Source organism: Manis pentadactyla, chromosome 14 (assembly GCF_030020395.1).
Source record: "Manis pentadactyla isolate mManPen7 chromosome 14, mManPen7.hap1, whole genome shotgun sequence".
Classification (NCBI taxonomy): Eukaryota; Metazoa; Chordata; class Mammalia; order Pholidota; family Manidae; genus Manis; species Manis pentadactyla.
Genome location: NC_080032.1, coordinates 53,856,594 through 54,101,027, shown reverse-complemented (window position 1 = coordinate 54,101,027; position 244,434 = coordinate 53,856,594). Strand labels below are relative to the sequence as shown.

At 39.7% G+C, this 244,434-nt stretch overlaps 2 protein-coding genes across 8 annotated transcripts; one reads left to right on the top strand and one right to left on the bottom strand.

Moving 5' to 3' along the window:
- Window positions 1–8,171: 8,171 nt before the first annotated feature.
- ASTE1 (asteroid homolog 1) lies at window positions 8,172–17,558 on the top strand. 2 transcript variants are annotated; one of them, XM_057491453.1, is made up of 5 exons: window positions 8,172–8,276; window positions 8,680–10,234; window positions 15,337–15,547; window positions 16,647–16,707; window positions 17,361–17,558. In XM_057491453.1, the coding sequence occupies exons 2-5, from the start codon at window positions 8,930–8,932 to the stop codon at window positions 17,392–17,394; spliced, it is 1,611 nt and encodes a 536-aa protein (XP_057347436.1). In that variant the 5' UTR covers window positions 8,172–8,276; window positions 8,680–8,929; the 3' UTR covers window positions 17,395–17,558. The 2 variants fall into 2 exon arrangements, 1 of the variants encoding a protein (XP_057347436.1); XR_008993616.1 differs by lacking the exons at window positions 16,647–16,707; window positions 17,361–17,558 and adding an exon at window positions 14,315–14,924 and having other exon boundaries at window positions 15,337–15,453.
- Window positions 17,005–211,500, bottom strand: ATP2C1 (ATPase secretory pathway Ca2+ transporting 1). 6 transcript variants are annotated; one of them, XM_057491449.1, is made up of 31 exons: window positions 189,094–189,300; window positions 188,755–188,916; window positions 175,493–175,574; window positions 103,525–103,635; window positions 101,954–102,070; window positions 99,403–99,492; window positions 96,665–96,763; window positions 85,276–85,311; window positions 84,327–84,388; window positions 83,679–83,787; window positions 73,158–73,313; window positions 72,345–72,413; window positions 71,343–71,418; window positions 68,380–68,446; window positions 64,009–64,133; window positions 63,042–63,139; window positions 61,070–61,165; window positions 60,893–60,982; window positions 58,955–59,059; window positions 54,736–54,892; window positions 47,625–47,795; window positions 46,495–46,592; window positions 39,444–39,494; window positions 38,365–38,531; window positions 36,951–37,019; window positions 36,259–36,375; window positions 35,323–35,470; window positions 34,722–34,817; window positions 33,272–33,413; window positions 31,909–32,033; window positions 17,005–17,551 (listed from the first exon to the last, which is right to left on the bottom strand). In XM_057491449.1, exons 3-31 carry the CDS (start codon window positions 175,568–175,570, stop codon window positions 17,456–17,458), a joined length of 3,021 nt encoding a protein of 1,006 aa, XP_057347432.1. In that variant the 5' UTR covers window positions 175,571–175,574; window positions 188,755–188,916; window positions 189,094–189,300; the 3' UTR covers window positions 17,005–17,455. The 6 variants fall into 6 exon arrangements, with proteins under 6 accessions (XP_057347432.1, XP_057347434.1, XP_057347431.1 ...); XM_057491451.1 differs by lacking the exon at window positions 175,493–175,574; XM_057491448.1 differs by lacking the exons at window positions 175,493–175,574; window positions 188,755–188,916; window positions 189,094–189,300 and adding an exon at window positions 211,203–211,500.
- Window positions 211,501–244,434: the final 32,934 nt, after the last annotated feature.

Below are 244,434 nucleotides of genomic sequence, written 5' to 3'. Positions count from 1 at the left end.
CGTTTCCCAGGATTGGTGAATTCGATACGCAACGGGTGACACCATGTATTGCACGTGCCATCGTTGCCCCGATTTGAGTGGGTGTAATTAGCAGTGACTTTAATAAGGTCCCATGAGGAGGAGGGCCGCCAGTAGGTGTCACCTGAGGTCTCACAACTCCAGCTTGCACAGTAAAAATCTGATAATCCTTGACACTTCCAATTAAGGGCCTGGCTACGATGGTAACCAGGGCAGACATAGAAAGTGAGGGTTTTCAACTCTCTCCTCTTGCTGGGTTCTCCGCATCCTCCCCAAGGGGGCGATCCTAGGCTCCCAGGGGAGGAGGGGGGTTTTTGGAAGTCTGTGTGTCCTTCCAAACCCCAATTGGCTGCATCTATTGCTAATGTACACAGGTCGGGGTACAGGTCTGGCCACCAGGAATAGGGGTGTGCTATTTTTGACACACTCCAAACTACGTTCCCTGTCCCACTGATCACCTCCCAGGTCAAGTTGTGAGACTGCTGTGGGCTGGAACATCTGCCTGGGGGAAGGGAGCACAGTACCAGTACAATGGCACACAGTTCGAAGGCGATCATCTTAGGGGCGTTCTGCTGATCTTGAGCTGGAGAGGATTCTTGGTAGATTGGGCTCTCCACAACAGGTTTCACATGAGATGCGTGGATCCACTTCTTGCCTTCTGAAATTAAACAGAAAGGGAAGGCTTCTCAGGGGTTAACATGCCCTGGACTAGAGTTATTGTTTTTGCTTTTATTTGTGTCTAGAAGTTTAATGAGCCTATCTGGGAGCCATCGGGCATTTTGTGCCTTAGCATCATATATACAAGCATGTCCTTTCCCCCATATGAGCACAGGGTCAGGCCCGTGCCATGTGTTGGTCATCGGATCTCTCCACATAGCCTGTGCATAATTATCTGCCGTGGAGGGATGCCAAAGGCGATCAGCAGCGGTTTTACCCGCGGAGTCATAAGTAAGGAAATTAAGAACAAACAGTGCATGATTTAGGAGTGTCTTTGCATTACCTGTTTTCGGATAGAGTACTTCTCCCCCCGACTGAAGTTTGAATAACATGTTTTTAAGGGTTAAGTGGGCTCTTTCAACAATGCCTTGGCCTTGGGGATTATAGGGGATTCCTGTTATGTGCTTAATACTTAACTGCGCACAGAACTGTTTAAAGCTAGAGCTGGTGTATCCAGGCCCATTGTCAGTTTTTAAGATTTTAGGTGGTGGTAGATATGCCAGGCATGAGAGAACATGGGTAATAACATTTTTAGTTGCCTCTCCCGTTTGCAAGGATGCACATAGGAAACCACTACATGTGTCAATAGACACATGGATATATTTTAATTTACCAAAAGAAGGGTAATGAGTGACATCCATTTGCCATATCTCTCCTGGAACTAACCCCCGGGGGTTGATTCCGTTATGAGGCTCTGGGAGGAGAGTTAGACATCCTTGACATTGCCGAACTATTTGGCGGGCTTGTTCTCGGGTGATTGAAAATTTGAGTCTAAGAGTGTGAGCATTGAGATGATGTAGTTCATGAGCTCGTTGGGCTGCAGCCAAGGGTGAGTCTGACGTGACAGAGGCTACTAATTGAGTCGCCAGATCAACTCTGTCATTGCCTTTGGCAAGCGGCCCTGGAAGGCCAGTGTGAGCGCGTATGTGCCCGATGAAAAAAGGGGCATCGCGGTTTAGAATTAATTTTTGCAATTTTGCGAATAGGGGGGAAGCATTTGTAGAAGGACGTATATAAGGCACTGTCTCTAATAGGGGAACAGAGGTTGCTACATAGGCACTGTCAGTGTAAAGGTTAAAGGGGGCATCTATTAAAAGCTCAAAAACTTTGATTATTGCAGTTAGTTCAACAAGTTGTGCAGAAGAGAGGTCTGTCTGTATTCGAGTAACTTGCCCATTAATACTGAAAGCGGCTATACCGGAGGAGGACCCATCAGAGAACACTATCACGGCCCCAGCAATTGGCGTGGTTTTAGTCCTTTTGGGAAAGACAACCGGGGTCTTTTGAAGGAACTGGACTAATCTGTCTGCAGGGTAATGATTATCTATTGTCCCATGGAAGGAGGTGCAGCTAATTGCCCAATCATCATCATGTTGAATAAGCCATTGTAATTGAGATGTATTGTATGGGAGGGTTATAACTTCAGGGTCTCTCCCAAACAACTTGAGAGCTGCTTCTCGGCCTAAACGTAAAAGGGCAGCAACTAATTGAGGATAGGTAGCTAAGACTCTAGGGGGGGAGGCTGGCAAATGAACCCAAAATAGTGGATGGTTTTGCCAAAGGACTCCTGTAGGGGAGAAGGGGGTAGGGAAAATGAGCAGCCACAAACTTAGATGTGGAGAGAAGTAGCTAATGGTCTGTTCAGAAATAGCCTGCTCTACAATGGTTAATGCCCTTTGTGCTTCTGATGAAAGCGAGCGGGGGGAGGAAGGATCAGGGTCTCCACGTAGGACATCAAACAAGGGCTTTAACTCTCCGGTGGTCAGCTTTAAATAAGGCCTGAGCCAGTTGATGTCTCCTAGCAGACGCTGAAAATCATTAAGAGTGTTTAAGGAGCTTCTCTTTAACTGAATTTTTTGAGTGAGGATTTTATTAGAAAATAATTCAAAGCCTAAAAATAGTTGGGGGGGGTGGACCTGGACTTTTTCTGGGGAAATTTGTAGTCCTCGATCTCGGAGGGCAGTGACTAGCTGTTGACTGGCTGCATAGAGCTGTTGCTGGTCAGGACCGGCAAGAAGAATATCATCCATATAATGGATAATATACAAAGTGGGGAAGAGCAACCTAAAGGGGTCTATAGTCTGGGCTACAAACTTTTGGCAAAGAGTGGGGCTGTTGGCCATTCCTTGTGGGAGAACTCTCCACTGAAACCGGGGAGAAGGCCCTACACAATTGGTAATGGGTATACTAAAGGCAAAACGTTTGCAATCATCAGGATGCAAAGGTATGGAGAAAAAACAATCTTTTAGATCAATTATTAATTTGACATGCCCTTTAGGGATGGCTATTGGAGAGGGAATTCCCGGTTGTAATGCGCCCATAGAGACCATAGTCTTATTAACCGCCCTGAGGTCTTGTAGGAGCCTCCACTTGCCTGATTTCTTTTGGATTACAAAGATTGGGGTGTTCCAAGGGGATGTAGAGGGTTCAATATGTCCAGCAGCCAGCTGTTCCTGCACTAACTCTATGGCTGCATTTAATTTTGTAGTGGTAAGGGGCCATTGATCGATCCAGACAGGAACATCACTTTTCCAAGTAATCTTGTCTGCCTGGAGTGCAGGAGGAGCAACGGCCCTTACGAAAAATGTTTTTCAAACCCTAAACCTGAGCGGTCTATCTTAGGCGTGGCCAGTATCGGGTTGGGATCTCCCTGTTTTAATTTGCCCAACCCCTGACCAGGGAGGTAACCCTGTGAAAGCATCTGCTGTGTTACAACTTCATTAGGGCTACACATGATGACCTTCATTTGAGAGAGGATATCTCTTCCCCAAAGATTTACCGGCAACCCAGGAACTACGAAGGGTTGAATGAATCCGGTATTTCCTTCTTCATCTTCCCAGTTTAATAACTGTGAGCTCTGTAAGGTGTTTCTTGACTGCCCAATTCCTTGTAGATGGGTCAAGGAAGCGTGTAAGGGCCAGCTGGAGGGCCATGAAGCCTGAGATATGACTGTAGAGTCGGCCCCCGAATCTAAAATTCCTTCAAATACTTTTCTTTGGATCTTAAGTTTAAGAGTGGGGCGTTCTTTAGTAATAGCTTGGATCCAATATAAGTCTGAAGAACCTGGGGTAGAGGAGCCTCGCTGCTTATGAATAGCAGGGTGAGATGTACTTAAAGGGAGGGGGAGCGCCTGCGCAAGACGCTGACCTTTCATAATGCTGACAGGGCACTGGGGGGCACTAGCAAGAATTTTTATTTCTCCAGTATAGTCATTGTCAACTAAGGAAGGGTGGACAATAAGGCCGTTTATTGTGGTGGAAGCTCGCCCTAAAATTAGAAAATAAGTATCTTTGGGAGGTGGGCCATAAATTCCTGTGGAAATAATTGTAATTCCCTCCTCAGGCGTTAATATTGTTGAGGAGGAGGCACAGAGGTCAAGTCCTGCACTCCCGGGTGTGGCCCGATAGAGGGCGGGAGTGCTACAGCTAGGCTGTTCCCCGAGGCCGGCTGAAATGGAATTGGCTGGGGGGCCCGGGGCTGGCCCCTCAGCCCGTTTCCCTGAAAAGGGGGGGTGAAAGGATTTGTGGTACTGTAAAAAGGATTTGTTGGATTGTTACGGCACTCTTTGGCCCAGTGCCGCCCCTTATGGCAGCGAGGGCAAATACCGGGGACTGACCCAACTCTAGGAGGAGGAGCTGTGGTAGGGCATTGGCGAGCGAAATGGCCTGGCTGTCCACATTTAAAGCAGTTACGCATAGGCGGTGCGCCCCTGGGGAAGGAAGGAGGATAAGAAGCCGGGGGAGTTTGAACAGCGGCACCTACAGCTAAAAGGGCTTGGACTTTGGATGTAAAAGGATCGACATCTCTACACATTCTCAGCATTTCATCAAGAGTTTTGTCTCGAGTCTTACCGCGGAGGACGGCTCGACATGCCGAGTTGGCGTTTTCATAGGCTAGCTGTTTTACAATCTTATCATTGGCAGCCGCGGAACCAAGGGTCCTTTCGGCGGCCTCTAACAGTCTGCTAACAAATTCGCTATAGTCTTCTTGCGAGCTTTGAGTGATCTTAGTTAGAGGAGTGTTAGCAGTCCCGGAAGCAGGAAGTGATATCCAAGCGCCCAAAGCGGCATCTTTCACTTGAGATAAAAGACCAAGGGGAAGGCGCTGCTGCCTGGTTTCAGAGATATATCTGCCCTGTCCCGTAAGCTTATCAAAAGTCCAGGACGCTGTTGGGGAATGAGGGTCTTTTACATTGGCAGCAGCGATGGTCTGACAACGGTCAGCAAAATCTGCCTTCCAAGTTAAAAACTGACCACGGGTAAGCACAGCCTGGACTATACGCAGCCATTCACCTGGGAGTAAATGTCCTCCTCGAGACAGCGAATCAAGAACAGAAAGGGTAAAAGGGGCATTGGGGCCATAAGCTTTAACGGCCGCGTTCAGCTCTTTTAAGCTTTTGAAATGGATTTTGTGAAATTCTCTAGGGCCATCAGCAGGCTCGGCCGGCTCTGGCTCAGCCTGCTCCTCTCCCTCACTTTCTATTTCCTGAGCAGCAGGGGCGTCTTCGCCGTCGCTTTTAAGATCGCCCTCTTCCGGACTATGTGTTGTGGAGGTGGGGCCAGAGCGGGCGGAGGCTCGGGTAAGAACAGGAAAGAGCAGTTTTTTAGGTTGTTTATTAGGTTTTGTGGCTGTAAGCGGTTTCTTAGAGAGGCCCCTTTGCGAATATAACGCGGGACGAACTGGTTGGGAGACAACTAATTTTTGGAGATGGCAAGTTATTCTTTGTTCTACTATCTGTGCTATTAGGTCTTCAGTGCTGGTAGGGGGGCTAACAGGACCGGGAGCCGGAGGGGGTAGCGGAGGGGCCGACGGGGGCAAAAAGGCCGGGGCGCAAACATTGGGAGGCCGAATAGGGGGAGTGTAAGAGGCTCCTTTCAAAACTGGGGGTGTGTAAGAAGGGAGGTTAAGCGACGGGGCGGCAAGGGGCCAATCTGGGTTGTTATACTTGGCCGCTTCGTCTTCTAGTTCAGCCGCGTCTCCCGGATCTAAAGGCTCGCCATTTTGGCTCTTAGTCACGACTGGAAAAACTTTTTGTGTATCGACAAAGTCCGAATCTCGAGGGAGAGGCGGATAAGTGCAACATTTGGGAGGGGTATCATGGAGGGCACCGAGCAAAGATGGTGTCGGGCTAGGGGAGGGGGATTTAGCCGATTTTGGAGCAGGGGGATCACTCGAAAGAGACAATTTTGAGGCCGCCCGAGATAGGGGGCGGAGGCAATATTCTGCTACTGACAAGAGTTGACGTTTATCAGGGTCAGTATTTTCAACAATATCTCTGATAAGACCCCAATAGGAAAATACTGAAACAGGAACAGAGTCAGGGCCGTTTTTGATAAGATAATCATTTAAATCTCTACCTACTTTCTGCCATTTTTTAGGATGAATTTCGGGGCCATTAATGATAAACCACGGACAGACTTCATCAACAAAAATAAAAAACTTTACCAAGTCTTTCTTTTTAACTCGAACTCCTCTCTCCCTAAGTGAACTTTTTAGGTCTCTTATGAAGACCGCTTCTTTACTTAATTTAGTTCCCATTTTCTTGTAAGGCGGCCGGTACTCACCAGGGACGACGACCTCCGTGAGCGGCGAAAGGCGTCTCCTATTGTTTCATCAAGAAGGGGTCTGCGCAGACGATATCTCACTCGGGGGTCCGCCTGTGAAGGATCTGCACCTCTGGCCCCACGTTGGGCGCCACTTGTCCCGTCCAGCGGGACCTAGTTATTTGTGGGGACGAGGGAGATCCGACCTGAAAGAAAATGGGGGCGAGAGAAGAGCGAAGGCAAGACAATGTTCTGATCAAGCCTTCAAATTTTATTGTAAGACGGGGGTACATATATACTAATGTTCAGGGGCAGAGTGGGCCATAGGATACTTGTAAGCAGGGGATTGGCTGCACAGCAGGGATGGCGCAGCGAGTTACATTCTGATTGGCATATGATAATGGGGAAGGAGGGGGAGAAGAGTATCTCTTGGCGCGCGCGGGCTTTCTTGTTGGCGCGCGCGGGCTCGCAGCTAATCTCCAGGAAGTGAAGCAGGAACCTCATGAACTGTGGCCATCTTGTTGTCTTTGTGTGGCTCCCAACACGTGCGGCCCTGTGCGCGCACCGCGCTGTCGGCCGCCGTGCGGAAGGCACCGTTTCGCTCGCCAGCGTTAGCTGGGCCACCTCCGAGGGGCTGGGCCGAACACCCCTGATCTTTGTGCCCTGGGCGCCCAGCACACGCTGCTTCCCGAGGGGGAAAGCGCGGGCGGAGGGGTGGCGCGCAGAGAAGACCTGCAAGGTTTCTGGAGCCCTGAGAGGCGGGCAGCGACCTCCCCGCACGAACTGACGCCTGGCGGGGGCAGAGCGCAAAGAGGGAGCGTCTCTCCCCGTCCGAGCCCAGCGGCGCTCTTCCCCGAACAGTGAACGAGACCCGGCGGCAACGACGCCAGTAGGGATCCAGCCTCCAAGGGGAAACCTTAGCCTGAAGATAGGGCAGCCGTCTCTAGCTCCAAGTTTTTACAGGGTTTGCACTGAGACCAAGCAGGTTAACATCTACGGAGGGGGCCCCGGCAACATTCGCGCTCCGGACTCGCGAGCCCACCCGGAACACCGTCGAGTACCTGGCGGAGCCGAGGCGGAGAGGCGGTGGCGCTGTTGCCGGGGAGACGGCGCGGGGCATGCTGGGAGACGCGGCTCTTCGCTGAGTCGGGCGGAAGTCTGGGCGACCCGACTGGGTGAGGACGGCGGTGGGCCCGCGGGTCCCGCTTCTCTAACGCGACTGCAACTGTTTCGGCGGGTACTGCCTGCCTTCTTCAGCGACCTGGTGCCTCTGGTCCGAAGCATCTACCACCGGCGCAGCCCGTCGCCATCGGCCTCCCTGAGCCGGCTTCCCCGAGATGCCTTATGGGGGACTTCCGGTCCGCCGAGCGCGCCGAGCTTCCGGTTCTGCCTGCTCCTTCGGGCTCCAGTGGAGGGCTGCCGGCTGGAGGTTGGGATAGGTAGGTGGGGTGTGCCGGGGCGATGAGGTCCTCTGAGGCCCTGTGTATGAGCCCCTGTGAGTGAGCGCTTTGTGTGTGAGGGCCTTTGAGTGAGCGCCCGTGCGTGAGGGCCAGTGAGTGAGCGCCCATGCGTGAGCGCCCGTGAGTGACCGCCCGGGTGTGAGGACCTTTGAGTGAACGCCCGTGAGTGCCAGTGCGTGAGAGCCTGTGAGGGCCTTTGAGTGAGCGCCCGTGAGGATCAGGTGTGTGAGCACCCATGAGGGCCTGTGTGTCAGAGCCTGTGAGTGAGGGCCCGTGAGTGTGTGCCTGTGAGTGAGCACCCGTGTGAGCACATGGCTCCAGATGCTCATGCATCTCACGTCCCAGTGTGCACTGGTTGACCAGCCACTCTGTGAGGTCTGTATTTTGCTAGGGTGAACTGGCAGTCTGCTGGTGTAAGCTCTGCAGGACACAGGACAGGTGTACAGATACAAGTAGTGTTCAGAATAGTACCATACTGCTCACATAGATGCGGCCAAGACGTGAAGTGCAAGGGGACACCCAAAACTCTGTAATCAAGGTAAATAAACTTTAGTGCAATACCTTAAAAAATCTAAATAATGCAGAAACAAAATCCATGCTTAACAAAGTCTCACCATTTAAATAAAGACAGAATCAGTAACGGTGCTATACTGAGTTGTGTTGGAGCCTGAGGCCAAAGGAAACACTAGTAATACTGCATCTGCTTCATCTTCCCAGATGACCAGTAGTTCCCAAACTCCGATGGGATCAGAAAAGAAAAGCTGGATCTATATCATCGACCCTGCATACTTTAGTTAACTAAGCCCAGTTCTTTCTGATTTATTAATAATGAGATTGAGAAGGAAATCATTTTTATAGCTTAGGACTTTTTACTTGGACCCCAGAAAAATATTCTGTGTTGTAAGGTGGTGACTGATATTTGTCTCAATTTCAAATTCCAGTTTATTAGACTCCATGAAACTACTGAGTATGTGCCTTATAACACATAGAGAAAAGAGAATGAATAGCTGGTGTTGCCTCGGGATCTAGGTAAGAATTGAGATGCTGACACCAAGTATGTGCTGTTTAAAGAGCTCTTTATAACATTATCATCAATCTGAATGTAGTGGAAACAATGACTTGGTTCCTATAACTAGCATCAGTTGAAAGTGTGTCTGTTGTTTTAAACAGGCAATTCTTCAGATAGTCATCATGGGTATCCGAGGACTTATGAGTTTTGTGGAGGATCATAGTAATGAGTTCTTCACTGATTTGAAGCTGCAAGACACAAAAATCATCATTGATGGCTATGCACTCTTTCACCGCCTTTGCTTCAGTTCAAACTTGGAGCTTCAGTATGGAGGGGACTATGATTCTTTTGCAGATGTTGTACAAAAATTCTTTGAATCACTGTTTGCTTGTAATATATGTCCATATGTTGTATTAGATGGTGGATGTGACATTTCAGATAAAAAGCTTACAACATTAAAGGATCGAGCTAGAGAGAAGATCCAGATGGCCCATTCCCTTTCTGTTGGTGGGGGTGGGTACGTATGTCCCTTACTCATCCGGGAAGTGTTCATTCAGGTTTTGATCAAGCTGCAGGTGTGTTTTGTCCAGTGCTTTTCAGAAGCAGATCGGGACATTATGACATTGGCTAATTACTGGAATTGTCCTGTGTTATCATCAGATAGTGACTTTTGCATTTTTGACCTGAAAATTGGGTTTTGTCCATTGAATAGCTTTCAGTGGAGAAACATGAACACTATTAAGGGCACACAAGACTACTATATCCCAGCCAAATGCTTTTCCCTTGATGCACTCTGCCGCCACTTCAGCAATATGAATAAAGCTCTACTACCTCTCTTTGCTGTGCTGTGTGGAAATGACCATGTTAATCTGCCTGTCGTGGAGACATTCTTAAGTAAAGTACGTCTTCCTCTTGGAGGTACCAGTTCTAAGGGGAGAAGACACCACCGAATTCTGGGACTTCTGAATTGGCTGTCTCATTTTGCTGACCCTACTGAAGCACTAGACAATGTTCTGAAGTATCTCCCAAAAAAGGATCAAGAAAATGTTAAGGAACTTCTGTGCTGTTTCATGGAAGAATACCAGCAGTCCCAGGTGAAGCTGCAGGACTTCTTCCAGTATGGCACTTATGCCTGTCCGGATGCCCTGAATCTGGGTTTACCAGAATGGGTACTAGTGGCTTTGGCCAAAGGCCAGCTGTCTCCTTTCATCAGCGATGCTTTGGTGCTAAGACGGACCATTCTTCACACACAGGTGGAAAACATGCAGCGTCCAAATGCCCACAGAATATCTCTGCCCATCCGACAAATCATCTATGGGCTGCTTTTGAATGCTTCTCCACATCTGGAAAACATTTCCTGGAATGCATCGTCTCCTCAGCCTCTAGCTTTCAGTGAAGTGGAAAGGATTAATAAAAATATCAAAACATCAATTGTTGATGCAGTAGAACTCGCCAAGGATCATTCTGATTTGAACAAATTGACTGAGGTAAGTGTTGTAATACTAATGTAATTTTTATAAAGCACTATACAGGTTACAAAGTGCTTTCATGTATATTCTCTGTATATATAAACAGGTTGGTCGCTCTATTGCCACTATTACATAGCTGAGAAAACCAGGACCAAAGTAGGTAACTGTGTCATACCTCAGCTGGGGAGTATCCATGGTTGGACTCAAACCTAGATCTTTTAGCTCCAAATCTGTCATTTACACCTCAATAGTCTGTGTTATCTTTGCAGTTATTACACTGCTGTTGATTCTTGCTACCAAAGAATGTTGTTATGTGGCTCAAAAAAAGGAAAAGGAAAAATTTGAGCTGCAAAAAAAAAGTGTGCATGTAGGCATTGATCATAGGCATAATTAACATCTCAGACTGCATCAGATGTCAATTAACAGATTAATACTGATGCTTGGATCCAATTTTTCATTTTTATTGATGAAGACCTTGTTTTAGGCTTTAGGTTTATGGCATGGTGGTGAATTGCTTAGTTTGATACTGAAAACATTACCCTCAGTCAAACTCAGTGTTGCTTAAACCTGAATAACACTCACACCAATCCCCCCTTCTAAGCAAAAAAATTCTTGTGGATCCAATGTTTAGTTTTTTATAATACTACAAAAATATATTAAAAATTAAAAATAGATGCAGAACTGGTTATGCTAACAATAAAATTTACAAATCAAATACAAATAAACTTATAATACCAATCGCAATGCCCATTGGAGATTTTCTTAGATCCATTTAAGTATTCAGGCTGACAAGACTGTCTTAGACTGCTATTGGTGGCAGTCTACTCAAAGATGGAGTGCTGCAGCCATCTACACCCACTGGTTCTCCATGGGAGGTGGTTTTACCTCCGTGGGGCCATTTGGCAATGTCTGGAGACACTTCTGATTGTCACTAATTGGGCAGTTGAGGGGGCAGGTTGCTACTGGTGTGTTACTGGGGAGAGGCTGGGGATGCTGCTAAACATCTTAACAATGCACAGGACAGCCCCCAACAACAGAGTTATCTGGCCCACAATGTCAGTAATTCCAATCCTGGCCTACACAATTAGTGATAATTCAGGCAGGAGGAAATAAGATTCACATTGGATGGGTACCAGAGCCTCCTTGGCAATGGGGACAGATTGCTAATGGAACAGGGTTTTTTGGGGTGATGACATGCTCTAATTAGTGATGTCACACAAGCTTATAAATATGCTAAAACCACTTACAAAGGGTGAACTTTTTGACATGTGAATTATATCTCAAAGAGAAAGTCCTTTCACACAGCCTCCTTTCCCACAGGATCCAGTCTTGTAACAATTCCATAGACATAGCTTCCAAAACCCCCCAAGGGATATGGCAAATTACAAGTCACTGTCCTATGATACGGTGTCCTCATCGAATATTTACAGTCTATCTATAGTTCAAGTCTAGATGCAGTTTTACAAGAGTCATCTTTATCATGGCAACCAAAACAGATAACTTTATCATGTTTCCAGGCTCACAGAACTAGAAAGTTGAGTATAGGTCAAATTCCAAGGAGAAGGGATTTATTAAAACTTTATACACACGAATAAAATTTAAATTAGCAACATTCTAAAGGATGATGTTTTGCTGAAATTACATTTCTACTCACAATATAAATGGTGGTATGTTGGAGTGTTTTTATGGCTTTTTGAGAAATAATTATGTACAACTAAGTGCCCCTATTTGAAGTTTGCACTTTGATGAGTTTTGATGTATGTTTACATATGTGAATCTCTCTTGCAATTAAAATAATGTATTCACCATCCCCTAAGTTTCCTCTTGCCTCTTTGCAATTCATCCCTCCGAGTATGTACCTGTAGCAGAGTGCACAAATAATCATATAGCTTGATGAATTTTCACCAACTCCACATTTCCCTGTAAAAGAGCACCCAGACGAAGACTCCAGCACTCCAGAAGCTGTCGCCATCATCTGGTTCTAGTCACTTGTGCTCCTCCGTTATTGCTATCCTCAGCTCTACCAACATTGAATAGTTTTAACTGCTTTTACACTTTATAAAAATGGAACTGTACAGTTATGAATTCTTGCATGTGGCTTCTTTTATTCATCATGATGCTTGTGAGATTGATTCATCCTCTGAGTAATGTGGTAGGTCATTCGTCATTGCTGTATATTATTACATTGTCGGAATATTACCACAGTTGACTCTGCCATTTTATAGCTGATAGGTATTTGGGTAGTTTGCAGTTTGGGCTGTTATGAATAGGGCTATGAACATTCTAGTGCACATCATTTGTAAAAATATGGACAAATTTTTATTGCATATATAACAGTGGAATTGCAGGGTCATAAGATACACACATGTTGAGCTTAGAATTTGCTACTGAATGGTCTTGCAAAGTGGTTTTACTAATTAATATTCCTACCAGCAACTTAAGCATGTACTTCTTACTTTACCCCCTTGCCAATACTTGGTATTTTCTATCCCTTTAAAAACTTTTAGCTCTTCTGATGGTTTTGTAGTGGCATCATTTCAGCCAATTTGGTAGGTGTTAATTTGCATTTCTCTAATGACCTATTTGAGCACCTTTTCATGTGTTCATTGGCTGTTTGGATATTCTGTTACATAGTTTGTTCAAAGTCTTGCTCGTTTTATTGTTTTCCTGTCTATTTCTGTGTACAGGTCCTTTTTCAAATAACATGTACTGTGACTAGCCTCTCCCACTCTGGGGGCTGTGTCTAGTACGTTTTGATGAACAGAAGTCCTTAATACAGTGTAATTTAAATCTTTATCATTTATGGTTATCACTTTTGTGACCTACTTAAATTATTGCCTACTCCAAGGTCATAAGAATTTTTTTTGCCTTTCACATTTAGATCAACAATCTATATAGAATTGATTATTTTGTGTATGGTGTGACATAGGGCTAAGGACACTTTTTCCACATGAAAATCCAGTTGACTTAATGAGTGTAGCATGTTGATTGTACTCCTTAGTGATGAAACAAGTGTTTTTATTACTGTGTTCAGAATAGGGTGAAATTTTACTCTCTGAGCAGTGATATCATTTGGCTTTCCTTTAGCATAAACTAATCAATTCCATATTTAGCTCAATGCTGTCAGTTCTAATTAGCCCATGAGAATTCTAAATGGTACCAAGTGCAAATATGATTCCAAATAAGAATGCAGGCACAAGTATAGAAACTTTGTGGCATTATCTATTCATTTTGTTTTTCTTAACATGATTTGGTAATAATACTTCTCTGCTTTTTGCCAGCTGTTGTAATAGAAACTACAATCTCTTATTTAATTCCCACAGCAACCACATAGGGTAGGGTTTCCATTTGAGTTGCTAGTTGCAGTGGACAGAGTGCCACTTAGGTCAACCAGTGAGAGGTTAATCATAAGGAAATGGAAATGAATCATTCTGGGGAGTAAAGCTGGGCCAAGACCAGCCTCTCCAGTACCTCTGCCCCGCAGTGGCAGCCTCTTCTTCAGGCTTCTGCTGTCCCTCCCCTTGGGTGGGGAGGGGAAAGGAGTGGTCATACAGGGTAAAATTAACCATATTTAAGGGCTGTGAGCAGAGTAGTTCACCCTTTGGCTAAAAATGTAGGTTCCATGAAACATCTGTGTAAGTCATGACAATGCTTAGTTTACGGATAGGAGATCAGACTAACTGTAGGAAAGCTCAGAAACCTGCCCAAGACTGTACAGTTAGTGAAGGATTGAACATCTCTGAACTCAAAGCTCAGATTCTGCTTTGTTCATAAAACTTCTAACCTGGTGAGAGAATTCAGTAATTTAAGCATTGTATGTCAGAAAAGGATTCATGTACTTTCTTAGCTTTGCTTGGTGTGTTTTTCGACCTGTTGAGATTATGGAGAATAGTTTTTGTTTTACTTAGATAAGTAGATAAGTAGTTAATGATACTTGCCATGGGGTGATTAATTATACTGTAAAACACATTGCATATTTCTAATTTTTAAAATGTCACAGTATTAAATTAAAATCAGTACTTATAAATCATTGTATTTAGTGTTCTCATGCACTGATGATATTAACTATTTTGTTAATTTTGACGTGTTTTATTTCAGGTTACCAACTCCGTTCTCGGCTGTGAACACATCTGTTGACTAAAACTAAGTGTTAGGTGCTGAGAAATATGTCAGACTGTCTCATTCTTCCAGAAGGTCAAGAAAGAAATCTTTTTCTGGCTGTGTGCAGACACTAGGAATACAACTATTTTTTTCTTTTAAAATCCTACAAAGTCCCCTTGGAGATGCCCTTTCCATAGCCGTAATTTACGTACCTGTGAAATGTCTGACTTGTAAGGTCCTTGTAGTTCTTAAGTCTTAAGATTCATTAAGGTAAAATTATCTCAGTAAGTCCAAAGCCCTCGTAGCTTCTGCTTGCTCTTACTTGAAATGCACCCTCTTTTCATGGAGTGAAAGTGAGTGTGTTGTGTTGTTGCAAACACAATGCAGACAGTCCTTTAAATATTTGTCTCCCTTAAGTATCCCTCATCTACAGGCAGCCACCCAAGACAATCCCTGTGTGGGAGAACACGGGCAACAGGACACTGAGCTGGGTAGGGGCATGAGACAGGACCCAAACAAGCGGAAGCTGCATGACATGCCACAAAGGATGCAGATGATCTAAGTCTGCTTTCTTCTGGAGGTGATCAGTAGTGACATCACGGAGAAGGTGGGGCCTGCATATTCACTGGCAAGTAAGGGAAGGGTTGAGTGTACATCTGTTTCTCAAAACAGAATAGTTAAAATGCAGATTCCCAGGCTTTCCTCAAATTTACTGAATCAAAATTTAGGAGGTAGAGCTGGAGAATTGAATATTTAACAAGATTCCTAAGTGATGTGCACACTCCATGCTCCCCAGCCTCCAGAGACTGGAATGATGCATAGTGGGAGGTGATATATCCCCGCTCTGTGAACTGTATTTACTAAGCACCTTATTAGTGCTCTAAATGCTTTGAGTGTGGCCTGTTTTTTCCACAGGAAGAGACTGACAGAGCAGTTTCATTTGCATTACAATCTGTTCATATTAGAAAAACAGTATATTCCCCAAAATAACTTGCAGGATGTTTGATATATATTTTCAGCTCTCCTTGGCTAGACGGCAGATACTTCTGTTAGAAACACTGAAGGTGAAACAGCGCATCCTGGACCCCGTCCCTGATACATTGAAGTTGCCCATTGCTATCAGTTGCTACTGGTTGCAGCACATGGAGCCCAGGGCAAAGCTCCATCATGTCCAAGCCTTACTGCTGGGGATGCTGACGGGGCCTTTGCATGCCATGATCTACAGCCCTGGTAGGTATCTGGAAATTCCAGGAGTATATTTTTGCACTTTACTTGCTTATAACCAAAAGTTTAAACGAATACTCTTGGATCATTTACCTCCATCAGTTATATCAGAACTTAGAAGTGGAGGCACCAAAATACCGCTCACTCAGTGGTGGATACTTTGAGCACTTCCATGTGGCAGGCTTGGTGCCGGAGGGCTCGACTCATCATACTGCCTCCTACATGCTGTGTGGCCCCTAGTGCTTGTGTCCAACATGTGACTGTGCAGTGTGCTGGCTGCACTGGGTGTCCCCTTCCCTGTCACTATAGCAGCAACATTGCCACTAGATGGGCACTCAAAATTGCCCATGGGTAAGACTTCCGAATACCTACAACCGCAGTAAACATTCACTCTTGCACTGTTTCTTTACATTTTTTTCTGATGTGAGCTTTAATTAGTATGTAAATATTGGTGGTAGAAAGAACAATTTCTTTCTGTTAGAGAAATACTCTTTGAGGCTCTCTCATCTGCATTTAAATAGCGGGTGAAATGTTGATGCATCAGAGCACTTCAGTTCTCTAATGGAATCACTGTCTTCAAAAGATTGTAAATGCAGTAACACTTTACCCAAACATGTATTAATAGTTATCACACTCTAGAATAATAGAACATATTAGCTATTACTGTCTAATATAGTAGCTGTTAGCCACATATGGCTCTTTTAAATTAAAAATTCGGCTTCGCAGTGATGCTGGCCACATTCCAAGTGCTCAGTAGCCACATGAGGCCATAGGCTACTGTACTGGACAGCGCAGATGTAGACCGTTCCATCACTGCAGGAATTTCTGTTGGGTAGTGCTGCCCTGGAATTTACTTTTTAAAAAGGGTTAAATGAATCAGCAAACACCCCACAACACCTCAAGGGTGAGTGTAGCTGTCAGAGGGACTGTTATATGGCAGGCAACTTCATGATAAACAAGGCCCATCACTGGTTGAGATGCAAGTTTAGGGTATTTCCTTTCATTGAATAGTAAAAACAGTTTAAGAAAATGCTCGGAGCACAATCCTGTTTTTACCTGAGTCCAACAGAAGGGGCAAGTGAAGGGTCTGTTTCTTTTCTTTTAGGAATTGTGGACTCTGCAACCCTGGCAGGCTCAGTGCCTTGCTGCTCGCTAATTGGTAAAAGGTGGGCCTTCTTTTTATTACTTTCAAGTTGGTCCAGATGTCATTTTACGTGCCCCTGCTCAAACAGCCTCAGCAGCTTACAGCCGAGCACACGGCACTCTTCATTCCCTTGAGCTGTAGCTCTTACCCCTTACCCTCTGCTATGTGAAGAAGCTGATGCTTGGCCACATTCTCCCTTGAGTCATATGCTTGTTTTCCTCAGTAAGACGGAAATTAAAATGTGCTATGAGCATGTGGCTGTTTAAGTACACTATAGCATCAGGGTCTCCACGAAAGGAAGTTTAATGAAAGAGAACAGTAAAGAGAATGATATTTAATAGTAATTTATATTTTTCATAAAGACAGATTTAGGGCTTGGAAAATTCAGATGCAAGTATATTTAAGGTCAGATAGGCCAGTGGAAGAGCCATCTTAGGGAAAAAATATAATTTGGGGTTGAATAAAGTTTTCATTAAAAAGGCGTTTCGGTATAAATATTTCAATTTATACAGCAAGGCTTTTACATTGATGTTCAAATAGTAAAGAGCCAGAAGAGAAAAGCGTTTTGGTTACTTAAACTAATCTTTATGGAACTTGAAGCTTTATATATTGAGAAAATTACAGGCTGATCCAATGGTTTTGGAAGTATTGCCCTTGGCTTGTTTCTTTGTCTAGAGAAGGAAGTTCTGCGGGAGAACAGCGGTGCTAAGATGCTGTATGAAGAGTTCCAGAGAGTGAAGGAGCAGGCGCAGCCAGGCCCAAGGCTGGAGTTAGACGCAGCTCACGTCTTCTGTCAGTGGCAGAGCTGTCTGCAGATGGGGGTGTATCTCAATCAGCTGCTGTCCACTCCTCTCCCGGAGCCGGACCTAACTCGGTAAGCACCATGGGAAACTAGTTCAGATGGCTGCACACAGAATCAAATACTTCTACTTACATATAAAGTTAAGAAGTTATTTTAAAAACTAATCTTAGTATAACTGCTCTTGCATCCCTATTAAAGCTAAAGAGCTAGAAACAGGAAAAATATTAAATATTAAATTCTTTCCATATTCCCAAAGAAAAACTGAGTTCCTTGAAGTAAAAACAGGCAGTTGTTGGTCAGATGTAACTCATTCCCCCATTTCCCTCAGGTCTTTGTTTGGGTATCACTTCAGAGACTTTCAGGTCATCCTACTGAAATATTGCGCTCTACTGCTAGTCACTTTAGGCCTGTTACTCTCTTGTATTTTTGTAATTGCACATCTTACCACTGGCATATTGTTCATGTGTTCATTCAAATATTTATTCAAATATTATTAAGTTATATATTAAATATTCTGTGCTAGGGTATAGTGAACAAAACATTTTAAAAATCTCTGCTGTCATGAGCTTTTTATACTAGTGAGAAGATTATTCAACGCTAAAGTAGATTTTATCTAGGTTTTTGTTTTCCAGGCAAGTACAAAGAAGGGAAGCAGCCTATATGCCAGGAAGTGATAACATTTGACTATGGAGTCTAAGCTGGTTAAAAAAAGGACAGCGATAGGTTGTGGACTAGTGAAAAAGTGGTAGGATCCACATACTGGACATTCTTGTGATTTTCTATCCAGGAGGCACTAGAGGGAGTGAGGAAGATAAATGGGAGATGGTTAGAAAATAGAGCTTTGTCCCTCTCCACTGGAATGTAAGCTGTGTGAGGGCAGGGACTTGTCCATTTTATTTGATGTGTAGACCCAGTGCCTAGCATTTAGTAAGTACTCAAATATTTGTTGAGTAAGTGATATGTGGAGGCATACAAAATAATACTGGTGAGACTTTGTTTCAAGGTAAAAAGCTGTCTAGCAGTAGTATTCATACATCTCTGGGCCTCATCTCTGAGCTAACCCCTAGAACAGCAGGGGTTACTCTACCAAATACAAGGTTAACTGGCCTTTGACTCATGGATTCTTTATTCCTTTCCTCTGATAATTTAGGTCATTTTTGACTGGATCCTGTCCAGTTACCACAAATCCCTTTAAAACAAAACAGGAAAAACAAGACCCAACAGTTCTCTTAATAATGATTTCAGCAGGAGGATTGTTTTTGCATCTCAGCATTACCAAGACTTTTTAAGTGATAATTTCACTGATTGAGTCATGGTTCTACATCAGTTACTAAGGCACAGTTGAGCAACTCTGGCAGCAAGTTAAAAATTTGTGGCTTCCTGTTACTCCCATCTTGTACTGTGAAGTAGATTTTTAGCCCAAGTGAATGAATGACCTTGCAATTGATGCCATTAAATTTTCTCATATTTCAACAGATTGCCTGTTGTGTTTATCAAAGACATTTTTAATTCCTTTTCTTTGAAGTGTCAAGAGGCCTGCTCTACCTTGGGCTAGTTGAAGAACGAGCAGGCATCGTCATTTCATGTGTTGGTAAAAAGTTCTAAATATTGCCAGCTAAGACATAGCAACTCAGTTCTTTCCTTTAGGAAGGGACAAATTATTAAGTAATTTTATTAATCATTTTATAAAAGGAAGGAGAGCTCTTGTGTTCAGACGCCTCATTGAAGCCACATAACAGTGGGTTGTCCCAGTGTGCTGAACCTGTCCTTAAACAGCACTCTTTTCTCCCATTAAATAGATTGTACAATGGAAGCCTGGTGCACGGACTATACCAACAACTGCTAATGTCAGCCTCTGTAGAAAGGTTCCTGAGCTTGTGTCCTGAGGCAAAGCAACTTTATGAACATCTTTTCAATGCCATGAGGTCATGTGCTCCTGCTGAATTATTCCTACCAAAGGGTAAATCAAATTCAAAAAAAAAGAGGCAGAAGAAACACGGCACCAGCTGGTCAAAGACCAGAGTGGGAACCACCTCAGACAGTAGACGTTGGTACGAGGCAAGCAATCGGTTTGGGCTATTAATGGCTGAAAATTTAGAGGAACATATTGAGGGCTCAGAGCTGGAATAAATTCAGTCTGCCACCAGATTACACAATTCTTACTTAAAATTTTTCTGTTACCTTCCTTGAGATGATTAACTTTTTCTTTAGAAATAACCTGTTAGGGGACTAACATTGCAATAGATAATCTTTGAGTTCCAAGCTATTTTGTATTCTACTTTTAATAAATACAACCTGATTTAAGAAATTTCTGTATTTCTTGAACACATTTTAAAGCATGGTTGTACTTCTCATGTTCCATTTCAGTAAGTTAATAATGAAGTCTATAACCTTTAAATTGCAGCAACTCAGATAACTATGTTTTCAAAAAGAAGTCCTACCTTCCATTATTTCCTGTAAGTAGAATCTGAGTTACTACTTCAAAGAAATTTTTACAACTGTTTCCTTTTCATCCTTTATTATGAAAGGTCTGGGCCTTGGAAGATAGAAGTGAGGATGCCTGACAAAAATCTATGTGCAGTAAAATAGACCATGGCAGGGATGATAAGCACATTAGATTTGCTCCAAGTGTTAAAGCATGAGTTGAAACTAATGGTCCCAACATAAGAAACAGCATCCTGACCTGTTAGATCTAGTGGAGGAGAAGGAAACACTATGAAGAAGTTAAAATTTTAGATAGATGCAGCAATACCAGAACCTAGACCATTTGTTATACTACAGGTTCTGATCCATTAATGGGATGTGAAATGAATTTAATGAGTCATAACCAGCATTTGTTAAATAGAAAATGTCAGATATGCATATCATATATTAGATGGTTGTGCAGCGTGTACAATCAAATCTGTGGATTGCAGTCAAGAGACTCTGAAAGGCACTGCTCTGGAACACACTAGAGGCTGCTAAAGTAACAAAAACCAGCAGAACTGGGAAGGTGCTGACCAGTTCCAAATAAAGAACTTGAAAATAAAAAGGTGGAAAGAATGTATCTGTACCTTCTGACAGGTGTATTCCATCAGTAATAACACATGTTTTGAACAGGCCTATCTATGTTCAGTTCCTAACATTTGGTTAAAAAACTCCAGTTTCCTAGGAAGCACCATACTTATAAAGGAACCAGGCCAGCCAGTGTTACTAACAGTCAAGTGTTGAATGGCTTTAGCCATTAACAAACAGCAATCTTTCATGCTTCTAAAGTTATCAAGCTGGCTTCTATTCCAATGGTTCTAGAAATAAGAATAGCTTTGTTTATGTAGGAGTGCATGGGGCTCTGCATTAAGATTGTTTTCTGTGTGTAAAGAGATGATCACTCCCAGAAGAATCAAGAAAATAGCAGTCATGTGCCCCTATTTTTTGAGAAGACATGTATATTTCCAGCAAATAGAGGACCAGATGGGGACTATAAGCATGTAAGACCTTTGTTATATCAAAGTTCTCTTTTCCTTTATTCCTGGAGTTAGGTGGGGCCAGTTTGGAAATCATGCCAATATGAGTGTCTTATATCCTGACTTAGCAACATGGCTTTTTAAAACCATCAATCTGGCATGAAAAAACATTCATTCCCACTTCCACTTTAGCAAATAACTGATTTGACAGGCACCAAACTGAAGAGAGTATGGGTGCAGAGTTTAAAAAGTCAGCTGAATTACATAAGTCATCTTTTTCTTTCATTAAAAAAGTTTTCTTCAAGCAGTAGAAAGAGGCCCTCCTTCAGGAGACAGAAGTCAAGTTCTCTTCACTAGCCATTGTGATCAGGGCCTTTCACTTGAAATTAACCAGGCTTATAGAGAAGGAGTTGAAACCTAGTAATGTCCATTAATTTTTACTCTGAGAATTCAGAAGTTTTACCTACATATATTCTCTGTATATGAGATGAGAGGTCACAAGCACCCCATAGGGTATCTGGGGGTGCAGAATGGCAAAGTGCAGACTGACTTGTAAGGTCCTTGTAGTTCTTAAGTCTTAAGATTCATTAAGGTAAAATTATCTCAGTAAGTCCAGTAAGACTACGATAAGAAGACAGCAGTCACCAGGACAAGGAGAGGTTAGGTCAGAGGGTTCTCAGATCTGGCTTTTGAGGTTGGCTTAGGAGACAGGCATTCGGATGAGGTACAGGAGGCAATGGGAGTACCTGTGTGTTAGCAGAATGTCACACAATCCATATTCCACTTGGAAAGTCTGTTTCCTGTGTTTCTAATTAAGTCTTCAGGTCACTCCATTCTAGCTAATGAAATCTCACCTAAGGCTTTGGAAATAGAAGTCTTCAATTAGCATGTTAAACATCAAAAGGAATTCTGGACAGCTAAGACAAAGTTTAGGAATGAAGCTGGAGAGAGAAAAACACTAATATTATTGTGTGTTTACCTGCCATAAAATTGTATTTGAACTTTATTTGTACAAGCCCTTTGAGACAACTGACCTAGAAAGTTTAATATATATATCTTGTAAATATAAATGCAAAGCCTTTCATAATAAATGATTATACAAAAAAGGAATTCAAATTAATTTTACTATTTGACTTTGGATTTCTAATTCAAATTGACAATTTTAAAAGATGAAGACCTTTATAGCTAGAAAGATCTTAAAATTATCTTTTCCACCTTTGTGCATGAAATGTCAATGACTATGCCTCAGTTACTATATCTGTGAAAAGGGGATCAGAACAGTTCAAATCATTGTCTAAGGATAAAATGAAGTGTACTTTTAAGCTACTTAGCACGGTGCCTCACACTAAGAACAAGCACTAAGTGATAGGCATTTTATATCCACAAGAAAGCCAGAGCAGAGCAGGGGATCTGGGAGGTGAGCACTCAGCAGAAAGACGGAGGCACCCTGAGACCAGTGGCTACAGGGCAACAGCAGACTTTTACAGAGGCAGAGGTCAGCACTATTAAGAATGGCTGAGATGAGAGGGCAAGAATGTGAAAATTAAAGACCAAAGCCACACTGCAAAGTGCCAAGAGAATGGGGTTAGGCAGCTAAGCTCAACCTCAGAAAATAGTGAAAAAAGCCCAGAAGGAACTATGCCTACGTGAGTACTTGGGCCCCACCTACCCTTTTTTCTAGTTACCAAGGAATTTTCTGTAGTGTTTTTAAACCCAATTTGAATGAGCCATGGACATGTTTAAAGATAGTAAAAAAATTACGAGCACTGTGGATAAAGTGAAGGTTCCTGTGGCCAGGAGTGTGGGCAATACGATATTGACTCTATATATAAAGAGCCCCGCCCAGTGATCTGGGCTGCATGGCTCTGGGAGAGCAGAGGCTGGAGTGGTGGCAGCACCGAGGGCAGAGGACAGGCTGAGACGGCTGCAGGGGCAGAGAGGCCCACAGACAGAAACTGGCTTGCTGTGTGCAGACTCGCTCTGAGGGGACAGGATTCTAGTGACTGACCTGCCACCGTGGGACTACGAACATTCCATTGTCATTCTTTGGTCTCATTGCGTAGTGAGCTTGCCTGGGGCTGAAACCCATTGGCAAGACAAGCACCTATTACCATTTTCTGTAAGCTTCCTCTTCTTGCAGCTGCCAGGTCTTCTGACCTGACCCCACGCCCCTAAGGAGCCAGAGCCCCTTCTTGACCTCAGTGAGGCACCTGGAGCGCACTGGGCACTGCTGTCCAGCACGCACTCTCTGGCAGGCCCACCCACAGCAGCGCTAGAGAGCGGTCACTCCCCAAACCAGGAGAGACTATTTCACTTTCATGAAAGGACAGACTTTCACTAGTACCTGACTCCAGAGTGACCGTGTATTTTCAGTGAGGTGGACAGGGGTACTTGGTCTTTACCTCATTAAATCTTTTCAGTGATGCAATTCAGTCAGGACAGCTAAAAATGATTTTGCACCTCATACCAATTTGAAAGTACTTATTTTGAAATCATACTTACTTCAGACAGATATATTTAAAAGATGCCTCCCCACTTTGAGCAACAGCTTTCTGAGCCCATACAGGGTAAGTTGTTCTGGTATTTCTTTCCAGGTTTACATAACACTAAAATTCAAGCCCCCCCATCTATAAAAATCCTAAGAGACAAACTCATGCTGAAGAAGGATGTTTTACAATTCAAAAAAATGACCACACCAGGCCATGGACCAGTCCCTTAAAATGGGAGGTTTGGTGGTTTCCCTGGATTCAGTTTTCAGGGAGGGAAATGGCATTCACATGAACAGGCTGCAGGGTACACGCACACACTTTTATTCCTAACTAGCCCTGATCATTATAGATACCTAATTAAAATAATATTCCTAACTAGCCCTGGTAACATTGTAGATACTTGGTTAAAATAGCTAAATCTTTCTCAGTACACATATATTACTATACACACACACATGTATACACATTTTAAGAAACAATTTTCTCATTACCACCAGAGACACTTGGAGATTTCTGTGTACAAGGTAACCCACTGTCGTCAGGATCAGAACCTAGGAATGCTTTTGCCAAGGGAATAAAAACCTGATCAGACTATTCCAAGACTGAATGTGAAAAATTATGGCATGTGAACTACCATTACAAGATTAGGAAAGCCTTTCAGGTATGTTTTTACCTATAATTAGTGCTTTTTGGAGGATTAATTGAAGTATTGTTTCCTGATAAACTGCCACGTGTCTGTCCAGACATCACTTTCCCTGTGGCTTCCTGTCTGGTTCATGTGTCACACATCCTAGGGAAATAAAAAATATTCACAGGAAAAACAAAGCCTACTTTGCAGCTTGCTGTTCTGGATACAGAGTAATTAACTATTTTTTTATGCTAGAGGAGGGATTATGTAGGTTATCTCACTCTGAACTTGCTCCGATGTGAAAACTTTTTCTTGAATACATATTAACAGTTTTCTGGAAAAAAAAAATGGGGTTTGTAAATGTACCAATGAGAACTGCTTTAAATTATTGCTAGAATTGTTAATAATGCAGCATTTCCATGCCTTCACTAGAACAGTGGTAATTAGCCTGTTGTCTGATTTCCTATTCATCTGCCATCCATTTGTGCAGGATGGGGTGTAGCTGGGAAGTGGAAGCACCTGGGGTTCTATTGCGTTTACTCCTACCTTTTAGGCACTTGAGTGGAGAGATCCGGTAGGCAGCTGGATCTTTATCTGGAGCCTAGGTAAAGGTCTTTGGGTGCTGAAATTATGAATGCTTTCCTTTTCTACTCTTTTTACAGTTATCTCCAATGAGTATGCTGTAGAGTTATAACCAGAGAGGTGTAATAATCAAAGCCTTTAGGAAGGATAGCATCAAGAGAGCAAGCTTATTAACTAACATTCCCTTCTCTTGCCTGAAGAAACTAAGGAAACGAGGTATAAAAAAAATGGTGGTCAGGCGGCCTTTGGTGTGAAAATGTGGGATTGGTGCCCTCCAGACCCAAGTTCCCAGGCACAAAGTACTGCAAACCCACATGCTCCCAGATGTGTGTGAGCTGCTCAGACGGCTGATGAGCCTGACCCTATCATAATAACCATGACCTGTTTCAGACAGCCAGAGGCCGACTGTAAGAGAGCTTCACTTGAAAATACTGTCCTAACTTTACCTTAAAAATTGATAAATTCCATGCAAATATGTTTTGGTTTAGAATGTTCTGTTCTGAGAAAATGAGTTAAGTGTATTGTGCCCTAAGACTGCGCTGATAGGGTATTTTGGTTTCTACTCTTATTAAACTTTATCCTAAGCAAACTCATATACTGTTGCTACTCAAGTTAAGGCTATCTGTGTTTCTGTTAGGAGGAAACACCCCATGAGAGGGGAAGCCCCCACCCCTCTTGTACATCTAAGAGGGCGGGAGGGGGCAGGCAGAGCAGAGAGCAGCAGACTGTACGATAAAAGCACGGGCGGGGGATGGGCTGTGCGTGAGATGAGAAACACAACCCCATGAGTGGCAGGTCAGAACCCTCCACCCATGTGAAGCCCCAGAGCCTTGGCAAAGAGGTGGAACTGACAGCAGCTGGCATGCCCCCCTTGTTGGCGAAGTTCTGAGAGCAAAGACTGACTTTCTCCACACAGGAGCCAGCCAGGGTGGAGACACAGAGGCGTCCCTGGCATAAAATCTATTGAGTGCACACATCCCAGAGAACATCCTGTTGGGAGACTGAAGGTAACTTCCTTTCTGGTCTACTGAGCACAGTGCAAAGATCTGTTTTCCCTTTTGAGTATCTACCTGAGTAGACAACTTTTTTTCCATAAAGGGCCAGTCATGTCAACACTTTGGGTTTAGTGGGTCATATGGTCTTTGTTGCAACTACTGACTTTCACTGCCACAGCGTGAGGGAGTGGTGAACAATGTGTGGGTGAGTACACACAGCTGTATTCCAGTGAAACTTAATTTAAACCCAAAAGCAGACGGATTTGGCCTATAGGCCACAGTCTTGTCAACCCCAAAACTAAATATCCCCACAGGGGTGAGCTAGGGAGGTATTAAACTTGTTTCCCTAACTTGTTAACAGTTTTAGCTAATTCATGGGCCACCCAGACCTCCATATAGAAAGATATTTATAAATTCTAATACAATCCTATTATGCAACCAAATGGATGAATAAGAGAAAAGAGTATGAAAACATACTCATTTATAACTCCCTAAAAGTGATCTAATAATGCTCAATGTAGTTTGTCATGTCTTTCCTATACATTTTCTACAATCACCTACATCACATATATTTTGCTCCAAGGATACTATTTTTTAAGTCTCACGTAAGTTGTTTCATATTATGCTTTTAAGTTGTAGACTTGGTGAAACAACACAAATAGTCAAGGTATCATTATATTTCCTTTGTGACCATGAGATGGCACCAAACTGTCACTTTCCACTGACAGGAACTTCGGTATACTTATTATGGAGAAGGCCATGTAGAAAATTGCTTCTAATACAGTTGAGAGGATTGATATTTTTAAAAAGACAAAAAACTATTAAAAAGCATATTTGAGTTCAAAAGCTGAAAATACCCAGAACCCTAAAATGGACCTCTAGGTTCATTATAGAACAATTTACCCAATTTCTGGTACTGTGTTAACCATGTGAGGTACGGTTTCTCCTCGGAGGCTGATGACAGAAACTGTGGTGCTGGGGCAGCCATGACTCAGGTGCGACAGGCAGATCTGCCAGGTCTAGACACCATGGGGCTACCACAGAACGGCCACCACCATCCTGCCAGCTCATGGGCAGTTGGCTAGACGAGCAAAAGAGGGGACGGAATGGCAATGGCAGGTGTGCACGGGGCTCACACACACGGGAACCAGCAGGCTTAGATCAGAATTCATAAGGATCAAAACTAACAGTCACATATTTTCCACTTTCCTCCCCAAACCACTTAAAAAATTCATCAAATTTCTGTCTAGATTTATCAGTGAAGTGGTTTACACTTAAATTTTTAATGCTTCCTAAAAAAATTAAATCCTACAGTTTTATGCCCAACCCTACAAGTGCATTTATTCTGAATAGCATTTATAACAAACTGCCCTACAAATACATGCACACTCATCTTGAATAGTCTGGAAAGGCCATAATGGTTGGTTCTTCAACTGGGCTTTGAAGAACAGAAGCTTCTGATTCTCAAAACTGAGGCAGAGGAAAAAGGTTTTCAGGTTGAAGGACTACTATCTAAAAAGACTGGTAAGTGCTGGAACACTGTATGGGGTATAAGACTACAAAGATCCGAGAAGTATCATGAGAAAAATGGAAAAGAACATTGTTTTCTACCTTGTTGCCATAAATACTTGTTGGGAGCAAGTAGGTTTTTCAAATGTCAACACTATTCAGTCATTGGGTTTCCATACACAGCCAACTTCAGTCTAAGCCATGCGGTTCCTTACTATATGTTATCTCTACTATCTAAAAAGACTGGTAAGTGCTGGAACACTGTATGGGGTATAAGACTACAAAGATCCAAGAAGTATCATGAGAAAAATGGAAAAGAACATTGTTTTCTACCTTGCTGCCATAAATACTTGTTGGGAGCAAGTAGGTTTTTCAAATGTCAACACTATTCAGTCACTGGGTTTCCATACACAGCCAACTTCAGTCTAAGCCATGCGGTTCCTTACTATATGTTATCTCACCTCTTACAAGAATGTGTTACTGCAAATTCAAAAAGACGTGCATACCAATAACTCAGATCAGTGTTTTCCAGTCGGTATCCGTAACAGCAGATTCATTTTGAAAGCTCTATAAACAAAAGAGGCTCAAATGTTCTTACCTTTTTCTCCTGAATTTTGAATTTATATAACTGCTGATTCTTAAGTAATAACTATAGTGAAGATGCTACTTTCAAAAAATATTTTGTTCTGTCAAGGCTGAGTTACACTCATTTATCACTGCACTTTAAGAAAAAAAAAATGATGCTTGTAACAAGAAACCATTTCCCTACATTATAATTAGTCAGCCATGGCTTTGTTCTGTGCTAGAAACCCATCCAGCATGTCTACTGGAAAATCACAGGACAGCACAAACTTCACATTTCAAACTGACATGAGTCCATGAGAGCCTGCTAGGTTTGGGGAATTCTCCCAACAGCTTTACTACCCAAACCAGAAACCAAACTCGGGGGGTATTTTACACTTTTTCCTTTTCTCCTGTCTGGTCATGTCAATGCTCTCTTAGAAGACAGAAATTCCATGCCTTTCTCCCCATATGACTGTCATAGCTCAATTAGTCCCTCTAATCGTACTTCCGCAGTTCTCTGACCAGTCCCGTTTTGTCTTTACAATTCACCCTCTGTGCTTCCATCAGCATTTTGCAAGACAAAAATCCAACTCACACCATATTCTTGAAACTGTCCCTCACGCTGCAAGCCAGATGTCTTTACCTTTACTCCGGGCCTGCCTACCCGCCCAACCCCTGGTATGACAGGCCTCCTGCTTGAACAGCCCCCACGCTCCTTCCCATTTTCACTGGTTCCTTCCCACCCCCACCAACACCTCTTACAGGGCTGTGCCCGATGGCGGCAACGTCCTATTGCTTCTCAGCTGCAGAATCCTAACTTAAGGCTGGATTCAAATGTCACTAGTTCTAGGAAATTTCTTTGACTACCTCTCCCCATGAAGTTATTTCTCTCCTTAGGCCACTATAGCGTTTGGCGCAGTACTTACCACTGTACTGGATATATTTCACACTGGTCTCCAGAGTTAAGACTGAACATTTCCCAGAGGCAAGATACTACCTCTTATTTCTTTATAAATCTAAACCTACAACAGTATTTGCAGACTAATATATCCACATTAATATCAAGACTGGTTAACCATCATCCATTACTGACAACAGCCAGCTCTGAAAACCAAAACCCAAAGTAAGGTCGTCCAACAAGAAGAGTCCATACCACACCACGCTGAGCTCAAGGATGATCTGTCTGTACATGCCATAAGATTAATATTTATTCACAGAATATTTTACTATGCAAATCCACTACTGTTTGGATTGCTGCTTAGCCTGAAAAGGCATTTCAGAGATTTCCAAATGCCTATGTCAAGGAAAATTTGCAGTAAAATATGTGCTAGACTCATTTAAATATGTGTATTTTTAAAATAAATGTGCAAAGATCAGTCTTCACTATCATGAACCAGCTCCTCAGCAGTTACACCCCCTGCTTATGCTGTGCATGACCTTGAAGGGCAGGGGTGCTGTCACCTTTCTAACCCTAGCATACTCCCGGTACTAAATAAAGTTCCCTGAAATGACAACCAATTCATCCATCGAAGGTTTTGTTGAGTCATATGTAGAAGTGCAATGCACAAGAACCTTCCAAATGACAGGCAGAAAGCAAGGTGAAGTTAACTGCGTTCTCAGATACAACATTTGTTGTTTACCACCAATTCATCTCACTGAGAAACTATTCAGAGTATGGCCAATACTCACTTTACTTATATCTTATATAAAAAAGACCAAAGTGATTTCTGCAAGACTACCAATGTAAAAGCTGTACTTTTGGTACATGGGTATGGAAGGTAAAAAATGTGTTTCATCCTTGTAAGTGTAGTTACTGCTATTAAATGAACCCGTATCCTAACAGGGGAGGTTTTTCAGGCTGCCTGATTTCACTCTGTTTCATCCTGAGTCATGCAATGCCCAGTACAGATGTGGTTAAGTCCTGTTTCTTTGTGGCCAGTTTTAAACATTTGAGAACTGCCTACCTAACTGGTGAATTATTTCAACTTCCTTTCTTCCTTTCTTTTCTCCCCTGATGTTTAATCACTTTGGGGCCAAATAACTTCATGACGTAGTCTAACAGAAAAACTCAAATCAGGTAATATTGTCAGGGACACCAGCAAATCTTAGGGCTAAGAAATGGGGTAAAACTTAAAACTTAGATACTAGTACATTTAAATTATCCATACTAATTTGCATAATATACTATGGCAGATACTTATGCAAATATTCTAATTTGTTGTTATACGATGGAAAATTGGAAACTGGATATAGTATACCTGAACTGTACATTTCACTTCTTTTTAATTCACAGATGCTACGTACTATGAGTACTAATTTATGTATCTTCAACATCTATATGATTTTAATGTTAATAGTCCCAACAGGAAGGTCATTAACTTATGAAAATAAATCATTTTGGGGGGGTTCAAACACCGAATGAGAAGATAGGCACATTTATTTCATACAAGTCATACTCTGAACCTAAAATGCAAAGCAAAAGATTACTGTGCATGTAATATGTATTTCAAGTCTTTGTAATAGAGAAGAAAAATCATTACAGAATTTAGGTATGAGACTTCTGGTCACCAAAGTTGGTCAGGTGATGGCTTCCATGTTCCCTCTAGAGAGAGGGGACAATGTACATGTGCCTACTGAGCCTTACAGGGTAAAGAGAATAGCCCATAGACATCTAAGTTGCTTATGTTCAACTGTGTCAGCCAACAAGAACTCAAATAGAGGCTCTCCACAGTGCTAATACTGGCAGTTTAATAGTGGTGATAAAAACTACAGTGGTTTATCCTGACCATTTAAAAATACAAAACTCACTAAGTTCAAGAAGAGTTGAACATGTAGGAATCTGAGACCAGTCACAGTTTCAGAGACAAATGTTCAATAGGAAAAAGGATTTCTAATTTTGAATTTCTGGCCCAAATTTACTACATACTCAAAACAAATTACCTATACCTCATCAAGCTATTATAAAAACTGGTGCATTACAAGAGCAAGTCCATCTCTTTCTCTAGCACGCCCAATGAGATGAGAAGGCGGAGGAAAGATGTGCAGGCCGCAGGGACAGGCTCAGGGCTGGGCCACAATCTAGGCCAAAGTGGCTGCAACACAAGAGTGCAGGGCTGGAGGAGAGGCCGCCACTGGGGCCTGGTCACAAACCACCTGTTCGGGTTTGAGGTTTTCTTAATTTCCACTACAGAACTCTGAACTTCCTAAGAAAGATGCTTACAAATGCACACAAAAAGACATTAAAAATAAAATTCAGTTAGTCAGGTGAAGTACCTGGATTTACATTTAGGGGATAACAAAATGATATTTGACAAAGGATCTATTTATGTTTAACTCAGAAAGGAGGCATAACATGTTAATATAGTTATAAATTTCAGCCCAGTGTTAAATATTTTTGACTCTATGACTAAGCGTTAATTACAGACACAGCTACCCTACCTAAAAACCCTACCCCACTGATAGCCCTGTACTAATTTTCTAGACTGAAGACTTAAAGCTAACAAACAAAACAAAAACATTTTTAAAAATAAAAAAAAGCAACCATTTACACTCACTAAGAAAAGCAAACATTCACTTCAAATTGCAGTATAGGCTCTTCAGTCACAAAAGGAAAGAAAAGAACAGTGATCTGACAGTGGTCACATCCTGTGCAAAAACCTTGAGATACAAAAATGGTAACACGAGGTATCTGAGCTGCTTACATTGCAGGAAAAAGTAAATACAGTAGCTGAAATATGGCACTCCTGGGAATCAACTTCTAAACCAAACAGAATGCCTTTGAAATTATTAGATTTATTTGTGTATTAGTAAGAAAGTCCCACCACCATAAATAGTACAATATTTAAAATAAAAAAAAATTCCTATCTAAGACAGATAGTGTATTTGGACTGTTAGACCTCTTTAACTGCAGAAGGTGGTTCAGGTTTTGCCTTTTTTAGAATTAAATTAACTTCCCATTTGCTTTATAAAGTTCCACTCAATTGCAAAAACCAATTTAAATCAAGAATATGTTATCAAAGTTGCATAATTTCATTTGGGACTGCCAGCAGGTTAAAGTCTCAAATCAAGTCTTTAACATTAACGCTCACTTTTAGTCAATGAAAAGTTAAAAAGTTCTCAAATCTTCATTATCCTCTTGAACTTGCCCTTCTAAATGATCCTCAGACTGAAATTCCTAGTTTGCAAATAAAAGAATGCAATATGCATCATACTTCAAGAAAAGACGGTGTCTTCAAACTAGCATGCTTCTGGACCGTTTCCCTGCTCCTTTCAACCTTCTTTATAATCTCTGCCACTATGCAAACTGACGAGGCGAGACCCAAAAGAAACAGCAGATCTGCAAGAGAAGTAAGTTGGGTTTTACAATTCTTTGAAACTTAAAGTTGGCAGAGCTTACAAGCTTAAGTTTTTCTAGCATTTTTACCAGATCTTTTTAAATACACTGTTTCACAACCACTCCATGAGGCAGACACCTTCAGCCTCAGTTTAAAAATAAGGAAAGTAAGGCTCAAAGGTATTAAAGGACTTACTAAAGTCACATAGCTAGGAAAGGCAGCAGTCCAGAGAACTAAAACTTAAGTCCTCATGACCATAACCTTTAACAGCAACACAAGAGGGATTTTCTATTTAATAGATCATGCAGCCTTTTATAAAGGTTATTGAAGTATGACTAAAAATCTCTCTCTGAAGATTACTTAGAAATAAATCTGCATCTATTCTATCTGAAAGCCTAAAAGAACTAATCATTTAAAGGCTATGTCTTTACAATATCTATACTATCACATTCTTGTTTACTGCTTGAAAAAGTGCAGCTATCTCCTTAAAACTCCATTTTCTTTTTAAAGGAGGAATGTGAATATGAAATTAAAATATTGAAATTAAACTAGTTAAACTTTAAGGTAAACTAACTTATAGCAAGAAATACAGTGAGGCTATGTAACTTATTTTCATAAATACCCAAATTAACTTAAAAACCCAAGAATTAAAAGTAGCATTACCATAAAATAGATTAGTCCTCATACTTACATAAATTTATTTTAAATGTACTGTATCAAATATTTAATGCATATAGCATATGAAAAAAATGTCTATCTTCCACATAATCTTATTAATAAAGTTCTCTGCTTTTGGGGTCAGACTGTTATTTCATAAAACTTATTTTTCACAAGAATATTGAAATACTAGTTTACCAAAATTGTAATTTTAAAGAGCAATGTGCTTGTCAGTTAGCTTAAATTTAGTTTTTCTTCACACAAGATTAAAAAGTTATAAACGACAATTACTCTACAAGTTTTGACTTGCTATATTTCAGTCAACAAATATTTTGACAATTGATAACCTATAAAAGAAACTAGGAGAAAATGACAAAAAAAAAGAGGAAGAAACAACCTAGAATTAGGAGAGTGACTCCCCTCAACTTCTCCAAATGAAAAACCAGAGCACACTCCTTTTTCAAATCAAGTCAGTCACTTTTCTCAGTTCACTTTTTCAAAGACAGTTATCAGAACAAATGCATTAGGAAATACTTACAATTCATCTAAAATATAAAAATTATAAAGATAATATTTTCTTTACCCAGTATACTTAGGCTCTCAGTCTGAAAAACTTTCTGAAGCGGAGGAAAGTAAATAACTAATAACTGTCCCATGATGGATCCAAGAACTGCATAGCAGAACATCTTATTACTGCAGAGGCCGACCTCAAACACAGACTTCGTCTGTTGGCAAAGCAGAGAGTCCGGCAGTTACTCCCTGGTCACAGCAACAACCTTCCAGTGTCACAGTCACCGCCAAGTTTTCATAAAATGGGCTGAATTCCATAGCAGCAGTACCATGAAATCTCTTAATTTTAACTATTATTTTGGAATAATTCAGAGGGAATAAGGATAAATTTTAAAGCAGCTTCTCTTTAACAAGAAAGGGCTTTCTTTAAAAGAGTGATTCCCTGTGATACACACACACACACACACACACACACATACACACACACACACACACACGACCGTAGGACTAAAGGTACTTTACATTCCAAAGCATAAGACACTCTATTTGTACATGTTTATTTTGCTAAATCACTTCTATCTGTTCATTAAGGTAGATAATTTAAAAACCTTTCTTGAAGAATGGAACTAGTAATGTGTGTATTGAAAAAGTAAAACTGCCTTTCATAAAACAAAAAAATAGTATAGCTTCTTCAAAAATTAGCCTAAATTAATGACAAATCATCATACTTGGAAAGTTCTAGCATGGCAAATGGTAATAATCAAGTATTCATAAGGTGCTCTCAAATTGAAATGAATAGTCAGGCCTCTAATGCAACCAGTTTTCATGATCAATATGCTCTGAAAAAGAACCACTAGGTCTAGCCCATTATCTTCTATCATAATACTTTGAACAATAAAAGGCAATCACAACTTAAGATACAACAACACTGAAAGAAAAGCAAATTTAAAATGTCCCAAGTTTTCACCCACTGACAGGAGTAATGGGAAAAAAATAATATGCACAAAATTGTTCTTATACTTCTAACAATACTTTCCTATGAAATGAGCCTGATACCATCTAACCCACAGGTTTGTCCTATGCTCAGGGAGTGTTAACTTGAACCTATCGTATAGGTACAGATAATAAGAGATTGAAAAGAGGAAAGATCAGAGAAGAAATATCAGAAACTACAGAGATAAAGAGAATGGAAAGAAGAAAGATGACACCTGTGATTTATATGCTCTTCTGGTCCAAGGTAAGCCTTATCTCCCATCACCTGACACCTGGGCCAGGCACAGGAGGGTGACGCCTAACCACCGCTGTGCCCTGTAACCACTCAGGCAACACCTACCCTGGGGCCTTGGTTTCCCCATCTGTAAATTATAGTATAATGATAAGCATATCTGTAGGAAGGCTGTATCTGGGGCCATAATCTGTGGCTACAAAATCAAGCAAGGCTAAAAGCCACAATCCTTGCCTACTTACAGTGAGAGTGCTCTACCCATCTGAATCCATCAGCTGAGGTCACCTACAGGGCATACCTGGGATCTGGAGCTTAACGCATTGAACATGTCAAAAAACACAAAACATGTGAAGGTCATTGTTGTGTCTCGAGGTGTTATCACATTGTCTCGTAGCTGTCAAGAGAAAAAACAATGTTAGTGCTAAATTTAATGGACAAATACTACATGCTTTTAGAAAGTATTACCTTTCCATTAGGATAAAATAGTTTTAATCTAAGAGCTACCTAACATTTCCTATATGCCACTTAAATAAGTCATCTAATAAACAGCTGTACTCTACATGGAGTAAAATGTCTTCTCACAAACCATATACTGGATATTACAACTTTCTTTATGGATGGCAATAAAGTAGCTATATAGTAAAGGCTGAGATTTTCTAACTTCTCCCCAAATTCTCATGTATTTTTATTGCATCTGAACTTCTCTGCACATTTACATTATTCTAATATGTGACTCAGGATTTATATTAACTCATAAAAATTGAAATCACACTTTTTAAATATTACTGCCATATGTTTCAAAGAGCTCTAACTTCCCAACCTTCAATGTAAAGCTCTAAAGTAATGAGGTCCTGTCATACAGATGCACACTAATAAAGTGGCTCATTCGGTGAATATACCTCCCGCCAGAAGACAAACAAAGTCCCACAAACAATGATTATTGATGAAACGAGTATTTTAAGTATCAGGTTTTTGGTCAAAATGCTGTCCTTCCAGTTGCGTGGAGGTTTACGAATGACGTCCTTATCCACTGGTTCTACTCCAAGGCTTCAAGAAAAAACAGAAAAGTGAATTAGTTTAAAGTCTTAAGGTTTGAACTTGTTACTTTCACAACCTCATTAACCTCAATTATCCAAGAAACTTAATACATTCTCATGGAGACAAAATGTGGAATCATAAAGAAACTCTCTGCCATGATTACGAAAATATGCTTGGACTTTATCAATTTTTCATCTTTTCCTATTATTTATTTGGCACAGTTTGATAGGGGATTGATAGTTAAATTTCAAAAAATTGTCCAGTTATATTTATATATAGGTTTACTTATTTCATATATGGCCTTAAATACTTGACCTTCTAACTGGACTCTGAAGTCCCCTTAAGCCAGGTTTTGACAAGGATGGTTTGTTGTGATGGCCACTGACCTGCATCACTCAACCACTCTCTCTGCTGGGAAGCAGCATCTATGGCCCCATTATTGTAAAAAGAAATACTTCCATGCTTAGGCTCTTCAAACACGTTCCCAGCCTCTAATACTGACAGCAGAACCTAGGTAATAACAGCGAACTCAGTGTCTCCATTACATGAGGCTCTGAGGAACAAAAGGCTTACTTCCTGGGGGCCAGGGGCCGCACATGGTCCCCGCCCAGCTCCCGCAGAAGGCTGGGCAGCCGGCACTGCCAAGGCGCAGGTGCATTATGTGCACACACCCAACGGGAGTGAGCCACAACTACATAAACACCTTGCTGCAGAGACGTACAATGCTATCGATGAATAAAGTCCTAAAAATTATCAGGATATCTTCTTTTCTAGTGTATGCATGAAAAAACTCTTACCTCTGAGCTGGAGGGCCATCCATAATAATATTGATCCACAAAATCTGCATGGCATTGAGAGGATTAGGAAAATTCATTAAGGTAGCCAATGAGATTAAAGTTAAAGCAGCTATACTCCTGTTAAAAAAAAGCCAAACATGTCAGCAGATTTTAATTCTTATAATTTTATGATGTCACTTAGCATTTAAAAATGTCATATTGCTACTGTGTTTTAAAAGAAGGCTGTATTTCCTAGGAACCTGTTTCATTCTTGTGAATATTTTCAAGCTAAGACTTAGCCCTTATAATCCATACCATTTCAACAAAGGATTTGCAAAACGTTTAGACAACAGTAAAAAAGAGAAGAGGAATTTTTTAATTGAGTTCAAGATAGCTGTTGCTACACAGCAGCTAACATTTTCAACAAATGTTTTGGTAACTGTTTTCTGACTATAGGAAAGCTCTTCTTTTGGAAAAGACACCAAAAAAAAACACTTAGATTTGACACCACTTCCTTAGTTATTTAAGGAGCTATTAAACCACAAGGTACCTATTTTAATGACACAGACATCTAATTATCATGCCATTTTAAATTTTAGGGTAGAACAACCCTCAAAAATAGAGCCCAAAAGCTTTTAGACATTCTGCTTGAAACCTGCGTTTCATATAATTTATCTGTAAGACCCATGGTGACAAACTTCTTAAAAACTTACGTGCTCAGTTGAAATCTAACAAAATTTTTAATGTTATTGTAAATCCCTTTGCCCTCTTCAATTGCAGACCTGAAATTTAAAAATAAAATTAAGTGAGAAATCATCAACACACAAAAATATAGATACCCCTATACTAATGTATGGTGGAGTTAATTTTGAAAACAGATTTCCAGCTGACATAACACACACAATCACTAAAATAATTTATTATTTTTTTCACATTATTAATATTAGGGGAAAAAATGGAAACATTATCCTAGAAAGGAATTAAAGTCAAGCCTGCTAATCTCTACCTAAATTTATTTCATTACATAATACTACAATTCTTATACTTAAAAAGGTATTTCAACATTAAAATCACATTTTGTCTTTCTACAAGGAACAATACTATACATTTAAATACTAAAATAATGATCCCCTTAGCCCTTCCAAGTTTATTTTTCTTAAAGGTACAAGCTGCATGCATGGGGGTTAAATTAATGTATATCAGGAATTAAATGGCATGAAATATGTAAGAATTATGGCATTTAAGCTTTCTGCTGCTCCTACACATAACTAGGTATATATTTTATAGCAGAACTATATAAATAGGGTTTACAAAGATACATGTAAATTCTTTCATTTGACTGAATTAAGAAAAATACTTGTTTTTTAAACAACTTCCCCTTTCTTCTAAGAGTTTTATATAATTCTTAGAAAAATAAAAATCTTACATCCTTCCAAGAGTCTGACATTTTTGCGTCGTGTGTTTCCACACACTCCACTTTAAGCCACAGTGAGCTAATGAAGCACCCAGGGTATATAATTAGCATGAATCAATGAACTGAGTATGCCTGGTCATCCAATAGGTTATTATCAAAACAGGGGATCCAAGTGAACCCCACCCAAACACTGTGAAACTGATACCACCAAGTATTACATAAGAATCTTAAATCAATTAGAAACTGTGGCTGAAACAGACAAAGCTATTCAAACATAACTGTGTCACTGACAACAGGAACAAATACTGATATAAGAAAACAGGTATGGATGGGAACTGAATTACTTTTAATACATTAACACATACAGTCATGGATAGACACCTTTATTTCCAGTACACTGAATTTAAGTAGAATAAGGGCCCCACTGAGGTCCACTGCTTTACCACCACATTAGTGGCAAGAAAAATGTGATATTTGGCTGACATTCAGTAAATATTTCTTAAGTGAATGTCATTTTCTTATGTCCTTACCATTCCATACAAATAATTTTCCCCAAAACTATATACTAGGCCATAAAATAAGATTAATTAATCTAATAAAATAGTTCAACTCATCCATTGTTTAAATACTGTTAATTCCTTTTCAGTTGAATGTTTGGGGATGGGGTGCAGGGAGAAGATTCTCTGATGTGCATTCACTGAAACAACACTTACATTATGGTTTGGAAATCATCATCTACCAGGATCATGTCTGCGGCTTCTTTGCAAACATCTGTGCCAGTCTGACCCATTGCGACTCCAATGTCTGCAGCTTTGAGAGCCACTGCATCATTCACGCCATCTCCTGTCATAGCTACAACTGACCCACTCTTCTGTAGAGACTGCAATAGCAGGGTGGGGGAGAAGCAGCATTCTGATCAAAATGTTGCTTCCACACAGCTAACAGGGTTAACAAACCTTATTTTTTTCATACAATTAAGACTGAAAATAATATAGAACACCAGTTTTTCAGAAAATTTCAATATATGGAGGTCTTAAGAAAAAGTTGCTATTTATATTCCCACATGTAAGAAGTAGGTCTAAAGTTTGATCTAGAGTTAATTATACAGTGGTCCTCAGGGGCAAACCTGACTCCTAGAGAACATGTGGCAATGTCTGACATTTTTAATTGTCAGAACTTGGGGGATGCTGCTAGCATCTACAGGGTAGGGGTCATGGATGCTGCTAAATGTCCTGCAACAGCCAGGAGAGCACCTCCCAAAGAAGGATCATCCAGTCCAAAATGTCAACAGTGCTACAATTGAGAATCTCCAAGGTAATGCAATGGAGGGCTGCTGTGATTAATAACTTAAGTCTATTAACTAATGGATACTATGTCAATTGCTTTGCATACATTTGACAATTAATATAAATAACCATAGCCTTTTAAATATTTTTCATACTCTCAAAACATTTTTTTTCATGCCGTATTTATTCAGTTTCTAAATAACTAATGCTATTCACAATAGGATGGATTTGGCTAAGGACTCTTGTCAGAACATACTTCTACACTGTTAAATTGTTCAAAGAATGTATTTGCAAATATTTCATTACAGTTTTCTTTTACAGCTACCTTTGCTAACTAAATTATCTATTAATATTCCCATTTCAGGCTCTTAAAAAAAAGTCACCTGTTTGGTTTCACAATACCTCTGACTTTAATGCTCTATCAAAACTCCTGTAATGCAAGCATAATGAAAGACAAAAAGCATTTTGGTCACAGGGATAAAACAAGCTTACTCTTAGCGACCTACCTTAATAATTTTCATCTTGTGCCTCGGACTAGCTCTGTAAAATACCGCAACCTGTTAAAACACAGCATTCACAAAACATCTTCAGTGTTGAGAAGTATCAGAATAACCCATGCACTTACAACTGACAATGACTTTTTTAAATCATCAATTTAGATATAATAAAATTATCAATTCACCACAGAGATCACGCTTAAGCAATATGCCATGTTTGTTAAGATACGATTAAGCAGTCATTTCCACAAGAAATACACAATTAAGTAAGTTTTCCTATTACCTCATTATGTTTAAACTCTGAAGAAAAAAAAGAACTGTTTTGAAAGGTTTCAGCGATGGAGAAAGGAAAGCTCTCTTGCATGTTTCCTCACGACAGCGGCCCAATTCCAAAGGCCTCTTCCCTTCGTTTTCCGCTCAGGAGCACGGACGCCCGCCGCTCGGGACTGGGCGAGCACTGGTCTGTTTGCACGGTTGGGGTCTGTGCATCCATCCTCGTTCACTCCTCACCAGGCGCTCGGCTGTGCCGCCCGGCTACTCACGTGACCTAATCTCGCCAAGTCATATTTGAATTCCTCTTTGTGCCCCATCTCCTGGGCTCGTGAAGCCCTTTCGTGGTACCCCAAAGTCAGTCATCAGAAAACCCAAATTGCTCTAACCTAATTTTTCCACAAAACATGGGCCACCCCTACAGTCATGTCAAATACCGTCACCGAGAGCACAGAGAGAGACGCCCCCGCCCTCCTTCACCCATCAGGCCCAGCTCTGGCGGCCCTGGGGCCTGCGGGCGCTCGCCGCCCTGCTCCCAGCATTTCACAGACCCACCGCCGCCCCACCGCCCCTTTCTCCCACACCACTTTCGAGGAGGAGTGGCGTTGACACACCCCCAGCACTCCGTCGGCTCCCCTCCTCTCCTGAGGGTCGGTTCATCCTAGCTTCCTCTCCTCACACTTCCAGTTTGTCCTCTTCTCCAGTCCCACTCTCGGCTGACAACTTTGTTTCCTCCTTCAAAGGATACAAAACCAGAAAAGACCTTCCTTCCATCTGCACCCAGGCCCCTCTCTTGCTCCCGCGTCACTCCAGGTGAAGTGAATAGGCCCCGGATGCGAGCCAGATACTCCCCTTCCTACTTGCAGGATCACTGCTCCAAAACTGCCCTCCTACAGCAACACTGCTTCCCCGCTCCTGCGTGTCTACCACCAGCATACAAACGTGTAGGTGTTCCTTCCCTTCAAAGAGAAATAAACCAAGACTGCCCTCACCACTTAAGCCACCCCCTACTGCGCACCCTCGGGTTGCCGCCTACTAGACCTTAAGTCTCCCCTCCCCTCCCACCCCATCCCACTCAGGCGCTCACCCCGCCACCGCACCGAAAGCCCCACTCAAGAGCAGCTGGCCGCACCCATTGGCAGCACCCCACCGCGGCGGACAACTCCCTCCTGAACGTCTTGCTTCTCTAGGCTTCCACGACCCCGACAGGCTCCCGGTCGCCCAACCCCCGCCTCCTCTCCCTGCCTCTCCCGACCAAGCTCCTCTGGACGGCCCTGAAGTCAGAATGTGGAGTATTCCAGGACTCAGCCCTTAACACTCTTCTCCGTAAGAGGTGTAAGAATCCCCTGCACCTCTCCCTCCATCCCCTGGTTACCTCACTAATCTTCTAGATTTGGGTTTTATTGATACGCACTTTTTATCTCCAGATTTCTCTTCAAAAATCCAGATAGACTAATGATCCACCTGCCTACTCATCTCCTGAGATAAACTATCACAAACCGAACCCATTACTTCCCAAAATATGTGCGCCTTCATATCCTCTGCTCGCGGCAATGCATCCTGCAGTCTCTCAGGCTCTAAATCTGGAGAGCCAGCCTTGATTCCTCCAGAACATGCTGCAAGCTGTCTGACAGCAAATCCTGTTGGCTTCATCCTCAAATATATCCAGAATTCAACCTCCTTACTCTAAAGCCACTGTCAACACCCTGGGTCCTTATCTCTGAACTTACTTTCTTATTTCTGCCCTTATATCCTGTAACCTACTCTCAACACAGTGCCCAGAATGCAAATGTTTAGAGGTAAGATCACACCAAAACCCTCCAATTACTTCCCATCTCCCGCAGAACGAATGCCAAAGTTTCTTCTTCTCTACCACGTCCTCTACCCCCACCCCAATAATCTTTTCCCACATGAACTACACTGGCCTCAATGGTTCCCGAAACACACCAGGCACACTCACAAGCCCGTTCCCCTCAGCCTGGGGTTCTCCCTCCTCACAGGCTGGCCAGCCTGCCCCTGTGTCAGATAGGACCTTCCGGGGCAGCCTCCCTTGGTCGTGTTAGCCAGTCCAGTCCACCCTCCCTCATCTTTCATCTCTCCTACCTGATTTTCATGCTCTTTTACTTAATCTAATATACTGTGTTTATTTCTCTTAGACTACAGGCTCCATGAAGGCAGAGATTTCTGCCCTTTATCTCCAGTGCTTTATAAATACATATGAGTAAATGACTGAATGAACCTTAGTTCCACCATGAAGACAGTTCCCAGGTTATCTCACAATTTTAATAAAGGTCTAAAACAAAAGACTCGGTGCAATGGAGTATCAATTACTGATTATCCACAGATTCTCTAGGTACCATGAATCACATCACTCATATCTCGAGAATATACTTCCTTTAAAAAAAGTTTAAAAATCTATTGGGAAACTCTTTAGTATGTCTTTAAAATGACCGAGCTACAGATATATTTGAAGTATACCTGGTTACTGTCTCAGTGGAAATTCTACTTTACTGCAGAATCAACCATGGAGTACATAGCACTAAAATACAAGAGTGCTTACTTAGCAAAGGCTGTAGATTTTTCAGAATATTTAAGTAAAAGGATAATAATCATAAATACTCAGGTGTACAAAGTAAGATTCTGTCTCTTTCCAGGGCAGGTCACTCCATATAGCCACCGTGGGTCATCACTGACAATGGCGGCAGGGTGACAAGCCACCTGTAGGCTGAGAACATATCCCTATTGTGCAATGACGGACCACCTGGCATGCATCCAGCACCCCTATTACTGATACAAGGTCTCAGCGCTTCGAAGCTTTGACAGTGACTTCAGAGCAGCTGCTTTAAGACTAGGCAGATCTCAGTGCATAGCTGAAGACTCACTTGGTGATGTGCATGTAGTACATTAACACTGCAGAGTAATATTTGTTCTTAAAGCCCCAGGATGAGCAGGTCAATCTTTTTAGTTGAATAAAAATACTGAAATTTAATGACACAAAATAACGGCCTGAAGAAATTAGATTAAAAACAAAAATAAACAGAAATGACTAAAAACTGAAATATATCAGTGTATCAAAGAGCTAGGATTAAACCTGGGGATAACTTAATTTCCTCTATTAATAATCTTTTTGAGAAAGAGACATGGGACAAGCATCATGATTAATTTTCCTAAAAATGCTGAGATATAAATAGCATAGTAAGAACAGGAAGGCTCCATCTTAAGGGCAAGATTCCACTTTAAAAGCAGAGTTGGGAAGTAAGCTTCTTAATATATTCTTTGGTAATCAGCCAACAACCTATCTTAAGGTAGGGCAAGCAGCCCTAACTGTATGTTCCCAGTGCTTGAGGGGAACCAGTATCTTGCAGAGAAATATGATCAATGAATTCCTTGTGTCAAGTTTACCTTACAGAATTATCTAGAGGACTGACTGTTCCTGGTGACATAATGTCTGTCATTGGAGACAGACATCGTGAGACCCACAAGTCAAGTCTATACCACCCACTCCCTGCTGCCCTTTGGCCTATTCCTGAAAGCCTTAAAAGACAGAATCCTAAGCCCTTAAGTGAGCCTCCTCTCTGAGGTTGCCCGCACTTTTTCTCTTTAAGTGCATACTTTCAAATAGCTTTCTCCCTGCTCAACTTAACTGCATTTTGTCTCTGCACTCTTCCAGTGGTGAGCATTTTTGTCTCTTTGTTATTTCATTCTATTTCCAAGTCTTCATTCTGTCTCCACTTTACTTTTGATAAGTAGGGAGTAAAAGCTGCTGAGAGCTCAAATTTGGGCCTACAAGTTCCCGTCACCTGGGTGACCCGGATGGAACTGCAGCTGCGTGACCTCCTCTTCAGCAGCCTGCCTAAAAATGTCCTTCCTGTGGGAAGTTCTCAGATCATAACCTCCATCCTGTGCTCCGTGGCTCCCCCAAAACGTTTCCTCCTTCTTTGTGCACCTTCCCGCTCTCAGCTGCTGTTCATTACTACTCTCACTTTAATGAATTCCTTCCTTACCTACACTCTTCTGACCTGCTTGGGAATTCTTTCTCAGAGCCAAGAACCCTCCCCCGTCCAGGGCGAAGTTTCACCAGATGTGCAGGTAGAGACCTCCCCATATGCAGCTGTGTGGCCACATTTTTACCTTTATGTCTGTTTCTCTGAACAGGGAAATACACTGATTAAAGATGAGCACACAATAAAATCACTGCAGTTCAGGAGCAGGAGGGGAGGAAGCAGGATGAGGACGACAGGATGAGGAGAGAGGAGTGGAAAAGGAAAGGAGGGTGCTTAGGGAATAATGGGGGGGATCCTCAAAGAAAAGGACCCCTCAAGGTGAGGGGAAAGGAGCTGTGAGAGTGTCTTTTCTCACAGGCCCCTCTTGCAGTGTCATGCTGTGGCTGGCACAAGCAGTTCCTTTGATCAACACGCACAGACGAGGTGTACAAGGGAAAGGAAGCTCTGAAGAGAAGGATGAGGGAAACATTAAAGAAGAGATTAATGAAAAAGTGTTCCTAGCATTCAAATAACCTACCAAAGCTCCCCAAATCTTCCAGGGCAAATAAAAGGTAACTGATGCATTGAAGGAAAATAGGGGACTAAAACAAGTACTTACATCCTACCAAAAATTAAAGAGCGCATAGACTGGGATTGTATTACAGGGACTTGGTTAACAGGTTTGGTAGAAACAGAAATAGAGGAACCATATAAAAAAGAACAAAGAGGATGTCCACTTTTATTGATGGGAAATATAGGACACACTGAAAGAAATCATAAACAAAAAACAATGAGAACTCCCTGATGCACTTTAATAATTGTGGAGTAAAACTGTAATGTCCAGAATCTCTAGACTGGCCTTAGTCCATTTACTCATCAATAGGAGTTTCTTCCCGACAAGGGGTGGGTAGCTGGTCTCTCCTCCCCTCCTCTGCATAATCGGCCTGGCGCCTGTCAGCCGCAGGGGCCACCCAGGGCTCCGCCCCTAGCCCCGCCCCCAGGACCCACCCAGAGGGAGCGAGGAGCACGAGAGCACAGCTGCGGCCCAAGCGGAGGCCCACCGGGGCGATCCGCCAGTAGGCTTCACCCCAGGCCGATTCGGGCACACCGGAACACACCTGCCCCAGAGCCAAAAGAATTAAACCAAATTCAGTTTCTATACTACTTTTCAATTGGCTCTGGGTCAAAAGGCCGCTGCAGTGTTAAGACATTTAGAATGTGTGACTGAAATATGTTAAGAGAAAACTGGAGAACGTTTTAATGAGCAACAGAATATGATTTTAGCCCATGTGGGAAAACCTCAGCGGACAATTTAGAGGAAAGGTTTTGTTTTAAGAAAAGCTGTTCACACTGATCTGAACCAAAAGCCTAAGAAGGCCAAGAATAGGTATTGGCTGTAACTTACATGAGATCAGAGGTAAAAGAGACAGTAAAGGGTTGCGGGTGGTGGGGGGAGATTTGGGGACCTTTGGTAGGTTGAACCCCAGTCCTGCTAAGCTCAAAGGACTAGAAAAAAAAAAGATAAACTGGACTTCACCAAAATTTACAATGTCTGCTCTCTGAAGACACAATTAACAGAATAAAAAGGCCACAGACTGGGAAAAAATATTTTCAAATCAAATATCTGATAAAGAACTGATATCTACAATATATTTTTTAAAACTCTCAAAATTCACTAGAACAAACACAATTTTTTAAAAGTAGGGCAGACACTTCATTAAATAAGATATATGAATGGCAAACACACGAAGACTCAACAACATTAGTTGTGAAGGAAATGCAAATGGAAACTACAATAAGATACCACCATACACATATCAGAATGACGGGAAGGAGAACTGACCACTCATGTGATGGTGAAGATGTAAAACAATTAGACTTGCAAATATTGTTGGTGGGAATCAAAACAACTTCATAGTTAAACATACATTAGCCATATGGCCCAGCAAAATACTCTTAGATATTTGCCTCCAAAATTGATTTTCATATGAAAACCCATACACAAATGTTTAAAGTAGCTTTATTCATAATCAGAATGATCCAAATGCCTGTAAACTGAAGAACAGGTACCATACACCCACTACTACATAATATAAAACAAGAACATACTACTGATATACACAACCAACATCGGTTAATCTCAAAGGCATTATGCTAAGTGAAAGCAGCAGATTCAAAGCCCTCATACCATAGAATTCCATTTTTAGAGCATTCTGGAAAAAAGCAAAACTATAGGAACAGAAAACAAATCAGTGGCTGCCAACTGCTAGAAATAGAGGGAGCAGTTGACTACATATAGGCACAACAGAATTTTGGGATATGATGGAACTGTTTTCTGTCTTGACTGTGGAGGCAGGTACAAAACCATGTGTACTGTCAAAACTCTTAACTGTACATTAAAAAAGGGTTAATTTTACTGATAAAAATGCTAACTCAATTTTTTTAAAAAGCATTATATGCTCATACTTAAATTAAAACAGAACAAAAGGGTAAGAAGTATGAAGTAACAGTCTTCTCCACTCTGTACTTTAAATACAATACAACCTTTGTTCACTTCCACAGTACCTTCAACAGAGGAAACTTGATTCTTGTTGAGCTTAAATGGATTTGCACTGATATTCATTATGATCATATCACGAAATACTCTCAATGTAAGACTGATTTCAATGATAAGATTTCACTTCATGATCTGGACCAACAAATCTGGTGGTCATGTCCCAGTTGTTCTCAGAGAAATAGCTTCCTCACCTTGAATGGTAAGGCACAGAGTAAGGCCTTCCAGTCTGAAAGGCTTAGTTCAGGCCTACCTTTGGTACTATTTGTGAAAGCTGCTGGACATCCATGGCATCTATTTCTTCTCCTGAGACTGACTGGGAAGTTTTGGAATACAATCCCAGACGACTAGCTAAAGTGAAATTGGAGAGAAAATACAATTAATCAAATTGGTTAATATGATTTGTTATCCACTCTACTTGATATAAAGACATTTTAGACTTAAAATCACAGGACATAATACTGCTAAGACAAGTTTTTCTGAATTAATGAAAAGCTGGGGGTTTTGGTTGCCTGCTTTATTTTTGTTTAGACTTAAGAATAAAGAGTTTCACAATTTAGCCTACCACACCTAAGAACAGATAGAAAGGCCATCCAGTTCTGTGCAGCAGCTCGGTGAAGACTGGAGTGCATTTTTAACTAAAGCATCTGAAGCCACACAAAATGATAGTGGCTTTGTGGAAATCACGCAGCTGTGTGCAGATGAAAATAAACATAAGGGTTTTCTTGGTGTAGTCTTTCCAGGAATGTTCCCAGTGACATATTCTTCCATATAAATTGTGAAACTCCTGTCCCAGGATTTCTTCATATTAACAAAATCAAAATTAATGGACTCTAGCAAACTGTTTAAACTTATTGGTATGAATTACAATTTACAGTTGCTGGGAGATTAACGTACACATCCATTTTTCCCTTATACTTATTAAGGCAATTTTAAGTGCCATTCAAACAATATAGGCATACATACAATGAGACAACAGAAATTGAGACACAAGCTATCTTCTTTCAAATTAAGTACAGGTATGTTTTGAAAACTATCCTCAAATCAAAAGGAAAAGCTTGGTTTTATGGTTTTTTCACACTAGTGATCTAGTCTTCTAACTGTCAGCTTGGTGGATTATGAAGTTAAAAGTAACTATCACCTTGTGAATAAAATACATGTGATTTCATGATTTACTTACATATTTTCAATTAGTAGTATTACTTTTTAAACTAAGTTCTGCCCACAATTTCATAAAGAGTATGAGCAAACAGGAGTCAGTTTTAATTGCATAATCTCAAAATAAAGTAACACACTTCACGTCTAATGGTTCACAAAACTATGCTATGCGCTGCAGCAATTTAAGAAAACCTGTCAAAGCAAAAGGAAGTAACCTAGTTATACCAATTGCAACTGCAGTTTCCTGGGAGTCTCCGGTAATCATTTTTATCGACACTCCTGAAGCAATGAGTGTTGTAACAGCTTCTTTCACACCAGTTCTAGGAGGATCAATGATTCCGACCAGGCCAAGAAATGTCAGCTGTCCCAGTTCAGGACCAGAAGCCAAAGCAAGAACTTAGGAAACAATTAATACAAAAATTAAATGTGAGTCATAAAACCATTAGAATTTACTTGACAAAAATTGGAGAGAGCAACACCTCTCAAATACCCAAGACTATATCACTGTAGTTGTTGTAAAATCTTTAAAAATCATAATTATTACATGCCAAGATGTCAAGAGTTTAATGGTTCTAAGTATCAGGTAGATTTATTAAAAACTAAAAGAAATAAGGCAAAGAATTGTTAAGCAGAGAAGGCCCATGAAGAGTGAATAAAGAATGTTTCACATTAACCACATGCAGCTCTTTTCGACATAAACTACTGGCTCTTTAGAAAATGAAATTGTTTGGAGAAACTAGGTTTGTTGAGCTTTAAATTCAATTTTAAACAGACACCTTTGAAGGTGGCTTCTACTAATATATCTTTCATCTTTCCATTTTATGTATCTCCAGAACAATTCAATAGCTTCAAGAAAAGGCTAGATTACTTAGTTATATTCATGTAACAATTTTGTAAGTGACAAAGCCTGGGAGGTAAAGTTGATCTGTAAAATGATCGTAAAACCACTAATACCAACAATAGTTTGGATTCTTTCTCTTTCTGTGACATTACCATTCCTCATTTGTAACTCTGGAGTATATAAATAGTAGCACTGTACCATTACTTACAGTCAGTCTCCTGTCATCCTTAGGCACTTAAGATGCAGCATACAGTACAGGCATTTCCAAGTATCGTTTAACTTACTCTCAAATCCTGGAACTTCTACTAAATGCTGTATGAGCCAAAGGGCTGTGTCTCCATTAGGACTATTATTAGACTGAACAACTTACCAAAGAAAACACAAAATAAGCAGACTGACTAACATACATGTCTCCTGGGAAACTGGAAAGTCCCAGTGAGGTCTCAGAAGTATCCATTCTTATTCAAGCCCAAGGTATGAAGGATTATATGTATTGGGAACACCATGGTTGGAGGCAATTAACTTCTGTTTCCAATATAAGAGTCATATACCTAACCACTTCTGTAGAAGTGGTTCTATAGAAAAGAAAAGAACCACTTCTTTTCCTGGAGGGAAAAGCCCTGGTATGAGACAAAGAAGGCTCCTGACAGTCCCTAGTATTAGAAGAGAGGCAGATGGCAACCAAAGGGGACAGTATCAACACATGTGTCAGCAGATCCCACATGGGCAAGGCTGGCTCCTGGCACTTTCAGTGGAGGAATGGAATTAACCTAGGGCTTAGAACCTTGTATTTATTTATGTGCTTCTTTAGCATAAATGAAGATCTGTTACTGTTTAGGACAAGGGTAGGTAGATGTTTTTTGTGTGTTGGCTACCTGATTTTAAAAAAAAAAAAACATACTCGAATTTCAAAACTTAAATTTTGTAAGGTGCAACATAAGTACAAATCAACTTATATTTAAAATCTTTCTGTTCTTCATTATGCTAACTTCAGAGGGAGGAGAAAAATGAAGTATAGGCAGAGGAAGAGGAAAAGACATGAAGTAGAGACAAATGAGTGTGGAGTGTTCATACAGCCCTACAGGGAAAAGACATTTTCTCTTCCAACTCTGGTCTCCTTCCCCACAGCCAGTACACCCTCTGCCTGTTCTCTTTTCTCTCTCACAATCCTTCAGATGAAGAGAGTTAGTCAAATTTAAAAAGTGTGAAACTTCTGTTCCAGAAATTAAGGAAAACAATGAGTACACCCCAGAACCTTTATGACTTCTCTAGGGTCTTCTAAGTCCAAGACAACTTGGACACCCTCCTGCTGTGAACTTCTGAGAGTAACAAAACTCTGCCCTCTAACAGAGCCACAAGAATGCCTTCCTAAACATAGATTATAAGAGCCAAGTCCTGAAAATCTATCCAAATGTTTTATACCCACAGAAAGCCCTTGCTTAAGTGAATCAGGAAAAAGAAAATTTCTTATGTAATTTGTTTCCTCCTTCCAGGAATTGTAGTGTCTGACTTCCAGTTTCCTTGAGAAGACTACATAAGTACAGCTGCCTTTGAATAATGTAGGAGTCAGGAGCACTGGCCCCCATGTGCAGTGGGAAATCCACATGTAACTTTTGACTCCCCAAAAACATAATTGCCTACTATACATAAAATGTGTCAATTTACTTCAGATGCAACAAAGACTAGAAAAGTAGAAAAGAAATGGGAGAACCTTAGGGTCCAACAGAGAGAAAAGAGAATAGGCAGAGGGTGTACTGGCTGTTCTCCTGGTCCCTGTGGGGCTGACACCTGCCTCCAGGTGGGTCAGGCCCAGGCTGAGAGGAGCACACTGGAAGGGTCTCAGGTTTACTATCTCTTTCCTGCCTGACGCAGGCCTGGGCCCCTCTGCTCCTCTCAGATCCTGGCATTTCTCTGGCCCAGACAGAAACCAGTCAGGTCAGTTGGTTAAAGTGTGGCACTATTAATGCAAAGGGTGTGAGCTCAATCCCCCTATAGACCACTACATACATCTTTCCCTTTCCATTTCTATCAACAGGAGAAGGATTCAAGATGTTGGAGTGGGAAGAGAGACAGAGAACTCCTCCCAAAACCACATATAATATGAAAATATAATTAATACAACCAACCCTAAAAGAGCAACAAGAAAGAAGGCTGCACCAGCCTGCATACACCTGGAGAACAGAGCAGACCTCACGAAACAGGGTAATGTACCAAAGCCTTGATCTGGCGGGACCCAAGCCCTTCCCCCACCCCAGCTCACTGGGGATAGCAAGAGAAACAGAGCGGGGAGTGGGTGGAAGCCTAGGACTGCTGAATACCCAGCCCTGGAGATCTGCTTTGGTAGTACAAACCTACATTGCATGATTCTGGAGATTAGTGGGTTGGAAAGCTAAGACAAATAGAATACTTGGAGAGACTAACATTCCAGCCATTTGTAGAGGACAGCGATCCACACCCAGCTGCTCTGGGACAAAGGAAAGGCAGGTGGTCTGAGAGGCTTTCTAGCAGCGAGAGGGCTGCTGAAGGGGCGGGCTTTGCAAGGAGCTTGCTGCATGGGAGAAGGGATAGGTGAAGACTATCTGGGCATGCTCTGCCCAACAGGTTGGAAACTTTCAGGAGCTTCAGGCATTCCATCCCCGTGGCTGGCTACTCAGCTCTGAAGTCCCCCAATGTGATACACAGCCTATTGCGCCTTCCTCCTGGACTGCAGGCACCAGCTCACAAACTGGCAGTCCCTGCCCTGGCGTCAGGCCAGCCAGAGGAAGGCCCTGCCTACAGCAGCTACAGACAGAAAGCACAGAGGCTTACAACTGTGTGCTCAGCCCACTGGATCTGACAGTGGAGACAAGTACTACAGCCAGAAAGCAGAAAACAGCTCTTTCCCCCCACAGGCACCAGCACCGCTCCCCTGTAGCCCCCAACATCACTCCAGGGGCTGAGCAGCTCCAGGGAGTAGAGCTTCTGGGCACTACAGAGTGCCACATACAAATGTGAAACGTCAAAGGAACCTCGTTCAAACCAAAATCCCATAAACACCAGAAAAAAGGCCCAAATGAAACTGAAATCACCAATCTTCCTGAAAGAGTGCTCAAAATAAAAATCATGAACATGCTCATGGAGGTACAGAAAAATATTCAAGAACTCAGGGACGAATTTAGGATGGAGATTCAATCATTAAGAAATTCCTAACCTGAAATGAAACTTACAATGGAGGAATTTAAAAGCTGGTTAAATGTAGCAGAAGAGACAGTAAATGGAATAGAAATTAGAGAAGGGGAATACAAAGAAGCTAAGGCACACAGAGAAAAAACAATCTCTAAGAATGAAAGAATACTGAGAGAACTGTGTGACCAATCCAAATGGAACAATATTCGCATTATAGGGGTACCACAAGAAGAAGAGAGAAAAAAAGGGATAGAAAGTGTCTTTGAGGAGGTAATTGATGAAAACTTACCCAATCTGGGGAAGGAGATAATCTCTCTGGCCATGGAGGTGCACAGATCTCCCAACCAAGGAACCCAAAGACAACACCAAGACATATAGTAATCAAAATGGCCAAGATCAAGGATAAGGACACAGTATTAAAAGCAGCCAGAGAGAGAGAAAAAATCACATACAAAGGAAAACCCATCAGGCTATCATAAGATTTCTCAGCAGAAACCTTACAGGCCAGAAGAGAGTGGCATGATATATTTAATGCAATGAAGCAGAAAGGCCTCGAACCAAGAATACTTTACCCAGCAGGATTATTATTTAAATTTGAAGGAGGGATTAAACAATTTTCAGATAAGTGAAAGCTGAGAGAATTTACCTCCCACAAACCATCTCTACAGTGTATCTTGGAGGGACAGCTGTAGATAGAAGTGTTCCTAAGGCTAAATAGCTGTTACCAGGGGAAATAAAACCACAGCAAAGAAAGTACAACAATTAATTATTAAGCAGATGCAAAATCAAATCAACTACCCCAAAGACAATCAAGGGATAGAAAAAGAGTACAGAATATGATACCTGATATATAAAGAATGGAGGAGGAAGAAAAAGGAGAAAAAAAAAAGAACCTTTAGGTTGTGTTTGTAATAGCATACTAAGTAAGTTAAATTAGACATTAGATAGTAAGGGAATTACCCTTGAACCTTTGCTAACCACAAATCTAAAGCCTGCAATGGCAATAAGTACATACCTATTGATAATCACCCTAAATGTAAATGGTCTGGATGCACCGATCAAAAGACAGTCGTTGAATGGATAAAAAAACAAAACCCGTCTATATACTGCTTACAAGAGACTCACTTCTAGCCCAAAAACATACACAGACTAAAAGTGAAGGGATGGTAAAAGATATTTCATGCAACTAATAGGGAGAAAAAGCAGGAGGTGCAGTACTTGTACCAGACAAAACAGTCTTCAAAACAAAGAAAGTGAGACAAAGAATGACATTACGTATTGATAAAGGGGTCAGTCCAACAAGAGGATACAACTATTATAAATATCTATGCACCCAACACAGGAGTACCTACATATGTGAAACAAATACTAACAGAATTAAAGGGGGAAATAGAATGCAACACACCACTCACTCCAAATGACAGATTAACCAGAGAGAAAATAAGTAAGGAGACAGAGGCACTAAACAACGTATTAGAACAGATGGACCTAAAGGACATCAACAGAACACTCCATCCAAAAGCAACAGAACACACATTCTTCTCAAGTGCACATGGACCATTTTCAAGAATAGATCATATACTAGGCCACAAAAAGACCCTCAGTAAATTCAAAAAGATTGAAATTGTACCAACCAGCTTCTCAGATCACAAAGGTATGAAACTAGAAATAAATTACACAAAGAAAATGAAAAAGCCCCCAAATATATGGAGGCTTAATAACATGCTCCTAAATAATCAATGGATCAATGACCAAATAAAAACAGAGATCAAGCAATATATGGAGACAAATGACAACAATAATTCAACAACACAAAATCTCTGGGATGCAGCAAAGGCCATGCTAAGAGGGAAGTATATTGCAATACAGGCCTACCTCAGGAAAGAACAATCCCATATGAACAGTCTAAACTCAATTAATGAAACTAGAAAAAGAAGAACAAATGAGACCCAAAGTCAGTAGGAGTAGGGACATAATAAAGATTGGAGCAGAAATAAATAAAATCGAGAATAATAAAAGAAAGAAACAATCAATGGAAGCAGGAGCTGATTCTTTGAGAAAATAAACAAAATAGATTAAACCCCTAGCCAGACTTACCAAGAAATAAAGAAAGTCTACACACATAAACAGACCAGAAATGAGAATCAGAAATGAGAAAGGAAAAAACACTATGGACACCACAGAAATACAAAGAATTATGAAATAATATGAAGAAAAATTATATGCTAACAAATTGGATAACCTAGAAGAAACGGACAACTTTCTAGAAAAATACAACCTTCCAAGACTGACCCAGAAAGAAACAGAAAATCTGACCAGACCAATTACCAGCAAGGAAACTGAATTGGTAATCAAAAAACTACCTAAGAACAAAACGCCTGTACCAGATGGTTTCACTGCTAAATTTTATCATTTAGTGAAGACCTAATACCCATCCTCCTTAAAGTTTTCCAAAAAGTAGAAGAGGAGGGAACACTCCCAAACTCATTCTACAAGGCCAGCATCACTCTAATATCAAAACCAGGTGAAGACACCACAAAAAAAGAAAATTACAGACCAATATCCCTGATGAACATAAGTACAAAAATACTCAACAAAATATTAGCAAACCCAATTCAAAAATACATCAAAAAGATCATCCATTTCTATCAACCACATCACATGTGATATCTGCTTCTTTTGTCCAATCACAGATACTGGTATTTTATTGAAAAGAACATGCATTAGGTGGACCCAAACAGTTCAAACTCACGTTGTTCAAGGGTCAACTGTAAAAAACACCCATGACCCCAACCCTGCCTCATCAATCCATCACTGATGTCCCTAAGGAAAAGTGGCCTGCTAGGTGTGCATGCAGTAGACCCTCCCGTTACTGTTCAGTCAAGACTCTGGGCATGTCATCACCTCTCTGGTGAGCAGCAAGGGAAGGCCATCAGCAGACAAAGAACGAGTAAGCAATCACCTCAGTTTAAAGGACAAGTTAGAGGCTTACCTCTTCAGTATTTAGGGAAGCATTTTTGAGCTATTAAGAAATAAGACTGGTATTAACGATAGCAAAATAGAAAAAAAGAAATAAGATAGTTAACGTGATGAAATACGGAAGGAGTAACATGACTTCATTTCTCCTATTCTCCATTCTCACAGGTTTCTTAAGAATTAGACATGTCCCATTTTGCTACATTCCTGACTCCCCATATTTTGGGGGCCAATTAGTCAATTGAAACATAACACTTCAGAAATGGTGGGTCCGACAAAGGCTGGAGTGGAGCTGTACAGATCAGGTGAAGCAGGCTTGCCTGCAAACAGAAGGAATGCGCCGAAACGGCTTACCTCTGAGCCCCGCTGAGCCCATGCGCACCTTCTCTTGTTGGTACAGCTCTCTCTGTGGCTGGGTGAGGGTGAAGGTTTGCCCTTTGCTGTGGTATGTGGTACAGTATTTAATCACCTGTTCATAAGCACCCTTCATGAAACAAATCTCTGGTCTGTCCTAAGAAGAAAACACATAGCAAATGAATTCAAGTTAATTTCAGCTTGGACACATGTGCCATTGGAATCTAAATTAGACAAGTGACATGCATTTCTCATCATATCCAGGGAAGTCACTCAAGCCTAAGACTTTGACTGGCACTTGAACTCTGAATACTAAAAGTACTATGTGTGAATTTTCTGCACCCTCCATAGAAAACAGCATCTCCTTCCCACCCGCACCTGCACACCCTGAAGGCAGTGCTCCATCAGGCCCTGGGTTAAGCACTCTGAGACTGGAGAAACTCCCAGCATAACAGGGAAGAAAAAGAGAGCTCACATAAGCCCACAGCAATGGTTCAGGCTTTGTTAGCCACTGTTACATGTATATAGGTGATCCCATTCCATTCTCCAACCACCTTCTAATTATGACTATTACCTAAACTTTTACTCTTTATCCTAGTAAAGTAATACACAAAAGCTTACAACCAAAACCTGCAGTCCTGGTCCAAACCTTCTAGTTCCACTCCACAAGGGAAACTAATTTTAACTCTTCTGGCAGTTTTCTTGGAGTTTATCTCCATGTTTTAAAATACATTTATACTGCTACTTTTTCCCTTATCAATTTTATACAATGTCCATTTTGACAGGTAACGGTGCAGCCATCCCCACTGCCTATTCCTCCTCTCCCTGTCCGTATAAAGCAAAATCTGGCAGTATTGTTTGTGTTGACTCCCACTGCTAAGTGAAGTGGGAGTCCTAACCAGAACAGTTCATGAACACCCATTTTCTCTGCAGGCACATGGAAGGAAGGTATTTCCCTGCCTCCCCCTCCCACTTTGAAATCACGTGTCACTTGCTTTGACAAGTACTTACATCACTTCCACATGGAAATTTTAGGGTCCAGTGCCTAATGTGTTAGGCATTGCCCCTGCCACAGCACTGCATGCTCACATGAGACACAGCCTGCCTGCATCCCGACTAACTAGTGAGCACATGTTAGGGGGTAGGGAGACAGCAGGAAGGCACAATGCTGTTTCCATGGCCAACACAGATCAAATACATTTCTTCTCCTGTTCAAGCTTTATCTTTAATAAAATTAATAACTGTCTCTATCTTATTTGCTTAGTTTTCCTTATAATTACTGCCAATTATTCCCAGACTCTTCCGTGTAATATAAAGCCCTTCTCAATGATACTTTCCACATGACCATATGAGCAGATAAGCTATCATGCCCACATTATTGAAGGCGTCCCTCCCTGAGTCTTGTTCTCTTTCCTTTTCTAACTTAAGGTGGCTAATTTGTAGTCTGCTTCAGACTGGTACCCAGGTCCTTCCCTTCATCTCCCCCTGGGGCTTCTTTACACCCTCCTGGTTAGAACTCACTGGGTTCTAAGTCCTCCTTTTCTTAGTTTATTCTCTTATCTTGAAGAATATACCCATCAGTATATTTCCAGGAAAAGATATGTAGGAAATACTCTTTGAGACTTGAAATGCCTGAAAACACATCTATTCTATCCTCACATTCAAGTTCAGCTGGAAATAAATTTCCTCTCCATTAGAAGGCTCTATTAACCTTCAAGCCTCCAGAGTCCAATGTTGTGTAAAAAAGTGTGCTGAGCAGCTGACAGGGCAATTTTATTCTAGAAGCTGAAGTCATTCATCTGGGAAACTTTATGGTGTCTTTCGTCAGATCTTCCCGTTTTCTGTTCACCCTTCCTGTTACCACTAGTAGGTGGATGCTGGATCTCCTACAATTATTTTTCAATTTTCTTTATTTCATCCTTCATATCATCCACCTCTGACTTTTTGGCTCTACTTTCTTATTAGATACCATGAATTTATTTTTAAAACTTTCTATTTAAAGTATTTTTTTGTCATTTTTTTATTATCTTTGAAAATTTTCTTCAGCATCCAGCATTACCTTTGTTTCTCTGAGATCCCTTTCTTTGTTGGTTTGGTCTGTGCCTTTCATACTGAAGACTTCCTCCAAATATCTAGCTATCCCTGACTAGCCGTTTATATTCAAGACTGGAGCAATTAAAGGTCTAGAAGCTGCCTAGAAACTGGGAGAGCTTATCAACTGGTGGCCCTTGCTATAGGATGAGATGAAGCCCAGGAGAAATTCATGCCATGAACAAAGAGCTTGCTTTGGAATACTCTGTACTGCCACAATCTCCCTGGGATCAGTCGGGTTCTCTAATTCTTCAGCCTTCCGACTCACAGAAAAAGGGGAGGGAGATGCCTGAGTGCAGGCATTCTAAGAAAGTAGAGTGTGGGCCTAGAGGCTTATTCTTTAGGGCAATTACTTACCCCTTGATCATTCTGTTTTCAGTTTTAAGCCTTAACTCTGTCCTCCACTCTTACCTCCAGGATGAGGTTTCCGACATTCTACAAGGGTAGAAAGGGCTAATGTCCAGCCTCAAGAATAAGAAAGGTAAGGTACTTGGCAGAATTCCTGTGATTCCTTGCTGAGAATTTCAACCTGATCTCCTGTTTTCATGGAGATTTATGCCTTAGTCCCCACCTTCAAAGATACCTATTGCCCTGAGTCATTCCCAGACTTCCTCTTTCTTAGTTATACCTTTTATTTGTTGGTTGTCATTTTGGCAGGTTCCAGGGACAGAATAAATATATATTGTCATATTCAAATGACAGTGTCCTACGGACAGTCTACTTGAGCCACTTGGGTTGTTTTTAAATTGGTGAGTTTGCCACATGGCGCCAGACTGACCTCTTCTCAATCCTGAGTCAGGTCAGTGGGTTTGAGTTTTGTCAGTTTTGTTGGTTCATTTTACTTTGTAAGAGGAACCCTTTAGATCAGCAAATGAAAAAAACCATCACACAAATCTTACCAAATTTATACCATCCCACTCCCAATCCCCCACTCCCACAACCAATAAGATTCAATATACAATTTCCAACGGACAGTTTGGTGAAGTTAGTTCAAAATAGCCAAAATCAAAATCATTGAACTTTACATGGGCTACATTACCTTAAAGTACTGTGTGATGGTATATAAAATGTAAAGAAAAAGACTTCCCAAATAAACTCACATATATTCTTGCCATACAACTAGATGGTCAAGGTACATCACCTGGAAATCACTAATTCTAATGCAAATTTTGAAAGCTTCACATAACAGGGTTGAAAGTAACAGGCATTTTATTTTTACAGTTTTGTTTACAATTGTCTCCCTTCCCAAGAATTTACAGAAATTCCTTGAAAGGTTAAAGAGAAATCATTCTTCCCCTCATGAACACAGTTCCAAGAGGACTCTTAGTCACAAGCTCAGTATTGGCCAACTTGGCCTTTTTGAAAACCAGTACACTTCCAACTTTTAATGGTGAGGGGAAATCCTCTTGCTCATTCGCATCTAGAGATGTGATTGTTTTCAAAATGTTTGCTTACACATGAAAACATATAACAAATTATTAATTCCTAACTAATTAGGAATTCCTAATTCCTAAATAAAAATAAACATACAAAATATATTTTTTAAGGGTAAAGTAAGTTTAAGCATCAAGCCGGTAATAGCAATGATGAGTGATAGACACTGTTGATCACTAAGGACTCTTATTTCACTAACTGTGTAAAATGTCTCAAGCACCCAGACAAGGCAGAAGCTTCAACAGCAGAGTGCACATCCTTCTGCCAGTTTGTAAGTTGGACAACAAACATGAATTAAGCACATTTGATAACCCCTCTGCCACAAAATAATGTGGTTTTGTTTGTTCTGAAGACAAGACATTCCTTCAGTGCAAGAACAGACTGACAACAGACAGTCAAAAGACCTGTAGCAGACTGTGAGCAAAAACAAAACGGACTCTGAACGAACTTGATGTCACAGCCTCCAGGAAACTGAGCCCAGGCTCCAACTCTTTTAAGTTGTTTTTGCTCACACAGCAAAACTGGAAGCATGAATCCAGAGACCAGGAGAACAGCAAGGGAGAAGTGTACTATGAATTGATGCACTTTAAAGCAATACGTCTTTGTTATGCTCAATGATGGTTTATAAAGGTAAATGGCAAATAATCATTTATGTTAAACAAGATATAAGTCAAATCTCGAAATGGAAGGATACCTGCTGTGTTCGATGCACACACTTAACAGCCATCCATTTTTGCTCAGAACTGAAAGGGTATTCTGCTTTTCTAATATAGTCCTGTTGAAGTCCATCGAGACCCATCTATATGGCACAAACAGAAAGTTAATTCTCACCAACATGTGACTGTTTTCTCCTTGAACAAAGAAAAAGGGTCAAAACATGTAGCTAGGCCGGCTAGAGAAACCTAGGTTACTGTTTAAACACTGGTGATGAATAGTCTCTATGCGCTGTGTTTCCCTGGCTAACAGCACTCATGCTCAACATGAAAGTCTGGGTGTGGAGACACGGTCCCAGGTGTGCTACCTGCAGTGTCTACACACCAAATCTTAAACACTGACTAAATTTACTCTCTGCTGGCACAAACTGTGGAAGGAAGCAGGACAAATAAATAAAGGTACCCAACCAATATTGAGCATATGTAATCAATAGGAGCTTCAGATTCCTCACTTCTTAGGATTCAAATCTATCTTGCCTACTGCCGCCACCCACCCTACAGTCCCTTACACTGCGTCACTTGATATTCTGACGATGACCTAGTTCATATAGCTGTTCTCCCTCCCAGTACCCTTTTCATTTTCCTCCAAACAAGTCAGAAAACATTTTTTAAATACTCAAAAAACTCAACTTACTGATTTCTATTGTCTACTGAAATGGTTCAGACTCTTCCTCCTGGCTTTCACAGGTCCCCGAGAAACCCACCACATAGCCTATCTGAGATCCTCCCGGCTCCACACTTCATCCAGGTTAATTAATTCATGAGCCACAATCCACTCTATGCTATTTATTTCTCCATGCTTTTATTCTTGCTCTTTCCTGGGTTTACCTCCTATCTAAACCTTTCTTATCCATCAAAGCCCAGATTCCAAGTCTGGATTTGCATTGTTCTTATATGTGGCTCAATATTTGGGAGTTAACTATCCATCTACTATTATCTTGGTCTGCCTTTTATTTGTTCTAAGCTTGTTGGTGTTAACTCCCTACCTAAAATGTCAGGTCTCCACCCACACGAAGATGGTTTCACTTTCTTTATCTCTCAAAGACATAAAAGTTTAACTCAATAAGTACTTGTTAACACATTCAGCTTTTGAATATCTTTTTAAAAGTTATACTATGCTATTTTAGTTACGAGGGGAACAAATGGTAATGAAATGCAGTTTTCTGTTATGGAAATACACATTGTAAAAAAAACAATTGTGTTTTATTAAACATGTTGTAAGAACCTACATTTCTATACTGGATACTCAATTCAAGCAACCTCATTTAGAGGCATTCTGTTTCACACCAGTCTGGAGGTTTTCTAAGACTGCTCGTAAAAGTAGGAGTTTTAGTTTTGTTATGGGAATAACAGATTGGAGTTTGAGGTCCCTCATTTAATCAAATGAGAAGAGATCAACTGGGATAGATGATAGGGTCAGTACAGTACTAAGAGCAAGTATCCCATCTCCCCAATACAAATACAAATTTTAAGTCTATAAAGGAGGAAAAGGGAAGACTGGGAAAAGAAAAGCTTATCTCACAATGGCCTTAACATCTTTACATGGAAATACTAAAGAATTTGCTTTCACTCATGTGAAAGTTAGTATTTATCAGCAATTACACACATTTATGAATATGAAGGCTGTCATATAAAACTCTAAATATTATGGAAGACAGGAGCAATGTACATTTTTTCACAAGAAGAAATCCATCACTGGTCATCAGTTTGTATCTTGAATATAAGGGATCAACTTTATACGGAAAAAGCACTGTGCTCTAGTATTTCCGGGAAGAATAAAACTGGTTCCCAAAAGGCAGTGAAATACTATGAGTTTTCTTCACTCTACACATAAAAACCAGTAATACAGAAACTGATGGCCTCACGCTCTCTTGTGAGGATGATGCTCCTATGTCAAAGAAGAGAGATCAGGCACATACCTTCATTGCAAGAGCAATTAAAGCTCCTTCTGTTGGCTTCCCCATTAGAGTGTTGTTTCTAATTACAGCATCGTTGCACACACAGCCCGCCTGAGAGAAAGACACATAAGCTATGAACCCATCACTATGTCCTAAGTCATTATGAAAAGTCTCTTTCTTAGAGAATCAAGTATTCACCTCAACAATTCTGCTGACAGCTGGGCTGTAAAACCCATGGACAACATCACCATCAAGGACCACCTCCCCAAAAGGATTGTAGCCGACTCCAGTGACCTACGGGACACAAGGAGGGTCACATACCACCAGCAGAGTCACACTATTCATGAAAACCAAAACCTACAATGAGCATTTTATACATCATGACACTTTAGCACATATACCTAGAAAAGCATTTAAATTTACCTAAAAGAACATCTGCTAGTTAAAGAAACATAGATTCAAATTTCCATAATAAACCTAGTTAGCTATACAATGAATTATATGAATTATAACAATGTACAGCATATTGTAAAAATAATTAATGTAACTGTTAATATTATTGATATCTTATTTCTATTAACATACTATAAAAAAGAATAAACCATGAAAATCTCTATGCATAAGTGAACTTAAATTTATGCAATTCATTTATATAACTATAATTTGCTAAGAATTCAAACCTATTACTGTATCTAACATTTGTGACAAGCCTGTAACCTAAACAAAAGCAGAATTCTTCTTGTAAATATACAGGCTCAGAGCCAGTAAATGATTGACCCTAGCATTTACAAACTACTTTCACATAACATATTACATGCCAATTTTAAGAATCAGAGGTAGAAACAAGCTGGATACTTACTCAGTATGGCTAGAACAAACCAAGTCAAGCACAAAGTTAAATTTCACAATAAAAATAAGACAGTTTATAGAATTAACAAAGGATTAATGCTTAACATGTAGAATTATGGGCTTTACACCAAAGGGGAAACATACCCAACCTTCTATACCTGGACTCTGTGAGCACATGTAACCCCAGTGGCCCTCCTGAGTCACCAGAAAGGCACCTTAAACCACACAGCACTGGGTATCCTTAACCAAATCTAACACCCCAAGTATCAATGCTCTCATTTAAGGCCTGTGCAGAACGAATTAAATAAGCCTACTTACAACTAATGTTAAATAGCTAATGCTTACTTCGCTTGGTGAATTAGCAGCTGTAAATACATTTGAAATTATGGTACCCATCATAGTAATGTGAATGAGCATCCCAGCCACAAATTCTGCCAAGACTAGGTAGGACTGGAACTTGCCCTCATCCAGCCTCAAATTAACTAGTGCATACCCACTGACATGCACTTAAGAGTTGGCCAATATACAATTTTTATAAATAAAGTAATCCATCCATTTATTCATTAAATGAGAATTTCATACTATGTGGCAGGCTCTTTGCTAGGCAACATGTGCTAGGGACTATTACAACTTATAACAGGAAGAGGGACAGAAAATTTTACCTGGTCTAAGGACCAAGAGGTATAGAGTGCTGTGAAACATGAAACACAGAACCAGCTCTGGGTGGTCAGCAAAGCTTTTCCAAAGAAATGAGGTGGAAATTGACAAAAAGGTGAAGCAGCATTACATAGTCCTAAGTAGAGCAGCAAAGATCCCAGAGGAAGAGGAGTATTGTCACACCTGAAGAGCCATGAGCCCAGCGTAGTTGGTACACAGAACGCAAAGGTGAGCATGTGAGGCTGAAGAAGGAAATAAGGGACAGCGTATGTAGGGCCTTGAGAAGGCCACACATCAGGATCCAGATCACAACAGAAATCCAATGAAGCAGCTTAATTTCGGGAGTGACATGATCAAATTTGGTTCTAAAGATCCCTCAAGATGCATATAGAGCAACAGCATCAAGAGTTTGGTAATGAATGGATGTAGGGATGATTGAAGAGAGGTGTCAAGGAAGATTCAACATTTCTGGACTGTGCAACTGGCACGTACAAGTGGCATGGGATCAAGACTTGGTAGAAAATCACACAGGAAGGAAAAGGCTCTACTGCTGGCTAACTTAGAGCCCTTCTCTGAGCCTAAGACACCGGGGCATTAGGAACGTTCAAAGCTAGGTTTCCTAACAAAGGAACACTGTTGCTCAAAAAGAATCTATATAGAATACCTCAGCATGCAGACCATCTGAAGTAAATATGTGAGTAACAGTCATTTCATTCTTCGTCAATGTTCCAGTTTTATCTGAACAAATCACATTACAGCAACCTAAAGAAGAAAACACTATGTATCACCAAGAATCAAGGAGACATTCAAGTTCACAATGAAATCAAATCAGTCAGTCTGGAAGCCAGTCCTGCTTCTCTGAATTTCGTACAAAATCAAGCTCAAAACCTGATAATTGTAGATGGTTTTCTCTCATTGTGTTTGCTTCATCATAAAGTAGTTTCTAAAATTAAAATACATACTGATAAATGTTGATTGTTTTCTTATTTATTTACAGTTGAATTTCTACAAAGCTACTCATTATTAGCTTTATATAATAATTTTATATAATATACTTTCTAGAAAATTTTGAAGATATCTAAATATAAGCACAGTTTTATCAGTCTGTATTTTAAGATATTTTGCCCTCAATATTAAAATGCAAACTAGAAATTAAATTCAACATTTTTAAATTGCTAAATTAAAAAAAGTTTCACAGTATAAAGTTAGCACAATTTTCTTATCATACATGAAGTTATGTTATAGCAATCAATATATCTATTGCTTACTGTTTTTTCAGCAAATTTAACTGATTTAGCTGACATTTTAGTATCTATTAACTTTATCAATTATCTTTCTTGAGATGTCAAAAAAAATTCTATTAATTTTACTCAAGTTTGTTATATAGATTTTTTTATATGATTTAAGTATCAGAACATTCCATGATGCAGTAAGACTTCTGTCAAAGTCCACTATCCTGAGTGATATGCACTTTTAATTACATCTTTTGGTCATTAAAAGATTATTCAATATTGCACAACCCAAACACCATTAGGTACACCTCTAAGACAAAACTGTGAAACTCAAAGATGATTCAACATTGATGTAAACTAACCCATCATTGTGTAAGTATGCTCTTACCACAGACTTACCCAGAGTTTCAACAATAGGCAGCTTTTTCACAATGGCCCTTTTCTTCACCATTCTCATAACACCAAGGGCTAGAGTAACTGTGACCACAATGGGGAGACCTTCAGGAATCGCTGCTACAGCCAAACTACAACCAACATATACACAGCACTGAAGTATGAATTAAACAGTACACCACAGCAATAATTTCAGTTGGCTTTACTTAAAAGAGGCTAATAAAAATGCAAAATTACTACTGTCAACACCCAAAAATGCCTTCAAAAAGAAGGGGAAATTGAGTAACATTTAGTGGACATCTACTAGATGCCAGCTTAAACATAGTGGGTTAAAGAACATCAATATAGGTTCTGACATCAGACTGCATAGAATTTAAACTAGCTTCACTATCTTTACCTATGTGACCCCAAATTATTACTTCACCTGTGTAGTTTAGTTTCCTCATCTATAAAACTACTGTTATATGCCACAACATGAATGAACCTTGTAATTATTATAAGTGAAAGAAGCCAGACCCCAAAGGACACATACTGTATGACTGCATTTACAGGAAATGTCAATGGGCAAATCCATAGAAACAGAAGGCAGTTTAATGGCTGCCAAGGGCTCAGGAGGAGAAAGAATGGGAAGTGACTGTTTTGGGGGTGATGACAAAGCTCTGACACCATTAGTGGTGATGGCTGTACAACATTATGAATGTAATTAACTCCACTCAATCGCGTATTTTAAAAGGCAATTTTACAGTATGTGTATTTTAGTACAAAAAAAAATTAATTGCTTCAGAACAGATTAAATATCTGGAGTTTTTGTCCCATTCCAAGTATTAGCTCTTAACTCTGCTACACATAAGGATATATGCATTCTTGTTCTTCATTCTCACACCGTTCCTGCATCCCAAGTTCTGTTACTTACTATTCTGCATGATCTAACTTGGTAACATCAGCATCCTGTTCCATAACCATAATTAACTTTTTCATGCTTTGTTTACAGGTTGATTATAAAAGCTGAAAGCCAGTGAATAACATTCACAAACCATTAGCTGAACAGTCTTTACTGAAGTCAGAAAACAGGTGCTATCATTAATACTTCTTTTCTCTTTTGAACTATTCTAAGTTCAAACAGAATCCTCTTTTCTTATGCTTCCATTAACCCTCAATTTAACAGGAAAAATAGGCCAGATCATTTACAATGTAGATCCAATGGACCTTTTCATTCTTTTATATGTAAGTCATTTTATAAGTAATTTGCAGAGGAGTAAATGGATTGTGAAAAATTTCATTAGAAATTTTCATTTGAATTTTAACCCCAAACTATGTTCCTAGATTTGAAAGTATATATATCTAAAATGGGCAACATCCTTTGGATACAACTAACTGCTCATCAGCTGCCCTGAATGAACTTGGAACATATTTACCTTGTAAAGTGATTCCAAATTCAAAAAACATTTCTAACAGGCTATAGGCTTATAAATTCTAGTCCCCCTTTCTGCATTTGTTTCTTCAGAATGCAGCTTCATAAATGCTTATGATTCATAACTTTGTTGAAAACAGGACAGTTATCTTAACATAATTGCAAAACATTTTCATTTTTAGAGTTACAAACACCAATTACAGTGGCAAATTCAGTTAATTTTTCTTCATGTCATCTATTTTCTTTTGTTCATCTTTATATTCATACCAGCCTTCAGCATTTCTATACTTATAAATGGTATGAAGCAGATGTTGGTAAACAAGTATCATAAAAGGCGAAAGAATACCACCATGTATCTTTTAGCAAAAGGGGTGGTCCAGGTCCTTGGCTGGAAAAGACTGCATGACTTCCTTGCTGTAGAATGCCTAACTGGGAGAGAATACCTGTCCTTCCATATCTGTCCTTAGAAATACACTGCTCCATAATTAGCTCAGGAGTTTGGGGAAATTGAGAGTATCACCACCCAAGGACTTGCGGTGCTGAGGGTTCTCTTCCATGTTCAACTTCACCCTCACCATAAGAGCCTATAGTGGTGGTTCTTTATCTCTCTGCATTCATCTTCTGGTTTGTTTAATTGTGAAAATTCTGTCAATTATTCTCTGTCACTGAGATAGAAAATGAAAAATTCTGAATTCTCAAGTTTTGTTTAATGAATAAAATTTTTTAAAAAAAGACTATAAATGTTGTGTCTCCATACCTCTTTTATATCTTCTTAAATGATGATGCAATATTTTGGGCAACATAATAAGAAAATAAAAGGATAATACAATAGTGATGATTGACTTTATTGTTACATCAGCCTTACAAGCAATTCCACCGTGCTAGTTTTCTTATTGTTTTACTCATTTTTGCCACAGTTGGAAATAACTGTTAGGTCAATGAAATAGCTATATGTTTCAAGACATAGTTAAACTAAGGTCAGCATGATTCCATAATGTATCTTAGATTTATAAGACTACAATGCATCCATACTAAAAAATAGAATGGATTTTATTCTATTAAAATATTTTTTAATGTTTTATTCTTTGGAAGACTTTAAAGTATGAACAGAAGTCATGATGTATCAATCTTCACAAACAGAACCACTCAAAAGAAACTCAGACTAAAAACTGACAGATGGTATGTCAATGGTTAATACCTGAAATATATTCTCCATTTTAAATTGATTTCATATTTAACCCAGGGCTTTTTAATAGAGATTTAAACCAAGAGTTTCAAATTGTACTTTTGTCCCTCTGAGGAATAATATACTCCTTCACCGTATCACAAATATCTTTAAAGTTCTTACTCATATCCTACCTATTCCTTGTAATCCATTGATTTTTCTTCTTTTATCCACTGATGTTCTTACACTTGAACTACCATTTCCTAGACCTACTACAGAGCTGCCATTCAGGATTCCTTCTCCTTAGATGCCTACGTTGAGTTCCACTCCTTACACACATCACCATCTTCCTTTTACTCCTTTTGCTGGAATTCATTTTCCCATCACTTGCCTTTTGTTTGTAATTAATTGGATGGATGCTTTGGCTAGGCCTAAATTTGCAGACTTGAAATCATTTCGCTTATACTCTGATAGTACTGCCCCACTGTCTCTCAGTGTAATCCAGTGTTGTAGTGGATGATGGGTTAATAAAATCCTTTCTCCTCTGTAGTTAAGTCCCCAACTCTGTCTCCCTACTGACTGATATGGGCAGGATGTCAACTATGTTACTGGGCAACATTGCTGGTGACAAATGATCTGCTGACTGATAAACTGTCTATGGACTGGAAGAACGTACTTATCTTACAGCTTTGGGTTTCCTAAGTGTAGTGACTCCACTAACTGCACATTTCTTGCAGGCACCCTGGAGAGTTATGTTTCCAGGGATGCTGGTTCCTATGGAACACGAGACATTTTAAGCCCTGGCAGTGCCCACACTCACACAGTCCTCTCATGTTCTTGTCCCCAGGAGGAACTGCTGTACAGACTGCAGCAAGGACTCTTGGGAGAGGGATGCCTGAAGCTGCCCTGCCGTGTTCAGGGCACAGGGACCAGATGTGACCCATCAAACCTTGGGAACTGAGATGTCTGTGAGCTAAGAAGGCCCCACAGTGAGACCTGAAGCTGTTAATGAGATGTCTGGTACCAGTCTTATTCCCCTTCCTTTGTAGATGACCCGACTTGTTAAACAAGCATGTATCTAGGTTGGAATATTTTTCATCCTGCTTGGCATCTGTAGAATCCTTTCAAATTACAAAAATTTCACATCTTGTTTCAGATGAATACTCATGTATTGCTTCATATATAATTTCTTACCTGTTTTTGAAACTCCTATTAGTTAGATGTGTTATTTATTGAGTTATTCTCCCAGTTTGATTACATTTTGTTTTGGACTTTTTGCTCCATTTTGGGGGGAGACCTCTTCAACAACATAAATAGCCCTTAAATTGAGTTTTCAATGTCAGCAATCATAATCTTAATTTCCAAAATCTTTTCTATTCTGTGACCCTTTTCTACAGTAATCTGTCCATCTATCATGAGTATGGTTTCTTCAAAAATCTCTGAAAATACAAAATTCTGTGTTTATTTTTTTCTTCTAGTTCTTGCATTTTTCATTTCCCTCTGTAGCCGACTATTCGATTTCAATATTGTGATCTTTCTCTTTCATGTTTTCAACTTGGCAATCCTTAATTATCTATTTATATATTAAAATGTAATGTTGGGTTGATAATATCAGACATCTAGTATAGGTTTTCAGTTTCCTAGAGTTTACATCAATATATAAATTCTGAACTATTTAAATAAAGATATTACATTCTAAAGTGTTCATATAACACCTCTGTAAGGGAACACTAGCTATACCTATCAGAGAAATAAATCAGGCAATAGACACTTTACTTTACAAACAAGTATCAGAACTTACCTTACACTAATGGTAAACATTTCCAGGATATCTTTTCCTAGTAACCAGCCAACCAACATGATGATACCTGGAAAGAATCAAATAGCTATTTTCCCTTTTTCTATAAAATCACCTAGGCACAGGAGGGATAAATAATAAGCTGAGGACAGCCAAAAAGTCCCTTGATATACAAGATAAAGTATATCAGATGATTATAAAATTTTATAAAAACTCACGAAGCCGGGGAGACTGAAGTTAATGCTGCCTAAAGTTAATGCCGTATATGCGCGCGTGCACACACGCATGTGTGCACACAAATGCACACACACATTTTACCTTTTCTTGCCATTGCTACCACCTGTCCCTTAAAGCAATAACATATGAGAGTTCCCAATATAAGAAGGCATTACCAGTATTTTTGTACAATGGGAAAAAATAAGACATATAGATCTTCTATTTTCTTACTATCAGCTCTGTAAAAATAAACCCTGGAATTTTACTTTTCATAATTCAATATCCAGACATTACACATTAAGTTTGTACTGTAAACAAAGGAATACTTAGGACGTGACTCAAAGAGTGAAGTCACTTACTCAATACATATAAAACTGCATTAGCATTTAAAAATTACTACTTTTATGGCATTTAAAAATAAAATCAACATAAATCAGAAAACTGACTCCACACTCTCTGTTTAACCTTTGTATTTGAAAAGAATGGGAGAAGGGGTGCACCACTGGTTTTGTGAGGAAAAGCGCAGTATTACCAGTTTCAATAAAGTAAAGCAACTTTGAGATTATATTCTAGATCAATATGTACATTGAAAACAATCTTTTCTTCATCTTTCTCTTAACTACAAAATAATGACCCAGATCGTGACCCTGTAAGATCCTATCCCAAATTGTTATCTGACTAAAGAAATTATGTCCAGTGAGATATACCAAGGATCAGCAAACTACAATCTATAGGCTTCCTGCATGTTTCTGTAGTCTATTCACACAGCCACACCCATGTTTGTGGATTGTCTATGCTTGCTTTCATGCTGCCAGCAGAGTTGAGTATTTTCAATAGAGACTATATGGGTCAAAGCATAAAGTATTATTAGCTGGTGCTTTACCAAAAAGTCTGCTGACCCCTAATTTTGATCTTGACCTATCCTATCCCATATACTATCCTAACAAAAAAACTTATGTCAATACACAATATTAAAACTAGGTAATTATAAACTTGAAAGATCTTTATCTAAATTTGAAGTGGTTTCATAGTGTATTGTTAATATAAACTGGGAAGACTTAATTGACTAAATGCCCTTCAATTTATCAAATTCACTATAAATTCCAGAAAATAATTAGCAATAATCAAATGAAGGGACCTAGCAGAATACACACAGCAGTTAAACAAGAGGAATGAAATACCTTCTACCTTCTGCTTTATGATGAAGATAAATGAAGCAATAAATCAGTATTTAACAAATTATTTCACTGAAACTGCATAAAAGAAATATTCCTTTAAAACCCATTACTGATTTTAAAACATTAAGGTAGTAAGAATAAAATAACATCATTGAAGAATTAGAGAAAAGGAGAGGAGCCTCCAAAATTAAAGCAAGTGTTTAAATGATAAAGATGTCATTTCAACTCTGAATAAAGATAGCAGTGACATAACTGGGACAATTCACTTTTGAGTAAAAAGACTTTAACTCTACTATAAGCCCTGTACTAAAATAAATTCTAAATAAAATAGTAAAATTAATTCTCAAAAATAAAAACTGAAGTAGTAGAGTGATATTTAAATGAATATACTTATATAAACAAACATTTTCCCCATATAGGGTTGGGAGAGCCATTATGAACAGAAAAAAAGATAAAAACCTTAACTGCAGAGATTGGCAACAGAAAGGTATTACCAGAATCTCAGAGCACGAGGCTGTTTTAATTACACACATTACCCTTCTCCCTGCCAGATTTATTATATATCCCCCAAAGGCAATTTAAAAATTAGGACCAAAAACACTTGGAACTTCAACAACAAAAGGAATAATATACCAATTTTACAAAGAGCTGTTTACTAATCAAACCACAAGAAAAGAAAGGACAGAAGAAATAGATTTTGGCAGGTCATAAAATAAAAAGGACCAACATACATACAACAGAGTGTTCAAGTTTCTCTAAGAATGAATTGTGAAATAAAATAAAGAGTCTTTAATTCACCGGCTAATGACAACAAAGTTGGCAAGGCTACAGGAAGAAATGCAGTTTTATATTGCTGAGAAGGGTATTATTTGGCAATATGAAATAAAAGTGTTTATTTAGAATTTTTTCAATCACATGGATATTCTTTGACACAGTTTTACTTTCAAGAATTTATCCTAAGGAAATGAGAGGTATTTACAATAAGATACCTGCACTGAAGAATCATCATTTACATAACTTAAAACATAAAAAACCTATAAAATGTCTAAGAGAAGCCTGATATATATACAGTAAAAAAATAGACATATTTATATGAATTGTAATATATGTTTTATATATATATATATATGAGTATATATATATATCACACACAGTTATGTGAAAAATATATATATATGTGATACTTTTCCCACAACAATGGAATACTATACAACCATTAAATTTGTTTTAGGTAAGCATCTATTGCATGACAAGATGTTTATAACAGAATATGTGAAGAAAGAAAAGTAATCCATAAACTAGTACTATCACATTTTGTTGAAGACTAGAATGACAATTACTAAAATGTTTACAGAAATACTCTTTGATTATAGGAATTACAGTGAGTTCTATTTTATTTTCATAGAAAAGGACAATGACTGGGGTTAGTTTTATAATTCAAAAAAAGTAGTAGTAGTAAATTAAAAATGTAACTAAATGAAAAAACAAATTTATGTACATATGTGCCTAAACTTCCCCTTTTCTCTAAAAAAGTTTAAATATTTGAGATATACATACTCACTCTTCTCTTACCTATTATACCAAAGGAGTAAAAGGAAAGTTGTTTTCCTAAGAGGTCCATGCTCTTCTGCAGAGGGGTTTTTGGTGCCTTGACAAATTGGAGAAGAGTGTCACCACAAGTAGCTAAATGTAGATCCCTGACATACCCATGACATACCGTTAAGGTACATGTTACCCCTTCACTGAGAACTAAGGCTGAGACTTTCAAAAGCCTATTTATTTAAAAAGGTCTGTGCTCCCTATCCCACTGTTTGAAGGAAATGTATTCTCTCTATCAGCTTCTCTAGGACTTTGTTACAACCAGCTACTCATCAATTTTCCAATCTTTCTTCTTTCTGTATCCACAAACATGCTTGTAACCCAAGTAATTTTATCCTGTTGGCTCCCTGATCTGCTGACAACCTTCTCTAGGAGTTCCATCACTGCCAAGCTTCTCGGAATGGTTTCACACACATTGTGTCACACATACTGGAGTCTTGGCAGGTTACCTGAGAAATTCAAGTAATTTGGGGATAATATGACATTTGTAGAATACAACTTTTTTATATATATCAAAGTATTTTAAATGAGAGAACTAAATCAAATTCCTTAAACAGGAGTATCTTCCAGGGTATTTTACTCTGCAATCCATGACCCTCCAACCCCCACTCCTTACTAGAGACTTATTTAAAATTGGGGATTTTGACAGAAGATATGTTCTGAGGTACAAATATACCAATTAGTAATCTTTAACATTCATATGATGAAGCTAATTTCTAAAAAGCGTAAGCCCTACATATAAGTGGCTATAAACCTTTTTCTCCCATAAACAATGAATAAATACCAAGATATTTTAGAATATTAACGGTGTCAATTCAAGTTCTTCCAGTTATGTCTTTAACAAAAACAAATGAATGATATTCTAAATATTACTTTCAATAGTACATAAGAGTCCACCAATATGTTCTTTACCTCTACTTAGAATAGGAATTTCAGATTTGAAATGAATACATCTTAACAAACTTAAGTACTCACTTCTTCTGCTTGCATCATTTTAAAAACCTCCCCAAATTCAGAATTTTCTCCTGTTCCAATGACAACACCCTGAAGAGAAAAACAGGAAAATAGATTTACATGCAGAAGAAGCACCTCTCAAAAACAGAAACCCTTCATCCCCTTTCTCCAAAGCCTACCCATAGTCAAGACGTCCGACACACAAGGTTCCTTTAGCAAACTTACTTTTCAATGTTACTTTAATATTTATGTCTTATGATAAAAACACTGAAAACAAACACTAAACTTACTACTGACTTAATTCTGAGGCCCATTTTTTGTCTCTCTTAGTATCTCTGAAATTTGAATGTCTTACATTCAACAGAGACTTCAATGTAGTTTCTTTTTCCCCACACACATGCTATTGAATGATGCCTTTTATATTTGTGGAATATTAGACTACAGGAAACAAAATATTTGAAATCAATCATTAGGCAAATGATATGTAGTCAAAATAGTATAGTCAATATCATATCAACTAAATTAAAATTTTACTTAACAAGTAATGAACATATCCAAGAGTCACTGTTTCTATCTAAAAAAAAAAAAAAGAACAGGTACTGAGGTACTAATGTAGATAACTACATTATCTAGTACATGGCAGAACTACACACATATTAAACCTCAGGAGCATAGCTTCATAGTTTCACAAATAACCTGCCAAGCATCAAGTTCAATTCTGTCCTTTCTTTGTCAGATATTTTAAAAAGATCCACAAAAAATTAGCAAAACAGAATTGAGAAAATGACTGAAAACAAATGAACTGCTATTTTCAAGAAGAGAAACAACAATTACCTTTGCTTTGCCACATCTGACCAGTGTCCCCATGAAGGCAATGTTACTTCTCAAGGCAAGGTCTCCATTAGTCGCGGCCAGCTGAGGGGCTGTCACCTTTGAACAAGGTGCAGTCTCTCCCGTTAAGCTCGACTCATCAATGGAAAGGTCCACAGCCTTGGGGAACATACAGCATGTTTCTACGTTCAAGTCTGAAGACTCTCTGTGCTACATTTAACATCTTTAAAGTGTAACCATCACTTCTTCCTCAATTATCCGCTTTCTATTAATCATCCAAGCCTTTCATCACATCCATTACTCTAAGACAGAAGACCACGACCAGTACAACTGTATTTTAAGAGGAAGTTAAGTCAACAAAACCCAACATGCAAAATACAATGCTGAATCATGAGACAAGATTAGCCCAAATTTCCAGATACAACTAGAGAAAAGGAGATACCAGCTATGACTTAATCTTAACCTAGAGAAAACTCTACTCTTGTAATTAAATATTATTTTCTAATTTTGCCACATCTTGAAGTTCTGAAAATGTGTTCGGCAGATTAAAACCAACTGTAACAGAAAGGGAAGTATGAATGAATGGTGTAAAAGTTTCTTAAAAAGAAAGCATTTTATCATTTTGGGCTCAACATTCAAAAACATCTTCTTGTTATATATACACAACTGTATTTATCCCAAATGTACATTAGTAAGAATCAAGAATGTATACAAATATTTCCATACACATCATGAGTATCATCACCTCCAACTCTGCAACAGGTTCAATTCTGTTTTATTCCTAGCAGTAGTCACTTACTCAAACATGCAAAAAAAAAAACCTTAATTTTGTATGTGGAGAACACTACAGATGTGACCTGGTTTTGCTTCTGAAAGTATGGCCCACAGAACAATAGTTCCAAGGATGTTAACAGGCATTGTGTATAATGTGACACATACCAAAAAGAGGCATGCCATTTTTAGCACAATAGCAATCAAACTTACCTAGTGTACAGATTGATACAGAAGAGAAAGAGGCTTTAGACCCTTATCTTTCAGTTTGTGATTATAAATTTGTAGAACTTAAATTATCAAGAATACATTATTGATAAAATTTGTCTAAATAATACAATGTAGCAAACTGCATAGATCTCAACTGTCTGTTGAACAAGGATATCTCCTAATTACAAGTTATTTTCTCTTAATGGTGACTATAAGAGATTCCGCAGGAAGCAGTTTTGAGGGAGTGAGGAGAAAGAGGTCATTTCTAAGGGTGGTATTTAATAAATTAGGCAAGCCTACTACAGTTTAACAAAGTGGCAATTTATCTGAGAAAAAAGATATTAGAGCCACTTATCCATTGTATTCCTAAGAGAGAAAGATAAGAAAATAAAAAGAAATCAAAGCATCAGCCAGCTCCATGCCTTCCAGCCAAAAGTTTGAACATTAAACCTTCAGAAAGGCTATTAATGTACAAGGGAAGGTGATTATTTCACTTTCTCTTCATTCTTCCTCAAGCTCTCTGGTGGAGGTGTAAGACATAACATAGTTCAGAAGTCAAAATATAAGAATCAAGGTACATACATAATCCACAAACTGAATATTTACCATACCTATATAATAAAAACTGTTGAAAAAGATTCACAGAATTATTGCTACAGAATATTAGACAGAAAGAAGGTAAATGCCAAAGTCCCAAGGGTTTTCTAAAAAGCAAAAAGTGGCTGCTTTAAAAAATTACAGTTAATATGGAACAACTGGCAACTACAAATAAGTTCTTAAACTAATAAGTTTGGTATACTGTATTCTGCTGTTAGTTTCCTCTTTAATCCAGAATCAAAAGCAAATCAGAAATGGAATTCTTTCCCCAGAAAAGAATCATCCAAAATATTCATCTGCAGCTGCCTGATCATGATAAAATTTCTTACTTCTCTCAAAAATCAAGATTCCTCTTACTGTTTATTCAAATGAAGGCAAAGATAATTAAAAACTCTTCATAAGCACCAGCTTATTAAAAATCAAAGCCCACCCAAGTGTTATAAATTATTTAAAAGGCTACATGAAATGGATATTATCCCATGGTAAATGCTTAAATGCATTGTTAACTTTCTGACTTAAGTGCATAGATTCAACTTGATCAACTTGCCAATAATATAAAGGCCAGCATTCAGTTAACAATGATTTCTACTATAACTCACCAAGCCTGTTAAAAAACCCAAATTTCAGGAAGGACTTTTGCCACAGGCCTTTCCTACCAATGTGAAATAAGAATCTCAAAACAAAGATGCTAAGTCTCACCTCCAACTGACCCATATCGTTTCTTTAAATTCTAGTGACTTATTGAGAAAAAATAAGTTTTTTCTTCAGCATTCTAAACATGAATAGCATTCCTCAGTTCCCACTGCTTTTAACCACAGAACTATAAAAATAAGACAACAAAATACTAAGCAGAGTTAAAGCTTACACAATCTAACAGAACCAACACTCTCAGGGCTGTAAGTACAGAGTGGTTACTGAGCTGTATAGTGATAATACTATTACAGAAATATATATCCTTTCCAAAGTCAGACACAAGTAACTACATCAGTTTTTAGTAAATAGGAATGTTTCCACAATATACCTTACACCTTCTCCAACATTCAACTCAATTTCTTTCAACAGTTAATTTGAATCTCCACTTCCAAAGATGTTTGTAAATAGCTCTTTTTTAATAAGTCTATAGCTTTATAAGTATGTAAACTTATTCATTCAGAAACTTTAAAAGCAAGTTTTAGTGGTAAATCACAATAAGGGGGAGCAACATACTATAAATCAAATTTATCTACTAAGAAATACATTGAAATCAATATAAAAACTTACAACTCAGGAATATATCTCAGAAAATAGTGGAAAGGGTACTCAAAGAATTGATCCCTCCACTAAAACAATCCTAAGCTGGCAAAAACCAACAGAATTAACTATGGAATCAAAAAGTTTGAGCAACCAAGGGAGTGCTTAGGGAAGAAAGAGACGCCTGAATGCTGGTAAGAGAACGTTGCAGCATTCACCTGTCTACCATCCCCATTCCCCAGAGAAGCAACACTGGCTGTGGGAGGGAAACTTACTGGTGTTCAGGTGGCTAACATGGATCTTGTTCATAAAATACTGTAGTTGTGTGTTTTAACCTGCCAGCAGTTCCCTGAGGGACTGGTGCAGAGGCTACCCTTTCTTTATTTCACACCCCCATCTCAACCCAGCTAGAGTGGCTTCCCAGGTATCTCCAAAAGATTAAAGACATATACTTGCAGGCAAGGGACAGAGAACTGGGCAAGCAGCAGGTACACCCAAAAGATCGGGAAGGAAGACACTGAGGCAGAAGTTTCTGCTGGGAATAAAGGTTTGGAGGGCTACCATATACACAAGGAAGACAGAATGAAAAATGCATGACCAAAACCAGATGCATGATCAAAAAAGACCTGAGAGGGCAGGGCCCTGGGCTGCACCTCTGTGCATCTATGGGTTTGGCACAAATAAGAAGTGAAGGTGAAGGCAGAGTTGCAGTCAGCTTAGCTCAGTGTTAAAGAAGTGCCCCAGCTCAGGCAAGCTACAAAGACTATGAGATTACCTTTTCATTTTTTAACCTTTTGGCTCCAGACAGATCAGGCTGACAGCTGAGATAATGGAACAGAAACTTCAATAACCACAAACAACAAGGAATACAGTCTTTGTAAAAGTAATTTAGAAAAGTCACAAAACAAACTGGACCACTGCAGCCCTCAACGATCAAAAACAACAAACTATGTTTTTGGAAAAGGAGGATCTGATGTACAGCTACAACATCGTAATATTCAAAATACTGTTTGCAACAGAAAACTACAAAGAACACAAAGAACAGGAAAGTATGGCCCATTTACAGGAAAAATTAAATTGAGAGAAATCATCCCTGAGGAAAGGCCAGATATTGGACTTACTAGATTTTAAATCAACTGCCTTAAATATGCTCGAAGAACTAAAAAAAATATTGGTCAAAGAACTCAATGATATCAGGAATGCAAATAATGAAAAAAAAGAGACTGTCAATAAAGAAAAAGAAATTATGAAAAGGAAATAAGTCTTCATGCTGAAAAGTACAATAACTGAAAAGGAAAGTTCACTAGAGGTTCAAAAGCAGATAGAACAAGTAAGGAAAAAAATGAGAAATGCAAAGATAGGGCAATTGATATTAACCAGACAGAAGGGTAGAGAGAAAAAGAGAATTAAGAAAAATAAACAAAGTATAACATACCTGTGGGATACCATTCAACAAGGCAATACAAGCACTATGGTAATCTTAGAAAAAAAAGAGAATACAAAGGCCAGAAAGAATATTCAAAGAAATAGTGGATGAAAACTTACCAAATTGAAAAACATGACTATACACATCAAAGAAGCTTAATATTTTAACTCCAAAAAGGATAAACTCAAAGACATCTACATTGAGAGAGCAAACAGTTTAAAGACAAAGACAGAATCTTGAAAACAGTACGGGTGAAGCACCTTATCATGTAAAAGATCCTCAATTAGATAAACAGCCCATTTCCTATCAGAAACCAAAGAGGTTAGGACCAACTGAATGACATACTTAAAGTGCTAAAGGAAAAAAGAGAGTTCTGTATCCAGCAAAACTATCTTTCAGAAATGAAGGAAAAATTAAGACAGTCCCATCAAAACAAAAGCTAAGAGATTTCACCACTAGTAGAAATGCCCCACAAGAAATGCTTTGAGTCCCTCAAGCTGAAATGAAAGGTGTAGAAAGTAACTCAAAGCCATATGAAGAAAAAAAGAATTCCAGTAGCAGCAACTACTTGAATAAATACAAATGCCAGCATTATTTTCAGTTTGTATCTCCTCTATTTTTTTCCATCTGATTTTCAAGACAAACATATAAAATATTTACAAATCTATGTTAATGGGCACACAGTGTATGAAGATGTTATCTGTGATAACAACATGAAGGTGGTAGAAAACTGTACTGCATAGGAGCAGTTTTTGCATATTTAAGTAATGCTGGTATCAATTCAAACTGCATTGCTATACATGTAAATGTTAACTATAATCCCCACTGTTACCACTAAGAAAAAAAGTAAAAAACACACAGAAAAAGGAAGTGAGGAGTAATTAAAGTATACTTTTTAAAAATATAAAAAAGGAGAGATTGTGAGAATTGAGAAACATAAAAAATGTTGACACATATAGAAAATAAATAGCAAAGTAACAAGAAAGTCCTTCTCTAACAGTAATCATTTTATCACTTTAAATGCAAATGGTTTAAATTGTGTGGTATATCAATACAATACTATTTGGCAATAAAAACAATGAAGAACTGATACATACTACATGGATGAGCCTTGAAAACATGTTAATTGAAAGAAGGCAGACACAAATGTCTACTTAGTGTATAATTCCATTATAGGAAATGTCCAGAACAGGTGCAAGTATAGAGACAGAGCATGCAGATTAGTGGCGGCCAGACTCTGCAGCAGGGTGAGAGAGGACAGTGATTGCTAAAGTTTTTCTTCTGGGGAGTGATGAGAATGTTCTTCCACAAACAAGACTGGTGATGCCTGCACAACTCTGGATATACCAAAACCACTGAATGGTACATTTTAAGTGTGTGAATTGTTTGGAATGCAAATTATATCTCAATGAAGTTTTTTTTGTTATCTTTTTATATGTGGTGAATGGACTAGCACTTCTGGCATGGGCTAAGCACTAGTTAGAAATGCAGAACCTCTGCCCCACTCCAGTCCTGCCAAAACAGGACCCATATTTTTCTATGGTCAGCATGTGTTGCTCTGTGGTAACTCTACATCACACTGAGAAAACTGAGGCTTAAAAATAGTAAGTGGCTTCCCTAAATTCACACGGTCAGTTCGTTTCTTAAGTGCACACATTTTATTCTTTGAATCAGAATTGTTTGTTCACAAGTTGGCGTTGCCTAGTAGAAAAGGCATAAGCTGTCTTTTTCACTGAAGTCTGGCACAGTTTTCTACACGTGGTACTCAAATATTTACCAAATGGCTTACAAGACTTCATAATACAGACTATTTTCTGAAGAAGGGGAATTATATTTTACCTAAATTAGCTTCATTATCAAAGTAAATAAATTTAAAATATCACTACATGCTTGTAGTCAGAAAAAATGTTTGAGAAAATTCTTTTTGAAAAAGCATAGGAAACCAAATCAGACTCTGAGTTTTGTCAGAATACCAAGTTTTTCACTGAGTAAGTGGAAATGGATTTTGTAACTCAAGATGTCAGAATGCTCTGACAAAGTCTGTCCATTAGCTCCACTAACGGAGTTACCCAACTCAGAGGAAGCTGTTTACTAATGGTTCGTAATAAGTGTGTAAGAATATTAAGTCTTACCAAAAGGGATGTAATAGCTAAGTGAGGCTGCAGGCCATCTCTGATTTCTTTAGTTGGTAGGGAGCCAAAGTATATCTGTGCTTGTTTAATCACACTCATCATTTTTGGTTTTTACCTGCCCTGGGAAGTAAGAACAGGAAGGATACCAAAATCTAATGAGCCAATAGCTATCCTATAAGCAAGTACATGGACTCACTTGTGAGGTGAAAAGACCAACTGGCTTGTTTTAATCTGGACTTCTGAACTTGACAGCAGACGCTGGCTCCTAGTGAAGATAATCTTTCATCCTAGATTTCAGTGGTCTGGAAATCTAGTACCATAAAAATGGCTAGTTCTTGGCTCTCAGCCAGGTAAGTGGAACTTATCTAGAAGCTAGATACATTTAGAAAATCATCATTATCAAAAACTGAATTAAAAAAAAAAGACAATTGTACCAAGGAACCTTGAAGACAGTTTCAAAGAATGCTATGGGCTAACCTTAAGCACATCTGCTGCTGAAGTGTCAGTGGAACAAATCATTCAGAACAAGTGAAAGAAAATCTTGCTACTTTTCTGGCAATGTTCTGGGATTGGAAAGTTATAGCTGAGAGAGGTAAAGTATTGTCAACAGACAAAAGAAACCCTCTTTTCCTCTGATTCTTATAAAAAGTTCTTTGTTCAAATATTGATAGAGACTTTACCTGGAACAGTATGGAAAATATGCCATGTTTCCAAAAAGGCAAAATGTACTGTTATGCAGGCACAGTCTAAAGACTGCTTCATCTAGTCGCTGTCTGACCGATCCACTGGCCACCACCACTTTACTGACCAAATACTAGTAAAAAAAATTTTTTTTAAACCTCAGGGAAAAAATTGGAAAACATTCCCATAGCTCAATTCCTCTATGTTTTACTATCCCAGCTCCATTAGCAACTCTCAGGCTCCTAAGCTTGGCTATAGAAAACTGACTCAGGCAAGAAAAGAAAATACAAGATTCCTTAAGTTACCAATATTAATGGTCTTTAAAAAGTGTTTATAGTCTTTTTGTCTTTACAGTCTTAAATGACAGTCTCATCCTGCCATAGACTGAACTGTGTCCCCCTAAAATTCATGTAGAAGCTTTTATCTCCAGTGTGATGGTAACTGGAGATGGGGTCTTGGGGGATGATCAAGGGCAGATGAAGTCATGTTAGTGAGACCCTCAAAAAAAGTGGGATTAGTGACACTCTAAGAATAGGAAGACCATTCTATGTGAGATACAGCAAAAAGGCTGCAAGCCGAGAAGAGAGCCTTTACCAGATACCAAACTCTGCAAGATCCCAAATGCAGACTTCCCAGACCCCAGAACTGAAAGAAATAAACGTCTGTTTTTAAGCCACCCAGTCTATGCTATTTTATTTTAGCAGTCTGAGCTGACTTAAGACACAGCCTATGAACAGACAATACCAGATAGAAGCCATCCAGCACTCAGCTGACTGAACATGCTGACAAGCAGCTACGGAAGGCCCAGACAAGACCAACAGCTAAAACCGGAACCAATGAAGTTTGTGATGGGAACCCTAACGTTGCAGCACAGGGCCAAAGGGGCAACCTTGGCCTTGGCCAGGCCCAGGGGAGCAGAACTCTACACAGAAGCCCAGGGCTTTGCTTTTTCTGAAGGGAAATCCACATCCTTTGTTTGAGAAATTAATAATATCCCAAGGCTAAGTGAGGACTTTTCTGTTTCCTTTAAATTCTAATAAGTTTATTTCATGCACAAACATCAAATAACCAGCTAACCTTACAATATCATGCAAAGGTCACCACAGCCAAACTGAGCAAACAACACTACAGTAAGCCAGTTCAACTCCAAAACACTAGCAACCTCTGATCCAGAAGAGAAATCAAACTTAACACCATTACAATGTCTTAAGTCAGTATTTTTAAACCTAGAAACTGCACAAAGAGCCCAAAGCTTTTCAGAAAGTTATCTCAATGCTGTCAAAGTAGCTGCTTATGGTACCAGTAGTAGGTAAATGGAATAGGGCAGAAGAGTGATAGAGGAAATCAGACATGTTCAACTTTATATATGTAAGAGTGGATTACCTGGGCCAAGTCAACATGAGTATGGCACTACCAAATGAAACAGGTACTAAAGAAGTAACTGAAAAGGTAACAAGTAGGAGGAAAAGAGTAACAATAAATTACTCCACAAAGAATATACTTCTAATTTTTATACCATCAAGCTTTAAAAGGTCAAAAATTCCCTCTAATTGAATTCATAGTAAACCTTCAATATGTAATTTGCTGAGTGGATAAAATAAGTACCAATCCATACTCTGGTAAGTTTTTTTCTATTTCATGTGAACTTTGAAATAATTGTCTCAGATCATTAACTCTATTTAAATAAATATCATAAGATACTTCAGCAAGCCAAATGATGTTTTGAAGATTCTATGTCATTACACTGCTCAAATTGTTCAAACAATGGGAAACACTATCTTCTGACCATCCCACTAGGAAGAACTACTTCTAAACTGGAAGAGCAGCACTCCAGAATAAATGATGACATAAACCAACTCCATGAATTCAAATTAGGGTTCTTTGAGAGAGGAAGACATGATTTAATATCAAGTGCATCCAAGATGATTTTTACAGAACCTCTAAGGAATAATCATCCAAGGTCTTTATAAACTAAGTATTAGTGATAAGAGGATGGGAGAAGAAATGAGTAAAGAAGATAGAACAAAATTTATGGAGAGAAAACATAAAGGGAGAAAGTAATGAAGTAAAAATAATAACATTCCCAAGACCTAATGTATTATCAATTATTTCCATTCACTGATTACAGCAATCTGTATCTTTCCAGGAATAAATCTTAAGCATTTGGGGAAAAGGGCTTTATTTCAAGTGTAAATGAAATTTGTTCTTATTATATAGTTCATGCACTTCCTCAGGCTTTCCATAACCTCTACTTGAGGACACTCATACTTGGGACATAGTAAGTAGCCACAGAATGACAGTTCTAGAGGGTTAACAAACAGCTAAAAGCAGGTGAGACTGGCATGCCAATAAGCTATGAGGGCTTATGAGACTAGGTGCTCAACTCCATTTTCCATCCCTTCCCTCTAGTCTACACACTGTGACCAGATTAAGGGTAACATCATATGCCAGTTGCATATGACCCTCAAAGCTAATTTCTAACCAATGAAGTCTGAAGTGGAGCTTCATATCCAGGGTCCTCCTAAATCTGACTCCATCACACATTTTCTACCCTTCACACATTCTAGCCCCATATCACATCTTGGAACACTCACCATGATCTAACTACTGTTGTTTTACTATCTTCTCTATCTCCGTCCAGTACTACTTCAATTATCACTGCCAAAGCCATGTTGTCTGAGGTACTGTGACTTCATTCAAACCAGAAGTTAGAGCTGCCTTCTCTAAATTTTCACACTCCATTCCTTATACTTCTTTTACTCACTTCCCAAGTTCTACCTTTATGGTGAGGGACTGCTGAACAGCAACAGTACACTCCCTGACTGTAAGAATCCTATCACATCCTCTTTGTGTCTCCACAATGCCTCACATATTTCCATAAAGATCTGCTGGTTCATGATGTGGACACCTCAGAAGACTCTATGGAAAAGATAGATGCACCTTGAGAGGGAAAAAACACCTTTATATATGTCACTTTTTAAACTAGAAAATCAAATGTTCAAAACAACAATGCATTATTTCTTAAAACTGTTAATGTCTCTCCTTTAATCTACATCCAAGTATTTTCACATCTCACATATAGATCACCGAATGCTATGGCCTGAATGTTTGTGACCCACCTCCAACAAAACTCATATGTTAAAACCCTAACCCCCAAAGATGATGGTATTAGGAGGTGAAAATGAAAATGTACAGAGGTACTTAGGTGATGAGGGTGGAACCTTCGTGAATGGGATTAGAGTTCTGATAAAAGAGATCATGCAGAGTTCCCTCGCCCCTTCCACACATGAGGACACAGTGAGAAGGTGCCATCTATGAGACAGGCAGAAGGCCCTCTCAAGAATGCAACCCTGCAGGCTTTGATCTTGGACTTCCCAGACTCTAGAACTGTGAGAAACAAAAATTTCTGTTCTTTATAAGACACCCAGTCTATGGTACTTTGTTAGCAACCCCAACAGACTGAGACACCAAACTTACCTCGAACAAGCGTAAATCAGCAGGAACCCTGTCCCCAACAGAAAGGCAAACTGTGTCACCTGGAACCAAGTCTCGTGCAAGTGTATGTTCCAGTTTTCCTTCACGGACACTGTAACATGAAACAGAAACAATCATGGCTAAAAAAGGAAGGCCACGCCATTGATTTTTAAAAATTCTCTCCAGTGGGCTTACCTGAGGGAAAATATAAGGTATCGTTGCCACTTCTAAGATGGTAAGTAAAATATAGGAACCAAGAAAAGAATTATTTTTGTGCTCTTGGTAACTAAGATGCTCAGGTAACAAAAAAGCATTGGAAAAACTGATCAGTTGTTCAAATGTAAAATGTGCAAACCCAAACAAGCTGAATCACCTGGGTCTGTCTGATTGTGCCTCACCACACCCACAGCAGTGCTTAGCATATTGTCACGCACACAAAAATACCTGTAGGACAAACCCATGCCTCACAAATCTCAAGAATAGACCTTTAAAGTGTCACTATAGTACAACTTCCTACACAGGAGAACATGAATTTTTCATGTCAGATTAATGTTTCTACCTTATGTTTAGACAAATCAATGTATTCTGTACCAGCAACATTCTATTTCTACTTTTAAGAATAGAAATCCATACAAGAAAGAAGGTTCATACCAATGGCATTCTGGTGGCATAAGTTTACTCAATTCTTCAAGAGATTTTTCTGAACGATACTCCTATTAAAAAAAAGGAAGGAGAATATTAAGAAAAACACTTAAAAAGAAATGCAAATATGTATGTTTCTATGAACATATTCCATTTAGACTTAAATATTGGTATCAATCATTTTAAAATTTCACAATTCTTATCTTTTCCTTTACTTTCACTGTTATGTTCCTAAAGCTTGTCTCTTAAGTAATGTTAAATTACAGTGACCAAACAATTGTGATAATATTTGATATTTAAAATTTTACATTTTATTATTAGTTATGCAAACTGAAGGCCAAGTTATTTATCGGAAAATGAAGAAAACTTATTAGTGGATCCAAAAAGCATATAATTTTCAGTCATTAAAAGTTAAAATCATTGAGCATCATAATTAAGAATTTTAATGTTTAATGATCAGAGAAGTCAAAGACAATTTGCAAGCAACATTTCTTTGAGGACTTAAGCTCATGCTTACTGCAAAGGTTTACAGAGTAACTCTTCCCAGAAAGAACATACATTAAACAAGCTGTGATATGTAGCGGCCCTACGACAGAACATCCCTTCTGTGAAGGACTAAGAGATTTAAACTGAGCCCCCATTTTTTAATAGGAAAATATCTAAAAACCTATTGCTGGATTTTATTTCTATTACTATGCTTTTTGTTTCTACCTGTTTCAGTTATATTTAACACAATTAAAAAAACTAGATTTTTTACATGCCACTACCTAAATCAAAGCAATGTAGTTCCACAGACCTCCCTAGAGAAACTTCTTTCTGAAATTATTTCAAAAACAGAATCAACTGTTGACTGACATTATCATCATCCAATAACTACAGATTTTACCACAAGCCACCTTAATATTTTTAAACAATTAACTAAAATACCATTTTCATGTAGGCAAAACAGACTACTCACCTGAACAAAGGCAACTGTAACAACGATAAGTATTGCCTAAACAAAACAAAGAAACAACCTTTTAAATTAGATATTCTAACTGCAGAAATAACTGCTAATCCTACTTTATTTTTCTGACTCTATCTGCAATCCCAAGACACCAGATACTAAACTTTCAGATCAGCTGGGGAAGAAATTACAATGTTGCTCTGAGGTGTGGGGGGCAACCACCAACGCCCACAGTGCTCTGCCTCCCTGGGACAGCTTCCAAGCTTTTCAACCTCAGAATCTCTTTAGCTCTTACAAATGGAAAACTAGCTTTTCTTTATGTGAATTATACCTGCTGATATTTAATATTAAGTACTTTATCAGTTACTCAGTTTTAATTTCTACTTATTAATGCATCTAAAAAAGTAGTAAGTCCATTTACATATTAACACGTTAACCTTTTTTATGAAAAGTGTATTTTTAAAAAATTTGTGAGAAAATGGCAGTTTTCAATTTTTCTCTTTAATTTCTGCCTTAGAAATCTGGATTTTCATATTTGCTTTTGCTTTAAATTTACTGTAATATGTTGACTAACTGAATATATAAAGAAAATCCAGCCTCATGCAGATATTGGAAAAGGGAGGAGTATTTTTAAAGCTTTTTCAAATGATTATTGATATTCTTCTTAGCTACAACAAAATTAGAAAAGTGCTATAGTTATTTAAAATATAATAAAATGTAATTTGCAATGTAATATCTAAAACTGTACCAATGAACTTTTCATAATCTGTTATATTAAAATCCATTGCTCTCTTTTGTATTTTTAATGAATTTTTAATCACTGAAACTTGTTATTATCATACAGTAGTCATTTAGAAAATATTGAATGGGAGGGGAAAAAAGATGGCAGACTAGGAAAGTAAGGTGAAAACTTCCTCACAAACCCACACTCATCCTGAGGAAGCAACTCTAGCAAATACAAGTAACCCTGAAAACAACATGAAGACTGCAGAAAAGACCATGCACATGTGGCGAAACAGAGAAAACCACACAGAAAAGGGTAAAGAGGCAGGACCACAGCTGATCCGGATCCAAGCCATGTGCCCAGCCCACAAGCGAGACAAAGAGGAATGGAGTGGGGAGTGAAAAAGCACTCAGGAACTCTGCACACCTGGCCCTAGAGATGTGCTCTAGGAACACGAGTCCACATCGCATTGGGCTTTGACAATTAATGGGGCTTAACACCAAGGAGAGTTGGAGCTCTAGGGGAGTCTGAGACTCCTGCCCCTTGTGGGTATACCTCTGGGAGCCAGCTCCTAGCACTCCTACCTCCTTGTATCATTGCATTGTGAAGGCTGCATACCCTGTTAGCCCAGCAGCCCCACCATAACTACAAGACAAGATGGAGGCAACTCCACCCACAATGATCCCGGCAGAAACGCTACTGGTGGGCACACAAACAGCTGCTTGAGACAAAATGCCTGCTGCAGCAGACTTAGATAGACCACTGCTGTCAGACAGACAGACAGAAAGGCAGCTCTGCCCACTGCCCACCAACAGCAACTGGGGCTCCATGGCAAAGAAGAACTGGGCATTGGAGAGTAAAGGGTGTTGAGCTTCTGAACACCACAGAATGCCTTCTTCATAAAGCCATTAGACCAGGAAGCATAGAAGATCTGTCAAAAAACAAAGGAAGAAACACAAAAAGACTGACAAAAATGAGGAGGCAAAGGAATATGTTCCAAACAAAACTACAGGGCAAGACACCAGAAAGAGGGCTAAATGTAATGGAGATCACCAATCTTCTTGATAAAGATTTCAAAGTAACAGTCAAAAACATGCTCACTAATGTTGGAAAAGTACTGAAGATCTCAGGGGAGGAACTCAACAAAAAGAAGAACTGAAAAAGAAGACTCAGAGATGAAGAACAGAGGAACTGAAATGAAATATACAGTGGAGGGAATGAAGAATAGATTACTGCACGTAGAGGAGCCAATGAAATGGAAATTACAGAACAGGGTCACAATGAATCTGAGGAACAGAGAGAAAAAAGGATATCGAGGAATAAAAGAATGCTAAGAGCTTTGTGACAACTCCAAATGAACACTGTTCACAAAATAGGCGTACCAGAAAGAGACAGACAAAACAGTAAGTCTTGCTGAGGAAATAACTGTTGAAAACTTCACCAATCTGAGGAAGGAAATAGACACGCAGGCCATGAAAGTACAGAGAGCCACTAACAAAAGGAACCCCAGGAAGACAACACCAAGACATATAATAAATAAATGAAAAAGACTGGGATAATGAGAGTACTGAAAGCAGCCAGAGAGAAAAAAAATGTCTTACTTATAAGGGAAACCCCATCAGACTATCAGCAGAATTCTCAGCAAAACCTTTACAGGTCGGAAGGAAGTGGCATGAAATTTTTAATTTACTGAAACAGAGAGACCTTCAACCAAGAATCCTCCATGCAGCAAGATTATCATTTCAATTTGAAGGAGAGATTAAACATTTCCCAGATAAACAAAGGCTGAAGGAATTTATAACCACTACAAAAGCATTACAAGATATGTTACAGAGACTGCTATAGATAGAAATGTTCCTAAGCCTAAATAGTTCTTACCAGTAAACATAAACCCACAGTAAAGGTAGTAAACGAACTAATTACCAAGAAAATACAAAATTAAAACAGACATAGTAGAACAAATTATACACTAATTCAGTCAAAGGATACACAAAAAATACAGATTATGACATCTAATACATAAAGAGTTGAAGAGGAAGCAGAAACAAGAAGTACTTTAAGACTGTGTTGAAAACACATCAACCATCAACTTAATATAGACACATATCATTGGGAAGCTATCCTTAAGGCTTATGGTAATGAAAAACCTAAAGCCTATAATAGAGACACAAAAAAATTAAAAGAGAAATTCAATCATGACACAAAAGAAAACCATCAATAACAAGATAAGAGTATAAGAGAGGAGAAAAAGAACAAAGAAGAGCAATAAAAACAACCAGAAAACAACTAATAAAATGGCAGTAAGTACATACCTATCAATAATTACCCTGAATGCAAATGGACTGAATGCACAAATTGAAAGACACGGGTGGCAGAATGGATAAACAAGACACACTGATATGCTGCTTACAAGAGACTCATTTCAGATCCAGAGATAAACAGAATGAAAGGGAAGGGATGGAAAAAGATATTTCATGCATATAATAGGGAGAAAAAAGGAGTAGCAGTACTTTTATCAAACAAAATAGATTTCAAAACAAAGAAAGGAACAACAGACAAAGAAGGACATTATGTAATAATAAAGGGGCCAGTCCAACAACAGGATATAACCAATATAAATTATCTTTGAACCCAAAATAGGAGCACCTAAAAATGTGAAAAAAATACTAACAGAATTAAAGGGGATAGAACGCAATACATTCATTTTAGGAGACTTCAACACACCACTCACACCAAAAGACAGACCAACCAGACAGAAAATAAGTAAGGAGACAGAAGTACTGAATAATGCATTAGAAAAAATGGACCTAACAGACATCTACAGAACACTCCACTGAAAAGCAGCAGGATACACATATATCTCAAGGACATTTGGAACATTCTCCAGAACAGATCAAATACTAGGCCAAAAAAGGGCTCAATAAATTCTAAAAGATTGAAATTATATCAAGCAACCTCTCAGAACACTATGGAATGAAACAATAAATAAATTACAAAAAGAAAACAAAAAAAGCCTACAAACACACAGAGGCTGAACAACATGCTGCTACTAAATGGTCAATGGATCAATGGCCAACTTAAAACATAAATCAAGCAATACATGCAGACAACTGAAAACAAAAACAGCAGCCCAAAATTTGTGGGAAGCCAAAAAGTACTAAAAAGGAAGTACATAAAAATACAGAACCAAGAAATAAGAACAATCCCAAAACAGTCTGAACTCACAAAGAAACTAGAAAAAGAACAAATGAAACCCAAAGTTAGCAGAATGAGGGACATAATAAAGATTGAAGCAAAAACAAGATACAGAAGATGAAAACAATAGAAAAAAATCAGTGAAACCAAGAGCTGGTTCTTTGAGAAAAAAACAAAAAAAACCTCACAAGACTTATCAAAAAGATAGTACACAAATAAAATCAGAAATGAAAAAAGGAATAGTCACAATGGAAACCACAGAAACACAAAGATTATCAGTGAATTCTATGAAAAATTATATGCCAATAAATTGGACAACACTGAAGAAATGGACAAATTCCTAGAAAAATACAACCTTCCAAAACAAACCCAGGAAAAATCAGAAATTCTGAACAGACCAAATACCAGTAATGAAATTGAACTGGTGATGAAAAAACTCACAAAAAACAAAACTCCAGTGCCAGATGACTTAACAGGTGAATCCTACCAAACATTTAAAGAGAAGCTAATACCCATCCTTCTTAAAACATTCCAAAAAGCAGAAGAGGAGGGAATATATCCAAACTCATTCTATGAGACCAGCATCATTCTAATACCAAAACCAGACAAAGACACTACAGAAAAAGAAAATTATAACCAATATCCCTGATGAACACATATACAAAAATCCTCAACAAAATATTAGCAAACCAAATTCAAAAATACAACAAAAGGATAATCCATCACGACCAAGTGGGATTTATTCCAGGGAACAAGGATGGTACAATTATTCGAAAAGCAATCAATATAATAATATACCACCATAACAAAAAGAAGGATGAAAACTATATGATCACCTCAACAGATGCTGAAAAAGCGCTTGACAAACACTTCAACATCCATTTATGATAAACATTCTCAACAAAAAGGGTATAGAGTGAATGTACCTCAACATAATAAAGGCCATATATAAGCTAACACTTAACATAATACTCAATGGTGAGAAACTTTTAACTTTTCCTCTAAGATCAAGAACAAGACAAGCATGTCCACCCTAAAATATTTTATTCAACATACTACTGTACATGGCCACACCAATCACACTACACAAAGGCCTAAAAGGAATCCAAATCAGTAAGGAAGACGTTAAACTGTCACTATTTGCACATGACATATATATATATATATATAAATCCCTAAAGGCTCCATCATAAAACTATTACAACTAATAACTGGATTCAGAAAAGTCGCAAGATACAAAATTAATGTATAGAAATCTGTTCCATTCCTATATACTAATAACGAACTAGCAGAAAAATAAGTCAAGAAAACAATTCCACTTACAATTGCATGAAAAAAAATAAAATATCTAGGAATAAACCTAACCAAGGAGTCGAAAGGCCTGTACTCCAAAAATTCTAAGACACAAATGGGAGAAAATAAAGAAAACATAAATAAATGGAAATCTATTCCATGCTCATGGATACGAGAATTTATATTATCAAAATAGCCATCCTGCCCAAAGCAGTTTACAGATTCAACGCAATCCCTATCAAAATACCAAAGGCATTTTTCAGTAAACAAGAGCAAATGATTCTACAATTCATATGGAGCCACAAGAAACCCCAAGTAGCCAAAGCAATCCTGAAATAAAAAAAACAAAGCTGGGGAATCATGCTCCTTGTTTCAAGCTATACTACAAAGCTACAGTACTCAAAACAGTATGGTATTGGCACAACAACAGACACAGATCAGTGGAACAGACTAGAAAGCCCTGATATATATATGTATGTATATATGTTCAATTAATATACAATAAAGAAAGCATGAATAAACAATCGGGAAAAGACAGTATCTTCAATAAATGCTGTAGGAAAAATTGGACAGCTGCATACAAGAGAATGAAATTAGATGACTCCATAACATCATACACAAAAGTAAACTCAAAATGGATTAAAGACCTAAATGTAAGACATGAAACCATAAAACTCTTAAGAAAACATAGGCAAAAATATCTTGAACATAAGCATGAGCAATATTTTCCCCAGGCAAGGGAAACGTATCAAAAATGAACAAGTGGCACAACATCAAATTGACAGCAAAAGATATCATCAGCAGGCAACCTACAGTATGGGAGAATATATATGTAAACAATTAATCCTTTGGGGTTAACATCCAAAATATTTAAGAATTCATACACCTCAACACCAAAACAACCCACATAATCCAAGTAAAAAATGGGCATCAAAAAGAATAAAATACTTAAGAATAAACCTAACCAAGGAGATGAAAGAACTATACCCTGAACACTAAAAGACACTCATGAGGACTTCAATAGTCATTTCTAAAAAGAGGAAACACAATCAGAGGATGAATGGATAAAGAATATGTGGTACATATACACAATGGAATAGTATTCAGCCAATAAAAAAAAAACAAATCCTGCCATTTGCAATATGCATGGAGCTGGAGGACATTATGCTCAGTGAAATAAGCCAGTCAGAGAAAGACAAGTAACAAATGATTTCCCTCATTTTTGGAGTATAACAACGTAGCAAAACTGAAGGGACAAAACAGGAACAGACTCACACTCCAAGAAGGGACTAGAGGTTACCAAAGGGGAGGGGTGGGGAATGGTAAGTGGAGAGGGAGGGAGAAGGGGATTAAGGAATATTATGATTAGCACACATGGTGTGTGGGGGGGACCATGGGGAAGACAGTGTAGCCCAGAGAAGGCAAACAGTGACTCTATGGCACCTTACTACACTGATGGGCAGTGACTGCAATGGGGTATGGGGAGGGACATGATAATATGGGTGAATGTAGTAACCACACTGTTTTTTCATTTGAAAGCTTCATAAGACTGTATATCAATAATACCTTAATAAAAAATAAATAAATAAAATAAAAAATAAAAAGAAGAAATACAGATGGCAAACAGGCACATGAAAAGATGCTCCACATCACTAACCATCAGGGAAATGAAGATTAAAACCACAATGGGATACCACCTCATACCAATGAAAATGCCCACAATTCAAAAGAAAATATCTCAAGTGTTGGCAAGGATGTGGAGAACAGGGAATCCTCCTACAATGTAAGTGTAAATTGGTGCAGCCACTGTGGAAAGCAGTATGGAGGTTCCTCAAAAAACTATAACAGAAATACCATACAACCCAATAATTCCACTTTCTATGAATTTACCAGATGAAAACAAAATCCCCTGGAAAAAGCTATTTCATGTAAATAATAGGAAGAAAAAAGCAGGAGTAGCAGTACTTCTATCAGAAAAAACAGATTTCAAAATAAAGAAAGGAACAAGAAACAAAGAAGGACATTATATGATAAAGGCATCAGTCCAAGAACAGGACAAAGCCATTATAAATATCTATGCATCCAACATAGGAGCACCTACATATGTAAAGCAAACACTACCAGAATTAAAGGGGAATACAATGCAACACATTGATTTTAAGAGAATTCAACACACCACTCACATCAATAGATCAACCAGACAGAAAATAAGTAAGGAGACAGAGGTACTGAACAATATATTAGAATAGATGGACATAACAGACATCTACAGAACACTCCACCCAAAAGCACCAGGATTCACATTCTTCTCAAGTGCACGGGGAACATTCTCGAGAACAGATCCCATACTAGGGCATAAAAAGAGCCTCACTAAATTTTAAAAAATTGAAATTGTACCAACCAGCTTCTCAGACCACAAGTAAGAAACTAGAAATTATGCAAAAACAAAAAAGCCCACAAACACATGGAGGCTTAAGATGCTCCTAAATAATCAATAGATCAATGACAAAATAAATAAAAAACAGAGATCAAGCAATATCTGGAGACAAATGAAAAAATAGCTAAACACCCCAAAACCAGTGGGACGCAGCGAAGGCAATTCTAAGAGGAAAGTATACAGCAATACAGGCTTACCTCAAGAAAGAATAATCCCAAATTCACAATTAATGAAACTACAAAAAGAAGAATAAATGTGGCCTAAAGTCAGTAGGAGGGACATAATAAAGATCAGAGCAGAAATAAATAAAATTGGGAAGAATAAAACAATAGAATCAATGAAATCAGGAGCAGGTTCTTTGAGAAAATAAACAGAATAGATAAACCCCATCCTGACATATAAAGAGAAAAAGAGAGTCTACACACATAAATAGAATCGGAAATGAAAAAACAAAAAAACACAACAGACACCACAGAAAAACAAAGAATTATGAGAAAATACTATGAAAAAGTATATGACGACAAATTGGACAACCTAGATGAAATAGACAAGTTTCTACAAAAATACAACTTTCAAGACTGACCCAGGAAACAGAAAAATCTGAACAATTACCAGCAATGAAATTGAATTGGTAATCAGAAAACTACCTAAGAACAAAAAGCCTGGAGCAGATGGCATCACCACTGAACTTTATCAAACATTTACAGAAGACCTAATACCCATCCTCCTTAAACTTTTCCAAAAAGTAGAAAAGGAGGGAATACTTCCAAGCTCATTCTAAAAGGCCAGCATGACTCTAATACCAAAACCAGGCAAAGACACCACAAAAAAACAAAATTACAGCCAATATCCCTGAAGAACATAGATGCAAAAATAATCAATAGAATATTAACAAATCGAATTCAAAAATACATCAAAAGCATGATCAACTAGGATTTATTCCAGGGATGCAAGAATGGTACAATATTTGAAAACCCATCAACATCATACACCACATCAACAAAAAGGACAAAAATCACATGACTGTCTTCATAAATGCTGAAAAGGCATTCGACAAAATTCAACATCCATTCATGCTAAAAACTCTCAACAAAATGGGTACACAGGGCAAGTACCTCAACATAATAAAAGCCCACATGACAAACCCACAGCCAACATCACACTAAACACCGAAAAGCTTAAAGCTTTTCATCTAAGATTAGGAACAAGACACTGTTAGCCACTCTCATCGCTTACCAGAGGTCCTAGCCACAGCAATCAGACAACACAAAGAAATAAAAGACATTCAGATTGGTAAGGAAGAAGTTAGGCTGTCACTGTCTGTAGATGACATGATATTGTACATAAAAAACACTAAAGAATCCACCCAAAATCTACTAGAACTAATAAATGAATTGAGCAAAGCTGCAGAATACAAAATTAATATACAGAAATTTGTTGTATTCCTATATACTAACGATGAACTAGGAGAAAGTGAAATCAGGAAAAAACTCCATTTACAATTGCATCAAAAAGAATAAAATAGTTAAGAATAAACCTAACCAAGGAGATGAAAGAACTATACCCTGAACACTAAAAGACACACATGAGAGAAATGAAGGAAGACACCAATAAATGGAAATCTATCTTGTGCTCATGGATAGGAAGAATTAATATTGTAAAAATGGCTATCCTACTTAAAGCAACCTACAGATTCTATGCAATCCCTATCAAAATACCAACAACATTGTTCAATGAACTAGAACAAATAGTTCTAAAATTCACATAGAACCACAAAAGACCCTGAATAGCAAAAGCAATCCTGAGAATGAAGAACAAAGTTGGGGGGAATTACACACCTTAACTTCAAGCTCTACTACAAAACCACAGTAATCAAAATAATCTGGTACTGGCACAAGAACAGACCCATAAATTGATGGAATAGAACAGAGAGCCTGACATAAAAACTTACACATATAGGGCCAATTAATATATGATAAAGAAACCATTGGTATAGAATGGGGAAGACAGCCTCTTCAACAACTGGTGTTGGCAAAACTCGACAGCTACACATAAGAGAATGAAAGTGGATTATTGGGCAACTCCATATACAAAAGTAAAGTCAAAAAGGACCAGAGACCTGAACGTAAGTCATGAAACCATAAAACTCTTAGAAGAAAACATAAGCAAAAATCTCTTGAATATAAACATGAGTAACTTTTCCCTGAACACATCTCCTTGGGCAAGGGAAATAAAAGCAAAAAGGAACAAATGGGACATCAAGCTAAAAAGCTTCTGTACAGCAAAAGACACCATCAGTAGAACAAAAAGGCATCCTACTGTATATTCGTGAATGACATATCCGACAGGGGGTTAACATCCAAAATATATAAAGAACTCACATGCCTCAACACCCAAAAAGCAAATAACCCAATTGAAAAATGGGCAGAGGATCTGAACAGGAAATTCTCCAAAGAAGAAATTCAGATGGCCAATAGGCACATGAAAAGATGCTCCCCATCAGTAATCATGAGGGAAAGACAAATTAAAACCTATCACCTCACACCAGTTAGGATGGCCACTATCCAAAAGACAAAAAATGACAAATGCTGGTGATGATGCAGAGAAAGGGGAACACTCCTACACTGTTTGTGGGAATACAAATTGGTTCAACAGTTATGGAAAGCAATATGGAGGTTCCTCAAAAAACTAAAAATAGAAAAACCATTTTGCCCAATAATTCCACTCCTAGAAATTTACCTGAAGAAAACAAGAACCCTGATTCAAAAAGATGTATGCACCCCTTTGTTTATCGCTGCACTATTTACAATAGCAAAGATATGGAAGCAACATAAGTGCCCATCAATAGATGAATGGATAATGAAAATGTGGTACATATACACAACAGTTTATTCACCCATAAAAAGAAATCCTAAAATAAAGTCAATGGATCAAAGACCTGAATGTTAAGTCATGAAACCATAAAACTCTTAGAAGACATAGGCAAAAATCTCTTGAACATAAACATGAGCAACTTTTTCCCAAACACATCTCCTCAGGCAAGGGAAACAAAATCAAAAATGAACAAATGGGACTACATCATGCTAAAAAGCTTCTGTACAGAAAAGGACACCATCAGTAGAACAATAAGGCGTCCTACAGTATGGGAAAATATATCTGTAAATGACATACCTGACAAGTGGTTAACATCCAAAGTATATAAAGACCTCACACGCCTCAACACCCAAAAAGCAAATAACCCTATTAAAAAATGGGTGGAGGACATGAACAGACACTTCTCCAAAGAAGAAATTCAGATGTTCAACAGGGACATGAAAAGATGCTCCACATCGCTAATTATCAGGGAATGCAAAAAACACACAATGAGATATCACCTCACACCAGTTAGGATGGCCACCATCCAAAAGACAAACAACAACAAATGGGATGTGGAGAAAGGGGAACCCTCTTACACTGCTGGTGGGAATATAAATTAGTTCAACCACTGTGGAAAGCAGTATGGAGGTTCCTCAAAAAACTAAAAATAGAAATACCATTTGACCCAGGAATTCCACTCCTGGGAATTTACCCTAAGAATGCAGGAGCCCAGTTTGAAAAAGATATATGCACCCCTATGTTTATTTCAGCACTATTTAAACTTGCCAAGAAATGGAAGCCAACTAAGTGTCCATCAATAGATGAATGGATAAAGAAGATGTGGTACATATACACAATGGAATATTATTCAGCCATAAGAAGAAAACAAATCCTACCATTTCTACAACATGGATGGAGCCAGACGGCATTATGCTCAGTGAAATAAGCCAGGCAGAGAAAGACAAGTACCAAATGATTTCACTCATCTGTAGAGTCTAATAACTGAAGCAAAAACTGAAGGTCAAAACAGCAGCAGACTCATAGAACCCAAGAATGGACTAACAGTTACCAAAGGGAAACAGACTGGGGGAGGTGCACGGGAAGGGAGGGATAAGGGGAATAAAGGGCATTACAATTAGCACACACAACGTGGGCAGGGGGGGGCACAGGGAAGGCAATATAGCACCGAGAAGACAAGTAGTGACTCTATAGCATCTTAGTACGCTGATGGACAGTGACTGTAATGGGGTATGTGGAGGGGACTTGATAATGGGGGGAATTTAGTAACCACAATGTTGCTCATATGATTTTATACTGATACCAAAAAAAAAGAAATCCTGCCATTTCCAACAACATGGATGGAACTAGAGGGTATTATGCTCAGTGAAATAAGCCAGGCAGAGAAAGACAAGTACCAAATGATTTCACTCATTTGTAGAGTATAAAATCAAAGCAAAACTGAAGGAAGAAAACAGCAGCAGACTCTGAGACTCCAAGAAGGGACTAGTGGTTACCAACAGGGAGGGTTTCAGGAGGGTGGGTGGGAGGGAGATGGGGATTAAGGGACATTATAATTATCACTCACAATATAGGCAGGTCACTGGGAAGGCAGTATAGCACGGAGAAGACAAGTAATGTCTCTATAGCATTTTACTACACTGATCGACAGGGACTGCAACGGGAAGAAGTGCAGTGAGGACTTGATAATATGGATAAATGTTGAAACCACAATGTTACTCATGTGAAACCTTCATAAGATTGTATATCAGTGACACTTTAATAAAAATAAATAAGAAAACAAATCCCTGATGCAAAAAGATTGTTGCTCCCCTATGTTTACTGTCACATTATTTACAATAGCCAAGATACAGAAGCAACCAAAGTGTCCATCAACAGATGAATGGATAAAGATGTGGTACATACACATAATGGAATATTATTCAGCCATAATAAAGAAAGAAATCCTGCTGATGTGAAAACATAGATGGACCTAGAGGGTATCATGCTAAATGAAATAAGCCAGGCAGAGAAAGACAAATACCATATGATTTCACTTATTTGTGGAATCTAAAAAACAATACAAAATGAACAAAATAGCAATAGACTCACAGACGATGAGAAGTGAACAGTGCTTACCATGTGGGTGGGGAGAGTGAGGGGGATAAAGGGGCATAAAAATTCTCAATCATAATGTAAGTTGGTCACAGGGATGGTTCAGCTTGGAGAATATAGCCAATGATTCTCTAACATTTTTCTATGTTGACAGATAATAACTGCACTAGTAGGGGTGAGGATTTAATAATATGGGTAACTACATTGAACTACTATGCTATATACTTGGAACCAATGTAAGACTGTATATATCAATGATACTTCAATAAAAAAAAAAGAAAATATTCACTGGCTTATTCAAATCTTTTAAATGCTGACACATTTCTTAACAGCAAAGAAAAAATAATATTCATTGGAATCACTATTGACTACATTAGAATAAAGCCTTAAATATTGGGAAGCTACCCAGTACACAGTACATAAATATTTTACAAGATTCTAATATCACTTGAAAGCTTGAATTTTTATCATTAGCAACAAATTCTGTCAGTTGTTTTTCTTGAAGTGACAGCCTCATTTCACTCACTTTCAGAAAAAAAGCATGCCAGTTATCCAAGTCTTATGAAATATAGCTGTCTAACAATTCTTGCAAGTAAAAGGCTAATTCATAGTTTAGTTCACCCCAATCACCTTTTCCTGAGACAACCATCGTACCTCTATATACAAAAGTCCTTTATGCCCTCTTCCCATTTCATTACACAGAATATTATAGGACCAAGGATTCAAGAATCAAGATTTGATAAAATTCATTTTTACTGCTTTATCAATAACATTCCTAAGAGAAATAATGAAGGAAAACAATGACTACTAATACATTTTGGTGAAATTATTTTGATTTAAGCCAAGGCTCTTATAGTTTTACCCGCCACTGCTTTGGCGCCACTGATGCAAATGTCTATAGCAAAAAAGACAAGCAACATTTTAGCATTATGAAAATAGTTTTAGCCACACATGACAACTAACATGTGATCAGAGTCTTAAACAAGCAAGAGTTTAAGACTTGCAGCTCTATGTTAATTTCTACTGCATTCTTGAGCACAAGGTGCTCCCTTTAATCAATGTTTGTACTTGCTCTTACTTTTGAATACTACATGAAATAGGAGCAAGCAAAAAAAAGATGAAGAAATTTTTAATGAATGCTAAAATAGCCTAGCTGGAAAAAATAAAATGTTACATAGTAAATATAACATGTATTGTTAAGTGGTATTTTTAATTTCACAAACATCAGACTTTAGTTCACAATTAGTCAAAATATATTCTCAGTTATAAAGTAAAATAAATTTAAAGTTTAGCTGGAAAATTATTATAAAACATTTCATATATGTGAAAGTATCAGATTGTTGATGCATGCCAAACACAGACCCTTGAACATTACTTGTTATTACATCAACCAAAAGCAGAATTGGGACACAAACAAAAAAAATGAAGAAACATTAAGGCATTTCTCATTTGTTCTCCAAAATAAAAGCCAATCCTAATTTATATGATTAACCAACAGTTAATAAAATGTCCTTTTTCTTACCACAGTGATACTGACGGCATCATCGAACTGCCGCATTAAAACACTGATGACTGCAGAAGCCAGAAGCAGCATGATTAGGGGGTTTTTAAACTGAAAATGAGAACAAACAGCAATGAACAGCTTTGTGTGAATGACGGTGGTGTTCCGTCACAACAAAGGCTTAGGAAAATAAATTACTGTGGCATGACTGGGAAATTACAACAATCTACATTTGGTTGAGATTTTCTCTTTCTCCTCAATTAACAACAACCAAAAAAAGGTACATACACAGCTACATTTAAAAGTCACCACTTTTCCAAAAAAGAGAATGTTAAGTATCAATACTTTAAATCTAAGAATTTACCAATTCCTACAGTACATATATATTTTGAGTGTATTTATTTAATAAACACAGCTGTTCTGAATTTCTACTCAAGCTAGAACAAGTGGGAAATTCTTTTTAGCTAAAGATTTAGGTTAAACACTGTGTAGAACATCTAAATTATGAGATTCAAACAATCCTCAACATTTCTATAACTAAGTAAGTTAGTACAGATTATAATTCTGTAGAACCACACATGAGAAACAGTCCTGGGGCAGTTAAAAGCAGATAGTCAGATCCTCTCCTTAGAAGATGCTGAAGATCTCCCCAGCTCTGGTTGTGCTAATACATATCTGGCAGAGATAATACTGTCGAAAGAAAAAGGATGACAGCACCGTTTCAATCATCCAGGACTCAAATGGCCAAAGCCAGAGCTACCCTAAATTCTTCCAGCTGGACATCTTACAGCTTCTGGACATCTGTAGCCAGAAACTGTCCCTCTGGTAAAATGGCACCAGTCTCTACATAAGCTACAAAGTAATTGGGTTACAAAGAACCCACCCAGCAGAGAGCCCGCAGACTCTGGGTAGCACAGCTGTGAGATCAGATGCCTCTGCTTCCCACTCCTTGTGCCATTCCCTGGCACAGAGGTCCCAGTCACATTTCACAATCATGTGAAGAGCTTCTTACAAATGCCCAGGTTCACACCAGACCAATTAAGTTGGACTTTCTGGGCATAGGGCCCAGGTTTTAGACCCTAAGTGAGTCTATGTGTAGAGGACTGAATATCACTGCTCTAGCGAAATAAAACTACAACTGCCACGTGAGTCAGGGCTCATAAACCACGCACTTAACTGAGGCACAGACCTGGATTTGAAGCCAGCTCCTGCTACTTTTGTGTGACCTCAATCTCTTTAAGCCCCAGGTTCCTCATCTGGTAAAAAAGTACCTCATACTGAAGACTGTGCTAAGGATTCACCAAGAATGTATACTAACGCACTGTGTAAATCATAAAACCCTCTAAAAATGTAGATGTTACATCACACCTTGAAGGCAAGGCCCGCCCACGGTCTCTCTTATTTCTCCCTAAAAATGCCGTGCCCACAGCACTAGGCACACCTCCCTGCGGACAAGCAGGCTCCGGACAGCTGTTCGCAGAATGACAGATTCAGTGTTCTCTGAAGAGGAATAAAAAGTAGCCCACTGCTTTATGATTCACAATTCATATTTCCTATTAATTACTGCTTATGCTTAACTACATGGCTGGCATGCATTCTCACAGCAATCCCATGATATAGATACTCTAGCTTTGAAACAGGACCAATAAAGTAATACATTAAATCATACTGCCTAGTGGTGACTCAAATCATTTATGAATCCAAAGTAAACCTCCTCAAGTTTTAGGTAATGTGGAAATGTGATAAATACTTATAAAAATATTCCATAACAACAAGGCACATACAAGATTCCTTTAATCTCTTAAAATACAATTTTTCTGCTTTAGTCAAACTCATTTGCAAAGTTAAGACTGATAGATTTGGGCTCAACAGGCAAGGTCCTTTAGAAAAGCTAAACAGATCTTTTTTAAAAAGAACATGCAAGTTAGAGGCATTAGCAATTGGTAACAACTTACTAAAAAGATTTTTTGGGGGGCAAACTAACCCTGCTAGTTGAAAACTGGCAATAGGATTCTTGTAACTTTTCACACTAACATACTTTTTATCAAGCTAAGAAAAAATCCCACAGTAAGTCTTCCTAAAAAGATTAAGATATTGATAAAATATAATTTAAATACCTATAAACTATCAATAGCTTATTATATCCTAGGAGTTTGATCGCTATGTCATAGATAAGGCTCAGAAGAATAAAAATCATACAGCAAGAAAAGAAGATGGAATCTATACCCAGGCACTCTGGATTTAAATTACCTAACTCTTACTAATTTTCTAAGTTGATATTACCTTAAAAAATATTAGCACTCCTATAATAAAAAAGTACAAGCTAGACATCTGCAAAGGAAACCTACTGTTAGTAATATCACCTCCATGAATATGTACATAGGCCCTTAAAGATGTACATGCCAAAAATTATAGAAATTCTAACTTAACAGTAAACCCTAACAAGTGGAAAAATGTAGGTAAAAAGCTTTAAAAATTTATCTTTCTCCATAAATAACTTCACAAAAGTAAATAACTATACTAACAAAAATACATGTAAATACACAGCACAGGATCAAATAAAATATCTCACCTGAGAAATATACTTCCTCCATAGTGGCTCATCTTCACTGATATCAAACTCATTCCAGCCATGGAAGGCTCGCCTATGACTCACTTCACACTTGTTTAGACCATTCTGAAGATCAGCCTATTAGATTTTACATACAAAAGTTACTGAAAACGTTAGCAGAGAACAAGGAAGAAAAACACAAAGAGTACATATTGCGTGACCACATTTATAGGAATTTCTATGACACTCAAACCTAATACTAATCTGTGCTGACAAAGGACTATCTGTGGTTGCCTGAGACCAGAGACAATATAAGGGGGAGGGATTACCTGCAAAGCAACAAATGAGAGAGATTTTTGGAATGACGAAAACGTTCTGTATCTTAATTGTGGAGGTGGTAACTTTGTCAAAATGCAAACTGTACACTTAATACAGGTACATCATATTTTATGTAAATTATACATCAATAAAAAAATCATTTTTAAGCAACAAGGCAAAGTTTAATAAACAAACAAAAAACTTACCATTTTCTATGGGGAAAGGAGTAACACAAACCAGCAACATGATATACAGAAAGCAAAATACAGTACATTTTAAGTACTTAATTATTTAATTACTTAGCTTTCTTTGTTTTTATTGTTCTCTAAAATTAGTTTATCCAAAAGAACATTCAATGGGCCATAACTGCCCTCCTTGTACTCTGAGCCTAACAAAACCCTGAGGTTGGTACTACTTTTTGGTCTTGGACTGTATAATTATTTTATGCAGAAAAATTGTGGTTCTTCAATTACTCAAAATAATGAAGTTAAGATGAACTGGTTCTTGGGATATCTTAGGTTCTATGAATACCAGCTACAATCTTCAGTCACTGTCTCTCATGATTTATTATTGTAACTATCATTTTACCTGCATCCCTAAAATAGTTTCTCTAGCCAAAAGTATTATAACAGAACTTAATAATAGAGTTTTGCAACACTTATACATATTTTATATAAGTGGTTTAAAACAATAAAATATAACCAAAATAAACAAAAAAAGGATATCCAATGTTCTTAATGCCATCATTAAAATAAGTGAACTCTGAAGGAAAAATAAAAAATACTCTATTCTTTATTATATTGTGTTTTTTAAACTAGGAAAAGATTCAATTACATAAGCAAAGTTTACTTGCAGGTCTGAACCTGCACTTAGCTTTGACTTCACTTTAGAAAACACTTACAAAAAAAGATAAACTCCTAACTCTTATATTAAAATTAAATTATTGTCCTAATCCAACTAACCGTCATGCACACTGATAGTCCCTGGTTATGATAACGCCCTAGAGCCACACCGTCCGGCCAGGGGGCCACACCAGAAGCCACATGCAGCTGCTTCAGTGCCAAATAACAAACATTTGCTGAAATTAATTTAGTTCCTCACCTCAACCATCCACACTTCAAGTACCCCATAGTCAAGTTTAGTGGCTACTGTATTGGACAGGCCAAAACAGAGTATTTCCCTCATAACAGAAAATTCTACTGGAGAGCACTCACCCAGAGTCTAAGTGATGGATTTTACCATCTATTCCCCCTTCATTCCCACCAAGCACTTACTTGGAGAATACTTGCAACTTCACTGACTGGTAATTCACTTGCTTTTTTTGATGTCAACACAGGAATCATTATCTCATTTTCACCATTAGGAATTTTTTGAAAACGTGCAACCTAGGAAATAAAACCAAAGGAAAAATATACGAATATACCAAACAATTCTAAAGCAGTCTAGAATAAATAAAAATCTAAACATTCACAGAAACTTATTTTCTAGAGTTAGAAAACAAGTATTTTCAGACTAATGATGAGTATCTAGTCCTAAAAAGATAATTTTACAATAATCAAGTGCTATTTTTCCAGAAAGCACATTTCAAAAATTGAAGCTACCAGTATCAGCTACAACACAAAATAAGTTTCACATTAAATAAAAAAGATGCTATTTCTACACTAATGTAATGAGTAAAAAGTGCTGTTTAGCAGTTCTGATAATTACATGTAGTCATAATCCCCTAAACGCATTATGTTTAACAGGAGGGACAAGGAACAGCTAAGCTTTCTCCATTTTAACTCTTGGTCAGCTCATTTATTAACTGTCCAGAAAGGATACCTGGCTACTCAACAGAAGCATCAGAACACCAAATCAGACCTATTCAAACCAGGGGAAAAATAAAAAGCGCAGAAAACCAGACATGCAGAGGATGCACACGTCGGTGAGGGAGCTGCAGACAGGCGGAGCAAACCACAGGGGTGGTGGTGCCCATGGGACACTTGACACAGCTTCTAAGCAAGTACCTACAGGGAAGTGGGTGACACACATCTAGAAATAAATACCCAATGCACACAGGCCTTGGGTCCTAAACTGAGATTACAGACAGAAAGTCATAAGCAGGAGAAATGCAGACAAAAAACCTCCCCACTGAAACATAAGAGAAGAAAATACTTCAGTTGCTACACATCTACTAATTAAATACTGGAACTGAAGTGATCACCTTACTGCCAAGATACAAGTCTTAAAACTTTCAGGTGAAAAATTTTTTGAAGCAATACTTCTTCAAGACAACAAATGAGATCAAAGAATATTTTAAGTTTCTATTAGTAATGAAGTGTCATTATAGGGCCTTGTATGCATAAAAAATATTTTTGCTCTTATTCCAAAAAAATAGTAAATAGCTATGTGAAAAAAAGTATTCCCTCAGTGTGACCAAGTTCTGGAACAATCAAATACATGTTTTCTAATCTCATTTATTTAAAAAGGCATTGTTGAATGTTTAAGTACTTTACAGCAAAGAGCAGTAATTTTCCATCTTGCAGAAAAGATATTAGTGACTAAAAATTCTGAGGAAAGTGGATTAAGATTACCTTCATTTCATGAAAATACAAAGTGAAATTATTTTATAACAACATTTTTACATAATTAAGAAATTCAAAACCTTAGAGAAAAAAATTAGAGACTTCATAAAAGTTGTATGCATGTTTTAGAGTCCCTGAATGCCCTTATTTCAAACCTATAAAATAAAGTAGGGCACAGGAAAATTTCATTGAACCATGCTTAAGTTAAACATTGCAGAAAACTTCCCCCCAACAGGATTTGACTCATAAAGCAATGAGAACTAAACCAGTCTTTCAAACAGTTATTTTATCTTGTGAGATCATAAAGCAAAACTAAGAAGGAACAAATATATTTACATCACCTAGAGTAACAATTAGATTAATAAAATCTCCTATTTCTAAGATTCCTGTACCTCAGTTTCTTCATATATAAAAGGGGAATAATAGAGTCTAAAATTGTGTGAGGAATAATTACAACCATTAATATAGCATTTGACCCACTAGTAATAAGCAAATTTTTCTCCAAATCTATTTTCTCCAAAAACTGTTTACATGTACAATTCAATAATACAATTAGCTCAACACAGAACTGAATTAATCCAGGTGAGTAAATAGATTCACAATGATTTTTCTATAAAGATATGCTTTTCTATTATCCATATATTGGGCATGGCCATCTCTAGTAGCCAACGTACATACAAGAGCCTTACTCATAAAATATTTTTAAAGTAAACCTCTATACTTGGTTCAAAGATAGGGTCTAGGAATACACTTCACATAAAAATTCCTCAGGAGAGTTCCATGGGCCCAAAGAGCTGAAAAATCTCAATAGAAGGAAGTGAGACTATTTCATTTCATAAAGGATAAGACACTGAAGGGGCATGATGGCAATGCTAAATAGATGAAGGGCTGCCATGTCAAAGAACACACCACCAAAGCCAGAGTTGGAGTTTGAAACTTACAGAGGTGGAATGAAGAGCACAGGATATGTTCTGGCAAAAGCTGCATGGCTATCTGATAAGACCTGGTTTCACTGAAAGGATCTCTACAGTAGAAGGAGGCTACAGCACAGTACATTCTTAGCCAAAGGTAACGATCTCTATGTGCTTACTAGATTTCTATGTCAACTTCCAATTACGGAAATTATTAAATTTTAATCCTATTTCTTTTCAGGTTTCTTTGATATGTTTTCTTTTACTGAGATTTATTTACCAGCTCAAATGCGTCATTAGTTACATGGCTCCTAAGAGTACTTTAATTTGTTCAATTATTTACTCTTTCAACAAATACTGCATTTATTGTGAATCGGACTCTGCTAGATCCTTAGGACTTAACAATGAGCAAAAACAGCTGGGGGTTGACAAATGGGTGAAGTCAGACATTAACAAGAATTGCACAAATATATGGAAAACAGCAAATGATCACTATGAAGGACAAGTCAGTCCACGGGCATGAGAGCTTACAGTCAGAGATTACAAACAGAAGAGGAAAGTTTTCTGAGTTTGTTCTCCTCAGTTCTTGCCCTGCCGTAACAAAGAATTGAAAGGCAGAGGCACAGGAGTGTAGCACAGTGGAGGTTGTATGTGGACAAGAACCAAGAAGGGAGCGGGCCAGAGCCAAGAAAGACAAAGGCCCAGAACTTTTAGGAAAGGGTCCATTTATCATGACATAGCCAGGAGGCACTCTGTGATTGACAAAGTGTCATTTGATTGACAGCTCTAGTTACACACCCAATTCCTCTTGGTGCACATCTTTTGCCAAAATGCACACAGAAAGGCCCATGGGCGGAGGAGGAAGAGGGCAAAATTGCGATTTTATTTTAATGAGATCATGATGAGGTGTGGTTGGGCAAATGGTTCTTAGTCTTGTTCAGTTGTGCCCACATTCGAACCTGGCTGGGTGGGGATGGTTTGGCCTGGTCCCCATAAGCAAGGAAGTCATCTCCCTGCAAAGCTTTCTTGTCTTCACGGGGGATGCCCTACCAGGACAGTTTGGAGGGTTTTTCCTTTGGACTGTACCTTTACCTTCCCCTCCCCAGCTGCTCATGTTTATCTTTCTACCTAACATTCTTAACATTTTGATGGTGAAGTTATGCTTATGGAAGTGAACAAGCTGCTGCCTAAAGAAAGGAATGGAAGAACAGAGGGAACTGAATGTGCAAAGTTCCCAAGGAAGGGTAAGCATGGTGAGAATGAAATACTAAAAGATGGCATTTACTCATCCAGTACTTTGACTCATAATCAATGTATTTATCCATCAAGTCCTTTGATGCATAATCAATGCTACTTATATGCCAGGCACTGTTCTTGGTACTTGGGGCACAAAAGTGACCATACAGGTAAGAACTCTAGCATCATGAAGCCACATATCAATGGGAAGCAAAAGATGACAAATAATGTGCTATACCATAAACACCCTACAAAACAATTAAGAAGACTAAGTAGGGGGAGGAGTTGCTTCATTTTATGAAGGGTGGCTGCAACGATGGGGCCTCTCCAGCAGGGTAACATTTGGGCACAGATACCTGAAAACAGCAAAGATACCAGCTACTAGACATTTAGGTATATTATGTCCAGGAGGCATGTGCACATACAGGGGAGATCCAAGTTGGACATAAAGTGCAGGTATGTATGAACATATAAGTGGTTTAACTGTGAGAATAAGCATGCACATCAGCACAGAAAAAAAGGAAAAAGGTCTGAGGGCTGATTCTAGAGCATACCCCCAACATACAGAGATCAGAGGTAAGAGAAACCAAGAGAAGAGACCAAGCAACAGAAACCAGGGAGTGGTAAGACCCAAAGAAAATCCAAATGAAGCAAAAATTTCAATGAGGGTGGGCAAAATGCTACTGAAGAGTTACGGTGAGAATGGACCACTGGACTGGATGACATGCAGGTAAGTGGAGAGAAGAGTTCCAGTGGAGTGGTGGGGACAACAAATCAGATGGGAGTAGGTTCAGAGAAAACAGCAGGACAGAGGTGGAGGCAGCAAGCATAGATGATTCTTTCCAGTTCTGCTAGAAAGAGCAGCAGAGAAATGTGATTATCACAGCCAAATATAACATAGGGTCAAGAGTTAGGTTTTGTTTTGTTTTTTTAAGATGGAAAAAAATAACAGCAAATCTGTATGTTTATTAGAATAATCTGGTAGAAGACAAACTTAAAACACAGGACAGAGGAGTGGGGCGGAAGATGGCGGCGTGAGTAGAGCAGCGGAAATCTCCTCCCAAAACAATATATATCTATGAAAATATAACAAAGACAACCCTTCCTAGAATAAAGACCAGAGGACACAGGACAATATCCAGACCACATCCACACCTGAGAGAACCCAGCGCCTCGCGAAGGGGGTAAGATACAAGCCCCGGCCCCGCGGGAGCCGAGCGCCCCTCCCCCCAGCTCCCGGCGGGAGAAGAGCACGCAGAGCGGGAGGGAGACGGAGCCCAGGGCTGCCGAACACCCAGCCCCAGCCATCCGGGCCAGAGTGCAGGGCCCTCGATACTGGGAAAACAGGGCAGCAAGAACAGTGAGCAGGCACTGGAGGCTGGGCGACAGAGGACATAAGAAAAGCGCGCGACCATTTTTTTTTTTTTTTGCTTTTTTGCTGCTTTGTTTTGGCGAGCGCTGTTTGGAAGTCTTAAAGGGACAGGGACCCCAATATTAGGGAAACAGGGCAGAAAGACCGGTGAGCAGAGGCGTGAGGCTGGCACCGGAGAATAAAGAAAAACGAACGACCACCTTTTTTTTTTTAATTAAAAAAATTTTTTTTTTTTTTAATTAAAAAAATTTTTTTTCTTGTTTTTTTTTGTGGTCGTTGTTTTCTTTTGGCGGGTGCTTTTTGGAAGTCTTAAAGGGGCAGGGCGGGCCACTTAATCCAGAGGTAGGGAATCCGGGACCTCTGGGGACCCTAACCCCTGGGCTGCAGGGAGCAGGGAGGCCCCTTACGGAGATAAATAGCCTCCCAGCAGCTCCTGCTCCAACGCGACTCCACCATTTTGGAGTAGCTGCCCGAGCCAGGCCACGCCCACAGCAACAGCGGAGATTAACTCCATAGCAGCCGGGCAGGAAGCAGAAACCCTGTCTGCGCGCAGCTGCGCATCACAAGCCACTAGAGGCCGCTGTTCTCCCAGGAGAGGAGGGCCACAAACCAACAAGAAAGGAAGTCCTTCCAGCCGTCACTCGTCCCAGTTCTGCAGACTATTCCTATCACCATGAAAAGGCAAAGCTACAGGCAGACAAAGATCACAGAGACAACACCAGAGAAGGAGACAGACCTAACCAGTCTTCCTGACAAAGAATTCAAAATAAGAATCATAAACATGCTGACAGAGATGCAGAGAAATACGCAAGAAAAATGGGATGAAGTCCGGAAAGAGATCACAGATGCCAGAAAGGAGATCGCAGAAATGAAACAAACTCTGGAAGGGTTTATAAGCAGAATGGATAGAATGCAAGAGGCCATTGATGGAATTGAAATCAGAGAACAGGAACGCATGGAAGCTGACATAGAGAGAGACAAAAGGATCTCCAGGAATGAAACAATATTAAGAGAACTGTGTGACCAATCTAAAAGGAGCAATATCCGTATTATAGGGGTCCCAGAAGAAGAAGAGAGAGGCAAAGAGATGGAAAGTATCTTAGAAGAAATAATTGCTGAAAACTTCCCCACACTGGGGGAGGAAGTAATCAAACAGACCACGGAAATACACAGAACCCCCAACAGAAAGGATCCAAGAAGGGCAACACCAAGACACATAATAATTAAAATGGCAAAGATCAAGGACAAGGAAAGAGTGTTAAAGGCAGCTAGAGAGAAAAAGGTCACCTATAAAGGGAAACCCATCAGGCTAACGTCAGATTTCTCAACAGAAACCCTACAGGCCAGAAGAGAATGGCATGATATATTTAATACAATGAAACAGAAGGGCCTTGAACCAAGGATACTGTATCCAGCACGACTATCATTCAAATATGACGGTGGGATTAAACAATTCCCAGACAAACAAAAGCTGAGGGAATTTGCTTTCCACAAACCACCTCTACAGAACATCTTACAGGGACTGCTCTAGATGGGAGCACTCCTACAAAGAGCACAGCACAAAACACCCAACATATGAAGAATCGAGGAGGAGGAACAAGAAGGGAGAGAAGAAAAGAATCTCCAGACAGTGTATATAACAGCTCAATAAGCGAGCTAAGTTAGGCAGTAAGATACTAAAGAGGCTAACCTTGAACATTTGGTAACCACGAATTTAAAACCTGCAATGGCAATAAGTACATATCTTTCAATAGTCACCCTAAATGTTAATGGGTTGAATGCACCAATCAAAAGACACAGAGTAACAGAATGGATAAAAAAGCAAGACCCATCTATATGCTACTTACAAGAAACTCACCTCAAACCCAAAGACATGTACAGACTAAAAGTCAAGGGATGGAAAAACATATTTCAAGCAAACAACAGTGAGAAGAAAGCAGGGGTTGCAGTACTAATATCAGACAAAATAGACTTCAAAACAAAGAAAGTAACAAGAGATAAAGAAGGACACTACATAATGATAAAGGGCTCAGTCAAACAAGAGGATATAACCATTCTAAATATATATGCACCCAACACAGGAGCACCAGCATATGTGAAACAAATACTAACAGAACTAAAGGGGGATATAGACTGCAATGCATTCATTCTAGGAGACTTCAACACACCACTCACCCCAAAGGATAGATCCACTGGGCAGAAAATAAGTAAGGACACGGAAGCACTGAACAACACAGTAGAGCAGATGGACCTAATAGACATCTATAGAACTCTACATCCAAAAGCAGCGGGATATACATTCTTCTCAAGTGCACATGGAACATTCTCCAGAATAGACCACATACTAGGCCACAAAAAGAGCCTCAGAAAATTCCAAAAGATTGAAATCCTACCAACCAACTTTTCAGACCACAAAGGCATTAAACTAGAAATAAACTGTACAAAGAAAGCAAAGAGGCTCACGAACACATGGAGGCTTAACAACACGCTCCTAAATAATCAATGGATCAATGACCAAATCAAAATGGAGATCCAGCAATATATGGAAACAAATGACAACAACAACACTAAGCCCCAACTTCTGTGGGACACAGCAAAAGCAGTCTTAAGAGGAAAGTATATAGCAATCCAAGCATATTTAAAAAAGGAAGAGCAATCCCAAATGAATGGTCTAATGTCACAATTATCAAAATTGGAAAAAGAAGAACAGATGAGGCCTAAGGTCAGCAGAAGGAGGGACATAATAAAGATCAGAGAAGAAATAAATAAAATTGAGAAGAATAAAACAATAGCAAAAATCAATGAAACCAAGAGCTGGTTCTTCGAGAAAATAAACAAAATAGATAAGCCTCTAGCCAGACTTATTAAGAAGAAAAGAGAGTCAACACAAATCAACAGTATCAGAAACGAGAAAGGAAAAATCACAACGGACCCCACGGAAATGCAAAGAATTATTGGAGAATACTATGAAAACCTATATGCTAACAAGCTGGGAAACCTAGGAGAAATGGACAACTTCCTAGAAAAATATAACCTTCCAAGATTGACCCAGGAAGAAACAGAAAATCTAAACAGACCAATTACCAGCAACGAAATTGAAGAGGTAATCAAAAAACTACCAAAGAACAAAACCCCCGGGCCAGATGGATTTACCTCGGAATTTTATCAGACATACAGGGAAGACATAATACCCATTCTCCTTAAAGTCTTCCAAAAAATAGAGGAGGAGGGGATACTCCCAAACTCATTCTATGAAGCTAATATCACCCTAATACCAAAACCAGGCAAAGACCCCACCAAAAAAGAAAACTACAGACCAATATCCCTGATGAACGTAGATGCAAAAATACTCAACAAAATATTAGCAAACCGAATTCAAAAATACATCAAAAGGATCATACACCATGACCAAGTGGGATTCATTCCAGGGATGCAAGGATGGTACAACATTCGAAAGTCCATCAACATCATCCACCACATCAACAAAAAGAAAGACAAAAACCACATGATCATCTCCATAGATGCTGAAAAAGCATTTGACAAAGTTCAACATCCATTCATGTTAAAAACTCTCAGCAAAATGGGAATAGAGGGCAAGTACCTCAACATAATAAAGGCCATCTATGATAAACCCACAGCCAACATTATATTGAACAGCGAGAAGCTGAAAGCATTTCCTCTGAGATCGGGAACTAGACAGGGATGCCCACTCTCTCCACTGTTATTTAACATAGTACTGGAGGTCCTAGCCACGGCAATCAGACAAAATAAAGAAATACAAGGAATCCAGATTGGTAAAGAAGAAGTTAAACTGTCACTATTTGCAGATGACATGATACTGTACATAAAAAACCCTAAAGACTCCACCACAAAACTACTAGAACTGATATCGGAATACAGCAAAGTTGCAGGATACAAAATCAACACACAGAAATCTGTGGCTTTCCTATATACTAACAATGAACCAACAGAGAGAGAAATCAGGAAAACAACTCCATTCACAATTGCATCAAAAAAAATAAAATACCTAGGAATAAACCTAACCAAAGAAGTGAAAGACTTATACTCTGAAAACTACAAGTCACTCTTAAGAGAAATTAAAGGGGACACTAACAGATGGAAACTCATCCCATGCTCGTGGCTAGGAAGAATTAATATCGTTAAAATGGCCATCCTGCCCAAAGCAATATACAGATTTGATGCAATCCCTATGAAACTACCAGCAACATTCTTCAATGAACTGGAACAAATAATTCAAAAATTCATATGGAAACACCAAAGACCCCGAATAGCCAAAGCAATCCTGAGAAAGAAGAATAAAGTAGGGGGGATCTCACTCCCCAACTTCAAGCTCTACTATAAAGCCATAGTAATCAAGACAATTTGGTACTGGCACAAGAGCAGAGCCACAGACCAATGGAACAGACTAGAGAATCCAGACATTAACCCAGACATATATGGTCAATTAATATTTGATAAAGGAGCCATGGACATACAATGGCGAAATGACAGTCTCTTCAACAGATGGTGCTGGCAAAACTGGACAGCTACATGTAGGAGAATGAAACTGGACCATTGTCTAACCCCATATACAAAAGTAAACTCAAAATGGATCAAAGACCTGAATGTAAGCCATGAAACCATTAAACTCCTGGAAGAAAACATAGGCGAAAACCTCTTAGACATAAACATGAGTGACCTCTTCTTGAACATATCTCCCCGGGCAAGGAAAACAACAGCAAAAATGAGTAAGTGGGACTATATTAAGCTGAAAAGCTTCTGTACAGCAAAAGACACCATCAATAGAACAAGAAGGATCCCTACAGTATGGGAGAATATATTTGAAAATGACACATCCGATAAAGGCTTGACGTCCAGAATATATAAGGAGCTCTCACGCCTCAACAAACAAAAAACAAATAACCCAATTAAAAAATGGGCAGAGGAACTGAACAGACAGTTCTCCAAAAAAGAAATACAGATGGCCAACAGACACATGAAAAGATGCTCCACATCGCTAATTATCAGAGAAATGCAAATTAAAACTACAATGAGGTATCACCTCACACCAGTAAGGATGGCTGCCATCCAAAAGACAAACAACAACAAATGTTGGCGAGGCTGTGGAGAAAGGGGAACCCTCCTACACTGCTGGTGGGAATGTAAGTTAGTGCAACCATTGTGGAAAGCAGTATGGAGGTACATCAAAATGCTCAAAACAGACTTACCATTTGACCCAGGAATTCCACTCCTAGGAATTTACCCTAAGAATGCAGCAATCAAGTTTGAGAAAGACAGATGCACCCCTATGTTTATTGCAGCACTATTTACAATAGCCAAGAATTGGAAGCAACCTAAATGTCCATCAATAGATGAATGGATAAAGAAGATGTGGTACATATACACAATGGAATACTACTCAGCTATAAGAAAAGGGCAAATCCAATCATTTTCAGCAACATGGATGGAGCTGGAGGGTATTATGCTCAGTGAAACAAGCCAAGCGGAGAAAGAGAAATACCAAATGATTTCACTTATCTGTGGAATATAAGAACAAAGGAAAAACTGAAGGAACAAAACAGCAGCAGAATCACAGAACTCAAGAATGGACTAACAGGTACCAAAGGGAAAGGGACTGGGGAGGATGGGTGGGTAGGGAGGGATAAGGGGGGGAGAAGTAGGGGGGTATTAAGATTAACATGCATGGGGGGGTAGGAGAAAAGGGAGGGCTGTACAACACAGAGAAGGCAAGTAGTGATTCTACAACATTTTGCTATGCTGATGGACAGTGACTGTAAAGGGGTTTATAGGGGAGACCTGGTATAGGGGAGAGCCTAGTAAACATAATATTCGTCATGTAAGTGTAGATTAGTGATAGCAAAAAAAAAAAAAAAAAAAAAGGGCAGTTCCTGTGTGGTAACCTCCAACGAGTTCTACACAAGGGTATAAAGGGCATATAAAAGTGTAGGCAAAGGGTCTGTTTGTGTTTATACAGAGGATCAAAGCCTAATTGGGCTACCCCGAAAATGAACTAAGATACGATATGAAAAAGAACTTCCAACATCTGCACCCTCTGGAAGACTCATGCCAGAAGATGATCATCAAAAAACCCCAACAAAGATCCACGCACTGCTACAGCTGTAGATGCACTCATCCCACCAGTTCCTGGACCTGCCATGGGAATGAGGAAGGAGATATCTAAGCTGGCCTGTGCATACAGTAAAACAACAAAATTGGACTGGATCTATACTGTTGGAACTCAACCAAGAATTTGGAGAAGTGCAAATTGTAGCGCTCCAAAGTCTTACAACTACAAACTATTTATTGTTAAAAGAACATATGGCATGTGAACAGTCCCCAGGAATGGGTTGTTTTAATTTGTCTGATTTCTCTCAGACTGTTCAAGTTCATTTGGACAATATCCACCATATCATAGATAAGTTTTCACAAATGCCTAAGGTGCCTAACTGGTTTTCTTGGTTTCACTGCAGATGGCTGGTAATTACAGATATGCTTTGGTTATGTAACTATACTCCTATTATGTTAATGTGTGTGTGCAATTTAAGTAGTAGCTTAAAACCTATACATGCTGAAGTTACTCTACAAGAAGATATATCAAAGAAATAATCAATCTTCCCATGTTTTCTTCCGCCTGCTACTTCTATAGCTTTTCTTCTTCCTTCCTAATTACAACCCTTAAATAGAATTCGTGCCTCATATCAAATTTACCGAGTATCATAATTCTTCCAAGTGGTAAAGATACCTCAAGACAAATGCTGGGCATAGAAGCCACAGGGCATAAATATGCAAAGAAGTAAAAAGCTAACTTTTTCAAACAATAAGGCTTCTCTCTCACTTACCAACTTCACATTTCCCTGTATGGCCCCGGAAGATGACTGGTTAGCCAGAGACGGGTAAGATTCCTCAAGGGAGGAACAACCTAAGACAGGCACAGTCGCAGGGGGGCCATCAGGTGAGAAATTGGGGATCAACAGAGGTGAGGCTTAGAACCTCACCCCCCCGTTCTGAGAGAAATCTTCTGCATACGTGGATGTTTTATTGCCCTGGTCTAGCTTGGATTAACACATAGTCTACAGGCACACACCTGATCATCTACATTTGCTCTCTTACAACACTAAACTATATTTTCTACCTTTATCTTGTATCTACCTACCACTTCAGCATTTTATTAAAAATAATAATAATAAAGAGAGAAATGTGGTATCCACATATAAATTAAGTATAAAAATCAAATGAGTATTCATATTTGAACTGACTGTTTATAGTTCATAATGCATGAGCAAAACCGAAAGTTTCTGTGATGACTGCCCTTGTACTGTTCACTATGTAACTTATTCACTATGTAAGAATTTGTTCTCCATGTAAGAACTTGTTTGTTATGCCTCAGAAGATTGGAGACTGACGAAAATTAGGCTTGGGATGGATTAATGATTGTGCATTGAGCATTGACTCCCCTATACAGAATTTTATTGTTGTTAACAACCATTTGATCAATAAATATGAGAGATGCCCTCACAAAAAAAAAAAAAAAAAAAAAAAAAAAAACACAGGACAGAGATGGGGTAACTCATGAAGCATGTTCTTGGCTAAATGAGAGGGGATGGAATCTGGCCTATTCATAGAAGACTTCAGGTAGGGGAATGAACAGTTCATCCACAGTTACAGATGGGAGGGAAGAGTAACACAGGTCAGATGCAGGCACAATGGTAACTGAAGCACAGGGAGTATATGGAAATATTCCTCTCAGAAGTATTTGGATCAATGAAATTAAGAGGACACAAAGAGCAAATATATGCTAAAGAAGTAGGTGGGGATCCTACACGCCCCCTAAAGGTCAAATATTGGAATTTTTGTCTTCATCCTAGGAGCAAATGGAAAACCTCGAACTGTGGTCTTAAAAAAAAAAAAAAAAAAGGTTTAAGTTGGAAAATAAAAGGAGTGGAGAATAAGAGAGGAAGAGAATAAGACACCAAAGGCACAAGAAATAAAGAAAAAGACTGAATATCATCAAAGTAAAAAGCTTTGCCACTACAAAGGACACCAGTAAGAAAGTGAAAAAGATAACCCACAAAATGGGAGAAAATACTTACAAGTCATTTAACTCATAAGTGGCTTGTACAAACTCTTACAATTCAATTATAAAAGGACAAATAACCCAATTAAAAAATGAAGATCTGAATATGTATTTCTACAAAGAAGATATATAAATGACCAATAAGCACATGAGAAGATCTTCAGCCCTTGACTTGTACCCCACAGCCTCCAGAACTGTGAGAAACAAGTGTTTGTTTTTCAAGCCACACAGTCTATGATACTGCTGCAGCAGCCAGAGTAAACTAAGAGAGGGGTCTTCTTTCTTTAATTCAAGTGCCTGGGCACCATCTCTAGAGAGTGTGAATCATTATGTCTGGGGCAGAGCCAAACTATTTCTTTTTAAAAACTCCTCAGGTGCAAACAATGTGCAGCCAAAGCTGATAATCACTGGCATAAGGGTTGAAAAGCAAGGTCAGATTACACTCAAACAACATCAGCATATTTTACTTATAAAAGGTAAATAGCTTTTAAAATGAGCTACCACCACAAGTTAATAGTACTGCTGTGCAGAAGTTGGGGTTCCTATAGCCAGGATCCTCACTGAACTTAAAACCACCTGATGATGTAACTGGCCTGTTGCTACGCAACCGCTCCACACCTTTAGGCAATAATCTTTATTGCACTATATAAGGAGCTCCGCCCAGTGCTCTCGGCAGAGACAGAGACAGTAGTGCTCAACCTACCACCAGGTAATAAACCCTTTCACCCCAAAGAACGTTTTGCTGTCAATTTCTCTGGTCACATTGAATCCATAGTGAACTTGCCAGGGGCTGAAACCCATTGGCAAGACAATTGGCGAAAGTCGATATGATTCATTGTTGACCAAGGAAAAAGACAAGCTGCCCTAATGGAAGGGGCCTTCAGCGGGCTGCCCCTGTGAATGGGGAGACAGTGGATGGTCCCCCAATGGGTATGTGATCTGAGGAGCTTGATTCCTAGAGGACTGGGCCCCACCCCAGGACTGGAGGCAAGTGGAGGTGACACCTGAGGCAGTAGGGATAGCCCTTGGTATAATAAGTAGGTCTTTTGAGAGACAGAGTGCCCGTGAGGCAGGGGTGACTGTGGGTTGGATGCTTCTCACAGTATTAAAAAGGTCTACAGAACAGATCCAAGAAATGGCAGCATGAGAACACAAGCTGCAAACTTCTGCGGATTCCCTGAAGAAGGAAATGACATTGATGCGAGAGGAGGCAGCACAAAAACACCAGCAGCAAGGTGCCATTGGAGAGGTAAAAAATTACTTAGAGAACGAGATGGCAGTAATGCCAGATGTTCTGAAGGAGGAAGAGGCTATCAAGGAAAAAGATGAACTCCTGAGGGAAGCACAGATGGAGGTGGCAGGAGGTGGCACGAGAACGTCAACTGCGAAGCATTGACGTGAAGGTAAGAGAGCTTCTGAACATTGAGTTAGAATTGCTGCAAGGCACAGTAGAAAAGGTAAATGTAGCAGAGGAGACACTAGGGGGAGGGGAGAGAAAGGTGCCATCAGCCCCAGAAACGGAGGAGCTGGGGAAGAATGAAGGGGTGGTGCCGGAAGCAATGGCCCCTCCTGTATTGAAAGCATGCCCAGTGGTTGTAAGAAAATAAAGACCCAGCAGCTAAAAGTTCCCCAAAGAGAGGAGCAGCGCTATCCACACGTCATGGAGCACTCTACGGTCCGCCCCTATACTCAGGCTGAGCTGGTGGATTTGGGCTCCCGGTTTAGGCAGAAGCCCTCGGAGGCGCTTGGCTCCTGCGTCTGTGGGACTTAGGAGTGGACAGAATTGTTCTGTCGGGATCAGAGATGGGAAAGCTGGCTTCCCTGACAGTACAGCCTGCCTTGAGGCAGCAATTACAAAATGCACATCAGACACTGGGGAGTCACTCCCTCCTCGATAGGCTTATGGCTGAACTTCATGCTGGGTGGCCCAATCTGGGTGATCTACCATCCTCTCCTGTTAGATGGCAGATGTATGCTGAACTCCAAGAGGTGTTACAAGAGCTAGGTATAAGAAATGCCATCTATAGTCCAGGAAATTAAGACCCAGATGAAAAGATTTTCACTACTGGGATGATAAATACTGTACTTCAAATGGCTCCTACATCCCTCTTTGGGTCTCTAGTGGCCATTCTTTCCCCTCACTTAGGGCATCCCATAAGCGAGGTGACACTTACAGTAGCAGACTTAGGAGAGGCTGAAGCAATGAGAACCTTGAAAGTAATAAGGTCTACTACTCATAAGAAGAATTTAAAGGGCCCCATGGAGGATACGAGGACCCAGATGTGGGCTGATTTAATATGGGCAGGAGCAGATGGAGGGAAATTAGATGGGAACTCAAATAGCATCTTACTAGAGCTATGGCAACAGCTGAAACCAGAGCAGCAGTTCCAGCCATTAAGACCAAAGAGGCAGAGGTCAGAGACAGAGCCACAAGTCCGGCCTGTGTGTTTGCAAGACTTCCTGCTAGAGAGCGAGCCAACTTCACTTAAGCTAACACAGGAAGGTGATTGGGGAACACGGTTTGACTGAAGGGGAGGTTGAGCTATCTGCCCTTAGGGACCAGGGGGGACCAGAGGCCACATGTTGAAATAGCTATTCATTGGTCCCAGTGAACATACAACATATCCTGGGTCTGGTGGACACAGGGGCTGAATGGTCACTGACACAAGGTAACCCTAAGTGATTCCCCAGAACCCCCACTATCATAGATGGATAGAAGTGAAAGGCGGTCAGAATGAAACAGGCCCAAATCCCTTTGGGAATAGGGTGTCTACACCTAAAAGAATATACTATGTATATGTCTCTTAACCCTGAGTATATTTTGGGGATTCATACCCTGCAGGGTCTATGGTTGCAGACCACTGCAGATGAGTTCAGACTAAGAGTATGTTTGGTGAAGGCAGTTCCGAGGGGACATGCTAGGGACCCGCCCATAGCTTTGCCTGTGCCTCGGCGGGTGACTAATACCAAACAATACAAAGTGCCTGGAGGGAATAAAGAGATTGGAGAAACTCTCCAGGAGCTGGAAAAAACGGGTATTATAAAGCCCACCCATAGTCCTTTCAATTCCCTAGTGTGGCCTGTAAAAAAGCTGGATGGCTTCTGGTGTATGACTGTGGATTACAGAGAACTGAGTAAAGTCATACTCCCTATGCATGCTGCTGTCCCCTCTACTGAATGTCTGATAGATACCCTCAGCCATGAACTAGGAACATACCATTATGTGGTAGATCTTGCTAATGCCTTCTTTTCCATTGACATTGAGCAGGAGAGTCAGGAAGAGTTTACCTTCATGTGGGAAGTATGGCAATGGACTTTCACCATCCTTCCACAGGGATACCTCCACAGCCCCACCATCCGACATGGACTTGTAGCCCAGGACTTGGCCACATGGGAGAAACAGCCAACGGTGCGGCTGTACCATTGTATTGATGATGTCATGCTCACGTCCCATTCTCTTTCAGATCTAGAAGGTGCAGCACCTAGACTGCTGCAACATTTACAGGAGAAAGGATGGGCTGTGAATAGTACCAAGGTTCAGGGACCTAGTTTGTCTGTCAAATTCTTGGGGGTAGTCTGGTCAGGTAACACCAAAGTTATAACAGAAGCAGTTATAGATAAAGTCCAGGCCTTTCCCACCCCTACAACTGTAGCACTGCTACAGGAGTTTTTGGGTCTTCTAGGCTACTGCAGAGTGTTTATCCCACACTTGGCACAAATTCTGAAGCCCTTATACTGGTTGGTACGAAAGGGCGTCAGGTAGGACTGGGATGAGACATGTGCATCTGCTTTCACTATAGCAAAACGGGCAGTCAAGGCCATGCAGGCCTTGAGTGTGATAGACCCATCAAGGCCCTGTGACCTGGATGTTTATGTGACTGAAGACGGTTATGGCTGGGGTCTCTGGCAGCGGCTTGAACGAACTCATCAATCTATTGGATTCTGGTCACAACTCTGGAAAGGGGCAGAGGTACGATACACTTTGATAGAAAAACAACTGGCTACCATGTATCACGCTTTGCTGCCTACAGAACCCATCACTGGAATGACCCTGACAAAGGTAACAACCATCTATCCCATCATGGGGTGGGACCCAAAAGCCAAGGAGTGGTGTGGCACAAACGCCCACACTGGCCTAGAGGGGTGCTTACCTACAGCAGCGTAGTGCCCTCCCTAGTAGCCCCTTGAGTGAAGAACTCCAACGCTTATTTTATTGGGGCTGGTGACATATACTAGTGAAAAGCAGGAAGAACTTGCTTTTGAACGATTATTAACAGAGAGTCCTTATCGGGAGGGAAGAGCCCCTATACCCGAAGATGCATGGTACACAGATGGCTCCAGCCGTGGGCAGCCCCCAAAATGGAGTGCCGTAGCTTTCCATCCTAAGACTGAGACACTATGGATGGAAGATGGTGAGGGCAAGAGCAGCCAATGGGCAAAGTTGCGGGCTGTGTGGCTTGTGATCACAAGAGCCAAAAGCTCTCCCCTATAGTCATCTGCACTGACAGCTGGGCTGTCTATCAGGGCTTGATACTGTGGCTACCAACCTGTTACCATGCCAATGGGCTGGTTGGTCACCGACCCCTTTGGGGCAAGAACTGTGGCAAGACTTATGGGCCTGTGGTCAAACTAAAATAATGACAGTATACCATGTGACAGGTCATTTGCTACTGGCATCCCCAGAAAATGATGAAGCAGATAAATTGGCCCAATACATTGCTTAGAAGGAAAGCCTGCCTCTGATGTAGCCCAATGGTTACGTCAGCATTTGTTGCATGCAGAGCAGAAGACAATGTGAGTGGGGCTTACCTATGACCTTTGAAGAAGTTAGTATTGCCCAGCAGGAGTGTGTTGTGTGCTCTAAAAGGGACTTACACCGAGTTCCACAGCAACATGGGACAATACCTAAGGGGTCCATACCCCTCGTCAGGTAGCAGATAGACTATATTGGGCCTCTACGTGTGTCAGAAGGGTATCAGTAACGTATGACTTGTGTGAACACAGCTACCGTACTTCTGGTTGCTTTTCCTACCTGTCATGCAGACCAGTAGACAACCAAAAGAGACCTGGAGCGTCTCTTTGCAGCCTATGGCTGACCACAGATAACTGAGTGATCAGGGCACCCATTTTAGCGGACATACACTGCAAGAATGGGTGCGACAGCTAGGAATCAAATGGAAGTTTCATGTGCCATACAAATCTATCACAGCAGGAGTGATAAAGAGGCACAATGGCTTTTTAAAATCCAGACAAAAGTCAGATACCAATAGTCTGTGGGGATGGTCAGTCTGCTTGTGGACTGTGCTAACGCATTTGAACGAGAGACCTCAAAAGGGAGCCCTGAGCCCCGTAGACATGGCAACACATATATATGGCTGCCTCCCCTATACAACTGCAAGTACTAACTAAGAAAGAATCACTGAAGCTGAGGTTTGGCCACCAGAATAATATCTTGTGCCAGCATCAACTGCACTGAACCCCGGAGACTCCTCCATTGAGTGGACATGGCCTTGGACCTTTCAACACATGGACCAATGATGGCTGGCTCTTCTACCACCTTGGGTACAAGACCGGGAGGCTGGTCTACTGTGTATTCCTTGAGTAACAGCAGAGTGGCCCCCAAAGGTCACAGTAGTATATCCTGAATGGACATAATGTAGGAGCATCTTACTGGGGAGTTTTGTTTTGTCATTATGGCCAGTGCATACACCTCCAGTAGCACTATATATACATCCTTCAGTAACCCCCACGGGGAAAGGAGTAGAAGTATGGTATACTAGACCTGGAAGGGACCCCCCTTCCTGCTACAATCCTATCACAGGACCACTCTCTTGTATGCATCCTACCTAATGGACAAGATTTGCCTATGTTGGTGGCATTAAAACATGTGTCTTATTGCCTCTAAAGTCTTTGTGGATTGAGAACTTCCTCTGGCTTGAGGATTATTATAATTTTTTGTTATTAGGAACCTCTTCTGACTTGAGGATTATTATAATTTTTGTTACCTGTATCAAAATCTTGTTCTATCTTAATTTTTGTTATTATCTCTAAGTTGTTGTTATCCTCTGTTGCTATTGTGGAACCTGGTTACAGTGCTCCAGCATTATCGCACAGGGACCATTGCAGAAGACTGAAAGCATGTAGATTGTAAGGCGAGAATCCTGGAGGGGTGGAGTGTGGGGAAGTTGGTGTTCCTATGGCCAGGATCCTCACTGAACTTAAACCACCTGATGATGATGTAAGTGGCCTGTTGCTAGGCTACCGCTTCCACACCTTTAGGCAATAAGCTATTATTGCACTATATAGAGAGCCCAGTCCAGTGCTCTGGGCAGAGGCAGAGATGCTAGTGCTCGACCTACCACTGGGAGAACAAGCCAGGTAATAAACCCTTTCACCCCAAAGAATGTTTTGCTGTCAGTATCTTTGGTCACATTGCATCCATAGTGAACTTGCTCAGGGCTGAAACCCATTGGTAAGACACTGGGTAAAAATTATCTTTAGAAATTTTGTCACTTCATTCAGCACATGGACAGAAGTTTAATTTTTTTAAAGCAAGTCAGCAATAGTAGCCCAAATTACCCAATGGAAGAGAGACTCTGGGAAAAAATGGAAAGTCTTCACCTCTGCGAAGTTCAGGAATATTAAACTCAAGAGTTATTAAAGTTTTCAGGTCAACTCTTGACAATGGAAATTTCTTGAAACTGAAGTTTTTCTCTTGCAAGTAGTGACAAAGACATCTAATGCCCAAGAAAATCAAGTGTACTAAGTTATAAGTCTTCAAAGAACTAGGCACCTCTCCACATTCCAGCATGGGAAAGCAGGGTTATCCTCAGAACACCAAGACTCCAACCATGAGATGCCATTTTAGAAATGTAAAGAGGACACATATAGGTAGAAAAAAAGCAACAGTGACAGAACATTTCCAACAAGGTAATACTGATGATAGCTGTTCTAAATAAAAAGGCTCCAGGTTCACAGTGATTTACAGAAATCCAGCAGGCCTGCTCAATCTAAGAAGCAATTGCTGGTTGATTAAAGCCCAAAGTGAATGATGCTAAGTAATTCCACATAGACATGGTCTAATTACTGACACAGAGAAGCTTACATGCATAAAAGACATTCCAGACAGAAGGTATAATTTGCACTTCTGGCACCTATTTGCAAGGTTATTTACAGAAAGGCCCATGGCACTAGCACTAGAAGTAGATTTGGTCCCAGAGATAATCAAATCACTCCAAGTTTCTTTACTGAAATTCTGGCCAAGAACAAGGCAGCCAGTATTTTTCTGTAATGGGAAGTCCACTTACATTCACTCTGCACCGTGCTCAGCTGGGCAGGATAGTAAGGGTACAGCAGCCACTATCCCCATCAGAGCTGAGAAGACAGGAAAAGGCCCCAGACCCCACTCAAACCTAAAATACAACAGCTTTGCTTTTATGTATTGTACATTTTGGCTTCAGGGGAAAAAAAAGAAAAGTAAAAAGCTAACAAATACTTTCAAGCTTTAAAGGCTGGTGGGAGGCTGTCAAGGGACAGAAACACTCCAGTACAGTGGTTTCTCACACTTACTACTGAACATCAGAATCACCCAGAAGGTCTGTTAAAACACAGGATACTGTGTCCTCACCTTGGTTCTGAATCAGCAGTTCTGAGGCTGGGCCCAGAACACAATTTCTCATAGGTTCTCAGGTATGTTGCTGTTGGTCCTTGGCCCACCACTACTCTAGTCAACATCAGACTCAACTAGATTCCAATTTATACCACCACCAATTCTACGTCCTGCATTTTAAATGGTCTTTTACAGAAAGTACAAAAAGATAACAGAATGGATGAAAACACAAATATAATCATCCAAGAATTAGTGTATCTTCTACAAAGCCTGGGTAAATCCATGTATTTCACCTTTCAAAGTTCTCAGATTAAGTTTTCCAATCGCCAGACACAATACTTCATTGGCAAGAGTAGCAGCCATAGGCAGTCTGTCCCTGATGACTTCAAGGATCAGATGGCTGGCCTGGAACAGGACAGAAGCCAGCAAGGGTCAAATGGGCAGGTCTCAGCAAGCTATGATCACTGTGGGGCCGTACCAGTGAAGAAATGTTACCATAGTAAAGGCAGGGCACTATGAATGCATTCTTACAAAACACTGCTTACCCAGAAGCAGATTTAACAACACTGCAAACAAAAAGTTTAAGCTCTCGGATCACATAGCAAGTATTCTGAGTGTCTTCCAATGGGTTTCAGCCCTGGGCAAGTTCACTATGGATTCAGTGTGACCAAAGAAAAGACAGTAAAACGTTCTTGGGATGAAAGGGTTATACCCTACTTTAATTGCACAGTGGTAGGTCAATCACTAAAATCCCATCCACTCAGAGCGAGTCTGCACGCAGCAAGTCGGTCTGTGCCTCTGGGCCTCTTGGCACGCACAGTCATCCTGTGGGCCTCTCTGTCCCCACAATCGTCTTCTGGGCCTCTCTGCCCACACAGCTGCCCTCTGGACCTCTGTCCTTGGTGCTGCCACCACTCCAGCCTCTGCACTGCTCTCCTATAGCCATGCCACCATGTCACCCAGAGCACTGGTGGAGGTCTTTTTATAAAGTCAGTAGAAGGTATTGCGCACACGTGTGCAGTCAGTGAGCTAGCTAACCAGGGCCAGATGAGAATCCTGGCCACAGGAACTTTTATTTTATGCACACAAAGACACCCACAAACAACACCTTATAATATGTAGTGCACAGATGTCCCACCAACTACATCTGACAAAGTCACCAACACAAAAATTCAGTCTTATTATCTAAAAAGGCAAGATGGAGATTAAAGATGACGGCCTAAGAGGTGAGACAGAAACCTAGTCCCAAAACCACATATAATATGAAAATATAGTTAATATAACTAATCCTGAAAGAACAACAGGAAAGAAGGCTGCACCAGACTACATACACCTGGAGAAAAGAACAGAACTCATGGAACAGGGTAATGTATCAAAGCCAAGATCCAGCGGGACCCAAGCCCTTCCCCAACCCACGTTCACACAGGCAGAAGATAAACAGAGGGGCAAAGGGGTGGAGGCCTAGGACTGAGGAACAACCAGCCCTGGAGATCTGCTCTGGGAGTACAAACCTACATTACATGGTGCTCTGGAGATGAGTGGGGTTGGAAAGCTAAGACAGGTGGAATACTTGGACAGACTGAGATTCCACTGGCTTGTGGAAAAGAGAGATCCACATTAGGCCACTCTGGCACAAAAGAAAGACAGGAAGTCTGAGAGACTTCCTAACAGCACTAAGGCTGCTAAAGGGGCAAGGATTGCACAGAGCTTCCTGCTCAGGAGAAAAGACAGGCAGACAAAATTGTCTGGGCAAACTGTGTCCAGCAGGTTGGGAACTTTCAGGAGCTTCAGGCGCTCCATCCCCAACCTAGCTAAGGAGTTCCAAGGCTCCTCACCACGATACACAGCCTGCTGTACCTTTCTAGCGGCCAACACCAGCTCAAAAACCAGCTGCCCCAGCCACTGCACCAGGCCAGCCAAAGGGCAGCCCCGCCAAAGGCAGCTAAAAGAACAAAGCATAGATAGAGGCTTTTCCCTGGGCACTCCACCCACTGGCCCTAGCAGTGGAGACAGGCACTGCAGCTGGGAAGCAGGAAACAGCTCTCTCCACCCGACAGGCACCAGCGCTGCTCACCTGCGACCGCCACAATCCCTCCGGGGAATGAGCACCTCTAGAAAGTAGAGCTTCTGGGCACTACAGGGCGCTACATACAAATATGGAAAATCAAAGGAACCTGGTTCAAATCAAAACCCCACAAACACCATAAAGAGGACCAAGTGAAACTAACCAATTTCCCTAAAAGAGATTTCAAAATAAAAATCATAAACATGTTCATGGAGATAAAGAAAAATATTCAAGAAGTCAGGGAAGAATTCAGGAATGAGATCCAACCGTTAAAGAGTACAGTATCTGAAATTAAACAAATAATGGAGGGATTTCAAAGCAGATTACATGTAGTAGAAGACAGGGTAAATGGAATAGAAATAAGAGAAGAGCTATACAAAAAAGCTGAGGTAGAGAGAAAAAAGGATCTCTAGGAATGAAAGAATATTCAGAGAACTGTGTGACCAATCCAAACAGAATAATATTCACATTATACGGGTACCAGAAGTAGAAGAGAGAAAAAAAGGGATAGAAAGTGTCTTTGAGGAGGTAATTGCTGAAAACTTATCAAATCTGGGGAAGGAGATAGTCTCTCAGACCACAGAGGTGCACAGATTTCCCAACCAAGAGACGCAAGGAAGACGACACCAAGACATACAATAATCAAAATGGCAGAGATTAAGGATAAGAACAGAGTATTAAAAGCAGCCACAGACAGAAAAAAAATCACACAGAAAAGAAGATCCATCAGGCTATCATCAGATTTCTCAGTAGAAACCTTACAGGCCAGGAGAGTGTAGCATGATATATTTAATGCAAAGAAGCAGAAAGGCCTCCAAGCAAGAATATGCTACCCAGCAAGATTATCATTTAAATTTGAAGGAGGGATTAGATAATTTTCAGATGAACAACAGCTGAGGGATTTACCTCCTACAAACCACCTCTACACTGCATTTTGGAGGGACTGCTATACATGGAAGTGTACCTACAGCTAAATACCTGTCACCAAGGGAAATAAAAGCACAGTAAAGAAAGTAGAACAATTAATTACTAAGCGGATGCAAAATCAGATCAACTACCCCCAAAGTAAATCAAGGGATACACAAAGAGTACAGAATATAGAAAGAATGGAGGAAGAAAAAGGAGGAAAAAAAAAGAACCTTTAGGTTGTGTTTGTAATAGCATACTAAGTGAGTTAAGTGAGTTAAATTAGACTGTTAAGTAGTAAGGGAATCACCCTTGAAACTTCGGTAACCATGAATCTAAAGACTGCAATGGCAATAAGTACATACCTATCGATAATCACCCTAAATGTAAATGGTCTGAAGGCACCAATCAAAAGACATAAGAGTCACTGAATGGATAAAAAAACAAGACCCATCTATACACTGCCTAGAAGAGACTCACTTCAAATGCACAGACATATACAGACTGAAAGTGAAGGGATGGATTTCATGTAGCTAATACAGACAAAAAAGCAGGAGTTCCAGTACTTGTATCAGACAAAATAGACTTCAACAAAAAGAAAGTAACAAGAAACAAAGAAGGGCATTACATAATGATACAGGGGTCAATACAACAAGAGAATATAAGCTTTATAATTATCTATGCATCCAATACAGGATCACCTACATATGTGAAACAATTACTAAAAGAATTAAAGGGGGAAACAGAATGTAATGCATGCATTCTGGGAAACTTCAACACATCACTCACTTCAAAGGACAGATCAACCAGACAGAAAATAAATAAGGAGACAGAGGCACTGAACAACACATTGAAACAGATGGACCTAACACACGTCTACAGAACGCTCCATCCAAAAGCAACAGGATGCACATTCTTCCCAAGTGCACACGGAAAATTTTCATGAACAGATCATATACTGGGCCACAAAAACAGCCTCAGTAAATTAAAAAAGATGGAAATTCTACCAACCAGCTTCTCAGACCACAAAGGTATGAAAACTAGAAATAAATTACACAAACAAAACGAAAAAGCCCAAAAACACAGGTAGACTTAATAACATGCTCCTAAATAATAAATGGATGAAGGAGCAAATAAAAATAGAAATCAAGCAATATATGGAGAGAAATGACAACAATAATTCAACAACGCAAAATCTGTGGGACACAGCAAAGGCCATGCTAAGAGGGAAGTATACTGCAATACAAGCCTACCTCAGGAAAGAACAATCCCATATGAACAGTCTAAACTCACAGTTAACAAAACTAGAAAAAGAACAAATGAGGCCCAAAGTCAGTAGAAGGAGGAACATAATAAAGATCAGAGCAGAAATAAATAAAATTGAGAAGAATAAAATAGAAAGAATAAATGAAAGCAGGAGCTGGTTCTTTGAGAAAATAAAGAAAATAGATGAAACCCTAGCCAGACTTAACAAGGAAAAAAGAGCATCTACACAGATCAATGGAATCAGAAATGAGAAAGGAGAAAATCACTATAGACACCACAGAAATGCAAACAATTATGAGAGAATACTATAAAAAATTATATGCTAACAAACTGAATAACCTAGAAGAAATGAAAAACTTTCTAGAGAAATACAACCTTCCAAGGCTGACCCAGAAAGAAACAGAAAAACTGACCAGACCAATTACCAGCAATGAAATTGAACTAGTAATCAAAAAACTAAGAACAAAACTCCTAGACCAGATGGTTTCACTGCTGAATTTTATCAAAGATTTAGTGAAGACTGAATATCCATCCTCCTCAAAGTTTTCCAAAGAGTAGAAGAAGAGGCAATACTCCCAAACTTATTCTACAAGGCCAGCATCACTCTAATACCAAAACCAGGCAAAGACACCACAAAAAAAGAAAATTACACAACAATATCCCTCAAGAACATAGATGCAAAAATACTCAACAAAATATTAGCAAACCAAATTCAAAAGTACATCAAGAGGATCATCCATCATGATCAAGCGGGATTTATTCCAGGGATGCGAGGATGGTACAACATTTGAAAATCCATCAACATCATCCACCACATCAACAAAAAGGACAAAAATCACATGATCATCTTCATAGATGTGGAAAAGCATCTGACAAAATTCAACATCCATTCATGATAAAAACTCTCAACAAAATGTAGGTACAGAGGGCAAGTACCTCAACATAATAAAGGCCATATATGACAAACCCACAGCCAACATTATACTTAACAGCAAGAAGCTGAAAGCTTTTCCTTTAGGGAATAAGACAAGGATGCCCACTCTCCTCACTTTTATTCAACATAGTTCTAGAGGTCCTAGCCATGGCAATCAGACAACAGAAAGAAATAAAAGGCATCCAGATTGGTAAGGAAGAAGTTAAACTGTCCCTGTTTGCAGATGACATGATATTGTACATAAAAAAAACCCTAAAGAATACACTCCAAAATACTAGATCTAATAACTGAATTCAGAAAAGTTGCAGGATACAAAATTAACACACAGAAATCTGTTGCATAACTATACACTAACTATGAAGCAGCAGAAAGAGAAATCAGGAAAACAATTCCATTCACAACTGCATCAAAAAGACTAAAATACCTAGGAATAAACCTAACCAAGGAAGTGAAAGACCTATACCCTGAAAACTACAAGACACTCACAAGAGAAATTAAACAGGTCCCTAACAAATGGAAGTTCATCTCATGCTCTTGGGTAGGAAGAATTAATATTGTCAAAATGGCTATTCTGCCTAAAGCAATCTACAGATTCAATGCCATCCCTATCAAAATACCAATGGCATTCTTCAACAGACTGGAACAAATAGTTATAAAATTCATATGGAACCACAGAAGACCCCAAATAGACAAAGCAATCCTGATAAGGAAGAATAAAGCAGGGGGGATTTCGCTTCCCAACTTCAAGCTCTACTACAAAGCCACAGTAATCAAAACAATTTGGTACTGGCACAAGAACAGACCCATAGGCTAATGGAATAAACTGGAGAGCCCAGATATAAACCCAAGCATATATGGTTAATTAATATACGATAAAGGAGCCACTGACAGCCTCTTCAACATCTGGTTTTGGCAAAACTGGACAGCTACATGTAAGAGAATGAAAATGGACTACTGTCTAACCCCATACACAAAAGTAAACTCAAAATGGATCAAAGACCTGAATGTAAGTCACGAAACCATAAAACTCTTAGAAGACAACATAGGCAAAAAATCTCCTGAATATAAACATGAGAAACTCTTTCCTGAAAACATCTCCTCGGGCAAGGGAAACAAAAGCAGAAATGAACAAATGGGACTACATCATGCTAAAAAGCTTTTGTACAACAAAAGACACTGTCAGCCGAACAAAAAGGCATCCTACAGTATGGGAGAATAAATTTGTAAATGACATATCTGACAAGGGGTTAACATCCAAAATATATAAAGAACTCAACATGCCTCAACACCCAAAAAGCAAAAAACCCTATTAAAAAATGGGCAGAGGATCTGAACAGACACTTCTCCAAAGAAGAAATTCAGATGGCCAACAGGCACATGAAAAGATGCTCCACACAGCTAACTATCAGGGAAATGCAAATTAAAACCACAATGAAATATCACCTCACACCAGTTAGGATGGCCAACATAGAAAAGCCTAGGAACAGCAAATGCTGTCAAGGATGTGGAGAAAGGGGAACCCTCCTACACTGCTGGTTGGAATGTAAACTAATTCAACCATTGCTGAAAGCAATAGGGAGGTTCCTCAAAAAACTAAAAATAGAAATATGATTTAACCCAGGATCTCCACTCCTAGGAATTACCCAAAGAAAACAACTTCTCAGATTCATAAAGACATATGCACCCCTATTTTATTGCAGCACTATTTACAATAGCCAAAAAATGGAAGCAACCTAAGTGTCCATCAGTAGATGAATGGATAAAGAAGGTGTGGAACATATACACAATGAAATATTATTCAGCCATAAGAAACAAATCCTACCATTTGCAACAACATGGATGGAGCTAGAGGGTATTATGCTCAGTGAAATAAGCCAGGTAGAGAAAGACAAGTACCCAATTACTTCCCTAATTTTTGCAGTATAACAATGAAACAAAACTTAAGGAAGAAAGTAGAAGCAGACTCACACACTCCAAAAAAGGACTAGCAGTTACCAAAGAGGAGGGTTGGGGAGGGCGGCTGGGGAAGAAGGGAGAAGGGGATTGAGGGGTATCAAGATTGATGCACATGGTGTGTGTGGGGTCACCAGGAAGACAGTGTAGCTCAGAGAGGACAAATACGGACTCTGGCATCGTCCTGCACTGATAGACAGTGACTGAAATGGGGTATGGAGGGGACTCGATAGTAAGGGTGAATGTAGTAACCACACTGTTTTTCTTGTGAAACCTTCATGAGAGTGTATATCAATGATACCTTAATAAAAGTAAAATTGGTATTCTCAAAAAAAGAAAAAAAAATGGATCAACCACCTAAATATAAGAACTAAAACCATAAAACTTGTCAAAAACACAGGGATAAATCTTCATGACCTTGAATTCTTGCCAACAGATTCTTAAATATGGCACCAAAGCACAAGCAACAAAAAGGGAAAAAACAGATAAACTGGACTTGATCAAATTTAAAACTTTTGTGTGCCAAGGACATTATCAAGAATGTGAAAAGAGCAGGAGAAATTACTACAAATTATCAGTAACGGTTTAATACCGAGACTATGTAAAGAACTCCTGAATCTTAACAACAAAAATACAAACCACCCAATTTAAAAATGATCAATGCACTTCAATAGACGTTTTTACATTTAAATATCTACAAATGTCCAATAAGCACATGAAAAGAGATATTCAACACTACTGTCATAAGGGAAATGCAAACGAAAAAACCATGGCAACATACGACTTTGAATACACTAAGAGCGTGGACTTTTTTTTTTAATTAACAACTTAAAAAAAAAGAAAACAGAGTTAAGTGCTGGTGAGGATGTAGAAAAATTGAAACTGTACATTGTTGGTAGAAATGTAAAAAGGTGCAGCCATGTGCAAAAGTTTGGTGGTTCTTCCAAAAGGTAAATGTAGAATAATCACATCACCCAGCAATTCTATTCCTAACTAAATATCTAATATAATTAAAAACAGACTCAGATATTTATATGCCAATGTTCACTCCAGTATTACAACAGCCAAAAGGGGAAATAACCCATGTGCACCCACAAAGAAATAAATAAAACATGGTAAATGATTCCATATATGAGGTATATGATTCCAAAAAAATGGATCATTATTATTACTATTCGGCCATAAAAAGAAATGAAGTTTCTGACATATACACAACATGGCTGAACTTTGAAAACATTCTGCTAAGTGAAATACGCCAGAAACAAAGAACAAATACTGTCTGATTCCAGTTACATGAAATATCTAGAATAGGAAAATTCATAGACACAGAAAGTAGATTAATGCTAACTAGGGACTAGGAATGAAGGGGAAATAGGAAATTAATGCTTAATGAATACAGAATTTCTGTTTGGGGTGGTGAAAAGGTTTTGGAAATAGAGGTGATGTTTCCAAGATACTGTGAATGTAAAATGCCACTGAATTGTACAATTAGAAATGGATAAAATGGCAGATTTTTATTATATGTATTTTACCACAATAAAAAACATGCTTCACACACACAAAAATACAATGGCATTATCTACCACCCCTTCCAATCTAAGAACTGGGCTGTAACATTTACAAATTAATCAACTGAATCTAGTTTATTATTACACATTATTACAAATATTTCAAAATCAGGGTCACCATTATGCATGCAACAGAAAATGTTGGTAGGGTTGATGTGGGTAAAATTGTAACATTTCCAGAATATCTTGCCTGGCTTTAGTATATCTGCATATCAGTAGGCATTCAGAGGCGGATAAGAAAGCTTATCTCCTACCTCATGCTAATCAATAGGCAGGCGTTCAGAGAGGTGGAAAGAAGTATGACTTTAGTGCATTTGCATCATTCCTCAGGGATGAAGAAGTTCATCTCCATATCAATGGGTAATTACCTGGGCAAACGTGGGGCTTATCCATACCTGAGAGGTGAGAGGGAGGGCCGGTTTTTTGCTTCTGCTGGAGCAGGAAAGGGAGAAACAGCCCCAGACTGCAGTTTGTAACCAATAAATGGATTTTAAACTTTATTTCTCCCTTTGACTGATTTCGGTTTTTAGAGGTATTTTGCACCAGGATTTCCTCTCCCCGGACTAACAGTTGGTCAATCCCTGTAGAAGAAATTTATAATACAGACTTCCTATACTACACTCAACTGTGGCATCCTCAAATCTAAAGACCTAAAGAGGAAGAGTGGTTCTCCGCACATCCCTCAGTCTGAGCGGACACACAAAGCGGGCGCTGTTCCCCAGCATGACAGCACAATCTGAAATAATGGTCTACATCAACATCCTGCTATTCCTTCTCCTGGCTCTAATCCTTCCAGTTCATTACCTTAAATCTATCCTTTCAATTGCAGCTTTTTTGGCATCACAAATTACAACTTTCTCCAGTTCCCAAAGTAGAAATTTTCATTTTCCATGCTTATCTCCTACTTCATGCTAACCAGAATGTTAAGTACTTTCTAAAGAAAAAAAGGTAAAAATAATTAAGAATATGACAGCCACCAGCCCACCAACATTCCTTTCTATGTATCTAGTTCATTATACATTCAACAATGTTTTCCATGGTAGCAAATGGATTGTTTTTCTGAGCCATTTAGTCTATGTTTAACTCTGATATTAGCACTGACATCCCTCCAGTACTCTTCTTGCAATTCCTCTACCACACTGGACAGAATTCTTTTCAGTTTCTCCCCACTTTCTTTGGCAAATTAGTTCATTTTTTATCCCATTTTGACATGCAGGGGTAAAAGACGAGAGTCACTCATACTTCTCATGTTCACCTACATTTACATTCCATTCAACTCGGAAGAAAATGTCAATCTTCTACAAAAATAAAGTCCTTGAGGTGCTTCGTAAGGTAAGTTTGTACTTTTTTCAGCAACAATGCAATAAAAAAATCAATCATAAACATTCTCTTGTCAAATTTCTTCCATCTGGTACCAAGGTTTAGATTTTTGCACCTCCAAGTAAAATAAAAGCAGAATGTTTCATTTTAATTTTCAGCACACAGTACTCTTCAAGCAAGATACAGTAATAGACTGTGGCATTCATTCCCAACTGTTGTCTGTTGAATACAATTGTAAACCATCTGTAATCCAAGCAAAACTTAAGTATTAAATAAAAGGAACAAACCAACCCAAAGGAGTTTGGTTTTAATCTACTGTCTTTAAAAAAAAATGCCATTTACTCAATAGTTACATTTATTTTTCATAAAATCCACTACTCAATACTTTGCTTCTGCTAACCAATGACCTTAGGTGCTTCCAAGGACACAATTAGGGAAATGAATTCCTGATCAGTCCTAACAAAAGCCACATCAAGAAAAACCAATCCTCAACATGAATAAAAACACCACACTGGTATAAAGACAAAAAGAGAAAGTACTGAGGTTGAGACATCAGAGATTCAGTCTCTAGCACTGGCCAATTTGAGTTCTGCCTGCACTGGTACCAGATGTTTCACTTGCAGCCAAAAGAAACTGGTATAGCAGTAACACAGAATGGTTTTAAAAAACAAAGAATAAAGAAGAGTAATAATACAAATCTAAGCTTTGATTAACTTTACTAAAGAATTACATTCTAAACTCAACCCCCAAGGAAATCAGTTCCTGCCTTAACCTTAAAAACACCCCAAGAGTATCTCTAAAAGGAATGCTACCCAATAGGAAACCACAGAATCCTATTAGCTATAAGTAAATATTTTGCTACTTGGTTAATAATAAGTTTGCTCTGTGGCCTAATAATGCTGCCCTTCACATAAAAGAATGACTTACTCTCTATAATTAAGATATATAACTCATTTAGTGGCAAATGGATTTGGATAAGACTAAAAAGCCTTAGAGATAGCTAACAAAAAAGTCCAAAACAAAACCACTCTAGGTGGCCTGTGTGGGATGAACAGCTACAACTCAGTGCCACTGCCTCACATGCCTGCAGCACATCTCTACAGACAACAGGGACCGGGTTCAGCCTGTACCCCATATGCCACCAAGCTTTCAAGCCTCATTTCCTATGAATCTTTGTTATATCTCCCTGCAACTCTGACCTAATTACTCATCCCCTAATCCCCCACTTGGCTAGCACAGCTCCCCCATTACACTGTAAATTCAATGGCTACAAGAACCCAGGGTCACACAGACTAGCAGTGGCCAAGCCTGGCCCACATATGGTTCACAGTAACTGTTAAAAGGATAAATGAGATAAAAACTGCCCGCAAAAGAAAGATGGTGGTGTGAGAGGTGAGACAGAGACTTCCTCCTAAAACCGCATGTAACACAAAAACATAATTAATACAACTAATCCTGAAAGAGCAAACAGGAAAGAAGCCTGTGCCAGACTGCATACACCTGGAGAAAAGAGCAGATCTCACAGAACAGGGTAACGTACCAAAGCTGTGGCCTGGCGGGACCTGAGCCCTTCCCCCAACCCAGCTCACCAGTGGGAGGAAGAGAAATGGAGCAAAGAGGGAGTGGAGGACTGGGACTGCTGAATACCTAAATCTGGAGATCTGCTCTACAAGCACAAACCTACATTTCATGGTGCTTGCATGATACTCTCACGATTAGGGGGTTGGAAAGCTAAGACAGGCAGAATTCCAGGTGAGACTGAGATTCCAGCCACTTGTGGAAAGCGGGGGTCCATATTTGGCTGCTCTGGGACAAAAGAAAGGTCGGCAGTCTGAGAGACTGGCTAACAATGAAGCCCTCAGCAAGAAGGTTGTTAAAGGGGCAAGGATTGCACAGAGCTTATGGCTCAGGAGAAAGGACAGGTAGACAAAATTGTCCGGTTGCACTCTGCCCAGCAGGTTGGGAGATTTAATGATCTTCAGGTGCTCCAGCTCCCTGGCTGGCTACACGGTTCCAAGGAACCCCTCCATGATACGCAGCCTACTGCGCCTTTCTCCTGGCCAGGCTCACCTGGCTGACAAACCAGCAAACCCTACCCTGCCATTAGGCCAGCCAGAGGGAAGATCTGTCTACAGCAACGACAAACACAAACCATAGAGGCTTACACCTGTGTGCTTGGCCCACTGGTTCAGGCAGTGAAGACAGGCATAGAAGCCAGGAAGCAGGAAACATCTCTACCCTCCCCCCAGGCACCAATACCACTCCCCTGTGACCCCCGATATCGCTTTAGGGGTGGGGCAGCTTCAGAGAGTAGAGCTTCTGGACAGTAGAGGGCGTGACATACAAATATGAAATGCCAAAGGAACCTGGTTTGAAGTAAAATTATTGATACAACTTCTGAGAAAGATTTAAATGACATCGACCTCATGAATCTTTCTGAAAGGGAGTTCAAAATAAAAATCATTAACATGCTCATGGAGTTACAGAAAGGTATTCAAGAACTCAGGAATGAATTCCAGTTGGAGATCCAATCATTGAAGAGGACAATGGAGGGTAGTAGAAGCAGATTAGATATGGTGGAGGAGACAATAAATGAAATAGAAACTAGAGGAGAGGAATACAAAGATGCTGAGGCATAGAGAGAAAAAAGGATCTCTAAGAATGAAACAATATTGAGAGAACCGTGTGACCAATCCAAATGGAACAATATTCGCATTATAGGGGTACCAGAAGAAGAAGAGAGACAAAGGGATAGAAAGTGTCTTTGAGGAGGTAATTGCTGAAAACTTCCCCAATTTGGGTAAGGAGATACTCTCTCAGACCACGGAGGTGCATAGATCTCCCAGCAGAAGGGACCCAAGGAAGACCACACCAAGATATACAGTAATTAAAATGGCAAAGATCAAGGATAAGGACAGACTATTAAAAGCAGCCAGAGAGAGAAATAAGATCACATACAAAGGAAGGCCCATCAGCTATCATCAGACTTCTCAGCAGAAACCTTACAGGACAAAAGGGAGTGGCATGATGTATTTAATGCAATGAAGCAGAAGGGCCTCTAACCAAGATTACTTTATCTGGGAAGATTATCATTTAAATTTGAAGGTGGGATTAAACAATTTCCAGATAAGCAAAAGCTGAGAGAATTTACCTCCCAAGAACCATCTCTACGCTGTATTTCAGAGGGACTGCAATAAATGGAAGTGTTCTTAAGGTTTAATAACTGTCACCAGAGGTACTAGAACCACAGTAAAGAAAGTAGAACAGCTAATTACTAAACAAATACAAAATTAAATTAACTTTTCCCAAAGTCAATCAAGGGATAGACAAAGAGTACAGAATACGATACCTAATATATAAAGAATGGAGGAGGAAGAAAAAAGGAAAGATTTTTAAAAAAAGAACCTTTAGAGTGTGTCTGTAATAGCATATTGAGTGAGTTAAGTTAGACTCTTCGATAGTAAGGAAGTTAACCTTGAACCTTTGCTAACCACGAATCTAAAGACTGCAATGGTAATTGGTACATACCTATTGATAATCACCCCAAATGTAAATGGTCTGAATGCACCGGTCAAAAGACATAGAGTCATTGAATGGATAAAAAAGCAAGAACTGGACATCTAGGATGGAAATCCAGAGAAAGACTTACTATTCATCTAAGTTCATAAAATGCGGAACAAAACAATTAAGATGGCTGTAGAAATAGATGCTTGAAGTCAGAGGTAATCCTGAGGACAGAAGACCCCCTGGAATTTCCAGAAACACTGGGGAGGACTTTGGACTTCTGCCGAGTATGCAACAGGGTTGAGCTTCCCTGAGAGTGCAAAACGCTGGGAAATCCTTGCTGATATCTGACCGGCATGTAAATACATGTACACATATTTGCACATGGGACTGAAAGAAGCAGAACAAGGATTTCAACAGTGGTTACTCAGCAGTGGGATTGGGATGATGTCTTCCTTTTTATGCAGCTTAGAATTTTCCAACTCTTGTATAATAAACATGTATTTTATAAAAAAAAAAAAAAAAAGACCCATCTATATGCTGCCTACAAGAGACTCACTTTAAACCCAAAGACATACACAGACTAAAAGTGAAGAGATGGAAAAAGATATTTCATGCAACTAACAGGGAGAAAAAAAGCACAAGCTGCAGTACAAAATAGATTTCAGACAAAATAGATTTCAAAACAAAGAAAGTCACAAGAGACAAAGAAGGACATTACATAATGATAGAAGGGTCAATACAACAAGATATAACCATCATAAATATCTATGGGTCCAACAGAGGAACACTTAGATATGTGAAAAAAATACTAACAGAATTAAAAGGGGAAACAGAATGCAATGCATCATTCTAGGACACTTCAACACTCAACTAACTCTGAAGTACAGATCAACCAGACAGAAAATAAGGAAGGAGACAGAGGTACTGAACAACACATTAGAAGAGATGGACCTAACAGACATCTACAGAACTCTACACCCAAAAGCAGCAGAATACACATTCTTCTCAAGTGCACATAGAACATTTTCAACAACAGTTCATATACTAGGCCACAAAAAGAGCCTCAGTAAATTCAAAAAGATGGAAATTGTTCCAACCATTTACTCAGACCACAAAGGTATGAAACTAGAAACAAATTATGTGAAAAAAATGAAAAATCTCACAAACATATGGAGGCTTCACAACATGCTCCTAAATAACCAGTGGATCAATGACCAAATAAAAACAGAGATCAAGCAATATATGGAGACAAATGAAAACAATAATTCAACAACGCAAAATCTGTGGGATGCAGTGAGGGTCGTGGTAAGAGGAAAGTATATTGCAGTACAGGCCTAGCTCAGGAAAGAAGAAAAATCCCTTATAAACAGTCTAAACTCAAAATTAACAAAACTAGAAAAAGAAGAACAAAGGAGGCCCAAAGTCAGTAGAAGGAGGGACATAATAAAGATTAGCACATAAATAAATAAAATCGAAAAGAATAAAACAATTGACAGAATCAGTGAAAGCAAGAGCTGGTTCTTCGAGAAAATAAACAAAACAGATAAACCCCTCTCCAGAATTATCAAGAAAAAAAGAGTCTACAAACAAAAACAGAAGCAGAAATGAGAAAGGAAAAATCACTACAGACACCACAGAAATAACAAGCAATTATGAGAGAATACTATGAAAAATTATATGCTGACAAACTGGATAACCTGGAAGAAATAGACAACGTTCTAGAAAAATACAACTTTCTGAGACTGACACAGAAAGAAACAGAAAATCTGAGCAGACCAATTACCAGCAACAAAATTGAACTAGTAATCAAAAACATACCTAAGAACAAAACCCCTGAACCAGATTGGCTTCACCGCTGAATTTTATCAAACATTTAGTGAAGACCTAATATCCATCCTCCTCAAAGTTTTCCAAAGAGTAAAAGAGGAGGCAATACTCCAAAACTCATTCTACAAGGCCAGCATCACTCTAATACCAAAACCAGGCAAAGACACCACAAAAAAAGAAAATTACACAACAATATCCCTCAAGAACATAGATGCAAAAATACTCAACAAAATATTAGCAAACCAAATTCAAACATACATCAAGAGGATCATCCATCATGATCAAGCGGGGTTTATTCCAGGGATGCGAGGATGGTACAACATTTGAAAATCCATCAACATCATCCACCACATCAACAAAAAGGACAAAAATCACATGATCATCTTCATAGATGTGGAAAAGCATCTGACAAAATTCAACATCCATTCATGATAAAAACTCTCAACAAAATGTAGGTACAGAGGGCAAGTACCTCAACATAATAAAGGCCATATATGACAAACCTACAGCCAACATTATACTTAACAGCAAGAAGCTGAAAGCTTTTCCTTTAAGATCCCAACAAGACAAGGATGCCCACTCTCCCCACTTCTATTCAACATAGTACTGGAGGTCCTAGCCACGGCAATCAGATAACACAAAGAAATAACAGGCACCCAGATTGTCAAGGAAGAAGTTAAACTGTCCCTGTTTGCAGATAACATGATATTATACATAAAAAACCCTAAAGAATCCACTCCAAAACTACTAGATCTAATATCTGAATTCAGAAATGTTGCAGGATACCAAATTAATACACAGAAATCTGTGGCATTCCTATACACTAACAATGAACTAGCAGAGATAGAAATCAGGAAAACAATTCCATTCACAATTGCATCAAAAATAATAAAATACCAAGGAATAAACCTAACCAAGGAAGTGAAAAACCTACACTCTGAAAACTACAAGACACTCATGAGAGAAATTAAAGAAGATACCAATAAATGGAAACATACTCCATGCTCTTGGCTAGGAAGAATTAATATTGTCAAAATGGCCATCTTGCCTAAAGCAATGTACAGATTCAATGCGATTCCTATCAAAATACCAACAGCATTCTTTAACGAACTAGAGAAAATCATTCTAAAATTCATATGGAACCACAAAGGACCCCAAATAGCCAAAGCAATCCTGAGAAGAATAAAGCAGGGAGGATTATGCTCCCCAACTTCAAGCTCTACTACAAAGCCACAGTAATTAAGACAATTTGGTACTGGCACAAAAACAGACCCATAGACCAATGGAACAGACTAGAGAGCCCAGATATAAACCCAAGTATATATGGTCAATTAATATATGATAAAGGAGCCATGGATATACAATGGGGAAATGACAGCCTCTTCAACAGCTGGTGTTGGCAAAACTGGACAGCTACATGCAAGAGAATGAAAATGGATTACTGTTTAACTACATACACAAAAGTAAACTCAAAATGCATCAAAGACCTGAATGTAAGTCATGAAACCATAAAACTCTTAGAAGACAACATAGGCAAAAATCTCCTGAATATAAGCATGAGCAATTTCTTCCTGAATGCATCTCCTTGAGCAAGGGAAACAAAAGCAAAAATGAACTCATAGGACTACATCAAACTAAAAAGTTTCTGCACAGCAAACGACACCATCAACAGAACAAAAAGGCATCCTACAGTATGGGAGAATATATTTGTAAATGACATATCCGATAAGTTAACATCCAAAATATATAAAGAACTTACACGTCTCAACAACCAAAAACCAAATAACCGAATTAACAAGTGGGCAGAGGATATGAAGAGACAGTTCTCCAAAGAAGAAATTCAGATGGCCAACAGACATGTGAAAAGATGCTCCATATCACTAAATCATCAGGGAAATGCAAATAAAAACCACAATGAGATATCACCTCACACCAGTAAGGATGGCCAGTATTGAAAAAACTAAGAACAACAAATTCTGGCGAGGATGCGGAGAAAGGGGAACCCTCCTACACTGCTGGTGGGAATGTAAGCTAGTTCAACCATTATGGAAAGCAATATGGAGGTTCCTCAAAAAACTAAAAATAGAAATACCATTTGACCCAGTAATCCCACTCCTGGGTATTTACCCAAAGAATACAACTTCTCAAATTCAAAAAGACATATGCCCCCCTATGTTTATCGCAGCACTTTTTACAATAGCCAATATATGGAAGCAACCTAAGTGTCCATCAGTAGATGAATGGATAAAGAAGAGGCGGTACATATACACAATGGAATACTATTCAGCCATAAGAAAGAAACAAATCCTACCATTTGCAACAATATGGATGGAGCTGGACGACATTATGCTCAGTGAAATAAGCCAGGTGGAGAAAGACAAATGCCAAATGATTTCCCTCATTTGTGGAGTGTAACAATGCAGCAAAACTGAAGGGACAAAATAGCGGCAGACTCAGAGACTCCAAGAATGAACTAGTGGTTACTGAAGAGGAGGGGTGTGGGAGGGCGGGTGGGGAGGGAGGGAGAAGGGGATTGAGGAGTATTATGTTTAGTACACATGGTGTGTGGGATCACCGGGAGAACAGTGTAGCACAGAGAAAGCAAATAGTGGATCTGTGGCATCTTGCTGCATTGATGGACAGTGACTACACTGGGTATGGTTGGGGACTTGACAGTATGGGTAAATGTAGTAACCACATTGTTTTTCATGTGAAACCTTCATAAGAGTGTATATCAATCATACCTAATAAAAGATTTTTTTAAAAAACAAAAAAAAGATGAGCTATTTGTCCTTAAGGGATCTACAAGAAATAGTGTTTTTGTTATTCTGAAGCTTTGAGTTAAAAAAAAAAAAATCTAAAACTCCTGATGCAGCATACTACTAGTTTATAAATGTTACAGCAGTTACAGTTAAAGGAGGTGTAACAGTGAAAGGACCTGCATTAACAGGAATGGGGATGTATGCTTCAGCTGCTAAGTGCCAGTGGATTCTGAGTGCTGTACTTCAATTCAAGCAATCCTCAGAAAATTTTCTGAAAACCACATTATTATTTCCCCTATTTTTTGTAGATGAGAAAAGTAAAGGTTGAAGAAGTCCAATAATTTATCCAAGATAAACACAAAACAAAATTAGGAAATGGTAAAACCAGGAACTGGACCCAGTATCTAATTTTGAAACCCTTTTTTAATGATTACACTGCATTTAAATTAATCAGATAATCCACAAATTCCAAAGTAGAGAACTAATTTTACTACGGCAAGACTAGATTTACAGGGATTCTAGGAAGATGGATATCTCCCCAGCTAGACAATTATCACACCAGAAGAATCCTGAATCTATTTTGCAATGCTGGAATCTATGGAAAGCTTACAACTTCCAAAAGAAGGCTTAGATGCTAAATTAGTTAATTTAAGTCAATTTCACATCTTAATACAATAGCAGTTACCCATCCCCACGCTCTCTCATCTCTGATTGCTGCTTCTGATCACAGTTACATACAAAGAGGTAGGCAGCCATTTCTGCACCTTCCCACATTGACCCTCCCCCTCCAGTTCAAGTGACTTTCAGAGGATTTAAAGCACTGGCAACCATTTTTCCCCACCTCATTTTTCCCCTTTTCAGAGCCAGACACTAAAGACTAGGGCATTTAAGAGCAATCACACATACGGAAGAAATTAAGTCACTGTGCAGGCCAGATGCACAGACTCAGAAAAGATTTGAGAAGACCTTAAGTTTACATTTGGGCTGATCCTTTCTATACAAAAGCCTCCAACAATTTTTTTTTTTAAGGCAAACTATGAGGAAAGGGTAGAATCTGATTTCTAGAACTACTACACTTTTAGATTCAAATGTCCAGTTTTCAACAAAAAAATATACAAAGAAACAGGAAAGTACAGCCCATTCAAATGAAAAAAAAAATAAACTAATACAAACAGCCCCTATAAAAAGACCTAATGGTGGATCTACTAAAGACTAAAGCAACAGTCTTTTTAAAAGATGCTCAATGAAGTAAAAGAAGAGGAGGAGAAAGTCAAGAAAACTACATATAACCAAGAGAAATATATCAGTATGGAGATACAAAATCTAAAAAGAAACCAAAAAAGTTCTGGAGCTGAAAAATACAAAACCTGAAATTAAAAAATTCACTAGGAGGATTCAAAGGCTGATCTGAGCAGGCAGAAGAATCAGCAAACCTGAAGATTTGACAATGGAAATGTAGATTCTAAGGAACAAAAATAAAAAAGATCTAATAAAAGCAAACAACGCATAAGGGACCTCTGGGACACCACCAAACAAACCAACATACATATTATGGGAGTCCCTAAAGAAAAAAAGAATGAAAGGGGCAGAGAGAGTTTAAGATATAATGGTCAAGGAGGCGGAGACAACATGGCGGCGTGAGTAGGACAGTGGGAATCTCCTCCCAAAAACATATATACTTTTGAAAATACAACAAACACAACTAGCCCTAAAAGAGAGACCAGAGGACGCAGGACAGTGGCCAGACTGCAGCTACACCAGCGAGAACCCAGCAACTGGTGAAAGGGGTAAGATACAAGCCCCGGCCCTGCGGGACCCGAGCGCCCATCCCCCCAGTTCCCGGCGGGAGAAGAATAGGCAGAGCGGGAGGGAGACGGAGCCCAGGACTGCCGAACACCCAGCCCCAGCCATCCGGGCCAGAGCGCAGACACAGTACGTGCCCAGGGGGCCCTGGATACTGGGGAAACAGGGAGTAAGACCTCTGAGCGGGTGCCGAAGCTGATGCCCCTGTGACAAAGAAAAGCGGGGGCTTTTTGAAAGTCTTAAAGGGACAGGGACTTAACAGCTTGACGGAAACAACCCAGGTCACAGTACAGCAGCTGGAAATTACAGGGAAAACCGGGTGCACTAACCCCCTGGGCAACAGCTCTGAGACCCCTCAAGGAGGCAAACAGTCAAGCAGCCCCCCCATCCATTACCCCACAGGGCGCTGCGAAAGCACAGAAGCAGCCTGAGACAAATTCCGCCCACAGAAAGGGAAATTTCTCCCTCCCGGCCAGGCAAGACACAAAGACCCACTCTACACGCAATTACCCAACACAAGCCACTAGGGGTCGCAGTTGCCCCAGTAAAGAAAGGCCAGTAGCAAGTGAAAATTTTGGCCCTCCCAGCTGACAGTCAATAGCACCTCTCAACATGAAAAGGCAAAAAAATATGATCCAGACAAGACTAACCCAGACAGCTTTGGCATCTGCTACATCTTCCCCTGAGAAGGAATCTGGGGAGATAGATTTAGCCAGTCTTCCTGAAAAAGAATTCAAAACAAAAGTCATAACCATGCTGATGGACTTGCAGAGAAATATGCAAGAACTAAGGAAGGAGAATTCAGAAATAAAACAAGCTCTGGAAGGACTTCAAAACAGAATGGACGAGATGCAAGAGACCATTAATGGACTAGAAAACAGAGAACAGGAACGCAGAGAAGCTGATGCAGAGAGAGATAAAAGGATCTCCAGGAATGAAAGAATTTTAAGAGAGCTGAGTGATCAAACGAAAAGGAACAATATAAGAATCATAGGTATTCCAGAAGAAGTAGAGAGAGAAGAGGGGATAGAAAATGTCTTTGAAGAAATAATTGCTGAAAATTTCCCCAAACTAGGGGAAGAAATGGCCTCTCAGACCACAGAGGTACACAGAACTCCCATGACAAGGGATCCAAGGAGGGCAACACCAAGACACATAATAATTAAAATGGCAAAGATCAAAGACAAGGACAAAGTATTACAGGCAGCCAGAGAGAAAAAAAAGGTTACCTACAAAGGAAAACCCATCAGGCTATCATCAGACTTCTCAACAGAAACCCTACAGGCCAGAAGAGAATGGCATGATATACTTAATGCAATGAAACAGAAGGGCCTCGAACCAAGACTACTGTATCCAGCACGAATATCATTTAAATATGAAGAAGGGATTAAAAAATTCCCAGACAAGCAAAAGTTGAGGGAATTTGCCTCCCACAAACCACCTCTACAGGGCATCCTACAGGGACTGCTCTAGATGGGAGCACTCCTAAAAAGAGCACACAACAAAACACCCAACATATGAAGAAGGGAGGAGGAGGAATAAGAAGGGAGAGAAATAAAGAATCATCAGACTGTGTTTATAATAGCTCAACAAGCGAGTTAAGTTAGACAGTAAGATAGTAAAGAAGCTAACCCTAAACCTTTGGTAACCACAAACTTAAAGCCTGCAATGGCAATAAATTCATACCTTTCAATAATCACCCTAAATGTAAATGGACTGAATGCACCAATCAAAAGACACAGAGTAATAGAATGGATGAAAAAGCAGGATCCATCCATATGCTGCTTACAAGAGACTCACCTCAAACCCAAAGACACGCACAGACTTAAAGTCAAGGGATGGAAAAAGATATTTCAAGCAAACAACAGAGAGAAGAAAGCAGGTGTTGCAATTATGGTATCAGACAAAACAGACTTCAAAATAAAGAAAGTAACAAAAGACAAAGAAGGACATTACCTAATGATAAAGGGCTCAGTCCATCAAGAGGATATAACCATTATAAATATATATGCACCCAATACAGGAGCACCAACATACCTGAAACAAATATTAATAGAACTAAAGGAGGAAATAGAATGCAATGCATTCATTCTAGGAGACTTCAACACACCACTCACTCCAATGGACAGATCCAACAGACAGAAAATAAGTAAGGACACAAGGGCACTGAACAACACATTAGAACAGATGGACCTAATAGACATCTACAGAACTCTACATCCAAAAGCAACAGGATACACATTCTTCTCAAGTGCACATGGAACATTCTCCAGAATAGACCACATACTAGGACACAAAAAGAGCCTCAGTAAATTCCAAAAGATTGAAACCCTACCAACCAACTTTTCAGACCACAAAGGCATTAAACTAGAAATAAACTGTTCAAAGAAAGCAAAAAAGCTCACAAACACATGGAGGCTAAACAACACGCTCCTAAATAATCAATGGATCAATGACCAAATCAAAATGGAGATCCAGCAATATATGGAAACAAATGACAACAACACCACTAAGCCCCAACTTCTGTGGGACACAGCAAAAGCAGTCTTAAGAGGAAAGTATATAGCAATCCAAGCATATTTAAAAAAGGAAGAGCAATCCCAAATGAACGGTCTAATGTCACAACTATTGAAATTGGAAAAAGAAGAACAAATGAGGCCTAAGGTCAGCAGAAGGAGGGACATAATAAAGATCAGAGAAGAAATAAATAAAATTGAGAAGAATAAAACAATAGCAAAAATCAATAAAACCAAGAGCTGGTTCTTCGAGAAAATAAACAAAATAGATAAGCCTCTAGCCAGACTTATTAAGAGGAAAAGAGAGTCAACACAAATCAACAGTATCAGAAATGAGAAAGGAAAAATCACGACGGACCCCGCAGAAATACAAAGAATTATTAGAGACTACTATGAAAACCTATATGCTAACAAGCTGGGAAACCTAGGAGAAATGGACAACTTCCTAGAAAAATACAACCTTCCAAGACTGACCCAAAAAGAAACAGAAAATCTAAACAGACCAATTACCAGCAAAGAAATTGAAGCGGTAATCAAAAAACTACCCAAGAACAAAACACCCGGGACAGATGGATTTACCTCGGAATTTTATCAGACATACAGAGAAGACATAATACCCATTCTCCTTAAAGTTTTCCAAGAAATAGAAGAGGAGGGGATACTCCCAAACTCATTCTATGAAGCTAACATCACCCTAATACCAAAACCAGGCAAAGACACCACCAAAAAAGAAAACTACAGACCAATATCCCTGATGAACGTAGACGCAAAAATACTCAACAAAATTTTAGCAAACCGAATTCAAAAATACATCAAAACCATCGTACACCATGACCAAGTGGGATTCATCCCAGGGATGCAAGGATGGCACAACATTCGAATGTCCATCAATATCATCCACCACATCAACAAAAAGAAAGACAAAAACCACATGATCATCTCCATAGATGCTGAAAAAGCATTTGACAAAGTTCAACATCCATTCATGATAAAAACTCTCAGCAAAATGGGAATAGAGGGCAAGTACCTCAACATAATAAAGGCCATCTATGAAAAACCCACAGCCAACATTATATTGAATAGCGAGAAGCTGAAAGCACTTCCGCTGAGATCGGGAACTAGACAGGGATGCCCACTGCCCCACTGTTATTTAACATAGTACTGGAGGTCCTAGCCACGGCAATCAGACAAAACAAAAAAATACAAGGAATCCAGATTGGCAAAGAAGAAGTCAAACTGTCACTATTTGCAGATGACATGATACTGTACATAAAAAACCCTAAAGACTCCACCCCAGAACTACTAGAACTGATATCGGAATACAGCAAAGTTGCAGGATACAAAATCAACACACAGAAATCTGTGGCTTTCCTATATACCAACAATGAACCAACAGAAAGAGAAATCAGGAAAACAACTCCATTCACAATTGCATCAAAAAAAATAAAATACCTAGGAATAAACCTAACCAAAGAAGTGAAAGACTTATATTCTGAAAACTACAAGTCACTCTTAAAAGAAATTAATGGGGACACTAACAGATGGAAACGCATCCCATGCTCATGGCTAGGAAGAATTAATATCGTCAAAATGGCCATCCTGCCCAAAGCAATATACAGATTTGATGCAATCCCTATGAAACTACCAGCAACATTCTTCAATGAACTGGAACAAATAATTCAAAAATTCATATGGAACCACCAAAGACCCCGAATAGCCAAAGCAATCCTGAGAAAGAAGAATAAAGTAGGGGGGATCTCACTCCCCAACTTCAAGCTCTATTATAAAGCCATAGTTATCAAGACAATTTGGTACTGGCACAAGAACAGAGCCACAGACCAATGGAACAGACTAGACAATCCAGACATTAACCCAGACATATATGGCCAATTAATATTTGATAAAGGAGCCATGGACATACAATGGTGAAATGACAGTCTCTTCAACAGATGGTGCTGGCAAAACTGGACAGCTACATGTAGGAGAATGAAACTGGACCATTGTCTAACCCCATATACAAAAGTAAACTCAAAATGGATCAAAGACCTGAATGTAAGTCACGAAACCATTAAACTCTTGGAAGAAAACATAGGCACGAACCTCTTAGACATAAACATGAGTGACCTCTTCTTGAACATATCTCCCCGGGCAAGGAAAACAACAGCAAAAATGAACAAGTGGGACTATATTAAGCTGAAAAGCTTCTGTACAGCAAAAGACACCATCAATAGAACAAAAAGGAACCCTACAGTATGGGAGAATATCTTTGAAAATGACACATCCGATAAAGGCTTGACGTCTAGAATATATAAAGAGCTCACACGCCTCAACAAACAAAAAACAAATAACCCAATTAAAAAATGGGCAAAGGAACTGAACAGACGGTTCTCCAAAAAAGAAATACAGATGGCCAACAGACACATGAAAAGATGCTCCACATCGCTAATTATCAGAGAAATGCAAATTAAAACTACAATGAGGTATCACCTCACACCAGTAAGGATGGCTGCCATCCAAAAGACAAACAACAACAAATGTTGGCGAGGCTGTGGAGAAAGGGGAACCCTCCTACACTGCTGGTGGGAATGTAAACTTGTTCAACCATTGTGGAAAGCAGTATGGAGGTACATCAAAATGCTCAAAACAGACATACCATTTGACCCAGGAATTGCACTCCTAGGAATTTACCCTAAGAATGCAGCAATCAAGTATGAGAAAGACCAGTGTACCCCTATGTTTATCGCAGCACTATTTACAATAGCCAAGAATTGGAAGCAACCTAAATGTCCATCGATAGATGAATGGATAAAGAAGATGTGGTACATATACACTATGGAATACTACTCAGCCATAAGAAAAGGGCAAATCCAACCATTTGCAGCAACATGGATGGAGCTGGAGGGTATTATGCTCAGTGAAACAAGCCAAGCAGAGAAAGAGAAATACCAAATGATTTCACTCATCTGTGGAATATAAGAACAAAGGAAAAACTGAAGGAACAAAACAGCAGCAGAATCACAGAACTCAAGAATGGACTAACAGGTACCAAAGGGAAAGGGACTGGAGAGGATGGGTGGGTAGGGAGGGATAAGGGGGGGCAGAAAAAGAGGGGTATTAAGATTAGCATCCATAGCGGGGTGGGAGAAAGGGGAGGGCTGTACAACACAGAGAAGACAAGTAGTGATTCTACAACAGTTTGCTACGCTGATGGACAGTGACTGTAAAGGAGTATATAGGGGGGACCTGGTTTAGGGGAGAGCCTAGTAAACAAAGTATTCGTCTTGTAAGTGTAGATTAATGATTAAAAAAAAAAGCAGTTACTATGTGGTGACCTCTAATGAGTTCTACACAATGATAAAAGTGTAGGCAAAGGGTCTGTTTGTGTTTATACAGAGGATCAAAGCCTAATTTGGCTACCCCCAAAGATACCCCTAAGATACGATATGAAAAAGAACTTCCAACATCAGCACTCTCGGGAAGACTCATGACAGAAGATGATCAGCAAAAAAAAAAAAAACTCCAACAAAGATCCACGCACTGTCACAGGTGTAGATGCACTCATCCCACCAGTTCCTGGACTTGCCATGGGAATGATGAAGGAGATATCTAAGCTGGCCTGTGCATACAGTAAAACAAAAATTGGACTGGATCTATACTGTTGGAACTCAACCATGAATTAGGAGAAGTGCAAATTGTAGCACTCCAAAATCTTACAACCACAGACTATTTATCGTTTAAAGAACATATGGGATATGAACAGTCCCCAGGAATGGGTTGTTCTAGTTTATCTGAATTATCTCAGACTGTTTAAGTTCAGTCGGACAATATCCACCATATCATAGATAAGTTTTCACAAATGCCTAAGGTGCCTAACTGGTTTTCTTGGTTTCACTGGAGATGGCTGGTAATTACAGGTATGCTTTGGTTAGGTAACTATATTCCTATTATGTTAATGTGTGTGCACAATTTAATTAGTCGTTTAAAACCTATCCATGCTGAAGTTACTCTACAAGAAGATATGTCAAAGAAATAATCAATCTTCCCAGGTTTTCCTCTGCCTGCTACTTCTATAGCTTTTCTTCTTTCTACCTAATCACAACCTTTAAATAGAACTCGTGCCACATGTCGAATTTACCGAGTATCATAATTCTTCCAAGTGGTAAAGACACCTCAAGACAAATGCTGGGCATAGAAGCCACAGGGCATAAATATGCAAAGAAGTAAAAAGCTAACCTTTTCAAACAATAAGGCTTCTCTCTCACTTACCAACTTAACATTTCCCTGTATGGCCCCGGAAGATGACTGGTTAGCCAGAGACGGGTAAGATTCCTCAAGGGAGGAACAACCTAAGACAGGCACAGTCGCAGGGGGCCATGTGGTGAGAAAATGGGGAGCAGCAGAGGTGAGGCTTAGAACCTCCCCCCTCATGTTCTGAGAGAAATCTTCTGCATACATGGATGTTTATTGCCCCCGTCTAGCTCGGATTAACACATAGTCTACAGGCACACACCTGATCATCTACATTTGCTCTCTTACAACACTAAACTCTGTTTTCTACCTTTATCTCGTATCTACCTACTTCAGCATTTTATTTAAAATAATAATAATAGAGAAATGTGGTATCCACATATAAATCAAGTTTAAAAATCAAATGAGTATTCATATTTGAACTGACTGTGTATAGTTCATAATGCATGAACAAAACCGAAAGCTTCTGTGATGACTGCCCTTGCACTGTTCACCATGTAACTTATTCACTATGTAAGAATTTGTGCTCCATGTAAGAATTTGTTCGTTATGCATCAGAAGATTGGAGACTGACGAAAATTAGGCTTGGGGTGGATTAATGATTGTGCATTGAGTATTGACTCACCTATACAGAAATTTATTGTGGTTAACAACTATTTGATCAATAAATATGAGAGAAGCCCTCACAAAATATATATATACATATATATATATATATATAAACACACTTCCAATTGTAAAATAAATAAGTAACCGGGATGTAATGTATAGCATAAGGAATATAGTCAAAATATTGTAACAACCTGGTATGGTGATACCTGGTACCTAGAATTATCATGTATATAAATGTTGAATCACTGTGTTGTACACCTGAAACTAATGTAATGCAATACTGTTGTCAACTACCCTTCAATAATAAAAAAAAAAAAAAAAAAAAAGATATAATGGTCAAAAATTTCCCAAATTGATAAACACATACACATAAAGATCCAGTAAGTCCAATGAACTCCAGGAAGAATGAACTCAGAGACCAAACGAAAGACAAAGAGAATCTTGAAAGCTGCAAGAAAGAAGCAACGTGCCCCATACAAGAGATTATGATTTCTCATCAGACACTTTCAGTTGCCAAAAGCAGTGGACCAATATATTTAAAGTGCTAAAAGAAAAAACCAAAAACCCTTTATGTGGCAAAACTGTACTTCAAAAGTGAGGCAGAAATTAAGAACTCCCATATAAACAAAAGTTGAGGGAGTTCATTACTACTAGACCTGCCCTACAAGAAATGCTAGAGGAGAGGCCTGCAGACTGAAATAAAATGACACTAGACAGTAACTTAAAGCCATATGGAGAAATAAAGATCTCAGTAAAGGTAAATGCATAGGCAATTATAAAAAACAGTACTATTATAACTCTGGTTGGTAACTCCATTTTTTGTTTTCTATATGATTTAAGAGACTAATAGAATGTTTTTAAAAAGCAATTATTAACCTAAAAGCTATTGTTATTGTAATTGGCCTGTAACATCAGATTTTGTTTTCTTCATTATTTAAGAAACTAATGTGTCTTTTTAATTATGTTTTTGGACATACAATGTATAAAAATGTAATTCTGGGACACCAATAACTGAAAGGAGTGAGGGTAGAGATGTGAAGGAGCAGAGTTTGTGTATATGACCGAAGTAATAAAACTGGCGTAAGTCCAAATTGAAGTGTTGTAACTTCAGGTTGTTAAATGCAATACTCTTGATAACCACGAAGAAAACAGTTATACAATATGCATAAAAGGCAGTGAGATTAGGAACTTAAATGTTTCACTACAAAAAAAAACCTAAATACAAAAGATGGCAATAATGCAGGGAACAAAGAACAAAAATCTCTAAGCATACAGAAAACAACCAGCAAATGACAAAAGTTCCTCTTTATCAATCAGTATTAAAAAGGAAAGAAACTCTGAAGTATGATACAATATAGAGGAACTTAGAGGATGTTAAGTGAAATAAGCCTAACACAAAAAAAATACTGTACAATTCCACTTATATGATGTACCTAGACTAGGAAAATTCATAGAGACAGAAAGTAGATTAGAAGTTAGCAGAGGCTGGGAAGCAGGAGAATGGGGAGTTAAGTGTTTAATGGGTACAAAGTTTCCACTTGGAGTGATGAAAAAAATTTTGAAAATAGATGGACAGTAGTGATAGTTACACAACATCGTGAATGTACTTAATGCCACTGAACTGTATACTCAAAAACTGTTACAATGCAAATTATATATATTTTACAACTTTTAAAAATTAGTAATATACCAAAAACTATTGAATTGTTTTAAACCACCACTTTAAAAGGGTGAACTGTATGGCGTCTGAATTTGTATCTCAATAAAGCTGTTTAAAACAAATCTAAGAACAAAGCTGCTTTTTAACCAAAAGCAATCTTGATGCAAAGAAGCTTCTAACCCTCCTCCCTTCCCCACCCCATAAAAACCAAAAAAAATCTTGGATAGCAGATGGTTTTTTAAATTGTGAAAAGGAGGAAACAATGAACATTTAAAACCAGTCTGTGTCTAAGAATTTCTCATGAGGTTAGGACACTAAGACTGTAAAGTCTTCTGATGCCAACAAAATACTGTATAGATTCTGTCACATGACAGAATGAAAACACAAAGCTAGACTGGGTAAATTTCTGGTCAGGTGAGCCAGCAGCCTCAGTAACTCAGAATCACTAAAGGTGTGCCACTAGGCTCATCCTATCGACTCAGACAAAGAACTGAATAAGCATGCTTACCCAACATGACATCAGTTCAAACCTGGAAAGCAGGTTCTTGCTTCTTAATCCAAACAAGCTTATCTGGCTAAACTAATGAGTACAGGCAATACACCTCCACCATCACATTTACACAAGCACTATACTTCTGTAAATGTGCACTATAAGTACACTATATATACTTAGTAGAGATCAATGTGAAAACCAAACTCAAAAACCAACCACTAAACTACCAGATGATCAGGCTCTAGAATGTGTAAACTAACCTCATTTAAGCAGCTGTAAAGTTATTCTCAGTGTAACCCTACTGTTAAAAAGGTAACCCTCATCTTAAATTGCATTAGGAGAGGTACAGCTTTTAAACCAAGAGAGGAGTGGCTCCAGAGTACTGTATGATCCAACTACATCCTGAGGATTCTGTATTCAGTTCACAGCATCATTAGAGCCTGCTCAAAAGTATAGCATACTATGAGGACATTTCTAGAAATGAGGTCAAAGACTAGTGTTTTAAGTTAGGACTATTTGGTCTAGAGAGAATTATGAAAGGCAGTACATGACCACTAACTGGATTCCAATAAAAGTTTTTAAATAAGCAATTAACTCAGGTACCTTCAAATATTTTAAGGACTGGTTACATGAAACATAACATTCTGCCTAGATTAAGGACAGAACTAGCATCAACAGACATAGGTTTCCAATCACCAAACTTACTAGCAGAGAATACTGGTGAATTTTATCTAGGATGGGAATTGGGCCCCTCAAACTCTAAGATCCTAGAAATGGCTTGGCAAACTGCAAGGAGGTTCATTGCCTCCTTACTGCCTGTGATACTAAGGTTTCTGACTAATAGCATATAACCTCTGTGAAGTGCGATATTGTGAAATGGTTGCCTTCCCCACTGAACTGTAAGTTCCCGTACATGGACCCAAAGAACAGTGGCACAATCAGGCTCCAATGTAGGCCAGCATTTAAATGCTCCTCACACAACAAATTAAAAACTAGCACAATCTTGACATCCAAATTTATATATAAAGAGCTCACATACCTCAACAAACAAAAAGCAAATAATACAATTAAAAAATGGGCAGAGGGTATAAACAGACATTTCTCCAAAGAAGAAATTCAGATGGCCAACAGGCACATGAAAAGATGCTCCACATCATCAGATGAATCAGAAAAATGCAAATTAAAACCACAATGAGGTATCACCTCATACCAGTTAGGATGGCCAACATCCAAAAGACAAACAACAACAAATGTTGGTGAGGATGTGGAGAAAGATGAACGAACCCTCCTACACTGCCGGTGGGAATGTAAACTAGTTCAACCATTGTGGAAAGCGGTATGGAGGTTCCTCAAAAAACTAAAAATAGAAATACTATTTGACCCAGGTATTCCACTCCTAGGAATTTACCCTAAGAAAGCAGGAGCCCAGTTTGAAAAAGACAGATGCACCCCTATGCATATCGCAGCACTATTTACAATAGTCAAGAAATGGAAGCAACCTAAATGTCCATCAGTAGATGAATGGATAAAGAAGATGTGGTACATATACACAATGGAATATTATTCAGTCATAAGAAGAAAACAGATCCTACCATTTGCAACAACATGGATGGAGCTAGAGTGTACTATGCTCAGTGAAATAAGCCAAGCAGAGAAAGACAAATACCAAATGATTTCACTCATCTGTGGAGTATAAGAACAAAAGAAAAACTGAAGGAACAAAACAGCAGCAGAATCACAGAACCCAAGAATGGACTAACAGTTACCAAAGGGAAAGGGACTGGGGAGAATGGGAGGGTAGGGAGGGATAAGAGCGGGGAAGAAGAAAGGGTGTATTATGATTAGCATGTATAATGTGGGGGGTGGGGGAAAGGGGAGGGCTTTGCAACACAGAGAAAAGTAGTGATTCTACAACATCTTACTATGCTGATGGACGGTGACTGTAATGGGGTTTGTGGGGGGGACTTGGGGTAGGGGAGAGCCTAGTAAACATAATGTTCTTCATGTAATTGTAGATTAATGATAACAAAATAAAAATAAAAATAATAAAATAAAAAAAAGATGTGGAACATTATACACAATGGAATATTATTCAGCCATAAGAAGAAAACAAATCCTACAATTTTCAACAACATGGATGGCGCTAGAGGGCATTATGCTCAGTGAAATAAGCTAGGCAGAGAAAGACAAGTATCAAATGATTTCACTCAGCTGTGGAGTATAAGAACAAAAGAAAAACTGAAGGAACAATACAGCAGCAGGCTCACAGAACCCAAGAATGGACTAACAGTTACCAAAGGGAAAGGGATTGGGAAGGATGGGTGGGAAGGGAGGGATAAGGTGGAAAAAGGGGCATTACGATTAGCACGTATAATGTGGTGGGGGGACACGGGGAAGGCAGTATAACACAGAGAAGACAAGTAGTGATTCTATAGCATCTTACTATGCTGATGGACAGTGACTGTAATGGGGTATGTGGTGGGGACTTGATAATAGGGGGAGTCTAGTAACCGTAATGTTGTTCATGTAATTGCACATTAACGATAGCAAAAAAAAAAAACCTAGCACAATTACAAATCATATTTTTCTCCCATACTTAACAATGCTTGAGAAGAAACAGAAAGTTCTAAATGCTATTAAACACTTGTATCCAAGAGTTAATGCTAATCTGTTTTCAGTAGAATTATACAAATCACAAAAAATGCATTTACCACTGGAGACCAACAGGGATCATAACAAAATAATCAACCTGAGAGAAAAAACAAATCTCTTTTTCTTAAGAGTTGTGTAACTTTTTAATTATAATACTAAGTCATTCTTAAAGATTTTATTGAAATAAAATCCTACTCAATTGCTTTTAAAGAATCAGGTAATAAAAAAGGGTTTAATGTAAGAATGCCATCATCCCACTCCTAATGCCCAGAAGTAACCTCTATTAACTGTTCTGAGTTTACTGACAACTATTTTTCTATGCAAGTATGACACAAGTTTTTGGCATTGTGCTTTATTGCTGTAGTTGTTGAATTATAAATAAAACCTATGAAACTACAATTTGGTTTTTTCACTCAATACACCTTGGATCTTTTTCACCACACATCCTAATCTGCCTCATTTCTTTAATGGCTCACAGAGCATTTCAATACATGGTAGTACCCCAATTTAATTAGTCCTCTCAATGACATTTAGGTTATTCTCATCTTTTGCTATGATAAACGTTGCTGTAGTGAACATCTCTTTGTATGCTTTTGCAAATACAAGATACACCCCTGCATGTGGAACTGTTGGGTTGTTTGTATTTTTACTTCGACAACTATTGCTAAATTGCTCTCCAAAGGGATCATGTCAAATGATCTTCTAACAGTCAGGAGCTTCTATTTTCCCTGTAGCCTAGCCAAAACTAAGCATCACCACATTTTTTTATCTTTGCTAGTTTGGTTAGTGGAAAATTGTTATTTTAATTCACATTTCCTTATTACTGAGGTCCAGCACATTTTCATTTCTCTTTTGGCCACATTTTATTCCATGAAATGCTTGTTCATGTCCTTTGGCCATTTTCCCTGTTATTGGCTATTTCTTACAGATTTAAAGAATCTTCTGTAGGAAAGCGACCTTTGTCATTTCTCTCAAATTTTTTTACCTTTGGTTTGCAGTGTGCCTTTTTTTCTTTTTTGTAAAGTTCATATAAGCAAGTATTTCAATCTTTTTGTATTATGACTTTAGAATTTCATCTCATGTTTGCTTTTTTAAAAAGCCTTTCTCATTCTAGCTTTACTTTTTATTCCCCTAAAGGTTAGTTAACTGTCCCTATACCATTTACTGAATAATACATCCTTTACTCCACTAAGTTATTCTCTGGGGAGGAAGGCAAAGAAGGGAGGAATAAAACCAACTCAAACCTTGAAAGCCATTTTGTACAGTTCCTTAAAATAAAATGACACACAAATGCCCAAAAATATCTTATATTTGTACCTACATTAAGAATAGTACATCCTCAAAGTAAAGGGCAACTCAGTGCAATGCCTATGATAATTTCAGTTGCCTTTTTAAAGAAACAGATAAGCTGATTCTAAAATTCATAAGGCAATGCAAGGGACTCAGAATAAACAAAAAAAAATATTGAAAAAGAACACAATTGGTAGGCTCATATTTCTCCAGTTTCAAAACTTACTAGAAAAGGTAGTTACCCAAACAGTGTGATACTGCTATCAAGACAGCATGCAGGCCAATGCAATAAAATCAGAGTCTGGAAATAAACCCATACATCTATGCTCAAGTGATTTTAACAAGGGTGCCAAGACAATTCAATGGAGAAAAATCAGTCTTCAACAAATGATACTAGGAAAACTGGATATTCCACGCAAAATAAAACTGGACCCTCACTTCATACCATATACAAATTAACTCAAAATGGATCAAGTGTGAAAGCTAAACTAAAATTCTTAGAAGAAAATACAGCTTTCACACTTGAGCTAGACAGTGGTTTCTTAGATATAACATCTAAAGCAAAAATAACAAAAGACAAGAAGATAAATCAGACTTCATCAAAAATTTTTAAGTTTGTACTGCAAAAGATATCATGAAGAAAGTGAAAAGACAACCTACTGAATGGGAGAAATATTTGCAGAAAATGTATCTCATTAGGGTCTTATAAATGCAGTGAGGGGTGCATTTATAAACAGCAAACACCCTTCCACAAACCTCTCTGTATGCTTGTCCAAGTACAGGTATAGGATACATGCCTATCTACTATCCAGAATATATAAGTAATATTACAACTCAAAGAAGAAAATATCAAAATTACAAAGGGACAAAGGATTTAAATAAGCATTTATCCAAAGATACACAAATGCCCAACAAGCACGAGATGATGTTTGACATCATGTGTCATTAAGGAAACAGAAATGAAAACTACAACATACCACTTCAGACCCCTTACAATGGCAATTAAAAATAGTAATAACAAGTGTTGGAGAGGATGGGAAGAAATTAACTAGAAACCTCATACTTTGCTGGCTGGCGGGAATGAAAAATGCTGCAACTTCTGCAGAGGTTCCTCAATGAATTAAACATAGAATTACCATAACCTAGCACTTCCACTCCAAAGTACACATCCCAAAGAGCTGAAAACACACTTACACAGACCCTAAGTGAATGCTCACAGCAGTACAGCTCACGACAGCCAGAACATAGAAATAACACATCCACCATCTGATGAATGGATCAGCAAAATGTGGTATATCCATACAATGGAATATTATCAACCAAAAAAGAATGAAATAATGGATGCTGCAACAAGGCTAAATGTTGAAAACATGCAAATGTGAATGAGGTCAGACACAAAAGATCACACATTCTGATTCCATTTACATGAAATACCCAGACTAGGCAAATCCATAGAGACAACAGTGGATTAGTAGTGGCCAGAGGCTATTGAAAGAAGAGAAGAGAAGTGATTGCTAATGGGTAACGGGTTTCTTTTTGTGATGATAGAAATGTTCTAGAATTAGATTGGTGCATAACTTTGTGACTATAATAAATAACACTGAAGTGTGCACTTTAAAAAGGTGAATTTTATGGCATGTGAATTATGTTTCAAAAAGGAAAAACAATAGAGGGCAGGATCTGGAAAATAATTTAACTCATGACTTATCCTAGCAATAAGAGAATTAGTATTCAGCCTGCAGGTGACTTTAAGTCTCAAACTATGCAACCAGAACAAAGAACATTTAGCTGGGGGACTGATTTCAAGCACTTAATAGTTACAGGACTACGATGGAATAAATCCCCAAGCGTAGAAGATACAGAAATAAGAGCTGTAACTAAGGAACCAGGTGAGTGAGCCCAAGGGAATGATCACCAGAACATAGCTTCTTTCAAGTGAACTGCTATCAGGCAAAACAATGACAGATGTACCAAACTGTAAGCAAATCCAGTTATTTTAAGAACAGATCTTTATTACAGATAAACAGAGGAGGGAGATGGCCACCATTTACTTTGAGAAGATTTAAAAAATTAAAATCAAACAGAATGTGTGGGAGGAATCTGAAATAGACAAATAACAGTTAATAAATGAGCCTAATTTTATTACAAATGAATAACATAACCACAGAAAAGTAGGTAGGGAAGAAAAGAATCTAAGGAACTCTGGAAAACAGATTTAACTGTGTACTGTAAAGCTAAAGACAAATATTGTCCTCTACTTTCAGAACATGTTTTTCAAAGGGGAGTAGGTTAGCAATTCTATAACTACCTTCGTGAATGAGCATCAGGACTGACCAAATAAGTAAATATAATGTGGATGAAAACCAGGTTTCTCATCTTTGGAGGATGAGGTAACAAGAAAAGGGAAAAGGCTAGAGTGAACCCCAATGTGCAAGACTGGGACTGGCAGCACCAGTAAGAACTCACTGTTTCAATTTACATATACAGATGCAACGATAAGGAAATCAAACTATGTGCATTACTGTACACACATTTGCTAGCTCTGCCTACTGAGAGGATCCAGAATCAATGATACTCCAAAAGTAGTGAGAACACCTGGTACCCAGATTTTGGTTCCTAGATAGCATTCTTCAATAAAATGAACGTGCTTCCCTTGGAGAAATGGTAGACTGCGTGGCTGCTGCAAACAGGAAAAACAGGAGATGCACCTGGAACATCTTGTGGTACCAGAAAGTAAATTAATAGTCACAAACTGATGAGGGCCTTGGTGGAACAACACAGGAGCACATTTGAAAGTGCTCTCAATAACCAAAGTTGGAACAACTGAGCAAGAAAGCACTAGATTTTAACCCATACAGTAAAGTAAACATATACAAACCCATGTAAGTAAACAACTGGATAATTAATAAATGAAGGAAAAGGGACAGTTCAACCTTAACAGTAGAATTCCAACTAATAAAGAACAAATGAGGGAAAGAGAAAAAACCATTATTAAGTAACCACAGCAGGAATTGCTGCCAGGGAGAAAACTGACAGATGTAAAACGTGGCCCATGGAGTATGATGAAACACAGGATATCTGCAGTTTCAAAGTAGCTCCCCACAAGAGGAAGGTGTACTTACAAAGAAAAATTATAATTATTATTAAAAGAAAAAAACAGAATATACTTGAGAAAGCTGACAGACACCACCTTAACCTGTGATCATACTTAACATGACCAGTCACAAGACATACTCACCATGAGTAAACACCAGACACATTCAACTGAGACATTCTAAAAAAAATACCTGACCAGTACTCTTCAGAAGTGTCAAGATCATGAAAGAGGGGAAACAGACTGGGGAACTTAACAGATGGGAAAAGACTATGAAGGTACAAAAACTAAATACAAGGTGGACTCCTGAGCTGGATCCTGGAACAGACAACAGTGCGTTATAACTGTGAGTATCTTGGTTTTAATCATTATCCTATGGTTATGTAAGAGGTTAGCATTAGGGGAAGCTGGGACACAGGCATAAAAGGACCCTTTTCACAAATTCTGTATTTTGATATATATCTAAAATTAATTCAATTAAAGAGTTTAAAATATTTTAGAAAAAACTCTGAAAGCGATTCTTCTGTAATTGGAAGTAAAACAATTAACAAACACTTTAACAAATTAAACATCACATCTGGAATATGGATTTTTTTTTAATCATACAGTTAAAAGAAGCAATTAATACTCCATTTACTGATATATCCATTTGTATAAATTATTCCAAGTACCAACAGAAATTTGGTATAAGGATGGGGGAAGTGGTCTCACACCATCTACATATTTTAGAAATCTGTCCATTTGGATTTTACCCTATATTAAATATACAACAGAGGATTGGGGCTCAAGATGGCAGCGTGAGTAGGGCAGCCTACTCACAAATCCGTACATATTTTTGAAAATACAGCAAATACAACTACTCCTAAAAAAGAGACCAGAAGATATAGTACAATAGCCAGGCAACATCTACAACTGCGAGAACTCAGCATCTCACAAAAAGGGTAAGATACAAAGCCATACCCAGTGGGACCTGAGCACTCCCCCAACCCCAGCTCAGGCGTGAGGAAAAGAATCAGAGTGGGGAGGGAGTGGAAGCACAGGACTGCTAAATAACCAGCCCTAGTAAACTGCACCAGGAGCACAAACACACATCACATGGTGTACTGGATATTAGAGAAATGGAAAAGTAAAATCCAACATGGAGACATGTCAGGACCAACATGGCAGGTCCCCACAGCCAGCTCCCATGGGACAAAAGAAAGCCCAGTGCTTTAAAAGTCTTAAAGGGACAAGGGTTTAACAAGTGGACAGAATTGTCCTGACACGCTCAGCCCAGCAGGCTGGGAATCTTGAGGAACTTCAGGCACCCTAATCCCCTGGGTGGCAAGACAGCTCCGAAGCCCCTCACAGTGATAAGCAGCCTGCTGTTCATTCCCCGCCAACTTGCACTGCAAGCAGACCAGCTGATCTGCCACTGCTGCAGAGCAGCCAGGGAGCAGCCTTGCCCACAGCAACCACACAGAGTCTTGTCCCAGCACACAGCTAATGGGGCCAGTCCCAGAGGCTGCTGCCAGAATGCAACTGCCTGGCACAGACAGACGAAGCTAGCGCAAGGTCCAGAAGGCACAAAGGGGCGCCATTCTCACAGGAGAACACACCTGGCATGTCTGTGACCCTCCATAGTGCCCTAGGCTATCCTGAGGGCCACCCCACCCAAAGCAGCTGAGGGGATTAACCCAGACTGCTCCCTGTGTGCGGGTAACCGACACAGGCAGCGGAGAAGGGCAAGGCAACCAGCAAGCAGGAAGAGACTTTGTTCTCCCAGTTGACACACGTGCCACCTGGCAGCGACCACTTCTATTGCCATGAAAAGAAGAATCTGGTCTAGACAAAAATCACTCAAACAACCCCAGAGACAGGGCCAAGTGAGATAGGTATGACCAATTTTCCTGAAAAAGAATTCAAAATAAAAGTTATAACCATAGTGATGGATCTTCAAAGAAATATGCAAGAGCTAAGGGATGAAGTCTGGAGGGAGATAACAGAAATTAAACACTCAATAGAAGGACTTAAGAGCAGACTGGATGAGGTGCAAGAGACTGTTAATGGAATTGAAATCAGAGAACAGGAATAAAGAGAAGCTGAGGCAGAGAGAGATAAAACAATCGCCAGAAACAAAAGAATATTAAGAGAAATGTGTGACCAATCCAAAAGGAACAATATTCACATTTTAGGGATACCAAAAGAAGAAAAGGGAGTAATAGGGACAGACAGTGTCTTTGAAGAAACAATTGATGAAAACTTCCCCAAGCTGGGCAAGGAAATGGTCTCCTAGACCATGGAAGCCCATAGTCTCCCAACACAAGGGACCGAAGGAGGACAACAACAAGACATATAATAATAAAAATGGCAAAGATCAAAGACAAGGACAGGGTATTAAAGGCAGCCAGAAAGAGAAAAAAAAATCGCCTACAAAGGAAAACCCATTAGGCTATCATCAGACTTCTCAACAGAAACCTTACAGGCCAGAAGACAATGAGATGATATATTTAATGCAATGAAACAGAAGGGTCTTGAATCAAGAATACTGTATCCAGCAAGATTATCATTTAAATTTGAAGGACAGATTAAACAATTTACAGATAAGCAAAAGTTGAAGTAATCTGCCTCCCACAAACCACCTCTACAGGGTATTTTAAAGGGACTTCTCTTGATAGAAGTACTCCTAAGGCTAAATAGATGTCAACAGAGAAAAGAGAATCACAGCAAAGAAAGCAGACCAACCAAATACTAATGAAAGGCAAAATCAACTATCCACAAAGCAGTCAAAGGAAACACAGAAGAGTACAGAATAATACACCTAACATATAAAGAGTGGAGGAGAAAGAAAAAGAAGGGAGAGAAATAAAGAATCATCAGACTGTGTTTATAATAGCGTAATAAGTGAGTTAAAGTTAGACGGTTAGATAGTAAAGAAGCTACCCTTGAACCTTTGGTAAAGACAAATCCAAACCTGCAATGCTAATAAGTACATATCTATCAATAACCACACTGACTGTAAATGGACCATATGCACCAATCAAAAGACAGACAGCAATAGAATGGATAAAAAAGAAAGACCCATCTATATGCTCCTTACAAGAGACTCACCCCAAACCCAAAAACATACATAGACTAAAAGTGAACGGATGGAAAAAGAGATTTCATGCAAACAATAGGGAGAAAAAAGCATGTGTCACAGAATTTGTATCAGACAAAATACACTTCAAAACAAAGAAATTAACGAGAGATAAAGGACATTACATAACAATAAAGGGCTCAGTTCAACAAGAGGATATAACCATTATAAATATCTATGCACCCAACACAGGAGCACCGACATACATGAAACAAATACTAAAGGAGGAAATAGAATGCAATGCATTCATTTTAGGAGACTGCAATATACCACTCACTCCAAAGGACAGATCTACCAGACAGAAAATAAGTAAGGACACAGGCACTGAACGACACACTAGAACAGATGGACCTAACAGACTATCTACAGAACTTTCCACCCAAAAGAAGCAGGATACACATTCTTCTCAAGTGCACATGGAACATTTTCCAGAATAGACCACATACTAGGCCACAAAAAGAGTTTCAGTAAATTCAAAAAGATTGAAATTCTACCAACCAACTTCTCATCACAAAGTCATAAGACAAGAAATAAATTGTACAAAGAAAACAAAAAGCTTCAAACACATGGAGGCTTAACAACATGCTCCTAAATAATCAATGGATCAATGACCAAATTAAAACAGAGATAAAGCAATACATGGAAACAAATGACAACAACAGCACAATGCCGCAACTTCTGTGGGACGCAGTGAAGGCAGTTATAAGAGGAAAGTATATTGCAATCCAGGCCTATATAAAGAAGGAAGAACAATCTCAAATGAATAGTCTAAAGTCACAATTATTGAAATTGTTAAAAGAAGAACAAATGAGGCCTAAAGTCAGCAGAACAAGGGACATAATAAAGATCAGAGAATAAATAAGTTAATTTGAGAAGAATAAAAATTTTAAAAGTTAATGAAACCAAGAGCTGCTCCTTCAACAAACTAAAGAAAATAGATAAACCCCTAGCCAGATGTCTTAAGAGAAAAAGAGAATCTACACACATAAACAGAATCAGAAATGAGAAGGGAAAAACCACTATGGACACCACAGAAATACAAAGAATTATTAGAGAATACTATGGAAATCTATATGCTAACAAGAGGAATAACCTAGAAGAAATGGACAATTTTCTAGAAAAATACAACCTTCCAAGACTGACCAAGGAAGAAACAGAAAGTCTAAACAGACCAATTACCAGCAACGAAATTCAATCAGTAATCAAAAAACTACCCAAGAACAAAATCCCCCGACCCAGATGGATTCACCGCTGAATTTTATCAGAAATATGGAGAAGATCTAATAGCCATTCTCCTTAAAGTTTTCCAAAAAAGAGAAGAAGAAAAAAGACTCACAAACTCATTCTATGAAGCCAGCATCACTCTAATACCAAAACCAGACAAAGACCCCACAAAAAAGAAAATTACAGACCAATATCCCTGAAGAACATAGATGCAAAAATATTCAACAAAATATTAGTAAACCGAATTCAAAAATACATCAAGAGGATCATACACCATGACCAAGTGGGATTCATCTCAGGGATGCAAGGATGGTACAACATTTGAAAATCCATCAACATCATCCACCACATCAACAAAAAGGACAAAAACCACATGATCATTTCCACAGATGCTGAAAAAGCACTCGACAAAATTCAACATCCATTCATGATAAAAATTCTCAACAAAATGGGTATAGAGGGCAAGTACCTCAACATAATAAAGTCCATATATGACAAACCCACAGCCAACATCATACTTAACAGCGAGAAGTTGAAAGCTTTTCACCTATGATCGGGAACAAGACAGGGATGCCCACTCTCCCCACTTTTATTCAACATAGTACTGGAGGTCCTAGCCATGGCAATTAGACAAAACAAAGAAACACAAGGCATCCAGATTGGTAAAGAAGAAGTTAAACTGTTCCTATTTACAGATGACATAATACTGTACATAAAAAACCCTAACGGCTCCACTCCAAAACTACTACAAGTAATATCTGATTTCAGCAAAGTTGCAACATACAAAATTAATACACAGAACTGGAACAAATAGTTCAAAAATTCATATGGAAACACAAAAGACCCCGAATAGCCAAAACAATCCTGAGAAGGAAGAATAAAGCCGGAGGGATTACTCTCCCCAACTTCAAGCTCTACTACAAAGCCACAGTAATCAAGACAATTTGGTACTGGCACAAGAACAGACCCACAGACCAGTGGAACAGAACAGAGTCCAAATATTAACCCAAACATATATGGTCAATTAATACGATAAAGGAGCCATGGATACACAATGGGGAAATGACAGCCTCTTCAACAGCTGGTGTTGGCACAACTGGACAGCTACATGCAAGAGAATGAAACTGGATCATTGTCTAATCCCATATACAAAAGTAAATTAGAAATGGATCAAACATATGAATGTAAGTCATGAAACCATAAAACTCTTAGAAAAAAAGATAGGCAAAAATCTCTTGGACATAAACATGAGTAACTTCTTCATGAACATATCTCCCCAGGCAAGGGAAACAAAAGAAAAAATGAACAAGTGGGACAATATCAAGCTGAAAAGTTTTTGTACAGCAAAGGACACCATCAACAGAACAAAAAGGCATCCTACAGTATGGGAGAATATATTCATAAATGACATCCGATAAAGGGTTGACATCCAAAATATATAAAGAGCTCACATATCTCAACAAACGAAAAGCAAATAATACAATAAAAATATAGACAAAGGATCTGAACAGACAAGAAGAAATTCAGATGACCAACAGGCACATGAAAAGATACTCCCCATCGCTAATCATCAGAGAAATGAAAATTAAAACCACAATGAGATGTCACCTCACACCAGTTAGGATGGCCAACATCCAAAAGACAATCAACAACAAATGCTGGTGAGGATGTGGAGAAAGGGGAACCTTCCTACACTGCTGGTGGGAATGTAAATTAGATCAACCATTGTGGAAAGCAATATGGAGGTTCCTCAAAAAACTCAAAATAGAAATACCATTTGACCCAGGAATTCCACTCCTAGGAATTTACCCTAAGAATGCAGGAGTCCAGTTTGAAAAAGACATATGCACCCCTATGTTTATCGCAGCACTATTTACAATAGCCAAGAAATGGAAGCAACCTAAGTGTCCAGATGAATGGATAAAGAAGATGTAGTACATATACACAATGGAATATTATTCAGCCATAAGAAGAAAACAAACCCTACCATTTGCGACAACATGGTTGGAGCTAGAGGGTATTATGCTCAGTGAAATAAGCCAGGCAGAGAAAGACAAGTATCAAGTGATTTCACTCATCTGTGGAATATAAAACAAAGAGAAAACTGAAGGAACAAAACAGTAGCAGACTCACAGAACCCAAAATTCGACTAACAGTTACCAAAGTGAAAGGGACTGGGGAGGATGGGTGGGAAGGGACTGATACAGGGCATTACGATTAGCACATATAATGTAGGCGGGGGGCGGCATAGGGAAGGCTGTACAACACAGAGAAGACAAGTAGTGACTCCATAGCATCTTACTACACTGATGGACAGTGACTGTAAATAAAAAATAAAAAATAAATTTAAGAAAAAAAATTTTAATAATAATAAAGGACCACTGCTGTGTGTTCAATGTTGTAATAACAGTAAACACTTGGTATCACTTGCCATTGCCAACACTCCTCTGAGAGCTCTACACATACTAATTAATTCAGTCCTCATGACAGCCCTGTGCAAGCAGGCTGGCCAGAGTTCAAGGAGACCTCCAGCTCATGGACGACACTGCTGTTATGTCTCAGAGAGATGAACGTGCAGACAACCTGCTGATCAATGAGAAATGTCTGATTTCTTTCTGCGTTTTACAGGGGCTTAAAGATAACGGCACTAATAATAAGAAAATATAGCAAATATAACTAATCCTTAAAGAACGACATGAAAGAAGACTGTGACAGACTGCCTAAATCAAGGGAATAGAGAAGACCTCATGGAAAAGGTTAAAGTAAAAAAGCTAAGAACCAGTGGGACCCAAGTTCCACCCCTACCCCAGTTTACCAGCAGGAGGAACAGAAATGGAGCAGGGAGTGGGTAGAGGTGAAGGACTGCTGAACAACCAGCCCTGGAGATCTGTTCTGGGAGCAGGAACCTACATTGCATGGTGCTCTGGAGATAAGGGGGTTGGAAAGCTAAGACAGGAAGAATATTCAGAGACTGAGATTCCAGCCGCTTGTGGAAAAAAGGGATCCACATCCGGTCACTCTGGGACAAATGAAAGGCAGGCAGTCTGAGAGATTTCCTAACAGAGAGAGGGCCGCTAAAGGGGCAAAAACTGCACAGAGCTTGCTTCTCAGGAGAAAGGATAGATGGACATAATCCTCCTAGCACACTCAGCCCAGCGGGTTGGGAACTTTCGGGAACTTCAGAAACTCTATCCCCCTGGCTGGCAATGCAACCCCAAGGCCTCCCAACACAATATGCAGCCTGCCGTTCCTTCCTCCCAGCCAGCACCTGCTTGCAAATCTGCTGCCCCCACCATTGCGCCAGGCCAGTCAGAGGGTGGCCCTGCCTATGGCAGCTACAGGGGCATAACACAGAGGTTCCTCCCTAAGCACTCAGCCCACTGGCGCTGGCAGTGGAGGCAGGGACTATAGCCAGGAAGCAGGAAAGAGCTCTTTCCTTCCAGTAGGCACCAGGGCCGCTCACCGGCAACCCCCACCATCACTCCAGGGGCTGAGCAGCTGCAGAAAGTAGAGCTTTTGAGCATGCCTACACCAAGTTATTATTAAAAATATGAAATGTCAAAAGAACCTGGTACAAACCAAAATCCCACAAACACCAGAAAGAAGACCAAGTGAAACTAAACTCACCAATCCTTCTGAAGAAAGATTTCAAAATAAAAATGATAAACATGCTCAAGGCGCTACAGAAAAATTTTCAAGACCTTAGGAAGGACTTCAAGAAAGAGACAGAAACTTTGAAAATATAGTATCCAGAATGAAACATACAACAGAGGGATTTAAAAGCAGATTAGATGAGATAGACGAGACAGTAAATGGAATGGAAATTAGAGAACAGGAATACAAAAAAGCTGGGGCACAGAGAGAAAAAAGGATCTCTAGGAATGAAATAAAAATAAGACAACCATGCAACTAATCCAAACAGAACAATACTGGCATTATAGGGATACCAGAAGAAGAAGAAGAGAGAAAAAGGGATAGTGTCTTTGAGGAGGTAATTGCTGAAAACTTCCCCAATGAGGGAAAAGAAATAGTCTTTCAAAGGGTCATGGAACTGCACAGATCTCCCAACACAAGAGACCCAAGGAAGACAACACCAAGACAGAATAATTAAAATGGCAAAGATCAATGATAAAGACATAGTATCAAAAACAGGCAGAGACAGAAAAAAGATCACATACAAAGGAAAATCCATCAGGCTATCATCACACTTCTCAGCAGAAACCTTACAGGCCAAAAGGGAGTAGCGTGACATATTTAGTGCAATGAAACAGAAGGTCCTCAAACCAACAATACTCTGCCTGTCAAGATTATGGTTTAAATTAGAACAGGCATTAAACAATTTCCAGATAAACAAAAGTTGTGGGAATTTACCTCCCAAAAGCCATCTCTACAGTGTATTGTGGAGGGACTGCTATAGATGGAAGTGCTCCTAAGGCTAAATAGCTGTCACCAGAGGAAATAAAACCACTAGAACAATTAATTACTAAGTAAATGCAAACTTAAATCAATTACCCCCAAGGTTGGTCAAGGGATACACAAAGAATACAGAATATGACACCTAATACATAAAGAATGGAGGAGGAAGAAAAAGAAGAGAGGGGAAAAAAAAAACAGAAAATTGAGATTCTGTTTGAAACAGCATACTAAGTGAGTTAAGTTCGACTGTTAGATACTAAAGAAGATGCCTTTGAGCTTTTGGTAACCACAAATCTAAAGCTTGCAACTGCAGTAAGTACATAATAATAATCACCCTAAATGTAAATGCACTGAATGCACCTATCAAAAGACATACAGTCACTTGTCACTTACTGGATAAAAAAACAAGACCCACCTATATGCTGCCTATAAGAGACTCACTTTAAACCCAAAGACATACACAGACTAAAAGTGAAGGGACTGAAGAAGATATTTCATGCAAACAACAGGGAGAGAAAAGGAGGAGTTGCAGTACTTGTATGAGCCAAAAGAGACTTCAAAACAAAGAAAGGAACAAGAGACAAAGAAGGACATTACATGATAAAGCAGTCAGCTCAAAAAGAGGAAATAACCATTATAAATATATATGCACCCAACATAGGAGCACCGACATATCTGAAACAAATATTACAGAATTAAAGGGGGAAATAGAATGCAGTGCATTCATTTTAGGAGACTTCAACACACCACTCACTCCAAAGGACAGATCAACCAAACAGAAAATAAGTAAGGAGACAGAGGCACTAAACAACACATTAGAATAGATGGACCTAACAGACATCTACAGAACACTCCACCCAAAAGCAGCAGGATACACATTCTTCTCAAGTACACATGGAATATTTTCAAGAATAGATCATATACTTGGCCACAAAAAGAGCCTCAGTAAATTCAGAAGGATTGAAATTCTACCAACGAGTTTCTGAGACCACAAAGGTATGAAAGCAGAAACAAATCACATAAAGAAAGAAAAGAGTCCACAAATGCAGGGAGGCTTAACAACATGTCCCTAAATAATCAGTGGATCAATGACCAAATAAAAACAGAGATCAAGCAATATATGGAGACAAATGAAAACAATAAACAACACAGCAAAATCTGAGGGATGCAGTGAAAGCTGTACTAATACAAGCTTACCTCAAGAAAGAAGAACACACCCACATGAACAGTCTAAACTCACAGTTAATGAAACTAGAAGAACAAATCAGACCCAAAGTCAATGGAAGGAGGGACATGATAAAGTTCAGAGCAGAAATAAAATTGAGAATAATAAAACAATAGAAAGAATCAATGGAACCAGGAGCTGGTTCTTTGAGAAAATGAATAAAATAGATAAACCCCTAACTAGACTTACCAAGAAAAAAAGACAGTTTACACACATAAACAGAATCAGAAATGAGAAAGGAAAAATCACTACGGACACAACAGAAATACAAATAATTATTAGAGAATACTATCAAAAGTTTTATGCCAACAAATTGGATAAGAAAAAAAGGACAACTTTCTAGAAAAGTACAACCTTCCCAAGGCTGACCCAGATGAAAAAGAAAATCTGAACAGACCAATTACCAACAACAAAACTTAATTGGTAATCAAAAAAGTACCTAAGAACAAAACTCCTGGACCAGATGGCTTCACCGCTGAATTTTATCAAACACTTAGAGAAGACATAACACCCATCCTCCTTAAAAGTTTTCCTAAAAGTAGGGCAAATCCAATCATTTGCAGCAACATGGATGGAGCTGGAGGGTATTATGCTCAGTGAAACAAGCCAAGCGGAGAAAGAGAAATACCAAATGATTTCACTTATCTGTGGAATATAAGAACAAAGGAAAAACTGAAGGAACAAAACAGCAGCAGAATCACAGAACTCAAGAATGGACTAACAGGTACCAAAGGGAAAGGGACTGGGGAGGATGGGTGGGTAGGGAGGGATAAGGGGGGGAGAAGTAGGGGGGTATTAAGATTAACATGCATGGGGGGGGTAGGAGAAAAGGGAGGGCTGTACAACACAGAGAAGGCAAGTAGTGATTCTACAACATTTTGCTATGCTGATGGACAGTGACTGTAAAGGGGTTTATAGGGGAGACCTGGTATAGGGGAGAGCCTAGTAAACATAATATTCGTCATGTAAGTGTAGATTAGTGATAGCAAAAAAAAAAAAAAAAAAAAAGGGCAGTTCCTGTGTGGTAACCTCCAACGAGTTCTACACAAGGGTATAAAGGGCATATAAAAGTGTAGGCAAAGGGACTGTTTGTGTTTATACAGAGGATCAAAGCCTAATTGGGCTACCCCGAAAATGAACTAAGATACGATATGAAAAAGAACTTCCAACATCTGCACCCTCTGGAAGACTCATGCCAGAAGATGATCATCAAAAAACCCCAACAAAGATCCACGCACTGCTACAGCTGTAGATGCACTCATCCCACCAGTTCCTGGACCTGCCATGGGAATGAGGAAGGAGATATCTAAGCTGGCCTGTGCATACAGTAAAACAACAAAATTGGACTGGATCTATACTGTTGGAACTCAACCAAGAATTTGGAGAAGTGCAAATTGTAGCGCTCCAAAGTCTTACAACTACAAACTATTTATTGTTAAAAGAACATATGGCATGTGAACAGTCCCCAGGAATGGGTTGTTTTAATTTGTCTGATTTCTCTCAGACTGTTCAAGTTCATTTGGACAATATCCACCATATCATAGATAAGTTTTCACAAATGCCTAAGGTGCCTAACTGGTTTTCTTGGTTTCACTGCAGATGGCTGGTAATTACAGATATGCTTTGGTTATGTAACTATACTCCTATTATGTTAATGTGTGTGTGCAATTTAAGTAGTAGTTTAAAACCTATACATGCTGAAGTTACTCTACAAGAAGATACATCAAAGAAATAATCAATCTTCCCATGTTTTCTTCCGCCTGCTACTTCTATAGCTTTTCTTCTTCCTTCCTAATTACAACCCTTAAATAGAATTCGTGCCTCATATCAAATTTACCGAGTATCATAATTCTTCCAAGTGGTAAAGATACCTCAAGACAAATGCTGGGCATAGAAGCCACAGGGCATAAATATGCAAAGAAGTAAAAAGCTAACTTTTTCAAACAATAAGGCTTCTCTCTCACTTACCAACTTCACATTTCCCTGTATGGCCCCGGAAGATGACTGGTTAGCCAGAGACGGGTAAGATTCCTCAAGGGAGGAACAACCTAAGACAGGCACAGTCGCAGGGGGGCCATCAGGTGAGAAATTGGGGATCAACAGAGGTGAGGCTTAGAACCTCACCCCCCCGTTCTGAGAGAAATCTTCTGCATACGTGGATGTTTTATTGCCTGGTCTAGCTTGGATTAACACATAGTCTACAGGCACACACCTGATCATCTACATGTGCTCTCTTACAACACTAAACTATGTTTTCTACCTTTATCTTGTATCTACCTACCACTTCAGCATTTTATTAAAAATAATAATAATAAAGAGAGAAATGTGGTATCCACATATAAATCAAGTATAAAAACCAAATCAGTATTCATATTTGAACTGACTGTTTATAGTTCATAATGCATGAGCAAAACCGAAAGTTTCTGTGATGACTGCCCTTGTACTGTTCACTATGTAACTTATTCATTATGTAAGAATTTGTTCTCCATGTAAGAACTTGTTTGTTATGCCTCAGAAGATTGGAGACTGACGAAAATTAGGCTTGGGGTGGATTAATGATTGTGCATTGAGCATTGACTCCCCTATACAGAATTTTATTGTTGTTTACAACCATTTGATCAATAAATATGAGAGATGCCCTCACAAAAAAAAAAAAAAAAAAAAGGACAGACTTCCAATGGTAAAATAAATTAGTAACCGGGATGTAAGGTATAGCATAAGGAATATAGTCAAGATATTGTAACAGCCTGGTAGGGTGATAGCTGGAACCTAGAATTATGTATATAAATGTTCTACCACTGTGTTGTACACTTGAAACTCATGTAATGTAATACTGTGTGTCAACTACCCTTCAATAAAAAATAATTATTAAAAAAAAAAAAAAAAGTTTTCCTAAAAGTAGAAGAGGAGGGAATACTTCCAAACTCATTCTATCAGGCCAGCATCACTCTAGTATCAAAACCAGGCAAAGACACCACAAAAAAAGAAAATTACACACCAATATCCCTCAAGAACATAGATGCAAAAATACTCAACAAAATATTAGCAAACCAAATTCAAAAATACATCAAAAAGATCATCCGGTGGTGACCTCCAATGAGTTCTACACAATGGTATAAAGGGCATATCAAAGTGTGGGCAAAGGGTCTGTTTGGTTTTATACGAAGGATCAAAGCCTAATTTGGCTACCCAGAAAATGAACTAAGACACGATATGAAGAAGAACTTCCAACATCAGCACTCTCTGGAAGAGTCATACCAGAAGATGATCATCAAAAAACCTCAACAAAGATCCAGGCGATGCTGCAGTTGTAGCTGCATTCATCCCACCGGTTCCTGGACTTGCCATGGGAATGAAGGGGGAGATATCTAAGCTGGCCTGTGCATACAGTAAAACAACAAATTTGACTGGATCTATACTGTTGGAACTTAACCAAAAATTAGGAGAAGTGCAAGTTGTAGCGCTCCAAAATCTTACGATTACAGACTATCTACTGTTAAAAGAACATATGGGATGTGAACAGTCCCCAGGAATGGGTTGTTTTAGTCTGATTTCTCTCAGACTGTTCAAGTTCAGTTGCACAATATCCACCATATCACAGATAAGTTTTCACAAATGCCTAGGGTACCTAACTGGTTTTCTTGGTTTCACTGGAGATGGCTGGTAATTACAGGTCTGCTTTGGTTATGTAACTGTATTCCTATTATGTTAATGTGTGTACACAATTTAATTAGTAGTTTAAAACCTATACATGCTGAAGTTACTCTACAAGAAGATATGTCAAAGAAATAATCTTCCCATGTTTTCTTCTGTCTGCTACTCCTATAGCTTTTCTTCTTCCTTCCTAATTACAACCCTTAAATAGAATTCGTGCCTCACATTGAATTTACTGAGTATCATAATTCTTCCAAGTGGTAAAGATACCTCAAGACAAATACTGGGCATAAAAGCCACAGGGCATAAATCTGCAAAGAAGTAAAAAGCTAACCTTTTCAAACAATATTGCCTCTCTCTCAGTTACCAACTTTACATTTCCCTGTATGGCCCCGGTAGATGCCGGAAGATGACTGGTTAGCCAGAGACGGGTAAGATTCCTCAAGGGAGGAACAACCCAAGACAGGCACAGTCGCAGGGGGACCATCAGGTGAGAAATTGGGGATCAACAGAGGTGAGGCTTAGAACCTCACCCCCCCTGTTCTGAGAAATCTTCTGCATACGTGGATGTTTTATTGCCCTTGTCTAGCTTGGATTAACACTTAGTGTACAGGCACACACCTGATCATCTACATTTGCTCTCTTACAACACTAAACTATGTTTTCTACCTTTATCTTGCATCTACCTACCACTTCAGCATTTTATTAAAAATAAAAATAATAATAATAATAATAAGGGAGAAATGTGGGATTCACATATAAATCAAGTATAAAAATCAAATATTCATATTTGACCTGATTGTTTATAGTTCATAATGCGTGATCAAAACCGAAAGTTTCTGTGATGACTGCCCTTGTACTGTTCACCATGTAAGAACTTATTCACTATGTAAGAATTTGTTCACCATGTAAGAACTTGTTCGTTATGCTTCAGAAGATTGGAGACTGATGAGAATTAGGCTTGGGTGGATTAATGATTGTGTATTGAGCACTGAGTCCCCGGTACAGAATTTTATTGTTGTTAACAACCATTTGATCAATAAATGTGAGAGAGAGATGCCCTCTCAAAAAAAAAAAAAAAAAAGATCATCCATCATGATCAAGCAGGATTTATTCCAAGGATGCAAGAATGGTACAGTGTTCGAAAATCCATCAACATCATGTACCACATTAACAAAAAGGACAAAAATCACATGATCAGCTCCACAGATGCTGAAAAAGTATTCGACAAAATTCAACATCCATTCACGATAAAAACTCTCCACAAAATGGGTATAGAGGGCAAGTACCTCAACACAATAAAGGCCATATATGACAAACCCACAGCCAACATCATACTTACCAGCAAGAAGCTGAAAGCTTTTCCTTTAATATCGGGAACAAGACAGGGATGCCCACTCTCCCCACTTTTATCCAACATAGTACTGGCGGTTTTCACCACGGCAATCAAACAACACAAAAAAATAAAAGGCATCCATATTAGTAAGAAAGAAGTTAAACTGTCACTGTTTGCAGATGACATCATATTGCACATTAAAAACCCCAATAAATTCACCCCAAAACCACTAGAAGTAATAACTGAATTCAGCAAAGTTGCAGAATAATTAATTTACAAAATTAATATACAGAAATCTGTAGCTTTCCTATATACTAACGATGAACTAGAAGAAAGAGAAATCAGGAAAGCAATTCCATTCACAGTCCATCAAAAAGACCTAGGAATAAACCTAACCAAGGAGGTGAAAGACCTATACCCTGAAAATTACAAGGCACTCATGAGGTGAATTAAAAAAGACACCAATAAATGGAAATCTATCTCGTGCTCATGGATATGAAGATTATTGTCAAAATGGGCATCCTGCCTAAAGCAATCTACAGATTCAATGCAATCTCTGCAATCTCTATCAAAATACCAACAGCATTCTTCAATGAACCAGGACAAATAGTTCTAAAATTCACATAGAACCACAAAGACCCCGAATAGCCAAAGCAATCCTGAGAAAGAAAAACAAAGCTGGGGGGATTATGCTCCCTAACTTCAAGCTCTACTACAAAGCCACAGTAATCAAAACAATTTGGTACTGGCACAGAACAGACCCATAGATCAATGGAACTGAATAGAGAGCCCAGATATAAACCCACACATATATGGACAATTAATATATGATAAAGAAGCGATGGAAATACAATGGGGAAATGAAGCTCTTAAACAACTGGTGTTGGCAAAATTGGACTATGTGTAAGAGAATGAAACTGGATTACTGTCTAACTCCATACACAAAAGTAAACTCAAAATGGATCAAAGACCTGAATGTAAGTCATGAAACCATAAAACTCTTAGAAGAAAACACAAGTAAAAATCTCTTGAATATAAACATGAGCAACTTTTTTCTTAATACATCACCTCAGGCAAGGGAAACAAAAGCAAAAATGAACAAATGGGACTACATCAAAATAAAAAGCTTCTGTACAGCAAAAGACACCATCAGTAGAACAAAAAGGCACCCCCACAGTATGGGAGAATATATTTGTAAATGACATATTGAACAAGGGTTTAACATCTAAAATATATAAAGAACTCACATGCCTCAACATCCAAAAGGTAAATAAACCAATGGAAAAATGGGTGGAGGATCTGAACAAACACTTCTCCAAAGAAGAAATTCAGATGGCCAACAGGCACATGAAAAGATGCTCCATACTGCTGATTATCAGAGTAATGCAAATTAAAACGACAATGAGATATCACCTCACACCAGTTAGGACAGCCAACATCCAAAAGAGAAGGAACAACAAATGCTGCTGTGGATGTGCAGACAGGAGAACCCTCCTACACTGTTGGTGGGAATGTAAATTATTTCAACAATTGTGGAAAGCAATATGGAGGTTCCTCAGAAAACTAAAAATAGAAATATCATGTGGTAAATACATACAATGGAATATTATTCAGCCATAAGAGGAAAACAAATCCTACCATTTGCAACAACACAGATGGAGCTAGAGGGTATTATGCTCAGTGAAATAAGCCAGGTGGAGAAAGACACTTGTTCCAAATGATTTCACTCATTTGTGGAGTGAAAAACAACAAAGCAAAAACTGAAGGAACAAAACAGCAGCAAACTCACAGACTCCAAGAGACTAGTAGTTACCAACAGGGAGGAGTTCGAGAAGGTAGGTGGGGAGGGAGAAGGGGACTGAGAGGCATTGTGATTGGCACACATGGTGTGGTGGGTGTCCCGGAGAAGACAGTATAGCACAGGGAAGACAAGTATTGCCTCTGTGGCATCTTACTACACTGACGGACAGTGACTGCAATGGGGTGTGGGGAGGACTTGATAATATGGGTGAATGTAGGAACCACAATGTTGCTCATGTGAAACCTTTGTAAGAATGTATATCAGTGATACTTTAATAAAAATAAAATAAAGAAATAAAAAGACTTGTCCTCCTTTATCAAAGATATCACTTTACTTGAAACCTATGGACTAGCCAGTAATTCAACTGTAGAAACAAAGGGTGGATCCCTTCCTTCCTTCTAGTTCCCCCACACAGCCAGGAGCATTCATTTCATACAGGGGTGAGCTGGTGGACTGGTGGACTTAATTTTACAGACCCAGAGCAAATCAAACCCTTATGAAATCAAAGACACGAATATGGCATCCTTTGCACCCAGTACTTAACTGACCTAAATGGTTTCAGTAGGCACAACAGGGAGCCCCACTTCAAAGCAACTTGTGGTCAATCTAATATCCTCAAAAGCTGCCAACTTTGAATCCCATAGGGTTAAGTTGAATGAGAATTTCTTTGCTGCCACAGAATGTACTCTATTATTACTTGCACATTATTTTCCATTTTAGGTGATTTTCCTCAAATGTTAAGTAATTTTTTAACCAACTATTTAATGAACAGTATGTTTAAATAATCTTAGTTTAACATGGAAAACAGAATGTTTTTACATTCCAACTGTTTATAAAAGAAAAATTAGTAAAAGTTTATCCAACACCTTTACCTAGTAATACCATTTTATAGATAAGAAAATTAAAGTATAGGGAGACTGAACTGGTTTTGTTCCTAAAAAGGTAGAGCAGCAAAATACTCCTTAAAAATGAGTATATTACACAATTATGCACATGTAAGCGACCTTAAACACAGTGAGGGTAGGCAAGAATGCATTTACAAAGGAAGGTCCCTTGTATCAGTGTGTCCTGTCTTCAGCAACATTCACACCTCATAAAAGAGCAAAAAAGCATTTAACAAGCAAAAGAAAGCCACCTAATGAAGACCCTAATAAGTAAATCTGAGGGAGAGTTCTGACTCAAGGGAGGAGTCTACCTGAAATTTTGTAATTCAATAAAAAAGGAAAGAGCATTACAGACACAGGAGGTCTGGATTTTCCAAAAGAAATGACTCAGAACACATGGTTCTTGATTTCAAAGAAAAACAAAATTGCCTTCAAACAGTAAAAGCTGTGAAAGCAAATTAATTCAAACCGTGATTAGTGGGTAAAACTTTCAATCCAGATTTCAACATTTTTGCCTACTGCTAGTTACAATATATGTCATGCAAACAATAGGGAGAAAAAAGCAGTTGTTGCAGTACTAGTATCAGACAAAATAGACTTCAAAACAAAGAAAGTAACAAGATAAAGAAGGACATTACATAATGATAAAGGGCTCAGTCCAACAAGAGGATATAACCATTATAAATATATATGCACCCAACACAGGAGCACCAGCATATGTGAAACAAATACTAACAGAACTAAAGGAGGAAACAGAATGCAATGCATTCATTTTAGGAGACTTAAACACACCATTCACTCCAAAGGACAGATCCACCACACAGAAAATAAGTAAGGACACAGGGGCACTGAACAACACACTAGAACAGATGGAACTAATAGACATCTAAAGAACTCTAGACCCAAAAGAAACAGGATACACATTCTTCTCAAGTGCACATGGAACATTCTCCAGAATAGGCCACATACTAGGCCACAAAAAGAGCCTCAGTAAATTCAAGAAGATTAAAATTCTACCAACCAACTTTTCAGACCACAAAGGTATAAAACTAGAAATAAATTGTACAAAGAAAAAAGGCTCACAAACACATGGAGGCTAAACAACACGCTCCTAAACAGTCAATGGATCAACGACCAAATTAAAATGGAGATCCAGCAATATATGGAAATAAAAGACAACAACAACACAAAGCCCCAACTTCTGTGGGACGCAGCAAAAGCAGTCTTAAGAGGAAAGTATATAGCAACACAGGCATATTTAAAGAAGGAAGAACAAACCCAAATGAATAGTCTAACGTCACAATTATCAAAATTGGAGAAAGAACAAATGAGGCCTAAAGTCAGCAGAAGGAGGGACATAATAAAGATCAGAGAAGAAATAAACAAAATTGAGAAAAATAAAACAATAGGAAAAAAATCAACGAAACCAAGGGCTGGTTCTTTGAGAAAATAAACAAAATAGATAAGCCTCTAGTCAGACTTATTAAGAGAAAAAGAGAATCAACACACATCAACAGAATCAGAAACGAGAAAGGAAACATCATGATGGACCCAACAGAAATACAAAGAATTATCAGAGACTACTATGAAAACCTATACGCAAAGAAGCTGGAAAACCTAGAAGAAATGGACAACTTCCTAGAAAAATACAACCTTCCAAGACTGACCAAGGAAGAAACACAAAATCTAAACAAACCAATTACCAGCAACAAAATTGAAGCGGTAATCAAAAAACTACCCAAGAAGAAAATCCCTGGGCCAGATGGATTTACCTCGGAATTTTATCAGACATACAAGAAGATATAATACCCATTCATCTTAAAGTTTTCCAAAAAATAGAAGAGGAGGGAATACTCCCAAACTCATTCTATGAAGCCAACATCACCCTAATACCAAAACCAGGCAAAGACCCCACCAAAAAAGAACACTACAGACCAATATACCTGATGAACGTAGATGCAAAAATACTCAATAAAATATTAGCAAACCGAAATATATCAAAAGGATCATACACCACGACCAAGTGGGATTCATCCCAGGGATGCAAGGATGGTACAACATTCGAAAATCCATCAACATCATCCACCACATTAACAAAAAGGACAAAAACCACATGATCATCTCCATAGATGCTGAAAAAGCATTTGACAAAATTCAACATCCATTCACAATAAAAACTCTCAGCAAAATGGGTATAGAGGGCAAGTACCTCAACATAATAAAGGCCATATATGATAAACCCACAGCTAGCATCATACGGAACAGCGAGAAGCTGAAAGCTTTTCCCCTGAGATTGGGAACAAGACAGGGATGCCCACTCTCCCCACTGTTATTCAACATAGTACTGGAGGTCCTTGCCATGGCAATTAGACAAAACAAAGAAATACAAGGAATCCAGATTGGTAAAGAAGAAGTTAAACTGTCACTATTTGCAGATGACATGATATTGTACATAAAAAACCCTAAAGACTCCACTCCAAAACTACTAGAACTGATATCGGAATACAGCAAAGTTGCAGGATACAAAATTAACACACAGAAATCTGTGGCTTTCCTATGCACTAACAATGAACTAATAGAAAGAGAAATCAGGAAAACAATTCCATTCACAATTGCATCAAAAAGAATAAAATTCCTAGGAATAAACCTAACCAAAGAAGTGAAAGACCTATACCCTGAAAACTATAAGACACTCTTAAGAGAAATTAAAGAGGACACTAACAAATGGAAACTCATCCCATGCTCTTGGCTAGGAAGAATTAATATAGCCAAAATGGCCATCCTGCCCAAAGCAATATACAGATTTAATGCAATCCCTATCAAATTACCAACAACATTCTTCAATGAACTGGAACAAATAGTTCAAAAATTCATATGGAAACATCAAAGACCCCGAATAGCAAAAGCAATCCTGAGAAAGAAGGATAAAGTGGGGGGGATCTCACTTCCCAACTTCAAGCTCTACTACATAGCCATAGTAATCAAGACTGTTTGGTACTGGCACAAGAACAGACCCACAGACCAGTGGAACAGATTAGAGACTCCAGACATTGACCCAAACATATATGGTCAATGAATATTCGATAAAGGAGCCATGGACATACAATGAGGAAATGACAGTCTCTTCAACAGATGGTGCTGGCAAAACTGGACAGTTATATGTAAGAGAATGAAACTGGAACACTGTCTAACCCCATACACAAAAGTAAATTCAAAATGGATCAAAGACCTGAATGTAAGTCATGAAACCATAAAACTCTTAGAAATAAACATAGGCAAAAATTTCTTGGACATAAACATTAGTGACTTATTCATGAACATATCTCTCCTGGCAAGGAAAACAAAAGCAAAAATAAACAAGTGGGACTATATCAAGCTGAAAAGCTTCTGCACAGGAAAGGACACCATCAATAGAACAAAAAGATACCCTACAATATGGGAGAATATATTCATAAATGACAGATCTGATAAAGGCTTGATATCCAAAATATATAAATAGCTCACACACCTCAACAAACAAAAAGCAAATAATCCAATTAAAAAATGGGCAGAGGAGCTGAACAGACACTTCTCCAAAGAAGAAATTCAGATGGCCAACAGACACATGAAAAGATGCTCCACATCGCTAGTTATCAGAGAAATGCAAATTAAAACCACAATGAGATATCACCTCACATCAGTAAGGATGGCTACCATCCAAAAGACAAACAACAACAAATGTTGGCGAGATTGTGGAAAAAGGGAAACCCTCCTACACTGTTGGTGGGAATGTAAATTAGTTCAACCATGTGGAAAGCAGTATGGAGGTTCCTCAAAATGCTCAAAATAGACTTACCATTTGACCCAGGAATTCCACTTCTAGGAATTTACCCTAAGAATGCAGCACTCCAGTTTGAAAAAGACAGATGCACCCCTATGTTTATCACCGCACTATTTACAATAGCCAAGATATGGAAGCAACCTAAGTGTCCATCAGTAGATGAATGGATAAAGAAGATGTGGTACATATACACAATGGAATATTATTCAGCCATAAGAGGAAAACAAAGCCTACAATTTGCAACATGGATGGAACTAGAGTGTATTATGCTCAGTGAAATAAGCCAAGCAGAGAAAGACAAATACCAAATGATTTCACTCATCTGTGGAGTATAAGAACAAAGGAAAAACTGAAGGAACAAAACAGCAGCAGAATCCCAGAACCCAAGAAGGGACTAACAGTTACCAAAGGGAAAGAGACTGGGAGAATGGGAGGGTAGGGAGGGATAAGGGTGGGGAAGAAAAAAGGGGGTATTATGATTAGCATATATAATGTAGGGAGTTGGGGAAAGGGGAGGGCTGTGCGACACAGAGAAGACAAGTAGTGATTCTACAACATCTTACTATGCTGATGGACGGTGACTGTAATGGGGTTTGTGGGGGGGACTTGGGGTAGGGGAGAGCCTAGTAAACATAATGTTCTTCATGTAATTGTAGATTAATGATAACAAAATTTTTAAAAATGGAAAAAAAAAAAAAGAAAACCTCCCTCCCTACACTGACCTATATAACATGCACACTACGACAGTCTGTCAACATTCAATGTTGGTTGGCCCCAAACATCAGCTAACCCCTCCAAATATAGTCAGGGGCACCTCCACTCACCCACTTACACTGGCTTAACCAGTGTTAAGTACTTCTGACTCAAGCTTCCTCTTCATCCCCTGTTCATCTAGTTACTGGCCAAGCTCTACTGGTTTTTCCTAAGAGTAAAATGTTTCTCTAATCCATACCTACTCTCCATTCCCATCACTTTAATATAGACACAAGCCCACCTCCTATCTTTTTCTACAACAAGAAGAAATCAGAAAAAACTAATCTTTCTTGGTTTTGCAAATGAATTAAGAGTGTACATGAAGATATTACAATTGAACTACCAACCTCTAGGTCAGGGGGCTGGCAGACCTCAAGAGCGGTCAACATAGACCACATCCTCTTTTTCTGAAGTGGGAAGGGAAGGTGAAATTTGATCAGACGCTTGCACAGCCAGATGTTAACTCTCAATAAAATAGCAGTCCTGACAAGCATGAAGAAAAGGACATAGCAGAGATGAGTCTGCATGCCATTAAAAAGTGTCTTCCATGCTATTTCTGGCACCTATGCCATGAACCACTTATGCCTGCTCCTTGGGAATGTAGAACTGACACTCAACAGAGAAGTGAGGTAAGATTCCCAAAGAAAGTTTAAACCAACTAGCACTTCTGCCCTCCCAATAGATAAACCCAAATGAAGGAAGGTAAAGCAAACATTCCACTAAGAAACTCTAAAACAAATGGCCAAAGTCTCAAGAAATAATTGCCTAAGAAGGCACATACATCACATATGCATAATATATATGAATACACGGTACAAAAAAGCTAGTTTACTCATACTGCAAATGAAAAGCTCTGATTTAAGATGAGGAGAAATCCAGGACCTGTTTTAAAGCTGATCTCTCTGTTAGGCAGAGAATAGAACTTTACTGTATTAATGGTTCTAGGAAATGCTTTATCCTTTTAACTTTAAGACAAGCACAATCAAGATAACTTTTAATCTAGTATCTATAATTCACCTCATCAAAAGCTTTCATTTACACCTTACAGTTTTAAAAAACAATGTTCAAGAAAAGTGTAACAGGTGACATCCTAAATATTTCTGTTGCAGTTACAATTTCTGAATTTTCCTATAAAGGTCTGAACATCAAACAACAGTATGGAGTGGCAAATATACTTAGCGTCAGAGTCCTACGCTATTCCAAATTTGTTAGCTTATTTGCTTTTAGTAAATAAATGAAGATAATTTCTAAAAAGATGCTTCAATGCCTTAGTTTTCTGAAAGAAGAAAGAATATGTCATGCTAAACTGCTATATTTCCTCCTGGGGGACACAGTTTAGGTCAGCAACCTTTATGAAATGATCAAAAATCAAGCCAAAAGGCCTTACTTAAACAAGGAATTACTTAAATAAGGAATTAAAATTAAGAGATACATGAAGTAGTTGCAGAGCCCAGTTACAGCCATCATAACTGATGTGTTTGAAACTTTCCTTCAATATGTCAATACCTACAATAGTCTTGTAATATTTCATTCAAGTTTTTTCTAAATGTATCCAATAAATTAAGCCTAAACTGATTTAATTCAACATAATTGGAGTAATCTCCTTGTAATCCTAAAATGTATACCTTTGTCAGTACATCATAAAGCTTTGAAGATGGAAGACTTATTAACAAATGTATTTAAATATCAGCCACATAAATTCAAGAGGAAATGCATCGATTTAGCCTGACATACTTTTTTCTGAGCCATTCTTTCCTGTAGGAAATGATGGCATTAACGTAGAACTAAGCAACCAGTTTTACTTTACTGCTTTTTACCAACACTTGTCCATCTGGGAAGATAAAGTTAATATTCTTAGAGTTGATGCCTGAAACCATTATCAAAAGAATTTGTCTTTTAACAAAGTCAATGTGGGGGGTGCTTTTGAACTGATCCTTAAGAAATCTTTAAGATGTTACATGTAACAATGGTGTAATTTAAAATTCACCTCCCTAAATTTCATAAACTATGATGTTTGTTCCAGCTTTGAAACAAAACATAACCTTGTTAAACAGATTATGATTAACGAAGATGTCAAAAGAAAATGAGCCTCAAACCCCAATGGGTGTGATCCCTCAGAGACTATTTTGATTCACACTGCTTCAGTTAACAGAGTTGAATTCTGCTGACATTAAACCAATGATAAAAACATTAAGACAAATCAAGAATTCAGAATTAAACTGTAGGAAGGCTACTACTTACAAATTTCTGCAGCATCCTTCCTCTGGGTTAAATTACTAGTTTATAAAAAATACTGCCACATACATCATCTCACAGCTTCAACTCTTTTATACAAATACTGATTAAAAATATGACTTCATTAACAAAATTGCAAACAAAACACATTTTCCACACCTAAACATGTAAAATATTTTTATAACCTGGTTTCCTATTTCTAGTCAAAGGGATACAATTAAAGTAGTTTTTTGTCCCTTTTTCCTTACAATTCCTCCAATTATGGTAGCACAGAAATTCCTATATGATTAACAATTTGAACTTGAATAAGAAACTATTTTAAAAGTAAATGTAAATAAGCACACTATCATTTTCAATTGCTATCCAAAAACATGGGGAGAGTTTATTCTAGACCTATTAGCCCCGCCTATAACTTTAAACTAAACATGTCCTGAAATCTTGAAGATTATTACATTTCTACCCATTAGTCAAAGAAATACTTAAGGCTATATTAAATAGTTTATGTACATTAAACTCATACTGGTTTTTGTATGGGGAAGGCCAAATTTATTCCAAAGGAAAAAAAGAAACACTGCTGGGAAGGAGCTATTTGCAAAGTTCTACAACTAGAAATCTTTTCTAATAAGCCATCTCTTTAAATTCACACATAATTTTTTTAAAATCACAGAAAGAGCCATTTACTTATGCATCTCAGATTCCTAAGTGGTATGTGTTTAGATTTGTGATAAACATGCGAAAAGGAGTTCCAAAAGATGGGGATAAAATCCTAAACCACAAATGGATGTCCAGGACTAGTCCCTGAAATTCCAGGAAATTAACACTTCACCAAATACTTCTAAAGACTGGCAGAAGTACTCATGAAGCATCCAGGAAGTTAAGGCTAAAAACTCATCAAGCTTTGCTGGGAAAGCTTAGCTGGGCATGGGAGAAAGGTCCAGAAGAATCTAAATTTAACTGCCAAAGAAAATCACCACCATGGCTGAAAGGAACTGCATGGGCCAAGTCAATCCCTCCAGCAACCACTGCAGACATGCCATGCCACCTAAGAACCTTCACGCTATCACTCCAGCGAGCCACTCTCAATTTCACCCTGAACATACCTAGAGATATCACTTATCTACATACTTACCAGAGGATTCTCTGTTTCTGGGGAACAGAAGCTATCATGCAGTTACTCACGTATGCTAACTGTGTCAGCTATCATTCTGGGAACTTCCCATACCAGGCTTCATTTATCGCTCACATCAACCCTCTATGAGGGCATTTCCCATCCCATTTAGATGGGAAAAATTAGAAGCTGAGAAAGTTTAGAAGCATAGGAACTCGTAAGATTTTTAGGAGAGAAAAACATTAGCTGTCAGGATTAGAATCCAAGCTTGTCTCTCTCTACATTGGCTCCTGACTTCTTGAGAGAGCCCTAACTTTTTTATGGGCTTAAAGAGATAACACTATCGAAAATTCTGTACTAAACTCCACCCATTCCAATAATAAGTTCATATAGAGCATTCTGGCCACCACTCTTTCCTCTTTCAACATTCAGTTGTCACAGCAACAACATTTATGTCAGGTAGCATAAGAGAATGTAAACACTGGACTAGGCTATTTATAATTAACATTTATTGAGCACTTACTTATATTCCAGATATTTTTCTAAATGCTTCCAATAACCTTACAAGATAGGTTCTATCAATATTGTTATTTTATAGATGAAGAAATAGAGGCACAAAAAGCTTTAATAATTTGCACAAGGCCAAACTACAGTAAGTAGGGATCCAGCATTCAAATCAGGTTGCCTGGCTCAAAGCACATGCTAAGTTCTATCCTTCCTCTCTCCCAAGAAAATTTATACAAGGTTTCTCATTTCACACTCTGAACTATGTGAGCTAAGTATTATCAAACCCAATTTATAAAGAAACAAAGGCTCAGAAAGGTGAATTTGCTTAGTCACACAACTTTGAATGGTTAAGGTGTGATTTGAATCCATTTCTGTATCACACCCCTAAGATGTTACATCATGTCAAAGGAGGATACTAACTAAAAAAGGAAAGCAACAGTAATCTCTGTATTTCAAAATAGTCAAACCACTTTTGAAAATTTCAAGGCTATATAAAAGTTATTAAAAATGTTTACGTATGAAAGCAGGAAAAATGTTATAATGAGAAACCGACAAAAATGGTCTCTTGATTCTTATGATTATTACAAGTTTTTAAGAATTGTATAACCTTTACTATGAGGTTAAATCATTCTTATTTGGCCATAAAACAGAGACCCAGTCAGACACAAGATTGCACCAGACTCCCATCTCACCACCACTCCCTTCCACCTCAAAACACAATATGAGAGGGCAGCTTTATTAGTCATGCTCCTTTTCCTAAGACATCAAGAAACAAAAGCAACATCTAAGAATCCACCCACTTTATGCTACTCTCTCAAATCTAGTAACATTCTGAAAGCAGAAGCTGAAGTCTTAGATTCTATTTAACATGCAATTACCAAGGAACAGGTATAGGAATGCATTTACTATCTTTGTCCCTTGTGCAGAAAGGATTTGCCTTTCTTAAATCTAAAAACTAAAGGTCATTGAGCAAAAAGTCTCAGAAAAGTGATTTTTCATACCACCACACAAAAACATTACTGCTTTCAAATGCTGTTCCTAAAGACCCAATTAGACAGTATAATTCCTCTGCAGTTACACATTTCAGTATTTCAGAAAATGTCTTCCACCAATTATCCATCCGGAGTAAAACCGAGCAATATAATCCTACCTCTCACATTTCCCACATATCCCAGGGGTCTGAGATAGCAAAACGGCTCACTGCACGTAAGAAACATCTATTTTTATATTACCAGTTCTTAGGAAAATCAAGCTTACATTCTCAACAACAAAAAAAAAAATTTAGAAAGCAGCCAGCAAGCCCAACTGCAGCTCCTTTGTATCTGGTACAAATTTTTAAGCCTAAAGATACAAGACAACATATACAGTTAAGTATTTTTTACAGCATCTTGCAGTCACGTAAAAAATAAAAAGGAAAAAATATCACCACACAAGAAGGCAGTCCAAAGAATAACTATGGCTGTTTCAGGAGAGGAAAAAAACATTTACTTAGAGTTGTTCAAAGCTTTTAAAAAGATAATCTATATGAAAAGCATTTTAGTGAAGCCAAAAAACCAAGTAACATGAGCATGATAACCTAGCACGTCGGAAGTGTACACTGGACAAACAGGTTCCACTATCAACCTTCTAAATGATGTTATGAAACAGGGAGGAACTTTAAAACAGGAAATCGCCTGATAACACTTCGTTAAATTTACAGTTTTTGGCGAACTGAAAACCAAGATGCATTCAGTAAAAAAATCATTTTTTCTTATAAAAGATCCAGTCATAAACCATATCAAAGCTTGTATGGAAAACGCAGGGATGCGGTCCATCTCTTCCCTCCCCACTTCCGCTGCCCCCAGCGCGGCCTCTCAGCTGCTCAAGCCCGCAGAGATGCTCACGGAAACGAGGACTTCCTCGTCATTCCCCAGGCTCAAGAAAGCAGGTCTCTCAGGAGAGCAGCATCAAGCTCAGTCTCCCCACAGAACCTTAACTTCCAAAATGCCCAGTTACCAAAATAAGCTAGATGGCCCAAAAAAGCAATTCCGCGGACACTTCACAAGCAAAGGGAATAAAATAAAATCAGGAAAATATAAAGGGGAAAAAGAGAATCAACAGCGAAGCTAAACCACCACACCCTCCACTCCGCGCCGGAACCCGCCTGCCAGGGGCCTTTACCTTCATCTTCCATCGAAACTGCACTTGGACTGGTGGCTACAAAGTCTTTAGTGTCAGCCGCGACCACACTGGGGGCAGAGGAGAGGACAGGGAAGAGGAGCCCCGGAATCCCAGGCCGGCACTCCCGCTCCCGGCTGCACCCACCACCCCCAGCGGCAGCATCTGCAAGAGAACCGGAGAAGTACGCTGACGGCGGAGCGCCGAGGGGCCCACGCCGCCGCCCGGGCCGGGGCCGGGACCGGGTCCGCGCCCCGCAAGGCCCGGAGGTCTCCGGAAACGGGGACAACGGCAGTCCCGGCGCGCCCGGCCCGCACTCTCCTCGAGCTGCGGGGCACTCACCCGCGGGGCCGCGGGGCGCCGCGCGCCTAGAGCGAGTTACAGCGGCTCGCGAGCGGCGGCGCAAGGCGGGAAGAAGCGCACGGAGGGCAGGCGGGAGGGAAGGGTGTGGGCCGTGACGGCGGCCCCCGGCCCCGCGCGCTGCGATGCGCTGCTCCCGCCCCGCCTCCCGCGCTCTCCCCGCACTCTGGGCCCGGCGGAACCGATCTCCGCGCGCTACTTCCGCTGCGAGCGGCGCGCGCGCACGCGCACTGGCCCACCTGGGCTCGAAGGCGGAAGTGCGGTGGCGCCAGCGGCGAGAAGCCGGCAGGCTGGTCTGCAGCGGCCGCGGCTTGCGGATCTCGAGACGCCCGCCCTCCCACTCGCCCGCCACTCACCGTGAGGACGCGGCCGCGGGCCGGGGCGGAGCGGGCGGGAGCAGCCATGGTCGGCGCCCCCGCGCTTGCGGCGCGCCCTCAGCGAAGGCGGCGGGAGGGCGCTCCCGTCACGTAGCCTTCACAACCCGGGCCGGCGACGCGAGGGCCGCCGCGGGCAGGGCTCCGGAGCCGTCAGGCCGCCTGCAGGCAGACCTCCCGCGCCCTGCCTCCCCGGGTCGCGCAGGCCTCGTCCGCAGCCCTGCGGAGCCGCAAGGCGGGGCCGCCCCAGCCCCGGACGGGCTCTCCCTCCGCCGCCGGCGCCTTCCACTTGCTCGGCATCCAACCGAGACCCCAGGGGAATTTTGGTGGACGCTTGGCTTCAATAGGCCTTGGCGAGGGAGACGCGGAATCGACATCCTCACATCCATATCGCTAGAGGGCAGGGCTCCACAGAATCCCAGATGGCCTGGGAAATCCGCCCTGACGCGCCACAGGCATATCTCTCTCCACCACCGCTTAACCCGTTAAATAATGTGCCCTGTAGTGCATCCCAGTGTGTTCTCTGACCACGTGTTCAACGTCAAACTAACAAGTGGACCCATCGGGTTCTTCTTCTTCTATGTTAATCTCAAGTAAATGGAACTAGTCGGGGATAAAAACCCTGGACAAGCTTTTTCTATATTTACTTTTAAGAAACATTGAGATTTTATTAAGCGAGGTTACTTTTAAATTTCAAAAGTGCAACCATAAAAATCAGGTTTAAGTGGATTTTCAGTCTCAGTAATTATGACCCACCTTTGGCTTGCATCCTTAGCGATCTCGTCTACCTGGTGGTGTTATAAACCTTATTTGTGCAATAATGAATGTGCCTTTTACTCAATATTGTAATCAATTTGTAGTGATTATTAGTTACTATACTTATTGGACCTTGATACCACAGCATATTAAAAACAAAGCATCTGAAGTAGGAAATTAAATTATATAGGCATTTGATACAAATATCTTACAAGTAGAAAGCAATTTCACTACAGAATTTGATACTGTATTGTTTTAATTAGCTCAAACATTTTATTGTAGGACAGCTTTTCAGAATTACCTGTTGTGCGCTGCAATATCTCAGCATTAACACTGATTCCATAACTGAATCCCCACATTTATCACTCCATAGCTTGTACCTCAAGTAACTTAATTTGGAATTTTACTTCTTGGTTGCCTGTATTGTGAAAGACATGTTCCTTTAGCTAAGCTAAAAAAGAAACTGGGTAAAAACAGCTTTGTCCAGAAGAATTTTTACATACTTTATTTCTAATCTATCCACTCGTCATCTCACAAATTCCTAGGTTTGGAAGTAGCAAAAACCTTACAGAATAGATGGTTCAACCGTGTAGCTGATCCTTCAGCCTCTTCAGCGTATCTCTAAGAGTGATGATCCTCTGCTCTGTACCTGTACCTCTCCTCCACCAAGCCAGCCAACATCAGTAGTGCCCTATTCAAGCCCTTCAGTGGTGAGTGCTTGGGCCACGTGCTTCAGAAATCCTCACAGTTTTCCCAGCATTTCCTCCTCTGATCAGCTAACCTGTCATGAGACTTTCCTGCAACAATCTCCATCTCATCTCAGGGGAAGGGGACTAAAACATAAGTATGCTACGTTACATACATACATACATACATATATATTAACTACCCCTTTTTCTCTCAAAAGATTGTTGTGAGGATCTGATAAAGAGAACACAGGTTGTAAATTATACGAATTATAAAGGTACAAGATTATAATAAAAATAAGCGAAAGTGGATCATTAGCTAGCTAGAATGAGATTAGAGCAATTGTATTACGGTCAAGCTTCCTCGTATTTCTTCTTTTAGGAATCAGTGCTCTAAAAATGTTTTCTACTCATTTTGTTCTGAGTATTTAACCTACAAAATTAAATATATCATACTTGTGATAGTGGTCACTTGTGAGCAATACAGGGGAGAATCTCTGGGAGGAACAATACAAATAGGGAAGATGGAGGAAAATGGTCATAATGTTCTAGTTTTATTTATACTGTGCCTTACCACACAAAGGATGTGAGGCTTCTTGGTTTTAATATTCAATCTGATGGCACTTTTATAAGCCTGAATGATAAATAAATATGTGGCTCTTTAGGATTTAAAAATTAACTTGGAAAAGGTTATTTTAAAATCTTTCTTCAATTAGTGTCTTATTTGAAAAGCTGTTTTAATATTGTTTTAAGTTAATAAAGAATTTTACCTAGCTGCTAGAAATGAAGTTGTCCTTTTTAAGTCGGATATTTTAAAGGCATAAAAAGACACAACACTTTATTTTTATAAGCTAATTTGCTTCAACAAAACAACAGAAGTATTTTTCTTCTTATAGAAAAAAGGACATGCTAAGGGTCAAGTTTAAGGAAATAAAGTCTTATTACAAGAAGTCATGTGAAATAAGTGTCTAACAACCACCTTTCAGCATTGCTGTTAGTCCACTTGGTTCCTTGTCTCAGCAGTGCTGGAAGAGTAAATACTGGAAGCAAGAATAAAATCAAATGAGCTCAAAAATGAGCTACCTATATTTGGTTGGTTTTAATAGAACATTTTACAAATATTTTATCAGCCCACAAAATTGCATAGCTTCTAAACCTGCATTCTAAACATGAAACATTTCATGCAACTGAGTGGAAGAAATTAGAGGATTCAAAGTGTACTCTTAATTTTTACTTTTAAAGAAGTTTATTTCAAGTATGACTCAGTTTCCCTACTCAGTGGGTTCTGAGCTTGTAATGATATTTAGAGTCTTTGGTATGTATTGTCAATCTTCTGGGCTGCAGGTGGGGATCCATGGGGAACAGGTGAGGGCAAGAAAGGGAAGGAAGAGCGAAGCAAGCGTGAGACCCTTTTCCAGGAGTCAGTTCTGGACTTCATTATTTCCTATGGAAAATGGACATACAATATTCCATATTCTATACACCCCATGATTTGTTTTGAGATGAAAATTATACAATTTAAAGACACTCTGTCTTATTTCCAAACTGACATGATTTGTTTCTGGCCCCAGAACATTTTGTCTGCAGTAAATACGTAATAAAGACCTATTGAATAAATGGGTAATCTGGAAAGTGGTCATCATAAATAAACATTTTTTGTTGAATAAACATAATCTCACTGTTGACTTTGCTATTTGCTTCCTATGATTAAACTAAAACATGAACTTCTGTTTTCATGTAAAGCAAAGAATAATTAAGGAATTTTTGAAGGTTTAAAAATGAATTACATCTCCAAACCAAAAAGGGGTTAGCTAGGACGACTTGATCTGTATAGGAATAACTCCCAATCATTGTAAGAAGTATTAAAAATTGAGGACTGTGGAGAGCAGATAAAATTTCACAGCCACATTTGAGCCCAGGTAACCATTTGAAATTAAAAGATAACAATGTTGAAGTGGTTGTTCCCATGCTCATAGGAATTTTCAGCTAAGTTATGGTTTAGATTTTGATGGCATGCACAGCAATGCCCAACAAAGTCAAAAGCACTGTAATTTCATTCACAGTCTTCAATTATTACTTTAGGGATCAAGATATCTGCTCAATTCATAGCAAAACAACTAGGAAAACAGGTATAACTAACAGGCCTTAGAACAGCTAAGTAAGTTAAATTGCCGAATTGCCACTGGCCAGCATCTCAGACTGACTTTGAAAGCATTTGCTGCTTGACTGTATGCCATAAAGAGTTGAAACTGAAGGACAGATTCCATAGCATTTCTGCTGGCCCCTGCTGCTTTTGCAGTAATAGCCTGGCCTCTTCCCTCTATTTAAATGCCTTATCAATTTTACATCAGAAACATTTTCAATCCCTTTTTATTCTGCAGCACAAGGGTGTCTGAAAGAGCTTTGGAAAAGGTTCCATTTCCTCAGACCTACAAGATAGAACATTTTGCACATAAAAGTTTTCTACCCCACCATTTTCTAGAAGTCGAATGTTTTTTGCAAAGCTTGTATCTTTGCCTGAACCTATCCCATATCCTTCTGGGACCAATGCAGAAATCATCTCTCTCCACTCTGCTTCCTATGGTGAAAACAAATGAGAAAATAGTCACAAAGATGCAATTATGATAATAAATTAGGGAGGGAGGTCCACAGCGCTGAAATTGCCTAAGACTTTATGAGGATCCTGAAGGGTAGCCCTGGACAGTCATGCAAACAGACCATATTCCCACTGACCACATTATATAAAATAGAGCACCCCCACCAAAGAGATGGTTTACAAGACAGATAATGGTGAAAGCAGAGTAACTATTTGGCAGGATGGTTTGCAAGGTAGAGAAGAGGAATTATGAATTGGCAGAAAGGAGTTTTTGCAACATAAGCAAACTGTTAAACCTTTAGGTTAGAGAACTCATCACTGCAAGTAACGATCAGGTGGAAAATTCGATGAGCAGCATTTACAGTACACCTTCAGGCAACTTTATTTTTTGCTTTCTTGGTTAGAAAAGCAATGTTTATGTACCCTAATTCAGAAGATACTAAAAATAATTTAACACTGCCAAGCATTCTCTATTTGGGGGAATCAGGAAAGTGGTGATTCTGGAAAGGAAAAAAAAACCTTACTATAGACCAGGAACACATAAACTGAAGTGCAAATTTGGGATTTGATCTGGCCCAACCAGTTCCCAGTTCAAACAGTTGAATGCAAAACTGTTTTCTAAGAAACTGCTACTTTAACTACTAGGAATATGCATTGATACTCTTAAGTGAGCAGTGTGCTGCTCTAGCTTATTTAACTGGAAGCTGACAAACTAGTATTGGCATCAGGCTCCATGAGGAGAGTAAAAGGAGCCCTCTGTTACACTCTAAATGAAGTACATCTTGTAACTAACATTATCAGTGATCCTCAAACTTCCTAGTCTGTGTCTCTCAAAGTGGGACCCCCACTACTGGTAGTATTAGCATCTCTTATGAACTTACTAGCAATATACAATTCTCAGACCCACCACACCTGCAGAGTTAGATGCCCAGAAGCTGAGCTCAGCAATCTGTGATTTAACAAACCACACCCATAATTTTCACAGGAACCTTCATACCGTTCCCTCCCATTTCCTCATGGAAAACCAACACCAAGGGGGGCAGAATAGTTATCAGAGAAAACCAAGGCCTTTAATACTAACTAAGCTAACAAATCAACCAGACTTGGACCCTGCCCTACCACAGGACTTCCTTCAGAGCGAGATTTAACAAATCGTAGTTTCTGTTACTTGCAGCTAGAAGCAGCCTGATAGATACTTAAATATTTAAGAAAAAGAGTTTGAGTTAGGTTACAGTGTTAGTTGTTTGATGCTTTGGCTGCTTCTGCACAAAAGAAAAGAATTCAATATAATATGACATGTTCAAATGACAAAATGTTAAATGAATTACATTAAATGCTAAAGTCAATGTTAATCAGTGGGAAGTTACAGAACAAGATGTAAGTCAAAAAGACTGAACAAGGGAGGACTGTCTATTTCTTAAGCTAAGCAATTTCTGTGGGGAAGTTGGGGTTGCTATGGCCAGGATCCTCACTGAACTTAAACCACCTGATGATGTAACCGGCCTGTTGCTAGGCTACTGCTTCCACACCTTTAGGCAATAAGCTATTATTACACTATATAGAGAGCTCGGCCCAGTGCTCTGGGCAGAGGCAGAGATACTAGTGCTCAACCTACTGCCGGGTAATAAACCCTTTCACCCCAAAGAACATTTTGCTGTCAATTTCTTTGGTCACACTGAATCCATAGCGAACTTGCCCGGAGCTGAAACCCATTGGCAAGACACTTCCATACTAGTACATACAGTAAAAAATTAGCTATTGATTTGAGAAGCCCCTTTGACAAGTATTTGTGATTACTAATTAGGTGTATTTTTAAATTATATAACTGCACATTCTTATTGAAAACCAGTTTGGTTTTAGAATCTTTTTTTCCTTATGTAGTTGTGTACCCTAGCTCCAGACTTTTTCTTGTTTAATTCTTCAGCTAATAACTATTTAGTTAAAGACTCTACTATGAAATCACTAAAATATTATGACATAGTATGACATAGGCATACTTCCAAAGTATGGCATAATCATTTTTTTAACAAACATGACAAATATATTATTTTGGGGTTTGCACATCAACTTGTTTCTCTGATTTAGAGCAGCTAAAAAGCTATGACATTAAGAAAAAAATTCTACATGTAGTCTTCCCTAGTTTAAATTACTAAATTGCTCATTTTAACCCTGTAAAAGCACTTGGAAAGGTAAAAATGCCAACACTTCATATTTGATTAAGGAATTTAAATTGCTTTTCCAGAAATGAGAATTCTCACTGAACAGCCACCAAAACTACACATTTCGTTAGGTCTTTTCAGTTGACATAACACGTCCATGTACACAATTAAATTTAATCCTCATGGCCCTATGAGGTAAGCAGACTAAATCTTGCTAATTACTCTTTACAGCTGACAAGGCTGAGACTCACACAGGTGAAGCTCCTTGCACAAAAGTTCCTCACTATTCAGTGTCAAAGCCAGGACTCAAATATCTGTCTTGGTCTCAATTCCCTTAGTGCATCTAATGTCCATTAAAGAAAATATAAAAAGCTGTCCTGTTTACTGAATTGCCTTTTAATAGTTTATCATTTTGTTTTGTTAAATTATTTCATCTTTCAACTGCAATGTTTAGCCATTAATTCCTGAGCCTAGGATATCTGCCACATAGCTCATTTGATGATATTCATATCAATTAATAAGGACTTGATTTTAAAACATCCTTGGTCATTGTCTACATCTGTTGTTCTTACTTAACCTTCGACACCATTGCTGGGAAATCATGCTCCAAGCAGACATTATTCTAGAATCCCTTGCATTTATCTTCTGAGTTGAAAATTACTGCTTTTTAAAACAGGAGTGTAATCTTATGAGTAAATCATTATAGGCAGACATTTTAGATTATTCAATATGTACATAATTAAGATATGTTCATTAACATGCTTTATGGAAAAGTCAACTGAATACATATTAAACATATGTTCTAAGGATCTAAAAAGCCACTAAATAGTATTAGGAATACTGATTTCATTTCTCCAAGTGGTAAAATTTTTTCTTTGTTCTGAGTCTTTATAATTACATTTGAACCAGAGCAGGGGCAAGGAAAAAATGGAGAGGTTTTGTTTTAATGCAAAGACCATGTAATTGCTTTAGAGAATATGAGGGATATACAACTATTACACCTTCATTATATTTCATAATTTAAATAAATTAAAATTCTTAGTTGCTACATCAGGTTAATCAGTAAAACAGCCACAAAAAGAAGGAATTACAGAAATAAGGGCATATTTTAGATCATATTCTTATAGCAAAGACATGGTTTAGTGGCATTTTGCATTACTAAGCCCTGTGTAATGCTACTAGGCATGGGGCAAGTGTGGTTGAAAATGGCCAATTAACCTGTGAAGCTGTAAAGCATTATCATTCTCCCTCTGGCTTTAGCAAGGACTCTCCATCTCCCAAACAGTATGCGTGCAATTCTTGAGAAGGTATGGCAACCCCTGTCAGCCTTGATTTTAAAGATGTGCATCAAATGATCTACATCAGTGGGTCTCAAAAACCCCTGGGAGCTCTTTAGAAGTGCATTCTGGGGCTTCACCTCAGATCTACTGAATGAGCAACTATGGAGGTATGGCCCTGCACTCTGTAGTTAAATAGTCCTTAGGGTGAACCAAGGCACACTGGAGCTAGAGTACTGATTTACAAGAAACATAACTCTTTCATCTAAAAATATTTTGATCATTCTAACAGTCCTCAATTCTGAAGAACAGAGAGTGTATATAAGTGCTTTAAACCTCTTCCAGTATTCTTAAATCATACAGAGCTTTGCACTTCTTTGAGTAGATACCTGTTGGCCTAAAACTAATGATTTAAAAAGACCATGGGAAAGGGCATTAAGACCATAAAGAGGTCATACTTCTCCCCCTTTAGTAACTCTGAGCACTACATCGGCAAAGCCATGGTTCCGCATAAGCAGAACAAAAGCTAGAGAGTAATGCAGAGGCAGTGGGCCTGGGGCTGTGTTCCCAGCCCTGCAGGCAGTCTTTGCTTTCTTATCTCAGGTCAGGACCTTTGGAAAAAGGCTGCTTTGACCAGGGGTATCAGGCATGGACCAGTTAGATGGAAAAAGGTGGAATAAACTGGAAAATGCCATTCTCTTCTCTTGCAACAGTGTATCACTCAGAGAAATGGTTTCATCCCTTAAAACAAAACAAAACAAAAGCTGTGTAACATTGCAGAGGCTACAAAACCACTTTTAATTATATCATAGAGAAATTCTATCTGGGGACAAAGCAAAGGGTAGTTTTCAACACCAGAGAAATGGGGATTTACACTATTCAATTACTTGAAACAATTTGATTATAAACTATGCCCTCATTATATAAGACCAAAATACTTCTATAATATGCCTTATTTATTTTGAGATGTACTTAAAGGTCCTATCCAGTTCACTGGTAATTGTAATAGGGCTAATGGTACAGGACACAGTTATAAGGACTTCATACATTTAAGGGCGGTTATTCATAAAATAAAAGAAAAGGAGCAAGATGAGTCAAGAGTTTCTACTAAGAGGAGGAAATACACAAGAAAGGTGAGTATTTAAAAGCATCACCAATGAGCAAACTTCAGCAAAGAAATCCGACACAAAGGTAATTTTATCCAGAGACAAGTTATAGTAACTATGTTACAATTGCAAATAACAGATGAGTTTGCAAAAGCTTGATTACATCTTAATGAATTGTAAAGTCTTTAGTCCTGCTATAATCTTTCTACAGTATAGTCTTTAAAAGCAGTGACATGCTCTTTCTCTGTGTTAACTGGCCGGTATGGAAGGATCGTGAATAGTGTATTTAATATTAATTATACCAATATAGGAGTTGGAAGTCTATTGTATTTGCAAATAATCCTGTTACAAATAATAAGTATTTTGCAAATATAAAGGGGGGCTGGGAGTGGGAAGCCTTTGAATCTGAGCAGTACCAGAACATCTCCATCCCCACAGTGCTATTTCCTATGGAACAAAATACACTGGGAGAATAGCCTCTGCTTCATTCAATGGAGGTGGGAGCTCAAGCTTCTCAGGGTTAAGACCACAAAATGACATTACTTTTGAAGACACCCTATGCCTTGGATTCTTGCATATTATACCATTTTTTAATTACACCATTCCTCCATAGCTGGTTTTTCTTGGACCAAGGGTGCTTAAGTTTTAGGTCCCCTCACTTAACAGAGGTCCTTTTGATTTTTTACTTTATTTAAGTATAGTTGACATACAATATTATATTAGTTTCAGCTGTGTGACATAGTGATTTGGCATTTATATATATTACAAGTGCTCACTATGATAGGTGTTACCATCTGTCACCATAAAAAGTTATTACAATATTATTGACAATATTACAATATTATATTCCCTATGCCTTACATTACATCCCATGACTTACTTATTTTATAATTGGAATTTTGTTTCTCTTTATTCCCTTCACCTATTTCACCAGTCCCTGTACCCCCTCCCTTATGACAACCACCAGTTTGTTCTCTGTGTTTGTGTTGTTTGTTAATTAATTTTTTTAGTTAACTTATCTTTTTGAATTCGTGATTTTGTTTTCTACAGCTAAATTCCCAGAAGTGGAATTACTGGGTCATATGGTATTCCTATTTTTATTTTTTTTAGGAACCTCCATACTGTTTTCCAAATGGCTGCGCCAATTTACACTCCCACCAACAGTACATAAGGGCTCCCTTCTCTCCACATCCTCACCAACACTTGTTATTTCTTGTCCTGTTGATATTAGCCATTCTGACTGGTGTGAGGTGATACCTCATTGTGGTTTTGATCTGCATTTCCCTGATGATTAGCGATGTGGAGCATCTTTTCATGTAAGTGCCTGTTGGCCATTTATATGTTTTCTATGGAAAAATGTCTATTCAGGTCCTCTCTCCATTTTTTAATAGTATTCTTTTTTCTTTTTGGTGTTGAGTAGTATGAGTTCTTTATATGCTTTGAATATTAATGCCTTATTAGATATATGATTTGCAAACATATTCTCCCATTCAGTAGGTTGCTTTTTCATTTTGTTGACAGTTTCCTTTGCTGGGAAGAAGATTTTAGTTTGATGTGGTTCCACTTGTTAATTTTTGTTTTCATTTCCTTTGCCTAGGGACACATATCCAGAAACAATTGCAAAGGGCAATGTTCAAGAGTTTACCATCTATGTTTTCTTCTAGGAGTTTTATGGGCTCATGTCTTACATTTAGGTCTTTAATCCATTTTGAGTTTAGTTTGTGTAAGGTGTTGAAAATGATCCAGTTTCATTCTTTTTCATGTAGCCATCCAGTTTTCCCAACACCATTTATTGAAGAACTGTCTTTTTGCTATTGCATATGCTTACCTCCTTTGTCATAGATTAATTACCTTTGTAAGCATGGGCTTGTTTTTGAGCTATTTATTCTGTTCCATTGATATGTGTGTCATTTTTGTGCCAGTACCATACTGTTTTGTTACTGTAGCTTTGTATTACAGTTTGAAATCAGGGAGCATGATAGCTCAGTTTTGTTCTTTTTTTCTCAAGATTGCTTTCACTACTTGGACCTTTTTGTGGTTCCATACAAATTTTAGGATTCTAGTTCTACAAAAAATGCCATTGGTGTTTTGCTAGGGATTGCATTGAAATCTGTAGGTTGCTTTAGATAGTATGGACATTTTAACAATACTAATTCTTCCAATCCATGAACATGGAAAATTTTTCCATTTATTTGTGTCATGTGCAGTTTCTTTCATTAACATCTTATAGTTTTCAGCCTTAGGTCTCCAGTTCCTTGGTTAAATCTATTCCTAGGTATTTTCTTCTTTTGATGCCATTGTAGATGGGACTAATTTCTTAATTTCTCTTTCTGCTGGTTCATTATTAGTATATATAAATGCAACATATTTCTGTGTTGTTTTCTGACAACTTTACTGAATCCATCTATTAGTTTTTTGGTGTAATTTTGTGTTTCCTTTTATGGTATTATGTCATCTGCAAATAGTGGCAATTTTACTTCTTCCTTTTCAATTTGGATGCCTTTTATTTCTTTTTCTTGTCTGGTTGCTATAGCACAATTTCCAGTACTAAGTTGAGTTAAGAGTAGTAAGAGACAACCTTGTCTTGTTACTTATCTTGGAGTAAAAACTTTTGACTTTTCACCATTGAGTATGATGTTAGCTATGGTTTATTAAATATGGCCTTTATTATGTTAAGATACATTTTCTCTCTACTTTGTTTAGGGGTTTTATCATGAATGGATATTGAGTTTGTCACATGCTTTTTCTGTATCTATTGACGTGATCATATGGTTTTTATCCTTCCTTTTGTTAATATGATGTACCACATTGATTGATCCTTGTATCCCTGGAATAAATCCCTCTTGGTTGTGGTGAATACTCCTTTTAATGTATTTTTTAATTCAGTTTGCTGATATTGTGTTAAGGATTTTTTGCATCTATGTTCATCATGGCTATTGGTCTGCAATTTTGTGTATGTGTGTGTGTGTGTGTGTGTGTGTGTGTTTTTGTCTGCTTTTGATATCAAGATATTGCTGGTCTTGTAGGTTGAATTTGGAAGCATTCCTTCCCTGCACAGTCCTTTATAAAGGTCCTGAAAGAGACTCTAGTAATGTTCTCATGGTCTTATGGTTTGGTAAAATTTGCAAAAGGTATTTTAACTGCAATTGATTTCAGAGTTCTCTTTTTTCTGACTTTTCCTCCTTTATACCTCCTATCAGGTAGCATTGGAGCAGCCACAGGTAAATTTTTGGGTTTGGATTAAAGGAAATTGAGAAGGGGATACATTTAGATTTCATTTGAATGTAATGGGGTATATAAATGTGGTTTATAGTCTTGTTTGTGTATGGTTAGAGAAAATACATCCAGGAATACTCCTACTACCTACTGTGCTAAATCACAAGGCCTGAAATCTTTTTTTTTAAATTAAACTATCATTGATATACAGTCTTATGAAGATTTCATATGAACATTGTGGTTTCAACATTCACTCATATTATCAAGTCCTCAGCACATGCCCCTAGCCCCCCATTGCAGTCACTGTTTATCAGCTTAGAAGATGCTATAGAGTCATTACGTGTCTTCTCCATGCTGTATTAAGGCCTGAAATCTTTATATAAACTGTCCAGTGGTGCCCAGCACTTGAAGTACATGGGTGGTAAAGGAGAAACAGAGCCAGAAGCTAGTCTATGGAATTTTTCTAGACTTTAATAAAAAACAAATACATATTAATTATGCTAGAGGAGTATCTGAATTATCTTTTGATAATCTCTTTCAAGCATATTAGAAACTCATTGTCATGTGAAGTGGTGATTAAAAACTCTGTAACCCTAAAATGTAGTAAAATGTAGTAATAAAACATCTTGGGGTATGTCCCTTAACTAGCAAAAGCACTTATTTTTCCAGATTTTGTAACATTTGTGGTATTTTTCACCCAAATTTGTAATTTGTTGTGATTTCTTATTTCATTTTAAATAAATATGCATTTTGTAACTAATTTAATATTTACAACTTTATATCCTTTTTCTTAAAAGAAGGTCCCTCAAATTGAAGAACCTTCGAACTTGTGTTAAAAAAAAGACAACAGGCCCAAAATGTAGTCACTTATGCTAAGCCCATGCCACCAAACTGAGACTTAATTCCTAATTTAATTGCAGTTTCATCCTTTCCCAGGAATGGAATCTTAATCCAATCAATCTGGAATTAATTGGATAACACCAGTAACTGGTAGACCCTTGGGGTCCCCTGAAGGAAGATTATCTTGCCACAAACAATCCACTTTTTTACTGCATTTTTTAATATCCTTGTTCTGTCTGTAAAAGACTCCCTTCTGTCTATAAAACTCCTTCATTTTGTACAACTTTTGGGGAGCTCTTTTCTGTCTGCTAGAATAGATGCTGCCTGATTCATAAATCATTGAATAACACCAATAAGATCTTTAAATTTAATCAGTTTGGTGTTGTTCTTTAATACCTTTCAAAAATGTGGATCTCTACCTAAAAGAATTTAAGGTGTCTTCCCTGCACAGCAGTTATGATGGTTTTATTTTTAATCCCTCTATTTTCCATAAATGAAAGAAAATCTAACATCAAAGAAAGAAGGAAGTGAAGGAAAGAAGGGACTCTGTGGGAGGTATCTCAGGATAAAGCAGGGAATCAGGCTTTGGAGTCAGGCAAACCGGCAACCTGGAGTTAAAATCCTACTGCCACTGCTAAGGAACTGTGTACCAATGTATCTCGGTTCTTTAAACCTCAGTTCACCCATTAAAATGGAGATAATACCACCAACTTTGTAAGGTTATTATGAAGTACCTCATCAAGTGCCTTTAAGTAAACACTTAAAATTCCTTATTCTTGAATGAATAATGCAAGTTGTATTTCTTGAAATAGGCTTACTAATATGCTGCCTTTAGGATAAGCAGGAAAGAAATAACTCCAGCATTTTTGCTGCTCTTTTCACAGCAAATTATGAGCAGTACAATATATGTGAGAAGTCCTTTTTTTTTTTTCTATTAAGGCATGGAACTGTCTGTACAGGGTGAGAAAATATGTCATCTTCCATTCTGAATAAAAGTCAGTGAATAAAATATTGCGGACAAACTGTCTAAGAAGTGGAATAGGATAGTAAATTTAGGAATCTGCCTAAAAAAACCACACTGTAGTTCACAAGAAAAAGGTCTTATATTTGCATTAATGTCCTTATTTCAAAGTCAAAGCTTTTGGTGTTCATCCATTACCTGGCTCCTGTGTTTCAAAGGCATCTGAGCACAGTAGATGGTTGATCAGGTTCAGAGAAGCTAGTCACTGGTGCATAAGCTTCTCACCTGAGGTGTTTTCTGGCTGTAGCTGTATTTCCTTTCTTTGATGGAGGATTACATGCTACCTGAATTTCCAAAGACATTTGATCCTATCTTCTTTGTCCTTAGATTTCAGAGCAACATGCTCAGTGTTTGCCACTAACCAGATAAAGCAAACAAACCCTAACTGATCTACCTGTTGCACTCTCTGTTCCTAAGTCTCTGAACTGGCCACCTTTCTATTGCTCACTGCACCAGAATCTTGGGGCTGGAAGGGGCCTAATAAGTCATTCAATCTTCTTGTTCATGATACTATGCCATCACTACAACATTCCTTGAGGGAGTCAGGGGGTCACGTACCCTGCCTATCCTCAGCAAAAGGTAGACTGTTCCTTCACTTCTCATTTTTAGAAAGTTCATCCTTAGTATTACATCAAAACCTCTCCCTGCAATTCTGACCATTAGTTAGGGTTATTTCCTTTGAAACCTCCCAAATGTGCCTCCATTTTTCTCTATGAATTAGCTCTAAAAAACACAAAAGAAACAGCTACATACACAAAAACAGTCCTGTCTCACATTCTTCCCCACAGAGCCCGATGTCCAGGATTCCTTCAGGCACATGGTCTCAGCCTAGCATCCATTAGCCCAGTCCCTTTCCCAACCGCCCTCCTCCTCACACCTCATCCCATGAGCCAATTCCACAAACTTATATTTAGTGCCTTCACCCAACAGTTGCTTTGTTAGTCATCCTGGACATACTGTGAATCAAATAGTCCCCAAATAAATAAAAAGTTGCTCCTGGGATCAGTACAGCATAGGAGAGTTACAAGGTCCCTTCAGTAACATACTGAGATATAGGACCAAAGTGGGTAAGTCAGAGAAGGCTGCCCTAGGGGACTGAATACTGAATTAAGATCTAAGGGAGAATCACTATTAACTAAGGGAGAAGAGTGAGGGGACACTGGGACAGAGGCCCTGCAGGAGGTGGCAGGAAATCAGGGAGAAGTGGAGGAAGGGTACAGCAGCTGGGGTGCATAGAGCAAAGGGAGGCAGAGTAAGCACACAACAGGAGGGGTCAAGGCCAGACCTCACAAGTCGCTGCTTGGGGGAAGCTTTGTCTTTATCCCAACAGCAAGGAGAAGCAGTTGAAGTTCATGAGAATGTAGCTGGGGGTTCCACAGTCAGATCTGTGTCTCTGGGAGACCTCTCTGGCTGTAGTGTGAAGATTTGTTTAGACAGGACAACAGTGGAGGAGGGAGGCCAAGGGGAAGGTTATAAGGGTGCCTCAGACAAGAAGTGCCAGGGCCTCCTAGGTGAGGGTAGTGAGAGAGGGCAGCAGGCTGGCCACCGGAGAGACGTTCAGGAATGGGAGCTGAAAGGACTTGGTGATAAACTGGATATCGACTGAAGGAATAGGAAGTATCACTGATGACCCCTGGGTCTCTGCCTGAATAACAAGATGGATGGTGGGGTGGCATTTTCTCAGAGGAGACAGGTTTAGGAAAGGGGAAGAACATGAGTGTGGGTGCTGATGACTGGGAAGCCACTGATCTTCATGCGGGTGATCGAGTACAGCTCTCAGGAAACTTACAGGTCACAGACTGCCACAGGCTGGACGTTTGTGTCCCCCCAGTGTGAGGAGGGGTCTTCCGGAGGTAATTAGGTCATGAGGGCAGAGCCCTCATGAATGGCATTAGTGCCCTTAGAAAAGAGACTCCAGAGATCTCCGTTGTCCCCTTCCGCCATGTGAGGACAGACACAACCAAGAAGTCAGCAGCCTGCAGCCAGGAAGCAGGCTCTCACCAGACAGCAGAACTTCTGGACTTTTCATCCTCCAGACTGTGAGAAACAAAGTTCTGTGGTTTATGCACCCCACAGCAGCCTGATTGGCTAAGGCATGGAGAAAATCAGAGGAGGAAATTTTTTGGTAAATAAACAGCTTTTTTTAAAAAGTCCTCCATTCAGATAGAAGAGACTTTTGTAATTGCCATGATAAAATAGTTCAACTTTTAATGTCATATTTAATAGTTAGAAATATTAAGGTTCAGCTTCAGATTATCACAGCAATTTAGCTCTCGATATTACCTATATGTAATGTCACAAATTCTTCCACATGAGTGGTGAGAACCTCTGCCCTCTGTCTTAAATTCTACAGGGATAATCTTTTCCTCCTGCTTCTGAAGCATCAAAGTTTTTTCTGTCTTCAAACATGAGAACATGGGCAAATGCCTTTAGTTTTCACCTCAGATGTTATTTGAACTATCAATAGCATTTCATGACTGTAGAGGCTTTTAAAAATGGATAACTTTGGTGTAATCCCAACTCACTTACTTGAAGAAGCTAAAAACTCTTAACATTTCTTAAACCAGGCTGTCATAAAATTTCTGTCATTTTCCCTTGAGAGGAAAGCCTGCATCAGTGATCAGAATCCCTTATGTAACACCCCAAATCTCAACACAGCTTTTTTGGGGGTGTGAAGGGAGCCCTTAATTTTTATCTTTATTCAGAGCAGGTACAAGAGCCAAAATGAAGAACTAAGTTTCTACTATTCAAATTAAATCCAAATATTTATTTAAAACCCAACTTTGAGGTTAACATTCATTAAGAAACAAAGTGAGAAATAAAAATCCAGTGATCCTGTTTGAACTAGAAACCCTTTTGCCATTGTAAAGAAACTTGAACAGCCTCAAAAACTAAATTTGGTTCTAATCCTTAATTAAAACAGAGCTACTGGCAGCAACTGCACTGGTTGGGGTGAGGATTTAATAACGTGGGTAACTGGTGAACCATTATATTGTATACTTGAAACTAATATAAGATTGTATATCAACTATACATCAATAAAAAAATGTATCTGTAGCTACTGTACTTGTCTCCTGGCCCCAAAGACCACTCTCCTCATTTTAAGCAGATTCACCATTAAGCAGGCAGACAAGTGGGGTCAGCCCATAGATGATATTTCTTGTTCAGATCATTCTAAATTCTACTCTATTCAATCAGGCATCCTGTATTCTCTGACCCCTCGTCTGTGGGACACACAGAAGAGTTTCACATTGACGAGGCAAGGCAGGGTGGTGTAAGTTGATGGACAAGAGCTCAAAATAGCAGTCTTTTCTCTGTCTCAGCCTTTCGTGGTTGGGGGGGGGGGTTTATTTATTATCCACAAGTTGGTCTTCAGGCATCACCTACCCTCTGGATTCAGTTATTTTCTCTTCCCTCGGTCATCATTTTACACTTTTGTACATTTCTGCTACACTTTACAATACACACTGGAAAGACCGTTGAGTGTGGAGTCAAGAAAGCCAAATTCTAATTCCAGCCCTGGCAAATGGGCTGTGAGACCTTGGGCAAATTTCTTAATCTCTTGAGTCTAGGTCTACAGCCCTAAAGTAAATTACACAATTTTGCCTAGATCTCCCCAGCCTCTGCTTACTAAAGATACAGCCCTGTTGTCCTCATCTCTTGTCCTTATCTACATAAAAACATCTCAGCCCCTGAACTCCCCAGCCTCCACATTCATTCATTCAGTTATACAGACTTATCAGCTCCTATGTACCTTATCTATGTTTGGCACTGGAGCTAAAATATTGAGAACAGTCATGATCCCTGAACCAGGATGAAGTAAGATTTTCATTTAAAGAAGGAAATTCTGACTGCTATGAGGAACCTGGACTGTAGAGTAACAAGAGGACACAAATCCAAATGCAATCGCAATGGCCCAGGCAAGAGAAGATGTTGTAGCTGGGTTGGTAGGTGGGGGAGGATTCAGTAACTATTTAGAAGTAGTAATGATTGGGCTTGTTAAGAGGTTGTGAAGGGGAGGTAAGAGAGAGAAAGGGAGGTTCCTAGGTAACTGCTAAGTTTCTAGTTTGAACTTTTGTGTTCACTGCTGGGCCTGGGAAGGAGCAAGCTTAGGGACAGAGCTTGTGAGTCCTCTGCGGACACAGTCTGCAACACCCAGAGACATTTGGGCGGCGATGGGGTATACAAGGCCAAGGTGCTCCAGAGATGAATACTGGGGAGCTGTCAGCAAACAGGTGGTGTTTGAAGTCATGGGAACAGAGGTGCTCACCAAGGGAGAGAGGGTAAACTGTCCCAAATGAGTTCGCAGTCTTCTCTCATAATTTAATACCACCACCCAAGACTAATGTCTATATCGATGGTGCTGACCCCCAAGAGCAGCATCCCTGGTGGCTCATAGGGCACGCAGTTCGCTGCAGGCCTCAGGGGGCTAGAGCCAGGCTACAATCTGCCCAGAGGTAGAACAGATTCTCCCTTCCTCACTCAGCGTCCCACTTGGTCACCCAAGCCTCAGAACAGGCTGATGGGACTTCCATACTCAAGAGAATATTGCCTGCAAGTCCCCTTCATTCCACACAAGCTCAGACATCAACATTTGGGCCAGACCCTGGCTGTTGCCATCACACCAAAAAGAAATGGCTACACTCACATTCCCTGAACACGTGTTCAGCACAGCTGCCCAGCTCATCTGACAACCCATTCAGGCTCAGGCTGGATCCCTCCAACCGGCTCGCCACCACTACAGAGCCATGGAATAATACTATCAGGGAATACTTCCTCATCAAATTGTCCCAGACTTCAGCACCTTGATCTCATTGATGGCCTTAATCTTCTACGTAGATAGAGCTTGGCTTTGTGAAACATCTGCTGTAACAGTCCAGGAAGGCAAAGGGCAAGATGTGTTCTCAGTTTGATAGACAAGCTATCCACTCATTGATTGGCAGATCACAATAGGAACAAGAATCTACCCAACAAAACAACCTTCAGGTCAAACTTCATGTATGTATGACGCCGTGGACAGAGGGAAGAACGCTGAGGGGAAGCCCTAAAGAGAAGCATCTGCAGGCAAGGCGGGTTTGCCAGGGGCCCTGACGGCACACCAGCACCCCCTGGCTCAGCAAGAACAGCTAGAGGTGGAAAGGGGCTGGCCCATAGGCAGTCTGGCTGTGGTGTGGGTCACCTCTCCACCAGCCTGTGCTGGGCTCCAGTGTGGCCTGAGGTAACAGGGGACAAGGTGCCCCGAGTGTCACGTGCGTGTGGGCACACGTGTGGGCATGTACGTAAAGGGCTCGCTATATGCAGTCTGGTGGGGGCCCTACTAGAAGCAAACTGAATATCTTGGAAAAGGAAGGGCTGTTCTTCACCCTTCTCAGCAGAACCGGAGAACTTCTTTTTTACCAAGCCCATTTAAGCTAAGTCTTGAAGGATATAAAGGTGATCTCCAGGTGGGCAAACTGTACGCAAAGAACAGAATTCCAGGCTGGAGGGAGGAGTGCGCTCGAATGTGCAGAGTTGGAGAAGCAGATGGTGTGTGAGACCACACCTCCAGGCATGCAAACCCTACAGCAGGGGGCCCCGTGGTGCTGGAGGGTGTGGGACCATATTCCATGCGGCATGCAGACGCAACATTCAGACAATGGATTTGCTTAGAATTGATTGCCTATCTTTTAATTTGCTTCCATCCTTGGGAAGAATTTTTCAGTGGGCTAGTAGGATGCTAATTCCTTTAAGGCTAATCTTCCTTCTCCTCAGAGCAGGTTTCAGGCTGAGAGCTGTTACAGGTAACAGTGTTTAGCTAGAATTTAATATTGCTTTGTTTTTATTATATTTATGCTCTTCTGTTATGGCAAATGACAGTGGTTTTCCATTTATAGTAGTAATATAAAATTTTCTTTGTAAACAAACAAGTTTAAAATGTGAGTGACTTAAATGCAGATATAGAAAAATACAAAGGAGCTGATCATGCAGGTGGTAAACACCTGGTAAGAATTATGACAGTGATATGTCAGTCATAAGAAGTGTTGTAAATACTCTTTAGGGGAAAGTTCAGACTCTGTGCGGCTATCACTAGACTGCTCGTGGATCAAGCAAGGTAAGATGGATCACGTTTAAAGCCAGGCATACAGGAGTTCAAATCTCCTGTATGTTTGAGCTGGGTGGCCCCTTAAGGACTCTACTTACTTCCATCACCTTGATAGTGAGGACCTGTTTTATAGGAATTTAAGGATCAGAGACAACCAATACACAGCTCCTAAAATCACAGGCATGAATAACCTCCTTTATAATTTTCCAATAAGCTTTCCAACATTAACCACGACTGACTCTGACCTAATTTCTCTAATTCTGTGAGACATGTCTGTGGAGCTGTTAACTGGTTTCGGAAAGGAACTAAATATGGTGTTTTCTTTATTTCTCCATTAATTTGTATAGGAAGTTAAGAAATCAGCATAATGCTCTTAGCTTTTCCCAGGTCACCCCAAATTACTGTAGACTGGGGAAAGGAACACCCACCCAGTCCAAGTCAGAGGATCCAAGTTAAATTTTAATGTTCCTCTGAATGCATTTTGTACATTTAAAAAATAAACTTAAAAATATATATAAGTTTACAAGCAATATAAACACATCTCTGAAAACTTGTAATACTGAGAAATGGGAGGGAAAAGCACTTAATCCACATTCCACAGTTCCAGCCCCATCCTTTAAATCACTGTTCTCTTCCTACTGCACACACCACAGCCCTCTTGCCCCACAGTGAGGCCTGAAGGAGCCTGTGGGTGTGGGCTTAGCTAGTGTGGTAGACAAGCAGAGCATTGCCACTTGGGCCTGGGGCTTTCTAGTTCAAAAGCAAGCCCACGTTGGGATCTGAAAACCAAGAGGTCTCCTTGTCATCACAACACCTTGCTTAAGGAAGAGATAAACTGGACCAGCCTTGTGCCTTAGCACAGTCTGAATTTCCAGCTTATGTAAATCATTAAAGCACAGCCTAAAAGCAGTTGTAATGTTTTTCATTTTCCAAATTGTGCCTCCACTTTTTGGGGAATCTGCCATTAGAGGACTTTCTGCTTGCTAACCTTTGCTTTCACTTCCTGCGAGTGTTTTTTAAGTAGGAGATCTCATTCAGATACAGGACACTGCTAGTATCTCCCATGCGGTTTTGCTGTTCTAGTTACAAGCATGATGTACAAGCAATTTATGACTTTTTGGATCTTCGATGTGGCTATATATTTGTCCTTTATCAGGCCATACTTTTTCCTAAATGAACCACCAGGTTTATATTGGAACAGATACAGGTATTTCTTCTTACAATTTGGTACAATTCAGAAAAGCAGTTTTTAGAAATGCCTTTTCCATAGATTGTAAGGGATAGAATGATATAAATCTCAAAACTATAAAATGAAGGTATGATTTTAAACAAGAAATGATCAGACACTTTAACAGCTTTAAATGTTTTTACTTCCACATGCTGAAGTCTAGTACTAGAAATTACAACTTTGGATTGACTAAAAAGACTGAAAACTGAAGTGCTGTGTCCCCTACCCTCCACTAAAAAAATGTCTAGGTACTTCTGAGTGATCTTCACAGCTTATTAATAATCTATTTAAAGCTATAATATTTATATTCCACAAAATTTTTTGTTTTACAAATCCTGATGATACTAACATAGCCATAAATACATACAAGAAGACAAGTGTGTATCTAGAGTGTGATACTTTTCTTTGTTGAGATATTAATAGTTTTAAAATTTGTATTTGAGACCCTGGAAAATTATCAAGGAATCCACAGCTTAACTCTCATACACTAAATTAGTCTAGCTATTCATAAGAAATAAAAGCATGTGGTTTTATTACAGCATTTTAGCTTAATCTCAGGATCTAAATGTTCCAAGTTCAAATAAATCCTCAGCAGCCTGCTTACTCCACTGATTGCCAAGTCTTATAGCTGCAAGCAGGAGTGGACCTGTGCCTCTAAACATGTAACTGGCAGAAACAGAATCACCAAGTGACATAAGAGCAAAACCCGTTAACCTTAAAGATGATATAAACAAATGATAAAAATGATACCTGTTCTTCGGCTCTTGGGCTTCTCAGCATCAATAGGTATTTCCTAATCGCATGGAGAGGATATTTTTTGAAATAGGAGAATTTAGACTGAGGCAACAGGTTATCCATGATGAGGAAAGCAGGTCTTTGTCTGCCCCTCCCTGTCAGCAACCATATGAAATCTAGAAGCTTCGCGATTCCTCGGATGCCTGATTTGCCTGTAGCTTGACCACTTTCCTCTAAACAAAGCAGATTTTGTTTCCTTGTCACTTCCTCTTTGGGTAGAATTCCTGCCGAAACCAGACAGCCAAGTATGAGCACGGTCTAAAAGTGTCCAGAAATGCAATGTCCAAAGGGCAGTCGGAGCCAGCAGGAATTTCGGGGCTGGTCCACAGAATGCAAATCGCTTAGTGGTAGTGATGTGACAGTCCTATTTCTAGCAACAGTGTTCTATTGCAAGCTATGTTAATATTAGCTAGCTGGTGACTTTCCACACCCACAGACTCTCACGAGGTTTAATCTTAATTCTTCTGACAGCTTTTCTAGCTCTTAAAGAGGACATGACATATGGTTTTTCCTGTTTCCTTCTAGATTTCTTATCAGCACAAGCACACATGGACAACCCTTGGCAGCATCTCAGCTCTGAAGTGTTGATTCATTCAGTCTTGAGAAGCATCGTTTTGAGGGACTTCTGAAAAAATTAACAATTTGCTTCACTCTTCCTTGTTATCAAAGAGTTCCGGTGTCAGCACTTAAAAGTGTGGCTTATACTGTCATGCATTATGCAACATGCCTAGTAAGCAGATACTCTATGTTAATTGAACAATAGCTGCAAACAGATTCTGTTCTGAGTTAAAAGGCTTCTCTCTTTGAAATTTTATCTCAAACCCACAGGCTGAATGCAGGAACATTAAATTTCCCCAGGCTTCATTCTAAGTGTAGGGAAGAAAAGATGTTATACACTTATTTTCTAGCTATTGTAAAAAGAATTCATGCTTTAAAAAGAGCACAATGAGAGGTCTGTGGTCTTAGAGGACATGAGATCATAAAATTTGAAAGTTCAATATTTTCGTAATGCTCCATGGAAGCCACAGGGTTTCTGAACAAAGTTCCCAAGCAGGTGCTGCTATTTTGTGATCCTTTTCAACTCTGCAGCAGCCAGTTCATTTGATGGGAACATTTGGCCACTTCAGGGAGGCTGTCATGGAGAGTCTAGGCTGGACATTAACCAAAGTCATGAGGCCCAGAGATTTGCTTTCAAGTGGAAAGAGAGAACTGATCTTTTCCCCTTCAGGCTGGGGTGCAGGTGAACAGAGCTGGGGGACCATTGGTGTAGCCTGAGTCACTCCCCGGACAGCCTCCCTGATGCTCAGGCAAGGCTGCCGGCCTCCAGGGAGCACACTTGATGGCCTAATGGAGGCCGTGCATCAGCAGCCCCGCCCGTGTGGCCCTCGGCATCCCACCCCCTTGCAAGGTGAACTTCCAGGTTCAGCAGGGCCAGGCTGGCAATTCCAGGAAGTCATTTATCTAATGCTCAGGGGAGGCCCTGCTCCCCGCCCCCTCTTCAGGTGCATGCTCTGTGCTCCCGTCCTCTGTGTGCAGGGGGCTCATGACTCTAAGGAGGGCCACAGGGAAGCCCTGCACTGCAAGCCTTCTGAATGTGAAGGGCACAGCACTGCGTGCTCCCAGCCAGCTCCCAGCCCAGAGAGACAAGGAGCTGGCAAACTGGACACCCCAGCCCTGGAAAAGGGGGGTGGCCCTTGGGGCACAGGGACTAGGCAAAGGTGCCATTTACACATGACCTCAAGGAACCTGGGAGCTGCCCTTCTGCCTCTTTTTTTTTTTAATATCTAACCCTTCAGATATGCCTGTTGTCATGGGCAGAAGCAGGCAGCCTGCCAAACTCCCTCAGTGCTGCTGGTGATCAAAGCCTTTTCCCAACAAACACAAAGCAGATTTCATTTCAAATGGTTGTTTCATGATCACCTTTTCCTGGGTTGAGCAGAACGATGAAAAGGGAGAGGGAGGGAGGAAAAAAAACCCAAGCCAAAAACTTCCTGGCTAGATTTAGCATAAAAAGAAAAACTGGTGAAACAAATGCAACTTAAATTCCCTTAGGGTTTTTCCTCTTAATTTGTTTTGGTATCATTAACATACACTTACATGAGCAACACTGTGGTTACTAGACTCCCCCCATTATCAAGTTCCCTCCACATACCACATTGCAGTCACTGTCCATCAGCATAGTAAGATGCTATAGAATCATTACTTGACTTCTCTGTGCTATACTGCCTTCCCCGTGCCCCGCCCCCCCAACATTATGTCTGCTAATCGTAATGCCCCTTTTTCTCTTATCCCTCCCTTCCCACCCACCCTCCCTAGTCCCTTTCCCTTTGGTAACTGTTAGTCCATTCTTGGGTTCTGTGAGTCTTCTGCTGTTTTGTTCCTTCAGTTTTTTCTTTGTTCTTATACTCCACAAATGAGGGAAATCATTTGCTACTTGTCTTTCTACACCTGGCTTATTTCACTGAGCATAATACCCTCTAGCTCCATCCATGTTGTTGTCAATGGTAGGATTTGTTTGCTTCTTATGGCTGAATAATATTCCATTGTGTATATGTACCACATCTTCTTTATCCATTCATCTACTGATGGACACTTAGGTTGCTTCCATTTCTTGGCTATTGTAAATAGTGCTGTGATAAACATAGGGGTGCATATGCCTTTTTTCAAACTGGGCTCCTGCATTTTTAGGGTAAATTCCTACAAGTGGATTTCCTGGGTCAAATGGTATTTCTATTTAGTTTTTTGAGGAACCTCCATACTGCTTTCCACAATGGTTGAAGTAGTTTACATTCCTACCATTAGTGTAAGAGGGTTCTCCCTTCTCCACATCCTCACCAACATTTGTTGTTGTTAGTCTTTTGGATGATGGCCATCCTAACTGGTGTGAGGTGATATCTCATTGTATTTTAATTTGTATTTCTCTGATGATTAGTAATGTGAAGCATCTTTTCATGTGTCTGTTGGCCATCTGAATTTCTTCTTTGGAGAAGTGTCTATTCAGATCCTCTGTCCATTTTTTAATTGGATTATTTGCTTTTTGTTTGTTGAGGTATGTGAGCTCTTTGTATATTTGGGATGTCAACCCTTTATCAGATATGTTATTTATGAATATATTCTCCCATACTGTAGGATGCCTTTTTGTTCTACTGATGATGTCCTTTGCTGTACAGAAGTTTTTAGTTTGATATAGTCCCACTTGCTCATTTTTGCTTTTGTTTCTCTTGCCCATGGAGATATGTTCATGAAGAAGTTGTTCATGTTTATATTCAAGAGAGTTTTGCCTATGTTTTTTTCTGAGTTTTATGGTTTCATGACTTACATTCAGGTCTTTGATACATTTTGAGTTTACAGAACAAAGCTATTTACTAGATAGAGTCCTCTACCTTGTCATGGAGCACTTCCCTTTTTCTCAGGTGTGCAGCCTGCCCTCTGCACTCCCTCCATGAGGTGGGGGGACATGCCATGCATCTTTCTTCCACAATGGGGGCTGGGGATGGAGGGTGGGAGAGGGTTGCACCAGTAGCACTATAAGGGTGTCTCCAAAGAAATACTTCTCACAAAGTCATTACCCTGTTCTTTCACTTGTTGATCTTTGTCAATTGACAGACTCTCTCCTTGAGCAACCTGAGTCGCCTCCTCTGAGTATACTCTTTGCCTAGACCCCAACCTTACCTGCTTTGTCCAGTTTGAGCAAGAATCCTGCTGAGTCAGTTTAGGTAAAGCCCCCAGCCTTGATACCGGATCACCCTGGCCTACCCTCAGCAAAAGTCCTGTGGAGTTGGTCTAGCTAGAATCTCAGCATGCAAGTGGCTCACTTATAATTCTAGCCCACTTCTGTTTGACTCCAAATCTTAAACCCTTAACCATTACATATTAATGCTCCTGTAGCTGTTTACTACCCCCTCCACTGCCACACAGAGCTCCTGGTGCACAGGAAGCACCTAATGTACATGCTTATAAAACAAGCACATGCCAGCTCTACCAAACAGCCTCTACACCATCAAACCTTCCCATTTAAGGCCCTGTGATCCTGGAGTACTGCGGCTGAAGCAACGGATCTGTGGGTTGAAGTAGCAGATCTGTGGCCAGGGTCCTCTGCCTCCCCACGACACATACAGCCCGCGCTCTCCAATCATGGTGCTCACTTTTTGCGTCCTGTATACCCCTGGTCTTTAACTAACTCTTGAGCCCAAACCAAACTCATTACAGCTGTTCACTTGATGCTACTTTTCTCAGAGTGTCAAGCAAATGCCAAAGAAAGTTTTCATTTAAAAATCAAAAATAAAAAAACTTTTGTGAAAGAAATTATCAACAAGTGTCAATCTTCCATTATCACTGGAGGATTTATGCACTGGCTTACCTATGGGCAGTGTGTGTATGACAATGCACATGACAGGGTGTGTGTTTCAGTCAGCTTGGGCTGTCAGAACAAAATGCCACAGACTGGACGTCATAAACAACAGACATTTCTTTCTTACAGTTCTGGAGGCTGGAAAAGTGAGATCCAGGCGCCCTGAGCTGGTTTCTGGTGAAGACTCTCCTGCTCGCAGACAGCCGCCTTCTCGCTGAGTCCTCACATGCCCTCCATTGACAGGCGCCCACAGGCGCAGGGAGAAGAAGGGTTGAGAGTGCTCTGCTCCTCTTCTTGAGAGGACACACATCCTCTTGGATCAGGGCCCCAGCCTTCTGACCTCGCTGGACCTTGATCACTTCCTTAGAGACCCCATCTTGAGGTTAGAGCTCCAACGTATGACCTGGGGAGGGGAAACACAAGCATTCAGCCTATAACAAAGGATCACGCTGACTTAGGCTGGAAACAGAGGGTAGGCCCTTGAAGATCTTAGCACACTGCTGTGCTCAGTCCCTATGACCAGAACAATACCTGTTTATACTTGCATTGTTTTATCTTTCTAATATATGAGGATACACATCTCTGTAAATTCTTAACAATATTGCCTACTCAGTATTTACTTATAAATGCTGGAGTGTCCTCCATGAAATATCTCTGTATTATTTAATGGTGTAAAAAATGTCATCAAGATGAATAAAGTCCACATCACTTTCTATCTTCGGCACTAAAATGTAATTGTCATCCTAATTCAGAGTTATTTAAAAAGTTTTTTGAGTTATTTCCTTGTCCTATCCCAAACAATCTCTTTGTTTCCTTAATATTAGTTTTCAGACACTTAAATATTACTCCATCTCCCCAGAGTCCTTTGTTCATAGTTATAGAATTTTTATTGCTACAGAATTCCATTTAGCACTTCATGATTTCTCTTGCTCCAAGGTCCTGTGTAGATCTGACATCCTATGATTCTGAGAAGCTCCATGATGAAAGCAATGATTTAAACTCTAGGCTTGTCAAGTTCAAAAAGAACATAAGGTTGAAGAGGCAGACAGAGCAACAGAAGTGCTGTTATTGTCACTGTTCAGCAGAATTGTGAAAGTAGCTCAAAATGACAGCGTGGGCTGAGTCCCCTTCCTTCATGTATCTGGAGATCCATAAACAAGTCGTTTTTTTAAGAGCATGTCAAGGTTTTCTTCTTCTCAAGAATTTTCCCCCAAGGCATAGCTGATGTAAAACCTGACTGCTCCCCTCCCCCACCCCTTAACAGCAGATGTCCAGTTCTCAACTTCCATCTGCATTGTTTTCTACACTTTTGTCCTTATCAGGATCTTAACTCCTCTATTTCCCAAAGAGGCAGCCTTGTAACAGGTGCCTTTACTTCGAATCTTAACATTTCCAGAGCCGCTAAGTTCCCTCCCATCTGTGGCTCTATTTCTTGCTATTGCTGGGGGCAGATGTAGCCGAAACTACCATTTGAAATTTAATATGCATCAGACTGGCTATGCCATCTGAATGAAGAATTTCATTTTGCTAATTTTAAACACGTAAGAGCTAAAGAACACATTTAGAAAGAATTTTACAGGACAACACCTTTCAGTATTGCCCTAGCTCAGATTCTGTCTCCCTCTCTACTCTCAAATATACACAGTTCACCTTGTCTCTGAAAGAGGAAGAGGTCATTTATGACAGAAGTGTTGACAAGCAGTTCACTAACATCACCTTGAAATAAAGACAGAGGTTTTTTTTAATGTTTATAGATTTTAAAAATTGAAATACTGTTGATATACAGTATTATATTGGTTTCAGGTGTACAACATAGTGACATTTATATACATTACAAAATGCTCACCATGAGAAATGTAGTTACTATCTGCTACCATACAAAAATGTTACAATATTGTTGACTGTATTCCCTATGTCTTCAATTACATCCTCTGACTTACTTATTTGTCATTGTAAGCTTGTTCCTCTTTATCCCCTTCACCTTTTGCACCCATTCCCTTCCACTCTCCCCTATGGCAACCACCAGTTTGTTCTCTGTGTTTATGAGTCTGTTTCTGTGTTTGTTAATTTTTTTAGATTCTGCATATAACTGAAATTATATGCTATTTGTGTTTCTCTGGCTTATTTCACTTAGCATAATACCACCTAGGTCCACTCATGTTGTTGTAAATGGAAAGATTTCATTTTTTTTATGGATGAATAACATTTCATTGTGTGTATGTACCAATCTTGTTTATCCATTCTGTATTGATGGACACTTAAGTTGCTATCATAGCTTGGCTGTTGTAAATAATGGTGTGATAAACATAGGGGTGCATGTATCTTTTTGAGTTAGTGATTTTGTTTTCTTCAACTGAATTCCCAGAAGTGGGATTGTTGGGGCATATGATATTTCTATTTTTAGTTTTCTGAGAAACCTTTATACTGCTTTTCATAGCAGCTGTATCAATTTATGTTCCCACAACAGTGCAGGAGGGGTCCCTTTTCTCATCCTTGTCTTGTTGATATTAGCCATTCTGACTGGTGTGAGAAGATGATGTCTTCTTGTAGTTTTGATTAGCATTTCCCTGATGATCAGTGTCGTTGAGCATCTTTTCATGTATTTTTTGGCCATTTGTATTTCTTTGCCCATTTTTTAATTGGATTTTTTTTTTTTTTTTGGTGTTCAGTTGTATGAGTTCCTTATATATTCTGGATATTAATGCTTTATTGGATATATGATTTGCAAATATATTCTCCCATTCAGTATGTTGCCTTTTCATTTTGTTGACAGTTTCCTTTGCTGGCCAAAAGATTTTAGTTTGATGTGGTTCCGCTTATTTATTTTTGCTTTTGTTTCCCTTGCCTGGGGAGACATATCCAGAAACAAATTACAGAGCGTTTTTGTAACAAAGTGCAAAGGGTTCAAGAGTTTACTGCCCATGTTTTCTTCTAGGAGTTTAATGGTTTCATGTCTTTTATTTAGGACTTTAATCCATTTCGAGTCTAGTTTTGTGTAAAGGGTAAGAAAATGATCCAGTTTCATTCTTTTTCATGTAGCTGTCCAGTTTTCCCAACACCATTTATTGAAGAACTGTCTTTTCACCATTGCGTATGCTTGCCTTCTTTGTCATAGATTAATTGACCATGTAAACATGAGCTTGTTTTGAGCTCTTTATACTGTTCCATTGATGTATGTGTCTGTTTTTGTGCCAGTACCATCCTTTTTGACTACTATAGTTTGTTGTATTATTATTATTACATTTTCTTGCTGGATTGAGCTCTTAATCATTATATAACGTCCTTCTTTGTCTCTTGTTACAATCTCTGTCCTAAAGTTTATTTTGTTGAATGTAAGTATTATTATTCCATCTTTTTAAAATTTCTCTTTGCATGTGTCTTAGGTCTGAAGCACATCTCTTATAGGCATATAAAAGGCTGAAAACAGAGCTTTACTTGAGCTCAAACTGAGGACTAGCCCAGGACACACTGCTTCTGTGATTATAAGATTTGTTCTGAAGGGCTGCAATCATACGAAGGTTTTATAGCCTCAGGGAGACAGTCAAGAAAGACAGAACTTCAAAGGGGTACATTTTATTCACACACGATAAGCACTGTAAAGAAAAGAGTTGGGGCAGCGGTGATATACATCATGGTGCCAAAGGGAATTAAGGGCAAACATTTTGCTTGTCCTTTAGCAGGAATCCAGATGCCTATTGTTCAGCTTTTAAGTTAATTAACAGATGGTCTTAGAGAGTTTAAGTTTTCATGGGTGGCGGTTTTGAGAATACCTGAGTTAATGAAACCTTCAGCACTCAGGCCTAGAAGATTTGGAGATGTCGCACACGGTGGTCAGCTTTACTTTAGTTCATGGACGTCATGCTCTGCCTTCCCTTCTGAAAGCACAGCCAGCTCCATGAGATCCACTAGCAAGATTTGACACAACCACTCCTTGGAACCGCAGCTCTGGATCAGAGCCACAGGAGGGGCAAGGAGGCACCCGCTGCCCAATGGGCTGAGTGGGCCGGTCATCCAGTGACTGTCTCTCCACTCCAAATACATGGCTCTGTTCTAGGCTCAGCAATGCTGGGAATCCACAAACCAGGCTTCCCCTTGTTGGCTGCTCCCCTTTAGGCTTTGCAGATGAAGGGTAGCTGTGAGGTTGAAGGATTAAAAGGCACTTACTCCTTCCTGCTTCCTGCTGTTGAGTCACACCAGTGGCACCTCTTCATCTGGCACCGGTGCTTGGACGGCAGCAGTTTATTTCTGTCGTCACGGTTGAGCCCTGCTTGTGGTTTTCCCAGCACTCAGAATCTGCCTCATTGCCCACTCTGAGGGGCAAGCATGCCAGTGCCCTCACCTTGGAACTCTTGAGCTCTGGGACAAGAGCACAGGCTGGTGGTGCCCCCACCCACAGAGGCCTGGGTCCTAGGCTCTTTTCCCACTTTGCACTAAGAATGATTAGTGTGCCCAGGCTTCATGTGCTTGAATCCATAGCAATGAGGTTCAGGTAGTTTTATTTGGGTATTAACGGTAAGGATGTCACGAGAAGGCGGGAGGACTTGAAGGTGTCCAGATGACATGGCAATGACTCCCACGCCCATGCCTGTGAGCCAGACACCTTTCCCAGGCAGATGGAGAGCCTACACGCACCTCAAACTCAGACTGTCTAAAATTAAATCATTGTCTTCCTCCTTTGCCCAATGAATTTTGACACCAGTTACCAGCAAGGACTATTTTTTACCTTTACAGTCTCCAAATACTGTCAGTTTTACTTCCTAAGTATCTTGAGCTTTCTGTCTCTACTTCACAGACTTAGTTCAGTCCACTGAGCTCACTGCATTTCTGCAAAAGTCTCATGACTAAAGAAGTAATCAATCTTCCCATGTTTTCTTCCGCCTGCTACTTCTATAGCTTTTCTTCTTCCTTCCTAATTACAACCCTTAAATAGAATTCGTGCCTCATATCAAATTTACCGAGTATCATAATTCTTCCAAGTGGTAAAGATACCTCAAGACAAATGCTGGGCATAGAAGCTACAGGGCATAAATATGCAAAGAAATAAAAAGCTAACCATTTCAAACAATAAGGCTTCTCTCTCACTTACCAACTTTACATTTCCCTGTATGGCCCCGGAAGATGACTGGTTAGCCAGAGACACGGGTAAGATTCCTCAAGGGAGGAACAACCTAAGACAGGCACAGTCGCAGGGGGGTCATCAGGTGAGAAATTGGGGATCAACAGAGGTGAGGCTTAGAACCTCACCCCCCTGTTCTGAGAGAAATCTTCTGTATACGTGGATGTTTTATTGCCCTTGTCTAGCTTGGATTAACACATAGTCTACAGGCACACACCTGATCATCTACATTTGCTCTCTTACAACACTAAACTATGTTTTCTACCTTTATCTTGTATCTACCTACCACTTCAGCATTTTATTAAAAATAATAATAATAGAGAAATGTGGTATCCACATATAAATCAAGTATAAAAATCAAATGAGTATTCATATTTGAACTGACTGTTTATAGTTCATAATGCGTGAGCAAAACCGAAAGTTTCTGTGATGACTGCCCTTGTACTGTTCACTATGTAACTTATTCATTATGTAAGAATTTGTTCTCCATGTAAGAACTTGTTTGTTATGCCTCAGAAGATTGGAGACTGACGAAAATTAGGCTTGGGGTGGATTAATGATTGTGCATTGAGCATTGACTCCCCTATACAGAATTTTATTGTTGTTTACAACCATTTGATCAATAAATATGAGAGATGCCCTCACAAAAAAAAAAAAAAAAAAAAGGACAGACTTCCAATGGTAAAATAAATAAGTAACTGGGATGTAATGTATAGCATAAGGAATATAGTCAAGATATTGTAACAGCTTGGTAGGGTGATAGCTGGAACCTAGAATTATGTATATAAATGTTTTATCACTGTGTTGTACACCTGAAACTAATGTAATGTAATACTGTGCGTCAACTACCCTTCAATAAAAAATAATTATCTACCAAAAAAAAAAAAAAAAGGTAAAAAAAAAAAAAAGTCTCATGACTTGTCACTTTGCTTCCTGACTCTTTCCCTTCTAATCTAATCTTCCTGGAGTGTGCATGGCTTTAAAAAGATCTAAAAAGAAAATAAAAACTTAAAATTTATAGAACACAGTCCTGGATCTGTCTGGTGGATCTGAAAGCCTCTCCTGACCATCTAAGATTCTTCTTTTCATCACTGTTGGGGGCAATTTGATGATGTGCCTTGGTGGTGTTACTTCTCCTGTCCTGTGCTTCCTGTTTGTTGAGCTTGGATGTGTGGGTTTATTTTCATAGTTTGGAAATTTTTTGCCCATATTTCTTCAAACACTTCTTCTGATCCCCTGTAACTCTGGGGGGAAAATCCCAGGGCAAAATACTTTTGAAACTGAAATCAGTCAAAGGGAGAAATAAAATGGGAGAAACCCATTTATTTTTCACAAGCAGTTGTCCACTTCTGCTCTCCCGTGTCTCCCATGACCAGGTTGCAGAAGAAGAGGCCCCATCCAACCTCTCCAGTCCAAATAAGCCCTCACTCCCCCTTGTAATTACCTGTTGATATTGAGATGGACTATTTCTCTCCGTCCCTTGGAAAATGCCTGTTGATATGGGGATGCACTGAGGCCAGGCAAGAGATTCTGGAAATATTGCAAATTTACCCACACTCCCACTTTCTGGGACTCTAGTAACTTATACATTAAGCCACTTGAAGTTGCCCCCAGCACACTGATTCACTTTGCTTCTTTCTTCTTTCTGTGTTTCACTTTGTATACCTTTTATTACTGTCTTCAATTCACTGATCTTTCCTTTGCTATGTCTAATCTGTCATTAATCCCACCAGTGTATTTTTTTTTATCTCAGTCAGTATAGTTTCATCTCTAGAAGTTCTCCTTGGATTTTTTATTATATTTTTATGTTTTCCATATATCTACTTAACATTTGAACATATGGAATACAGCAGAATATTCCCAAGGGTTCAGAGATTTTCTGCCAGGAACCAAGTCAAAGGCCATTCCTGAAGACTGGGAACATACAGTGTTTGGGGGGTCCAGGCTTACAGAGTTATCCCTTCCTGCACACTATTATACTGTTGACGGGCAGTTAGTCACATTTTTAATATGAATAATGCTGCTATGAACATTCTCGTACATATTTTTGGTAATGATTTGGGTGCATTCCATTTGGTGGTTTCTTAAGAGTAGAAATGGTAGATCACAGGGTATATATTTGTTCAACTCTCACAGATACTGCCAAATCATTTTCCAAAGTGTCTATGCCAATTTATACTCCCAGTATCAGTTTACAGAAGTTTTCAATATACTTTAAAAACAGGTTTTTTGAGGTCCCTACCAGTGACATACATTAAAGCATATACTTGAGTGTACAATTTGATAAATGTTTACATATCTCTAACCTGTAAAACTACCACCATAAGCAAGATAATGAACCTGTTATTCACCCACAAGTTTCTTTGTGCTCCCAATATTCTCCTAATGGGTTTGTTCTCTGCTTGAGTCAGTTTGTGTTATCTGTGATGGAGGCTTCCTGGCTGATATAATCAATCCGGTCTTGCACTGGTGCCCACTTTGGTGTTCTGCATTTATTTTCACTTCAGCAGATTCTTGCTGAGATCTATGCTACAGTGTATGCCAGAGCTGCAGGCTCTCATCTCTGCCAGTGTAAGTTAGTTTGGCGGCACTCCGGGCCTCTGAGCAGCTTTGTCCTTAGGACTCCGGGTGATCCCACATGGCCTTTACTCCCTGTGCTCTGCACACTCTCTTCTTGACCCAGCCTGTGACCGCTGTCCCAGCCCTTCCTTGTGGGTCCAGAACCAACCCCCACAGCTCCAACTCCCAAGGAGGGTTTCCTAGATGTTAAGAGAAACAGCCTCCCTTTCAGCTTTTCATTAAGTTGCATAGACCACTGCTATGGGTTGAATTGTGCCCCTGCCTCACCCCACCAAAAGATACTTTGGAATCCTAACCTCCAGTACCACAGACTGTGACCTTATTTGGAAATAGGGACTTTACAGAGCTAATCAAGTTAAAATGATTATTAAAGGTTGGCCCTAATCCAATATACTGAGTGTTCTTATAAAAAGGAGAGATTTGGACACAAAGACAGAAACAAAGGCGAAGATGATGGAAAGAGTCACAGGGAGGAGACAGCCATACACAAACTAGGAAGAGAGGCCAGAAACACACCCTTTCTCACTACCCTTAGGAGCAATCAACTCGGCCAACATGTTGATCTTGGACTTCCAGCCCCAGAATTGTGACGATACATTTCTGTTGTTTAAGGCCCCCACCCCTCCACCGCCACCTGTGCTATTTGGTTACAGCAGCCCTAATAAACTGACACGACCAGGTAGTATGCCCTAGCCTTTCCTGATCATTTTCAGATCATGTGCCATCAACAGAGGGTCACAGGGCAGCGGCTGTCCTTTCGGAACATTGTTTGTCATGAAAGTTGAGGCTGAGGGGAGAGGAACTTGGGAAGAGTGAGCGTACTCCAGATCACTTGACTTTGGCCGTTGCTGAGATCCTGAATGGGGCTTGGCTAAATCATGAGGTTCTAGACTCCTCATTCTTTTCTTTCTGTTTCTCAAATTGATAAGCATGATTAATTTTTCAGCAGCCATCTGTGGGAACACACAGGCGCCCTCACTTTCAGGCTATTGAGATCTGTCTGAGGGGGCAGCTTGGGAATGTTTCTCTCCTGAGTTCTTTCCATGGAAACTTTTCCAAAAGTAGAAGGTTAATAAGATTTTGATAGTGGTTGGTACAATATGTCTTGAAAACTCCCTGAAATATTGTCATCACATTTTATCAGGTCAGCTGATAGTACCTTCCAAGAACCTGACTTCAGGCTGAGTGCTTGTGAGAACTGGATTTGGCTTTATTTTTAAATGTGGTGAAGATACAGAATTTCTGTTTGCCTTGATGGTCAAATTTTTTATTAAAGAGGAGTAGGGAGAAAGAGAATGACACAAATAGAAAATACATTGGAAATATTTAATGTATTTGAGCAGATGATTTATTACCCTTCCGGGTGAACCTGGCAATAAAGAATATAGTAAACGAGGCGGAGCCAACATGGCGGCGTGAGTAGGACAGTGGGAATCTCCTCCCAAAAACATATATACTTTTGAAAATACAACAAACACAACTAGCCCTAAAAGAGAGACCAGAAGACGCAGGACAGTGGCCAGACTGCAGCTACACCAGCGAGAACCCAGCGACTGGTGAAAGGGGTAAGATACAAGCCCCGGCCTGGCGGGACCCGAGCGCCCCTCCCCCCAGCTCCCGGCAGGAGAACAATAGGCAGAGCGGGAGGGAGACGGAGCCCAGGACTGCCGAGCACCCAGCCCCAGCCATCCGGGCCAGAGCGCAGACACAGTACATGCCCAGGGGGCCCTGGATACTGGGGGAACAGGGAGTAAGACCTCTGAGCGGGTGCTGAAGCTGATGCCCCTGTGACAAAGAAAAGCGGGGGCTTTTTGAAAGTCTTAAAGGGACAGGGACTTAACAGCTTGACGGAAACAACCCAGGTCACAGTACAGCAGCTGGAAATTACAGGGAAAACCGGGTGCACTAACCCCCTGGGCAACAGCTCTGAGACCCCTCATGGAGGCAAACAGTCAAGCAGCCCCCCCATCCATCACCCCACTGGGCGCTGCGAAAGCAGAGAAGCAGCCTGAGACAAATTCCGCCCACAGAAAGGGAAATTTCTCCCTCCCGGCCAGGCAAGACACAAAGACCCACTCTACACGCAATTACCCAACACAAGCCACTAGGGGTCGCAGTTGCCCCAGTAAAGAAAGGCCAGTAGCAAGTGAAAATTTTGGCCCTCCCAGCTGACAGTCAATAGCACCTGTCAACATGAAAAGGCAAAAAAATATGATCCAGACAAGACTAACCCAGACAGCTTCAGCATCTGCTACATCTTCCCCTGAGAAGGAATCTGGGGAGATAGATTTAGCCAGTCTACCTGAAAAAGAATTCAAAACAAAAGTCATAACCATGCTGATGGACTTGCAGAGAAATATGCAAGAACTAAGGAAGGAGAATTCAGAAATAAAACAAGCTCTGGAAGGACTTCAAAACAGAATGGACGAAATGCAAGAGACCATTAATGGACTAGAAAACAGAGAACAGGAACGCAGAGAAGCTGATGCAGAGAGAGATAAAAGGATCTCCAGGAATGAAAGAATTTTAAGAGAGCTGAGTGATCAATCTAAAAGGAATAATATAAGAATCATAGGCATTCCAGAAGAAGTAGAGAGAGAAAAGGGGATAGAAAATGTCTTTGAAGAAATAATTGCTGAAAATTTCCCCAAACTAGGGGAAGAAATGGCCTCTCAAACCACAGAGGTACACAGAACTCCCATGACAAGGGATCCAAGGAGGGCAACACCAAGACACATAATAATTAAAATGGCAAAGATCAAAGACAAGGACAAAGTATTACAAGCAGCCAGAGAGAAAAAAAAGGTTACCTACAAAGGAAAACCCATCAGGCTATCATCAGACTTCTCAACAGAAACCCTACAGGCCAGAAGAGAATGGCATGATATACTTAATGCAATGAAACAGAAGGGCCTCGAACCAAGACTACTGTATACAGCACGAATATCATTTAAATATGAAGGAGGGATTAAACAATTCCCAGACAAGCAAAAGTTGAGGGAATTTGCCTCCCACAAACCACCTCTACAGGGCATCCTACAGGGACTGCTCTAGATGGGAGCACTCCTAAAAAGAGCACACAACAAAACACCCAACATATGAAGAAGGGAGGAGGAGGAAGAAGAAGGGAGAGAAATAAAGAATCATCAGATTGTGTTTATAATAGCTCAACAAGCGAGTTAAGTTAGACAGTAAGATAGTAAAGAAGCTAACCCTAAACATTTGGTAACCACAAACTTAAAGCCTGCAATGGCAATAAATTCATACCTTTCAATAATCACCCTAAATGTAAATGGACTGAATGCACCAATCAAAAGACACAGAGTAATAGAATGGATAAAAAAGCAAGATCCATCCATATGCTGCTTACAAGAGACTCACCTCAAACCCAAAGACGCGCACAGACTTAAAGTCAAGGGATGGAAAAAGATATTTCAAGCAAACAACAGAGAGAAGAAAGCAGGTGTTGCAATTCTGGTATCAGACAAAACAGACTTCAAAATAAAGAAAGTAACAAAAGACAAAGAAGGACATTACCTAATGATAAAGGGCTCAGTCCATCAAGAGGATATAACCATTATAAATATATATGCACCCAATACAGGAGCACCAACATACCTGAAACAAATATTAACAGAACTAAAGGAGGAAATAGAATGCAATGCATTCATTCTAGGAGACTTCAACACACCACTCACTCCAAAGGACAGATCCACCAGACAGAAAATAAGTAAGGACACAGAGGCACTGAACAACACACTAGAACAGATGGACCTAATAGACATCTACAGAACTCTACATCCTAAAGCAACAGGATACACGTTCTTCTCAAGTGCACATGGAACATTCTACAGAATAGACCACATACTAGGCCACAAAAAGAGCCTCAGAAAATTCCAAAAGATTGAAATCCTACCAACCAACTTTTCAGACCACAAAGGCATTAAACTAGAAATAAACTGTTCAAAGAAAGCAAAAAGGCTCACAAACACATGGAGGCTAAACAACACGCTCCTAAATAATCAATGGATCAATGACCAAATCAAAATGGAGATCCAGCAATATATGGACACAAATGACAACAACAACACTAAGCCCCAACTTCTGTGGGACGCAGCAAAAGCAGTCTTAAGAGGAAAGTATATAGCAATCCAAGCATATTTAAAAAAGGAAGAGCAATCCCAAATGAACGGTCTAATGTCACAACTATCAAAATTGGAAAAAGAAGAACAAATGAGGCCTAAGGTCAGCAGAAGGAGGGACATAATAAAGATCACAGAGGAAATAAATAAAATTGAGAAGAATAAAATAATAGCAAAAATCAATGAAACCAAGAGCTGGTTCTTCGAGAAAATAAACAAAATAGATAAGCCTCTAGCCAGACTTATTAAGAGGAAAAGAGAGTCAACACAAATCAACAGTATCAGAAATGAGAAAGGAAAAATCACAACAGATCCTGCAGAAATACAAAGAATTATTAGAGACTACTATGAAAACCTATATGCTAACAAGCTGGGAAACCTAGGAGAAATGGACAACTTCCTAGAAAAATACAACCTTCCAAGACTGACCCAAAAAGAAACAGAAAATTTAAACAGACCAATTACCAGCAACGAAATTGAAGCGGTAATCAAAAAATACCAAAGAACAAAACCCCCGGGCCAGATGGATTTACCTCGGAATTTTATCAGACATACAGGGAAGACATAATACCCATTCTCCTTAAAGTTTTCCAAGAAATAGAAGAGGAGGGGATACTCCCAAACTCATTCTATGAAGCTAACATCACCCTAATACCAAAACCAGGCAAAGACACCACCAAAAAAGAAAACTACAGACCAATATCCCTGATGAACGTAGAAGCAAAAATACTCAACAAAATTTTAGCAAACCGAATTCAAAAATACATCAAAACCATCGTACACCATGACCAAGTGGGATTCATCCCAGGGATGCAAGGATGGCACAACATTCGAATGTCCATCAATATCATCCACCACATCAACAAAAAGAAAGACAAAAACCACATGATCATCTCCATAGATGCTGAAAAAGCATTTGACAAAGTTCAACATCCATTCATGATAAAAACTCTCAGCAAAATGGGAATAGAGGGCAAGTACCTCAACATAATAAAGGCCATCTATGAAAAACCCACAGCCAACATTATATTGAATAGCGAGAAGCTGAAAGCATTTCCGCTGAGATCGGGAACTAGACAGGGATGCCCACTCTCCCCACTGTTATTTAACATTGTACTAGAGGTCCTAGCCACGGCAATTACACAAAACAAAAAAATACAAGGAATCCAGATTGGCAAAGAAGAAGTCAAACTGTCACTATTTGCAGATGACATGATACTGTACATAAAAAACCCTAAAGACTCCACCCCAGAACTACTAGAACTGATATCGGAATACAGCAAAGTTGCAGGATACAAAATCAACACACAGAAATCTGTGGCTTTCCTATATACCAACAATGAACCAACAGAAAGAGAAATCAGGAAAACAACTCCATTCACAATTGCATCAAAAAAAATAAAATACCTAGGAATAAACCTAACCAAAGAAGTGAAAGACTTACATTCTGAAAACTACAAGTCACTCTTAAAAGAAATTAAAGGGGACACTAACAGATGGAAACGCATCCCATGCTCATGGCTAGGAAGAATTAATATCGTCAAAATGGCCATCCTGCCCAAAGCAATATACAGATTTGATGCAATCCCTATGAAACTACCAGCAACATTCTTCAATGAACTGGAACAAATAATTCAAAAATTCATATGGAACCACCAAAGACCCCGAATAGCCAAAGCAATCCTGAGAAAGAAGAATAAAGTAGGGGGGATCTCACTCCCCAACTTCAAGCTCTATTATAAAGCCATAGTAATCAAGACAATTTGGTACTGGCACAAGAACAGAGCCACAGACCAAAGGAACAGACTAGACAATCCAGACATTAACTCAGACATATATGGTCAATTAATATTTGATAAAGGAGCCATGGACATACAATGGCGAAATGACAGTCTCTTCAACAGATGGTGCTGGCAAAACTGGACAGCTACATGTAGGAGAATGAAACTGGACCATCGTCTAACCCCATATACAAAAGTAAACTCAAAATGGATCAAAGACCTGAATGTAAGTCATGAAACCATTAAACTCTTGGAAGAAAACATAGGCACAAACCTCTTAGACATAAACATGACTGACCTCTTCTTGAACATATCTCCCCGGGCAAGGAAAACAACAGCAAAAATGAACAAGTGGGACTATATTAAGCTGAAAAGCTTCTGTACAGCAAAAGACACCATCAATAGAACAAAAAGGAACCCTACAGTATGGGAGAATATCTTTGAAAATGACACATCCGATAAAGGCTTGACGTCCAGAATATATAAAGAGCTCACACGCCTCAACAAACAAAAAACAAATAACCCAATTAAAAAATGGGCAAAGGAACTGAACAGACGGTTCTCCAAAAAAGAAATACAGATGGCCAACAGACACATGAAAAGATGCTCCACATCGCTAATTATCAGAGAAATGCAAATTAAAACTACAATGAGGTATCACCTCATACCAGTAAGGATGGCTGCCATCCAAAAGACAAACAACAAAAAATGTTGGCGAGGCTGTGGAGAAAGGGGAACCCTACTACACTGCTGGTGGGAATGTAAACTTGTTCAACCATTGTGGAAAGCAGTATGGAGGTACATCAAAATGCTCAAAACAGACTTACCATTTGACCCAGGAATTGCACTCCTAGGAATTTACCCTAAGAATGCAGCAATCAAGTACGAGAAAGATCAGTGCACCCCTATGTTTATCGCAGCACTATTTACAATAGCCAAGAATTGGAAGCAACCTAAATGTCCATCGATAGATGAATGGATAAAGAAGAGGTGGTACATATACACAATGGAATACTACTCAGCCATAAGAAAAGGGCAAATCCAACCATTTGCAGCAACATGGATGGAGCTTGAGGGTATTTTGCTCAGTGAAACAAGCCAAGCAGAGAAAGAGAAATACCAAATGATTTCACTCATCTGTGGAATATAAGAACAAAGGAAAAACTGAAGGAACAAAACAGCAGCAGAATCACAGAACTCAAGAATGGACTAACAGGTACCAAAGGGAAAGGGACTGGGGAGGATGGGTGGGTAGGGAGGGATAAGGGGGGGAGAAGTAGGGGGGTATTAAGATTAGCATCCATAGCGGGGTGGGAGAAAGGGGAGGGCTGTACAACACAGAGAAGACAAGTAGTGATTCTACAACAGGTTGCTACGCTGATGGACAGTGACTGTAAGGAGTATATAGGGGGGACCTGGTATAGGGGAGAGCCTAGTAAACAAAGTATTCGTCTTGTAAGTGTAGATTAATGATTAAAAAAAAAAATGCAGTTCCTATGTGGTGACCTCTAATGAGTTCTACACAATGATATAAAGGACATATAAAAGTGTAGGCAAAGGGTCTGTTTGTGTTTATACAGAGGATCAAAGCCTAATTTGGCTACCCCGAAAATGAACTAAGATACGATATGAAAAAGAACTTCCAACATCAGCACTCTCGGGAAGACTCATGACAGAAGATGATCAGAAAAAAAAAAAAAAAAAAAAAAAAACCTCAACAAAGATCCACACACTGTCACAGGTGTAGATGCACTCATCCCACCAGTTCCTGGACTTGCCATGGGAAAGATGAAGGAGATATCTAAGCTGGCCTGTGCATGCAGTAAAACAAAAATTGGACTGGATCTATACTGTTGGAACTCAACCAAGAATTAGGAGAAGTGCAAATTGTAGCACTCCAAAATCTTACAGCCACAGACTATTTATCGTTAAAAGAACATATGGGATATGAACAGTCCCCAGGAATGGGGTGTTCTAGTTTATCTGAATTCTCTCAGACTGTTTAAGTTCAGTCGGACAATATCCACCATATCATAGATAAGTTTTCACAAATGCCTAAGGTGCCTAACTGGTTTTCTTGGTTTCACTGGAGATGGCTGGTAATTACAGGTATGCTTTGGTTAGGTAACTATATTCCTATTATGTTAATGTGTGTGCACAATTTAATTAGTCGTTTAAAACCTATCCATGCTGAAGTTACTCTACAAGAAGATATGTCAAAGAAATAATCAATCTTCCCAGGTTTTCTTCTGCCTGCTACTTCTGTAGCTTTTCTTCTTCCTACCTAATCACAACCTTTAAATAGAACTCGTGCCACATGTCGAATTTACCGAGTATCATAATTCTTCCAAGTGGTAAAGACATCTCAAGACAAATGCTGGGCATAGAAGCCACAGGGCATAAATATGCAAAGAAGTAAAAAGCTAACCTTTTCAAACGATAAGGCTTCTCTCTCACTTACCAACTTCACATTTCCCTGTATGGCCCCGGAAGATGACTGGTTTGCCAGAGACGGGTAAGATTCCTCAAGGGAGGAACAACCTAAGACAGGCACAGTCGCAGGGGGCCATCTGGTGAGAAAATGGGGAGCAGCAGAGGTGAGGCTTAGAACCTCCCCCCTCATGTTCTGAGAGAAATCTTCTGCATACATGGATGTTTATTGCCCTCGTCTAGCGCGGATTAACACATAGTCTACAGGCACACACCTGATCATCTACATTTGCTCTCTTACAACACTAAACTCTGTTTTCTACCTTTATCTCGTATCTACCTACCACTTCAGCATTTTATTAAAAATAATAATAATAGAGAAATGTGGTATCCACATATAAATCAGGTTTAAAAATCAAATGAGTATTCATATTTGAACTGACTGTTTATAGTTCATAATGCATTAACAAAACCGAAAGCTTCTGTGATGACTGCCCTTGCACTGTTCACCATGTAACTTATTCACTATGTAAGAATTTGTACTCCATGTAAGAATTTGTTCGTTATGCATCAGAAGATTGGAGACTGACGAAAATTGGGCTTGGGGTGGATTAATGATTGTGCATTGAGTATTGACCCCCGTATACAGAGATTTGTTGTGGTTAACAACTATTTGATCAATAAATATGAGAGATGCCCTCACAATATATATATGTATATATATATATATATATATATATATATATATATATATATATATATATAAACACACTTCCAATTGTAAAATAAATAAGTAACCGGGATGTAATGTATAGCATAAGGAATATAGTCAAAATATTGTAACAACTTGGTATGGTGATACCTGGTACCTAGAAATATCATGTATATAAATGTTCAGTCGCTGTGTTGTACACCTGAAACTAATGTAATGCAATGCTGTTGTCAACTACCCTTCAATAAAAAAAATTAATTAATTAATTAAAAAAAAAAAAAAAAAGAATATAGTAAACGAGTACCCTGAGGAACTTCCCCATTCCAAGTCCTTCCTTTGACTATTTTCACCCTTCAATCTCCACCCCATTTCTTGGTCTTTAGGTCTGGATTTGAATATATTTCAGTAAAGCTGCATAAATGACCCATTTGGTTGAGCCTTGGGGACAGATGGTGAACACTACGTGGAAGTTAGTGGAGTGACACCCCATCTGGACCTTGTTCAGAGTGTCGATGAGTGCTTGGGCTGGCCTGGAGATCAAAGATCCCCTTCTGCACCCCTGGCTCAGTATCCATGCCTCCACAGACTAGTGTTACTGTTCTGTCCAAAGAGGTTGCTTTTTTTCTCTTTCAATGTTGAGATAAAGTTCACATAACATGAAATTAACTATTTTAATGTTTGAAAGTAAGTATTTCAATGTTTTTTTTTAGCATGCTCACAGTGTGGTGCACTGATTCCAGAACATTTTCATCATCCCCAAAAGAAACCTTGTAACCATTATGTCACCTCCTGATTCCTCCATGTCCTTCATGCCCTGACAACTACTGATCTATTTCTGTCTCTGTGGATTTGTCTATTCTGGATGGTTTGTGAAAGGAAAGGAGCGACACACAGCAGCAATTCACCGGAGAATTCCGCTTTATTAGGGAAAGGTGCTGGGTTATATAGGAAGGGGCATGAGCTGATTGAGGTGTCACTTCTACGGGGCTGGTGGCTATTGGCTAGGTGATGGGATTAGGGGGGCGAGGGGTGATTGGGCTTCAGATGGCGCCGGCGGGAACCGAGGACCCAGAAGAGAAGCAGGAAGTTCGCCATCTTATGGGTGGGGGCCCTTCAGTTTGTATAAATGGAATGATACAATACATAGACATAATGTCAACTTATTGTGCTTAGCATGTTTCCAAAGTTCATCCATGTTGCAGCCTGCATCAGTGACCCATTCCTTTATATGGCTGAATATCATTCTGTTGTATGAATATACCACACTTTATCCATTCAGCAGTTGATAGACATTTGGGTTTCTTCCATTTTTTGGTGGTTATGAATAATGCTGCTATGAATATTCATGTACAAGTTTTTGTATGGATATATGTTCTCATTTCTCTTGGATCTATACCCAGGAGTGGAATTGCTGGATTATATGGTAATTCTATGTTTAACTTTTTGAGGAGTGTCAAATGTTTCCCAGAATTTTCCCCCCACCAAGGAGAACAGAATAACTTGATTTCAGATACAGTGTTGTTGAGGGGCAGCTGAACTCTCAGAGAAGAATCTCCCCACAAAGTTGAAGAGGCACGGAGGTGCCCAAGGAAAATGCCAAAGTTGGTTACTTTAGTTTGGGCATCAACCAAATGCCATGACTGTTAAAGCTGTGTGGAGATGAGGCCACTGAGGGTGGTTACAGGTGGAAAGAAGTGAATGCAAGAGGCCTGTCATAGGCCAAGTACTGTCTGGGGTTGTGCCTTGTGTGAGCTCAGTGTGATCATCGTACTACGGGTAAGTGGATGCCACATTAGATCCATTTTAAAGATGGAGCGATGGAGGCTTACTGAGGTTAAGCACATGGACTGGCTTGCATAGCTTTTACATAACAGAGCCAGGGTTTAAATGCTGGTAGAAACTAAAGATACAACCTGAAAAAACTGCAGGGATTAGAGGTAGATTTTTATAAAGAGTACCATTAAATGCAACAGCATGGGATAAGCGATTCATAGCACTACAAGGGAATGCGGCAGTAGGAAGGAAAAGGTCCCTGGAGCCTTCCAGCCATAGCCATTTCCTGACACTAACTGCACCTGTGCTGATTACTCAACTTCATCTTTTCCATGTGGTTGTGTTTAGAGGGACTGTAGCTCTTACCCGAACTGATTTAGGAAGGAGAAACAGGCCTAGAATCAAGTTTGGGTGAGCAACATTGAAGGCAGTTTCTGTCCCATTGTCCTGCAGAAAGCAGAGGAGTGAGGCAGGCAAGCAGAGACGCCAGCTCACAGAGCACGTGCTCAGCGGGATTTGTGTCTGCTCTTCAGCGCTTTGCAGTCACTTTTTCCTTCAGGGCTGTCTGTCTTCCTTATCACTGGCTCTTTCTGGCCTGTGATCTCTTTGATCTCTACTCCAGGGTTTCATTAGAGTTTTGACACTGACAACTTGACATTTTGAACCTTTTCACATCCCTTCAAACTTATAAATATTTGATTAAGTAATTCTTCAGAATTACATAAGTGTCCATAATTCCTTGAGTTTTTAGTTTTTTTTAAATTTTTGCATATTTAGATTAGTATAATAATCTTATAAACACTGCATTACATTCAAAATCAAAGACATTTTACCTTCAATATCACATATATAAAGTTCAAAACTCAGTTTTAAAAATTAAAGACATGCTCAGGAGTTCATTCATTTCCCAGCTGTTGCCTGTGAGTGCCTTTGTTATTAATGACCTCATGTGATTTCCACTGCATTCTCATGCCTGTACATGTTTGTCCAGAATTGTTATGGAAACCCCTTAACTGAACTTTGGGAGAAACCATGCCTAGCGCTCCAGGTAGAGAACCAGTCAGCTTAGGGGGAGAATCACCATGCTCTCAAGATTGCTGCTAATAAGTAGTCTTTTAAAAAAATATTCACTGCTCGCCACTACAGAGGAGCAGATATGACTTCGACCCCCTGGACCACACGCTTTATCACAGAAACTTGCTGACACTCAAAAGATTTAAGATGGGCCAACAGCTGCCTGCTCCGTAAGAAAGGACTGACAAAGCCTCAGCTATGATATTCAGGAAAGGAAATCATGGTGTTGGCAGAAAAATAGACCTGTCATCAGCCCAGCATGTGTTACCTACTGGGGCCACTAGGGGGATTCCCTGTAGCCCTTGCATCTAGCCCAGAACCTTCTTTGTAGTTCATGACAATGACACGATTCAGCTCTAAGTTCTCAAACATGTTTCAACCAGAACTTCCTACATTAACCAGATTGTCTCTACTGCCTAAATTCAGGTGCCTTACCTTCTGCAGGAGAGACAGGAAGAGCTTTCAGGCTGGTCCACCCACATTTGACCCCAAGCTCTCTCCTTGCCAAGCCCTTCATGGATCAGGCCCAGAGTCCAGCTGTTCTTTCATGGCATTTCATCTGCACAGCCAGCCATCCCTCACCGTTTCTCCACCCCGACCCTTCGCTCTCCTTCAGCCCCAAGGATATTCTCTCCTCCGAGCACACAGGCCCACTCCTCCCTTCCACATGAGGATGAGTGCCTCCCCAGCTGCCTTCATCAGAGGACTTGGACCGTGGGGTTTAGAGACTGATGGTCCATCTGCCCACCTGCACAGAGTCAGGTGATAGCCAAGTCCGTTTTCCAACAAAGAGGGAAATAAGATCAGAGCTCGGCACTAGGGCTATTATTTCATAAAGAGCTCAGCACCTCAGCACAACTGCCAATGTTTATCATCACAAATGAATTTTCAGGATGTGGTAGAGAGATAAAACATGTTCAAGTTATCTTCTTCCTTGTACAAGAACATCCAGCAGAAATCTCCACTCCCAGTTCCCAGGAGAGAATGGCAGCAAATGAATGCCACCAGAAACATCAGAAAAGTCCCTTTAGTCTCAAGACCTGATGGCTTTGTGCCTTTCAGTCAGGGCCGACCTGACTTTTCTTCTTCCAACAGCTCCTCGCAAGGATTCGCAGGATAGCTTTTGCTTTGATTATGCAGTGATTTACAGCCCTTCTCATTTGCTTCTCATATCTCGTTTTACCAGAGTATAGGGAACTCTGCTCTCACCCGGTTGCCTCAAAGCAGTTTTATCATCTCTTAGAAGTCCTCATTATGTACTTCTGATTCTCCTGAATAATAATTGTCTGTTTCCTTCTCTCCCTCCCTCCTCCTTTTCCTTCCTTCCTTCCTTCCTTCCTTCTTTCTTCTTTCTTTTCTTTTCTTCTCTCTCTCTCTCTCTCTCTCTCTCTCTCTCTCTCTCTCTCTCTCTCTCTCTCTCTCTCTCTCTCTCTCTCTCTCTCTCTCTCTCTCTCTCTCTCTCTCTCTCTCTCTCTCTCTCTCTCTCTCTCTCTCTCTCTCTCTCTCTCTCTCTCTCTCTCTCTCTCTCTCTCTCTCTCTCTCTCTCTCCTTTACTTTCTTTTTCTTTCTTTATTCCTTCCTTCCTTTTTTTCTTTCTAGCACCAGTGTTTTCATGACAGGGGCAGATTTCTTATAAACACACAGTACTCTAGTTTTCATCCTGATTCTTTAATGAAGAAAGAAAATAGTATTTTCTTAATCTTGTGTCTGCCTGGTTATGTATTTGCCATTGCTCTTTGTGAAATGACTGAACTTTGTGGTGAGAGTCATCTTAACATTCATGATATGCCTGAAAAATAGCAAATGCCAGCATTCAGATATAGATAGAGGTGTGCTAGGGCTTCTCTCCAAAGCAAAGTGGAGAGAAGGTTGGGTGCACATGGCTTATTTGGGGTGTTGGGGGATGTGGGTGGGAGAGTATGTGTGTGTGTGTGTGTGTGTGTGTGTGTGTATAGCAATAAGAGGAAGGGAAGGCAGCCTCTAAGGTGCACACCACCAAGGGAGCTGCCATAGGATGTGACTGGGGTTCAGGCCTGTGAAGAAGTCTTGGAAAACAGTGCAAAACACATAGTTTATTATGATCCTAGCCAAAGAGCAAAGGGGGTTGGGGTGTTTATACATTCATGCCTGGTAAGTCACTGATTAAAGTACGCCCCTGATAGGTTACAGATTTCCCAGGCTCTTTGAGCCTTCTTTGCATGCAGGCAAATGGGTTCCAGCAGCCCAAAGGCAGCCTTCTGACAGAGTCACAGGCTCTGGCTGTTAGAAGGCCGGCATGAACCGAAGTGAGGATATGTGAGGGGGATACTGGTCTATCTGCTACAGGGCATGAAAGGCAAGAGCTTGGAGGGCTCAGTTTACCCTATAGCCTACCTGACAAGCAACCAATATGGAAGTCACATGGGGTAGACTCTACGGGGACTCAGAAGTGCTGCACAAACCAGGGGCTCAGGTTCACGGATGCTCAGTGTAGTAGATGTTTGCTTTCTTCTGGCTGCCCAGCTCCCCATCTCCTTCCTGTTTGGAGGACTCTACATCATTAAGTGAGTTGGTAAAATGCTCTCACTCCAGAGACCAGAAGGGCTGAATGCAGTTTCCTTTCTTTGCCTCTTTTTTTTTAAAATTTTGTATTAAGGTATGATTGATACACACTCTTATGAAGGTTTCACATTAAAATAAAATGTGGTTACAACATTTACCCATATTATCAAGTCCCCACCCATACCCCAATGCAGTCACTGTCCACCAGTGCAGCAAGATGCCACAGATCCACTCTTTGCCTTCTCTGTGATACACTGTTCTCCCTGTGATTCCCCCACACCATGTGTCCTAAACATAATACCCCTCAATCTCCTTCTCCCTCCCTCCCCACCTGCCCTCCCACACCCCTCCCCTTTGGTAACCACCAGTTCGTTCTTGGAATCTGTGAGTCTGCTGCCATTTTGTTCCTTCAGTTTTGCTTCATTGTTATACTCCACAAATGAGGGAAATCATTTGGCATTTGTCTTTTTCCACCTGGCTTATTTCACTGAGCATAATGTCCTCCAGCTCCATCCATGTTGTTGCAAATGGTAGGATTTGTTTCTTTCTTATGGCTAAATAGTATTTCATTGTGTATATGTACCACATCTTCTTTATCCATTCATCTACAGATGGACACTTAGGTTGCTTCCATATCTTGGCTATTGTAAAAAGTGCTGTGATAAACATAGGGGTGCATATGTCTTTTTGAATCTGAGAAGTTGTATTCTTTGGGTATATTCCAAGGAGTGGGATTCCTGGGTCAAATGGTATTTCTATTTTTAGTTTTTTGAGGAACTTCCATACTGCTTTCAACAACAGTTGAACTAGCTTACATTCCCGCCAGCAGTGTAGGAGGGTTCCCCTTTCTCCACATCCTTGCCAGTTGTTGCCTCTTTATAACCAGGTATGGGCAGATGATTGGCCTCTGCCAGTCAGAGAGTCCTGCGTGGGACTTTCTCACAGTCTGTTTGGACTCTGCCAACAGAGAACCATAGACTGGGAGGTTTATGAATAATAGGCTTTATTTCTCGTAGCTCTGGAGGCTGGAAGTCCAAGATCGGGGTGCCAGCGGAGTGGGCTCTGGTGAGGGTCCTCTTTGGGGCTGCAGACAGTGGGCTGCTTGCGTTCTCGCATGGAGGGGCCAAGGTGGGAGAAGGCCCAGGGCGCCTCTGTAGGGGCACTGACTCCACCATAAGGGCTCTATCCCTAAGGCCTGAGCACCTCTCAAAAGCCCCACTTCCCAACACTGGGGGTTAAGACTCCACATAGGAATTACGGGGCAAGTGAGCACTCAGTTCATTACAGACTTTGGATCTTCAGGGACCAAGGCAAAGATGGGAGAACCGTGGGGATTATTTTTTGAGGCGCGGTTGGGGTGTAGGGGCAGAGGGGTCCATGGCAGCTGCCTGAGGGCTGTGCACCCTCCCCCCTGCCTGGCCTGGCTCCCCTGCATGTTCCTCCAACACTTGAATTTTCTGTTTCACTTTCCACATGTTGGTTCCCACCATCCTCAGCTAAGAAAACTGGATCATTAAAGAGACAAATTTGAATGCAGGCTATGCCCTGCTTTGTGCAGACCACTTTTCTAGGAATAAAAGCCACAGATGACAAGTGTTCAGCCTTCAACAAACTCAGAGTCTAGTTGGCTAGGTAAGAAGTAAACTCATGTGAAAAAACCTGAAGTATACACTCTTACATTAACTCATTTACATACCTTATCACTTTTATTCCATCATCTTTCATATACTTGGGCTCCCTGATCCTCCTAACCTTGCGTGGGAGGGACTGTTCTCCAGGTTGGCAGAGGAAGAACCTGAGGCCTGGGGAGCTCAGTAATAGTCCTGGGCACTCTCGTCCGCACAGGGCAGCACTGAGCCTCATGTGCGGTCCTGCCCACCCTGCCTTGAGCCCTTCCCTTTGTGGTTCTGTCTAGGAACACCTTGTGGCCTGTGGGCAAATGGCTAGGACAAGCGTTGGCAAACTGTGGCTCAAATCCAGCCAGCCAGTTCTTTTTGTAAGTAACCGTTAGTTGGTGCAGTGACACCCATAGTGCTTCTGCCCACGGCCGCTTTCAAGCGAGGGCCGCAGGACTGAGTAGCTGGGACACAGACCACATGGCCTTTGAGCCTAAAATATTTACTGTCTGGCTCTTAATAAAGAAAGCTTGCCAGGCCCTGGGCTAGGGTGTAGTTATAAGCAACCTGCTTTCATTGAACTAAGCTTCTGAGAGTCTTCTCCCTGGTGTCACTTGATCTGTACTGGCCTAGAGACATTAATGAGGACACGATAAACTGAAACCTAGTGCAAAGCAGTAGTCATACCAACAGCAGCTGTCACTAATGAGGACTCCCTGTGTTCAGACTTGTGATGAGCCCTTTCCCAACATACTTTTACTGGCCTCATTCCAAGTTTAGAGAAGCCAGGTCTCCTCAGGTAGGGCAGAGAGCTGCAAGTGGCAGAACTGGGTCTATCCCACATGTATGTCTCCCAGACGCTGGGCTCTCAAAACCACATCCATTGTGAGGAGTGAAAACCAGGAAGAAGACTAACTTCCCGGGTCTCCGTGGAGGCAGGCAGATGATCGCGGATCCCCTGGAGAAGCTGGTGCTCATGAGACAGTGGGTGCCAGGTCACCCCAAGCCACACAACTGGGCTGTGATGAGCACTTCTACCTCCCAAGGGTCAGGGCCCTGCTGCTGACCACCTCTCAGCTACCTTCCTGTTTCCTAGGTGAGTCACATTGACATGCCACTCAAGAGAGCATCACCGCGGGCACCTGACAAGAAGGAAGTGGAAGCCAAAGCCTCTAATCCCACATTCACTAACACTTGATTTTCAAGAGTTTCTGAATTTTGACGTTTTCTGATATTTTGAATGACCAACCCTGCAAAACTGTACAACGTCAACAGTAAGATGGAGAGTGAGCCTGTTTTTCCCACATTGGTGGGAAAGGATTAGGTTGTGGGTCCTCTTCAGGAGGGTTTGAAAAGGCCTGCCTTTCTTGGAATGTTATTTACACACAGTGCCCAGCTTTGTAGGGAGATTCCAGTTGGCTTGTGCTGAACCCTAGCTACTTCATTTGCTTGGCTTTGGCCCTCACCCACTCTCTGAAGGTAGTTTATTCATACTCCGCCAGAAAGCTCAACCTCACTCACCCCAAGTATCAGACAGCTACCCCAGTATGCTGGAGCTTGGTGTCGGGTGCCCTCCGATTTTGGAATTCCAGTTCTGAACATGGAGCTCCAATGTCAGTCTGCGAGTCTAACTCATGGCCACTAGTCTGAATACTATCAAAGGCAGCGAGAACCTCCCACTGCTGGGCACAGCACAGGTGCTCAGAGGAAGATGTAGCAGATCACTGCATCAGCCTCGGGAGAGCTGAATCAGGACAGCTGGCTGTGCTTGCCTTTACCCGGGCCTCTGTGGGATGGGGTTCAGGTGGACTTTAGTTCCTGGAACCCAGCCTGCTGCTCTGGGTCTCATTCTCCTGCCCTGGTCTGGCCATAGCCCACAGAACTGCCTGCCCACTGGACTTTTCACCATCATCCATTTGGAATTCTGACTTAGTGTCTCACCCACCCATTAGGACTCAGCCCTTCCACTCGGACCTCCAGTGCAGAGCCCAGGCTGTTGGGTGCATTGGCCACCATGCTTTGCCCTTTGCTCCACTTCTCTGGGGCCATTTCGTCTAATGCCTGCCAGCCATACAGTGCATCCTGCAGGGCCATGTACCCAGACAAATAATAATATTAATAATGCAATAAAACAATTACCTTTAAGCAAGAGCCATTATTTCATTTGAGGGTCAAAGCTACTGTGAGCAGATGTTATCATCCCCATTTTATAGATGAGGAAACCAAGACAAAGGAAAAGAAAACCTTGCCCTAGATCATTGTATTAGCTTTCTGTTGCAGCATAACAAATTACCACAGACTTAGCGCCTTAAAACAGCATGAGTGAGTTACCCCCAAGTGCTCAAAGGAGGAGTCTGGGCACAGCTGGCCAGGTTTCCTACTTGGGCTCAGCAGGCTGCATCAAGGGGTCGGATGGGTTATGCTTTTATGTAGCCCACTGACAGGGAAGGGTCCACTTCCAAGCTAATACACACTTTTGGCAAAATTGTCCTCCTTGCAGCTGTGTGCCTGAGGGCCCCAGCTTTTCACTGGCTGCCAGCTGGGAGCCAGCCTCACCACGGCCTTGCCCAAGCCACCTGCAGTTCCAGCCACTGGCCTTTCTCAAAGGCGGCTCACATAGCTGTTTGCATTTTCAAGACCAGGAGAATCTTTCACTGCAGTCTAGTAAGATGAAGTATTTTATAGGGTGACACAGGCATGGGAGTGACCTCGCCCCACCTTTGCTACATGGGTAACATAATCACAACAGTGACATGCCACCAGCTTTGCCATATTTAACAGTTGGAAGCAAGTCACAGATCCCACTTGCCCACAAGGTGAGAGGACTATAGGAGGACGTGGCTCCCCGGTGGCCACCCTGCTGCTAGCGGCATATCAAGGGCCAGAGCTGTGCCTCCTCACAGCCCAGTGCCTTCCCTCCCCCTGGTGCTGCATGGAAGTCTCCTGTCCCATGAGTCTCTGATGCAGAAATGGAGACACTTTTGACATTCCCCTCAAAGTCATGCTCACAGTTCCTTGTGATCAAGTCCTGTCTGTTTTCAATACGAAGCATCTTAAAGATTTTAAATCAGGTCTAAATCAGGTCTGCTTGTTTTGGAATGTCATTTAGAGTCCTGAGTTTTGTTGGGAGGTCCCAGGCAGTTAATGGCAGTCATACAACCAGCAGGGCCCTTGCACCAAGCCGGGCGCTATGCTATGTAAACTCAACACTGATACATAGGGCTGAATTCTGTTTCTCCTGAGGACAGCTTCTATTTCATGCAGATTTAACAAATGTCCAAAGAAGAAGAAAATGCCTGATGCTGCTTTTTTATTTAAATCAATGCAGAAATATTCATATCTGGATAGAATCTCAATTTCCTTCTCAGTGAAATGCAAAGGAGAGAGAGCAGAGCTGTGGCCTCCATGAAGATGACTCCCAATGCATTAGACAGCTTCTATCACAGTGTCACACCCTCCTTTATTTCTGGGGAGGTGGACTGTCCCCTGTGCCACATGACAACCTCATCATGGAGGGCGCTCTATACCCACACACATGCCTGACTTCTTGGGCCTCCGTTCTTTTCATTTTCCAAGCAGTGATGCAGAGGAGATATGATGTGGGGAGGTGAGCAGAGCCCACAGAAAGTTTTGTCTACTGTATATTAGTTTGTGATGAGAAACAGCTCTGCAGAAACATGAAGTGCGGCCCGCGTCTGAGTCTGAGAGCCTAAGTCCATTCAGACTCACAGCAAAGGAGCTCAGGAAGCAACGGCAACACCAGCTGGTGTTGAGAGAATCAGGACTGTTTCAAGAAGCGGACTGGAAATTTTCATCACTCGAAAGCTAGGCTCCCCCAATACAGGTTTTTACTCATTGTCTGGTGCTGCCTTGGATCACAGCAGCACCGCATCACCGCAGAGGGAGATCATGAGGAAAGCTAGGGGCTCAGCTGAGCTGGACTCGTTCACGTGCCCAGGACACAGCTGTCAGCGGTGGGTGCGTAGCTCGGGCCTTAATGCACATGGTGTACAAATACGAGAAGAAGAAGTATTTATGTTTTACCACCCAAACTTAAAAAAATACATGCCATTGACAAAAACATATTGCTTTTGAATTGGGGAAAATATTTAAGCAAGGTAAACTAAGGAAATACATGACAAAATAACACAGTATTTTACAAAACTAGAAGCTTGATTGAGTTTTATAAAGAAGGGGGATTAGAGAGTAGCCAGAGGGAAGGCGCTGTTACCTGACCTTGTGCCATTCCCTTACCACACAGACACCGTGTGAAAATGTTGGTGCTACGTGGAAAGTGGTGCCTGGTTCCAAAGGTCCCTTGTTTTCTGAGCTCACTGGAATCAGGATGGCGCTTCACTGCTCTGAGAGAGAGCGGGATGGGGGACCTAGATATGAGAAGTTTAGACCCGCTATAGCTGGGCACTGGGGGAGGTCTAGGGGGATGCAAAACTACCCTCTGTTCTCAGCCCCACCCCTGACCCAACACCGGGGAAAAGTGTGGAAGAAAGAAGAAAAGGTGAGATTGTTAATTTCTTGATCCCTTAGGACACCTTCTGATATAATAGAAAAATTAATTGAAGCAATGAGATTATTTAAATGTCTCATCTAAGGCTGGGGAAAGGAGATTCCAGGTTTGCTCAGCATCCCAACATAAGTCGGCACTCTGAATTCTGCCGGCCTCCCCTCCAGTTGCAAGACGGCCTCTGCTCCAGGCCCCATACCCGCCTGGGGCACAGGGCACGGAGGAGGGGATCACAACCACAGGCTGCGAGGCCCCGCTCACTGCAGAGCTGAGAGTGGCGGCGAATCATCTTTTAGGTGGGGGAGTAGGAGGAAATTCAAAGAGAAGAGGAAGGCGCAGCAATATGCAAATCCTGGTGAAATGCTCTGCTCTCTCCTGGATGGGCCGTCGTTTAGAGGAAGAAAAGAAAAACCAAACACATGCAATTTCCTCCAATTCAAAAATTTGGATTTATAGAAAAGTTGGCTATGGGCCAGTCTGGAGCCAGAAGGAGCTGACAGGATTGCAGTTAGGGCGCGTCATCAGAGCTGAGTAAAGCTGCACAATGGC

Bases quoted from the DNA above. Each gene is read 5' to 3' on its own strand.
- ASTE1 (XM_057491453.1), top strand. From the start codon at position 8,930: ATGGGTATCCGAGGACTTATGAGTTTTGTGGAGGATCATAGTAATGAG. The intron at 10,235-15,336 runs GTAAGTGTTGTA...ATATATTTTCAG, and splicing joins ATTTGAACAAATTGACTGAG to CTCTCCTTGGCTAGACGGCA. The intron at 15,548-16,646 runs GTAGGTATCTGG...CTTTTCTTTTAG, and splicing joins TGCCATGATCTACAGCCCTG to GAATTGTGGACTCTGCAACC.
- ATP2C1 (XM_057491448.1), bottom strand. From the start codon at position 211,310: ATGGATAACCTGTTGCCTCAGTCTAAATTCTCCTATTTCAAAAAATAT. The intron at 36,376-36,950 runs GTAAGTTTTTAA...TTTTTTTAACAG, and splicing joins GTTAGATTTCAACTGAGCAC to GAGTATAGCTGCTTTAACTT. The intron at 17,552-31,908 runs GTATGATGCATA...TTACCGAGTTAG, and splicing joins AGACACCGTCTTTTCTTGAA to GTCCGGCTCCGGGAGAGGAG.